Source organism: Patella vulgata, chromosome 4 (assembly GCF_932274485.2).
Source record: "Patella vulgata chromosome 4, xgPatVulg1.2, whole genome shotgun sequence".
NCBI lineage: Eukaryota > Metazoa > Mollusca > Gastropoda > Patellidae > Patella > Patella vulgata.
This window is the reverse complement of record NC_065882.2, coordinates 14,008,905-14,284,784: the sequence shown is the minus strand read 5'-3', so window position 1 is coordinate 14,284,784 and position 275,880 is coordinate 14,008,905. Positions and strand designations below refer to the sequence as shown.

General features: G+C 38.1%; 2 protein-coding genes and 2 long non-coding RNA genes across 8 annotated transcripts; 1 reads left to right on the top strand and 3 right to left on the bottom strand.

The window, feature by feature from the left end:
• Window positions 1-33,165: 33,165 nt before the first annotated feature.
• Window positions 33,166-180,270, bottom strand: LOC126819189 (thrombospondin type-1 domain-containing protein 4). Of its 4 annotated transcripts, XM_050547089.2 has the most exons (16): window positions 178,854-180,270; window positions 124,190-124,244; window positions 101,972-102,087; window positions 99,717-99,792; window positions 99,100-99,202; window positions 97,168-97,298; window positions 57,764-57,971; window positions 51,123-51,295; window positions 49,740-50,460; window positions 47,573-47,702; window positions 44,906-45,110; window positions 43,750-43,920; window positions 40,733-40,906; window positions 38,423-38,608; window positions 37,730-37,898; window positions 33,166-36,892 (listed from the first exon to the last, which is right to left on the bottom strand). In XM_050547089.2, exons 1-16 carry the CDS (start codon window positions 178,856-178,858, stop codon window positions 36,777-36,779), a joined length of 2,739 nt encoding a protein of 912 aa, XP_050403046.1. In that variant the 5' UTR covers window positions 178,859-180,270; the 3' UTR covers window positions 33,166-36,776. The 4 variants fall into 4 exon arrangements, with proteins under 4 accessions (XP_050403046.1, XP_050403048.1, XP_050403047.1 ...); XM_050547091.2 differs by lacking the exons at window positions 97,168-97,298; window positions 99,100-99,202; window positions 99,717-99,792; ... (1 more) ...; window positions 124,190-124,244; window positions 178,854-180,270 and adding an exon at window positions 85,306-85,578; XM_050547090.2 differs by lacking the exons at window positions 97,168-97,298; window positions 99,100-99,202; window positions 99,717-99,792; ... (1 more) ...; window positions 124,190-124,244; window positions 178,854-180,270 and adding an exon at window positions 74,701-75,178.
• Window positions 180,271-189,937: 9,667 nt separating this feature from the next.
• Window positions 189,938-193,157, bottom strand: LOC130012496 (uncharacterized). The gene is made up of 2 exons (XR_008787932.1): window positions 191,451-193,157; window positions 189,938-190,062 (listed from the first exon to the last, which is right to left on the bottom strand). It is a non-coding gene; the product is annotated as an uncharacterized LOC130012496 (long non-coding RNA).
• A 3,170-nt stretch (window positions 193,158-196,327) lies between these two features.
• On the bottom strand, window positions 196,328-197,571 carry LOC126819192 (uncharacterized). The gene is made up of 3 exons (XR_007679541.2): window positions 197,511-197,571; window positions 196,964-197,259; window positions 196,328-196,466 (listed from the first exon to the last, which is right to left on the bottom strand). It is a non-coding gene; the product is annotated as an uncharacterized LOC126819192 (long non-coding RNA).
• On the top strand, window positions 197,560-262,696 carry LOC126819191 (ADAMTS-like protein 4). Of its 2 annotated transcripts, XM_056100561.1 has the most exons (13): window positions 197,560-197,619; window positions 200,141-200,190; window positions 244,760-244,961; window positions 246,646-246,818; window positions 247,309-247,671; window positions 248,286-248,598; window positions 249,452-249,581; window positions 250,325-250,529; window positions 251,650-251,820; window positions 254,582-254,755; window positions 255,538-255,717; window positions 257,576-257,729; window positions 258,274-262,696. In XM_056100561.1, the coding sequence occupies exons 3-13, from the start codon at window positions 244,856-244,858 to the stop codon at window positions 258,384-258,386; spliced, it is 2,082 nt and encodes a 693-aa protein (XP_055956536.1). In that variant the 5' UTR covers window positions 197,560-197,619; window positions 200,141-200,190; window positions 244,760-244,855; the 3' UTR covers window positions 258,387-262,696. The 2 variants fall into 2 exon arrangements, with proteins under 2 accessions (XP_055956536.1, XP_055956535.1); XM_056100560.1 differs by lacking the exons at window positions 197,560-197,619; window positions 200,141-200,190 and adding an exon at window positions 212,937-214,613.
• Window positions 262,697-275,880: the final 13,184 nt, after the last annotated feature.

The following is a 275,880-nucleotide window of genomic DNA, read 5'->3' as shown; positions in this document are numbered from 1 at the left end:
TCGGACTACTGCTGTTTAAATTTGAACGTGGTGTATTATTTCTGCCCTTCCTCTACATGTTTTCTTTTTCCGAAACATCTAATACTATGAAATGAAATGGGGTTTCCGAAGGTCAGAGGGAGATTTTGCACAGAGGGGCCTGCTTTTCGTTAAATTCCAACAGACCTGGTTACGTGTAAGGGACCTCGGCTGTTAGTCCCATCTGAACGACTAAACGTTGTTCGTTGTCAGATCTTCGCCCTGCACCACTGACACGGGACACCACGCTGAAAAATCCCAAGCATCTTTGTGTACCAGCTGATCGAACCTCAATCTCCTGGTTAATTATTTAAAGCACAAAACTGGTGGTGATATACATAGAAAGACTATGAAACTCTATTTGGTTTACCATAAATAAAAGAACTAAAACAAAAAGAACTGAAACTAAAAAAAAACAAAAACAAAAAAAACCAAAAAAAATTTGGTAGAAGAAATTTCAAAGCATTGGTAAGATGGTTTTTATATATGGCGGTAATTATAATATTCGTAGACTTGGTGGAAGCAGTTGGAAATTAGACGAAGTAGAAAATAGATATAAATTACCGTTTAATTACATATACATAATTTATATGTCATTTATATTGACGTTTTACTGCTTTTTGTAGTTTTAAATTATTATTTGCAAGATAAAACACCACAAAAATGCACACATAGGCCATTCACGAAAATACCTTTATAGCGCTGTCAAGGGTCTCATTATTCCTTAATGAAGCAGCACCAATACTTTCCCGTTCATCCACTGGCTTCCAAAGGAACAATCATATATTTCTGAAAAGGTCCATACTGGTTTCCCGACCTAGATAACTCAAGAATCCCAGCACAGCTTCCCAACATGGATTCCTCAACAATCCCAACACAACTTCCCAAACTTTCGCAACAATCGCCACCGCGGCTTGCTAACCTGATGTACCCTTCAATCCCAACCTGGCGTCCTGAACAATGCCACTACGGTTTACTAACCTAGCTTCCTGAACAATCCCAACACGACCCCTGGTGTCCCTAACAATGCCGTCACAGCTGCCAAACTTGGCTTCCTCATCGACCCCACCACGGATTCCTCAACAATCCCACCACGGCTTTCCAACCTAGCTTCTTGCGTCCTTAACAATGCCACCACAGGTGCCCAACCTGACTTCTTCATAATCCCCTTACAAACATAGACCCATTAAGAAGCCTACAAAGTACATGTATGTCATAAAAAAAGCTTTTACTAAGAAGAGAATCTCAACAAGCTCATGATTAGGGATTTCCAAAAGGTTCCTTATCATGGCTCACAAACCAAATGTAGATGTGGAATTATTATTTTTTTTTACAGTTGGTATACAGGTAACTGGTCTTCCTGCAGCGTTACCTGTGATAAAGGATCCCAGTCCAGATTAGTAGAATGTAGAAGACGAATATCCCCAACTCTCGGCATCAGCGTCACAGCTTCACTTTGTTTAGAAAAACCCAAACCACAGAGAGTGAGAAAATGTCAGGATACACCGTGTATTCGATGGAAGATTGGAAACTGGACGAAGGTCAGTTGGAAATGAATAAAAGTTATATGTGAATATAAGATGGAGGCTCAGTAGTCGAGTGGTTAGGGAACTAGGTTTCCGACTAGATGGTACCTGGTTCTTATACCAGCGCAAGCCGAGAAAATGTCGGGATTAATCAAGTCCTCTTCACACATGTCTGGGGGAGCGCGTATAGATGTTCAATTGGGACGAAACATCGAGGTCCTCATTGGTGAAAAATACCTTGACCCACAAAGCACACGTGGCCATAGCAATAAATGAAATCAAATGAAATGGGGTTTAAGTCCTACTGTTCTGCTCCGACATAGCAATAAGACTGACGGTATATCTGTTGCTCTCAAGATGACCGAAATGTTGAGTGGACGAGACATTATGCTAGATGCTATGTCGTCCCTAAATCTAGCTGGTATCTTTGCTGACGGACCTTTGTCCGACGTTGACTTTGGGTAACTCACTTGATTGTATGTTTGGATTGATCTTTTAGTGTACTACGGATTGTGGTCATGGTCAGAGAACGCGAGACGTCACGTGTATAAATGGTGAGGGAATGAACATAACGGAGAAAAACTGTAGTCAACCTAAACCGGAAGTAGAAGAAATATGTGATATGGGATCATGTGTTAAAGGATGGTATCATACGAGGTGGTCCAAACAGGTACAAATTCAATAGATTTAACGTCTCCTTGGGTTTTTACACCCCCTCTGTAGTTTTGATAAAAACTTTCATTTTTAGATTCTGATCTTCATTACCTGATAATCATATTGCATACCCAGTGTGAAACATATATAGCGTCATCACGCCCATGAATTAACCTGCAAAATACATTAAACTACGGTTCTTATTTGTTGTTTGGGTAACGTTATGACAGTTTTACTATCGGGTAGAATGCAGCGCCAGCTTCCTCTTTCTAAGGTCTTCGTATATTTCGAATTACAATCGATCATCAAAGATTGAGCGCCCAAAGGCATAATAGAAGATAAGACTCCTGTTCGAATGAGCATCATCGGTTTATCATCTGCACGTTTGTCCTGGAATTGGATGCTAAACACAATTCTCCCTACGCATGTCCATCTCTAATCGACCTAATGTCACCACAAATCAGCGAAAAAGATGTATAAGGGAAGACAGGGTTCGGGACAGGTCATTAAATCGATGGGGCTGCTACAGAACGCGTTGCTGTTGAAAACAGGAACTGCTAAGTTTGGACTATGTTTGTGATCTCTTAAATGTGGTGACCAGTGACCATATCCTGGCGACTGAACATTTGAGCAAAGTGGTCACAGAAATCCGGACATGCATTGCACTTATGTCTATGCCAACATAAACATTCTGAACATTAGGGGTCAAATTCAAACAAGAATCTTTAAGACTAATGCTTCAATTTACAGAATGTGTCCGTCTTGAGCTGTTTCAGTAGCACACATGTTGGATTCGAATGTGAAAGAAACCAACACGGACGTGATGTCTAGAGAAATTCGGGTCTATGCTCCTCCCCGCCCCTCCATAAATCAAACAGTCCCGTACTCCTATCTTTGACATTTTTGTTTCTAAAGATTGTGGGTGAGGTACCCACCATTCCCATAATCAAATAGTCTCGTATACCCCTCCAAATCCCTCAAAAACCAAACAGTCCGTACGTCTATATTTGACATCGTTGTTTTAGTGTTCTCAAGGGTGTGGTTGAGGACCGAACCACTCCCATAAACAAATAGTCAGTTGGCCTAAGACGTTAAACTCATTCATTTCATTGTTTAACATTGGTTTTTTAGTGTTCTAAAGATTGTGGACGAGGTCATCGGACTAGAGATATTTTCTGTTCGTCGGATGATGGAACTCATCTACCAGACAACCAGTGTTCACCAGCAGAGAAACCTACGACCAGACGAACCTGTAAAAACAAACAACCATGTGGTGGATCCTGGTTCCTTGGTCCTTGGAGTGAGGTAAAGTTGGGTTATTTTATTTGATTGGTCCTTTGGGTGAGGTAAAGTTTGGGTATTTCACTTCATTGGTTATTGAAGTGAGGTAAAGTTCGGGTATTTTATTTCAATGGTCCTTGAAGTGAGGTAAAGTTTGAGCATTTTATTTCACTCCTCCTTGGAGTGAGGTAGAGTTTGGGTGTTTTATGTCATTAGTCCTTGGAGTGAGGTAACGTTTAAGTACTTTGTTTGGTGAGGGTTCAATGCTGGAGGGGGTGTAGAGGGGGTCCTTAAGCCCCGGAACAGAGTGGCGAGACTTCTGAACCAGTCCATCACACCACCACTAGATTATCCACCAAATAACAAACTTGGGTACATTTTATTGTGGATTAAGCGGTGAAAGATTATGTATTGTCCGAAAACATGTTCCTGAAGCAACGACTGTGAGTTTTACAACATCTGGAAGTTGCTAGATTACTTCACAATCCCCGAACAGAAGCGTTGTGACATAGTGACCCCCACGGAAACCTTGACATAGAACGAACCTTGAACTTTGAAACTCGATTATCACAGGTAGATATTTTAGCTTGAAAGCGCAAGACTTGATATTCGCGACGATCTAGGAATCTGAAGGCCTTGATAAGATTTACGTAATTAAAGCGAGATCAAGCCTTCTATTGAAGATGGTCCGAAAAATACAAATGGCGCTCATCGGGTTTCATGCATCATATTATGTAAATGAAATGAAGCTTGGTTTAACATCCTACTATTCTGCTCCGCCTGGGCTAATGAAGACTGGCATACGCCATACAGTGTCCTATGAGGGAAATTATGCCCGGACAGCGGCACTAATTCCTACTCTTATATCGAATTCCAACTGCCAAGGGATCTTTTACGTGCACGCCAATGTATACACGGGGCCTCGGTTTTTCTTCCCATCCGAACGACTGGACAGCTGTCCTTGCCAGGCTCTCCATCAATATTTTATGTGATTATGATTTAAGGACTAGAACATACTATATACGATACCACTTTCAATATTTATATTTGTATTTTAGTGTAATAGCACGTGTGGTTACGGTGTGAGAACTCGAGGTGTGACGTGTATGAGACAACTTAAATCGGATGTTTACACCACAACCAATCCTAATAAATGTTTACAAGAAAAACCTGCTTCTGAACAAAAATGTACAGAGTTACCTCCCTGTAAACCTAAATGGTACATGACCGATTGGAGCACGGTAAGTTGTCTGTTTAAAACACAATGTAGGATAACTGCTCACCAAAAACCACCCAGAGCAAACACACAGCAAGACAGGCTGAAATAGAAATGCGCCGAGTCATTTAATCACCCAGAATCACAGAGGGCGTCTTTAAATGCAAAAATATATAAATTGAAACGATAAAGTATACATGTTTCTTTTTCATAGTGTACTAAAACTTGTGGAACTGGAGTCAAGAAACGAGAAGTTAAATGTTTAAATGCGGATCTACAACCGGATATGACGTGTGTCAAGAAGAAACGTCCCGCAGAAAGAGGAAGCTGTAATAAAGAATCATGTGAAAAAATAAATGTTGATTTACAGAGAGACTCCTCAGGTTTGTATGTTGATTTTTACACCGTGGTGCTTTACGGAGTCTAATGGCTGCTTGCGTTCTTCTTCTTCATCTTCTTCTTGAGATTTCGTTTTTCACCGGAATCAACCATTCATGACCATATAAGTTGACTTGTGACGAGAATGAACCGTGGCGCTATACACAGTCTAATTGCTGCTTGTGTTCATCTTCTACGTCTTTTTCTTGAGAGTTCGTTTTTCACCGGACTCTACCATTCATGACCGTATAGGTTGACTTGTCACCGGTATCAACCTTTTTGGCCGAAACTTAACTTGTCATCGGGATCAACTGTTTTTGGCCGGAACTTTGATGAAGAGTAGGCGGAAACGCCGCTGCCTGGGCAAAATTCTTCTATTTAGAATTGGACACGTAGTCATAAAAATAACATATTAGTCTCACAATGTCTGACGTATTGTGCTGATGAGACGTTACACTTACAGTCGAATACCTAAACTGACAAATATTCAGATAGTTCAATCATTTTATCAGATAATTCAGATTATTTTTGTATCTGAAATTAAGGGGACGTATTCACAAATTCACAAATCTTAAGAGAGCAGCGTTTTCAATTGAAATCTGAACATTGATTTTATGCCAGTGGAAAGTTGTATTTTCCATGTGGTACGTGGTCTCGATTCCACACGTGAACCTGACAAGGAATAGAGTCGGCCGCTAACCTCGCTGGTTTCCACTGGGTCCTCTGGTTTCCACCCACTACAAAAGACCAATATACGTATTGAAATAAAATTGTACCTGAAATGACTCAATTTGTGTTGAGTGGACGTTAAACCTCATACCTTTCTCTGTATATATATTTCAGGTGGTATATGTAATGATACCTATGTACAATGGTGTGGTTTTGTTAAACAAGCTAGAATCTGTGGCTATGATTATTATAAACAACTATGCTGCAAGTCGTGTAGAATTTTAACGTAGCGGCAATAAAGAGACATATTAATAATATAAAACTTCACCAGAAACGCAGTTAGGGCAGGAAGAAATCGACAGAATACGTCACGAAAAACAATAAATTGCATGTTTATGGATATAAGCGTTGAATGCTAAAATCTGGGATTTGCATCGAAACTCAAAATTGTTCTAGGATTTTAATTTCCAGCCAATGAGAAGACTCGATCTTAATATCTACTTTCGCTTTAAATAAATTGATTACGAAAACAAAAATTACATATTTAAAGGGACATTATGGGAGATTAGATAAAGAGTTCACAATTTTCGCTATAACAGTTAAAAAATAGATGACGTAAATAGAATATGCTGAAAAATTCAGTCAAATTGCTCCACAATGAACTGAGATATTAGCGTTTGAACTTTAGGCTAGCCTCGATCATCATTACTAAAGTCGGTACGATAAAAAAACAATGTCTCGATTATCCATTTTTTACGTATATTTATCCTTCACAAAATGTATTCCAATCCGCTAAATATTGCAGGTTAGCGATGGCATCTAGAGTTGATTATGGTGTGGATAAGTTAATTAATGTCTAATTAATATTTTATATAACATTTCAGGCCTAAAGAAAGACCTGCACTAGGCAGATTTAGCTCTAGCATAATGTATGTTTATGGATGAGTGATGAATGATAAAATCTGAGACTGACATTGTTTGAAACGAAAATATGTTCTAAGTCGTTTTTTAGATATCCTCCTGTCGAGTTAAATGTGTACGTCTCTAAGTTAAATTTGAGACACTTTTTTTTTTATTATATTACACCTCCACATTTTTGTCTTTTTAAACGGATCATCATTATATGGATGGTGTTTGCATCGTAAAGGTCACTTTTAGCTTTTAAAAATCGAAATTATTTTAAAACTTATATTTTTTGCATTCTACCAAAAGAATTTTTTAAATATAATATTTTACCCAATCGGTTCATCTGTTCAGGGAAATTATGACGTCAGAGGGTATTTGACGCATCTCTGTCATTGAATTACCCGGATACTACTTATATTACAGTGTATCTCATTGTATAATCACACTCGGCAAACCGCAGCAGATATCTAGCCTGGGCTATATGACGAAGTCCGCCATTGGTACTTTCAAGTTCCCGGATTACCAACGGCGTTGCCCATGACGACGCCTTTGAAGAATGTTTTATCATACAAATATTTCAAAGTCTGAAGCTGTTTTTCTTTCAAGTTTTTTTTCAAACAAGGACACCTTTGCACTTAAAATTCTATACACGCTTCGATCGACGCAATTTTGGTAGCTTCTTTATAAAAGCGGCAAGTTTTCCTAATAAGTAAACCGGTGCCGCATCGCAATTGTATAGGCGTAGGTACATATCACTTACCGTCATACAGCCGAGGTTAGGTGAAGAGTAACGGAATCTGCCGAGGTTTGCCGAGTGTTTATAATCAGTATTTTATTCTCCTCAAATCTTTTGAGATCCCCTGAGATTGGCTAGACTGCATAACTTATTCTGATACGTCACACTCGCTCTTACGTCTTTCCTGTTTAAACTTGTTAGCCGTGATGTAAGAACCAGTCTGGTCTCATTTAGAATAGTTTATCCAGTCAAAGAGATTGGCGTCCTTGGAGTTAATTTTACGACGATTGAAGCTCATGGCCGCTTTTGTTTTGGGGTTTCAGATTGTTGACTGAAATCTGAAATATTAATGAAAATGTATGGATGTATGTATTATTATGTTTGATGGCGTTTTATTGTAAAATATATTTGTTAGCAATGTGTAATATTATGTGTTCAAATGGCAAATTGCAATTACAAATACAAAAACACGAAGGATTTTTACTTTAATATAGACCAGTGACTTGAGGTCAGGATTTTTAAAGTGATATATCGTAAGAACAATGGGTCCGGAATAATTTGTTAAAATGTAGAAGTTTACTACGTTTGGAATTGTATTTTTGTCAATGTTATTAAAAGTCATGTATCGTAAAGTGTCATTATGGCTTTCAAAATGTTAATAAATATTTAAGCATATTTTTTATCATATGGACTCAAGAAACAGAATACAAAACACGGAAAGAATATAGTTAGATGTTGTAACAATCTGATTAAAATACAGATCTATATTTCGTTTCGTTTTTTTATACTTTCGATGGCCTACACTACATGACGATCTGACAGATTCCAGTACCCTACATCTAAGGGTTCCGGAATCTGCCGAGGTTTGCCGAGTGATAGCGATAGGTCACGTCAGGGGTCAGAAGACCGACTTATGACCCTATGATGTCAGACATTTGATTAACCAATCAGCATTGGTGTTACTAGTGGATTACCCACAGCTCGCCGTAACAGACCGTTTCATTGGCTTATCCCTGACACCATTCAGAACACGAGTTAAATAACAACTCTTCCAGATCCAAGTGTAGTAAAGACAAGTAAAACGAAATTTTGAACTATAAAAACGAAACGAAATAGGATCTGTGTTTTAACCAGATTGATGTTGTATTTCATTTCAAGGTCACAAATTGTCCAAACTTACGTCAATGTGTATTAGATCAACCTTAAAGTAGGAAATAAACTTCATATAATCGAGTTTACTTTTCCAGTTCATCTTCATTGTCCTCGTTCCAGGCAAGATAATACCAGTAGGTGAAGTTGCTGCAACAGAAATGCCGACCACCGTTTATGATCGGTCTAAAATCTAGATGTATATTATATATACCCGCCCACCCCCACAAAAAACACAAAATTTCTGATTCTCGCGGAAATTTCAATTTCAGTATAGTTTGACTTATAAACTAAATTTTTTTTAAAAAATACCATTTAAAGACGTGGCTTCTATACTCGCAATTATTAAACGGAAAATGGAATTCACATGATTATTTTCTTATGTATTATAGTTTGTCTCTCCTTTGTCCAGAGATTATATAAATTAGCTATATAATCTCTGGACGTTCAATTCTGCTGCAAACTGGAAAATCATCCGAGTGAAAAGTTTGCGCTTGTGAATGCTGAATGAAAGGGGCCAATTAATATATTTAAAATACATTGAGTAAATGTGGCCCAGGGACATACACAATCTTAAACCCGGCTCTTTAAAAGATGACCAAGGCTCAATAACTATATAGGAAAGGAGGAGACGGCCCTACTGCAGAAAAATACAAAAATGATAATAACCAAACTAGAACTGTAAAGTTGATCATTCACTTACGAACAAATAGCTTTTTGTAACATATCTGACCCCCAATGGAATTCTATGCCATGAACAGTTGTTGTTTATACCAAAGTGCTAATTACTGGGGGTTGTAGCTCATTGCAACGCTAACGACGATAATTCGGAATACATCTCAAAGCATGTATTAATGAACACATTAGATAATTATTAAGAGAAGTTAAATACAAAAAGGTTTGCTATGTCTACTAAATTTAAGGCAGAACAAAACATGTATTTTCAACGGGAAAATACGCATTTATTTTGATTAAAAATGCCATTAAATTGTGTTAGTAGGAACAGATCCATTTTGAAATAAGATTTCATATATAAAAGTTTCGTTATTGCTATAATAATCCTATCCGAAAATGGCTAAATTTGGAGTTGTCTCCCTTATTGTGTTGGGTTGATCTTGCTTTAACTCCGACTTCTTATCAAGCACTTCACGTAATACCCTGCACATTTCGGCACTAATTTCGATTGACCACTGACCCAGCTGGGGCCTGTCAGATTCCTAAATTATCGCGAATACCAGTCTCGCGAGTTCCAGCTAAAATGTCCACCTGTGATAATCGAGTTGCAAAGTTCAAGGTTCGTTCAATTTCGAATTCCAATTCCAAATGCCAGGGGATCTTTTGTCTTTTGTGTGTTTGCTAATCTGTACCAACGACGTGTTTTTGTCCCATCGGACCGACTAGACACTAGTCCTTGTCAGACCCTCCATCCAGCACAACTGACAAAGGGAAACCACTTCGGAAAACCCGAGGAACTCGAAACAAACCAGATACAGTAGGCATGATGACAGACCAAGCAGTTGTTTCCCCAGGAGTCTCAAATCGTGAAATATTAAAGAGGAAATACGAAGAAAATACATGTATGTAGTAACAGTAGATGCGCATTACGTTTTAAGGAATTTTTTAGATTAAAGTACATATATTTTGTGTTATTAAATTCACTACAATCTGAATTGAAGGCTGTGTTGTATTGTGTGACTAAATCAACATTTATTGTTTTCAACAAATGTAGATGTGTTTTAGAGTGTATAAAGTGAAATAAAATCGTCCCCGTGTGATGCCGTCATTAAACCTCTTTAGATGTAGGGCAAAATAAAGTGTCGAACAGGGAAGATCGAGCTCCACTGAATAAATGTTTAAGATACTCTATCTTTACACTACGGCCTAGTCTTCTAGTGAATTCCAACAGCCCAGCGTTCTTTTACGTGTACGTGTACGGAGAAAGCATATTCACCAGAACGCTTATTATATTTCGGACGGAGCAGAACAGTAGGGCGTTAAACCTCAATATGCTACCACCACTTGAAGATTGAAGGTTGGATCGCCGGTGAATATAGAAATCGAAGAGGTTTTTTTTAAAAGCAGTGTCAGAATAAATTGATTTAAACACATTCACAAGAGTTTTAAAGTGAACCCTCGCTCGAAGCCAATGGAGTTTCTGTAAATTGCTGATGTATGATCATATTTTCATATTCTAGTTATGAGACGTGCAGAATTGTTTTGCGCTATTTGTAATAATATATTTGAAGATGTTTCAGGTGCTCTTAATAGACAGGAATTCGCATGACCCACGTGAGATGTTACTCACACTTTGGCAGGAATCAGTATTAAGATTAGAGCGTATTCTCGAAAAAGCTCTCATCTGAACTCGCATATTCCGTATGAAACTACTGATTTGGGGAACTGTGGACATAAATTCATTGGCCACATATCAAAGATGCTTGGCCTGATTCTTAGAAGATCTGAATGGAATCCGCTGTAAAGGAGGCAAGTTGCTTAACTCAATATCACCTACAGTCTTCGACATTGTAAACTTATTGGTCAACGTAAATCACATTGTTATCTTCACTTGAATGCTTTCGAGTGCCATTTGTAATGAAGCGACTCGATGAACGAGGCTAAACAAACCCCAAAGGTGAATAATACCGGGATAGACTGGAATAACCAGACACCAAATACTGCCATTCAATTTGGACTCTTGGCGTATTTCGCCAAACATAAATGATTAGAATTTACAGTAAAAACAGAAACGATTGATTGCAAATCAAATAATAATATACATTCATATATGCGTTTCCACCCATTTGTGTCAATTTCTAGATACCAAAGAATAGCGATTTAAATACTTTGAACAATTTACTGGGTTGTGATTTTGATGATATGACATAAGTCTATTTCTGGCCATTCATCCTGTAATGTCTTAAAGACATGGCTCTTGTGCGAAATTTTGAACTATAAAAAAACGAAACGAAATAGGATCTGTGTTTTAATCAGATTGGTATACTACTAGAATCCTTGGAAACAAGGTAGTTGTTTATTTTCTTCGGCAATGGATCTGATCCATTAAATTTGTAAAATTCCGTAGAAATCTCTTTTGTATCACATTTGCAAACATGTGTTCCACGCGTATAAATGGTGCGCTGATTGGTTAGTAATGACTTTTTAACGACTACTGAGAGAGAGAGAGAGAGAGAGAGAGAGAGTCATTACACAATTAACCCATTATCAATTAAAGGCACAAGTAATTGGTTTTTAATCAAAATGTCCTTTTTTGCTAATTCATAAAACATTTTTTCTTTAAATTTCAGTTTTCTGTAAGCAGTGAAAACACTATTTTGGCATTGTTTGCGGGGTTAAACCTAAAAATCACATTAATACACCTATTGCACGATATTGTGAAACTAGCTGACGAAGACAGCTCGGGCGGCGATTGTTCGACTCGGGGCTGCTCTGTCAGTATCTAACAAACGCATTTAGTTCGCGTACAACTTTTAAAAACCGAATGTCAGTATGGTATTTCTCACATAATTGGTTATCGCAAAAACAGAGTAAACTGAAAGCGAGTAATCTCGACTCAAACCTATAGTCTATAGCCTACTTACTACACTCGTCACTAGGCTTCCTATATTATTGTTTGTGGACGGTTTACTACTCAGTGATAAGCCTGCGTCACAAAAAGAGGTCTCGCCTTTTATTATTAGTATAATGACTTCCTCATGTGCGGCAGGTTAGTTTGCTTCTAAAAACACTGTTTTCCGTTCCAAAAAACACAAAAGTAATTTTCTACCAGATGACCATGGTTCTCTTCACCGAGACTAGATAATTTCTCTCGGTGTAAGGATATAGCTATGGATAAGTTCATACAAGGTCAATAAATCCGCGGTCACTTCGGGTCACACTGTTGAGAAAATAAACCGATGGGTTTGTTTAGTAGCAAATCGAGCGTGAATCAACTGAGTTTGTACTGAAAAATTTTTGAGTGATATGTATGAACTGTCTTCACACATTCGGTTTATAATTAGCGCTACACAGGTACAGTGGCAAGTGTTGTACTTCACAGACTGTTTACCTCCGAACTACCTCCGCACGAAATCCCCGATTTGGGTACTTGTTAAAAGAAAAAGAAATAGTACCTGTGCGCATGCCAGTAAAAAAACCCTAAGAGTTCGCGCATAAAAATGCCCGAACGTACCAGGCGCCAGGTCATCTAGACTATACTGGAACTAAACTACATCGGAAAACATATAACTATATTAAATCCACCATTTTGCCCCTCTGCCAAGGCAACGGCTGAACTCGGGTGAGTCCATGCACTCGTCCAAGCCCCTCTTCTCCGCCCGTCTGTGGTCCTCTTTAGTCGACTGCCTAACTGTCAGTAAACTCCTCAATATATACCCTCGGACGATAGATAAGACACATGGTCATACATGCAATTGTCTCTTATCTCGTCACGGCATGCTTACTGACCAGTGCATATTCCTTTGAAGTAAAGCGGAACGTGTGCACAGATCATATGTAGCTTGTAAAGGACATATTGAAATAATTACATATGTCTAATTACAACACAGACAATCGTGATTTAAGAACAGCGCATACAGAGTTAAAAGGTCAATATTATATATATTATCAAGAAGAATGGCTGGAGGTCATCAAAAGTTTAATTTGATAAAAGTTATAGATCACTTTGTAACATTTCCTACCCAACCCAAAAGTTATTTACTAGGTAAATAACAAACTAACACTATTCTCACATTTGGGACACTGGCTTCACATATATTAAATGATGTACTATACACAATAAAGTAACATCACACACGATATCATAACAACACACATAATATAAATGTCATTTCTAAACATTACAAAAAGGAAATTTATACAATCAAAATATAATTTGAAGAAAAAAATAGCAAATATTTTTTAAAATCTTTTGTCTGCCACGCGGGATTTTCTTCTTTAACACGGGAGCTTGTAAAGGACATATTGAATTAATTACATGTTTAATTACAACACAGACAATCGCGACTTGAGAACAGAGCATACAGAGTTAAAAAGTCAATATTATATATATTATCAAGAAGCATGGCTGGAGGTCAATAAGTTCAATTTGATAAAAGTTATAAATCACTTTGTTACACCAATGTTATCTATAACCCCTACGCGCAAGCGGATTATTTAAATAAAATGGAACCATATGTTAGTCCCGAAATGACCTAGTTTGTATCGAATGGACGTTAAACCATACCTCTCCCTCTGTCTCTGTCTCTCCCCCCCCCTCCCTCTCTCTCCCCGGAAACCCGGAGAAAACCCTAAATACTGGACCTATCCATTTTACTCTTTGGTATCATCTGCTTAACCTCGTGCAGGCTTAGTTTTCTAAAATAACATTTGTAACCAATATAAAACGAAAGTACAACACCGAAAACCGTTACTATACCAGCAACGATCATAGCAATCTTCTTAAACCCCAGTCGAGTGTCTTCTTTGCCATCTTTTAATGTGTTAGCCATACTTGTTGTCCCTACGTTAGACAGTGTAGATTGTGCGGATCTACTGTCTTTGATTCTCTCTGAAATATCACAGACATAATAATTTATATTTTACCGATCAACGCCAAGAATAAAAAGTAATATTCTGATTTTAAAAAAATAATTAAATCCTAATAGAAAATTACAGATCGATGATATGTATATAAAGCCTATCTTACATCATAATTTACTCCTAATAATTAATCCAAACGGTCATTAATTGATTATTCGTTTCGTCTGGGGGGGGGGGGGTGGCCGAATGGTTAGCACGCGCGCGCTGTATCATACGGTCTGTCATACGTGACGAGGAGTAGGGTCGCCTGTCCAACCTCGTGGGTTTTCTCCGTGTCCTCCGGTTTCCTCCCACTCCTTAAGACCCCTACGCGGAAGCGAATTATTGAAATAAAATTGAACCATGTGTTAGCCCCGAAATGACCTAGTTTGTGTCGAGTGGACGTTAAACCCCATTTCTCTCTCTCTCTCTCCCGATTGAATGTACGCCGGCAGATTTTTCTACTGCACGGTGATAGTTCCGTTTCGTTGTCCCAATTAAATGTTACATAATCAATCTGAATATATTTTAGTGTGGAATAATTAACAAAATGTTAGATATTGTCACGGAAAATGCAAATGACTACCCGCGGTTTTAATGGCATATTACTTGTCGCCTAATTCCTAAACAAATAATAAATGATATTTCAGATTATACTGCTACGTATGGGGTTAGATTTGGATTTGTTCTTCATGACTACTTGTATTATACTTTCGGGAAACAAATAAAGAAAGTAAAACTAGATAACAGAAAACCAAATATTGAGACAGTCAAGACATTTAAAAAGGGTGTCACTGAACTGAAACTGTATACAGATATGGAAGAAAATAACTGGTAAATAAAGGTTTACGTCATATATTGTTATCCATCTGAATAGGGTGGTAATTCATTTGAGTCAATGCTCGCCGACGGAAAGAGCTGAGGTGTCAATGGTATAAGCGCTACATGCACATTATTTTTTGTGGAGTTTTGGCGCTATAGAAATGGACAAATTTATTATAAGGCAAATAGTGTTGTCTCAATCACAAGGAGTGGCGCAGCCTTGATTTGTCGTAGTAGTAGCTGGTGGCTTAACGTCTGTTATACTAGCTGTTGACGCGGCGTAGCACTCCGAAACCGGAAGTGGTAGTCTATCGCCATCAGGTCTATGTTACTCCATGGTTCGAGCCAGGGGCGGATTGGGCCATCGGGCGATCGCCCGAAAAGCCGGTCGGACAAAAATGAAAAAAATATTTTTGTCCAATTCGTCTAAAAAACCTTTTTTCTGCTGAACATAATATGTGGGGCGATGATGATCATGTTGTATATGGCCGGTGGCTTTAACGGGCCGCCACGCCATCACTGGAGTCTGGAATGGGCTGGTATAATAGACTTTCTGGACCAGGTGTGCTGGGTGTGGGCCGGAATTCGGAATCTTGCAATGGGGATTCCGAATTTCATCCGAAAATTTCATCGGATTCACCCGACACTGTCGCCCGCAAATTTACTAATTATTAAGTCACCTGCACCCTGTTTGTGGGGATCCGCCAGAAACGTCTGCCAGTGGTTCGTATATCCCAAAAAAATTCAATTATCCGTTTCGTATGGGGGGGGGGGGGGGTGGATGGCTGAATGGTTAGCACGCGCGCGCTGTATCAAACGGTATGTCATTGAGTCAACTGGCGGGGTTTCGATTCCCCGGTTGTACGTGACAAGGAGTAGGGTCGCCTGTCCAACCTCGTGGGTTTTCTCCGGGTCCTCCGGTTTCCTCCCACTCCTAAAAACCCCTACGCAGAAGCGAATTATTGAAATAAAATCAAAATGGCGGACAATTCTTTTGGAAGAGAATTAAATCTGCGGCTTCATACGGCATATAGAATATACAAGCATGCCTAATTGGATATAATCATTGCAAATTATATCATCAACATGGGTAGGAGCGTAAGAACCAGTCGAATAGCGACGATTCTCGAGTAAGAAAACGATCCGCCGCCAAAATGCCCTAAAGTGAACGACGGGTTTGAATTTAAGCATCTATTACAAATGAAATTGAAATTGCTATCAGTGATTTAGATTTTGATACCGTCAGTAGGCCTACTGTACACTGGGCCTATTGTACACTAGGCTTATTGTACACTAGGCCTATGAACAGTTTTATATATGAAAAGTATGATCTATTTTTGCGGAGAAAACTTGAAAGCCAGTGTGAGCCGTGCAGACCATATTATATTGTGAAGATAGCGAGCAAACGCCTTCCCGTAACACTGTCAATAACTTTCTCGATCAGAACTTTACTCACTGATTCATTCTGTCCCCACATCTGAAATCGAAACCCGTTTAGTTAAAATAATATGTGCTTACATACAAAGCAGCATATCGTTTTTTGGGGGTCACGGTGGCTAAGTGGGTAAGACGCTGGCTTTGTAGCCTGGAGGTCGGGTGTTCGATCCCTGCATTGGCCGAGAAAGTTCATCCAGATTTTCCGGCGTGGTTCCCCCTTGTCAGTGATGCAGGACGGAGTGACTGGCAAGGACAGTTGTCCCGTGTACATATTGGCGTGCACGTAAAAAAATCCCTTGGCAGTTAGAATTCGATATAAGAGTATGCCGTAGTGCCGCTGTCCGGGCAAAATTTCACGAAACACTTCGTGAGCAGACAACCCAGTCGGAGCAGACAGAAAAGTGGGGCGTTAAAACCCATTTCATTTCATTTCATTTCACCATGTCGTTTACTTCTTATACACTAGTCATTACATAAAATCGGGACAATAAACAAACAACCACACCTACCAATGCTATTGTCTATGACGTCCATGGCGTTGAAACCATCTGATATTTGTAGAGTTCGAATAAGTCTGGTATTTTTTGTTTTAAAATCAAAAACTGAAATCCTTAAAGGACCTAAGTCCGTAACTCAAAATCCTCCAAAATCTTCGACATCGAAAACACGATTTATTGGTCAATTTAAATCAACATTGATGATGTAAACTTACCGGGAAAAGATGAGCTTCTGATATCCGATATTTAAGATAAAATAATTTTTTTAACATTGGTACACGAATCGTGTACCATAATGCGCTTCAGCCCCAGTTGTATTGAGAGACTCGAGGGACGAGGCTAGACACATTGCACCAAATCAAATGGAGTTATGTAGACTAGAATAACTAGACGCTAGAAATTTGCACTCGGTTGAGATTGCTGACTTATTTCGCCGAACATAACTGATTTGAAATTGGAGTAAAAACGGAAACCATTAAATGTAAATCAGTTTATATACATTCATATTACAGTATTATATGCGTTGCGACCCACTTTTGTGAATTTCTAGGTCCCAAATGATAGCGATTTAGCTCCTTTAAAAGAAATATATCAGACGTTATCTGAAATTGCTCGATTAGTTATCGGTTGAAAATATTTGACAAGATTGGGAATGACGGACTGATCATGGTTACGTCATGTCAAGTCAGACGTTAAAGTTACAATTTCATATTTTCTAAGAAAGTCAAAACATAATTATTTCTATGTCTTTTGCTCAATAGGTTGTCAACTCACTGGTGCCACTTTAATGTGTTTGTCGTTTGTTTGTCTGTCTGTCTATTAAGGGTTGGCGGCTACACCAGAACTCTTCCGAGGCTGAAATTTGGTGTATAGAGGTAGCTCGAACCATGGAGTAACATGGACCTGATGGCGATAGACTACCACTTCCGGTTTCGGAGTGCTACGCCGCGTCAACCGCTAGTATAACAGACGTTAAGCCACCAGCTACTTCTACGACAAATCAAGGCTGCCTGCACCACTCCTTGTGGTTGAGACAACACTATTTGCCTTATAATAAATATGTCCATTTCTATAGCGCCAAAACTCCACAAAAAATAATGTGCATGTAGCGCTTATACCATTGACACCTCAGCTCTTTCCATCAGCGAGCATTGACTCAAATGAATTACCACCCTATTAAGATGGATAACAATATATGACGTAAACCTTTATTTACCAGTTATTTTCTTCCATATCTGTATACAGTTTCAGTTCATCGACACCCTTTTTAAATGTCTTGACTGTCTCAATATTTGGTTTTCTGCTATCTAGTTTTACTTTCTTTATCTGTCCTCCGAAAGTATAATACAAGTAGGCGTACGGGTTCGATGACTGTTAGGGGGCAGAACTCGTAATGCCCGTAAAAATTCGGGTTAGCCACGCCGCCCCCTAAAAAAGAAAACATTTGGAAAATTCGACGACCGCAAACGCATTTTCCTGCTACTCCAGCCCTTGAATACAGCAACTTCAAAGTGTTCTAACAAGCCTATCTGGCTGACTCGAATTCCAATAAACCAACCAATCGTTTATAATTAACGGAGGAGGGTGACCGTCAGGAGAAAATTTTGAAAATTCAACTGCCACAAACGCGTTTTCCTGCTATTTCAGCCCTTGAATACAACAACTTCAACGCGGTCCAATATAGTCTACCCGAGGTGGCCGAGTCGAATCACAAACAAAAAACTAATCGTCGCGGGGTATGGGGGCTTCGCCCTCCTTGAGAAAATTTTAAAAATGTAACAGTCGCAAATGCGTTTTTCTGCTATTCTAGCCCGTGATATAAGCAACTCCAAAGTTATCCAATGGATAACTGAAATCCCACTCAATGTCGACCTGAATTTCAACCATCGAATTAGACTGTTGCAGCTGCCTTCACAAATAATAATCGATGCCCCAAAATATCGCACAAAGCAGAGTGACTCCAGACAAAATGTTTTAATTCATTGTCAATTTAGTACAAATTCGAGGTATTCAATTAAAAGAAAAGTAAAATTGGTGTTTTATTAGATTTCGGGCACTTTATATTTCCAACTAGATGAAATAATAATTATTTTTGTTTTTACTTTACCCGTATGCCAGAAAAGTCAGACTGCCCGAAAGTTAGAGGGCATCTGCCCCCTGCCCCCCTGGCTCGTACGCCTATGCAAAAATCCCAAACAAATGCAAACACACAAACGGAAACAAAGACAGAAACAAACATCAATAAAACAAATAAGATGTTATATTACCTTCAACTGTGGCACAAAACAAGAATGTGGTGAGGAAATATACAGAATACTAACTTCATCTTTGAATTCTATATATTTTAATATTCCTTGAAGTTGCGTCTCTCATGCCGAGAATTTAATAACGGTAATTCAGGAATGAGTTCATATATAAATCTTCGTATCGGATTAATATCAACTGAAATAAAATCCCCTCTGCGTGATGCCACCGTTATTATTCACCCTTCATTTCAACCTTACCAAACTCGTCACTCACGTATCCTTCCGCCCCAAAATCATGAATATTCACCCTTTACTTCAATTCTACACCAAAAGGTCAAGAAAGATCGCCACATGCAAATGGGGAAAATGTAGGTGGGGGGGGGGGGTCTTAAACATAACTGTGGCCCTCGTTTCGTGGGTAGGAATAATTGGTGAGCTGTGTCCTATATTAATGGTGGCCTGCCTCCTACTGATAGAGACTCGCTTGGTTCCCCACTGAATCTGAGTGTGGCTTACGAACATAACTTTAGACATTATACTGAGCCACAGCTTAATGTTACAAGCGACTGTTCCGAAAACTACCAATCACTTGCTATTATGGATCAAAAAAGTTAATAATTTCAACATTTAAGAAATATTCGTTTTGAAACTATAAAATGGTAATTTATGCATTAAAATATCTGTCACATCCGACCTCTGAATACTCCGACACCCCCTGAAATAATCCGACAGCATTTTCATGTCCCGATTTATTTCCTTTTTATTTCAGCCTAAAATATTTGAGTAATCCGTACTCTGAATATTCCGAATTACGACATCAATCAGCCGTTCCGTCACACGATTTCCATTGAATTAACACTGTATAATCCAGCCTTCAATCGGTGGGTGTAAAGCCACAAAAGATTAAGCAATCACCAATCAATTATCGGTGAAATTAAAACTCGCTCGCGTAGGTCTTTGTTGCTTACTTTGATAATTTTATAATCTCTTGTAAGACAGTTGTGACAAATACTCAAGAATACCCACGAATTTGTCCACGAATTATTCACAGTCGTAAAAAAATTCCTAGCACCTGTTGGAAACATTCGTTGCGCATGCCAATTGAACCTAAATACCTAAGTTTGTTCACCCTACGGATCTATCCGAACCGTGTGACGACGACCTGGACATAGAACTACAGGTTATCAATGAACACGTGACACCAAAGACAAGTGTGCGATCAACTGAAGACGATGAAGAAGATAAATTAACGACAGACTTGACCTATTCAAAATGCCTACGCATGTTAAATGAAATAATTAATGTAATAAAATTTTGAATGTACAGAAAGGTTTATCATTTTTAAAGGGAATATCGTTCTGGGGATTCCAAGCTACATTATAATAATACTTCCGGTTTTCGAAGTTACAATAATACTTCCGGCTTTGAGAAAACCGAGTATTCCGACACTCTGTGTAATCCGATATATTGTAACGATCCCGCACGATGTCGGATTTGACAGAGTCCACCGTAATTTTTATTAAAATTCTGTGTAACTGATAATCAAAAGTAATTAAAAGAAACAGGATATGTGGTAATTTGACACCTTAGCTCCACCCGTCTGTCTAGATGGTTTATAGTCTCCTTTTCGAGTAGAGATATCGCAATAGTAGGCATTGGTGTTAATTTAAAATTAAGTATAATGGCAGCCTATAATTTTCATAAAAACTATTCTGCTAATGAGATATCGCAATAGTAGGCATTGGTGTTAATTTAAAATTAAGTATAATGGCAGCTTATAATTTTCATAAAAACTATTCTGCTAATGATAAATGGGTATATGATAAGATCGATATGCGACTATGGCTTTGTGACCTTTTCGAGTGAAATTAAAACGGACCTTACTAAATTGACAGTTTACAATACCAAGCAAGAACAATAGCAAGGAAGTCTTCATTTGGTACAAAAAGGAAAAGTCAATTGCAGGAAGTGGGTGAAATGCCATTCAAATTGAGGCGCAACGAACTGACATTGGGATTTAGACATGGCAACGATTGGACCATGAACGATTTATGAAACTTTTTTTATTTATTTTGCTGGAACATTAATCGATTATTCTATCATCTTGGAAGATGTGGAAAAAGTACATTCTGTAAGACTTTATTCTGTGTTGTCTTTCACTACAAGAATTCAACAAGATGCTTGAAAATTTCTTCTCAGGTCCCCTTATCTCCCTGTGTGGTATAACATTACTCACGATTTTCGATTTAGAACAGTTTTGGTAGAGTGTTTATAGTCTGTAGTGACCCTTTTTTTTACCTTCCTGCGTGGTACCACATTCCACAAAATTTTCTGCAATAATCTTGGTAGACTGTTTTTGGTCTGTGGTATTTTTCACTAGAAGAGTTCCACAAGATATTTTTTTTTAAAAAAATGTTTTCACAAAAATCCACTTATCTCCTTGTTTGGTACATTCCACAAGATAATGGTGTTTTTTTACCACAAGAGTTTTTACCCTTTTTACTCCTTCATATGTAAATAACTTAATTATATCAACCTGTCCATAATATCATGCATAATGTATTTGACGTCAAATTTATAATAAAAAAATGTAAACAAAATTTTCATTAAAAACATTATGTAGGGGCGTACCTTTATAAATACAAAAACAAACATAACCGGAAATGGATGAAAACGCTCGCCCCTCCCCCCCCCTTTCTGAAAAAGATAGTGCCCTCGACATATGAAAGGGTTGCCTCAAATACTCAAAGAATTGTCCCAATGACAATATTGTACCCTCTTTCCCTGCTGCCCTAACCCTGTTCCAAATGGTGTGTCATTTACGTGATTCAATAACATTAAAGAATAATTCATTCGTGAACTTATTGATGTAAGCAGCACTTCCTGTAAAACGATAAAACGATACACAAAGGTCAATAAAGATGCAGTATTTTGACTTATGCTCTCACAATTATTGACTATATATCTTGATATTATAGACCATTGGACTTCATTTACAAGAACTGCCACTTCTTTTAATATTAACATTATTCATATGGAGCGTCCTAAAAATGGATAAAATCCGAACTGTCAAAATCGGTGCCATGATGACTTCCGTTGTCAAGTGTTGGCAAATTTATGTCACCATCAATTGCTGGAAGAAGGGTACTATCGTGCACAGATTGGTCCAATTAAATAGAATAATGTTGACCTTAAACGGTGTCCATACGATAAACTATCCCAAAAATGGTAATTGTCCCGCCCTAAAAGCTGACGCATTTACACCTTCTATATAAGGAGAGACTTAATTTCACGCCAGACATCATAGAGCGGTCCGAGAGGGGAACATCATAGCATCCTCGGCTTAGAGGCTAGGGTGAAGACATCATTTCAGAGACCCTGAGAGGAACATCATGTAGAACTATCATGAAGTATGTGGCTCTTGCCACGTTTCAGCCGTTAGGTCTGGGTTATAAAGGATGTTAAACTCAGACCATAGATATTATAATAACCCCAAAAGTTTGATCGTAGATGCAATAGTTTGCTGTATTGTAACCTTTGTATTATGGGTGTTGTATTCGATATATAAACTTAGTTACAACATAAACAGTGTTCCTGAGTCAGTTAATTCATCATTGAGATAGTTATCCACAACGTGAAGGCGGCTGATTCAATAGTCACATCTGTCCCCGTAGTGTCACGTGGACCTTTTTGTTTGGTACCGCGACACAGGATAGTGTCACAATTATTCATTCATGTAAGAATAAGAATAATTTTGTTGTAGAAATTTTTGTCCTAACAGAAGTTTTTTTGGGTAATTTCTGTTCTATGGAGTACCATTTGCAACACATCGTATTGTCCAATCAATCATTCAGCTGGACGTTTTCCTATTCAACAGTGGACTATATTATATTATACTGTAACCACAATAAAGACTTTAACAAATAGTCTGGTGTTCAGTAGACTTTAATACATGTAGGTCAATTTTCAACCAAAGTTGTCATTACAAAAACCAGCCGACAGTAAACACTGCAATTTAGAAATTAAACAATAAACATTAAAAATTGGTTCCCGCATACAAACTGGGTAATTTAATGGTATATATGGATTAAAGCATATTCAAACTAATTAATTTGTCATAACTTTGCTTCAAATCCTTCTCAAAGATTGTAATTGCGAAGGAATGTCGTGTTATAAAAAATCGATCAAACCAGGTCATGTTTACGTCACGTGACTTACCTCTCTTGGAAGTCAGAGGAGAATTCATTGCATACATAAGACCGTGTTGTCTTTAATCGCTCACTAGTTATTACAAATATCGAATCCTAATTAAATTCTCGGATTATCCACTACCCGCGTCTATTTCCGTCAGTTTTAATCTCAGAAAGTGTTGTACGTCTTACTCTTCATAATGTTTATCAACTTGTACATCAAGCGCTCAATGTTCGCGTGTGACCTTTGAGATCAAGTCGGGCTGTCGATTAGGGAACCCCTTACATTTTTGTCCTGTATACGCTCCATGAGTGTTTTTCGGGGAATCCAGTATTTTTCTAGTAAGATTGGATATCTCTACTCTCCATATATACCAAAATTACCATACTTTTATTGGAAATAACCACCCGATAAATACTTTTCTGGGAACCCATCTTTAACTATCATTTACTAAAATGTAAACATTCACCCAAAACTAAGTTCCAAACAAGTCACCATACAGCTGAAACTAGACTATCACAGGATATTCTCAATTTCAAACCAGACTTATCTTGAAGAGCTTACACATAAGGGACATAACTCTGCGAATTCACTAAGGTGTAAATAATAGACCATTAGCGTAAAGTGGATATTGAATACAATATATTGCTATCTGACTTCAATAGAGTCTGGCGTATTAGAGCAGGATATCCAGTCTATGTTGGATATTTTGATTAGCCATTGCCCATAACCACCATCTAATACAGTATCAGTATCTAAATGCCCAAAAAGACAGGTGGGCAAGATGACTTTTTACACTTTCGTACGTAAAAATAGCTCTGACGATATTTAGAGAGGGTTATCCAGTCTAGATTATGGCAAGGCATTCGATCATCCAGTATCAAAGTGGTATTGCATGTCGGTGGACAAGAAATCATTCATGAACTGATAAATTAGAACACAAGAAGTGGTCTGAATCCTGCGCGTGTCCGTTTTCAAAGCAAGCACTGGAAGTTCGACTCCCAAGCTTGTAGTGGAATCGAGTAGAATCGCTTACCTAACCTCATAGGCACTCTACTGGTTTGTAGATTTCCTCAAACGGCTAAAGCGCATGGGCGTTAACGATTTACAAATATACCATATTGTAAGTACCGAATAGTTTGTGTTGACAGAGTTTTCAACTTTCTCGTTCTTCAGTATTTTAATTTTTATTACATTTTGTAATATAGGTAGATAAAGAGTTGATTGTTCTTACTATAATGGTTCAAAAATAGATAATGCAAAACGAAGTCTCGATTCTCGAGTTGATTATGGGCTTGTCGTATGAAAACAATTGAAGCCAGAAAAAAAAACCTGCATTAGGCAGATGTAGCTCTCATATAGTGTATCTTTAACAGAATTTTAAAAATCCCAACAAAATACCAGCCCGTGTTCACTGTTTGTCTCGCGTACATGTGATAAATTAACTTCAAACATTTTCAACATTTTATATCATTTGTAAAAAGGTTTGGGTTGGTTTTAGTCGCGCTATTAATTATATAAAAAAAAACAACATGCAACTAGTATTACTGCACACCGACTGAAATATTCTAGCAATTCATTTTATTTGTCTACTCAACATATCCTCGAATATCTACAAAATAGCTCGCTTAAACCCATCTTGTCTGCGATATAATCCAAGGTAAAAGCTGGCGTAAAACCCTACAAACGAACGAACGAACGAACCTGTCTTCGTTTACTCGGTTGGTGTATAGAGATTAAACCCCATTTCATTTCAGTCCGCTTAACATCTTCAGAGAGATGGGGTTTAACGTCCACTCCATTTCGGGACTTACATATGGTTCAATTTTATTTCAGTGGTCTTTAGCACTAAAGTAGAGGACGCGGGGAAAATCCACGAGGCTGGAAAGGTGGCCTTACTCCTTGTCACGTACAAGCGGGGAATCGAAAGACCTTATGATGCAACGCACACCCGTTAACCATTCGCCCCCCCCCCCCTCCTTCTACTAGAAGAACAACATCTCAATTATTTTGCAATTATTTCTTGAAACTAAAAAGAAACACTAGTTTTTTATATGATAATTTTAATTATTGACGGTTGTATTGATGACATGTTAATCTTCTACTTAACTGATGTGTTCACAAGAACATTTGATATCACTTCTGACTTATTTTGCAATTCATGAAAAATGAATATTTTTTACTTGAAAAGAAAGAGTTAGGCTAGCCTTTTGATGATTTCGTCGTTGACAGTTTTATTGTTGATAATATTTTACCTGCAGCAATTCATCAGAATAATCCTCTACTTATCTGATTACTGTCATGTTGTCATGGGATACTCCTCTCCTCGATCTCTGACTTTAAACCCACGTGATCTCTGGCTTAGTAACTGACAGGACGCAGAAAAAAGTGTAATGGCAGGCGTATCGTGGCCATTGTTTAACCCTTGTGTTGATGACTCGTAGCTTTAAAAACTGACAGAGTGGGATTTAGTTGTAATTTCTTTTTTTAAGAAGCGTCTGAATGTGTAACTTTATATAAATATGCACACCCTACTCTATTACACAGTTAAAACATGCAGTAATTTTGTGCCCTTTATATCTGATAACCGCCATTTGAAATCATTTCTTTAAAAATTTGATCACCTGCTAGTGGTAATATTTAGTTTTAGTTTTTTGTTTAGCATAACGATGTTTCTATTTCAAATTTAGGAGCCACGGTGGCTAGGTGGTTAAGACGCTGGCTCGCTAGCCTGGCGGTTGGGTGTTCGATCCCTGCATTGGCCGAGAAAGTTCATCTAGATTTTCCGACGTGGTTTCCCCTTGTCAGTGGTGCAGAACGGAGGGCCTGACAAGGACAGCTGTCTAGTCCTTCGAATGAGACGAAAAACCGAGGTCCCGTGTATATATTGGAATGCACGTAAAAGATCCCCTGGCAGTTGGAATTCGATATAAGGGCAAAATTTCCCTCATAGCACACTGTATTGCGCATGCCCGTCTTCATTAGCCCAGTATAGGAGCAGAACAGTGGGACGTTAAACCCCATTTCATTTCATTCAATTTGTTTCAAATTTACGCGTAGTACATGATAAACACGAAACGTTAGCTACACAAATCTGTTTCTGTTTATTTCAATGAATGTACATCCGGCTTTAACGTCAGGTCTAATGTGATGACCCGCATCAGAACACGCTTGTAGAGTAACCAAGCAACAGTGGACAACTATCCGCTACAATACCCCTGGGAATATGATGGAATTTTACTTCCCGTCAACACAATACTTGGGTAATTTTAGCATTTTTTTCTATGGTCATGTGTACAATGCTAGGGAGGATAATTTTGTCCGCCTAGTAGAGCTTCAATACGTCTGTGAAGGTGGGGTCAGCACAGTGTTGTGAGTTCCTGGTATCCACTCCAAACAAAGACCCTTAATCAGAGCGTAAGACAAGCGCGGACCAACGACAGGAACACCTATGGTGCAACCTGGCCAAAACATACCCTCATGGTAATAAAAATGACCTTTCAGGACAGCCGTAGGTAGGGTTGCTGGAGAAGCCCCCCTGACAAGAATTTCCATCGTAAACAATTTCCTTCAGATATTTGCCCAGGGATATATCTCATGCATCCCGACCGACCATTGGTGTATAATGATCATTGGCAACGCGTTAAAGATACTCTGAGAGTTAGAGCAAAAGTCCGCGCACACGACACTGCATGGAGTATGAGAGTTAGAGCAAAAGTCCGCGCACACGACACTTCATTAGCCCGGATGATACTACAGTCAAACAAATGAACGAGTTTATGGTTTACAGTGCAACCAGCAATGGGGAATGAATACAATCATAGCGATAGCGATCTTAAAATTATAGAGAATATCTTACTGCATGTTGAGGAGATCTGATGATATGATAAACTGAAAGGCGATTAAGTGTTAGAGATTAAAGCACTCAATAAAGGGATTATGGAAGATATCATATAGCTGATCTTATTACTCGGCATTGTGGAATATTCTGGAAGTTAATCTTCTTATATCACCGCCAACAATAGATGTACTGTATTAATGTACGTTACAGAGATTTAATATTGTGTATTAACTGTCAAGAATCAATTTCTTTCATAGGATCATATTCTACTCTATCGGCGTTTTTATACCATTAAAGTAGCTAAGTCTCTAACTCATTATCATCCAAAATCTTCAACATTGAAAACACGATTTATTTGTCAAATTAAATCAACATTCATGTTGTGATCTTACCGGAAAAGGATGGGCTTTTGATATCCAATATTTAAGACAAAATAACCATAATGCGCTTCAGCCCCAGTTGTATCAAGAGACTCGAGGGACGAGGCTAAACACATTGCACCAAATCAAACGGTGTATGTAGACTGGAATAACCAGACGCTAGAAATTTGCACTCGCTTGAGACTGCTGGCTTATTTCGCCAAACATAACTCATTTGAAAACGGAAACCATTGAATGTAAATCAGTTTATATACATTCATATTACAGTATTATATGCGTTGCGACCCACTCTTGTCAATTTCTAGGTCCCAAATGTTAGCGATTTAGCTCCTTTAACGTCAAGTTGTCTATGAAGTAGCCACAATGATTCGGTGAGTAGGGTGCTGGCTCATTCATCGGGGTGGGGGACAATGAATAAGGCACTGACGTATTCAGGAAAGCAGCCGCGGTGGTTAAGTGAGTAAGGCATTAGTTAACTTATCAGGAGAGCAGTCGCGGTGGCTAAGTGAGTAAGGCATTGGTTAACTTACCAGGAGAGCAGTCGCGGTGGCTAAGTGAGTAAGCCATTGGTTATCTAACCAAGAGGGAGCTACGGTGGTTCAGTGACTAAAACACAGGCCAACTAACCAGTGGGTTCAGTGACTAAAGACCCGCCAATTAACCAGAGGTGGTCGAGAAAGTTCCTCGGGATTTTTCAGCCTGGTGCAGGACGGAGAGTCTGACATGGAACAGTGTTTAATCGCAGTGTTGATCGAGAAACTTCCCTGGGTTTTCGCAGCGCGATTTCCCCTTTTCAGTGGTACAAGGAACAGAGTCTAGTGAGGAAGGGATGAATCCAGTGGGACACGATATATATCTTCATGGCGTGCATGTAAAAGTATTTTTGGTAGTTATAATTCGACAATAGTAGGCGGAAATGCTGAAGTTCGTTCTAAATATGTCTCATGGCGTATACTTTGTTGGTGCAGAAAAGTTTGTCAAATTGTTTTATTGCTCAACGTGAACTGAATTGCCTAAATTATCTACCAATGGCTGAGGCCTGGGGGTAGTGAAACACGTGTACACTGTAGTACGGGTTCGTAACTTTTGGTTTCGCTCTTGTCAGTTGTGCAGGACCGGGGGCCTGGCAAGGACAAATAGGCGTCTGGTTGTTATGTTGTTCATTATTCATGCAGCTACATAAAAACTATATGTATATGAGAGAAATAATGGGATTTAACGTCCACTCAACACAAACTAGGTCATTTAGGGACTAACATAGGATTCTGTTTTATTTCACTAATTCGGTTGCGCGTAGGGGCTTTTAGCAATGGGAAGAAACCGAAAGACCAAGAGAAAACCCACGAGGTTGGACAGGCGACCATACTCCTTGTCACGTAGAACCGGGGAATCGAAACCACACCAGTTGACTCAGTGATAGACCTTATTATGCAGCGCGCCCGCGCTAATCATTCGGCCATTCACCCCCCCCCCCCGCCTTATATATGATGAAGCTTATATCTATTGTGTATTAGTTTATATAGGAAATAAAAACGAAATTGGGTTTAACGTCCTACTTCTCTGCTAATGATGACGGGTATACGTCACGGGGGAAATTTTACTCTTATTTCCAATTCCAACTGCCAAGTGATTTTTTACGTGCACGCAAGGTGTTCATGGGACCTCCATTTTTCGTTCCATCCCAACAACGATACCTTGTCCCTGGTCAGCCCTCTGTCCTGCACCACTGACAAGGGGGAACCACGCCGGACAATCTCGCTGAATTTTCTTGGCCAATACCGGGAGCGAACACGGGACGTCCTGGTAAGAGAACCAACGTCTTACTCATTGAACCACCGTGGTTCCTATATATGATATAGATTACAGTAATTAATATTACTTTATACAGGAATTTAACACTCGCACTCGAATATATATCAGTATACATGTATATAACATGCTTATATTACATGCTTAAATATATTAATATATAAATACATTTTAGGCTATATCTCTATATGCGACAGGACAGATGTCTAGTCGTTCAGATGGGACGAAAAACCGAGGTCCCGTTTATACATTGGCGTGCACAAAAGATACCTTGGCAGTTGGAATTCGATATAAGAGTGGGCCGTAGTGCCACTGTCCGGGCAAAATTCCCCACATAACAAACTGTATGGCGTAGGCCCCCGTCTTCATTAACCCAGTCGGATCAGAACAGTAGGACGTTAAACCCCATTTCATTTCATTTTATATGCGACAGTGACAACCTAGCAGCGTAGCTAGGTCGAGCAGGCGGTGGGCCGCCTAAGTCTGAACTTTATTTTGTCGGGACCGTAGAATGATGCAAAACGTCTTACACATGTTTTACAGATCAAATAGAAGTAAAGCAATAACATCAATAGAAGCTTACATAAGTAAAATAAAAACACTCTCAATAATAGCTTATATAAGTAAACATGCATTATGCAAGAGCTAAATCTGCCTATTGCAGGTCTTTCTTTAGTCCTGAAATGTTTTCTAAATTATTAATTAGACATTAATTAACTTATTTAGGCCATAATCAACTCTCGATGGCATCGGATTTCTCCGATATTAAATAGATTAGAACAGTTCAGCCATATTTTGATTGCGCTTAGCCACAAATGGATAAGCGAGACTTAGCTTCGAACATCAGTACGGTGGTTGAAATTATAGCACACGTCTTGTCAAACCTTCAACGGCTACCTTCGCTCGCAATAGAGTAATTTGAATGACATTTTCAAATTATTCATTTTACATTATCTATTTTCGAACTGTTATAGCAAGAATTTGCTAGCTCTTTATCTAAATCTTACATAATGTATCTTTCAGTAAAACAAAAGCACATCGGTAACATATTGCCCAAAATATTCATTTGTTCACAGCCGCCTAAAAGTCAAGATATACTTTGAAAAGCAAATGGTGAAATTGTTGATAACTCCCTGAGTGGGTTTTTATATACCTGGGGAGGTCGGTTGAATTTCTTTCATGTGTTAAATCTATAGTAACAGTAGCTCTTTGATGTTTAATGCAATCGGTGAACTTTAAGTCTAGCTGTATTATAGTTCGGGTCTTAAAGGTTGTTTAAGACTCGTAAAGTTGGAAATGAAATGAGAAATGAAATGGGGTTTAATGTCCTACTGTTGCCCCTAAACTGGGCTAATGAAGACGGGCATACGCCACACAGTGTGCTATGAGGGAAATTTTGCCAAGGCAGCGGCGCTACGGCCTACTCTTATATCGAATTCCAACTTCCAAGGGATCTTTTACGTGCACGCCAATATGTACAATATGTTTCTCGTCCCATCCGAACGACTAGACAGCTGGAGTTTTTCAGTAAGGTGTAAAGTTGGAGTTTTTCAGTAAGGTGTATGTGTTGTCCCAAATTTACAAAGACAGCACAATAGACAATTTGAATTATTAAAACATATAAAATATAATAAGAAAGAAGGCCACTCTGTCTTCTGTATGTGACTATCGATATTATATCTATATGGTGTTTATTATGTAGACCTGTAAAAATCAATTAGAGGCTATTTAAAACAGGGAATCGAAACCCCGCCAGTTGACGTAATGATAGACCCGATGGGGAGTAGCCCCTGTCCGGGCAAAATGTTTCTCATAGCACACTGCAGGGCACATGCCCAAGTTCATTAGCCCTTTTGTTACAGAAAAGTAGGGCGTTAAACCCCATTTCATTTCATCTCGGTTTAAAGACGCGCATTCAACTGTGATTTGTCGACTCCAAATCAACCTACCAATGAGATTCCGATAAATCGATTTTGCTTTCGACACCGATCTATTAGAGACCAAAACAGGACGCAACACGCTACTTCATTTCATTGTCATGTATTATTTTTTAAGTCTGATTTAGGAATATGGCGTCCCGGATGTGAATTTTACCTTTTCAGCAGCAGCTGTATTCAATTATGTTAACAAAGATTCTCCTTTTGTTTACGGTCGGAAGTCTAAACATCTCAAACAATATTTTCTTAATTACAGAAATGTCTCCACGGCAAAATAAAAAAAAATTAAATCAAATAAAAGCCAAGAAGCATGTTTTATTAATGTACTGAGATGTTTTCTGAATAGCCTCGAAACCAAATTAACTTTCCAAATTCGGTGCGTTTCCGGTTTCTGATCTAATCGGAATTCGCTAAAAGAGATAATGCGAGACTATTTCCGTTTGGAATGCCTGAAAGAGAAATGATATTTTGTTAAATTGCCCGTGTCTATAGAATCAAACGGATGAAGAAAGGTTGGCAGAAAGAGAAATGCTATTTTGTCGCACGTGCAATTGTGTCGTAGTTTAAAGGCAGAGTCACAGATTTCACCAGGCAGAAGCCACAAGACTCGAAACGAAACATGTGTCTTAAAAGTAAAAAATATGTATTATTTTAATGAAATGATTTATGATATAAAGTCATAAATCATAAGGCAGGTAGACAAACGCGCGCGATTTAATTCAGAAGGTCCGGCATTGAGTCAAATGTTGTGATTTTGATTCCACGTGGCAAGGAGTAGCATCACCTGCCTAACCTCGTGGGTTTCTTCCCGGCGTCCTGGTTTCCTCATACTGCTAAAGACCCCTACGCACCCTCGAAGTATTGAAACACATGAAAATATGTTCTTGATATTGCTTGTATTCCATTCACACACGAATACAATATACCCTGGACAGTCCCTTTAAATGGCCTATTCAGACAGATATAGATGTTGGTTATTTTATCAACTTCAAGGCATGTCTCTATAGTTTGTTTGACGTAGACTCATCAAAGATCTTAATGTTTCACAGATTGTATATGCAAATCTTGGAGATGAATTGGAATTTGTAGACCAACTTATATTATATGGCTTTTTTTGTTTCATCCTGGCAAGATATCATGAATAGATTCGTGGTTTCCTTTATTGCATTCATGACGTGAAATGGGGATTATATAATGTCTTGCTTTTCTGAAATTCTGTCCGTCTGTTCCGGCCCTTGTTGGAAGCCACGGTGGGTCAGTGATTAAGGCGAAATGAAATGAAATGGGGTTTAAAGTCCTACTGTTCTGCTCCGACTGGGATAATGAAGACGGGCATACGCCATGCAGTGTGCTATGAGGGCAATTTTGCCCGGACAGCGGCACTACAGTCTACTTTTATATCGAATTCCAACTGCCAATGGATCTTTTACGTGCACGCCAATCTGTACATGTGACCTCAGGTTTTCGTCCCATCGTAACGACAGCTGTCCTCGTCAGGCCCTCACTCCCGCACCACAGACAAGGCTTGGCCAACAACAGACGCGAACCCGCGACCTCCAGACTAGTGAGCCAGCGTCTTACTCCAATCTCGTTTTCCTCTGGTAAAACCCGCCGGCTACAGCATATCATTCTAACAAATCCTACCAATCAGTAGCCATGGGGTTGGGGGGGGGGGGGGCTAAACAACTGAATTCACGCTGATTAATAACCGGCGAGTTTTATCAGAGATAAACGAAGGGTAACGTTATCTCTGGGATCTAGATTGGTCTTACTCTAGGCACCGTGGTCCTTGGTGCAAAAAAAGTTAAACCACATTTCATTACATTTCTTGTGATGTTCTTTTTTAAAAATATTTATTTTCGAAGAATCTAAAAAATAATAAGACGATGCGTGGCTATGTTTTGTAAATATGTTTTATTATATGATATATATATGTCTATACAGTATTATAGTCTTTAAGACTAACACGTCAATAATATATATATAAACACCTATAATATATACTAAATAAACAATACAATACACTCTACACGGTAGCCCTATATAATATGATACTAGTATAGTAAGTGCAGGAGGACAGCACTACACACAAACAAAACCGATCAGGTCAAAATAAAAAAAAATTACCTGTGTTTATGGTTACGCTAGATTTTTTTGAGCCAAAATCACCGACTCTAAACTTTTTTTTCTGATTTCCCGGCCCGTTAATTCCGTCTTTTTGCCAGACAAATTTCAGTACTGAAACTTCGGTATTATTTTCAAGAATCTTACTTAGTAATCAAGCCAGAAATGTTAGAAAATAGATGATACAAAAGATTTTTCCGATCGAACGAGCCTAGTTTTGGTTAACTTATTAGTAATCGTAAACACATGTATTTTTCTTCTTCGTACCAGGATTGTAACCCTTACCCAATGAAAAGGTTACATCCTTTACGTTGAACTATTTTATTTATATAATTCGTGCTTGTTTAAACCGGGATCCCAAGTTAATTTGTTTTTGTACTGCTAATATGTAAAGTTGTTTGAATGGCAATCGCAATACTTCGCCTTTTATTCTATTCATCTTTCGTGCCTGTTTAGTTATTGTGTATCCAGTCATATTAATATGTACATTAAAAATTGCAGACAGATGGTCTAAAAGTTAACTTCATTCAAAATGACTGGACAACAGCGACTAACAAGTCTTGTAGATGAATTGGAAACTACAAGACATGCCATTTTGCGTAGTACATGTTAGAAAACTATCTAATATTATATGACTTTTACTTGGGGAAAGTTTTTTTTTTAGTTTTCTTTATTGTAATCTTTTATTTGCTTATTTGTATATAACAAAATGATGTGGAATGGGCATATTCACCAACGGGGTTAATGAAGACGGGCATGCGCCATGCGGTTTGCCACGTGGGAAATTTTACCATTTCTTTTACGTGGATGGCAACGTGTCCACGTACCTCTGTTTTTGTTCCATTTGAACGACCAGTCGTTTTTCCTTGCTCGGTCCTCCTTTCTGTACTACTATACTGACAAGGCGAAAACCACACTGGAAAATCCCGGAGGTCGACCCCGAGACACCATTGTTAGTGAACTGGCGCCATTCTGAGGAAATATAGCTTTAATATCTACAGCAATTTTAGAATTCCTGTGAGATATATATTAAAATTTATTCACAATCGTATGTGAAAAACGTTTTGCTTTAAATGTGGGTAAATTTAAAAACGACCCGGGCGGTATCATGAACAAATATGATTTAAATGGAAGAAATAGATTACATAAATGAAACGCAGGGAAGTGAAGATATTTTTTGTCAGAACACGTTTTCTATTGGAACACACATCGCGTCATTAAAGAAGGGCGGACTGAATACATTGTAATATACTTCATATGAAACTAGAAAAATACATGCTTTTCTTTTAAAATGTACAAACAGTTTTAAAAAGCACACCGAATATATTGAAAATAAAATATTACAAATGCCACAGAACTAATGTTAGATAACATAATTATTCTTAATATATGTGCGAAAGATTCGGGGAATATGTTCGGGATTACTGCTTTCTTAAAGCCGCTGTTCGTCATTCGGATATCTCGAACAATATCTAATCCAAGCTAACACGTACTCAAATTGATTATTTGATTTAATTAAGACAGTGAAACCAAATATCAACCGTTGATTATCCATCCATTTAGATTCAATAAGATTAAGAAACAATCAGACCCATTAAACGTTTCGCTTATAGGTGGCGCTAGCTTGTTCAGATTTTAAATTTATCATATCTTTGGAAACACTGCGCGGAAACGAACCATTTTGTAACTCCTGGCCCATCAGAAATGAAACTTTTACGATAAATGTAATTTACCAGGGATTCCAGACAAGTCAAATGACAAGCAACAGCTTTTAGAATTCAACAACTAATGTTAGCGGTTATTTATACAGATAAATAACTTCCTGATACATATCCGTTTCTTTGGTCCATTTCGACTGTATAATGCCCTATTTATAGTCTACTATAAACTAGACGTAACTTTTAATAATAAAATGGTTTTTATATGGACGCAGACCACCATTAATTTCTCCATTGACTCTAACTCTTTCACCGGTTCTAACTTTTCCCCAAATTTTCGTAGGGTTGGACGCTTTGTAGCACAGATGGTGCAACATGTGGCAACCTCCTGCTCAAAAGCATGTATGCGGTTCAGCATGGAAATCTTGGGATGCACAAACTGGAAATAGCATAGTACGAAACATGCAACCCTCGGAACTACATTTCAACCTAACCAACCGTTTAACCCTCGTATCCTTACGCGTCAAAAAAGTCAATATTCACCAAAACCTTACAGAAAATGTATATGGAAACCCTTTCTTCGATTTGACACCAAAAGGTCCACAAAAATCGCAATGCAAAAGGGTGGGGGAATGGGATATATAAAGACTAACTTTTGCCCTAGATTCGTGGGTTACCAGCGTAGGAATTAATGGAGTCTCGTGTCCTTACTGTGTCCTATGATTGAATTATTCATTTTCAGCACGGTGCGCAACAAGTACGAGCGTAATATAGAACGAGGGATCTCGTGAGCAATTGTCCAAAGAACAAGCACGTTTCGAATTAGTGGAGCTTTAAGCTTTTTTGAAGTGCATGGCCCCAAAACGAAGATTACCATGTGTATCGAAGCAGTCCCTGGTTAAAATATCAACTTTATCAACATACATATTTCTATTATTTTCACAGTTTGTAATGAGTTTAACTACATTTTACTTGTGCTATTTTCTCTTGTCTTAAAACCAACCATATGTCTACATCTATTCTATATATAAATCACACAAATAATTAATATTATTATTATTATATTATGTTCGTTTCGTTAAAAATATCAATTCAAAATATACAGTTTACACGTCATTCATTGTATTTGATACAACGGTTCTTCTATTCGACAAACACAAACTCGGTAATGTTCACAAATGCAATATCTCACTTTGTTGCCCCATTCAAAGCTACAGCCTCACTTTGACTTTTCGGCTATTCAAAAGAGTAACCCCTCTTTGATATTTTCATCTATTTAACGTTATTGACCCACACATCGATTAGGCTTTCAAAAGCCACAGTCTCACATTGACATTGGTACGCCTTTGTCCAGAATCACGTGACTGTTCATCCTAAAAATTAATTCACTGGAAAGTGTCGTCACCAATCAGAAAACATCCTACAACTTAGAAAATTTGATTGTACCAAAAAGGTACACCGAGAAACTGGTGTAATTACTAGGGGTTTCGTCACTAAAACAAACCAGTTTAAAACTTAGCAGTTTCTATTTTACCACAATGTCACAACAGCGAAATGTTGGTGGATTTACACAGAGACGTTTCGTCACCAAAACAATTGGGTTTAAAACTCTGCAATTACTATTACACCAGAACGGCACCTCGAAAGTCTCTCATTAGTATTGATCTATTAGTATTTATTTATTTCAAACTGTGGCTGTAGTCTCTATCATTTAGTCTTCAATGCTATAAGTATTCCTGACACGATTGGCAGCATTGTTTTTGATAATACTTATATCCACATATTCTTGCTTGACGAACAAACTGGCACCAACTCGGATACGAATCTGTACATCTATCGCCTGAAAACAAACAGGACAAAATATTATTGTGACTCAAATCAAAGAGAGAGATAGAGAGAGAGAGAGAGAGAGAGAGAGAGAGAGAGAGAGTATAACGTCCACTTGACACAAACTATGTCATTTCGGGACTAACATATCGTTTAATTTTATTTCAATAATTCACTTGCGCGTAGGGGTCTTTAGCAGTGAGAGGAGACCGGAGGACCTGGAGAAAACCCACGAGGTTGGACAGGCGACCCTACTCCTTGTCACGCACAAGCGGGGATTCGAAACCACGCCAGTTGACTCAAGGACAGACCTTATGATACAACCCGCACGCGCCAACCGTTCGGCTATCCAATCCCCATCTGGTAGAGGGTGATTTGACAGTAGGGCGTGGGACGAGATGAACATTTGGGATTTTGCAAGCCCGGTTCTCCTTAGACAGAGATAGCGTCTGTCAGCTGAGAAGAATTAGTATACTTAGTAAATCGGATCGTCCCAGAAACTGAGGTCCATCTGTGGACATATTGGCATGTAAATAAGGTTAGGACACGTGATTGTTGGCGAGATTGTCGGTTAGGGTTAGGGTAAGCGTCAGGGCTAGGGCTAGGGTTAGGTTTAAGAATTTGGGGGTTAGAGCTGGGATTAGGCCAGCCCTGTTTACATCTGGTGACCTTCGACTAAACTTGAAGTTGATCTTATGAAATAGATCTAAGCCTACCCTACGTAATAAGGAGTAGGTCTGTTCAAGATTAAAATCTTCTTCTCGACCGGCTAAAAACCTGATATTTTGAAAATAAGATATACTTTATAGTTTGAAAATTTAAAACACAAACAGAAATAGATATCACATACCACCCGAATCTTTCTGTAAACTAAAATTAGCCTTTTTACACGATTCTTTATTGCAACTCTGTCTTTCTGCGGGACGTTTCTTCTTGTCGCACGTTATATCTGGTTGTAGATTAGCATTTAAACATTTCACTTCACGTTGTTTTACTCCACTTCCACATGTTTTGGTACACTGTAAAAAATAATACGAATTTCAGAAAGGGGACGCCTATTTCAATAGCTAATCTGAAATGAAATGGGGTTTAAAGTCCGTTTTATATTTCTGTGCCAACGGAGCTATTGAAGACGCGTATAAGCTACGCTGTTCCGCCTAGATTAATAAGGTAAGTTATTGAGTCACCATTTGGGGCCGCCTCATATATAACGACATGTTTGCCGAGGCGCACATAAAACTAAGTGACATTGGTTGGGCGCCCCGCCAATCTCGCCGTGAGCGCCCATCCAAGTCACTCGGCTTTATGGGGCATGTTTGTCGTTGGCTAGACGCCCATTGGGGGCGCCGATTTTTTCCAGGGGGCAGCTGCCTCTTGCCCCCCCCCCTCCCGCTGGCTACGGGCCTGGATAATAAGTAAGACTGAGTCGCTGTTATTTTTATTCAAATAGCCATCTTATTATGTCATTTAAGGAATCTGAATAAGACTTGACATAATTGACTACAGCACAATATTTTGACCCCGGCAATTCGTTACATGTTACCTGTGTGTATTCCGTCATATACCACGTGGAGCCACAAGGCGGTAAATCTTCACACCCTTTAACTGATTCCGGTTTATCTTCTATTAAACAATTTTCATCCTTGACTATAGTATATACATCAGATCGTAATTTCTTCATACAAACCACGCCTCTTGTTATAGCCCCAATACCACACGTGGCGTTACACTGCAAAATGAATAAAAAATAATTTTATTTCAATAATTTGCCTGGTCGCATGGGTCATTGGGTCTTTGTTAATGCTGGGAAACCCATAATGGCAGACGACCGACCCTAGTCCTTGTCACTACAAACCCAGGATCAAACCCACGACTTGAATAGAGGTCTTGTGGTCTATATCGCGCGTTACACCCTTTCCTTGTTAGAATCTTTTTCTCTGCCAGGTTAATGAAGACGACCAGACACCAAGGGTTCTTTTACGAGTGAGACTTCAAGGGAATGCTCGATTCACAGTCCGGAACGTCCCGAATTGACAGAATTGCAATCGAGTGACGCGGAATTCAGCCCTGTCACAGTTCTGTCAGTTCCGACGACGGAGGTGGTGTCAGTAGAATTGTGACGTAATTAAACACGACGAACGGGTTTCGGCTGCATGGTTGGATGAGATATTTATATATCCAGTCGACGCATGCGTTGTAGCCCGAAGTACTAGCCCGTTCAATCGAGTACGCCCCAATTGTCCATGCAAGACCCGCCATCCTGCATAACTGGCAAGAGGAAGCCAGACTGGAAGATCAGGAACGAACCCAGGATCTCCTGCTTAGTGAACCAGTGTTTTCGTTAGCTCACAACCCGTGGTACGTGTTTTGACACGCACAGGTCGTAGTGTTTGGTAGCTCGCAGACCAGCCAGAATAACAAAAAAAACGAGTGAAAAGTTTGTATGTGCAGAACCAACAGTCTCTAAGGTCAATCTGAGATCTTCTACGGTATCGTATGGAAGCCTATAACTGCCAATCATAATTTCTACTTTTCGGCTCTTCAGAACGCGAAAGTCGAAAAGTCGAAAAGTAGAAGTTACGACAAAATGTGAGGCGACATCACGCTATACAAGCCAAAATCAACCTGAAAATAGGAAATTAAGAAATATCACACCGCGATAATAGCGCACCTCGTTTTTTTCCTAATTTCTAATTTTCGACTTGCATTTTGGCTTGTATACCGTCTTGTCGACTTTCGACTTAGTCATGTTTTTGTATTTATTGATGTTAGTAATATGGCGCCAACACGCATACCAAGTCAAAATGCAACTCGAAAAGTAGAAATTAGGAAATAAACACACCCGCTATTAGCGACCTACCATTTTGGCTTGCACACGCAAGTGACGCGTAAGTCTCACGCACGAGTTTTCTAACCCCCCCCCCCAACCACCGCAAGTACGGCGGGTTGTGGGCTAGGCTTAACTGAGCCACAGTGACTTGATAAGCTACAATATCTTCAGCATTCCATCGATTGCTGTTGATTTGGACGTAAACATTTTGTACATGTCGGAATCCCAATTATCTCAGAGATACCAATCATAGAACAATGATTTCATTTTCTTACAATTTAAATGTTTACCTGGAAATACAAGATACCTTATTGCGTATGGCATTCTCGGTATGATTGCGATCGATTTCTCTTAACATTTGTGACTTCGATCTATGATAATTGTTTCAACAGGTGTATTCAGTTGAGAGCGAAATATAGAATGGTCTGATTACAAATACCTGGAATACATATCTTCAGGTGTGTGCATAAACTTATAGCCGGGGGGTCAAGCAAGTGTTATTCTGATTAATTTCGCAGAATGTGCACCTTGTGAACGTTCTTAAATGCAAGTTAACGTAGGTGCATATTTCAATCCCATGCCAATACCGCTTGTCTGACATTTTCAAATCTTAACCCATGTATTGTAAATGAATATGTATTAATGTTAGCGCAATTTTTGCCCCCATAGCTGCGTCGTGAACTGTTCTCTAATTACTGACAATTCCGTATTCATCTAGAAATTCCGTTTATTTTGTGACTTTGTTTTCTGCTTATTTCGTCAAGAAAAGTTTATGTGTTTTGGACAGGTAGTGTCGTAATGTAGGAACCACAATTAGACACTGTTCAATCCTGGTTTTGTACGAGACCATTCCGCGATATTTTGTAGTTTTAATGTAACTCGAAGAACCGAATGCCTTGGTTGAGAAATCGACGAAGGGTAGCCAGAAACACCGTGGTCCGGACAAAATGTCCCTGCATGGCGTATCAACGTGTTCATAAGCTCGGTTGGTGGGACTTTTCATAGCAGTTTTAAAACACTTACTTTATTCCACGGCCCAGCAAACCAATTTCCACCACAAGGTTTCGGACTTTTGCAGGACTTTCTAGTTTTGGGTTTGGATTCAATGGAACATTTTCTCTCTGGTAGTGACGTGCCATCGTCTGCAGCACAATATATATTCCTGGTGTAGAATCCACGCCCACAATCCGTTGAACACTAAAATAATAAAATAATCAAGAATCGAAACAGTACAATACATAAAACATCAACTGTTATAATAGTGCAACACATCGTAGCACGTACTGTTATAATAGTACAATACACAGAACATCAATTGTGCAATACATCAAAATACCAATTGCTTTAAATATTGTAATACATCAAAATACCATCTAATAGTGGAAAACATCAAAATACCAATTGTTTTAATAGCGCAATACATCAAAATACCAATATTGCTTTAAAAATTGCAATACATAAAAATACCAGTTGATCTAATAGTTCAATATATCGAAATACCGGTTGTTCTAATAGTGCAATTCAAAATACCAGTTCTTCTAATAGTGCAATACATCAAAATACCAATTGATCTAATAGTGCAATACATCGAAATACCAATTGTTTTAATAGTGCAATACATCAAAATACCAATTGTTCTAATAGTGCAATACATCAAAATACCAATTGATCTAATAGTGGAATATGTCAAATACCAATTGCTTTAAATATTGCAATATATCAAAATACCAGTTGATCTAATAGTGCAATACATCAAAATACCAATTGTTCTAAAAAATATTATTATACTGTTAACAAGTACAACAAGTAAAGTTTAACTATACTAGTTTGTCTGTAACAGAATGTCAGCAGCCTTTACCACATTTTACTTTTTTATTATCGTTAAACCCCGTTTCATTTCATTTCGTATTTTTACAGTAGCTGTCCCGCCCACTCCTTCATTGTCGGCAAATCTTGGAGAACTATGCTTTTAAATCTACTAATTTCATTTTTTTAAGGACAAAATAACAACGGTCGATAATTTCCAGACTTGAATTTCATCGGATTAAAAAGAGGCCCATCAAAAAAAATTATCCAGTACTATATCATCTCCAGAAAATGATGAATATCGTGAATTATGAATTTTGAAAAGTTTTGGACTGATACTCTCCTTAGAGATTCAACTCTCAAAATATTGTAAGAGGTAAAAGATTAAAAATCTCCCAAATGGTAATCAGCGCCTTTAACAATGGCCGTTTTTATCATCATCCTACTCCTTAAAATGTCGTAATAGATATACTAAAAGTGATTGCCATCGCCAAAACTATTACAATATAGAGAACACCTAGCAACAAGGGTGCGTGATCGTGTTCAATTTATAATCTGCCAAAAATTCATTAAATTCTCGTAAATGATCAGCCCAGTACGTATGAATCTACATCAAGGCTTAGTCGGTGTTGTTTCATAATCGTCTGTGTTGAAAATTGTCTGAATAATTGCTCATTTTATAACGTAACGACTAATCTAAATGATCTTTTAAGACCTTTCACTCATAATTTCTGTAACAAATCACCATCTAAAACCCCCCAAAGAAACTTTATCATATTTACATAAGTTAAAAATGACAATATATAATGTTAATATCTACGATATGTCAGTCACGAGCGGTATGTGGTTTATCAAACAATATCTAAATGTGTTTTAAAGATTTAAAAGGGGTTTAACAGGGATTAGGCGAGGTTGGTTAATGTCTGTACTATATGCGACGTTATCGCACTTACATCTCCTAGTAGGTGGGAGGTTCAGATATTGCTGTGTGTGTGTGTGTGGAGAGAGAGAGAGAGAGAGAGAGAGAGAGAGAGAGAGCATGTGTTAAACGAAGTAGATTAAACCTGAGGCGAGGGTGTGGGAGCCAAGGTATTTCTGTTCTTGTTAGAAGAAAATGGGTTTTAACGTTCCACTTTGCTATATCGGCAAGGCTAATGATGCCGTCGACTAGACACAAACTAGGTCATTTCGGGACTAACACATGGTTTAATTTAATTTCAAATGGGATAAACCCGAGGACCCTGAGAAAGCCCATTTATAAAGAGCTAAATCCACAAAACATGCTCATGGCGCACACTAGTCTCTTACAATCTAATTCAAACAGATAAGTTTTTTAAATCAGATTTGAATTTTTTTTTTAAATTTCGACCTAAAATGGTGGTCTGTGGAGTATATCCCGGGCGGGAAGTCATAGACTTGGTTCTAAGCCGTTAGTGTCGATCTAAATTAGTAATCTGAATGAAGTTGTTGCAGATCCTATTTCCGAATAGTGCAGAATTTGTTTCTTAGGACTCGGAGAATTGATTCAAGATTTTATTTCTAACGGTTATGGCACTTTCCTGTTATCCAAATCCGACTACATGCGTGTGCAAAAAGAATTAATAAATAACACCAATGAGACAGTGAGTCAGTAGTATTTCCGGAGGTCGAATTTTCAAAATGTGTCACATTGAGATAAAGAAGTTTAAGAACATACTACGTACTAATGATATGTCATAAACGATACACCTCATATTGATACAATACATTTGTTACACAAGATACACTGGTATGTACAGATTATACTGCATATTAGCCAAGCACGCATGACTAGAGTACCTATAGACCAAAAATCTGAAAAGAGTCCCAATTTTTTACCATCAACAGGCACCAACTGACGCCAAAGTTTATTTCACCCAGAATAAACTATCGCAGCGTATTTAATACCACTTCCCATATTTGTTGTACTTTCGTATTCAAATATGACAGATACATGAGAGGTGATACTAGCCAGGTCCGTACAGCCCCCCTGCAAAAGGTTTTGACCCCCTGTGAAAAAAATGTCGACCATAGATATACATTGTCCGTCAATTTTACAGCATCCCTGAGAACACTTTCCACCCCCTCGTTGCTCTGGGTTAGTTACGGTCCTGGTACCAGCTGTTCTACGTAGCGCATTCTAATCCTGGCGCCATATTTTAAGAATTTACTACTAGAGCATCCATAATTACAGTCATAAACCAATAATCTCTCACCTCCTCCGACCATCTACTATGGTACCAGCCCTTTGCACAAGATCCCATGTCACAAATTTCTTCTTCATCCGGTTTATGATGTCCACACTGTTGATCATCAGTTGTCTGCCCTTTGATATCCACACACGTGACTTCTCTTGTTCTCTGACCATGACCACAATTAGTTGAACACTACAGCGAAACAACGACAATAAAACAGGATTTTATTTGCGACAACTGGTCCAACTACACATGGATTATAAAAAAAACCTGGTGATATTTTAAAATTGCATTTTGTACTGAATGTGATTGGATTTTTGAACAATCATAGACATATTGGTAATGCGACCTTAATAACGACCTTGCCATGACCAACGGACGAACAGACAGTGTGGGCGTGTAATATTAATATTTCATATACTAGGCGAAATACAATAAATAACTTGTTGTATTACAAACACAGACAAGCTGTAAAATCCAAAATAGAAACCGACAAATTTGTACCAAAGAGAGCCATAAATGATACTACTCTGTATCAACCGGTCTAATGAAGTGTGCTATGGGGGATATTTTGCCCTGGTAGTGACGCTACGACCTAATCGTTTTTCATTGTCAAACTGCCAAGATACCTTTCCCGTTTTACCAAGGTGTACCAGACGCTTTTCCTGTCCAGACTGCAAAATCGAGAATGCGTTTCTTGGCCAACACCGGGATCCATAAATAAAGACAGTGTTATTTGTAATACATGTGATGCACACAATAGATCAGTGATTCTCAACCAGTGTGCCGTGGCACACAGGTGTGCCGCGAGATCTTCCTAAGTATGCCGCGAAATTTTGAACGGCGCACTAAGAAAATGAGAAAAACCAGGTGATCCCAATTGAGTATTTACTGGTTCGTAAGTTCATAGCTGTGTTTTTCTCCAATTTAGTACGAGTCGTTCTATATGTCTGTGACTAGTCTGTGTCTACGGTTGTATGCCGTCTATGACTTGCCATGTTTTCATTTTGCAAAATTCAAATATTTTTCATATATATTAAGCCAGGTGTGCCGCTATTTTTTCACGTGTTCCAATGTGTGCCGTTGGCAAAAAAAGGTTGATAACCACTGCAATAGATACTTTAAAATCCCATTTGTACAATAAAATAAAAAATAGTTTAAAATAGTAGAAACGAACCTTACTCCAATGTCCAGTATTCCAGGTGGCACAAGGATCATTTTGACATTTCTTTGTTCTGTGAGGTCTGTCTGTATTTAAACACAGTGAAGCTGAAACACTGATTGCTAGAGTTGGGGATATTCGTCTTCTACATTCAACTAATCTCGTTTGCTTACCTGAACCACAGGTAACACTACAGGCCGACCAGTTACCTGTGTGCCAACTGTAATATATAACCATGTGTTAGTCTCATGATAACTTAATACAACATAGGCTACCCGTATAAAATGTAAGAATAAAATAATGTTAGTATGAAATGAGGTTTAACGTCCTTATACAACAGGATCAATAAAGATAGGTATGTGTCATCCAATGTGCTATGAGGATACTTTTGCCCGGACAGTGGCGTTTCCGACTGCCAAGGGTTCTTTTACGTGCACGGGAGCTCGGTTTTTCGTCCCATCCGAAAAACTAGACGTTATTATTTGTTAGTTCCTCTGTCCTTTGACTTCTTGGACCAGTTGGTGTTGAAATGTATTTCAGAACTATTTATGTCCGTTGCATCGCTAAAATATTTGAAGTTCAACAGCTAATTGAATGTCTAAGTCAGAAAAGAAATATGTTATCAATGTGGTATATATCAAGTATTAAATGGTCAGACAGGTGCGAGATTATATCGTAAATACTACAGATGGTTGCGTAAACCATTGATATAGGCGTTCAACAAGGTGGTATCTATTTCACACATACACCATAGTTGATTCACAAACTACAACAACAATCTTACATTTCTGTAAGGGAGCCAAGTGAACTGTGGCCATAGAAATAATCATAAACTACAACAGCAGTCTTACATTTCTGAAAGGTGGCCATAGAAATAATCATATATCGAACATGTGTTATAGTACTGTAGACTTATTCACATTGTAATAGTAAGTGCAGGGGGACTGTACCACACAAAATTTACACAAAAACAAATACAGGGACAGGACATCATACTCAGGAAAACACAAACATACAGACAATTCAAAAAAAGTGAATGGATCCGGGGGCTAGCCGTAAGCGTCCACTGCGCTGTACAGTCCCGGGTCTGTAGTGACACAGACTTCACTCAAATTTGAAAACAATTAGGAATACAACCCAAAGAACCCATTGTGCAATGCCAGCGTGAGTCATGATCTGCTATATGTTTCCAAAGAATCACTATTGAACTAAATAAGTAACAGGACACAATTATTATGGGAAACAATCATTGGTGTTTGATTACGATAAGAGGATATTTGCCGAAACGTCTTGCTTTTAGAATAAATCCTGTGATTGTTTCCCATAAAAATTGTGTTCTGTTAATGGGTTTCCCAATCGCTGAATACCACTTAAAGTGGCATTAGGTAAGGTTAGATAAAGAGCTGACAGTTCTCGCTATAATAGTTAAAAAAATAGATAACGAAAGGAGAATATTTAGAAAATTTCATTCAAATTACTTCATTCTGAATCTGAGCAAAGGAATCGGTGATGTAATTATAGGCTAGTCTCGATTATCCACTTTTACGGTAACCGTATCCACCAGAAAACGTATTTGAATCCAGTAAATATCGCAGGCTAGCGATGACATCGAGATTTGATTATTGTTGGATAAGTTAATTAATGTCTAATTAATAATTCAGATAACATTTCAGGCCTAAAGAAAGACCTGCAATAGGCAAATTTAGCTCTTGCATGATACATGTTCAAATATTATTCAACTATACTTTATTTAAGGGATGGCGTCTGATGAATTCAAGGAAATTAAATGGGGTTTAACGTCCTACTGTTCTGTATCAACGAGCCTAATGTACGTCATGCAGTGTGCTATGAGGGAAATTGTGACTGGGCAGTGGCCCTACGTACTACGCTAATTTCGATTTCCAACTTCTCGATTTTAATGTGAATCCAAAGGTAAACACGGACCATCAGATCTAATAAACGTCATTCCTTTTCTGGGTCTCCGTCATGCACCATTGACAAGGGAAAGCAACTCGGGAAAATACCGTGGAATTTTCTCGGCCAACACCGGGATAAAACCCGGGACCTTCAGGTCAGTAAGCCCACGCCTTACAAGACAAGGGTGCCGCCTTGGGGCAGACAAGGAAGGTATTTCCTATTGGACGAAATACTGAAGTCGTCCCGTGTACACACTGACCTTCACCTTAAAAAACCTTTGACAATTGGAAATCGAATTAGAGTAGACGGAAATTCCCGATCTGTTTCACAGAGATCTCCTAATATCTCTGTAACAGATGACTGTTTCGACACGTGACGTCATATCACGCGGCGTCAATCATTGGCTCAATAGCGCGTGCATTGTTTACATAAGACGTTACTGATTCGGGCTAAATGGTGAATTTTACTTATTTTAATACCCATTTACACTAAATAGGAAATGATTTTTACCAACAAATAATTCAAACGTCTTTATTTATTTTTCTAATAAATGAAAGAAATGTTTTAGAATTTAATTTGATGGAAGAAAAAAGTTAATATTTGGCACTCATTAAAGTTGCATCGATGTCATCCTTACCACTGTAAATGTAGCAATAGAATAAAAAGTTATAATAATCACAAAATGATCAAAATATTGTGCTGACGAGCCATTTAACTCCAAACATACACATTCTTCCTGTAGCGATAAAAAAAAAAGATACTCACTCGGCCGGACATGGATTATTATTGCAGTTAACTTTGTGTACAGCTGGTATCGTTGCCAGATCACAATTTTCTTCCGTTACAACTGCATTAGATGTTCCTTTAACACACAATATACGGGCTTCCTGGGTTCCTGCAAACATATTCAATATATAGTCCACACATTACAATCAATAGTTAAATGAAATAAAAGATTGTTTTTTAAAAACAATCTTTCTTTTCTGCACCTACTGGACTAATGAATACGCCACGGTCGTACGCAACTATGAGGGGAATTGTGCCCGGGCAGCGTGTACACGGGTCCCGTCTGCCAAGTAGTAGCTAAAGTAGCAAATCGTCATTTGCATTTTTTCAAACAAAAATCTAATATTTCCAATGCTAATCAACGATAATACGCTCGTACAAATCAACTCGCGGTGCTTTGAATCTCGAATCTCACTTTAACGTTACTTGGATTGTCTCAGTGATATCGGATATAATCAACTTCAATGTTTGAGCTACGTTTTAACTCACGGCGGTTTGAGGCTCACGTTTAAAATTACTTGGATTGTCCCAGTCATATCCGATGTTTGAACCTCACTTTAAAGTTTTGGGGTTTCTCTCGGTGATATCGAATATAAAGCAACTCCACTGTTTGTCCCCCCCCCCCCTTAAAGTTACTTGGATTGTTCCAGTGACTGATATCGAATATAACTCTAGTGTTTGAACTTCTCTTTAAAGTTAGTGGGATCGTCCAGTGATATCGAATACAAATTAACTATAATGTTTGAGCTTGCCTTTAAGGTTAGTCGGTTTGTCTCAGGGATATTTGACACCCAAGACCCACGATGATTAATTGTTCAGGGCTTTGTAAGGATTACCTGCCCCTCCCCTTACCGCCTACATTAGATGTTTATGAAGATATATGTAGGTATTAATTACTCTTTATTAGACACGTGTTGTACAGTCAGATCATTCATTCTCTCTCTCTCCCTCTCTCACTCCCTGCCCCTCTCTCCTGTTGTACACAATTAGCTTATTCGCTTTATCAACGGAGTAAAGACATTTTAGTGCGAAAAATTTGGTATTTTTCGAAAAATGAAAATGATACAAATAGTCCTTAAACCATTTGGTTAAACTCTGACTCATATTTAGTTTCGTTTCAGAAGAATACATCAAACAGAAAACGAAATATATATCTCCATAATAATAAATATTTAAAAAATATAAATTTTATTGAATATAAATTTTATTACATTTCCCCTAAGATTAAAATAAGACCATGTTTCGTTTCGTTTCATTGTAGTTCAAATTAATAGCTAGTGTACTCAAAAATATTTAAATAAAAACAAAAACCAACAGCTAAACGAAATTTAAATCTGTACGTTTTAAAGAGTTCAAGCAGCGTGAAACTTGTGGTAATAAAGTTCAGATGTTCACCAATATTATTTGCATATTCTAACTGTTTAATTGTGTTACCTACTGATGTTTGAGATATTTCAAGACTTAGTATCTTAATCACCTACACGGGAGGCCGAATTAATTTACAATTTGGTTATATAATTGTTATCGTTTATTCATCACTGTTAACAACACCGAGACTTTTCTTTTTCAATTTGATAGAGTCTGTATTTCTACGCAATTTTATAAATTATAATTTTCTCTCATTTTCTTTTTTATAGTGTTCGGTGTAAAATGCCATCAAAAAGAATCCACCTGCCTTGATAATAGCGACACAATGCTGTGAACCAATGAAGTTCCGCGATAAGAGTCAGGATCATTAAGTCTTTTAATGCACTGTACAAGAGAAAAATTTACACCAGTCGTTTTTTAATAGTTCATAACTCTCAAGACGCATTTTCCCGCCGCGTGACCCGACGGATGTGCACAAATTTCCAGACGTATACATTTAAACAGTGTCTAGCCAATTAATGCCGGCATTTTAGCATAATTCAAGGTCAATTATTCAAATTTACATAGAACTTCGTCCATTTTTCAGGTGGTGTTGTAGATTAGCATCTTAACTACGTTCATATAGCAATCACTGTGTGTCTAGGTATACCTGTCTATAGCCCAGAAGTCTGCCCAGCGGCACTTTCATTTTCTTGTTTATAAGCGAGTAATAGAATTTTGCAGATTTACATCTTCATGCTAACATTTACGGCTAGAACAGGTACCAAAGAAACCTTACCTCCACCACAGGAATGTGAACACTCGGTAAAACCGGAAATCTTCCAGGAATACAAGCCGCTAGTATCCAGTACACTTTTATCATGATCTTCCAGCCCATTCACTAACTGATTGTAACTGTTTTGCGTGTAGCCATTAGGCAAGGTGATATCCGCATTAGGATTTGATGGTAGAACACTGTTTGGTACATACTGCCCCGTTCTACCCACAACACTCTGTCTGGAACCATAATCAGTATCGCGTCCTAGATATGTAGAACCAAGCTGATTACGATGATGATTGGTGTGTGACCGACTAAGTACTTGCTGTTGGTAGCCCTGTCGTGCGTTTGGTATATACCGCGGCGATTGTCCGAACTGTATCTGCGGAGTCAAGCGATCTGCATCCGTTCTTCGCCGTATTATATATCGATCATCAACTTTAACCGTTCTAGAATTTGATCTTCCCACTGACACATCGTCGCGTTGCTCTTCCGGGACGGCTTCAACTTCGTCATCTTCACGAGGTCTGGTTTTCTTCTTCTTATGTTTCCTGTTATGGTGTTTTTTGTGGCCGTTTTTATGTTTTCGGTGATGTTTTCTACCCTCTCTGTGATTCCTGGTGACATGTTTTGAGGTTGTTGAGTCTGATGATGGTGGTGGTGGTATACCGAGTTGGGAGACCATATCATGAGGTATTGTAAACTGGTAAATAATCCCTGGATTGTGATGATAATATAGTATCTGGAAAGAGAATATCAGAATAACCCCTATGATCACATTCCGAAAATACCAAATTATAATCTTAAATCTTCTGCCCCGCACCCCCGCCCCACAGTGTACCAACACTATGGAACATTTTATCTTATCATTTCAAAGAATATCGACTATGATCACATTCCCACAATACCAAATTATAGTCTTAAATCTTTTGCCCCGCATCCCCATCCAAAATGCGCCAACACTATGGGACATTTTATCTTATCATCTCAAAGCTTCACAATGTTTGGAAATGTTTAAATCAAAATTTCAGAAAAGTAGTAACTCCATTAAAATAACAATGTATATGTCTTGTTATAATTATTAATTAACACACTAAAGTTTTTAATTCGAAGTGCCGCAAGATTTGATTAATTCATTTTCCTAGATTTAAATATGGCGACAAGGGATTATATATTTTAATTTGGGTAGTCTATGACGTTTTGGTGCATTCATTTTATTCAACTTACTTCAACATCTATGCTAGTGTTGGTTGGTCCTGTTGCATAAATACTAAAGTTTTTAATTCGAAGTGCCGCAAGATTTGATTAATTCATTTTCCTAGATTTAAATATGGCGACTAGGGATTATATATTTTAATTTGGGTAGTCTATGACGTTTTGGTGCATTCATTTTATTCAACTTACTTCAACATCTATGCTAGTGTTGGTTGGTCCTGTTGCATAAATACATTCTCCTGGACAACTTCCGCCCGTGTTTCTATAATAACGAAACTCCGTTCCTGCTCCTCGGTAAGTTCCGGTGTGACTTATATGTTGAAGGTGATCGATGACGTAATCGCCATCTGTTATCTTTAAGGCTGAAAACAATTAAATATAGATTTTAATTATGTGACAAAGAATTGAACATAGATTTTTAATGAACTAAATAGTAGCAACCGATAAAGTAAAAACTTAATAAGCATCGATACTGTTGGGATCTACGCAACTGTATAGAATATAATGTCGGCCATTTTAACACTATGGAAATCTGTTATTTTCGAGGGTGTTTGGGTGGCCGAATGGTTAACGGGTGCGTGTTGCATCATTAGATGTGCCATTGAATCAAGCGGCGTGATTTCGATTCCTGCTTGTACGTGACGAGGAGTAAGGTTGCCTGTCCAACCTCGTGGGTTTTCTCTGGGTCCTCCAGTTTACTCCCACTGCTAAAGACTCCTACGCGCACAGCGAATTAATGAAATAAAATTGAACCATATGTTAGTCCCGAAATAACCTTGTTTGTGTCGCGTGGACTTTACCCCCCCCCCCTCTCTTTCTCTCTCTCTCTCTCTCTCTCACAGCGCTTGGGATGTGTTCAGTTCTCTACTGTTCTAATACGTCTCCAGTGACAATTTGAAAGTTGGTGGGGATGGCATTCCAATGTAAATCTGTCAGATATGAAAATGAATTTGCTCCAAAAATTTTCAATTTTACGCTGGTAATTAAACAAGAAATGTATTTCTTGATCGAAGGTTCCTAAAAGGTAAATGTCCCTGAACATGTTCCTATAGTTACACGAGTGCTGTAATACGAAGCCAATGAAGATAGGACAAAACAGGCGAAATGTGGTCACAAACTAAAGATTCTATCGTAACTATCTGAAACTGGTAAGAGAAAGGGAACTCGGTGAGTAAGACGCTAGCTCACTAATCAGTAGGTCCCGGGTTCAATCCCGGTAATGGCCGAGAAAGTTCTTTGAGGATTACTCAGTGTGGTTTCCACTTGTCAGTGATCTATGACAGACAGCCTGGCAAGGAACAGTGTCTAGTCGTTCGGGTGATATGAAAGAGAACTATTGGCAGTTGGAAATCGACGAAGATAAGGCAGACACGTCGCTTTCCTTCACGCATTAAACAGCGTATATCTGTCTTCATAAGCACTTGTTGGTTTAGAAAAGCAAAGATTTAAACCCCCGTTTCATTTCACCCAAACATAATTCTGCGTTTTGGAGAACAAACATGTCAAAAGACTCAGTCCATCACTAATGGTTCTATAACACACGTGTAAATATTGAAATAGAGTCAAAGAGAGAGAGAGAGAGAGAGAGAGAGAGAGAGAGAGAGAGATGGGTTTTAACGTCCACTCGACACAAACTAGGTCATTTCGGGACTAACATATGGTTTAATTTTATTTCAATCATTCGCTTGCGCATAGGGGTCTTTAGCAGTGGGAGGAAACCCACGAGGTTGGACAGGCGACCCTACTCCTTGTCACGTACAACCGGGGATTCGAAACCACGCCAGTCGACTCAATGACAGACTTTATGATACAGCGCGCGCACGCTAACCATTCAGCCATCCAACCCCCCGAAATAGAGTCAAGATGTGGGTGGTTTTATAAACGTGTATGAAGACATAACAACATAAGACATGTAATATACCTATTTATCATCTAATATAAACAATTATACCACAGAAAATATCCAGAATAATATTATTACAATAAAATACATATATTCTGTTGACGCCCACTTATGCCGATCTTCTGGTCGACTGTTTACACCTAAGGAACTATTTGTTGAAGTCTGGTATCTTGTGTGTTGTGGTTGTTGTCAATGGTACCGTTCACACAGCAGGTGTTAGAGGTTTTCTTGGGAGGGGGTGGGGTCATCTCGGTTGAGGAGATCAGGGTGGTTGGTGATAAGATCGGGGTAGTACGAGAGGAGATCAGACAGCCCGGTTGTGGAGCATATCAGGCCGGTTGGAGAGAACATCAGGCTACTTGGGGCGATGAAGCTTGCAGACTGGTTGTGGAGCGTATCAGGCTGGTTGGAAAGATCAGGCCAGTTGGGGAGAAGATGAGGATAGTTGGTGCGATGAGGTTGGTAAGAGAGGAGATCAGACAGGCTGGTTGTGGAGCATTTCAGGCCGGTTGGAGAGAACACCGGGGTACTTGGGGCGATGAGACTGGCAGGTTGGTTGTGGAGTGTATCAGTCTGGTTGGGAAGATCAGGCCCGTTGGCGAGAACATCCGGTTAGTTGGGGCGATGAGATTGGTAAGAGAGGGAATCGGGCAGGCTGGTTGGTGGAGCGCAACAGGCTGGTTGGGAAGATCATATGGCCGGTTGGGGAGCAGATCAGGTCGACTGGGGTCGAAACCAAGCTGATTGAGCAGGAGATCGGGTAATTTGTGGAGGTCATTTCCCTACTATTTTGGACCAATCGGACTAATAAAGACCGGCATACATCATATAGGTTTGTCTGGACAGTGGCGTTTCATGTACACGGATCTTTGGCATTTTGTCCCATCCGAACGACTAGAATCTGCTCCTTGCCATGCCCTCCTGCACCACATTTTCGACCTCTTGGTTAGTGAGTCAACGCCTTACTGACTGAACTACCATTTCGTCCCATCCGAATGACTAAACACTGTCCCATGCCATGTCCTCCAGCACCATTTTCTCGACTTCCTGGTTACTGAGCCAACGCCTTACTGACTGAACTACCATTTCATCCCATCCAAACGACTAGACACTGTTCCCCGCCATGTCCTCCTGCACCACTTTCTCGACTTCCTAATAAGTTAGCCAACGCCTTACTGACTGAGCCACCGTGGCTACCGAATTAAAATTTATAATTATGAATGTTTATCTTAGTATATGATGCCGGTGGGTATTATTTATCCTTCCTTCTAATTTCTATTTTTATAGTACACGATATATTCTGATATTATTCTATAATTCAGAGCGTCTCTTTTTTATAGAACACGCCACAATTCGAGATAAATAATAATTATGAATGATTCGCATTTTATAATATCGGTTGGTATTTATCTAGCACTCGAGTGTCTATCACAATTTGAAAAAAATAATTATTTTATACATTTCTCTTATTGTACGATACGTATTTATTTTTCACCTTTTATTTATTATTCATTTCACCTGTTGACCAGAATCAATATTACACCTATATACTACTGACCCCATTTCTCACCTGAAATGTCAATCATTTGACCAACAAGGGCTTTAATAATACGCTACGGTCAGTAGTGGTGGTCATATGTCAGCTATATGAGATAAATGTCACTCGTTAGGCCGTAATGTCAATACTAATACAAGTAGCTTTAACTAAGTCCAAGTGTCCACTCGTAAAAGGAGTGAATTAAGTCCCCTTGGTAAATGATCATAAGGTAGGCTACCCGTTTTAAGATAAATTTGATACTAATTATATAGATGGTTATCACGTGACATAATGGCTCAATTTGTCGGCTTATACCCCTTGTGTGGACCTCAGATTAACTTTGATCTTACTACTGGTAGCTGATGAAATAAAATGGGGTTTAACCTCCTACTGCTATGAAACAGCCGGACTAATGAAGACAGGTAACCCCCATTCTCTCTCTCTCTCTCTCTCTCTCTCTCTCTTATACGCGCACACCAACGTATACACGAGACAACGTTTTATTCTAGTTTCTTGTAAATTCGAGTGTCAAATAAAATTGGAGTTTCCGAGTACAGTCCTTCTCACGAGTCGTAAATTGTTATTCAAGCCGAGTCTCTTCTGCTTTCAAAACACCCATGCTAATACAGCCATTATGATCAAAACCCTACTTTCTTTGATGAGACCACAAAGTTCTCGTACACAAATTGGATCCACTATATTTGTTAATATGTAGTTTCCAGTAGTTTCCAATGATGGTTGATGACAGTTAACAATAGTCCTTCTGGGTAGGTTGTGTCTTTCAAAAACTTGGACTGTTTGTAAAACTGATACGTTATTAAATCATTATCTTTCAGATGAAAACTCTTAGTTACCGTATACACGACATGATTCGAGATTAGGATTAGGACCAATTGTTTACCCGGATTTCATCCAGTTCGTCTATTCAGTGCAATTGTCTACCCTTTTCCTAACTTTTGCACGGCAATTTTTGTGGACCTTTTTGTCTTGAATTTACATCTTCGGCCAGGTTTGAGTGAAAAATCATGAATTGGAGGTGGGAGGATCAAAACGGGTATAAATTGGGGAAATCACCTACAAATATGACGTCGCAGCATATATATTCCTTTAACCGAGTGTAGAAAAATATCGACTGGTTGATCAAAATGAAATGAAATGGGGTTTAACGTCCTACTGTTCTACTCCGACTGGGCTAATGACGACGGGCATACGCCATACAGTGTGCTATGGGGGATATTTTGACCGGAGAGTGTCACTATATCCTTCTCTTGTATCGAATTCCAACTGTCAAGGGATCTTTTACATGCATGCTAACTACTAGACATCTGTCCTTGTCAGGCCCTCAGTCCTGCACCACTGACAACGGGAAACCACGTCGGAAAATCCAGATGAACTTTATTTTGGCCAATGGAGGGATGGAACACCCGAACTACAGGCTAGCGAGCCAGCGTCTTACCCACTTAGCCACCGTAGCTCCGACTGGTCGATCAACCACCTTCAATATATTATTATCAGATGATTATGACATGTTGGACCCTTTATGGTTGAAAGATTAAGATCATCTCAATGTTTTTAATTTTAAAAAAATGACATCAAGGGGGAGATAATTTCTACTAGGCCTATTATTAGTCTCGATTGACTTAACTTACGGTCTCATCAGAATCTGAAAACGTATCGTTCATGTATGTTTATGATGATGTAGTTGGTTTTTATAGTTATTTTATTATGTTTTAATTCTGTCGACATGTAGAAGGGAAATCGTTAAATCATTATATCTGTCTTGTCTGTCAACACTTCATGGCTACACGTGTAAAACATGTCATTATCATATAAACTATTGGTCAACTCGACGCCATTGTCCACACGTCGTGTTACTATGACAATGACGGTTACGACACGTGAGTTATTCCAATTCCATTTCGTGACAGTTTAGAAGCAGTGTCGCAGAGTTCACATGGGCCGGGTCCGACTAGTTTACACGTTCGTTTCAAAGAGAACATACTTAAAGAATCTTCCATAAAAAATTACACGACCGGTTATGAATCATTGACATTGTTCTATGCCACTGATTTTCGAAATATTTCTTATTCTTCATCCTTGGTCACTAATTTATGCAAATAGCATCGACATTCCGTAGTCAAGTTGTCAGCGAAGAATGATCAGTTATTGTTTTGATTGGTTGAAAATAAATTCATATAAAAGTGCGTGGAAGTCTTCTTTATGATCTATACAACATCTAACACGGTGTTTGATTGATTTTCCTGATATCCGAGTCTTTACCCGCCCTTTAAATCACGTACAACTGGACAATCTTGAATATTAATTATAGTGACAGAACAATCAGTCTTACCGGTATTTGATTGTTGTTTTTTTATCTTTGTTCGTGATGTCTGGATGTGCTTGTCTAACAAGTGTTTTGATGGGTTGAACATGGCGTTTGACAGGCTGGATATTAATGTCTGTACTAAGGTACATAGTGTATACACCGTACACCTGTCAAGAATAAAGTTTAAGCAGCGCTCTTCTTTGCTGTGATTGGCGCCGTTCATTACAGGTACCACAAAATGGGGGTACATATGTCATAGATTGAGTGATTACGTTTTCCAGATTCCCTGATTTTGAATATTTTAATTGCTTGACGTTTTGTTTTAGCGATGTTTAAGTTTGTTGTTGATTTTGAAATAAATTCTCAACCGCAGTTCACACTAAATGTACTTTTGTGATTTTGAATATTTATAATCCTACATAAACCAAGTCATCAAGTACATGTCAGTAAAAGAAACGCAAATTGTTTTGTGTTATAGACTTAGTGTACATGTTTAGGAAAATGAAAATTGATCCTCAAGTATGTTCATGGCATTTTTTAAGTATATTAATTTTCCAAACTACTGAAAAACATTTCGTAAAACAAAACATAGGGATTCCACATCCCAAACCTCCTCTAACATTTACCGGAATTTAAAAAAATCTCAAATCTCCCGTGTTCGGGGGGGGGGGGGAATGTTAGAGACAACCACACAGGACACTCTATGTCCCAGTGATTCATATTTCTTCGTTTAAAAAATGCACATTTTATCGCTGCGACTCATGGCTTTGAACCCGGGTTTAAACGTAACAAGGAGTAGGATCTTCACGGTCCAATATGAAGGTGTAATCTGCAGAAGGGTGGTGTCCGCAAATATGGGATCGCCCCACGGTTTGAACGTAACTAGGATCATTACGGTCCAATAGGGATGTGTAATCTAAAGAAAGGGGATGCCCCCAAACATGGTTCGATCCACGGTTCGGACGTAACAAGGTGTAGGATCATTACAGTCCAATATTGAGGTGTAATCTGAAGAAGCGGAATGCCCCCCCCCCCCCAAATAATTAAAACCAATCACGACCTACCTATATAGTTTCTGCTTTTAGCCATCTCTGTGATGTTTATATTACACGCCCCTTTCGGGATTTTTGTCACGAAGTTATGACCATATTTGGTAAGATGTGATCTTGTGAAAATTCCTGAAACGACTTGGCAGGATTTACCATTCCCGCCACAGACACCACATTGGTCTAGTTTGGTCTTCGATCCCAGGATGCCATCACAGCCCACTGCCTGAAAAATATAAATATTCATAAGTTTATGTCGTGTTCTAACAATCTAATTACGAGGGCTGGCTGAAAAGTTTTAAACCTATCTGTGAAAGACCTGTACAAAGTAGATAGTTTCAGTTTATTTTTATGCATAGTCCCCTTTGATGTGAACACACTTTTGTCAACGATGTTGCAAAGCCTGGATGCCGACCAGGGAGAAATTTACTTCAACTACCCTAAAAAAAAGGTCGTTAGGAAAATGATGACCGACAAGTTCCTTTTTCATTTCTGGAAACAGGTAGAAGTCTGACGGGGCCAGGATCTACTTATCTGACACGCTTCTGATCCGCAAGTCAAGAGCAGAAACTTTTGTCACAACACTGGCAAATTAAGCGAATTATTCAAATAAAATTACCATATGTTAGTCCCGAAATTACCTTGTTTGTGCCGAGTGACGTTACCCACCCCCCTTTAAATATTTGAGATTTCTGTGTCAGTTTAGTAGTTTCTAAATGGCCTAGGAGAGGTGTTAAACCCCATCCCATTCCTGTGGCCTGTGCAATATTTCAGATTGCTGTGTTCTTTGATTAGTTTAAAAATGTCCCAGATAAGCGCCAAATCCCCTATTACATTCCTGTGCTATATTTTAATACTTAAGGTTAGAATATTTCAGATAGTTGTGTTGGTGCGTTTTATTCGTTAACTCAATGAAACCTGTAGTTGAATGAGTTACCACGCATGTTATTTGAATAATTTAGAGCCTGGAGCAGCTGATATAGGGCAAGTTAATGTCAATAGTTTTAAATGTAAATAAACAGCGGAATGTTGTATAACACTGCTGTTGCCCGTCAGTTAATTCCATGTCTGATATACAGGTACACATATACTACACGGGATTTAAAGATGCATTAATCAGCAACATATTTACATGTCGGTAAAACGCTACACCCACGCCTAGATGTCCCTGGTCCCAGAGAGAGAGCGAGAGCGAGAGAGAGAGTAAAACGGTATACCCACCCCAAGAGAGAGAGAGAGAGAGAGAGAGAGAGAGAGGGGGGGGGTGACCTCTACCCCAACTGAAACGTGACAGTCCTGGTAGTCGAGCGATCAGGCACTGTGCATAGTTCCTCGGGTGGGGCGGAAGATGAAACCCCGTCAGTGTACCTATTGGCGTGCACGTAAACGAACACTTGGAAGACGAGTAAACGTAAACTCCACTGATCTTAACCACAGAAATGAAACTAACCGTATGTTAGCCACATAATGACCAAGTATTGCGCTGACGAGGCATTAAACATCAGTTCATTATAGGGATTGATACAATATGTATATGAATATTCATTGCTGAAGTCATGTAGACAAGATCGGGAAGTCACCGAGGGCTTCCGACTGTGTCAGCGGTTATGTTTAACAATTACAATGCGGAGGCGAGGAAAGGGTTGGGGTTTTACGTCTCATCAACATATTGTCTCGGTAATCACTATTTCTATGGTTACGTATGCAAAGCGACAGGACGAATATTGCCTATATTTGTGTTATGAATTCCAACTGCCAAGAGATATTTTCCGTATCATGCGAACGACCAGACACATTTTCCACGCCACTCCTCACAGGTGGGAACCTTTGTAGAAAGGATTCTTCTTGACCCAGTGTCCTTACCATATTAGTCGTTCGGATGGGACGAAAAACTGAGACCCCGTGTGCACATTGGCGTCAACGTAACAGAATCCTTGGCAGTTGGAATTCGATATAAGAAAAGGTCGTAGCAAAATTTCCCTCATAACACACTGTATCGCGTATGCCCGGCTTCATTAGCAAAATGTCCCTTATAGCACACTGTATCGCGTATGCCCGGCTTCATTAGCCCAGGCGGAGCAAAACAGTAGAACGATAAACCCCATTTCAACCATTTCATAACCACACAGCCACCGCGTTCCAGCAATGTGTGGGAGTTTGGACGTACCTGTTTGAAAGTGGTGAGGGTTTCTGTTGACGTATCTTTAACGAGAACGTGCAATATTGACAGTGGGTCTATAGTCATGAAGGTGTCAACACTATGTAAATAATTACATATACGTTCAAGACATGGTAATTGCATAGCAGTTACTTAACTCTTACCCAATCACACCACAATTAGGTTTTCATTGTGACGTCAATCAAACATTCAAACATGGCGGATGTCAACACCTACTTACAAGACAAGATCGCGAGCGCGACAGCAAAATGGCTATGGAAGCACGAATAGCGGCGACAAATTATCTTAAACTCACAAATACACCAGTTTGTGTCGATAATCAAGAATAGAAAATGAATTCTTCGTATGGACATGTCAACACCTACTTACAAGACAAGATGGCCGAGACCAATCATAACAGCGGTTCAGGGAGTACTACGACAAAATGGCTACGAAAGCACGATTTATGGTGACAAATAATTCTAAGCTCAAATATACGCTGCACTTTTTTATTGTGTCGATAATGTAATGTGGCGGATGAATTCTTCGTATGGACATGTCAAAAACTACAAGATGGCCGAGACCAGCCATAACAATGTTTCAGGGAGTACTACGACAAAATGACTACGGAAGCACGAATTATTGTGGCGACAAATAATTCTAAGCTCAAATATACGCTGCACTCTTACTTACCTAATCCAACCACAACCCACTTTTTTTTGTGTCGATAATCAAATATGGCGGATGAATTCTTCGTATGGACATGTCAAAGGCTACAAGATGGCCGAGTCCAAAACTACGGTTCCGGGAGTACTAAACGAACATGGCTACGGAAGCACGAATTGCGGCGACAAATCGTTTTAAACCTCAAAATACACCAAATCGTTTTAACTATTAGACAGTGCAACTGAACTGGTAAACAAAATATCGAAAGATACAAAGTAATGGAATGGGGTTTTACGTTCTACTTTTCTGCATCAACCTGGCTTATAAAGGTGGTAATATATACGTCATGCAGTGTGTTGTCTACGATATCACCTTAGGTGGAAGTGGACGTAAAACTCTAGAAACGAACGAATGAACGAATACAATGTGCTTTGAAGGATATTATCCCTGGACAGTGGCGTTTATGCTATTCTTCGCGGGACTCTTAACTGCCAAGGAAAGAGAGGGAGAGAGAGAGAGAGAGAGAGATTTCAATAAATCGCTTGCGCGTAGGGGTCTTTAGCAGTGGGTGGAAACCGTGGGAACCGAGAAACCCACAAGGCTGGAAAGACGACCCTACGCTTTGTCACGTACAAGCGGGGCATCGTAACCACGCCAGTTGACTCAATGACAGACCTTATGATCAAACGCGCACTCGTTAACCATTCGGTGACCGAACTCCCTAACTGTTAATGGTTCTATCAGGTGCATGCCAACCCAACGTGTACGCCCAACTAGGCGCATTTCGTCGCTAGATTCTAACTCCTACAGAAGAGGACGAAGGAAACCGGGAAGGAAAAATCCCGTCGAACTTTCTCAGCTAACATCGGAAACGAAACCAGACCAGTGGCATATTCACCGAGCCACCCAACCCCCTAAACGTGTGGACTATCCCAACGATTAGAGGTTTTTTCCTTCCTAGACTCGCCGTCCTGAAACATTGATGAAGAAAGCAAGGAGGGCAAATCACAAGGTACATTCTTGAACAGAATTGGAATCGAAACCGAATCGCCACCTCCCAGACTGAGTCAGTAAATTCTCTATACATATAAACCTAAACGGAGGAAAGAAAACTTTATAAGATATTATCAATTTACTATAACAAAATAAACTCCCTTTGCATCATTATATAATCATAAACTTTACTTCAGGGTGACGTTTGACAGTTATAAATTATATTTCAATGTATTGTGTTTTGTTATCTTATCAATAAATAAAAGTAAACTAGATATTGGTACATGGGGGTTATAAACATATTTCTACAAACATAATCGCTTAATTTACCGGGTTTCTCATTGTCAGTGGTGCAGAGCGGAGGGCCTTACAAGGACGACTGTCTAGTCCTTCGGATGAGACAAAAAACCGAAGTCCCGGTGCACATTGGCGTGCACGCAAAAGATCCCTTGGCAGTTGGAATTCGATATAAGAGTAGGTCATAGTGCCGCTGCCCGGGGAAAATTTCCATCAACAGTAGGACGTTAAACCCCATTTCATTTCATTTCATTTACCGGAATGTATCTCGGTTCTATCCTTGAACATCGATATCAAGATAGTATTTAGCCTAAATTTTGTGTAATCCCGTGGTGCTCCTTATCTTGTTCTACTCTTCTTGGTGACAGTTTGGAAACAACCGCTAATGAATCCAACTTTACTCGCCGTTCATGACGGCAACGTAACTTGTTACCGGAATCAACCTTTAATGACCGAAACTTCACGAAGGCCGTTGGCAATAACGGGGTTGTTGACCAGAATCATTCAGTTGATGATACAAGCATGAAATTTGGTGTGAATGTAGACATGAGGTCAAGCTTTGATAAAAAAAAAAGTACTAGCCATCAAAAATTCCAAAATGGCCGCCAGTGCGTAGAAAAATAAGCATAGAGTATAAAAAGCGCTTGTTTATTTTACATAATTGAATTATTGTCTTTCTCAGCTAACTCCTTGATACACATGCCAATTTAAAGCACAAAGAAAAATAATTCTGCACCCCCGGCATCAAGAAGCATAAAATATCGTCCAGAAATATGATTTCTCTTTGCTTAAAATCAGGTTTCACGGGAGTTATTTTGAAAAAAGAATTGGAGCAAATTTGGTAGAGGAATGAAATAATGTGAATGTTGCCCCTGAAAAGGACTGCTAATGTCAAGGACCGGAGAAAGCTAACGGGATGTCATTCTTCCATACTTTTACTGGTTATGATGATGTGTCATTTTTCAATGACAAAGGGAAAAAGCCAGCATGACAGACTTGAAATGTATTCATCGAGGCTTAACCACAGCCTATCAGAAGTTGAGGACCCTGATCTACAAGTTCTTGAGAAGTTTGTAGTTCTCATGTATGACCGGTCGAGTACGACTTTCTCAGTAGACGAGGCAAGGCTTGATCTTTTTGAAAGAAAGCAGGGGTCATACGACCTGACACCACCAACGCAAAGTGTACTGAAGGAACATGTCAAACGAGCAGCATATCAAGCAGGCCATATATGGGGATAGTGTGTTATTCGTCAGCCAGAAACACAGTGTCCTTTTCAGTGGGAATGGTCAATGGAGTATTCGTAATGTAGAGCAGTTGGGGAACTTTGTTTCCATAATTTCCATAGTTGCACAAATGAATAATTTGTCTACATTTCTTTCTACCCAGTGTGTTTTTGTATTAAAATCTGTTATAACATGACAGAATGCATCCAATTGCCATATCATAAAATGCTACATGAACAGATATAAAACAACATCTTGGACTTTGGTATACATTGCACACGACCGCCCCTTGGCGGCCATAATGTAAATGTATATTGGCCACCATATTGGACACTCTGAGTGAACTCTTCGTCTATCTGAGTTAGAACTCCGTTTGGACATGTATTCTGCATCTACCAATTGCAGGTCTTTATTCTGGCTTTAAATGTTATATAAACTATTATTTAGACATTTGTCCACATGACAGGCCCATAATCAACTCTCTAGCCCATCGGATCATCGAGATTTAAATGGATTGAAACATTATCGCCATTAAATAATTGAATTTAAAAATGGATAATCGAGGCTTCAGACACTGATAATTTCGCTCAGAATAAAGTAATTTGAATGAAATGTTCAATGTATTCATTTCTCATTATCTATTTTTGAACTATTATAACAAGCACGGCCAGCTCTTTATCGTAATCTTACATAATGCATATTTCAGGCGTTAAAGATGTTTAGTATTAATTCTCTCTGAATTTTATTATTAAGCACACCTGTAAAAATATACAAAATATTTACATACTGCGCTTAAGTCTACTTCAAATATTCTGATAAGGCATACAAATAGGCAATATAAATCTCAGTTTTTCTCTTTTTAAAAATAACAAACTAATATTGATCCCCTAAATACCTGTACACGATTACAGGTAAATAAAAATCCATGTTAGTGAAAAGATTTTTTTTTAAAAAAAATGAATGACATAAACAATATATATCAAGTATATTTCATTTTTACAATGTTTAATGTATATTTGTTTATCTTTTAAAACCCTTAAAACCCGTAAATTATATGATTTTTTTTAACGAATGTTTATCATTTATTTCATGTCGCACTTAATATAAATCTTCCTTTTCTTATCCTATAAAAACCTTTATATTATATAATTTTGCTTTTTGACGTATGTATATTGTGCATTTCGTGTCGTAAATATTCCTTTTTTTATTCAATAATAAATATTTTTTTAACTAATGTTTTTCATGTCGTATTTAAACATATCTGATAAACATCCATATTTTATCTGTTATAGATCTTTAAGTACCCTCAACAATTTTATAAAAGTGCAATGGCCCTTGTTTTTCAAATTTCTAATAAATACAAATGCATGTGCGAGTGTTTGCTTTGTGCAATATTCGACCACGATAACACAATAAATGAAACAAAAGTCAGTAATTGACAGGCAATGAATTACACCTCCAGAAATAATAGCCTGGTCAATGTAACTAATCGAGTTTATGCGTACTTATTTCAGAGATCACCAACATAAACTAGTGATTTTTTTTTTTTTTTTTTGTGTAAACAATATTTTATTTCAGAAATTTATTAAAAGGGATCAGGGAACAGACAAAGCCTATACCACCGGTTGAATCCGGTATGGGCTTAGAGGTTTAACGTCCTACTGTTCTGCTCCGAACTGGGTTAACGAAGACGGGCATACGCCATACAGTGTGGTATGAGGGAAATTTTGCCCGGACAGCGACACTACGGTACTCTTATATCGAATTCCAACTGTCGAGGGATCTTTTACGTGCACGCCAATGTGTACACGGGACCTCGTTTTTTCGTCCCATCTGAACGACTAGACAGCTGTCCTTGTCAATCCCTCCGCCCGGCATCACTGACAAGGGAGAATCACTGGGCTTAAAAGGAGTAGCATCTGTATGAAGTTGGGACAAGGTGCGTTCGTATCAAGTTTGGGTTGATCGTCAATTTTCTACAATATTTTATTTGTCATCAAAATATCAGAGGTAGATAATCGACCGGCTTTGATACAATCAAATTAAAAAGAGGCTCATCAAAACCTTATAGGTGACACTGGTTTGTCGTTATCGTCTGCAGAAGATGTCGAATGTTGTGAAATTTTCAAATCTACATTTTTTTTTTTATCTTTGTAAATACCGAACGGAACGGAAATACTTTTGGACTAATTCAATTTGACAATATAGTAGTTTACAGGGGATTAAAACTCCCTCAATTGACCACCAGTGGCTTTAAAATATAAAATCACAAAATGAAATGAAATTGGGTTTAAAGCCTCAATTATCACTCTTGTTGTAACTGAATAATATGTCCCAATCTTTATTCTGGTCAACAAATTGTACTATTTTACAATATTCCAATTAATTGATGATACAAATTTCATCTTAACACACCTAATTTAAACAATTGAAAAAATTCAACTAAATGATTTGAAAAGCCTGACGTAAAGCTTTTCAAATGTTACTTGGATTTAAAAATATTTTTGAACCCTCTGGACAAGTAAAATAGGAATTAATGGATCATTTACACAACAGGTAGGACACTAACACATCTAGTACTTAGAATAAGGCTATTTTTTATTTTCTGGAGCTACCAAGCCAGCAAGAGTGTTATTGTCCCTTTAACGTCCTATTGTTCTGCTTCGACTGGGCTAATAAAGACGGGCATATCCATACAGTGTGCTATGAGATAAATTTTCCCGGAACAGCGGCACTTTGGCCTTCTCCTATTTCGAATTCCAACTGTCAAGGATTATTTTACGTGCAAGCCAATGAGTACTCAGAACCTCGGTTTTTCATTCCATCCGAACGACTATAGGCCTACGGTGTCTCCTGCCAGGTCGTCGGTCTTGCATCATAGACATGGTGGAACCTCATCGAAAAAATCCCGAAGAACGTTCTCGGCCAACACCAGGACCGCCTGGTTAGCTCGCCAACTTCTTACTCACTGAACCACCGTGGCTCCCTTCACTCGACTTTATACTTCATTCTATTATACTGTCCTTCAATAACCCTTGAAATTTCTATGACTTGAAGTGTTTTAAGAAACTATCATACATCATAAGGATTGCACGTGATTTACTGTAAGTGTCATTTACACATAAAATATGATTATTGTTAGCTAACAACTTCATTTCTGACATTAATATATGAAAGGTTGAAATGTCATTTCGGCGATGAAAAATCTTGAAAACTAAGTGGTTTGTGTATAGAATAACAATGTACAAATCTCACAAATGATACTGACATTTAAATATGGCCGCACATGCATATAAAAACCACCCAATTTCTGCTTCTATAGCACTTCCTTTATAACATTTTATATGGAATGGAGTTTAACGTTCTATTGCTCCGACTGGGTTAATGAAGACGGGCATACGCCATACAATGTCCTATGGGAGACATTTTGCCCTGGTATCGGCGCTACGGCCTACCCTTAAATGGAATGGAGTTTAACGTCCTACTGTTCTGCTCCGACTAGGCTAATGAAGACGGCTTTATAGCATAAATGAAATGGGGTTTAACGCCCTACTGTTCTGTACCAACCGGGATTATGAAGATGGGTTTACGCCATGTAGTGTTCTATAAGAGTAATTGTGCCCGGGCAGTGGCGTTTAAGCCTACTCTTCATCGAATTCTAACTGCAAAGGGTTATTTGAGGAATTAATCGTATTTAATGAAATGGGGTTCAACGTTAAAAGCAAACTACAAATGGGGTTCAATGTCCGCTCAACACAAATCATGTCGTTTAGGGATTAACAAATGGCATCCTTTAATTTCAATATTACGTTTGTGTTCGGAGACTACTTAGTAGTGGGAGGAAGCCGAAAAGATGGAGTAGCCGACGTACAGGCGTGGCATACAAACCACGATACTTGCATTAACCACACACTTTATGAATATTCCTAACCCTAACTTATATTAGTACCAATTATCATTTATTCATTGCGAGACCATTGGGTGCGGTCATGAGTTCGATTCTCGCTGGCTGGATGCATGGAAAAAGTTAGATCCGCGGTCAGTGCTTTCTGTGTGGAATGTTCTTTGATTTGCCCCCACCCAAAATACATATTCTTACACAGTTCCCGCCTGTGACCAAATGTATCTTATGCAGAACGATCATTCCGCTCGTGCCTCGTTTACACTGATACTAATGCTGCTATATTAGGTATTTACACTGATACTAATGCTGACATATTAGGCTTACAGATCACTAATGATTTCCCCATTGACTTTAATGTGAATTCTCGTCTCTTAGACCGGCTCTAAATTTTTCCCAAATTTTCGTTGGGTAGAACGCTTTCTGCCACAGATGGAGCAACATCTGCTCAAAAGCACGTATGGATTCACCATGGAAAACTTGAGATAGACAAACTGGAAGTAAAGATTATTAAACAGGCAATTTTCCGCCCTACATTTCAACCTAACCAACCGCTCAACTCTTGTATCCTTCCGTCTAAAAATCTTGAATATTCACCAAAACCTGGCAGAAAATGTATTTTCAAACCCCTGTCTTCGATTCTACACCAAAAACTCAACACAAATCGCCATGCAAAAGGGGGGAAAAGGGAAAGGGAGAGAAAGACTAAATATTTCGTGAGCTGTGTCCATATATATGGCTATGGGTACCACGTTTGCGCCCTTAATGCCTTAGCCATGAAACTGTTGTCATTAGTTTTTAGTTTATGGTGCACTCTACACTAATATAAAGTAAAAAAAAACATAAAAAAGTTTCAGATAAATGTAGAAAGAAAATTGTCAACCAAGATGTTCTATTATACACAATGTTTTAATCTTTGACCCCGTACTTCTAACTGCGCCACGATAAAGTTGTTAAGTACATTTTGAGGCATGTATTGTTTAAAGGGGAAAACCGTCAGATAGTTCTTCTTGGGTGACTAACACACTAAATATAATATATGGAAGAACAATTACTTGTTTATTAACATGGAACGTTTCGAAGATGGCACTCTCGTCTTTTTCAAACGCAACATGAACCATTTTACTTTGAAGACGCAAACCGGAAACAAAGAGGCGTATAAGGAGAATATGGATGAGCGAAGACAATGGAAACTAACGTGGACACAGATTCGTTAGAATTAAATGATTTTGATAATTTGAACCAATGTGTTTCATAGAAAGATGACGTATGTTGTATATGGTTTTAATACCCATTTTGTTTCATTTTAATTTCTAATTGAAACTGGTTGTTAACTAAAATATAGCAACAGTCTCTAAACCGTTCTCGACTCAATCATGTGCGGCTGATGCCGGCCATGTACGGTTGATTTCGTTTACAAACTGCTGGTTCCGGTCATAAACGGTTGATTTTTGGTGCCAACGGTTGTTTACGATGACAAACGGTTGATTTCGAGACAGATCGAATATAATACAGTTCTATGATCCCGGTCAAAAACGGTTGTTTCTGATGACAAAAGGTTGATTCCGGTCAAAAACGGTTGTTTCCGGTTGTGGGGACTACCCACAAGAAAAGAGGGAGAAGAGAAGAATTGGAAGAAGAAGAAAACGCAAGAGTCTCGAAATAACCGAGGCATTAACAAGACATTAAACTATGTTGCCCCCCCCCCCCGCTCTCTCTCTCTCTCTCCCTCTCTCTCTCTCTCTGGTATTTTGTATCTTTAAGACAGATTTGTCACTGACTGCTTGTTTATCATATGTTTACTTTAATTATAAAAAACACGTGACATAATGTGATGATGTTATTAACACCTGCAGGTGACATGTATACACATTAAATTCTTAATTATCATTGGTCTTTCCTCTATCTTGTACTTTTGAATTTAAACAAAGGAGAGAGGTAGAGAGAAATGTGGTTCAGCGTCCACTAGACACAAACTAGGTCATTTCGGGACTAACACACGGTTCATTTTTATATCAATAATTCGCTTGCGCGTAGGGATCTTTAGCAATGGGAAGAAACCGGATGACCCGGAGAAAACCCACGAGGTTGGACAGGCGACCCTACTCCTTGTCACGTACAACCGGGAATCGAAACCACACCAGTTGACTAAGTGATAGACCTTATGATAAAGCGCACGTGCTAACCATTCGGCCGCCCAACCCCCATCTTAAACAAAGGAACATATCCCCAAATTTATATCAGATAGTTTCCCCGATCGAAATCACAAATTCACGGATTTCTGATATTAAATAAGTTATTTTAGTCAATAGGGAGAGAGAGAGAGAGAGAGAGAGAGAGAGAGATAAATGGGGTTTAAAGTCCACTCGACACAAACTAGGTCATTTCGGGACTAACACATGGTTTAATTTTATTTACATAATTCGCTTGCGCGTAGGGGTCTTTAGCAGTGGGAGGAAACCGGAGGACCCGGAGAAAACCCACGAGGTTGGACAGGCGACCCTAATCCTTGCCACGTACAACCGGGGATTCGAAACCACGCCAGTCGACTCAATGACAGACTTTATGATACAGCGCGCGCACGCTAACTATTCAGCCATCCAACCCCCCTCAATAGGTAGAGTGCGCCTTGAATATTTGAATGAGTGTCGTGATAAGGAAGTTTTTTGGTTGTTAATCTATAGCTGTTAACATGCCATATGTTGTGCATAATTGGATGTCAGAGACATATGGTCCTTTACATACATGTACCGCCATTCAGAGGCGGATCTACAAAATTATAATATACTATTCAAAAAAAGTAGGGGATATTTGATTTTGGGGGCATAATACTAAAATATGCAAATGACTACGAAAAAAGTCACTATAGAACCTAACAGAAGAAACATTTCCAGTTACATGTGACGCCCAAACGCACCAATAGCTACCGCATGGAATGCATGTGATGCTTGGGATCATCATGGGGGTCCAACCCAAGATTTGCACGACTCTGACTTTGAATGTTACAGTCATTGTGGCATTGAATTCCAGGGTGGAAACATCAGTTTAATTGTTTTAGTGACCAGAAAACAAATTTTGATATGCGTCGGCTTACCCAAAATGAAAGGTTACGTGCCCTTGGCATGCTACAGATCGGCACAACACAGGCGGTTGTGGCGCGGACGATGAATGTTTCTCAGTCTGTCATAAGCAGGCTATGGTCCAGATACCGTGATACACAATCTGTACAGGACAGACCACGCTCAGGTCGACCAAGGGCGACAACTCAAGCCCAGGATCGATTTATCCGTACCTTGGCCTTGAGAAATCGTGTCATCACAGCAAATCAGATCAGCGCTCGTCTTCAAACAGACACTGGTGTGAGAGTGAGTGGCCAGACGATTCGGAATCGACTGCATAGGGGTCACCTTCGCGCCCGAGAGATCATCACATTCAGGCAAGACGTCGTTGGTGTAGGGATCGTCAACACTGGGATAATCGACGCTGGAGCAATGTGATGTTTTCAGATGAGTCAAGGTTCACTGTTGATTTTTTGGACAGACGTAGGAGGGTGTGGCGTCGTCGAAACGAGCGCTTCCAAGACGTTAACGTCATCAGACATGATCGATTTGGGGGTGGTTCTGTTATGGTGTGGGGAGGCATCACTGTTGCTGGAAGAACGGCTTTACATGTTGTTGCAGGGCGTGTTACAGGCCAGTACTACCGGGACAACATCTTGGCAGTCCATGTTGTGCCGTTCGCACGACGTCATGGCCGCCGTTTCATCTTCCAGGATGACAACGCAAGATGTCACAGGGCCAGGATCGTTACAGGTTACCTCCAACAACAGAACATCACCACATTACCTTGGCCAGCACTGAGTCCCGACCTCTCCCCCATCGAGCATGTCTGGGACATGCTTGGACAGAGGTTACGTCAACGTCAACAACGTCCTGTCAATGTCCAAGAACTTGCTGCTGCGTTGCAACAGGAATGGGACAATCTGGACCAAAATGACCTTAGACGTCTCATTAGGAGTATGCCACGTCGGATCAATGCTTGTTTGGCAAACAGAGGAGGATTTACCCGTTACTGACATGGTTGTGATGCTGTGGTAACTTTGCTGTTTGACCCCGGGTATCATTTTACCCTTATAATGGTCAGTCTGTGCCTTACTTAGTCTAACGATCATTTGGAATAAATCGATGAATGTGAACTTCATTTCATTTTGTCATTTGTTTCTTCGTCAGTTTCATTAGGTGACTTTAATAACACTTAAAAAATTTTTTGAATAGTATAGTTAAACCTTTTCGATTTAGGTGGTGAATTTGGTTGATTTGACGTGATACAATCTAAGACGCCATTTTATTTATTTATTTTAGTTTTGTTTTTGGCCTAGCCTTCACTTGCCCGATTTTTGGTCGAATTTGAGAGGCATCTGCCCCCCCCCCCCCACGACTTCTACGCCTGTGTGTAATGCCGACTTGTGACTAAGCAAATTTCATCTCCGAAAACTCCGCCGCTGGAATCAATCTATATAGATCATTAAGATCATACATATCACCTTGCTCTCTACCGAATTTTTTGTTTTTGGCCGAATTTGATAGGCCTCGCCCCCTCTCCCAACTCATACGCTTATGTATAATACCGTCGTCCAGAGTGATTGGGTGGCCTAACAGTGCTTAAAGACCCCTACGCGTAAGAGAATTATTGAAATAAAATTGAATACAATATTAGATCCGTAATGACCTAGTTTGTGACGAGTAAACGTTAAACTCTCTCTCTCTCTCTCTCTCTCTCTCTCTCTCTCTGGTTGTTTCCGGTGATAAACGGCGGATGATTCCGGTCATGTACGGTTGTTTCCGGTGACAAACGATCTGCTCGCTAGAACAGAGGAATGAGAAGAGGAGAAGAAAGCGCAAGCCATAAACTCAAAACAACTGAACTGAGGAATTGCGTTGGCGAGACATTAAACCATATTGTTTTCTCTCTCTCTCTCTCTCTCTCTCTCTCTCTCTCTCAAATCTCCAGTACCCGCGGGATCCGCCGCTTTGAATCAATCTATACAGCTCATACATAACTGTCCACTTTCACCTGTCGCTTAACGCCCTATTAATAATCTACAGATTATCATTCTACCTGCAGTTATTTCACTTAGAGATAATGATAGAGCATGTCCTTAATCCGTATATCAACACAGACTTATTACAGGTACAACAATTCTATGTCTGCTGACCTCATTAAAAAATAGTACATATGACCATTCTACACACAGAGAACTATTTATTTTGAGAATATATCTCTAAATTGAATGACAGCCATATTAAAATTTTAGTATACTTTTCGCCTAAATCTTTAAAGGGCCAATCCCGATAATATGTTGGAATATAAAACTGCTTAATTTTGTGTTAAAATCCCTTAAAATCCTTTTCCTAACGGCCGACCAACTAACTTAATATTTGTGATACGTTTTCAAACAACTTCAACCTGTCAGCCTTCATCTGGAAATGGAGACCGGTGTCCCAAGCTGTATTATACGGTGTCTGGATAAAACCAGACTTTTTTTTTATAAAAATAATGTTTATGTGACATTTACCTTTCGTTATCAAGTACAGCACATTGGTCATACATTGTATTGGCCTCTAAAGGAACGGGAATCAATTATCAGGTCACCCAACGAAAATTTTGACCCGAAATCTTAAAAGGGTTATGTGTCCGGATAAGCATTTTTGACGTTCACGTCCAAACGACTCAATATTTTGAGCTGAACTTTTGAGACACGGTAAATACACCATTCCTCTATATGTTGGTGCTTAAATTTTATACGTATTCGGACTTTATTTTTGAGACTCTGTTCAAATCGGAATAGTCCCTTTAATATGTTCAGTTCTATGTCTGCTGGGCTCATAATAATATTGTACACAGGACCATTCTGCACACAGAGAACTATCTACTTTGAGAATAGTTCGCTGCCTTGACTGGCCGCCATATTAAAACATTAATTTACTTCTTCTTAATCCTAATTTCAACATAAACTTATTACAGGTTCAATAATAAGTCTGCTCCTCCCATTGTAATATTACATAGACCTTGCACCGGGAGATTGTCAGAAATAAAAAGGGTTTAATGTATGTTTTTTCTGCACTAACCAGGCTGCTCACTCCGTTATTATATTATATAGGACTTCTATATGAAATGGGGTTTAACATCCTACTGTTAGTACCAACTGGGCTAATGAAGTCGGCCAGCCACGCAGTGTGCTTTGAGGGAAATTTTGCCTGGACACCCACGTTACCACCTACTCTACATCGAAACGCGGCCCGAAAATCCATGCAGTGTGCTATGGTGAAAGACATTTTGCGCGGACAGCACTGATTTCGTCCCGTCTGTTATTTATCGAATTCCAAGTGTGTGTGTGTGGGGGGGGGGGGGGGGTCTTTTACGTGTACACACGCGATCTTGGTTTATCGTGCCATCCGAATGACACCACTGACCTCGCTGCAAAGGACCTGGGAAATTTTCTTAGCGAACACGGGGATCAAATCGGGACTTCCTGGTTGGTAAGCCAACACGTTACTTACTGAGCCTCTGTGGCTCTCGGAACCCGAGGGATTGACACATTGCAATGGTCAATGTATTCTCCGGAGAGCCTTTGGAAGATAATGTACACTTTTCTTGTCAGCCCGGCAGGCCCTACATCTAACATATCAATTCCACTAGCCACACTTTTGAAAACTACATCAATATAATCCGACATAAAAATCGTAATAAAGAAAAGAAGAGAAAAGACATTTCTTTTGAAAAGGTTGTATTTAAATCGTCTATGTAGACATGGTGTGAACACGAGCCCTGTTAACCGCGGTCTTCATATCCCGTACAACAAAGTTATTTGAATATTTGTATAAGAATGCATGTGGTTTGCATATACCGTAACCCAAGTCTATTCAATAATTCCCCTAGCTCTATTCTCAGTTAAATGATATCAAGTCGAAATCAAATATTACACCCCGATCATATCCTCACATAGACATTTGTAAGTAAACATGGCGGCCGATTTGGTAATTGATGTTTTTTGTTGTCTTATGAAAGATATAAAAATCAAGTGAAAATGAATATGTCCTCCTCATCTGGCATCTGAACGAGGAGGAGAACAACCAGGAGGTAAGGCACATTATTAGCGTCGATGGCCCACCTTCAGTAAATGACACGAGTTAGACCCGTCTACTTGGTAACGTCAAAACGTTGCCTTCTAGAAAGAGGTAAACAATCTGCACAATACAAGTTAAGCGGACTCTATATTTGACAAGGTTCGACACTGATGCAATAGTTGTAGTTTCCTAAATTACTGCTGAATTATTTATCAATTATTTATGAACGGTTATATATCCAATAATTGTATCCGTTCTCAATAGATGCCTAACATCATGGGTACTCTCATTTCTAAAGCCCCATGTACGCAAGCGAATGAGCGAAATACAGTATGCTATATCCTAACCCCGAAATAAACCTAGTGCAAGTTGAGGGAACGCTTTGCCCATCTCTTTCTCTTTCTCTCTCTCTCATGTAAAATGTAATCTCGGGGCAAAGGACGTCCCATGCCCACTAGCCAAGTGATCCCAATATAAAAGTACAAGAACAAAAAGAACGGAAGTGTTATGAAGTGTTTAAAACGGCTAAACCGACCGCGTGATCAGTGTAATAGCATAAAGATCAAACTTAAAAATTATATACTCACAAAAATTAACAAGACGTGTGGGAGAACTGTCCATAATCTTGCACATCCTTTCAAACATAAATCCATGATAAGGTTGAGTTCAATCAAATAACGTTAATTATTAGCTTAAACAGAGAAGGGGTCAAAGATGATCCCTGTAGAAATCCCTAATTGATTACTGTTTGACTAAAATTTCTCCTAAGCAAACTGTTGATACTACCAAACTTCTTCCTAGCATACTAATGAATAATTATTCAAAAATGTGCTTTGACGAACGTCAACATGTAGACTGTGTGTAGCAGTTTTTCGCTACTCCTTAAAATGATCGTGTAATAAAATTCCGAACTGCTCTTTGGTGTACTTCCTCGAGTCTTCTGTGAATACCACACTACAGGCTACTGTTCCTTCAAACACTAATATAGTAAAATTCAAAAGCCCTATATAACTACAAAAGTATTGACTACACATTAAACATGCAATCGCGAGTAGTCGCCTTTACAGAGTACAAAAGACCCGGTAAAAACGATCGGCGTATTACACATTGCAAGCATTCGCTGTAGGTCACTGCCACGCTAGCGAAAGTGTGTTTCGACGACTCAAATACCTTTTTTAAAACAGGTGTCTTTAACCGTCAGGATTTAGAAAGTAATTTGTGACCGGTGACAAATGATAACAAGCCTTTTAAAGAAACTCCCCCGTGAATTATTTTTGTCACACGATTTTAATAAATCATATATCACTGAGACCTCGTAATTCACAACAGACCAAGACAGCAGACAAATGCTTATTATTAACTGTAACGAATTCTTTATATTTAATTCTTTATTAAATAGTAAACTGTATAGAAATTTCAACTACATTGTATTATATTTCGTAATATATATCAAATAAAAATAGATGGTCATCTACTAAATTTTAATAACGTTTTCTTGAATTGAGGAATATGAAATGATATTTTGTGCTCTTGAGCAATAATAATATTCAAATTCAATTTATATGCATATATGCACTGCGTTATTGAAGAAGTCACGATTCACCGGTTCTATAAAGCAATGCTGTTGTCAATAAAAGTGAGTAAATAAGTAGGGGTCAACCTCACCTTTGAGTCTCAGTTATTGTCACCAATTCAACCGTGGGTTTCATTTAACGTGGGAGCCACAGTGTATCGGTGAATAATGCGCTGGCTCATTAACCTGAAGATCCTAGGTTCGATCCCGGTTAGAAAGTTTCCCTCATTGAGTCAACTGGCGGGGTTTCGATTCCCCGGTTGTATTTGACAAGGAGTAGGGTCGCCTGTTCAACCTCGTGGGTTTTATCCGGGTCCTCCGGTTTCCTCCCACTGCTAAAGACCCCTACGCGCAAGCGATTCATTGAAATAAAACTGAACCATGTGTTAGTCCCGAGATGACCTAGTTGTGTCGAGTGAACGTAAAACCTCATTTCTCTCTCTCTCCCTTTCTCTAGAAAGTTCCTCGGGATTTTCCAGTGTGGTTTCCTCTAGTCAGTGATACTGGATGTAAAAGAACTCTTGACATTTAGAACTTGAGGAACTGTAGCTGGAAATGTTGCTGTCTGGGCAAAATGTTTCTCATAGCACACTCCATGACGTATGCCCGTCTTTATTAGCCCGGTTGGTGCAGCAAAGTAGGTGTTAAACCGAAAATTTGTTGATTTCATTTCTAGAAATGTGGTGATTTGGTTGAACAACGACATGATATAAAATAGGTGTCCTACTTTAACAGATCAGTGTAGACGGACTTACGTCATGCAATGTGCGATGAAGGTAAATCTTATTCAGACAACGGGGTTTCCTTCTATTTGTTGTTGAATTCCAACTGACAAGGGTTCTTTTACGTTTAATGTCAATGTGTGCACGAAATCTTGGCTTTTCGTCCAATCCCAATGACTAGACGCGGTGGGTCCAAAAACGCGTGAGTACTTTACAACAATTGGAATGTTTCTAATTCTAATTCCGGTCCACCACCCGAATCGCGGCGAATCATTAGAAACGGCTTCAAACCTTTTTGCCGATGTTAGACGTTTCGACCGCCGTTTTTAACCCTAACTCCCAGTAAACGTGTATTTAACCTCTGTGACCTGAAAGAGGGGTTGAGTGGCCGAATGGTAAGCATGTGCACGCTGTATCATAAGGTCTATCATTGAGTCAAAAGCCGTGGTTTCGATTTCCAAGTTGTACTTGACAAGGAGTAGGGTCGTCTGCCCAACCTCGTGGGTTTTTTTCCGGGTCCTCCACATTCCTCCCACTGCTAAAGACCCCCAGGCGCAAGCGAATTATTGAAATAAAATTGAACCATGTGTTAGTCCCGAAATGACCCAGTTTGTGTCGAGTGGACGTTTACCCCCCCCCCCCCTGTCTCTCTCTCTGACACCTGAACCCCAATGACCGAAATGTCCGTCTACCCAGTAAGGGACAAATAGCCAGTGGGGCTGACGAGGCTTTAACTTCAGAGCTCTTCCTTTTTACAATATTATATTTAATGTCGGGTCGTTAATGAAATAGAGTAATGGCGTGATATGACTAGCGCACAATATAGCGAACTTCGACATAAATACAAGACTTGTGTTATACCATCAAAGAGACATTCAAGGCCGAGTACATAAAAAAAGGTTAATATACTATTTGATGAAAGTGTAAAGAGGTCTTGTTTAAAGGTATATTATACATCGCAGCAATGGTGGCTCAGTGAGTAAGGCGCTGGCTGATAATCCAAGAGGCCCTAGGTTCGATCCCGGTGTTGGCCTTGCCAAGCAAGGAACGGCATCTAGTAGTTCGCATGAGAAGAGAAACCGAGGTCCCGTGTACACGTTGGTGTGTACGTAAAAGATTCCCCTCCACCCCCTGAAGGTTGGAATTCGTCTTCATTATCCTGGTTGGTGCAGGACGTTAATCCCCATCCGATTTCAATTTCATCATAAAGCACAGAAACTTGAATACAGAAAACTCCCTTTCAACGAAACTGTCCAAACGTGCAAAACTGCTTCGTCCTACCGAACCAAACCAAATTCATGTATAGGTATTACTTTGAATGCAATCGGCTTGGAAAAAGTCAAAGAGACATCTAAACGTAATAAACAAGTACAAGAAAAGATCTCTCATGAATGGTTGAACAAACTGAATACATTACGTATTCTGATGTAAATGAAATTTTTCACGGAAAAGAAGAATGGGAAAGAATGTCAGAAGTCCATAAAATCATTTAACAATAGAAAGTATGCCGAAGAATTGTTCATAAACGATTATGAAATGTCAATTGAGAAAGTAGGTCTTGTCTATGTGCTTTGAAATGTGAACCATTGAACATTGTCCTGTGTTGTATATTAGTTAGTGTTGGTAAACCTGTCAGACACAATAACAACAACAAATGGACGAAACGTTTCTTTGGTACCAACTCGTTCGGGACTTTGCGTTTGTAGTACGAACTGGTGAGACTCGAATACATTGTGTTCGGATTGGTTGATTTTGTGCGCATGCTTTTGAATATACTATATGTGCTGTAATTGCTTGAATAAATACGATTGTCACTCGAAGTTGTTTTTGTTGGTTGTTTCTCTCTCCCAGTCTGACTATAGCATTGAATTTTTTGTTCATTGTATTACAGGCCATGATGGTGAGCTAATAGAATTATATTTTGGGGGCCATTGGATGGTATGAATTGCACAAATTCTTTTATGTACGAAAATACAACCCTGGAAGTTGAAATTCAGATAAACGTAGGCACATAATTTGACTCTTGTATTGAACACGTACTCATAAAAATACAAAATAACAATACTTAGTCTAAATATGGCTATGTACAGTATTGGATCTGAAGAGCCAAGTACTGACTTTGCTGTACGCTGTCTCGAATACAGGGTCCGACAGGAAGGAACCGTTCTCAGCGCTGTTCTGTATCGATGATCAAGTGTGGAACCGGAAGCGTCAACTGTGCTAAAACAAAGTCGCAGATCCATGATACCTACTCAAATAGCCAACAGCGCAGTACGTGTCGCAGATCAAAGCTCCTGACCGGCAGCGTTCGCTGCGCTGTACAATGTTGTAGATCAAAACTCCTGACCGGCAGCGTCCACTGCGCTGTACAGTGTAATAGATCCAATGACCTGACCGGAGAAGTCATCACTGCACTGTACAATGTAGTAGATCCAATGGCCTGACTGGAGAAGTCATCATTGCGCTGTGTAGTAGATCCAAGGGCCTGACCGGAGAAGTCATCACTGCGTCGTACAGTGCAGTAGATCCATGGGCCTGACCAGAGAAGTCACCAATGCGCTGTACAGTGTACTAGATCATCCAAGGGCCTGATTGGAGAAGTTTTCACTGTGCTGTACACTGTAGTAGATCCAAATGCCTGACCGGAGAAGTCATCACTGTTCCGTACAGTGCAGTAGATCCAAGGGCTTGACCGGAGAAGTCGTCGGTGTGCTGTACAGTATAGTAGATCCAAGCGCCGGGATGTAAAGTGTCAAAAATCCAATGGGTCGACCGAAAGGCAATCTCATTAAAACACAGATCAAATTTCGTTTCGTTTTTATAGTTCAAAATTTCGATTTTACTTGTCTTTACTACACTTGGATCTGGAAGCGTTGTTATTTAACTCGTGTTCTGCTTGAAATGAGGGGTCAGCCAATCAAATGGTCTGTCGAATCAAGCGTTTGACCTTTTTTGCGCGGAACTGTGGGTAGACATTAGCGGCAATAGAAATCAAAACAAAGCAAAAGTAGATTAAAAATACATGGCGGTCGATAATTGGTTAATCGAATGACTGACGTAATCCGGTCAAATGACGATTGCTTGGATAGAACGTGCACTCCCACTATAACTTGTTAGATCCACATGTACTGTAGGCCATCGAAAGTATAAAAAACGAAACGAAATATAGATCTATATTTTAATTAGATTGACCGAAAGGGACATTGGCGCTATGTGCCACTGATCCAAAGGACTGAACGCATGCGATCAAATACCGCTGATCAAAAGGTCGGTCAATTGGGGTGAGGAGAGTCGCTTTAAATGTGTTGTTATGTAAGGTTCATGCACCAACTGTTAGTAAAGTAGCCACTATTAAGGTGTATTCTCAAGCGACCACTGCGCTATACGGTGTCGCAGATCCCAGGACCTGACCAATAGCAATCAAATGCCGCAGATCAAAAGGCCGGTCACTTGGGGGTGAGGAGTGTCGCTTTAAACGTGTTGTTATGTAAAGTTCATGCACCAACTATTAGTAAAGTGAACAGTTTTAAAGGCTTTTTGACAATATTCAAGTGTATTTACATTATAGAAGTTTGACAGAAATAAAGTATCGTGTAATATTATTAATATGAACTACGATTAGGTTGAATTCAAGTATTGACGGTCTACGGTTTGTTTACTCATTGCCTCATAAAAACTAAAGTCAAAAGATTGGAGAACTTAGAACACTTGTCACGTGATTTCATATACTGAGTGTTGAAATTGTAGTCAATACAAAGACAAAATGTTATGTCAATACAGAGAGAGAGAGAGAGAGAAATGGGGTTTAACGTCCACTCGATACAAACTAGGTCATTTCGGGACTAACATATGGTTTTAATTTTATTTCAATAATTCGCTTGCTCGTAGGGGTCTTTAGCAGTGGGAGGAAACCGGAGGACCCGGAGAAAACCCACGAAGTTGGACAGGCGACCCTACTCCTTGTCACGTACAGCCGGGGATTCGAAACCACGCCAGTTGACTCAATGACACTGTCAATACAGAAACTATGTGAACTTCAAAAATAAATTAAAAGTGTGCTCTAGAAATATGGGAACCACGGTGGCTCAGTGAGTATTCATTTCTGTTCTGGCAGAGAAAGTGCCCTTGGGATTTTCAAACGTAGTGTTCCTTTGTTATAGTGATTGAGGATACACCCGGGTACTCGTCGGCGTGCACGTAAAAGAATCCTAGAAATTGAAATTCGATGAATAGCACACGAAAATGCCGCTGTCCAGCAAAAGGTCCCTCATAGAACACTGTATTGACGCGATTGGTGCAGCAAATTAGGATGTTATACCCAACCTCATTTTGTTTCATTTATTCGCATTGCAAACTCTAAATGGCGAATTATAAATCCCGACAAAGTAAGCCTTGTATTAACAACAAAACAGATAATTCACTTGTTATCAGATAATGTGGGGTTCTAAAATCAACATTTAACTAATAACGTATCACATTTTATTTCTTTTGAGATCAGATCACAGGGTCAGCCTTTATCCTTTCTTTTATTAACGCTGTGAATTTGCTTTAATTTTAATCTAACACGTTTGTGATAGCAATAAACGGTTATATATTAAAACACATATGTCATAGCAATAAACGGTTACATACTAAAACATGTTTGTGATAGCAATAAACGGTTATGTATTAAAACACGTCAGTGATAGCAAAGGGGGAGGCGGGTGTGGGGGGTGGGGGTGAGGTGGGGAATGCTGCAGTGGATAAAGGTATACATAGATTATTTCGGTCATGACATCGTCTAAAAGTCTAGTTCACAATGTGCTACTTTTAGTAAATGAAATGAAATGAAATGGGGTTTAACGTCTTACTGTTCTGCTCCTATACTGGGCTAATGAAGACGGGCATACGCCATACAGTGTGCTATGAGGGAAATTTTGCCCGGGCAGCGGCACTATCGCCTACTCTTATATCGAATTCCAATTGCCAGGGGATCTTTTACCTGCATTCCAATATATACACGGGACCTCGGTTTTTCGTCTCATCTGAAGGACTAGACAGCTGTCCTTGTCAGGCCCTCCGTCCTGCAACACAGACAAGGGGGAACCACGCCGGAAAATCAGAATGAACTTTCTCGGCCAATGCAGGGATCGAACACCCGACCTCCAGGATAGCGAGCCATCGTCTTACCCACTTAGCCACGTGATCAACGCTACTTTTAGTAAACCCGCACGTGAGACTTACGTGCCACTTGCGTGCGTTTGGCACCATAGAAGATCGCAGACTGGCCGTAGAGACTTTTGGTACTACACAAACAAAATGTTCACCAGGTTCCTTGCGGCTGGTCTGCGAGCTACCAAGTAACCAAACCCTGCGACCCGTGCGTGTCAAAACACTTACGGCGTGTTGTGAACTCGGCTTAAAGCGCAATAACCTTTAAAATAGAAGGATATTTAACACAAACCGAGGGAGGGCTTATCTAGCTAAAAGTTTATATATTTGAAAAGATCGAGGTGGGAAATGCTGTAATTATAATGTTGATACCAACCAAGGTTTAAATTAGAAACAGAATTTTGGGCGGCAGACGTATCAGATTCTGTTTACTTTTTAATTTTGAAATATGAACAGAACACAAAATTCTTTAATCCAGAATTTTTACAAAAGAGATTTCATCAAACTTCTGGCTTTATATGAAACTTGACGCCTACGCTACGATATTTCGTCTGGTGAGTTATTCCATTTTTTTAGTTTTACTTTGTGTTACTGTTACTTTTAAAACTCTAATTTACATGAAACGAATTTAAAGAATAGCTTGTTTTAAAACCAACAACTAATGCACCGAAAAGCTCCTCTAATCGGTTCATAAAACAAAATATACGAATACATTCTGTAAAATAAAAGCCCAATACAAACATACCGAGGACATTTTAAACATTGCCAGTAAAATATTGACAACGGGTTTTTATCGACAAAAAAAAAACCCCAAAAGTTTGCCGGTTATATAAATACGCGGTTGATAACTAGCTCTCTAAAACTAAAGGTCTAGAAAGATTTCTTTTAATGTGATATCCGGTTTCTCAGAAGTTAAAAGTTGTAGATGAAATGATGGTAATATTGTCATCAATATCGCTAAAACCTCGTCCGTTGGTTATAAAAATAAGACAATGAACTCTTGTAAATTCCTGGAATGAAATGGGAATTTTATGTCCTAGTTTTCTGCAGCAACTGGGCTACTGACGACGAGCATGCGTCTTGCGGTTTGCTAGGTAATTTTGCCCCGGCAGCAGCGCTGACGCCTACTCTTCGTCGAATTGTCAAGAGTTCTTTAATGCCTACACGGGACTTCGGATGTAGATAAATTTTATTTCGATAATTCGCTTGCGCGTAGATGTCTTTAGCAGTGGGAGGAAATCGGGGGACCCGGAGAAACCCCACGGAGTTGGACAGGCGCTCTACTCCTTGTCACGTACAAGCGGCGAGTCGAAACCACGCTACATGAGAAGAATAGATAAGCATAAGAAAATCAAATATAAGTATAAATCAATAAGGAAACAGAAAACAAAAAGAAAATTATAAATTTGAAAACCAAATCAATAATCGCTAGAACTGTTATTTTTAATAAACAATCAGTACAATAAGACATTCTTAACTAACTGAACTTTTCATTCAGCACAACAATCGTCATTCACAACAGCTAAACGCACAAAATTCGAAATCCTCCTTCACTCATAACGAAGACCTCGATACGCGCTTGCCAAAGCGCGTGGTGAGTTCGCTGTGAAATGCGGGAAACGCAACTAAGCTCTCAGTATGCGTAAATTTACAGAAATTGCCACCCTTTTCACATTTTGACAACGCGTACACCACGTCCCACGCCCACGATCGTCATTAACAATAGCTAAACCCGAACGTTTAAGCATACACTGTACCCATCACAACAGTTACTATTCACAATCGCTAAAAGATCAGAAGACCTATTTAAATCAAGCATTACCCGTCACCTAGAACAGTCGTCAGTGATGCTATTTAAACATACATTGTGCAAGAGCTAAATCTGTCAATTGCAAGTCTTTCTTTAGGCCTGAAATGTTATCTAAATTATTAATTAGACATTAATTAACTTATCCAGACCATAATCAACTCCCGATGGCATCGTTAGCCTGCGATATTTACTGGATTAGAATCCGGTCTGCTGCTTCAGATTAAATAAAAAAAATGGATAATCGAGACTGTGTGTTTTATCGTACCGACTTAAGTAATGATGATCGAGACTAGGCCCAACATTCAATCGCTAAATAATCAGTTCAAAGGTGGATCATTTTGACTGAAATTTTAAGCAAATTCCCTTTACATTATCTAGGTTTTAACTATTATAGCGAGAACTATCAGCTCTTTGTCTAATCTTCCATAATGTATTTTAAATATATAAAATTATCATCTAATTAAAATTTTCAAATCAACGAAAGAGAAATCATAATTATCCTTCACAACAATAAACAGTATTGAAACGATATTTCAGGATATTAACAGAACACATTTTTTATGTTTTTATGGGGTACAATCGCTAGTTTTATTCTAAAAGCACGCCGTTTTGACAAGTATCCTCTTATCGTTATCAAGCACAACGATATTTCAGGAGATGTGTAGAATAAGCAAAATACAACTATATAGAACAGATTAGATACAAATGATACTAGCTAGTGGTATTTTATCACGCACTGTTCTAAAAACCTCAAGTCATTACGATTTACAACACAAAAATATTACAAAGCATATGACAAATGCAATTACATATAAAATTGGTTCATTTAAAACAAGGACTGTGATTAGTATCCAGCAGTCGTCCATGATTGAAGGTTAATCCCAAGAATACAACCCCAAACGTATTGCTTGCTAAATAACAAACCCGGCTTCATTAACTCAATCGGTGAAGAAAAGTAGGTCGTCAAACCCGATTATATTTGAAAATGACAAACGAGATTACATCGTTTAGAAAAAAATATTTTTTTAAAAAAAAAAGTGTCTCACATGTAGCATATAAAAAAACTGTTATGAATATCCAATAGACGTCCATTATAGAGAGTTATTACCAAGAATACAACCCTAAATATATTGCTAATATATGCAAATGACCAATCCGCTTCATTATCTCATTAGGTGCAAAAAAAAAACAACAGGAAGTTAAACCCAATTTCATTTCATTGCAAATTACAAACGAGATTACATTGAGAAATTCGATCGCTTAGAAACAAAAATTTAAAAAAAAAGTTTTTTTACCAATAATATATCTAGCGATTGTCCATCATAGAATCTTAATACCAAGAATGCAATCCAAGAAGTATTACCAAACAAATCACAAACCCGTCTTTATTAGCTTCGTCGGTGCAGATAAGTAGGACGTTAAACTCACCATTTCATTTACAAATGACAAACGATGTTATATTTAAAATTGGATCATTCAGAATTTTTTTTTTTTTTAAAAAAAGAAGAAAAAAAAACAATGTCTCGCCAATAGCATGTACAGAATTGCCATGAATTCCCAAACGGCCGCCCATGATAGATAATTAATCCCAAGAATACAAGCCCGAAAAGTATTGAAATCCGTCTTTATTTACACAATCGGTGAAAAAAAGTAGGACGTTAAACTTCATTTTATTTGTAAACGACAAAAGAGATTACATTTAAAATTGGATCATTTAGAAAAAAAAAATCAAAATAATTATCTTACCAATTGCATGTAAAGAATTGTCACGAATATCCAGCGATCATTCATCATAGACAGTTAATCCCGAAAATACATGCCAAAAAATAGCTCAATCGTTGCAGAAAAATAGGACGATAAACCCGATTTTATTTGCAGATGATAAACGAGAGTTCATTTAAAATTGGATCATTTAGAGAGAAAAAAAGTATCTTACCAATAGCATGTAAAGAATTGTTATGAATATCCAGCGGTCCTCCATGATAGAAAGTTAATCCCTGTATCCGCCGGTATTCACGAGTTAATTAGGTAATTACCACCTAACTAACCACACTCTAAAATGTTAACTTCAAAATCAAGGTGTCATCAAAATTTGAAGCGGCACAGCGACCAGTGTGAATATGTGCTAGAATTAACTAATTCATTTTAAAACTCTTTGTTCAGTACGAATCACAAACATTGAATCTCTCTCTACTCTACCGGTTCATGTAATAACTCTTAGTCCAATATTTGCACTACACCTTGTTAGCCATTGGATGGTTTAAATAGCTCTACACATGAATGAAAGCCTTAAAGGGGCGGTGCGTATATGTTTTATTTTTTTTGTAGGCGACCTGAATTATATGTTATCATGTTGCTAGTAGTAAATCTGACATTAGATTATGTATTACGATATATTTATAACGCGTTTCTTGTCCTACGAGGGATCACGGTGGCTCAGTGAGTACGGCTGCTGATCAGCTAACCAGACGGTCCCGGTTTGATCCTGGTGTTGGACGAGGTTCCGTGTACACGTTAGTGTCCACGCAAAATGTACCTCATTAGCCCGGTTGTTGCTGATAAGATGGACACCAAACCTCATGTAATTCTAGTCGCAAATCGGACATGGATAATTCATTAGAAAACATCTATCATGCGTTTCTTCACTACGCTAGTACCATTTTACCAATTCGCCCAATGCCGGATTACTCTAGTAGCAAAATATAAGTGGCCCCGTGTTAACATACTTTCACGCTATCAATTTTGATTCAGCTATTTTACAGTTGCTACAATAATGTTTTCAACGTTTATGAAGACTAGCGGATAACCTGGTGCTTCCCGGATTGTGCCCATAACTCAGAAACCGGAAGCGGTAGGCCAATCCCACCTAGCCTATGTTACTCCTTGGTCCGAGCTACCTACAAAATTTCAGTGTCGGGGACAGCCCTAGTGTAGCCGCCAACCCTGAACAGACAGCCATACAGACAGACCCACGGCAGTCACAAATATTAGTATAGAAGATAGATGAGTTTTTAAGGTTAGCGATTTGAGCTGAGTATCATCTTCACTATTTTAACACTGAAATTAAAGGGAGTGTGACATCTACGTAGGTGCATGAATTAGCAAAAAAACAAGTATTTTAATATTGGGCTATGTGAACTTTTTAAAACTTTGATCCCCCTTTTATAATATATGGGACCCTGCATTCATCCGTTACGCAGTCTGTCGATTCCCCGCTTGTAAGGTCGCCTGTCCAACCTCGTGAGTTTCTCCGGGTCCGCCGGATTCCCCTCACAGCTAAAGACCCCTACGTGCAAGCGGGGGTTGTATGGCTGAATGCTTAGCACGTGTGCGCTGTATCATAAGTTCTGTAGTTGGTTTCGATTTCCCGGCTGTAAGTGTCCAACCCTGTGGGTTTTCTGCGGGTCCTCCGGTTTCCTCCCACTGCTACAGACCCCTACGCGCAAGCGATTTAATGAAATCAAATTGAACCATATATTAGTCCCGAAATGACCTCGTTTGTGTCGAGCGAACGTTAAACACTATTTGTCTATCTCTCTCCCTTTATTAGTAAAACAGAGAGACACGTGTTTTGTCAGCGCAGTGATTGGAGGTGGCTGAAAAACAGACCCCATTCTTTCTTTCATGAAACGGGATTTAGCGTCTGGGTGTTCTGGGCTAATGAAAACGGACATGCGCCTGGATAGTAGCGTTTCCGCCAACTCTTCATCGCATTCCAATTGTCAAGTGTGCCTCGGTATTACATTCCATCGTAACGACTAGACAGGCCCACCACTCTGCACACTGACATGGTGAAACCAGTCTGGAAAATCTCGAGTACCCTTCTGGACAACGCCGGGATCGAACCCACGACCACCTAGCTAGTGAGCCCCCAATTCATTCACTATTCAACATAATACGCATTGAAGAGATCTATAGAAAATCAAACGGTTATTTACCTCGGCCTTATGTTCTGTTTAAAGTCGAGTTATTCAGCTTTCGTCTATATTTACTTTGTATTGAGAAATAGTAGAAATGACCGACCTTCGCCAGCCCAGTTCACCATCGAATCAACTCTATTGTGGTTCCGTAAATATTGCGAGAAGGTCTTGAGGAAGGTTGAATAATACTAGGGGGAAATGTCCACCTTTATGAATCTTGTTTTAAAACCTAATTGACAGAAAGTTCGGCGACGACTTTCTTTGATCCGACAATATTTACCACCCAACTCCATTTGTAACATAAAAGGTTGTATTTGATGCGTGGTATAATATATCGTGTTATTCCCTATTCAATCAAGATGTGAAACTCTGATGTTGAAATCTTTAAACATCAGAGATTTTCTTTTGTTGACGACGATCATCGCGATCATGAATAATACGAGTTTCGTGGGTAAAGCCATAGCTGTATATATTGAGAGTCTGGAAGACTATTATCTCAGTTGTGATTGACCAGCAAATTATTGTGGTTTATCTAATTTTAGATAGGACGGAAGGCGTAACAAGAAGAGCACTTTAGTCGTTCGGATAGGACAAAAAACCGAGGTTCCATGTACACATTGGCGTGCATGTAAGAGATCTATTGGTAGTTGGAATTCGATATAAGAGTAGGGCGTAGCACCGCTGTCCAGACAAAGTTTCCCTCATAACACACTTTATGGCGTACGTCCGTTTTCATTAGCCCAGTCGGAGCAGAACAGTAGGGCGTTAAACCCCCAGTTCATTTCTGTTATTGGGGGCGTCATGGTCTCTATTTAAATGTGATAGGGCCTGTTATTGGAGGCGTCATGGTCTCTATTTATAGGTAATAAGGTCTGTTATTGGAGGCGCCATGGTCTCTATTTAAAGGTAATAAGGTCTGTTATTGGATACGTCATGGTCTCTATTTTAAGGTGATAAGATCTCTTATTGTTGGGATGAAATATCTAACATAATATTAAAACCTCCGTGACAATCCATTAAGACCATGCAGCATGTAAAGGACTGGTATACTCCGACATGGTCCCCTTTCACTAAATCATAAAAATACCTTCCGTGTTATATATAACAACAAACGATAAACTTATCAGCTGCGTCATAATCAAAGCCAGGAAATACAACGAAACGAATAACATACATTCCTTCCTGATCGTGTACACCAATAAAGCCATGTAAATTGGTAACACGAACAGCCAACTTGAAATAAAATGAAAGGAAATGAAATGTGGGTTTTGCGTCTTACTTTTCTGGAGTTTTTTTGTCCCACCCAAACGACTAGAGGATACCAGGTTGGAACATCCCGAGGGACCATGGACGTCCTGGTTAGTGAGTCATCGCCGAATTCATAGAAATTTTTATCTGAGAGAGCGACGATACGGCCTACTCATGTTTAGGATTCCAACGTTTTTAGTCCCACCCGAACAACTAAACGTTGTTGCTTGCCAGACCCCCCGTCCTGAACCATTAGCGAGCCATTCCTTACCCAATGGGTCACAGCGTCTCTCAAAAAATAAAATGTAGCATCGTCGTCTGAAATCCAGGGGCAGACTATCGTTCTATTTAGTTGTAAGTGTAGTGGCGGTTATCGTGTAAGGGACAGGGTGTGCTTACGCTTTCCTTTTCGGTGTAAATTCCCGAAATGTGTAGAGTGAAACAGATTACAATACAGACTATAACAGACATATAAGTACTGTGTTGAATATTAAAAAATAAAATGGGGTTTAACGTTCTATTTTTCTGCTCTGACTTGGGTAATGACGACGGGCATTCGCCATGCAGTGTGCTATGAATGAAATTTGGCCAGGGCAGCGGCGCTACGGCTTACCCTTATATCAACTTCCAACTGTCAAGGGATCTTTAACGTGCACGGCAATGTGTACAAGGAACCTCAGTTTTTCGCCCCGGTCCTGCGCCACTGACAGAGAGGAACCACGCTGGAAAATTCCGTTGAACTTTCTCGGCCAATGCAGGGATCGAACACGGGACCTCCAGGTTAGCGAGCCAAAGTTTTACTCACTGGGCCACTGTGGCTCCCACGCTGGCTCAGTAACCAGGGGTCTTGGCATTGATGTTGTTATTTTACAGTGAAAATATGGGTTTCTGGTATCCAATATTTAAGACAAAGTGAAAATTCTAAAATTGGCACACCAATCGCGTGCCAGAATGCTTTCGAGCGCTATTTGTAATGAAGCGACTCGATGAACGAGGCTAAGTATATCCTACAGGAAAATACTACCGCTCGCAATAGAGTAATTTGAATAAAAATTTTCAAATTATTCATTTTACATTATCTATTTTCGAACTATTATATCAAGAATGGCTAGCTCTTTATCCAAATCTTACATAATGTATCTTTAAGTAAATGATAAAAAAGACATACTAATAACCCAACAGTTGTGTTCTATATCTGTAAATGATAATAAATATATAAAATAAACTGTAATTCATTGTGAATTAAACATGGACTCTATTATCTATAACATTCCATTCCACCCAAATTCAGACCAATTCTTTCTAATCCACTTTATTTTTTTAAGCAAAAAATTTATTTCTGTTTGCGTTATCTTTTTTTAGAAGCGGTGATACAAGCGCATTTCCGTCTTGATTTGGACGACCACGCACGTTCTTGGATGATTTTTATCAGTAGTGAGTCGTAGCTCGAGTTACCTTTAAAGGACCAATCTCGATTATATTTTGGAGAATAAAATTGCTTAATTTTGTGTTAAAAGCCATTAAAATCCTCTACCTTAGGGTCAAGCAACTAACTCAATATACGTGATACGTCATCCTCATCTGGAAAAGGAGACTGGTGTCTCAAGCTGTATTTTTATTTTCTAAAAATTACGTGTTTACCTTTCGTTATCAAGTACAGCACGTGGGTCGTGCACTGTGTAGACCTCTAAATTATCAGGTCACCTAACGTAAAAATTGACCCGAAATCTTAAGAGGGATACTGTCCGGATAAGCGGATTTGACGTTCAAGCCAAAACGACTCAATAGTTTGAGCTGAAATTTTGAGACAAGTTAAATACACCATTCCGCTATATTTTTGGCGCTTCAATTTTATACGTATACGGAATTTTATTCCTGAGACTCTGTTAAAATCGGGATGGTCCCTTTAAAGTGACTGGGCCAACGATTAAAGACATTGAAAGAAATAAATAAACAGGGAAACTCTTTTGAGATGCCATCTTGTTATAAGTAAGATCCATCGCGTATAATTACAGCACATCAAACCATATTGTTACATTTATCTAACAGGTAGAAAAGGGTATATGCACTACTCAAGGGTTGGGGTTGGGTGGGGGGTGGGTATCGCTACCCGAGAGAAGAATTTGTGAGACCAAGTGTTTGTAGAGCAGTGTTTTTGCGTATATTTCGATTCTGGGTGGTGATCGGGTGTTTGAGGCGGCTTTTCCGAGATACGGGGGTGAGGTGGGTACAATGTCTTAAATTGAGTGGAAATGTGATAATAAGTATATAGGACTCCCTTGGATTTATTATAAAGTCATTGTTTTGCTTTGCGGGGGGGGGGGGGGGCTGGTGGGACAGTGTTGTGTGTCGAGGTGGGGGGGGGGGGCAATGCCTAAAATTGGTTGTAACGTTGATAATGGACTATATAAGCGTATACAATGCACTGTAACATACTATATAGGATGCTCTTGGACGACTTGGTTGCTTTGTGGGGAGGGAGGCCGTGAGGGGGAAAGGTGGGGGGGGGAGCAATGCCTAAAATTGTCTGAAAATGTGATAATGTTATGCTGATCATCCTATAGATTAGTAGCACATTGCTTTCTAACACTGTACATATCGAAAGAAGAGTATAGGTTGCTCTTTGAACAATGTATAACCTTGCCGGTTAGGGAACAGTTCCTAGAATGGACGGGAAATGAAATAATGTTGATATACATGATGGTCACCATATTGTAGATAAAATGTATAGCACTGTACAGTTTTAAAGGCACATTATGTAAGATTTAGATAAAGAGCTGACCATTCTTGCTATAATAGCTCAAAAAGATAATGTAAAAACAAAATATTGAAAATTTCATTCACATTACTTCATTCTGAGCCAAGTTATCTCTGTTTGTAGTTTTGACACGATATGTGCATTGTGGTAACCAGGGCACTGGTATATTCGAGACTTAGAACCGCTTTCCCATTTTTAAATTAATTTTTTAAATGGCGAACCGTTCTAATCTAGTTAAAATCTCGATTATCAGATGCCATCGAGAGTTGATTATGGTCTTGTTTTGTTAATAAATTATGTCTATTAATCGTTTATATAACATTTCAGGCCTAAAGAAAGACCTAGCTGCAATAGGCAGATTTAGCTCTTGCATAATGTATGTTTAAATAAGTGTATATGATGCCCCTTGGACAATTGCTTGTATTTTTGGGGACAAAAATATATCTTCACAAACGTTTATTGTTGGGATGACATTTATATGCTTTATGAAATCACAGCTTCATCACGCCCTATCATTTTATTGCCTATAAACTTTAAGTATATGCACTTGGTGAGATATTTTTGTAAAACATTCGTAAGGCAATAAACGTGTATATTATTTTTTTTATATCCCCCATTAAAAGAAATGCGACCAACAGACCTTTACAATAAAATTAAAAATGAAGAATAAAATGTGCACGTGTTGCAGGCATGTTGTAGAATTCTGTCTCTGAGAATGGTGCTATATAAAGACTTATTAGCCTACCTACGAGATATAATTAATTCATGTTGAACACACGATAATAACGAAGTACACCTGGACATACGAAACACGCATTCTTAAAGTCGTAATAAATCTATGCAATTCAGAATAATTTGTCATCATACTAAATTAATCCGACAAATTGATGAATATGGATGTTAAACATGGATAATTTAACGTAAAACTAGATAATCGAGACTTGGTTTATTATCACATCAAAGTTAATTAATCTTTTTATAGGTCACTATTTTAGAAGCCAACCAATTTAAGAATTTGAGTTTTCAAACGTTGTATTTGAGAAACATGGAGGTTTGTAAGATTCAATAAGTTTGTAGATATCCACAAAAAGTTTGTTTAATTCCATTCAGATTGGACTTGGTTGGTTTTTATAAATTAATTACAATATTTCTATTTTTGGATTAATACGAGTCCATATAACTCAACAGCAAATAGCTGAATATTTCGGTTTGAATTCCATTGTCTCTTAAATGAAGCTTTTCCCCCAAAACAGACCAGGAACTCCACAAAAATGCTCTCCATTGGGACTTGAAGCTCGTAAGGTCGGACCTTTCTGTCTGTGTGGTGCTTGTTACCCCATGCTCCCATGCTTGCACCAAACGGGATCTTATGACCCCTTCCGTTCTCTTCTTCTCTATATTTATTATGGACAGTTCGTTTGTCACCGGAATTAATCGTTCATGATCTTAACGAAGCTCACTGAACGAAATCAAACTCTTTGTTGTACACGATTCTTTCTGACTCAGACCCAGTCATTAATATCACATCCCCCTGTATATCAATAACTGAGTCAAATTTGTTTTCACTGAAACACATCCCACCCCCTTGTATATCAATAACTGAGTAAAATTTGTTTTCATGGAAACACACCCCACCCCCTTGTATATATATAACTGAGTCAAATTTGTTTTCATGGAAACACATCCCACCACCCTGTATATCAATAACTGAGTCAAATTTGTTTTCATTGAAACACATCCCACCCCCTTGTATATCAATAACTGAGTCAAATTTGTTTTCATGGAAACACATCCCACCACCCTGTATATCAATGACTGAGTCAAATTTGTTTTCGTGGTAACACATCCCACCCCCTTGTATGTCAATAACTGAGTCAAATTTGTTTTCATGGAAACACACCAATTATTCTCGATAGTAAACACTACTATAACGGGTTGAAGTGTATACAAAGTTTCATAAAGATATCTTCAACGGTTTATGAGAAATGCCCCGAAACAAATACCCCTTCTTTAACGTCGTTCTGCACAGGATAAAAAAAATACTTGGAATCTTGAACTTACGCTTTTGCATCAGGTAAAATTTGACATATGAACACAGTGGCAAGTTTATTACAAAAAGCCAGCCTATTCCCGACGACATCTTTCAGGATTCCCAAGGCACTTAATACAGAACTAAATGCGACCTAAACCAACTGACTAGCACCCGAAAACAACCTGCCAAAACACTTGAAGATCTTAAAGAATGCCGGATGTCGACGGTTTATGAAATATGAAGTAAGTTTTAAAGGTTTATATATCGCCCTAGGAGAGACGGTGTTGAATATGGAAAGTTTTTATTGTCGGCGCCTTTATTGTTCAACTTGATTACAAATAAATAAACCGTTCTTGGCACAGCCGCTTTCTTCTTAATGGCTGCCCATCTTCTTGATTATTCTAGAAGAATTCGGCAATGTTTACATCATCTACTTGCATACCATACACCATCCCTCGGGCCAAAGAATATATTTTTTTCTCTACTGTGGCATTTCAAAAAACAAAGTTTATAGAAAATATTTCTGGTACATGTACACATGCTGGAATGCTGGCTGGATGTGTTAACACGTATATGTAGATAATTTGACAAATACCACACCGTGTGTTGTATTCAAGAAAGAGATCGAGAGAGAGATAAAGAGAGAAAGGGGGGAGGGACAGGGGTGGGGTGGGGGTTAACGTCCACTCGACACAAACTAGGTCATTTCAGGACTAACTTATGGTTCAATTTTATTTTAATAAGTAGCTTTTGCGTATGGGTCTTTAGCAGTAGAATGAATTCAAAAGAGGGAGATGGATTAACGTAGACTCGACACAAAACTAGGTCATTTCGAGACTAACACATTGTTTCAGTTATATTTCAATAATTAGCTTTCGCGTATGGGGATTCTAAAAGCCCACTCCTTGCTCACGTTTCAAACCCGTGATTTAACCTATGACAAAAGAATAAAATAAAAATATAATACATGTTAGTCTCGAAATGACCAAGTTTGTGTCGAGTGGACGTTACTTTCTCTTGTATTTGTCGTGTTTGGTTTCCAGTTAATTGTTGTATGTGGGGTAGTTTTCACGTTACTTTTGGTTCACAGTGTCCGTGGATGTGTCATGTCGGTTTGTTGTGTATGGCGTGGTATTCCAGCTACATTTGGTTTACAATGTCCTTGGGTTTGTCTTGTTGGTTTGTTGTATGTGATGTTGTCTTCCAGCTACATTTGGTTTACGGTGTCCGTGGGTTTGTCTTGTTGGTTTGTTGTAAATGGGGTGGTCTTCCAGCTACTTAAGGTTTATAATGTCATTACGTTTGTCTTGTTGGCTTTTTGTGTGTGGTGTAGTAGTCCAGCTACTTAATATTAGGAATAAAATACATTTAACACTTAATGTTTCCTTGTTGATTTTCGGATAGAATGGAATTAACGGAAATTGCCGGAGGTCTGAGTAAAATGTCATTAGGAATGTCGGAAATTCATTCACGCTACGCAACAGCTATCTTAACTTACAGCTGACACAGAAATAACAATTTTCGTTAACGTTTAGAAACTTGATTCCGGAATACCCACGGTTAAAATCAACATGTCGAAACATCTGTATTGTAACCTTGGTTTGGTTAGAATTGGTTGCATATGTTTGTATAACGACAAGCAACGGGTTAACAGTTTCATATATATATAAAAAAAAACAACATCTTTGTCGTAGGAGTTTCATTCAAGTGGTCTTGGGAACTGCGGTGGCCCAGTGGCTAAGGCGCTGGCTCGCTAACTAGGAGGTCGTGGGTTCGTTCCTGGTGTTGGCCGATAAAGTTCATCTTATTTTACAGTTGGTCACCATTTTTTAGTGGTGCGGGACGGAGAGCCTGGCAAGGAACGGTGTACACATTGGTGTGCACACAAAAGAACCCTTGACAGTTGGAATTCTATATAAAAGTAATCCGTAGCGCCGCTGCCCGGACAAAATTTCCCTCACAGCACACTGTATGGCATATACCCGTCTTCATTAGCCCAATCGCAGTTTCATTTCATTTCATTTCTATGCATTAGCTCTTTTTGTGCAGAAATGTAGGAGATTGTACCCCATTTCATTTTATCTCAATTCAGTATAAAATGACACACTCATTTATTTATGTACATTTTAATTTATTATCATGTCCCGTTCTTTTAAGGATGTACATGAAAGAGAGAGATATATGAAAGTCATAAAGGTTTCGGTTCAAGGGGTGCCAGAAAAAAAAACATTCATAAAAATATATTACAGGCCAGAATACATTATGTTTTAATGGAATACATGTACATCTTGCGCTATTATAAATTAAGTTTTTATTACATGCAAAGTGGTAAAGGTTTCCTTTCAAGGTGCCAGAAAAAAACATTTATAAAAATTTATTACAAGTCAGAATACATTATTTTTTAATGGAATGCATGTACATCTTCGGGTATTATAAATTAGGTTTTTATTTTCAAGCACCAGAATGCACGAAATTCATGTTTTACAAACCCCAAACACAATTCTACTTGACACATTTGATAAAGAAATTTGTAAAAGGTAATGTCACTGATATGTGTTTCTGTACGGCTTTCGGAAAGCACCATTTTAATGTAATTCGTGTATTTTTATGTGTATTTCAAAATCTAAATAAAGTGTGTAAGTCTTAATTTCAAGAAGTCATAAGAAGTTCTGTGAAATTTCGACTACAGAATCCATTACAGTGGACTCTGTCACTTCCAACATCTGAATACTACAGCATTTCATTGCAAAAGCACGTGTCTGTATTTTAAGTCGTTTAATGCTCTAGAGAGAGAGAGAGAGAGGGAAATGGGGTTTAACGTCCACTCGACACAAACTAGGTCATTTAGGGACTAGCACATGGTTCAATTTTATTTCAATAATTCGCATGCGCGTAGGGGTCTTTAGCAGTGGGAGGAAACCGGAGAACCCAGAGAAAACCCACGAAGTTGGACAGGCAACCCTACTCCTTGTCACGTACAACCGGGGAATCTTAATGGTCTCGAGCTTAAGACATTGCATCATATATTGTAAAAACACTCGGGCCTACGACCCTTTTGTTATTACAATATATTACTTAATGTCTCGCTCTCGACCATTAAACTATACTTAACAATGAAATAGGATTTAACGTCCTACTTTTCTGCACCAACCGGGCCGGGCTAATGAAGACGGGCATATTCCAATAGCCAAAGGCACTTTTACGTACACTGCAACGGCTTGTTCTCTCAACCAACGTGACTGTTTTACCTGCACCCTAGTCCCCTCCCCCCGCCCCGCACCACTGGCAGGAGGAACCCACGCTGGAAAATACCGAGAAACTCTCTTGGTTAATGGGCCAGTGCTTTACACTCTGAGCGTTTAAGAGGTTTTGTCCCTTTGTAAAATATAAGAAGGCGAATTCTTTCGTTCTATTAAACGATGTGTACAATATTTCAAATAGATTCCTTTCTTTATGTATATTTGTCTGGAGTCGGGTTTTATGAAGGGGCTGGGGGGGGGGCGTATAAAGGGATGTTAAAAGCATCCGTGTTTCTTAAGCACAATGTATAGAATATATATACATTTTATTGATATTGTTAGAGTTTCGTTAGGGAGAGTGGGGGTGGTGTTGGGGTGTGGGGTGCATAACTAGACGTTTAAGTCTTTCTGTGTTGGAAACATGGCATTATATGGTGATTTTCGTTAGTTTGTTTTTTAAGATTAACAGACGATAAGGGTTTGCGTTCTAGAAAAATGGCAACATAGATTACATTATTTTTATAAAATATTGTGGAGAATTCATGTAATTGTTTAGTTTCTAAATCTTCTGGAAAAATGAGATAAATTGATAGGTACTTACCAGACATTCCCCTGCCAAACAATATGAAGTTCCATCATGCTTACATGGTGTTCCATCTGATAAAGTTTTTTTGATTCTAGAATAATAATGATGACCTTTAGCTTTGCACGATAGATCGCATCTATTATATGCTGAAACAAAAGGAAAACTTTCTATAAAATAACATTATATAAAGCCCCAGAGAGAGAGAGAGAGAGAGAGAGAGAGAGAGAGAGATGGTTTAACGTCCACTCGACACAAACTAGATCATTTCGGGACTAACACACGGTTCAATTTTATTTGACAGGCGACCCTACTCCTTGTCACGAACAGTACCGGTGAATCGAAACCGCGCCATTTGACTCAATGACAGACCTTATGATACAGCGCGCACGTGCTAACCATTCGGCCACCCAACCCCCCACAATAAAAAGCATATCCGTTTAAAATCTATTAACATATATTAAAGGCGCATTATGTAGGAGCTAAATCTGCCTATTTGGGCCTTTAAATGTATTAATTAAGCATTTATTCACATGTCAAGTCCAGAATCAACTATCTAGACCATCGGACGACCGTGATATTTAATGGATTAGAATACATTCGCCAATTAATAGTTTAATGTTAATATGGATAATCGAGACTTTGTTTATTATCGTATCAATATGGTACTTGAAAATCGAGAATATCTTGTCAAAACTTCAAACACCCATAACTTCACTCCATTTTTGAAGTAGTAGTATGTAGAGGATTGCTTTGAGCCTTTAAATCAACACATAAACTCGTACAACCAGACAGACATTTCTTTTTAAGAACAAATAATTAATGCCCGGAGACGTTTCAATTACACCTTTCCGTACTTATGTTTTGATAGCAGAGTATCAGTTGCTTGAGGGAAAATCAATGGAAATAATTAGTTTTAAAAAGCCACTTGTGAAAGCCTCTCAAATTATAAATGATCTCATTAATCACGGATGATAGGCGAATGGTTTCTCGTGAGGCTACTGGTGACCGATTGTCCCGAGGTCACCTTGGACCAAGTAGCTTTAAATTCGCATTATCAATGATTTCATTAATCATTGGTGATATTCCAAATGTTGCCTGTGATTCTTCCAGCGGCCATTTGCCCGAGGTTACCTTCAAGCAACTAACATCGAATTCGCATGTGAAGCGTTTAGTTTTACGGTTTAAAAGGTATCAAATTATCACTGGTTTCATTAATCACTGATGGTAAGTAAAAGGTTGTTCGTGATTCTACTCGTGGCTATTTGCCCCGAGGTTACTTTGGACCAAGGAGCTTCAAATTCGCATGTGAAGCGTTTAGTTTCACGCGTGGAAAAGTCTCCATTTAATCATTAATCATTGATGATAATCGAACCGTTGCCCATGACTCTATCAGTGACCATTTGGTCCGAGATCACCTTTTAGCATGTAACGACAAATTCTGATGTGAGCCTTTAGTTTCAAATTAATCGTTAATCAAAGATGATAGACGAAATATTACTAGTGACAATTTGCCCCTGGGTAGCCTTCGAGCCAATCTGATTAAAACACAGATGCTATTTCGTTTCGTTTTTATAGTTCGAAATTTCGTTTCATTTGTCTATACAACACTAGGATCTGAAAGAGTTGTTATATAACCTGCGTTCTGGATGGCGTGAGGGATTAGCCAATGAAACCATCTGTTACGATGACTTCTTGGCGTGTGATGCACAGATCTGTGGGTAAACCACTAGAAAGTCAACGCTTATTGATTAATCAATATCTGACGTCATAGGGTCAAATCCGCTCGTACGACCCCTATCACGACCTTCCAGTACAACTGGCCAGATCTGGTAGGTTAGGCCATCGAAAGTATAAAAAAACGAAACGAAATATAGATCTGTATTTTAATCAGACTGCCTTCGACCAAAAAGGTTCAATTTCTGAAAAAAAGAAGAAAGGTCAACTTACGATTTCTGAACGGCTCCCATGTATATTTTTTACCACCGTATATTTGGTTGTTCTGTTTACTACACTCTGATACCGATACATCTACACTATGTGGTGGACATCTCTATAAAATATTACATTTATAATAAAATAAATATATTGTTGTATGTCTTAGAACATGTACCATGGCTCGGTATTGCTTGAGAAAATTTCCCAGAATTTTTCAGCCTTGTTTCCCTTGTATGTGGTGCGGGGTTGTAGGGCTGTCAAGGAAATGGTCTTTCGTGTGGGGTAAAAACCGAGGCAATTTGAATTGAAATCTGCATTCGATGTCAATCAGAACTAATGGAATTTGATATGTTACTATCAAATATATGAAATGTAATAGGTTTCCAATATTTAGTTGGTCTGGTCTTTGACTTCTATGAAATATTTACTAATATTTATTCAATAAAATCAACTAATCGAAATCGGATCATGCAACAAAAAACGGCGAAAAACAATGAAGTTTTCAATTGAATCGAGTATTCGAATAGTATTCGAATAATGACATAGGATATTCGATTAGTACAAACAGCACTGAATTAGGGTTAGTGTATAACTCCAGTCGCAGTTTAAATCATGGAAGAAGCGTTTACCTGTATCTGACAAATTTTAAACTGTTTTTTGTCACCGATGCACTTTAAATTACTACTCGATGACTGGGTTTCATCACTGCAATAAAGAACATTGATTATCTTCATTAAAAACAGGTGCGGGTACATAAATTTGAAATGGGCAGGAACGAACCTAGGAAAATAAATGGTGGTGTGTGAACAGTTTTACAGTAAACTATTGAGAAGCAAGTTCGATTCTCTCTAGAACAATCCCATGGTTTCCAACGAGCCTCGCCATGAACGGCTGATTCAGGTCAGGGGCCTGGTGATAGTCATTTAGGGTTGAGTACGGCCAAACCAAATATTGTGGCGCCAAAATACAGCTCGATCCCGGCGCCAAAATCACCCTTACCTTCGACTTTGACAAGGACGTCCACTTTCGGGTCCAAAAATTGAAATTGGAGAATACAATGATATGATACGAAAAAATCACGTATGTTACATTTTCCAGTTTCCAGATTGACCCTCGCACCCACAACAATCAAAACATTCACTGGATCTCATCCACTTGGAAAATGAAAGTGGTATTAATTTTGTTTGGAGTATGAAGAATTTTATTTTGCTTTGCAATTAAATCCACTTTTGATTTCTGGCGCAAAATTCAATGTGGCAGTGGCGCATGAGTATTGCTACTCACGCACTCATTATCAGGGCCCTCACATAGGGGGAGGCTGAGGGGCGGGGGGCATATGCCCGGGGTCGACACTTCTTGTGGGGGTGGGGGTGGGGGGTCAAATTATCTAATTGCATACCAGAAATATTCAAAAGGGGGAAAATCACCTAAACCTGTGTAAACCAGTTCATATTTCAGCAAATAGAGATGGTAGAATTATGATTTTCCAAGACATAGGGTCTCTCGATCAAATGGAGGATTGGGGATGAAATAAATATAAAATTTACATATAAGTTGATTTAATAAAAATAGTTATTTAGATAAATTATTAAAAGTACAAAAAATTGTATTTTGAAATACCTTTAATCATGAAAAGTCAACTGAGCGCAGCCACTGAACACAGCAGTTACAATATGCAGGGGGAGGGGGAGCACTGAAACTTCTGCCCTGGGGTGAGGGCCGTGCTCATTATCACCGGCCCTCTGATTCTGGTCATAAACGTAATATCTTCTACCAGGGGGTAGAAACTATAATAAGCTTTTTAAAAATAAATACGATGGAGACTTCAAGGCTACATTCTCAGCGTGCTCTTTTCCTTGCAAATCTCTGATCAGTGGGATAGAAGACAACACTAACCTAATTTCTAGTAACAATGCCCGGGGTCTTTTAAGGTGAGGTCTTCAGTACAGTAGCACTGAATCCAGGTAGTCTGAACCGGCAAGTCAAGGTAACTGACTCATGTCAGATTTACCCGTTAGATCTTCACGTCTGTTGAAACACCTGTTTACGTGGTCATTCCTGTAACACAGGGGTCACGGAGTCACCGTCTAACAAATTAACTTTTATCTTTACAACAAAGGGCGGTGTGATTGAGTATTTACATATACCGTAATACCTATACGGTGTCTGTTTGATGTCTACCGACCACCAGGTAAAAACAAGGTATCTAACGTTTGACTTTGTCAAGAAATATCAGAATTTACAATTTACCTGTGTTTTGAAAGAATAGGAAAAGAGTGATGTACGATTCAACGTTGGGTTATAACGTTGGGTTCTTTCAGGACAAGCCCAATATATAACCGAACGAAGTTTCCATATAGCGAGGCAAGGTTGTGGATCGCAGGCGGGTGTGGGGGGGCGTAGCGAGTCAAAATGAGGTTCCTGCAGTGAAATTTTTTAAACTATTGAAAAACTGTTTGCTATAAAATCATTAGGGTGGCTGAAGCCCTATCCCACCCGCACCACCAGCCCCCCGGCTCACGCTGACTTGTATTCATATTCAGAGTAGCGAACCAAAATGGGATTCGCCCCCACCCCCACACCACCCTTTTTAAATTCAAAAATAAGGAAAATTGATTAGCAAAACTGTTGGGTGGATGAATCTACCCCTCCCCTTAGCCATCCCCCAGACCCCACCCCACCCCTGTAACTGTTGGCCTCTGTGAGTGTAAAATTACGCTACCTGGCAATTGTATGACAATGTCGTTGTCTGTATATAAGGAAAATAAGGAAAATTGATTAGCAAAACTGTTGGGTGGATGAATCTACCCCTCCCCTTAGCCATCCCCCAGACCCCACACCACCCCTGTACCTGTTGGCCTCTGTGAATGTAAAAATACGCTACCTGGCAATTGTATGACAATGTCGTTGTCTGTATATAACACCCTGGTCACATGATTTACTACAAACAGACCAGTCCGTCCATGGTCCCCAATCAGTTTCTTCAACACCTGACGTTACCTGTGAAATAATGCATCATAAAATAAAAATTTAAAAACAATACGATCGTACTGTATGGACCAGGAACCAAGCGTGACGTCATCGCCGCTATCTTGGAATAGTCCGTCAATAATTATTGTCCAATGAATTTGCGGAGCTTTAGTATTTTTTCGAAGCATATCTCTCCTAAGAACAACATGTCTCTCCTTTAAACGTGTAACTAGTGGAATTCCTTGCAGATGCTTTATATTCAGACACTTTCTAATTCTGAATGACTCTACAGACCTTTTGAACAATTCTGATATTTTGATATTCGAAGCAGTCCATAATTTTATGAAAAGTACCAAAATGTTTTGATTCTCGTTTAAATATTCTTAATGCATCACCTGTATTTCGTATATAGCCCAAATGAAACTGTGTATATGTTCGGTTTTACAATTTATTACGTGTATATACTCTTAAAAAAAAGTAGGGGATATTGAAATACAAATACCTATGCAGGTTGTGATATGATAAATAGGCATGTACATTTGACATGATTTGAGAGTATGTTCACAGATGAAAAATGTATCACCCCAACAGAACCACTGAGCTGCACATGCGACACGCAATAGCGCCAAAGACTTGGGAGAGGTTCATTGTCAAATTGATGAAAACTGCCGCTTGCTGGTTTATCCTATCCATGTTTGCTTTCCTATCGGTTCTTGCATAAGATTTACTGTTTAGCGTATCTTTGCTTTACTGCGTTACGTCTAATTTGATCGGGAGACCGATAACACCGCACGAATTGGCCGTGGCGCAGCAAAAGGGGTGGGTCAGATTGCTCCAAATCGTGATTGAACGGTTGATTAGAAGCATGCCACGACGAATTGCTGAATGTCTGAAGATTGGTGGAGCAATTATTAAGACAAAAATCAAAAACGTCCATTTTCACTTTTGACAGTGTATCTCTTTGCGAGTGAAATGGGACCGTCAGATAAGCCGCCCATTTGAACTGTTTATGTTCATGTGTAGGCAATTGGCCTGTTATTAACACACACTGGTTACCTCTAATAAAACCAGCAGTGCATTTCCGCCGTTTTGTATTGTTTCTGAATATCCCCTACTATTTTTTTGAAGAGTAATCCTTGTTGTTCAATTCTTTTCAAATGAATTACATGTTGTTTAAACTATACTTTCACAATATTATGATTTGCAGGGAATTCAAAATGTCTCAAAGGACGATCGGAGACTTTAAAGTGTAACCAAGAAATTAAACCGCGATATTTTGATTATGTCAGGCGTGAGCAGTATAGGATACACCGTATTGTAACTCAATCTGGTCAAGTCAATAGTAATCTTTAGTTCAAATTTACAATCAAACAAGTGCCACTTTACTGTTACGACCACCATAATGAAACAGTTGATATCTAGAATGTGGGCGAATCTATCGTGTCAACAGATACATTAATGTGACCAATAGGTACAATAGATTAGGGCTGTACGTAACATTGTCCTGAAGTCCACCTATGGGAACCTCTTCAATGGAAACAAGATCCCGTTCATAAGTATGTATATATTATAGTTTAAAATTTGGGGCGCAAAAACTCAATATTTATATCGTCAGAGGGAATCCGGGGGGGGGGGGGAGAGGGTTTAATGTCCACTCGACACTAACAAGGTCATTTCGGGACTAACATATGGTTCAATTTTGTTTCAAAAATTCGCTTGCGTATAGGGGTCTTTAGCAATAGGAAAAACCCACGAGATTCGACAGGCGACCCTACTCACATACAACTGGGGAATCGAAACCACGCCAGTTGACTCAATGACAGACCTTATTGTACAGCGCGCACGTGCTAACCATTCGGCCATCCAACCCTACGAGAAATTTGAGACTCTAGAATCGATTTGTAGCATATGTCAACTACGGTATGTTTGACACTGGTTGAGCAATATGATTATGAGGCAATGGAGATCAAAATCTGCCAAGAGATATTCACAAACTAGGTCATTTGAACACTGACATAAAGTTAAATTTTATTTCACGAATACTTTTGTGCGTTGCGGCTTTTAGCCCAGGGCATTCTACTCATTGTCACATACAAGCAACACGGAAAGAAACTAAGCCACACATTAGACGACTCACGCACACCACTTCCGGAAAGAGAATACGCAAGCACAGCCCGACAACACTCCTTTCACCATATTTGGAATTGGTTGTTTGTGGCAGGGGTGAATGGTATTAACCAATTATTATATAGCACGTGCATTACATTATATTATATTTATATATCAACATCTGTATGTAATCATATCACGTGAACTCGTGTATCGTTTTTACTGTTTATTGGGGGGAACCACAGGAGTTTCAGGGGACGGGGGGTGTAACACTATCAGATCAAAAGGAAGATGATAAATTTACACCAGCACCTGTGAGCCAGAACTCACCAACAACTGTAGACATCTGTGTTACGGTATCAGAAGGTGAAGTGAAATGAAATGGGGTTTAAAGTCCTACTTATCTGCACCAATCGGAGAGAGATGGGGGAGGGGGGATTAGAGACAGAGAGAGAGGGGGGTGAGAGAGAGGGAGAGAGAGAGAGGAGGGGGTAACGTCCACTCGACACAAACTAGGTCATTTCGGGACTAACATATGGTTCAATTTTATTTCAATAATTCGCTTGCGCGTAGGGATCTTTTCCATGAGGTTGGAAAGGCTGCACCAATCGGGCCAATGAAGATTGGTATACATCATGCAACACTATGCTGAAAAGTATGTGTGAGGGTCGCCATGGAAATCTTCAGGTACATTGTACATAAACTGGAAGCGGTATTATAGTAAATATGTTACTATCTGCCCTACAGTTAAATATAACCAACCTCTTTACTCAAAATCATGAATATTTACTAAAACCTGGTGGAAAATGTAAATTCAAAGTCTTTTCTGTGATCCTACATCACAAAGACTATAAAAAGAAGGAACTACATTAAAGGTGCTAAATCTGTATTTTTTGCAACCTAGAAATGGACACAATGGGCCACAACGCATACAGTAATGGATTATGAATGTACGATTTACATTCAATCGTTTCTTTTTTTATTCTAATTTCTAATCAGTTATATTCTGCGAAATATGCGAAGAGTCAAAATTGAATGGCCTTCTTGTTTTTCTAGTCTATACCTGTAGTATTTTCCTGTAGGGTATGTTTAGCCTCGTTCATCGAATCGCTTTATTACAAATAGCGATCGAAAGCATTCTGGCACGCGATATTGGATATTGGATATCAGAAGACCATCTTCTCAGGGTAAAATAACAACATCAATTTTGATTTAAATTGACAAGACGTGTCTGCAATGTCGAAGACCGTGGATGAAACTGAGTTAGCAACTTGGCTCCTTTAATATTTGTCTGTGATATTCCTATTGTGGAAGCAGACGTTAAACCTCCAACTACTACTACTAATGCAGTTAGTTTTTGTCCAGTCATCTTCACACCAATCATTTTGTTAAGAAAGAAAAAGTTCACAAAAAAAACCCCTAAACGATTCATTTGTCATCGGTATAGTATCCTGACCTTAAAATCATGTGTAGCAATAATCTTACTTGGATATAACAAATACCCCAAAAAACAACAAATCAGGTTTAATGACAGTTTCGTGTTAAAAGGAAAGTTTAGTTAATCTGTCAGAGATCATACCGCCAATGATGTATCTGTAATTTCCATTTTCATCCCATTTCGCACCCAAACAAATATGTTATCTATACCCTGATTGGCTAATTAACAAACATCCAGCAGATAAAACACGTGTCTAAATGTTTGTTGTGTTGAGAAGGTCGGGTCATGATGACTTCTAAATATAATAAATAATATTCTCAACTCATCCAACGTTTAAAGCATAATTTTCAAATCCGGGATATAATGTTACAGAAAATAGGATCCTAGTACAAAACGGCCACAGATAACAATAAGATGCCACAAGACAAAATTCCTCGGGAAATAATGTCATTGTACATAATGCCACATATAACAATAAAATGCCACAAAACCAAATGTCATAGTACAAAATGCCACAGAAAATAATGCCATTGTACAAAATGCGACAGATAACAATAAAATGCCACAAGATCAAATATCATAGTACAAAATGTCACAGAAAATAATGTTATAGTACATAATGCCACATAATAAAATATTATAGAACATAATGCCACAGAAAATATCATAGTACATAATGTCAAAAAAAATAATGTCATAGTATGTTATGCCACATAAAATAGTGCCATAGCACACACTGCCACATACAAAAAATGTTGTAGTAGATTATGCCACAGAAAATAATGTCAAAATACGTAATGTCACAGAAAATAATGCCACAGTACGTAATGCTACATAAATAATGTCATAGTACGTAATGCCACAGAAAATAATGTCATAGTATGTACTGACACAGAAAAAAGTGACATAGCACATACTGCCACATACAAAAAATGTTGTAGTAGATTATGCCACATAAAATAATGTCAAAATTCGTAATGTCACAGAAAATAATGTCACAGTACGTAATGCTACATAAAATAATGTCATAGTACGTAATGTCACATAAAATAATGTCATAGTATTTAATGTCACATAAAATAATGTCATAGTACGTAATGCCACATAAAATAATGTCATAGTATTTAATGTCACATAAAATAATGTCATAGTATTTAATGTCACATAAAATAATGTCATAGAAAATAATGTTTTAGTATATAATGCCACCGAAAAAAGTGACATAAAATTGTCATAGCACAAGATGTCACAGAAAATGATGTTATAGCATAAAATGCCACGGAAATAATGTCATAGTGCATAATGTCACAGAAGATAATGCTACAAGACAAAATGTCAAGGTGCATAATGCCACAGGTCAATAATTTGCACCCCGCGCTGCAGGGCACACCATGGGGTCTAAGTGCCGCTCGCATTCTCTCATTGTTGCCTTCTGGAAAATTCATTTGAATTGAAGTCTTATTTGTCGACCGTTTGAGAAATGAGCTAGATGAAACTTGAAATAGACAGTCTGAGGTACTTCGTTGTTCGCTTTTATGAATTCGTTTTATTTTATCCCCGCCACCCGTTTATTTGAGTTGGTGATACATACATTGGCCTAAATTGTTTAATGTAATTTGAATGTAGATCTTTAAACTCTCGTGAATAAACTGTCAAATGACGAAATTAAATCAACTAAAAAAACTTGTGTCGTCTGTGGTTGTCTGGGTCATGTGGCGTATTTATCACTGATTATCAACTGATGGGTGGGCTTTTGTAAAATCAAGTCTTATAAATCTAGTGTTATTTCATGTTAAAAGTGCATTGTGTAAGATTTAGATAGCTGGCCGTTCTTGCTATTCTAGTTTCAAGATAGATAATCTATGTAAATCGCACCTTATAAATCTAGTATTTTATGTTAAACCGCGTCTTATAAATCTGCTGTAATTTGTTAAACCGCGTCTTATAAATCTATTGTAATTTATTTAACCTGCGTCTTATAAATCTATTGTAATGTGTTAAACCGCGTCTTATAAATCTGTTTTTATGTTAAATCACATCTTATAAATCTGTTGTTGAAATTTAATGTTAAATCGCGTCTAATAAATCCAATATTTTAAAGGATCCAGGACGGCTTAATCGACGATTCTGCATATACCTGTGACAATATGGAAACTCGAATTCCTGTTTTCATCAAAGCTGCAGGACGGTTAAATCAAAGATTCTGCCCAGACATTGGTCAGAATGGCTGATAAGAATGATTACCTGGGTGATAAAAGCGGGCGAAACGGTTCCAGGTAGGAGAAAGAAGGCACTTGTCATTAAGTCCCGATTTGTGGCTTCGATCCCAGATTTAAATGTGGCAAAGAATATATAGTGGTCTTCAGTAAAAAAAACAAAAAACATTCATATACTGAACAATCCTTTGGTTTACAATATGAAACTATCCATTTAGCAACAGAAAAACATAGCTAAATATCATACATGATTTCTATTAATTTACTCGCCATCCACTAATAGCGTGGAGAATAAAAACATTTGGGGCAAGAGCTTTTAGTTTTCTTGTTCCACCAAAATAGAACGACCTTCCAGTGTTCATCAAAAGTGCTCCTTCTATTGAGTGTTTCAAATACAGATTTAAAACATACCTATTTTAACGTTATATTTAATTTAAAATTGTGTGTAGAAAGCGCATAGAGCATACTTTAAGTGTGGAATTGACGCTATATAAATGTTCATATTATTATTATTATTATTATTAATCTTCCGTGTTTTTTTGACACATCGTCTGGTCGGGTTTTAGTTCAATTTATCAAAAATATTTTTAAACGTTAATATTAAAAAAACTCTACAGAACATTTTGTTTATAGAAAACACACATCGACATGTTTAAAGCTTGCTTTATTGATATGAATTTGAAATTTGGACGAGTCACTCATATCAAATTGACGTATTCTTAGTATGTTCGAACTGGTTGGTGGTTTGTACAAGGATATGAAATTCTTTTGATTGGAGTTAATCCAAATTCATAATTTGGGAAGGAATGTAACTCGTGTGCCAATACTAACTGTTTGTATTTTGTTGTCTACACACCACGAGGTGAAACTACATGCATTTAATCAGCAGGTGCCCGCCACTGATAAGTAACTAGAGTTATCTCCTCTTATGTTTTGCAAAAAGGTAATAGAGAGAGAGAAATGGGGTTTAACGTCCACTCGACACAAACTAGGTCATTTCGAGACTAACATATGGTTCAATTTTATTTCCATAATTCGCTTGCGCGTAGGGGTCTTTAGCAGTGAGAGGGACCCGGAGAAAACCCACGAGGTTGGACAGGCGACCCTACTACTTGTCACGTACAACCGGGGAATCGAAACCTCGCCAGTTGACTCAATGACAGACTTTATGATACAGCGCGCACGTGCTAACCATTCAGCTATCCAACCCCCCGCAAAAAGGAAATGAAATGATGTGTAACGTCATACAGTGTACCATGAGGCAAATTTTGCACCACGGCCTACTCTTATTTCGAATTTCAACTGTCAAGGGTTCTTTTATGTGTACACGTGACCTCGGTATTTCGTCCCATCCGAACAACTATATGTTGTACCTTGCAAATCCCATTTCTTCTGTTTCCTTTTACACATACTTTCAACTCTTTTATTTACCCCCTTCTCTCCCCTCTCCCCGCCCCCTCTCTCTCTCTCTCTCTCACTCACACACACACACACACCCACACACAAATCAATCAGCATAAGCGGAATCAGACCACCAATATTACCCCCTCCCCCACCACACACACAAACACATATACATACAATTTAAACCTTATACAGTCTACAATAACTGGAAATACCATTTACTACATTATACTTTTAGATCACATGATTAGATACTAGGTAATTGCATTTAATTAAATAATTAAAAGAGACCAGTGTATCTAATATTATTCATGTTCCTGACCGTGAATAAGCAAGTATAAAGGTGGCTAATTGTTTAATTATGTGTAAATATCGAGCACCTGTATTATTGAATACTTTAAAAGTCACGTGACGTGCATGGTTTCCATCCAAAGCTGGTCCGTGACAAGGAGTAGGGTCGCCTGCCCAACCTCGTTGGTTTTCTCGGTTTCTTCCTGTTGCGAATTATTGTAAATTGTACCACATCTCTCTCTCTCTCTCTCTCTCTCTCTCTCTCTCTTCCCTCTCTCTCTCTCTCTCTCTCTCTCTCTCTCTCATTTATCACGTTTTGTACTTTTGTAACGCTACATTACACTCAAAAGCATGTTTGTCTTAGCTTTTTTGCGTCCGCGGCTTGAATTAGTTGACATCCGAATTACGAAGGTGTCGGTTCATCACTTTAAAAAAAGGGGCCAATCCCTTAATCGGCTCTATCTATTATAGAACTGAACTATTGGTGACAAAATTTAATCTCTTTAAGACCCCACTCCGTTATAAATAGTTGTTATTTGTCACTAATATGACCGACACAGGTGTAGTGTAGAATTTGGCACACCTTTAATGCCAGCTATTTAGTGAATGTACATCATTCTTTCATGCAAAAAAGAGAAACATTTACAAGTAAATATTCGCATGTTCGTAAGGATCTCAGAAAAAAATAGAATGTCATTTGGAATTTGTACTCATCTATTTTAAGGTCTATGTGCGTTATTTAATGGATGGTGTCACGTTTTACTCCAATCCAAACTACATAAATTGACTGTTTTAATTTCAATTCGTCCGCTAACCAGGGTGTCCCGGTTCGATCCTGGTGTTGGCCGAGAAAGTTCCCCAGTTCCTTCCATGTCAGTGGTGCAGGATGGAGGGCCTGGCAAGAAACGGCATTTAGACGTACGAATGGGTCGAAAAACCTAGGTCTCGTGTGCACATTATTAAGTCATCTGGCGTGGTTTCGATTCCCCGGTTGTACGTGACAAGGAGCAGGGTCGTCTGTCCAACCTTGTGGTCTCGTGTGCACATTATTGAGAAAACTGGCGTCGTTTCGATTTCCCGGTTGTACGTGACAGGGAGCAGAGTAGCCTGTCTAACCTCGTGGGTTTTCTCCGGATCCTCCAGTTTCCTCCCACTGCTAAAGACCCCTACACGCAAGCGAATTATTTAAATAAAGTTGAACCATATGTTAGTCCCAAAATGACCTAATTTGTGTCGAGTGAACGTTAAACCCCATTTATCTCTCTCTCTCGCTTTTGAGTTCAGTGCCATTCCTTACCCTACGTCTATCCCGCCCTTCTCTATAACAATAACACTTATAGATATTTCACACCGTGCCTGTCACAAAGTGATACACTTTTACCAAGTAAAAAATACAATTTTCAAAAGATGTTAAAACGGAGCTGGTAACTTGTAAAGGTATAATCCACGAGTTTAAGTTGGGGTTTATCTGGGATGTGTGAGAACTATAATGTCCACAGCTGCCATGTATTGACGCATTTGTAATAAATGTTAAAAATTATCTCTTTTTAGAAAATAGACCTTGGAATGTGCAAGGGTTTGACATACATACATCTTGCATAGACCCGAGCTTAAAATGAAAGCCTCACTTATTACAGATGTAAGCCCGGGCTTTAGATAGGTTTTAGAACGGATTTGTTAAAAACAGAAATGGCGAAGATAAAATATCACGATTTAAAAGCCGCTGGTAAAAGTCAATGTACTGACTACCGAACAAAGTGAACTGAAATAAAATGGGGTTTAATATCCTACTGTTCTGCACCGATTGGTATAAGGAAAGCGGGCACAGTGAGCTTTGAGTGAAATTTTGCCCGGACAGCGGTACTATGGTCTACTCTTATATCGAATTCCAAATGTCAAGGGTTCTTTTACGTGCACGCCAATGTGTGCACGGTACCTCGGTTTTTCATATCATCCGAGCGACTAGACGTTGTCCCCTGCCAGGCCAACACCCTGATCGTACACGGGACTATCAGGTTTTTGCGAGTCATCGTCTTACTTACTGGGCCATCGAACAAAACACGGGAATGGGGCTTAAAACAACACTTCAGCGGGTTTTTTAGACTAACATACGAGTTTTATTTAATAGCTACTGGTAAAAGACAGCGTATCACTAACTACCCAACAAAAACACAGGAACAGGAAGGCAATGGGGTTTAACGTCTCGCCCACACGATACTTCCGTCAGTTTGAGACTAACATATGGTTATTTTTTCTAAGGGAGACTACTGCTCGGACACATTCCGCCTACTCTTTATCGAATGCCGACTTTTTTGGTCTAGAATCGAAGAATAGCGAATTTAAATTTTCTAGCGAATATTCTTGTATTTGAGATAATGAGTAAACATGCATGTATTTGAGAAATCACAAGCGGAAATGACGTCACCACGTATATATTTATTTGCCCAGGCGTAAAAAATATCACCACGGTCAACCGTTTTCAATATTTTTATCAGATGATTGTGACACGGGCCCTTTGTGGTTATACAGAACAAGATCATTGTAATGTTCAAAAAAATGTTGTAGATCAAGAAATTTTATGAATTATTTAACATTATTTACCATCAAGTCAAAAGGAAAATGATAACTGGTCTTATTCCAGTTGGCACAGGTATTCTCCCTTTAATAACTCTTTTATATTCAATTTACGTTATTAATGAATGGGTGCTGATACAAACTGTAACTTCTCGTGGGAAAACGTTCTTTATATCTACATAGTGGAACTTTAACTACTCGAAATTATGTCCGCTTAAAATTCTCAACGTGCCAGATGGTTAATGATCATTTTACCTTTTCAAATCTAGCAGAAATGAAATATAATTCGGTTTAAAGGAGCTAAATCTCTATTCTTTGGCACCAAGAAATTGACACAAATGGGTCGCAACGCATATGCTAATGTAATGTGAATGTATGTAAACTGATTTACATTCAGTCGTTTCCGTTTTTACTGTAATTTCTCATCAATTATGTTCGGCGAAGTACGCCAAGAGTCCAAATTCAATGGCAGTCTTTGGCGTCTGGTTATTCCAGTCTGCACTGGTAGTAATCTACTATTGGGTATGTTTAGCCTAGTACATCGAGTCGTTTATTACAAGTGACGCTCGAAAGCATTCTGGCACTCGATTCCTGTGCCAATTTTAAAATTTTCATTTTGTCTTAAAGTAGCTAAGTCTCTAACTCAATATCATCCAAAATCTTCAACATTTAAAACACGATTTATTTGTCAATTTAAAACAACATTGATGCTGTGATCTTACCGGAAAAGGGTGGGCTTCTGATATCCAATATTTAAGACAAAATAAATATTTTACCATTGGTACACGAATCGTGTACCATAATGCGTTTCAGCCCCAGTTCTAGCAAGAGACTAGAGGAACGAGGCTAGACATATTGCACCAAACCAAACGGCTTATGTAGACTGGAATAACCAGACACTAGGAATTTGCACTCGATTGAGACTGCTGGCTTATTTCACGGAACATAACTGATTTGAAATTAGAGTAAAAACGGAAACAATTGAATGTAAATCAGTTTATATACATTCATATTACGGTATTATATGAGTTGCGACCCACTTGTGTCAATTTCTAGGTCCCAAATATTAGCGATTTAGCTCCTTTAAATATTGGATATTAGAAGCCCATCTTTTCACGGTAAGATAACAAGTTGATTTAAATTGACCAATAAGTCGAAGTCTGTGGATGATATTGAGTTTAAGACTTGCTTCCTTTAACATTTTATATTTCGGCCCCGACCGAGCTCATGAAGACGGGTTTATGAGTTCGGTGTACCATGAAGGAAATTTTGTCCGGTCAGGGCTAAATGAAGATGGTGTAGTAGGTAGTGCGCGGATTTGTTTCTTAGTTATTGGCGGGTAGTTGTGAATTCAAGAGGGGCGGGTGCGGGGTGTTGAGAGGAGGTGGGGGGGGAGTGTATAGATCAAAACACCTGCTGTCCCGGGTTTGTATACGACAAGGAGCAGGATCGCCTGCCGTAGCTCGAGTGTTTCCTTCAACTTTTAAACCTTGTTATTGTGGACGTTACATACCCCCACCCCCAATAATACCGTGGTTCATTCAACTAAATGAAATGGCTACAGGAATCCTCTGGTCTAAGATAACTTTGGGAGGCTGTCTGTGTCATCAGATGTTTGTAGACCAACAAATATTACACGACTACGTTAGCCACAACCACGCCAAGTATTGGCTCTAATGAAAAGGTTTACAAAATTATAAATTGTATCATCTTAATGAAAGGTACAATTAATTGTACACCCTCATTCAATTAATTGTAAACGTCTGAAAAGGAATGTTTAATTGAAAAAAAGGGAGGATATTTTAATTGTCCAATTTATGATAAAACAAATATAACATATAACGGATCGTAAATTGGAGAAAAGAAGACAAAAAGCCTAACGCACACGGGCGAATTATTTCGCTTGCTGAAGCCAGATCGACAACCAGTGATGCTCTCGGATCATGGCGACGTGTGTGTGCGTAGAAGAAATTTTCTGACGACGGTTCTGGGATTATCACCGCTGATCATATGACTAGTGACTTGAGTGCTGCCATTTTGTACGAACACGTGCTATTTTTGCGCTTGCGCTGAGTAGTCAAACTTAAAAGCAATGTTCCACGGGAGATTGCTGATTATCTATCAATTGGCGTACGATTTCAGAGCGATGGGCAATTCTTTATCGATATTTGGTAACTCGTTGACAAAGGTTTATATCCGTTGCCGTCAATATAGGGGCAATTAAAAATCTCTTACAAAAGCCCAAAGAAAATCGCCCGTATGTGCTGGGCTTAAGGGTTACATGTCCTGGGAAATTATTTAGTTATTTGGCTGATAATAAAACAAAAATATCACACAAGTATGGTATAGTATCATCAGTACCATTCAACCCTTCCACAATTTAAATATAATTTCAATGTCTTGTGAGTCATTAATTTGTTTCATCAGTCACTATTCATATACAATTTACCTTTCATTGGTATAACTTTATGACCCCGCCCCTTTTCTATACCTCTGTATACCTTTGAGGTTTAGCTGTGAAATATGATTTAAATGTCTTGTTAGAGTATTTATTGGTTTAGTTTATGACAAGTGTACGACAACTTCATCACTCACCATTCATATACACAATTGAATAACTATTTTTCATAGAGTGTCTGGCATAACTTTATCCCCCCGTCCACTTTCACCCCACCCCCTTTATGTACATCTTTGATGTTTAGCTATAAATATGAAGTGATTTTGTAAGGTTTTTAATTAAAAACGTTTACTGGTGGACAAGAGGGAAAATGTCGGTCATTATAAAATGTATAGGATTTCTAAAAGGGTAGGCCTGGAAAATACTTTTAAAGTTAAATATCCTAAAAGAGTATTATTTTGGTTGATTAATTCAGTTGTATAGCGGCTTGTGTTAAAGGCCCAATACCACTCTTGTTGTAACTGAATAATATGTCCCAATCTTTATTCTGGTCAACAAATTGTACTATTTTACAATATTCCAATTAATTGATGATACAAATTTCATCTTAACACACCTAATTTAAAAAATTGGAAAAATTCAACTAAATGATTTGAAAAGCCTGACGTAAAGCTTTTCAAATGTTACTTGGATTTAAAAATATTTTTGAACCCTCTGGACAAGTAAAATAGGATTTAATGGATAATTTACACAACTTAGAATAAGGCTATTTTTTTTATTTTCTGGAGCTGTCAACCCAGCAAGAGTGTTATTGTCCCTTTAAAAAGGAATTAACGGCCAAAATGAGCTTAAATGAGGAAGTGGAGCAGGAGGATGGGGGGGGTAAAGTACAATTTGTATGTCACCGACCTGGCTAATGAATACGGACATACGAGGGAAATTTTGCCCCGACAGTGGCGTTTCCGACTCTCCTCATCGAATTCCAACTGGCTAGGGTTCTTTCATGTGTATAAGGTCGATTTTTGTCGTCCCATCCGAACGACTAGTCGCTTTTTAATTCCCAGGGTCCCAGCCTGAGCTACAGACGGAAAAATCCCTATGAACCTTCTCAGTCAACACCATGATCGAACTCGAGACCACCATCAGCGCCTTACTCGCAGATTCACCGCGATTACATGTGGCAGAATAAATAGAAAAACCAACATCTTACTGAATTTTGCAAGGAGAGTCTCTAGTCGTTCGGGTGGTGGGGAGGGGGGCGGTAAACCGAGGTTCCGTGAAAATATCGGCTTGCACATAAAAAGAACCCTTGGCTTTGGCAGTTGGAATTCGAAAATAGAGTAAACCATCGCGCCACTGCTGGGCATAATTTCACTCATCATAGCACGCTGTATGGTGTATGCCCGTCGTTATTAGCCCGATCGGTGCAGAAAAGTAGGACGTTAACCCAGATTTTATTTGTGGAATTTTGCTGAATATTTTTGTCGAGGAGGTCGGATTACGTAAGTGATTAATATCGCTGATCGAGTAAGACCCCATCTTTCACTTCAAGGGGTTTTATCTCTATAATATAAACATACTTTCATCTTTTTTACCCCTTTCAATAAGTCTGGTATGTTTAACAACAATATTTTTTCTGCAAATCGCGATACGTCATCTAGGTACAAGGTTTAGGGCGTGTTATAGGTCAAGGTCGGGGATTGGTTTTAATTTACAATTTTTAAAAAATTAAAACATATTTTGTCGTAGTTATGTAGCTAATTTAAAAGTATGATAAGACTCGTCCTGGTTTTTTTTTTATTTTCTTGGTGTTTTTGTATATTTGTGGTTCAAATGAGAAAATATTTCTTCTTACGTACATCGTGTGTTATTTCGTTAGTTGGGGGTCAAATCATGGCGTCCGCTTCCACGGAGGGTAATATCGCCAACAAACTTTAACGATAGCCATCTTAATTTTAATCTCACTCTTTGATGGACGCTCCACTGAAATGGATGCCCGCGGCCGCCACCTCTGTACCCTTTTTTGCACACCAATTGGTCGAATTATTATAAGCAGGAGTATAATAATAACGCCCGTTTTATGACCAACATAAACAATGCTATCAAGTGTTTTATTAATACAACCGGAAGCTATTCATTGACGTCAAGAACAAAATAAATCCACACTGTAAGTCACCCCATATAGTTTTCCAATTCAATTCAATTCAATTCTCAACAAAGATTCCGATATGTAAACCAGAACGGCTCTATATTATACCAGTTAATGTACGACCAACATAAAACTTTGTATGCCTGTTCCTAAGAAAATTGTGCATGGATTAACCGACTATGATTTTAATATGACGTCACAATTCCAAGATGTCTGCGATGACGCCATGCCAGGTTCTCTGGTCCATAGAACGCCGGTACCTGTTTTCGAAGTCATTGCTCTTTTATGTAAAATTAGTTGTGTAGACGGGGGATTGGATGGCCGAATGGTTAGCGCGTGCGCGCTGTATCATAAGGTCTGTTATTCAGTCAACTGGCATGGTTTCGATTCCTCGGTTGTACGTGACAAGGAGTAGGGTCTCCTGTCCAACCTCGTGGGTTTTCTCCGGGTTCTCCGTTTTCCTCCAACTGCTAAAGACCCCTACGCGCAAGCAAATTACTGAAATAAAATTGAACCATATGTTAGTCCCGAAATGACCTAGTTTGTGTCGAGCGGACGTTAAACCTAATTTCTCTTTCGCTCTCTGTTGTGTAGACCTCCTTTATGATAATATTCAAAATGTTGTAATGTTATTTATTTTACTATTGTACTGTTAGAGGTTGCTGATACACAACAGCTGTTAAATTCATTTATCATAATAATAATATATTTAAACGCTGTCTCTTTACTTAATATAATAATATTTATTGATAATACAACTACATTACTCCCTCCTAATAATATTTACAAATTTTATTTTATTATTTTTAGCTGAGAATGATTAAGAAAAGTTTTTAGACCTAAATCCCCACATCATACAATATTATCATATTTCACTCAAATTTTCAACCTCATGTTATACGTAATGTGAAATAATTCTTGTATTTGAAATTCAAGTATTGAAACGAGGCTGCACGTGGCCGCTGTTGTGAGATTACCTTAAAATGGAAATGAAATGAAATGAAATGGGGTTTAACGTCCTACTGTTCTGCTCCGACTAGGCTAATACAGACGGGCACACACCACACAGTTTCCCGGACAGCGGCGCAACGGCCTACTCTGTAATCGAATCCCAACTGCCTAGAGATCTTTTACCAGTACGCCAATGTGTACACGGGACCTCGTTTTTTTGTCCCATCCGAACGACTAGACAGCTGCCTTTGTCAGATCCTCCTTAAAATGGAATGAAATGGTAATTAAATCTCACTGACACAATACTTCTGTCATTTTGAGACTAACATGCATTTATTTTCTATGGTCACGTGTGCAATCCAACAACTATTATTGTCCACCTTCATTATTCCAAATGAAGCAGATTCATTCCAAACCTTCCAGGGGCGATTGTTCTAAACGCAGTCTGGATTGTTTTTCTTCGCGTGATATGATGTTGTGTGAACGGAACGAAGTAATAATGATATACAGTCTAATAGTAAGTGCAGGGGGACTGCACCACGCATAATTTACACAAAACAAATATATGGACAGGACACAATATGCAGAAATCACATACAAACGAACAATTAAAAAAAAGTCAATGGTTCCGGGGGCTAGCTACTGCGCTGTACAGTCCCGGGCCTGAAGTGAGGGCGTCCAAGTCGTTTAAAATACGGACATGAAAGGGAATAAAATGGAACATAAAGTTAAATGATTTCTGAACGACAGTAGGGGTCCCTTGCGCTATATTCACGTAAAAGATCCGGGCATGGAATTTGGATACTGCCCTAGAATAACAATTCTTTTCAATAATATATTGTTTACTTCCCTCATAAAAACAGTAATCAGAACAATGTTATTTTGAAACTTCGAACAAATAGTATAACAACAGTTTTGCACTAAAACAAAAAGTTCAGTGTTTCAATATATTTTATATTTCAAATACCATAGGATGGTGATGTTTGAAACTTAAGTAGAATTCCGCACTGACACGTCTCGGAAAGATTTGGTTACTTTTCAACACATTTTGGTTATTCAATCCGGACGATAACACCATCAAACCAAGGTCCCAGGGAGAAATGAAATCATACACCGAACTATTTATTTAGTTTTTCAAAATGAAAATAAATTTCCCACAAAAATCGCCATGATTAGACAAAAAATATAACCTCACAAGAATATCAGTTTTTTTTAGTTTTTACATGTGTGATCTTGTAAATATTGGAGTTTATGTTTAAACATATATTATGCAAGAGCTAAATCTGCCAATTGCACGTCTTTCTGTAGGCCTGAAAGGTTATCTAAATTATTAATTAGACATTAATTAACTTATCCAGACCATAATCAACGCTAGCTTGCGATAATTTCTGGATTAGAATCATATCTGCTGCTTAACGATCATTGATAATTAAATCAAAAAATGGATAATCGAGACTATGTGTTTTATCGTACCGACTTTAGTAATAACGATCGAGGCTAGACCCAAAATTCAATCGCTAGAATCTCGGTTCAAAGTGGATTAATTTGACTGAAATTTTCAGCAAATTGACTTTACATTATCTAGTTTTTAACCATTATAGTGAGAACTGTCAGCTTTTTATCTAATCTCCCATAATGTATCTTTAAATAATGTGTAGATTTTCTTACATACAACAGAAGTCGTTAGTTATATGAACTTTCTAAATGTTTCTTTTCTAGGTTGTTTCCACTAACCAGTGGTGCAGGACGGGGAGTCTGCCAACAAATAGCATCTAGTCGTTCGGATCTGACGTAAAACCGAGGTCCCGTGTACACGTTGGCAAATGGAATTCGACGGAGAGTAAATAGAATGGGGTTTAGCGTCCTGCTTTTTTACAGCAACCGTACTAATGAAGATGAGCATCCGCCTATTTTTCGCCGAACGGAACCTGTCAAGTGTTTTTACGTGCAAGCCAACATCTGCACGGGACTCGGTTGTTGTCCTATCCGAAAGATTAGATATTTTTCCTTGTCAGGGAAACTGCTCCACATAACGAAATGAAACGAAATGGGGTTTAACGTCTCACTGTTTTGCTCCGACTGGGCTAAGGAAGACGGACATACACTATGCAGTGTGCTATGAGGGAAATTCTGCCGGGACAACAACTGCCAAGGTATCTTTTATGTGCATACCAATGTATGAACGGGACCTCGGGTTTTCTTCCCGCCGAACTACTATTCGTTGTTCCTTTCCAGGTCCTCCGTCCTGTACCGCTGACAAGGGGAGACCACGCCGGAAAATGCAGATAATCTTTCTCCGTCAACACACGAGCCAGCGTCTTACCCACTGAGCCACTGTGGCTCCCTCCACATAACGAATAAACACGAAACATATAAATAGCTTAAACACGATTAGAAGAAGAAGGACACATTCAATATGCGCTTTTATTATATAACATGACACCATTAAACGGGATAAGTTGAATAATAGACGGGTTTTGTTTTTTTGGGAGGTAGGTGTTGGTTTGACAACATACACCCATGAATATAATATCAGTATAAATGTATTTAATATGCGCATTAACAAAATATCTTTTATAAAAAACAATAATAGACAGAAACTAAGACGGCTTGAGTTTCACTATTTGATATGGTTGAATAAATTTCAAAAACCTCTGAATGATTAAAGGAACAGTGTGACAGATTGTTCAAATATGATATAATCTAATAAGTAAAAAAAAAAGTACGATTTTAATTTTAAGATGGTCGCGATTATGCAATTAAGCTCACTCGAATATTAAAAAACTAAGCTTGGTGTAAAGATGGTTGCGATTATGTAATTAAGATCATCCGAATATTAAAAAACTAAGCTTGATGAAAAATAGAGTATCTTGTAAGAGAATTGTTGCTATATATGATATGAAATGAAATGAAATGGGGTTTAACGTCCTACTCTTCTGCTCTAACTGGACTAATGAAGACGGGCTTACGCTATACAGTGTGCTATGAGGAAAATTTTGCCCGGACAGAGGCGCTACGGCCTACCAAAGTAAACATAAAATGGTAGAATTGATTGATATATATAAGATATGGATTAAAAATGTTATATATCACCCACATGGTGCGTTATTCATTCTACTTTGAGAATAGATCTCTGTCCCGAATGGTCGCCATATTGAAAAATTAGTGTAGGCCTTAAACTATTCTGTTGGGGGCTTTAATCCGTTTCACTTCTTTACAAGACTAAATTATTTGTAAACAGGCTGCGTTAGTTTCGTATGGCTAAGTTATTATTCTTTAACATATTACACAATATTTATTTTGTAAATTGAACACAGAACAAAAAAAAATGTATTTTGTATTTATCATAATTTAAATACATTAGATTATTTTGATATTAAAAATTTTACCCCCAGGGTTGAAACTCGATCGATTTATTATGAATATCTCTTGAAAAGACAAATAACATTAACGCCTGAGGTTAAGTAACTTTTAAACTCACGTGCCAAAATACGTAATTTTTTGTGAACCGAACTTCCGCCATTAAACAAATGAAGTGGGTGTGATGGAATGGAATTTAGGAAACTCTGATTTCAATTTTATTTTGTGACAGATGAAGTAAATATATTCTGTGTTGATAATCTAATTGAAGAAAGGTTCGGCTGTGGTTTGAAATGGACCGCAACAAAAATCAGAATACTATATTTCCGTTTCCGGTTTATTGCAGTCAATTAATTTTCACGTGGACATATGTTTATCAATCGCCATTATGCTAAATGTGACATCTTGCTATTTGTCGTCATAATGCCCAACCTAGTCGGTTTTCTGTGGAATGATCTCTAGCTCATGGGAGCCACGCTGCGGAATGACCTCTAGCTTATGGGAGCCACGCTGCGGAATGACCTCTAGCTTATGGGAGCACCCACGCTTCGGAATGACCTCTAGCTTATGAGAGCACCCACGCTTCGGAATGACCTCTAGCTTATGAGAGCACCCACGCTTCGGAATGACCTCTAGCTTATGAGAGCACCCACGCTTCGGAATGACCTCTAGCTTATGGGAGCAACGATGCAACGTGACGTGACCTCTAGCTAATAGGAGCAACGATGCAGTGAGTATGGCGCTGGCTTACTAACCAATAAGTCCCAGGTCCGATCCTGGTGATGGTCAAGAAAGGTCCTCGGCATTTTCCAACTTTGTTTCCCCCTTATGGATTGTGCAGGACATAGGGGCTGACAAGGAAAACTGTCTTGCCGTCGTTCGGAATGGCACCAAAGATCGCGACTATATATACCAGTGGGACAGGGGTGGACTGAGAACGAACCTTTGCGTATGAAGGCTCAAGGGGTGGGGGGGGGGGGGGGCTAAAGAAGTTAATTTGAGACCCCTTTTAGTCTTGTATTTGATCAACTAGTAAGATTGTCAAACCCCAAATATGTACAGGTTCAGTGGTCCCTGGTCCTGGCTCGTCCCTTAAGTAAACCGTGCATTAAAAATTAGATGTCGCACATTCAAAATTAAAGGTTTGAATTTTTAGATACCGTGAAATATTATAAAAATTTTGCACTCTCATTTTAAATTATAGATAATATTTATCCCTGGTCGGTAATATTAAATGTATTTGATATCAAACAGAAACTAAATTGGATAAATTATATTATAATTTTTAAATGTCAGATATGATGAAACGTTTGAAGTGATACCATTGTGTGATTACATCAAACAACTTGTTATAATCCATCATTATCATATATATTATATATATAGCTACGTCATCTGATATATCGCTATGCCATTTGATGTGTTGAATTGATACGCGCACCATCGGATGTCGATCAAATGGGATTCAACATCCTACATGCCTGCACCAAACGGGAGAGGGAGAGAAATGGGGTTTAACGTCCACTCGACACAAACTAGGTCATTTCGGGACTAACACATGGTTCAATTTTATTTCTATAATTCGCATGCGCGTAGGGGTCTTTAGCAGTGGGAGGAAACCGGAGGACCCGGAGAAAACCCACGAGGTTGGACAGGCGACCCTACTCCTTGTTACGTACAACCGGGGATTCGAAACCACGCCAGTTGACTCAATGACAGACTTAATGATACAGCGCGTACGTGCTAACCACTAATTAAGCCACCCAACCCCCCTGCACCAAACGGACTAATGCAGACGGGAATATTTGCTCAAACAGCGGCGTTTTCGCATATTCTTTATCGAATTGCAGTCAGGTTTTTTTCTTTTACGTGCACACCAATGTGTACAGAGATATGGTTTTTTCGTATCATCCGACCGACTAGACAGTGTCCTTTACCCGGCCTATTCTTTATCGAACACCAACTTTAATATGTTCTTTTCTACATGTTGGCCAACGAGTACTCTGGCGGATCTCAAATTCCAACTGCCATGGGTTCTTTTACGTACACGACAGTGAATACACAGGCGTTGGTCCTCTATTTCTGGTTCGCTCGCCCATTCTCTTTGGTATTAGGACAGGAGACTTTTTGATTCGACAGATGTGCCAGAATAAACCAAAGAACATCTGATTTTTTATAAATATCTCGTCCAGCGATTCCCCAAACCCTTTCCAGTTCTTTTCACACAGGTTTCATCACTTTAAATCACTTACATTTACATTATCAAGCAATTATTTATCGAGTGGTTATTTCCATTAAAAGTATGGCAGATTTGGTATATATGGAACGTATAGACGCCCAATCTTACTAGAAAAGTACTGGATTACCCGAAAAACACCCATGGGGGAAGCACTGGGCAAAATGTCAGGGTATCACTAACTGGTAACCCGACGGCTTATTGTCTACCAGCCTGATTTAGGGAGCGGTTGTTATTTCTTGATCGAATGGTTAGGCGGTTTTCGGAACATTGAGGAGTGTACACGTATAGTAAATGGACAGTAAATAATGACAAATACATTCTGAAAAAATGGGCCCTCCCTCAATCAAGTTAGGTGACAAACATGGCTTCTAAAAATATAGTTTTTATAGCTTGGAGTATCTCCTCGCGGATACAAAGTTTTGAGAGGGATTTGAAGCAAATATTTGATAGATTAATTAGTTCGAATATGTTTTTAGACTAAATATGTCATCAAATGACACAGTTTGTACGCGGGAAGTATCTTTAAAAAATGACCTGCGTCGTAGTGTAATAAACCATAGTAATTGTTATCCATAAATAGTCTTTTAATTGATTATGTTCCACTTATTAAATATCATTCGAAGATTTTATTTGAATGTTTCCTGTCGATGAATTTGCACTGAAGTATTTAACAGGAAATGATGAATTTACATAACTTTGTTTAACGTGTCCTGCTCTCTGATTTGTTTATTTAAGTATTAAATTTAATTATGCTTTTAACAATCGAGGATTTATTTCAGGAAACTGCCATTTCTTGAATTTTCATAATGCATTAACGTCATTATTTTACGTCGTATTATTTCACTTCCGGCTGTTGCATGACAACCATCTGGTTTGGAGGATATGCAGGGTGAAGGTCACATGCAAGATGTATCCAAATTGTCTGAGTTTGTTTATCATTAAAAATGATTTGATTGTTATTGTGAATGGCGTCTGCTAGAAATATGTTAAAGTTTACACTCACCGCTAAATTCCCACAGAGTAATAGAAAGCAGACGAGGGGTAATGGCGTGACACATCTGAAAGAAGAAGAAAAAAGGGATGAATAGAAAATGCACTTATAAAACCCAGTGAATAAATAAACGAAATAGGCCTATTATCTTCTATTTCCTAATACACAGCAATTTGGTATTTAGTGGATCGGCGTGTTGGGGTGAAGGTAGGTGACGGGACCACCCCTACCCCCCCCCCCCCCCCCCGTGAAGCAAACCTTGATAATTGGAATTCGAATTAAGAGCACATCGTAGAGTCTCTATTCAGATTAAGTTCGCTCATAGCACGATGTGTGGCATATGCCCAGTGGGTGCATAAAAGTAGGACGTTAAATTCGATTTCATTTCATTTTTTTGTTTACTTGCAAATGTGGTATTAAAATGTGGTATTTTAGGGTAAAGCACTCTAAAAGATCTGGATATCAATTTCGGTAGGTTTGCGAGAGGCTTTCACACCCCATTCAATATTAGTTTCAGACAGTTCAATGTACAACAATTGAATGAGGTTTAACGTCTCTCCAAAGGTTTACTTCAGCCATCTTGAGACGGACCAATGGTATTTTAGAGTTCTCTGGGTTTAGTCCCAATCTGATTAAAATACAGATCTATATTTACTTTCGTTTTTTTATACTTTCGATGGCCTGCACTACATGAAGATCTGACAAGTTATAGTGGGAGTTCACGTCAGGGGTCAAAAGAGCGGCTTTTGACTTATGACGTCTGATATTGATTAATCAATCAGCATTGACGTTTCTAGGGGTTTACGAACAGTTCAGCGCAGAGAACGCCAAGAAGTCGCGGTAACAGACCTTTTCATTGGCTAATTCTCCACATCAATAAGTTCCTAGTGTAGTAAAGACAATTAAAACGAAATTTTGAACTATAAAAAACGAAACGAATAGGATTTGTGTTTTAATCAGATTGGGTTTAGGAAAGGACAGGAAGGGGGGTTCGATTTCTTACACAATTTATCTGTAATGCAGGTCGTTACCAATAACAAACGGAACGTAGACTTGGTTTGTTTTCGAAGTTATGTAAAAAGTCACACTGCTTGTACAAGAATGCAGAAAAATTTAAAAGCAAGCAGATCCGCGGAGATTGGTGGGAAGGGGCCAGCTGGGACAAGTGCCCAATAGTCACATAAGTATCAAGTGTTTTGATGAGGTGTGCCCAACTGAGGAGGGTGTTGTAGTGGAATTTAGTATTGGATCTGGCAATGCCCAAGGAACCATTCTGTGGACGTTAATTACTGTTAAACCGTGACATAACAGTTCATAAAATCAGCCTAATAAATTCAATGTTTATCTTTTCACTCTGTGACACACACAAAAAAACCACAAATAAGTATTATAAACTGACTCTAAAAGTTACATTATATTCGTTTGGGGGCTCGGGGCGGCTTTTTGCCCCTGGGTCCCGCCGGTCTCGTCTTTTCTTTTGGCAGTGAAAACAAGGATTTAACGTTCCTGACTTTTATTTACTCCCCGACCTTTCTGGAAGAAAGTTGTGTGTAAAGAGTAAGTGTTGACTTGTCGTGTATACTATATAATTCATGTTTTACTGTTAAAATCAACATGTCTGTTATATAGACGACGCTGCCATCTTACTGCCTCTTTATATACATACTAATCATTCTACTTTATACACTCTGACGTAATCTTTATACATACTAATCATTCTACTTTCACTTTATTCACCCTGACGTAATCTTTATACATACTAATCATTCCACTTTCACTTTATACACCCCTGGCGTCATCTTTATATACATACTAATCATTCTACTTTCACTTTAAATACACCTAACATATCGATCACTTCTTATCAACTTACTTATGGGAACTATCGAAAAGTGATATTATTATTCCGGGGTGGGGGGGGGGTAGTACAGTGTTATTTCAATTGCGTATCGGGGTCTTTAGCTGTGGGAGGACACACCTTACGAAAGCTCCCCACCCCCAATACAAAGCTAACTGATGTGGTGATACACACAATTCTGTGGAATTTAATTATTTTAAACTAATCGACCTAATACGAAAATCTGATGGTAAATATTTCATGTGTGTAGCTGTCATATTTCTTCAAAACACCTGTTATGTCCTTCTGTTCTGGACCAACCATACTAATGAAGAAGAGCATACATCATGCAATGTTCTATAGGGGACATTTTACCAAGTCAGCGGCGCTACAGCCTGCCCTTCTTTCGATTTCCAACTGTTAGCGGACCTTTAAAATATATATCTGAGCTCGTCATTCAAAGAAAAATCACAGACAATATTATATTTTTTAAATATTTCCACTTCCCGCTTGGTAAAAGGACGTATCATTTCATTCAAACAACAATCATTTCTCTGTTCGGAATTCAGTAGGTATGTTCAACTTGTCGATCACCTGTATAAAGCGCTGTACCTCAAGTGTCAGATGAGCCGCCTCTTTTATTGAATTTCTCTACCAAGGTTTCATATATCAAGAGTTTTGTGGGCTGCCTGCTGAATCAAAGGACACAAAGCATTTATAATCGTTACATCTCCAAACACCTCAAACTTGTCCACTTAACTTCAACTTAACTCGAGAAATTCTTCTCATTTCTAAAGATTGGGTAACAGTCGATGTTAGAACGTGACTAATCGTATCTTGATAAATTCCATCAAGTCTGCCTGTCTGAGGTTTTTTTTTATTGTTTTTTATGTGACGAATGAAGAACGGAAGCATGTTTGTATTGAACTTAAACTTACAGTCACAGTGCGCCCGAATGTTCAATAAACATATGTGTTAAATTTAACGAAAACAAGTACCATAACTCTGGCAGCAATTATCGGAAAAGGCTTTACATTCTCATGACCTTAAACACTGTGTATAAATGTAACGTCAATCGGGTGATCACTTTGGTCCACAGAGCGTCCACAAGTGATCAAGGGCCATAACTCCAGCGGTAATTATCGGAAATTGTTGAAAATCTCTATCTCATGACTTTAAAACACTGTGCGTAAATGTAAAGTCGGTCGGGTTATATCTTTATCCCCTAGAGCGTCCACAATGTGAGCGTATAACAAGAGTAAAAAATTGATACTATCTTGGCCTTGGTGTTGATGGATAGAATATCCTTTAGTGGTCGATGGACAAGTCTAAAATTAAAAAACTACAGGTGCCGGTGCAAAAAATAAATAGAAATTAATGTGATCTTAAGATGACCTTAATTTACTTTAGGGTAGGTGCAGGAAGTTAAACCTCATTTTATTTCATCTACTTTACTTTAAGATTTTAATAATCTTTGAACCAGTAGGTTTTCTTATATTATGACCACTTATTATTGTGTATGGTCTGAAATCCCTTTAGTCTGGAATGAAATGAAATGGGGTTTAACGTCGTACTGTTCTGCATCGACTTGGTTAATGAAGACGGACATACGTCATACAGTGTGCTATGAGGGAAATTTTGCCCGGGCTGCGGCACTATAGCCTACTCTTATATCGACTTCCAGCTGCCAAGGGATCTTTTACATGCAAGCTAATGTATACACGGGACCCCTACGCGCAAGAAAATTAATGAAATAAAATTGAACTATATATTAGTTCCGAATTGACCTAGTTTGTGTCGAGTGGACGAGTGGACGTTAATCCCCCCCTCTCTCTCTCTCTCTCTCTCTCTCTCTCTCTCTCTGTGGTAATTTACAAACTTCCACATTTACCAAATACATGGTTTGAAGACCCTAATTCGTAAATTGGTTGACTACCAAATGACATTTGTTTACAGTAAGTGTCGTTATATATAGAGAGAATATTGCAAGTAACGAAGCTCAAATTGATAGAATTTCTAAATTAATATACATATTCAACAATTAGTCTGATTAAAAGGTTGTTTAATGTCGACAAATAATTCTGGTGTGAAAAGACTTATTGGCATGATTTGTAAACCAGCATTTATAAACAATTTATAAACCAGCATTTATTCATGGACTCCATGGCAGATGTTTGAATCGGGAACCAGTCCCTAAGCGCCGCTTATCGTGTTCTTGTTGCTCTTGGGGGCGACATTTTTCGAAAAAAAAACTAGGCATAATTCTGCATGGCTTGGCTGACTGCGAATTTTGATATATCATAATTCCAAGATGGCGGAGATGACTGAATGCTCGATTCCGGGTCCATATAGTACTCTGACTGTAATCCATCTAACTTTGTAGAATAAATTGTATTAACACATAGGTAAAACGATAAGGTTGGCATCAGTTGGGTGTGGTCTGAGACATAGTTGATATTTGACCTGTGTGTGTGACCTCTGTGTTAGCCGGGTGCTTAAAAACAAGTCGGTGGGTATTAAATGATATAGATTTACAAACCCTAAACAAGTTAAAGGGTCTGGATACTCAAAATAGTGATTAGAAAGGTACTAAAAAATAGTACTAATCCTGCAGTATGTCAATAGGCACAACTGTGTCTTTAGGCCTGGGGATAGGAGGTGCGAATGACTATCAGTCATGTCTGGCTTTTCTAGCAGGTTACTATGAGAGAGAAAAAATGTCTGCGTTATCTCCCTTGGTGGAAATTGACCTAAACCCCCAAAGTAGTAGTTGTTGTGATAATGCAGTTACCTGGAATGCGGCATTTCCACCTACACTTTACGTCCCAGCAATCGTGTACACGGGACCGTGGTTTATCGTCCCACTCGCAACGACACACGCCCTTGGGGAAACCATTTCTGGAAAATCCCGAGGAACTTTCTCGGACAAAAACCGGGATGTGACTCGAGACCTCCTGGATAGCGAGTCAGCGCCATACTCACTGAAGAACCGTACCTCCGTCCTGGGAGGGTCAAGTGGCTTTTATATTTTATAGATTGTCACATTTCAGGGTTTAATTTGCATTTATAAATTGTGCGCCAACCAGGAGATCCAAAGTAGACCCAGGTGTTGGTCGAGGAAGTTTCATTGTAATTTTCCGGACTGGTGGCCCCTTGTCAGTGATGCAGGAAGAAGGGCCTGACAATGAACAGCGTCAATCATGACAAGTTGGCGTGCACGTAAAAGGTCCCATAACAGTTCGAAATAAGAAAAGCCAGGATAGCACCGCAGTCAGTGTAGAATTTCTTTCATGCAACACTGTATAGCCGATGCCCGTCTACATAAGCCGGATAGTACGTTAAACCCCATTTCATTTCTTTTTTTAAAAAAAAGGGACTGCTTCTTTAATATAGAAAAATCCCGGAAATTCCACCACCAGTCGCCAGCCTTCTAACTTCTAACATTACACCTGTTCTACATAATGTAAATCACACCAAAATATGAAATCACTTAAAACATATACCAGCTTTTCTTTAACTAATGTTTATAGATTTTGACCCTTGACCCCAGGGAGCGTGCCGGAATGTGGTTTATGAACTTGTAATCATAAGTGGTTGTTTGGTGTCCAATTTTCTCAACAAGGGGCAGATAAATCTTGCCCAGCTGACTCAAGGCGCTATTAGATATTGTTATTTTACACTTGTGTATTGTTGAGTAATAAAGGAACATTGTGGGAAGAAAACATCTTCGCTTGTAAGCTGGGTAAAAATTCAGATCTAGATTTCGTTTCGTGTTTTATTTCTTCTATAATGTGCACCTGGCCACGTCATTATTAGTAAAGGTGATTGAGTTTGGGACCAATACCCAATATTATCTTGCAACCCCGAAGGACATCGATTCGAGAATGATGAAAGGACGACTGGTCGATCACCCTTATGACCAGAGACTCAGTGATTAAAAAAATGCAAAATATTCCGAGGATCTATCCCGGTGTTGATCGAGAACGCCCCGGGTGTTTTTTCCAGAGTGGTGTTCCCTTGGCAGTGGTGCATGGTGGAAAGTCTGGCAAGGAACAGCGTCTAGTCGCTCTGTTGGGACGAAAACTCCAGGCCCCGTGTACACGTAGGCGTGCATGTGTGAGTGAGAGGGGCGGGGATAACGTCCACTCGACATTTTGGGACCAACATATGGTTTAATTTTATTTCAATAATTCGCTTGCGCATAGGGGTCTTTCGCAGTGGGAGGAAACCAGAGGACCCGGAGATAACCAACGAGGTTGGACAGGCGACCCTACTCCTTGTCATGTACAACCGGGGAATAGAAATCACAGACCTTATGATAACAGACCTTATGATATAACACGCATGCGTAAATCATTCGGCCATCCAACCCCCCGTGTCCATGTAAAAGAACGCTTTTTCAGTTCGTGTAAAATGTACCTCATAGCACACTGGATGGCATATGACCGTCCCCATTAGTACGGTTGGCACAGAAACGTAAGACAACGTCATTTTCTTTCATTGCATTCATCATCGGCTAGAGTTATATTTTTTCTTTGGTGGAATGTCCCTTAAAAACTTTAACCCACATAACAATATGTCGAGTTTTGTTTTTGTTCATTTTAAACTATTGAACATGTAGTAGAAACCGGATCCTATCTTAAAAACATGATTTTATAATAACACGAACCGGATTGAAAACATGTCCGTATTTTGTAGGGATAACAGAGGTTTGTAATATCAGACGACCCCAGGTCAAGTCACAATGCAAGCCGAGTAACGACTTAATCAGAAAAAGCAAAATGTTCATATTTTATAGTAATATTAGCAGTGAGTAATATCCGATGACCTCCCCGGGTCAAACTGCAAGGTAGTCGTTTAATGACTTGATTAAAAAAGGGAAAGGAAATGGGAGTTAATGTTATACTGCGCTGTAGTCCCAGGCCTTGTCTGATACAGCTTTCACTCAAACTGAAAACAAACCCACAACAAGGGAGACAATCCACAACATGGAGTAATTTCCTCAAACATTCTACTGTTAGTCCAAAAATGGCCGAGTTGGTGTTGAATAGGCATTAAACCACATTTAATCTCTCTCGTGCCACCGATAACCAGCTTTCGCATAATTAGGCAACAAGAAATTCGAGTTTTAAATGTAACGAAATGGGTTTTAACGTCCTACCATTCTGTACCAACCGGGATACTTAAGACGGGCATACACCATGTAGTGTTCTTTGAGCACAAGATTTCTTTTACGTACACGCCAACGTGTATACGGAACATTGATTTGTCATCCCATCCGAACGACTAAACGCGGCACCATGACCGACAAATAGAAAACCACGCTGGAGAATCCAGTGGATACTTTCTCAGCCAACACAGGGGTCGGACCCGATACCCCTTGGTTAGTGAGCCAGTGCCTAGCCTATTGTGACACCTTGCTTGGTTCCAAGTCTGACTTTTACTATATCACGACACCGTGAAGATGAAAAGAAAGTCTCCAGTCGTTCGGATGGGACGAAATACCGAGGTCCCGTTTACATGAATAAGAACCGTTGGAAGTTGGAATTCAACGAAGAGAATGAAATGCCGATGTCAAGCCAAATGTCGTGAAATGAAATGAAATGAAATAAAATGGGGTTTAACGTCCTACTATTCTGTTCTGCTCCGTACTGATCTAATGAAGACGGACATACGCCATAGAGTGTGCTATGAGGGAAATTTTACCCGGACAGTGGCACTACGGCCTACTCTTATGTCAAGGGATCTTTTACGTGCACGCCAATGTGTACACGGGACCTCAGTTTTTCGTCCCATCCGACGACTAGACAGCTGTCCTTGTAGTGTACTAAGTATACATGTCCCTCACATAGGACACTGCATGGCAGATGTCCTTTGTTTGCCCGACTGGTGCAAGACAAAGTAAGACATTAAACCCCATTTCATTTGATTTTTGTGAAGCTGAAACATGCCCATATTCTATACCGTATTGTATTAACCCTAACGTTCGCAATATCAGATGACCTCAGGTCAAATTCAGAAATCAAATATCATAAATGTTTATTCCGGAGTTGTAAAAAACTCTTTAATTTAATTTTTTCTAAAGACAACCCTGATTTTTAACCTTTAAATTGACGAGAGCACGTGTTGTCAAGACGAGAGCCGTTCAAAGAACAACAAATAACTGAAGAGAATAATCGACAACAAATTATTTGACACGCTCTTTGAAAATTTCAAGATGGCAGAAGAAACGCCATGTGACATTTGTAGATATATTTGTTGAGTCGCATAATTCGAGTTTTTTACTGAAAGCTTCGACTCTTTGATCGAGACTTACACCTAGTATATCTGTTAAAGATACATTCCCACGAACGTATGTACACGGTAGTTATATGTATATCCAATAAAAGTATGGAACATTTGGTATATAAGGAACGTAGAGACACACAATCTTAATAGAAATATACTGGATTCCCAATAAAAGTATAGCACATTTGGTATATTATATGGAACGTAGAGACACACAGTCATAATAGAAATATAATGGATTCTCTAAAAACAAAATACCCGTGGAGCGCAAACGTGACAAAAATGTGAGGGTAATAATATATTCCCAAAAGCCAGCCTGTCTAATCCGGGCCGTAACTAGTTCAGAGCAACGACTGGGGCGGGAAGTGTTCTCAGAGGTCGGACGGGGGGGGGGAGGGACTTTTTGCAGCCCCCCCTTAGTTACGGGCATGTTCTCCTCCAGTGACGTAAGGCGCACTTCTTATGTGTTGATCTAATGTCTAACGTTTGTGGGAACATTGAGAGAATTAAACGTTCAGCGGACTCGGCGATTAAACGGCGGAAAAAGACGTTGACAGAGAATAATCCCAGAATTTCCTTAGGCTTCCATATTTATGGTAAATTGACAGGGACTAACGATAAATACAAGCTTAGGTGTAATCTCCCTCAATCATGTCACCTGACAAACGGGGCTTCTTGCTGCATACTGTAGTTTTCTGCCTATTAAAATGTCTCGATAGCGATTTAACGCAAACGTTTGATGGATAATTAGTTTAAATATGTTTACAGTCCAAATATATTATCAAATCACTCAGTTTTTACGTCGGAAGGTATCTTTAAAAGATTTATTTTACTTTTCAAAGTGAATTATCAGAGACAAAAATGCGAGTAGTATTGCACTTTGTGTCCGTTTGACATTCGTGTTACCGGTAAAAACTCTTTTTTTATTTTTGTAACATGCATTAAGACATTTTTAACATTAATACATAACATGTGAACAGAGGGGTGAAGAAACCAATCTCCCTGGCGACAACATGTGACCCCGGGGTCAAATTATAACTGTGTAGTTTATAACAATTGGAAAGGTAGACGGTTAAACTTTTTATATATACATCTACATTAAGGTGTGTCGGTGGTAGAATCCGGGTTAAAATGCTCAGGAAACTATGAACCCTTTTAAAAAAAACGAAACATGCTTTGATTCTCCTCGATCTTTAAAAGGACATTAGCGCCATGGAGGTCTTCATCGGTTTATATAAAAAGTTCGACATCCCAGTGATTTCCAGCAAGCTTCGTCAAGTTGTGGTATGAACGGATTCCGGTGATGCACGGTAGATTCCGGTGATGCCCTAACGCTTACCCTAACCCTAACCTACAATCCCGCCTACAATCACGTGTCCTAACCTTATTTTCATCTCAGCGACCTTGACGAGAATTGAGCTAGCCTTAACAAATAGGGGGATCACGTGGCTAAGTGGGTAAGACACTGGCTCGCTAGCCTGGAGGTCAGGTGGTTTCCCCTTTTCAGTGATGCAGGACGGAGGGTCTAACAAGGACAGTTGTCTAGTCGTTCGGATGGTACGAAAAACCGAGGTCCCGTGTACACATTGGCGTGCACGTAAAAGATCCCTTGGCAGTTGGAATTCGATATAAGAATAGGCCATAGCGCCGCTGCCCGGGCAAAATTTCCCTCATAGCACACTGTCTGGCGTATGCCCATCTTCATTAGCCCAGGTTAGGAAGAACAGTAGGACGTTAAACCACATTTCATTTCTTAACAAATAGATCGAGCCGTCCTAATCGTACAAACAGAATCGCCTTTGAGTCAGTGTAAGATTTATCTGCCCCTTGTTGAGAAAATTGGACACCAAACAACCACTTACGATTACAAGTTTATAAACCACATTCCGGCACGCTCCCTGGGGTCAAGGGTCAAAATCTATAAACATTAGTTAAAAAAAGAAGGTATATATTTTAAGTGATTTCATATTTTGGTATGATTTACATTATATCGAACATGTGTAAAGGTAAAGTTAGAGACGATTTGCGAGTCTATGGTAAACGACGACAGAGGGTGGGTGGCCGAATGTTTTTGCTCTTGTTGGGTGGCGGGTGAATGGTTTTACGCGTGTGCGTTGGGTCATATGGTCTGTCAGTGATTCAAGTAGCGTGGTTTCGATTCTTCACTTGTACGTGACAATAAGTAGGGTCGCCAGTCCAACCTCGTATGTTTTCTGCGGTTTCCTCTCACCGCTGAAAACTTTTGGTATATTTATTTCTATTTTGATTTTATGTTTTGTCTGCATGTTTATGTAATATGTTTGTAATTATATTTTCAGTGTTTGGGGTTATGTTTGGTTTTGTGCTTTGGCTTGTTCCTCATTTGTTGGCGCATGCGCTTCAAAAATCTGTTCTTGAAATACATCCAAATTATGTATATCGAGTCCGAGGATTGCCGATTGACTCTTCGTGTGCAATTTATTCATACTTTTACAGCCCGTGAAAGTTCTGGCCCATGAATGAAGCGCGGCATCGTAGAATTAACATCTAACATGATATTTGGCACAGCTGAGATGTAACAAGTCAATCTCCGAGCGCGGAATACTTCTAACTCATATTGATACATTCTACAATCTGGCTAAAGATATCACACCCGTCCTAACATAGAGGTCAAATGCAGAGGTCAATCATGAACAATGTTCCGACCCACACCCAATAGATACCAAGGCTATTCATTTACACATAACTCAATACCTACATTTGTTATATCCCGCTTGTAGTAAAAATACAGAGAAACGCATACCACCTGGTACGAGAGATGGAGAGAGAGAGGGGGGGAGAGAGCGCGGTTGAATATATTTATTTTACGCCGAAAATAGTCACAACAACCGGGTTCGCTTGGGAAGATTAACGTCCACTCGACACGGAGCAGGTGATTTCGGAACTATTTGGCAGTGGGAGGACAGGCGACCCAATACTCCTTGTCACTACATGCTGGGATTCAAAACAACGCCACAATGGCAGACCTTGTGATCTAAAGCGCACGTTTTGGAACATTGCCCCCCCCCCCACACACACACACACACACACTGCCCCCAGTATTCCTACCGGGTTGTGCAAGAAATGGAATTGGGTGTAATATGCTACTTTTCTGAAATCAACTCGTTCGGCCAATGAAGATTGGCATACAGTCATGGGTTCTATTAAATGCACGCTACCGTGTGTACGGGATCTCTATTTTGGAACCATCGTATCGACTTTAGGGTTGTTCCTTTTCTGCACCACGGACAAGGGGACGCCACTCAGAAAAATCCCAAGGAACTTTGTAGCTAGCACCTGAATCAGAACCCTGAACTGCTGCTTAGCGAGTCAACGGCTCTGTGACTTTCACGTAAGTAAAACCCATTTCATAAGAAGTGTGTTCCGGAATTTGAGCAGGGGAGGGTCCGGGGTGCAGACAATGCCAATGGAGAATTTGATCAAATCAGAATCTCTGAGGCAATATTTCAGCTCATTTAGGTGCACACATGTACTGGAACGCGTTTGTTAATTTCTGTTCTATCCTCCTCGAGATTATTACACGGTTATAGGCCTACATCAGGTATGTTTGGAAGAAAAGGGCCGACATACCTCCCACTACTGGCAACAATCTCTATCAGTCAGTAAGGTGCGTGTTTAGTCTAGGGACCAAATTACACCAATAATCTAACAGCCAATCTAATAATAGTATCATATAATATTATTTGCAGCAGTCGGCGTCGTTATACAACACGGAAATAAAAGGAGTTGAACTTCTGGCATGAAGGTCAGACCAAGAATTAGTTCGAGGTAGAAAATAAACATTAAATAAATGATAGGTAATAATTCTGTTGGTTTGTTCAGTCTGTATTTCTATCTAAAGTTGAAAACCAGAAAGAGTAACCTATCTTGGTTGTTGTGACTATTTCTGGCGATAATTTAGTTCATTTCTCCATGATCTCTCCCTCTTTTGGATGTTTCCCCCAGCCCTGCCCTCTCTCTCTCTCTCTCTCTCTCTCTCTCTTATCTGAAGATCTGGGCCCTGTTTCACGAAATTTTAACTAAGATAAAATACAAATTTTAGAAATTTGATTGGATAATATTAGACTGATTGTAGAGCTTAGCCAATCAAAATTGAAGTATCTACTAAAATTTGGATTTTATCTTTAGTTAAAATTTCGTGAAACAGGACCCAGTTGGTTGAACCTTTTTTTTCTATTTTAATCTAAATGTTCTTAATGCACTCCAACGTGTTTTGTTCCAATTCACAATTAATTTTTACGTTCTTTGTATTTTTATCTTTAATGACTAATCTTAGTTAAAAATAGCGTATAGAACATAAAAACCGGGCTTGTTCTGTATTAATTGAAATGTGTTGTTGAGTCTATATCTGATAAGATTAATATCAGATAATGTCTACCATAGGGTTGATTATTATTGCCGTGTTTATTTAAACTGAATTAAACCCGTATTGTTTCAGTTGCCATATGTTCATAATCTCAGACTTTTTGCAGTTGTGTGAACTGTACGAAGGTTTCAAGCCCACCGTCGTCGATTGCTATGGGCTGGGGTGGTAGGGGTGACATGCCCATGGAGCTGGCAAGGCAAATAGTCTATAGTCTTTCGGGTAGAATGGAAAACACGCGAGCCCGTGTACAAAATGTACCGTGTCCGGGAAAAGCCACTGGATAAAACTGTACCGCTCCCATTGTACATGTAACCATAGAGTTTAATCCCGGTTTTGGCCAAGAAAGTTCCTATTTGTTTTCCCGCCTTCTTTCCTGGTGTTAGTAGTGCAGGGCTCTAGTCGTTCAGAAGGGACGTAAAAATGAGACCCATCCGTGTAATCGTTTATATTCACTTTAAAGATACCTTAACAGTTGAAATCCGATGAAGAGTAGGCGGACACACCTCTGCCCGGGAAAAATTTCCACCAAAGGACACTGCATTGCGGATACCCGTGTTCATTAATCCCGTGGCGGGGTGGGTGGGGTTGAGAAAAGTAGGACGTTAAGCCCAGTTCCATATGGTTTATTTATGTAAAGTTTATCTATCCCCGTAATAATAATACGCACCTTTCTAATCGATTACTATATTAATCTGTATCTCCAGATCTAAGTATTGTTTATTTAAACTTATAAAGCACCTGTATTTGTTTAAACGAATGATAAAACAATCAATATTTGTTTATACTTAGTCTCTGCTTATATATTTGAATATATTGTTAACCCAGGAACTGGCCTTCAAGCGCTACTCATCTTGTTGTTGGGGTCACGGTGGCTAAGTGAGTAAGACGCTAGCTCGGTAGCCTGGAGGTCGCGGGTTCGCTCCCGGTGTTGGCCGAGGGAGTTCCTCGGGTTTTTCGGCGTGGTTTCTCCTTGTCAGTGGTGCAGGACGTGGGCCTGACAAGAACATTTGTCTAGTCGTACACATTGGCGTGCACGCAAAAGATCCCTTGGTAGTTGGAATTCGATATAAGAGTAGACCATAGCGCTTTGTCCTGGCAAAATTTCCATCATAGCACACGGTATGGCGTATGCTCGTCTTCATTAGCCCAGTTGGAGTAGAACAGTATGACGTTAAACCCCATTTCATTTTACATGTACTTTGTTGTTCTTGGAGACGACGCTCTTCGAAAAAGGCCTAAGGCTCTGCCAATTCAAGTACGATCGACACGAATCTTGGTATGCTTGTTCATTGGACAATTGCGCATAAATCGCCGAACTTGGGTATTTGATCTGACATAACAATTCCAAGATGGCTGCGATGACGTCATACTGGTTCCTGGTTCATATTGTATACGTTCATACTTGTTTTTATATTTATGCGTATCATAATCTCTCTTCGCATGTATATAATCATCAAGATATCTAGTTATAGTAGAAATGTCGCACTAGATAAATTAACCATATACTATTACAGACCACCCTGGTACCTATCCGGTTTATATCAGCTGATATCTTCCCAATAGACGTGACATTTCATGTATTGTATTCTATAGTCAAATATACATAACATTGCATTCATAATTCATAGTCTACAGCTAAGTCCATTCATAACATTGAACTCATTGTATTTCATAACATTGAACTCATTGTATTTTATAGCCAAGACCATTCATTCAAATACATCCAATATCTTTAAAAGTGTTTGTTTTTCTCTTGAACCAGGCATCGAGTTTGTGAATATTATACTCCCGTATTGAAATGCCCGTGTATTGTAATAAACAATTATCGATTAATCATTGAGATAACGGTTAATTGAAACCCCGATGGGAGAGATTTTACTCGATAAGCACAAAATGACTATTCGTATTTTTGTCTTCATTTCAACATGTATTTCAATGGCCATCTTTAATATTTCACCATATTTGTCGACATCTTAACTTCTGTATGAATTTATAAACAAGACACCATTAGTCATATTTTCCTTATTGATGTTCAAAGAATTTATTTTCCAATTTTTTAATGTTATGAATCCGATATTTTGTGGTTTGAGGGCCTTTTCTTTTGTTTAATATTTGCAGCTCACATCATTTATTATTAACTATATTTATACTAATCTTGAGGAGAACAGATGGTCGTCCTTCGTTGGAGACATATAAATCGATTACGACGGTCGTCACTATACGTTCGATTATACATACAGCAGTGATAGTCTATCAACAAAAAGAAAATCATTTTTTAAAGTAGTAAATCTATAACAAGAAACTCAACAAACCCGTGAGCGTCGGGGGCTGGGGAATTTTTAATTGTTGAAAAACGAAATGAAATGGGTTTTAACGTCCTACTTGTCTGCAGTAAGCAAAGCAATGGTTCACTAACCATGTGGTGACGGTGCGATCCCAGTGTTATCCCAGAAAGTAGAGTAGTATTAGTAGTTTGGTGACATTTTCCCCCCATAATTCGCTTCCACGTAGGGATCTTTAGCATGGCGAATACTAGAGAACCCGGAGAAACCTAAAGAGGAGTGTCAGGCGAGATTTATACTTGTTACATATAATCTTTGGATCGAACCCCGCCACTTGACTCAATGGCAGACCCCTCGCCATCCTTTATACAGACTATACACGCCAGGTCAGTAAACAACCAGATTAATGAACAGTCGGACTATTAAAACTCCCGATCAATGCACTGTCGGACTATTAAAACTTCCGATCAATGCACTGTCAATGCACTGTCGGACTATTAAAACTTCCGATCAATGCACTGTCGGACTATTAAAACTCCCGATTAATGAACTGTCGGACTATTGAAACTTGCGATCAATGCACTGCCAGACTATTAAAACGTCCGCCCGATAAATTGTCGGAATATAAAACAGTCAAGTCACCCAATATTCATATCGTCGACATCTAATTTCCGTTTAAATATAATATCTAATCTAGATCAAATCACCTCTGAACTAGTCTCACCAGAAGGCCCCATTTTATCAAATTACCTCGAATTATTCACTTAAAATAAAGTTTAAAATCCAAACAAGCCGGTATTTATATGATCAAAGAGCCGCACTAAAATAACATTATAATATTAAATAGAGGGACAAAAAATCCAAACATAATATTGAAGTTCTTTGAACTTTAGGCGGTGATTTATTTGTACACGCTATCAGTATTATCGATGCCTATATCGCTAATTATGTGGATACGAGACTAAATTCCTCGGTTAGTTTGACAATTTAAATCTTATTTAAACGTGTGAAGACTTATCGCTTGTTATACGTTTTACACCCCCGTAAAACAGAGTCTGATTACTCGCCTCGTTATTTCAGTTTTATTTTGTGTTGATTTGCCTCGATATCCTGGAATTATAAACCACTGTCCTGTTTCGACTGTACGGCGTTTTAGGCCATCGTGTTTTGAACCGTAACAATGCAGTTAGCTCCTGTTAGTACACTCTCGCATAGATTTAACCTCTGTGCTCTTAATATCGGCCCATCCCTGCTTCCGTAAAAAATGAAAGTTATGTGGTTTAACCTTTAGTCAAAAGGAGTAATTCGGTCAGTTATTTCAGTTTTACTGTGTGATGATTTGCCTTGATATCTCTATTCTGGAATTACATTGCAGTTATATTCAATAAACCAGGGTCCGTTTTTAGGGAGTCAGGAAACAGTTCCATACATCTCCTGTTCCTGTTTGGCGATGCTCTTCAAAACAAATCGCCATTATCGTCATGGAACTTGGCATTCTTGTACTTTAGACCACTGCGCATCGACGGCGGACTTAATGAGATAATGTTACAATTCCAAGATGACTGCTATGACGTCATGATCCATTACTGGTTCAGAAGATGCGTCCATGCTTTGTTTCTCGGCTACAGATGTTTATAATATAACTAGCCTTTGGCTTATCTAGCAAGCTTCTTTTAGGGCCGAAAACTCTGTGGACTTACTCTCTCTGACGGAAACCTCTGTGGACCTACTCTCGCTGACCGACACCTCTATGGTCTCTCTCTCTCTCTCTCTCTCTGCCCGAAACCTCTGCGGATTTACTCTCTCTGCCGAAACCTCTGAGGTCTCTGTGGTTTGAGGTTAACATAAGGTAAAAGAAATCCAGAATAACTCCTTGGTTTCCAGCTATCTTCATCAATTTGTGACCGTACAAGCCAGCACAATACTCGAGAAAGTTCGTTTAATACTCAGATGTACTAAAAAAAAGAACAGTCTTTCGCCTACATTAAAACAGTACATAGTTTGGACTTTGAGATCTATGCACACAATCTGACTTGTTGTGCCTTTAATTCTAAATCTTCTCTGGGGACTCAAACTCATTCCCCCATTCTCAATATACTTAATATCCGGAACGCTTTAGATCCACATTTCATATAATACTTAAATATGATTTCTTGTCAGGCCCGTATTAAAGGGGGTGGGAGCTAACTGGGCTACAGCGGGGGGGGGGGGCAATATTAAAGCGGAAAAATTAGGTATTTTTTTTTAAAGAATTGGTGCCATAAATAAATATGTTATTTATTAAATATCTACCTACCATTACTGACATACAGATTACATATGTATGAGTGTGACGGGCAATGGCCAGAATGGGCCCCCTAGGAAAAACATTATTCTGCTATGTTTAAAAATCATATAAAAGAATCGTCTTCTTTAGCCCATTTTTTTTTATTTCTACAAAAGAAGCCATTAAGATAATCAAGGATGTAGGTAAGTGTATCCAGTCTCTTACTGTGTTTATTAAATAAACACGATGGGTTATTGTTTTACAATACAATAAACTAATCAGTGTTTACTTAGTCATCAACATCTTCTGATTGTTCAACATGTTTCACACGATGTGTGTTGATTAGCCAACACTTGCCCTAACATACAACGCCTACACCATTCAACCCCTGACCTGCTGCATGTAAACATCTGCAGAACTGCACATTCCAATAACACATGGCTAGACGTGGGGGTAATTTAACATAAAATCTTCTTTGAGATTGAAAAGAAATGGGATTTAAGGTCTCACTGTTCTGCATTGAACATTGGTTGGTGCTAAATGATAAGGCCAGCTCAAATTTTGGTTATAGGTCACGAGATGTAATCAGCGCTAGCGCAACCTAACCCTAACCCTAATTATGAACCCTCCACCTAGCCTATTGCTTACCGTTACCCTAACCTACAATCTCGCCAACAATCACGTGTCCTAGCCTTATTTACATCTCAGAGACCTTGACAAAAATTGCCTTAACAAATAGATTTAGCCATCGAAGCTAATGAAGACGGCCATGTGCTATGCAGTTTATTGTGAGGGACAGTATGCCCAGACAGCTAGATTCTCGCCTACTATTTGTCGCAATATTTCATTCATTCATCTTTGGATTGGTTATTCGTTCATTCACGCGCGTATTTATTTATCCATACAATCATTCATTTATTTCTGACATGTCAGTAAATGTTGAATTATTGACCACACTTTAAAATGATAACTTGGGGTGTTTATAATCTGGTGTGCCACCAATATGGACAAATTCTTAATACAAAAGAAGATTCCACTCGTTTGACACGCATGGCACATACATTTGCGTGAGCCAGATACACGAGACGTGGTACCACGTGGTCTACGCTTGTAGACGTCGTAAGAACACTCAACATAGCTAAACATCTTGTTTGAGTACGGTGGCATGGAATTAATGGTTTATAAAAACGCAAAGTTTCGACAATAATACTCTTATCTTATCAAGAAAATGACGTTGCATGTTTATAAACCATTAATTGTTACTCCATATACAATTTAAGTGTCTAAACGTTGTATTAACTCATATTTGTTATTCCATACAATTTTAGTGTAACATGTGCCTAAACGTTGTATAAAAACCATCATTTGCTAGTCCATACAGTTTTAGTGTTATATGTACCTAAATGTTGTATAAACCATTATTTGTTAGTCCATACAGTTTTAGTGTAATATGTACCTAAACGTTGTATAAACCATTATTTGTTATTCCATACAGTTTTAGTGTAATATGTACCTAAACGTTGTATAAACCATTATTTGTTATTCCATACAGTGTTAGTGTAATATGTACCTAAACGTTGTATAAACCATTATTTGTTATTCCATATACAGTTTTAGTGTAATATGTACCTAAACGTTGTATAAACCATCAATTGTTATTCCATATAGTTTTAATGTAACATGTACCTAAACGTAGTATAAACCATTATTTGTTATTCCATACAGTGTTAGTGTAATATGTACCTAAACGTTGTATAAACCATTATTTGTTATTCCATATACAGTTTTAGTGTAATATGTACCTAAACGTTGTATAAACCATCAATTGTTATTCCATATAGTTTTAATGTAACATGTACCTAAACGTTGTATAAACCATCAATTGTTACTCCATATACAGTTTTAGTGTAACATGTACCTAAACGTTGTATAAACCATTATTTGTTATTCCATATACAGTTTTAGTGTAACATGTACCTAAACGTTGTATAAACCATCAATTGTTATTCCATATCGTTTTAGTGCAATATGTACCTAAACGTTGTATATTAATAACAGTAAATGTTATTCCATATATAAGGTTTAGTTTGTTACAGTAACATGTGTTAGGTGTTGATGGATCAATGACTGTAACATATTATAATTATACACCTATGATATATGTTTATTTGTGTTGTTACAAGATTTCTGATTCTTGTTCTGCCTGGTGAACAGATGCTGTATTACAGATACAGACAGGATATATGGTAATTTATAATGTATACAATGTATGCTGAGTAAATTCTATACGAACGATGAGATCTACATAGGCACATTAATGTGTAATGTAATATATCCACAGTGTAATGTAATAATAATAATAATATATTCACATTTTAGTGTGAGAGTCACGGTGGCTCAGTGAGTAAGACGCTGGCTTGCTAACCTGGAGTTCTCGGTTTAGCCTCTGGTGTTGGACGAGAAATTCCAAATTTTGTGCAGGCTTGTTTCTTTTATCATAACCCTAGTTTCATTTTTAAAAAACGGTTGTGCGCGAATCGTCTGTTTAACCTCGTGGGTTTTCTCTGAGTCCTCCGGTTTCCTCCTACTGCTCAAGACCCCTACGCGCAAGCGAGTTATTGAAATTAAATTGAACCATATTTTAGTCCCGAAATAAACTGGTTTGTGTCGAGAGGACGTTAAACCCTATTTCTCTCTCTCTATTACCTACCATTATACCTCTCTACCTCTCTCTCCCGTCTCTCTCTCTCTCTCTCGCTCTCCCGTCTCTCTCTCTCTCGCTCTCTCTCCCGTCTCTCTCTCTCTCTCTCTCTCTCTCATTAAAAAAAACAGGTTTTATTTAAGTTGTGGGTGGCTGGGTACATATATTATTGGTAACGTATCTTTATTTGTAATATAAAACATGCCATTAGGACAAGTTTTGGTATGACAGCGGTTGCGGTGGTACGTAACAAGAATCAGAGTCGCCTACCCTACCTAATCTGATGGGGTTTTTTACCAGGTACTCCTATTTCCCTTAATGTTTATAAAAAAACTGCACACAAGCCAATTATTGAAACAACCCCAATTACATTGCATTACATTTACTTTCAAACTACAAGAAACAAATAGCAGAACTAATTATACATAACAGTTATTATATTTCATGTTACTTTGTAGAATCAAGTCGTATTAATGTTCGCATTAATTTTTTCCCTTTGTTTAACTGTCTTGTAGTGTGACTATTTTTCTTTTAACTTGCTGCACGCGTCTCGGCAAATCACAATTCCCATTAATAACGACCTAGTTAACCCTTTGTAATAGTAGAACAGATGCATTAACCCCCTGTAATACAATAGATGCATAGTGTCAACTGTTAAATTTCAGTCAGACTTTTCGACGACAAGGCCCATTGTATTTAAAAATAAAAAGGATATTTTTATTCGAGATGTCTGAACGGGACTAGGGCACGGGCTTAGCCTATGTAAAAACCCTCTCCCAACTTTCTCGACCAACACTTGGCGTGAACCCACGACCTCCAGGCTGGCGAGCCAGCGCCTTACCCACTTAACCACCGTGGCTCCCAAAATAGATGAAAATGTACAGTATATATTATAGGTTACAATCATACATACACTAACATCGATACGTATTAACATTGTGTGAGGCTGGGTGGCCGAGTTGTCTAATGATTATAAAGTCTGTTTCCAATTCAAATCACGGGTTTCACTCCGGGTTGGTACGTGCCAATATGGTACTAAATGGGACTTAAGTTCGTATAATTTTGCACCAACCGGGCCAATGAAGATGCGCATATCCAATGCAAGGGAACCAGTAGGACCTACTGGATGTTTTAGACGTTTGTCAAGGTCAACGGCCAAGGTTAAATGGTCTAGGGACGGTTGAAACACAGTAACCCTAAACCTAACCCGCAGACTATTGAGCATTTCCCGCAATCGAATTAAAAGAACAGTTAAATCCAGGGTCTGACGTCGATAATGCAGAAAGGGGAACGTTTTGAGGGTAACACAGCGTGTAGAGGACCAACAGTGTTTCGCCGCCTAGCCTACCTATTTTCAAAATCTAACCGTTGTAATCGAACCAATTTCCCAATCATGTAAATTATTTGTTTTTCAAGGCTTAAGGTCATTTGGAAACAATGGGAAGCGTTTCTTCGCCTACTTATATTGGAATTCCAACGGCCAGGGGACGATTTTACGTCAGTAGGTATCGAACTAACGTAGGTTCATCAAGGTTAAATACCACCCACATGTGGCTAGAAGATATGTAATATAGTGAAAAGATTTACAACCGAGACCAGATTTACACTTAATATTGACACAGGACCTGTTCCATTCATAATCCTGAACTGAGGAACCAAACAAACAGGCCCAGGGGTATTGATAGACACGTGTATGCCAGGCGTCCCATGATCAGTTCGTGTACTTAGAACCCCCAATGAACAGTCATTACGATCTCAGAACGAAAATACAAATAAACATACTCGAAGAAATTCGCAGTATGATTATAACGATAATAATGTTTAGTTTAAGGCATTATTCGTTTCGTTTAAAATGTCAATCAGCATATTGTAACAAAGAGCACATTTTCACCGGAAGAAGAAAGGAAGCCAACTGTACGTCAATTGTCTGAAGTAAGATGTTGTGAATCTTGTGATTTATAATCTGTATCTATCTAGCTAACAGGTGCTGGTCTGGCCTCCAGACATTGTACTTTATTTCTTCCCTTGTATTATGTCTTAATTTGTTTTGTTTTCTTCCCTGTAGCTACGTTCTACATTCACATGGCGCATTATCTGGTATCCATGCAGCAACCGTTTCGAGTTGGTTCCCTGGCTACATCCAGAAGATCGGCTAATCCTAGCTCTCTAGTTTGAAAAACCAGATCGTATCAGTAGCTACGTCGCTACTTCCGGTGTCAATAAGCTGAATGCAAGTTTTCAACTTTAACATCCACTCGCAACAAACTAGTTCATTTCTATAGTTACGTGTGCGAGCTTGAAGAATTTTAACAGGACAAGGACGTTTGGGTAAGACATTGGCTCGCTAACCAGGAGATCCCGTGTTGGCCGAGAAAGTTCAAAGGGATTTACTGGAGCCCCCCCCCCCTCCCGCCCTTATCAGTTGTGCAGGACAGAAGGCCTAGTTAGGGACAACGTATAGTTGTTCGGATGGGACGAAAAACCGAAGTCCCGTGTACTTAAAAGATCCCGATATAACCGTAGGGTAAAATTGCCTTCATTAGCCCACTTGCGACAGAACAGTAGGACGTTAAACCCAAATTAATTTTCGTGCACGTTCTTAATGTGTATACGAGAGGACCCCCTTGTTTCATCCCACACGACTTAGTCTCGCAGGCGTAACTACTGACAAGTGAGAACCAGGCTTAAAGAAACCCTTAGTTTAACGTTTCGAATGTGAACGTAAAAGCATCTTTGGAGTTCGATTATGAGTTGGCAGGAAAAATTAATTTTCGTGCACGCTCTTAATGTGTATACGAGAGGACCTCCTTGTTTCATCCCACACGACTTAGTCTCGCAGGCGTAACTATTGACAAGTGAAAACCAGGCTTAAAGAAACCCTTAGTTTAACGTTTCGAGTGTGAACGTAAAAGCATCTTTGGAGTTCGATTATGAGTTGGCAGGAAAAAGGCTGTTCGCGCGAAATTTTCCAAATAGCTGACTACTTGGCTTAAGCTCTTTTACATTAGCCCAAATGGTGCAGAGAAAAGTTGGGCGCCAAACCTCATTCCATTTTACTTTACATATTAGTGTTTCAATCCCACGGGTCATGGTTGCCGACGCGAAAGGGTTTGTACCGAAATACGGGGATTATCTGTTCTTGAAACACGCCTGGTTGTTATCTGATATGTAATGGTATACCTACAGATGATATAAATATTAGTATTTATTGACTTACTGGCTAGACAAACACACCTGTATAGGTCATAATAATATCTATACACCTGAACAGATCAATAAACTTAAACTTATTTAACCTCTTGTATAAATCAGGAGCGGAATGGGTCTCAGATCGTCGGGTGTGGTCCTAAGGCCCAGAGGGGTCAGAGACATATTCGCCCCAATTGGAATATAGATATTGACAAAATATATTTTTTTTTTTTCAAATTAAATATATTTCATATTCACGTCCGCTGAAAAATATAATTGCCTGAATACGGGTGCAATGATTTCTTTTGTCTTGAATAAGTTATGTGTCTTTCTCTTGTATTGAATAAGTTATGTGTCTTTCTGTTGTATTGAATAAGTTATGTGTCTTTGTCTTGTATTGAATAAGTGATGTGTCTTTGTCTTGTATTGATAAGTGATGTGTCTTACTCTTGTATTAAATAAGTGACTGTGTCTTTCTCTGGTAAAAAAAGGGGGTATCTTTCTCTTGGGGGGGTTAGATGCCTCGCTGTATCAGAAGGTCTTCATTGAGTCAACAGGAGTGGTTTCGATTCCCCGGTTGTACGTGACAAGGAGAAGGGTCGCCTGTTCAACCTCGTGGGTTTTCTCCGGGTCCTCCAGTTTCCTCCCACTGCCAAAGACCCCTACGTGCAAGCGAATTATTGAAATAAAATTGAACCATATTTTAGTCCAGAAGTGACCTTGTTTGTGTCGAGTGGACGTTAAACCCCATTTTCTCCCCTCCTCTCTCTCTCTCTGTCTGTCTCTCTCTCTCTCTCTCTCTCTCTCTCTCTCTCTCTCTCTCTGTCTCTCTCTCTCTCTCACACACACACACACACACTCTTGTACTAAATAAGTGACGTGTCTTCTCTTGTACTAAATAAATGCCGTGTCTTTCTTTTCTTAAAGAGATACGCACTTCCTTTCTAGAATTTGTTGATTAGGATATAAACAAACCAATGCCACCTATAAGTGTTGAATAAAATCTGTTAATGTACGCGTCACTAGTTCGAATCCGATTAAGAGTCGGCAGAAACGCCGCTGTCCGGACAAACTTTCCTTCATAGCACAATACATGGTGTATGCCCGTCTTCAGCCGCCCGGTTAGTGCAGAAAAGTAGGACGTTAAACCCCATTTCATTTCATTTATTTAATTTTGTATTTAGTACACGCGAAGATTTTTTCTAGACGAAATGTCTCTTAAATTCCTTGCTAATAAAATTGTTGGGATATAAAAAAATATATATAAAAAGAACGCATTTTACAAATATTACTAAATGTATGTTCGTGTCTAATCTTGTATCTCACATAACTTTGATGCATGTAAAGTTATACCAAGAGAATTATAATATTATACTATAAGGCCAGGCCAATTTAATTGTCTGTCCTTCGGGTCGGGATAAAGGAATAACCACATGAATCACGTGAAAGGTGTTTTGTTTGAAATTTAAAAACTGAAAAACTCGAAACTTACAGCTTTTGAACTGCGCAACAGAGCTCGTTTTGTTTTTAGATTAGGCTTTTCCTTGAAGAAATAAGAAGGAAAATTTTAGCTGGTGTTTCCTGGGGAGAATTTCCCACTGAACCAATCCATGGCCAGTGGCCGCAAAAGGACAGATTACAAAATTATATTATAATATATAGGAGCAAGCTTCTTTGGTTAAAGAACTAAGGTAGTTTTGTGGCTTGGTCCCCCTTGTCGGTGATGCAGGACACGAGGGTCTAGTACGGTCTAGCAAGGTACAACGTACATCGCTCGGATGGGATGAAAAACCGAGGTCCCGTGTACAAATTGGCGTGCAAGCAAAAGAACCCTTGGCAGTTGGAATAGTAGGTCGTAGTGCCACTGTCAAAGCAAAACTTCCCTCATATCACGGACATATGCCCGTCTTCATTAACCCGGTCGGAGCAGCTCAGAGAGAGAGAGAGAGAAATGGGGTTTAACGTCCACTCGACACAAACTAGGTCATTTCGGGACTAATATATGTTTTTTTTTAAATTTTATTTCAATAATTCGCTTGCGCGTAGGGGTCTTTAGCAGTGGGAGGAAACCGGAGGACCCGGAGAAAACCCACGAGGTTGGACAGGCGACGCTACTCCTTGTCACGTACAACCGGGGATTCGAAACCACGCCAGTTGACTCAATGACAGGCCTTATGATACAGAACGCACGTGCTAACCATTCGGCCATCCAACCCCACCGGAGCAGATCAGTCGGAATAGAATGTTAAACCCTATAATTTATTTTCATTTCACTACGGGTGTGTTCCGACAGCTGTCTAGTCGTTCGGAGGGGACGAAAGAACGAGGTCCCGTGTACACATTGGCGTGCACGTAAAAGATACCTTGACAATTGGAATTCGATATAAGGAGTAGGCCGTAGTGCCGCTGTCCGGGCAAAATTTCCCTCATAGTACACTGTATGGCGTATGCCCGTCTTCATTAGCCCACAACGAAGCAGAACAGTAGGACGTTAAACTCCATTTCATTTCATTTCCCGAAGAACAGGACATCAAATTGGTGTGGTCTAATAATATGGGGTTTGATATTCTTTGTGTTGAATAAAACGCGTGTTACATAAGTTACACATATTATCAGGTAAAGATATTCGCCAACATGCTCACCTTTGTCAGTTAGATAAAACATCAAAAGGTGTAATATTAGGGTGATTAATTGTTAAGTTTGTATTCAGACGTCCCTGGATTTGATAACACATTATTGTACGATTAACACTAAATATTATTATACATATCGCTATGCTAATTCCGTGATGGCTTCTAGTATTACAAGTTAAATTTTTAATGGGGTAAGATAGGGCGAAGAGCCGGGGGAGGGGGAATTGGGGGTGGGGGTCTTTTGCAGGATGGCATTGGCCGAGAAAGTTCATCCAGAATTTCCGGCATGGTTCCCCTTTGTCAGTGATGCAGAATGGAGGCCCTGACAAGGACAGCTGTCTAGACGTTCGGATTAGACGATAAACCGAGGCCCCGTTACACATTGGCGTGCGCGTAAAAGATCCCTTGACAGTTGGAATTCGATATAAGAGTAGGCCGTAGTTCCGCTGTCCGGACAAAATTTCCCTCATAGCACACTGTAGGGCATATGCCCGTCTTCATTAACCCAGTTCGGAGCAGAACAGTAGGACGTTAAACCCCATTTTATTTCATTGCAGAAACAAGAATCAGAAACTTTGTATGACGTCATCGCAATCATCTTGGGATTGTTGGAATTGTTACGTCATATTGTAAATCGAGGTCCGTCAATCGTACAATGAACAAGCATGTCGATCGTGCATGAATTGGCGGAGCTTAAGCTTTTTTTCGGAGTGTGTCGCTTCCAAGAACAACAACAAGATGAGTATAGCGCTTAGTCGCCGGGTGTTTTGTGTATCGGGACATTCTAGTCGAGGGCCCAATGCCGTTACCGCTCACCGCTATGCCATATGTTGAGTTTAAAACCGCTATGCTACGTCACATATTAGTATCTGGGGCCTATACCAAGCGCATTTATATTAAATCAACATTTTCGGGAAATTCCCCTTTCAGTTGAAGTGTTTAGTGATCAGTGTTGTTTTTCAGAAACCTCCCTATTTAAAATTAGACACGAAAGTGGGATTGACACCGACTTGTATTTTCGGAAATCACAGTTACCTGGATATCCCGGAATCCACCCCTTTAAAGGCGCCTAGCTGTTCGGGGTACGAAAAAGGTCCGTGGCTCGGAGGTAAAAGACGCTGGTACACTAACCTAGAGGTCCAGCTACCACCCCTGTAAAGGCGCCTAGTTGTTCGGACGTTGCGAAAAAGATCCCGAGCTCCACCCCCGTGAAAGTTCTTCGGGGTGTTTCATCGTGGTTTCCCTTGATCAAGTGTGAAGGACTTGGTGTCTGGCACGGAAATGCGCCTAGAAATTCCGAGGACACAAACAACCGGGCTCCCCTTTCAAGTAAAAGAACGTGTATGTGTATTTTCGAAAATACACGAATCGAGCGTAGCCATATTGATAAACATTTTATCCTTCAGTTTTTTGTTAAGCAAACGATTGTCCAGTATTTCACGGGTTCTGCCAACTGGATATGATACAAGGTGTTACTATAAAAGAAATATACATCCGGTTGCATTACACATTTAGTAAAAACTGCGGTGTAACCCTGCCTTTAATATATCTATATTTTCCCAATCGAACTCAGCAACGAAATGGTATAATAAAGGGAAATCATGTGGCAATTTCGGAATTACCACTTTCCTATCCTATCTACCCGTAATACATTTACACCCTCCAGACTCAACCATTTCCGAGATACTGGAGTTTTAAGGTGCCAATGGCGGCCATATTGGATTTATGCTAATTACTCGAAAACCTATATTTTTGTTTTGGACGATTTTTGTTTGGGAGACCTTCAGGAACCCCTCTACCAGATTCCGTCGAGTGAATTTCTGTTGCAATTTGTTCTAGGTATCCACTCCATATGGCTTATCTTTACCCGAATATGTAAACCTGCCTTTGATATCCATATTTTCCCAAATCAACTCGGCAACGAAATTGTATAAGTAAAAAGAATTCGGTGGCAGTACAGTATCGTGTGACATTGCACATTTAGCAATAACTACGGTATAAACCGGCCTTTAATTCCTATATTTTTTCAATGACATATCACGTGTCATTTAAGACACCTAATTAAATTGTGATTCGTCAAGATTATATTACATCAAAACATTTTAAATAGCACGTAATGTAAACATATCCTTCGCGTACTTTATAATTTTACAGCTAGGGTTAACTCGACCCCTAAAATAATAGTTCGTAAGCCCCCCCCCCCCCGAAAAAAAGTATAATACAATAAATAAATAAATACAATTTTAAGTCCTCCATTTTTTTTCACGCGTGTTAAAAATAAATGAAACAACATTCGGATTTGGTGAAAGCAAATTAGACATTTTTGCACGTACATATATCATGTAAGTCTGTCTATTCCTTGGGACCATCAAATCGCAACCATGCTTTGACTCTCGAGCAGAATCTTCAACTTGTCCAGCCTTGAACTCACTTGTCGAGAGTGAAACATACTCTGCTGGCTAACAAGGAAATTTTCCCTGGTCTATTACATGAGACAACAACAACAAAAAAATATAAAAAAAACCCCCGAGATCCACCAGTAGCGTACACGTATCGAAGAACCCTTGACAGTTGGAGTTCGAAGAAGTGTGGATGGAAGTTACGCTGTCCGAACAAAATTTCCGTCCCTCGCTTTGCGCATGTAATGTGTTGACAGGACGTTAAACCACATTGAAAGATACTAATTGTAGGCCGGTTGGGGAGGTTCGGGAATTTCCGGAGTCCACAATAGCCGCTTTATATAAATGAGTCTTTTGGGAAATACTAACCCTAACCCGTTTTAAAAGACTGAATTTGGATCCAATTTACCTTTTACTGCCCTAAAAGGGTCAGGGTTACGGTTAGTATTCCCCAAAATACTTATTTATATAAAGCAGCCATTGTGGACACCGGAAATTCCCGAACCTCTCCAACCGGCCAACAATTACCATCTCCCAATCGCATTCCACTCAATTTGAACCTAGCTTCTGGCTTCATTTGTCACTAAATCAGCAAATTCAACCAATTTACCTCTTCCTACAGATTGACATTTTCAAATTGCATGCTGTGTGCAGTTATCGTGCAATATTACGTATAACCTCTATTAGTTACATTCAATTCTAATTAACCTAACACAAACGTCAATCAGTATAGCGTATAAATACGACGTCAACTAATTAAGTTATGTCGGATCACGTGGCTAAGTGGGTAAGACGCTGGCTCGCTAGCCTGGATGTCGGGTGTTCGATCCCTGCATTGGACGAGAAAGTTCATCCAGATTTTCCGGGCCTGACAAGGACAGCTGTCTAGTCGTTCGGAGGGTACGAAAAGCCGAGGTCCCGTGTATATATTGGAATGCACGTAAAAGATCCCCTGGCAGTTGGAATTCGATATAAGAGTAGGCGATAGTGCCGCTGCCCGCGCAAAATTTCCCTCATAGCACACTGTATGGCGTATGCCCGTCTTCATTAGCCCAGTATAGGAGCAGAACAGTAGGACGTTAAACCCCATTTCATTTCATTTCGTCGTTGTTACGCCGTAAAAGTGATGCCATTTTCTCCGACAATCTAAAAAAACATCGGTCATTTGGGTGGTGAAGTGGTTTAACGCGTGTACTTTAGATCATATGGGTTGTCATCGAGGCAAGAGGCGTGGATTCGATCCCAAGCTTGTACGTGGCAAGGAGTGGGGTCGTCTGTCTAACCCCGTTGGGTGGGGGGGGGGGGTAGATGGCTGAATGGTTAGCGTGCGCGCGCTGTATCATAAGGCCTGTCATTGAGTCAACTGGCGTGGTTTCGAATCCCGTGGATCTTCTCCGGGTCCTCCGATTTCTTTCCATAGCTAAACCACATGTTAATCCTGAAATGACATAGTCTGTGTCGAGTGAACATTACCCCCTCTCTCTCTCTATCTTTCTCTCTCCCTATCTCTCTCTCTCTCTCTGGAGATATGTTAGTCATAATATTATAAAGAAATCTCATTACTGATTATTGTAAGATACAAATAAAGACATGCGGTGACATGCACCGTAAAAACACAATTCCTACTTGTAGAGGGTTACTTTTACAAATATAGTTTAATTCAGCCACCCGATATTACACACAAGACTTCCATTAAACTAAACATATTTATTTTGTATTTTCTCGGGTCACCTGGTTCACCTTTAAAATATCAATTTATTACCCATGTGAAGCTGTCTATAGAATATACCAGCAACTTGTGTGGTAAACCAGGGTTGGCCGCCAACAATATGATTATTAACAAACACACGAAATGTTGTCGTGTTCCATTGAGTATATAATTGCGGAATACGAAACATGGGCTACAGAAAATATTGATAGACAAGTACTATGGAAACCAAGGCTGGTCGTCAACAATATAATTAATGACAAACACACGAAATATTCTTGGGTTCCATTAAATGTGCAATTACGAAATACAACACACAGGCTACAGACGATATCTACAGCTATGTCAACATACAACTAATCTGATCTATATTTCGTTTCGTTTTTTCTATACTGTCGATGGCCTCTACCACATGAAGCTCAGACCGGTTGTAGTGGAAGGTCGCGTCAGGGGTCTACGAGCGGCTTTTGAACCTATAACGCCAGACATTTGATTAACCATCCAGCGTTGATGTTTCGGGTGGATTACCCACAGTTCCGTGCACCTCACGCCAAAAATTCGCAGTAACAGACTTTTTCATTGGCTAATCCCTCACAACATCCAGAACGCGAATTATATAACAACTCTTCCAGATCATAGTGTAGTAAAGACAAGTAAAACGAAATTTTGAACTAAAAAACAACGAAAGGAAATAGGATGTGTGTTTTAACTAGATTGACATACAACAGTACAATAAAAACAGCGCTGGGTCGTCCACAATATTACACATAAATTAATGTTCTTCGGGTCCACTAAATATATAACTTCGAATAGTGATAGATATGTAAACTTAAAAACCTGAACACCTCAGACGCATCAAGTGTTCTAGATTACGTACAAGGACAGCTGTCTTGTCGTTCGGGTGGAACTAAAAACTTAGGTCCCGTGTACACATTGGCGTGCACGTGAAAGATCCTTGGCAGTGGGAATTCGATATAAGAATAGGCCGTAGCGCCGCTGTTCGCGCAAAATTTCTCTCAGAGCACATTGCATGGCATATGCCCGGCTTCATTAGCCCAGTCGCAGCACAACAGTAGGAAAGTTAACCCCATTTCATTTTTCATTTCTCGGCCAACACCGGGATTAATCCACCTGGATAGTGTATTTCACTGTCATACAATACAATACGACGCCATTAACTGATTACTTTAACATTTATTTATCACTGGTTTGAAAGAGACTATATATTTACCGTCCAGTTGTCCAATGTTATATTTAATGGACATGAAGTGACCATGTACTATTTGATGAGTAGTTATAGAGTAATATGAGTATCGTGTAGTAGGATATTTACAATATTATAATTACTGAACAAATATCATTCGTTTTATATTATTTGAACGTATTAACCATTGTACACTTAAGGGGACAGTGACCATTTTCTAGTAATGCTAGGAAAATCACGATATTTCGGTCATTGAGAATGACATGCACCTATGCGGAAATGAAATGAAATGAAAAAGGGTTTAACGTCCTACTTTTCTGCGCCAACCGACTGGGCTAATGAAGACTGGTACACGCTATGCAGTGTGATAGCACCGATAAGAGTGGTAAAGAGGAGCAAACTCTGCGTAACGATTGAGTAGTGTTATATCGAGGCCAAACTGTTCATCGCGTTGTTCCAATGTTATAAATAAATTACTGTAGTGTGATATCGAGGCCAAACTGCTACGAAAACCTTTCGTAACGACTGAATATGATTTGTGCACGGGGCCAGTTTAGATCAAGTCGTTCATATCATTCAATCCAGTTGGTCAAACTATTCCTCGACATAGAAATGAAATAAAATGGGGTTTAACGTCCTACTTTTCTGCACCGACTGGGCTAATGAAGACGCCTCAGTGTATAAGCGAAAGTCCTTCGTAACGACCGAATAAGATTTGTGTACGGGATCAGTTTATATCGAACCACAGAGTCGTTTCTAAGTTATAACGATACTAACTACTCTAGTGTTATATCGAGGCCAAACTATAAACCGCTGAATCCGATTTGTGTACGAGGTCAGTTTATATCGAGCCACAAAGTTGTTCATATCATTCAATCCAGTGTTTTAAAGATATCGGGGGGTTAGGTGGCCGAGTGGTTAGTGCGTGCACGTTGTATCATAAGGTGTGTCATTGAATCAACTGGCGTGATTTATATTCCCCGGTTGTACGTGACAAGGAGTAAGGTCGCCTGTCCAACCACGTGGGTTTTCTCCGAGTCCTCCGGTTTCCCCCACAGCTAAAGACCCCTACGCGCAAGCGAATTATTGAAATGAAATTGAACCATATGTTAGTCCCGAAATGACCTAGTTTATGTTGAGTGGACGTTATCCCCTATTTCTACAAAAAAAGTTATAAAGAAATAGGCTAGTCTGTTCCTCGGCACAGAGGCGAAAACCGTTCGTAACGGCTGAATAAAGATATCGGGGGTTAGATGACCGAGTTGTTAGCGCGTGCGGGTTGTATCATAAGGTCTGCTGTCATTGAGTCAGCTTGCGTGGTTTCGATTCCCCGGTCATACGTGACAAGGAGTAGGGCCGTCTGTCCAACCCCGTGGGTTTTCTGCAAGTCCTCTGGTTTCCTCCCACTGCTAAAGACCTATAAGTGCAAGCGAATTATTGAAATAAAATTGAACCATATATTAGTCCCAAAATGACATAGTTTATGTCGAGTGGACGTTAAACCCCATTTCCCCCAAAAAAGTTTTAAAAATATAGGCCAATCTGTTCCTCGTAACGGCCGAATAAGATTCGTGTACGGGATCAGTTTATATGAAGGCACATAGTCGTTCATATCATTCAGTCCTAATAGGCCAATAAATCACAGAATAAGCTGATTGATAAATTTACTGACCAAATAATTACTTGACCCTAAAAGGTCATAGAGTAGAAAATAATTTGTTAATAAAATGATCGTGTGACGTGCTGAACATTCAACAAGATGATTTATAGTAGTGGTTGACCTGGAATTCTCAACTCTCTGAAGCTGTGGTGTCCACCATTTCTAATGAGCCGCGGTGGCTCGGTGGGTAAGACGTTTGCTCGCTAACCAGGAGGTCCCGTGTTCGATCCAGCTGTTGGCCCATAATTTTAATCTGGATTTTCCAGTATGGTTCCCTCGTGTCAGTGGTACAGGACACGAGAACTGACAAGGGTTAACGTATAGTCGTAGGCCGTAGTTCCGCTGTCCGGGCAAAAGTTCCCTCATAGTACACTGTATGGCGTATGCCCGTCTTTATTAGCCCAGTCGGAGCAGAACAGTAGGACGTTCAACCCCATTTCATTTCATTTCCATCATATATATATACATTTAAAGAGAAATTTTGTTTATTTGTGGGCTAGCTATATGAAACCAAAGGCCTGTCCAGCCTCGTGGGTTTTCTTCGGGTCCTTCGGTCCCCCTCCCACTGCTAAAGACCCCTACGCGCAAGCGAATTAGTGAAATAAAATTGAACCATACGTTAGTCCCGAAATAATCTAGTTCGTGTCGAGTGAACGTTAAACCCCATTTATCTCTCTTGAGCAGGATTATAGTCTCAGAGCTCCTGAATTTATAAAATCCTTGGGTAATTCCCCAGACCCATCCACGCAGCCCCCAACACCAACCTGTTCAAGTTCATTGGCAAAACCTGATTTAATCCTAAAATAAAACAAAAACACAACAGCAAAACATGTTAGATATGTGGTGACAGATGTTCTATTGCGAAAAGAGAGAGTGAGAGAATTCTCCCCTGGTTCACCAATTCGCCCCTATACAAAACGAGCATGATTAAGGTCAACGGACTTGACAGTTGGAATTCGAAAGAAAAATAGAGGTTAAAACCGGTTTCATTTCATGTCATTTTGAGACCTATAGTTGCTTCTATGTTGTTGTTGAAGCATAATATTATAATATCATGTAATGTTTCTAGGTAAAATATATAATGTTTTATTCATGCAGTGTTTCTATGTAAAGTATGATTTATATAAATTACGTGATGTATCCACATTCCTCGTCGTTTCATTTAAACTATGTGTTATATTTAATACCGTCAGGTCATGTAGGTCGGGCAAATTTATACCCCCTTGAATTGAGCGAACACCGCCCTTTTCTAGCATGCTAATACCCAATAAATTTAATCTCACTTAACACCAGCGTGCGTAAAGGTTGCTATGTTTAGTTTTTTCTTCTTTTAGTGGGTGATCTCAAATCAAGCATCGGCCTTTTCTAGAATAAGGACTTTTATTCCCAGCTAACCAGGGTCGTTTTAACGCATAGGTGCCACGCTGGCTCGCTAGGCTGGACGTCATCAAGATTTTCTGTCGTGGTTCCCCCGTGTCAGTGATGCTGGGCTGAGGGCCTGACAAGGACAGCTGTCTTATCGTTCGGATGAAACAAAAAGCCGAGGTCCCGTGTACACAAAATTCATAGGAAGTTGAAATTCGATATAATTTCCCTTATAGCCCAGTTGGATCAGAAGAGTAGGACGTTAAAACCCATTTCATTTGATTTCGGGACGCCTGGGTTAGCCCGTGTGTGTGTGTGTGGGGGGGGGGGGGGGGTATAATGCTTAAAGGAGCTAAATCGCTAATATTTTGGACCTACAAATTGACACAAATGGGTCGTAACGAATATAATAATGTAATATGAATGTAAATAAATTGATTTACATTCAATCGTTTCCGTTTTTACTGTAATTTCAAAGCAGTTATGTTCGACGAAATACGCCAGAAGTCTCAATCGAATGACAATCTCTAGCGACGGGTTATTCCAGTCTATACCAATAGTATTTATTGCACATGCTCTCCAGATAAGAATATGAGGTCACCGTTTGACATGACTTGTGCAATATGTCTAACCTCGTTCCTCGGGTCGCTTGTTACAAATTGCGCTGAAAACGCATTATGGTACACGATTCGTGTACCAATTGTAAAATGTTTATTTTGTCTTAAATATTGGATATCAGAAGCCTGCCTTTTCCTGGTAAGATCACAACATAAATGTTGATTTAAATTGACAAATAATTCGTGTTTTCAATGTCGAAGGCTTTGGATGATACTGAGTTAGAGACTTAGCTACTTTAACTAGCGTAGCTTTCAAATTCCTTACCTTGCGGATTTTATATCCCACAACCTCCTTTTTTTTAGTTTTTCACTATGTTAAATTTACAAACCACCACCGTAAGTTATAAGGAACAACGGTGGCTCAGTATGTAAGGAGGTCGCGGTTTCGAACACGGTGTTGGACGAGCAAGTATCCCGATATTTTTTAACCCAGGTTCCACTATTCGTTCGGACGGGGCCAAAAACCGAGGTCCCGTAAAGCGCCGGTGTCCGAGCAAAGCACACTGTTTGGCAGTGTTTCGTTTGATTAGGGCTAATCCCTGTTCCAAATTATGACTGGTCAATAGTCCGATTAACAACCAATAGCTAACTGCGTAACAGTATCATTACGCTTTAAACAAAGCTCCAAATTGGACCAAATATGTTTACATAACGTTACGTCATGACTCACGATTTTATTGTGCCCAATTAACCAGTGCATAGCAGAATATTGCAGAAATACTAATTGTGTGAAAAACGAGGCTATCAACACGGATACAATGTTAACAATACTATTTGGAGACGAACAATACTTTCACCGTTTTTAATACCTTAAATCACCGTCCAAAGTTTTATGGAAGACCCCCAGATTAAACGAAGGGCTGTCATGTTGCTGTACTTAGGATAGATTTGATTGAACGGGAAGAATAGACACACTCCCTCAAAAGCTCAAGTATCAGAAGCCAATCCAGCAATGGCCAGAGAGGGGTTTCTCGGGCCATTGCTTCAGGAATATGGGCGTATGCCCGCTTTCATTAACCCAGTCGGTGCAGAACAGTAGGACGTTAACCCCATTTTCTTTCGTTTACTTTACACTCCGCCATTTAAATCAATTAGATCCAATACAAGGTATGTTCATCCTTTGTTTGTACAGGTGAAAATATATTTTCTACACTGACAATTAATTCATTGATTATGGTGATTGAGTCTACAGACAAAATGTCAAGAACCTGTCAGTATGAATAATACATTTTTAAAATAAAAACTTGGTTTATTTTAGCTGAATTATTTTTTATTTCTTTGCACAATACTGGAATCAACGTGCTAGGAAAAAACTTTTTTTTTTGGTCGCAGCCTAGTTTGTTTTAAACTGATATCCCCATATCACTACATCCTCCTCAAAGAACGGGGTGATGGGTGTTTGACCTTGTAGATGTTTCTTCGGGTCCCCCAAGATTCCTCCCACTGCTAAAGACCCTTACTCGCAAACGAATAATTGAAATAAAATTTAACTATACGTTAGTCCCGAAATGACCTAGTTTGTTTCAAGTGGACGTTACCCCCGGCCCCCCTCTCTCTCTCTCTCTCGCCCCCCTCTCTCTCTCGCCCCTCTCTCTCTCTCTCTCTGTGCACGTCACTGATTTTTTAATTACACCCCCGACACCAACCCATGCTCCCATTTCTATCTACTCTCAGGTGTGTTTATTATCGATTCAAATAAACCATGAGACACATTGACCTAGTAGAGATAGACTCAATATATTATAATTGAGGTAATCGCCATTCATAACCATTAAAAACCAAATAACTCTTTATAACCTAATATGGTATACATGTTCAACCGACCATGACTTTTGGTTTTAGATTTAATCTAACTTTATCTAATCACCCAAATAAAATCCAATAAACAGCCAAAGGCGATATAAAAGCGCTAATCTCTTCTGATCCATGAAATATTACATCAATGCAATCATTGTCAAGCACTGGTTTTATCTCTGAATCTATGAACAGCCATTTTGTATATTATTAATATCGTTTGGCGCCTGAGTGGTTTTATAGCTACACTAGTATATTGGATACGAATGAATTTAATTCATGGTGGACAACGGGTTTTCAAACGTCAAGGTTTTTTTTTTACGTGCAAGCCAATGTATAGGTCTACACGTTTCCTCTGTTATTCGCTTAAAGGAGCTAAATCGCTAATATTTTGGACCTAGAAATTGGCACAAATGAGTTGCAACACATATAATAATGTAATATGAATATATATAATGTAATATATATAAACTGTTTTACATTCAATCGTGTCCGTTTTACTGTGACTTGTCATCAGTTATGTTCGGCGAAATACGCCAGAAGTCTCAACCGCAAGTCAATTTCTAGCGTCTGGTTATTCCAGTCAACACCGATATTATTTATTGCGCATGCTCTCCAAATAAGAACATGATATCACCGTTTGACATGACTTGTGGAATATGTCTAGCCTCATTCTTTGAGCACCTTGTTACAAACGGCGCTGAAACGCATCATGGTACACGATTCGTGTAGCAATGGTAAAATGTTTATTTTGTCTTAAATATTGGATATCAGAAGCCCATCTTTTCCAGGTAAGATCACAACACCAATGCTGATTTAAATTGCAAAAAAAATCGCGTTTTCAATGTCGAAGATTTTGGATGATATTGAGTTGCGGACTTAGCTACTTTAAGAACGTTAACTGTGCACACGGCAATTCAAGCTCATCTGCAGTCTGATTAAAACACAAATCCTATTTCGTTTCGTTTTTTATAGTTCAAACTTTCGTTTTACTTGTTTTTACTACACTAGGATCTGGAAAGGTTGTTATATAACCCGCATTCTAGATGATGCGAGGGATTAGCCAATGAAACATCAACGCTGATTGGCTAATCGAATGTCTGACGTCATAGAGTGAAAAGCCGCTCGTATGACCTCTGACGCGACCTTAGCTACTTTAATCCGAACGGCTAGACGTGACAGGTTCTCTATAGGAAGTTTAAAGCAGAGAGAGAGGGGGGGGGGAGAGTTAACGGCCACTCGATACAAACTAGGACATTTATGGACTAATATTTGGGCAGACGAACTTACTCCTTGTCACGTTAAGATTGAAACCACTTGACTCAATGACGGACCTAACGATTTAAGGCGCACGCGTTAGAACATTGAATGAAGTTTGGTTTCTTGTAACTGACCGGGGATTTGTCAATATTTGGTCAGTTGTAGGTCAAGATGTCATGTAGATAACGAGATAATTTCTAATATGTTGACACCCTGGTTATAATCTATATTAAAGTAGCTAAACCGCTTACTGAATATTATCCATAATATGGGGGGGGGGGGGGGTGGCTGAATGGTTAGCACGTGCGTGCTGTATCATAAGACCTGTCATTGAGTCAACTGGCGTGGTTTCGAATCCCCGGTTGTATGTGATAAGGAGTAGGGTCGCCTGTCCAACCTCGTGGGTTTTCTCCGGGTCCTCCGGTTTCCCCCCACTGCTAAAAACCCATACGCGCATGCGAATTATTGAAATAAAATTAAACCATATGTTAGTCCCGAAATGACCTAGTTTGTGTCGAGTGGACGTTAAACCCCATTCCTCTCCTCTCCCATAATATTGGAAATTAAATACACGAATAAGAATTCAATATTGGTCCATTTCAATCAATATTGATGTTGTGATCTTACCGTGAAAATATAAGATTCTAATATCCAATATTTAGGACACATTGAACATTTTCAACATCACTAAACGACTCGTGTATTCTATGGACATGATGGTTTCGAGCGCCATGTGTAATGACCAAAGAAAAACATATCCCAGAAGACAATGCAGAAAAACGAAAAAATTGACGAATAGCAAACGACAAAAAAACGTGTAAAAAGGACTTAATCATCCTTGAACAATGCCACTGGTAATACCGAGGATGGGACTATGCGGGCGCGTTAAATTCGGACTGTTCGCATATTTGTGCGAACGTAATTGATTAGAAATCACAATAAAAAGTTAAACAATTTGATATAAATAACTTTATATTCACTTATATTACATCAATGTGTCCTTATAAAACCGGGGGGTTGGGTGGCTGAATGGTTAGCACGTGCGCGCTGTATCATAAGGTATGTCATTGAGTCAACTGGCGGGGTTTCCATTCCCCGGTTATACGTGAAAGGAGTAGGGTCGCCTGTCCAACCTCGTGAATTATTGAAATAAAACTGAACCATATGTTGGTCCCGAAATGACCTATTCTGTGTCGAGTTTACATTAAACCCCATCTCTCTCTCTATCTCTCTCCCCACCCCTTATATAACCATTTTCGTCTATTTTGAGGTTCTAAAGAATAAAGCTATTCACCTCCAAAATTGAAAACTAGATAATGTAAAGGGAATATGCTAAAAATTTCAGTCAAATTGCTCCACTAAAGTAGGTACGACAACAAACATAGTCTCGATTATCTATTTTAAGATTAAATCATCAATGAACATTGAGCTGCAAATCGGATTCAGATCCAGTGAAAAATCGACACATAAGATGGCATCTAGAGTTGATTAAGGTCTTTTCATGTTATTACATATCTAATTAATAGTTTATATAACATTTCAGGCCCAGATTTAGCTCTTGCATAATGCATGTTTAATAAAATATTAAATAATCAATCAGGGTGCATATTACCGTGGGTTAAACCGTGAGAAATTTGGTATTTTAGTGAAAAATGCAAATGGCGCATGGTTCCTTTAAATGAAATGAAATGAAATGGGGTTTAACGTTCTACTGTCCTGTTCCAACCTGGGCTAATGAAGACGGGCATACGCCATACAGTGTGCTATGAGGGAAATTTTGCCCAGACAGCGGCACTACGGCCTACTCTTATATCGAATCCCAACTGTCAAGGGATCTTTTACGTACACGCCAATGTGTACACGGGACCTCGGTTTTTCGCCCCATCCGAACGACTAGACAACTGTCCTTGTCAGGCTCTCCGTCCTGCATCGCTTACTTTAAATATATAGGGTTGATAATTTGCGTAGAGGTTTTGACACCCTTGTAAAAATCTATATTAAATCTGGATGAACTTTTTCGGCCAATGCAGAGATCGAACACCCGACCTCCAGGCGTTACTTTAAATATATTGGGTTGATAATTTGGTGTATGTTAAGTAGAGGTCTTGACACCCTGGTAATAATCTATATTAAATATAGAATAGAATAGAGTGATAAATACCTCCCGTTTAATACATTCTTTACCAAGGATATATCTCCTTTCATAATCTCTAAATAGACACACCCTAAATTTACCCATAACTGGATCAGATGAAGGAAGGAACGAAAAAACGATGAATGAATGAATGAATGAAAACGCTTTTTAACCAGTACTCAAAATAGCATGGTAAAATCAACAGTAAAGGAACCATTCCTAAAACGTGTCCAATCGGCTGTGGCTATTAAAATGCGTGTATGCAGTGTGCGTAGTGTGCTATGTGCGGAATCGTTTTCAGGCAGCAGCGATGCGTTCTAATTTATTTCGAAATCCAATAGGGTATCTTTAACGTTCTGAAAATATTATACGATAGCATACACAGGTCCTCGGTTTTTCATTCCATCTGCACAGTTAGACGCATTTCGCCCCCACCCCACCCTTCATTCCCGTACCATACCACAGAGGAAACCAGACTGGAAAATCTCGATTATCTTTCTCTGATCAAACTGCCCCCACCCTCCACTGGATAGTGGACCAGCGTCGTACTCAACAGCCACCAAGACTTTACTATAAAAGTTATTATTATTCAATTGCAATCGTGACAAGAAATTTGCATTTTGTTTCATTTTTTCATTTATATTTATTATAAAATAAGAAATGTATCATGACACTTTTAATTAAATTGCGATATAATCTTCAAAAAAATATTATTATAGGAGACATTTTCATCATATTACACATGGTATGAAATAATAGTCTATTGTTCCCTACCCGTTATGCCCCCCATATAAGACCTAATAATATAAGGGGTCGTAACAAGGAAAGCCCTATATCCTAAACTCATATAGATTACAATCTACATACTGTTTTAATTACTAACGTCTATATTAAATTACACACCTTTAAAATAAAAACACTATGCTTGAGGTATAGCAATTTCTACTTTTAATGTGGGAAATCTATGATGCAGATTAATTAAGCATACATTATGCAAGAGTTAAATCTGCAGGTCTTTCTTTAGGCCTGAAATATTTTCTAAATTATTATTAGACATTAATTAACTTATCCAGGTCATAACCAACGCGGATTTCTTCGATATTAAATAGATTAGAACAGTTCAGCCAAATGGAGGAGCGAGACTTATCTTCGCACGCAATAGAGTAATTTGAATGAGATTTTCAAGTTATTCATTTTACTTTATCTATTTTCGAACTATTATAGAAAGAATGGCTAGGTATTTATCTAAATCTTACATAACGTATCTTTAAATAGTACAGTGTTATGAAATAAAAAAAACTTGCTTTCTTTTAAGGAAAGATCTTTTAGATATGTAATTTCTGGGCCAGAAACTGAACCCCAGGCGCTACTCATCTTGTTGTTCTTGGAGACGACGCGCTTCGAAAACACGCCTTAGGCTCCGCAAATTCAAGTACGGTCGACATGGAACTTTGACAATTGCGCATCGATTATGCAATCTGATTAAAACACAGATCCTATTTCGTTTCGTTTTTATAGTTCAAAATTTCGTTTTACTTGTCTGGAAGAGTGGTTATCATTGACGTGTTCTGGCTAAAGTGAGGTATTAGCCAATGAAATGGTCTGTTACGGCGAGCTTTTGGCCTTTTTGTGCACGGAACTGTGGGTAAACCACTAGAAACGTCAACGCTGATTGATTAATCAATGTCTGACGTCAAGGCTGCTCGCTTGACCCCTGAGGTGAACTCCCAGTATAACAGGCCAGATCTTCATGTAGTGTAGGCCATCGAAAGTATAAAAAAAATCGAAACAAAATACAGATCTGTATTTTAATCACATTGATCGATTATGCACTTTGATATGGCGGTACAATTCCACGCATTCTGCACACAGAGATCCATCTACTTCATTCTTCGATAATAGATCTCTGTCCTAAATGGCCGCCATATCCAAAAAGTAGTACGTGTATGCTGTTTTGTAACGCGTTTCTACCCTGCTTCACAAAAGACTAAATGAACTTTTTCAATTTTATTAATTGGAAGCAGAAAAAATACTTAACAAAATGCTCGAAGTCTACTTGATGTTTTCGACTAAAATCGTCAATTTAGGACTTAAAATGTCGGTCAACTAGCTTAGTGTATGTTCTCAAGCGCAGCTAATTGTAGACAGACAGCCTAAGTTGAGTATGAATTCCAAGATGACTGCGATGACGTCAAGCTCGGTTTTTGGCCAATATAACAATATTATCATACTTATTTTTCTATCTATATGTCTAAAAGAAAGACCTGCAATAGACAGATTTAGATCTCTTCCATAATGTATCTTTAAGCTTGAAGTGGGGTGTCAATTATTCATCGGACCTAGGACTATGTATTTGTAAATGGTGTTAAAATCAGTGAAGTTATTGACCAATCTAACTGTATGTATTTGAAGTTCGAAAATTAAAGTATGCCCCTTAGAGCTATTTGAATAAATTGGATGTTGACCAATAAAATTGTCTAAATTTTTATATCGGGTTGTGAAATTGGGATGGGTGATTTAAAACCCACGCGCATCCGAGTGCATCTTATGAGTTTTAGTATGTTTGGTTGATATACTGTATGTAGAGCTGTTAATGGTAGAACATTGTTGTGAGGTTAGAGCAGTGATTCTCAACCAGTGTGAGGTTAGAGCAGTGATTCTCAACCAGTGTGCCGCGGCACACAGGTGTGCCACAAGATCTTCCTACGTGTGCCGCGAAATTTTGAACGGCACACTAACAACATGCGAAAAACTGGTGTCTACTGATAAGTTCATGCCTGTGTTTTTCTTCATTTAATTGGAGTCATTCTATGTGTCTTTGACCAATCTATGACTTGAACTGTTTTTATTTTGCAAAATTCAAATAATTTTCATATATATTTTGCCAGGTGTGCCGCTATTTTTTTTTATGTGTTCCAAAGTGTGCCGTTGGCACAAAAAGGTTGAGAACCATTGGGTTACAGCATATTTTCTGTTTCCACCCCCGTCTCTTTAAATGACCAAATTTGAAAGCCACGGCGTTACCCTTGTAGATTTAGTTTCAGTTTTCCGTCTTCATAGACAAGTCGTTGTTACTAGTTATACAGATTTTAATCTAATAAATATAACTCTTTCTCTGGGTCGGTTTCATTTAACCAAAATATCGAGATAGGGTTTCATAATGAATAAAACATACCCTTTTGTAACATTTGGTCCTATACACCTGTGTGAAGTCCTTGTTAGGCAAGATAAGATCTGTTACATGAACCGGCTCTCAGAAAGGCATAATTGTATCTGCAAAAATCTAAAAAGTCTCTCTAAGTGAGACGCCTGGTCCAATGACAGCCCAAGGACGAGATTCCAGATTATTCTCTTACTTCCTGTACACAAACTTTCCGTTTCGATGATTTTGTCCAGTCATTAGGTTGACCTTATCCAGTCACTAGGATGATCTTATCCAGTCATTAGGATGACCTTATCCAATTATTAGAGTGACCTTATCTAGTCACTGGGATGACCTTATCCAGTCATTAGGATGACCTTATCAAGTCATTAGGATGACCTTATCCAATCACTAGGGTGTCCTTATCCAGTCACTGGGATGACCTTATCCAGTCATTAGGATGACCTTATCTAGTCACTGGGGTGACTTTATTCAGTCATTAGGATGACCTTATCCAGTCATTAGGATGACCTTATCTAGTCATTAGGATGAACTTATCCAGTCATTAGGATGATCTTATCTAGTCATTAGGATGACCTTATCCAGTCATTAGGGTGACCTTATCTAGTCACTGGGATGACCTTATCCAGTCATTAGGATGACTTTATCCAGTCATTAGGATGACCTTATCCAGTCATTAGGATGACCTTATCCAGTCATTAGGGTGTCCTTATCCAGTCACTGGGATGATCTTATACAGTCATTTGGATGATCTTATACAGTGATCATTAGGATGATTTTATCTAGTCATTGGGAATATCCTATCCTGTCCATCAACTGTATTGAAAGGTTATATCAGGATAAATTTGTGGTGGCGGAATTTTATAAAAGAGTTTAACGCCTAGTCGATACAAACTAGATCATTTCAAGGATAACATATGGTTTTCATCGTACTTGTCTATCAATATTTTCTGTAGCCCATGTTTCGTATTCGCAATTATATACTCAATGGAACTCAAGAACATTTCGTGTGTTTGCTATTAATCATATTGTTGACGGCCAACCCTGGTTTACCACACAGGTTGCTGGTATATTCTATAGACAGCTTCACATGGGTAATAAATTGATATTTTAAAGGTGAACCCAGGTGACCCGAGAAAATACAAAATAAATATGTTTAGTTTAATAGAAGTCTGCGTGTAATATCGGGTGGCTAAATTAAACTATATTTGTAAAAGTAACCCTCTACAAGTAGGAATTGTGTTTTTACGGTGCATGTCACAGCATGTCTTTATTTGTATCTTACAATAATCAGTAATGAGATTTCTTTATAATATTATGACTAACATATCTCCAGAGAGAGAGAGAGAGAGAGAGAGTGAGATAGAGAGAGAGGGGGTAATGTTCACTCGACACAGACTATGTCATTTCAGGATTAACATGTGGTTTAGCTATGGAAAGAAATCGGAGGACCCGGAGAAGATCCACGGGGTTCGACAGGCAACGCTACTCCTTGTCACGTGCAATAAAGGAATCGAAACCATGCTAGTGACAGATCTTATGATCTAAAGTGCACGCGTTAAACCATTTTACCACTTAACTCCCCTGGTTATCTAGGTACGAAGCGGTACATAAAGCAACATAATTTGATAAACTTTCTATAAAACCCACGGGTACCTGTCAAAAAGTTTTGTAATTTCAATAGGGACACGACAAGAAATCAAATTGCAGTGTTATGTATAAGACAACACGGCGTCCTAACAACCACTTACCTCTATTGACAGCCCGGACATTTTAGCCACGGGATATTTTTCTGCGCCAAGCCGGTTAATGAAGACGGACATATGCCACACAGTGTGCTACGCGGGACATTGTGAAAGGACAGCGTCGATTCCAAATGAAATGAAATGAAATGGGGTTTTACGTCCTGCTGTCCTGCTCCGAACTGGGCTAATGAAAACGGGCATACGCCATACAGTGTGCTATGAGGAAACTTTACCCGGACAGCGGAACTACGGCCTACTCTTATATCGAATTCCAACTGTCAAAGGATCTTTTACTTGCACGCCAATGTGTACACGGGGCCTCGGTTTTTCGTCCTATCCGAACGACTAGACAGCTGTCCTTATCTGCGTCGATTCCGGCTACTCTTGTCCGAGTTCTAACTGTCAAGAGGGTTCTTTTGTGCTCGCTAACGTGTAAACAGGACCTCGGTTTTAGATCCCGTTCCTTGCCAGGCCTTCCGCCCTGCACTACTGACAGTAAAACCGCTGATGGTCATTCGAGGGAATTTGAATGCCGTGAAAACTATAATAATGAAAGTTGAATCTCTAATAACAATATCAGAACAAAAATTGGTTCAATTCTGTTCAGTATCTATAAAGATACTATGGATTAAGAATTTGTCAACATTTGGTATTTACAGCAGACACTTCAGGGGCGTGTCCAGGTTCCAAGGTGTTCGCGTGAGACCTGGGGGGATAACCGGTGAACCTGATAAAATCAGGAGCTCTCAGACAATATGTTTGCTTATTTAGGTTCATACATGTATAGGATTAGAGGGAGGCCAAAATGATAGCAATGCCTCGCACGTTAGTTTTTTTTCTGTACGTTATTTGGATGATGAATGAAGGGGAAAAATAAATACCCCCACCCCCCAACATCTGGAAGGCGGAATTACCCGTGATTTTCGCTGAAATTTATTGATGGGTCTCCGTTTAATCCGAAACAATCCAACACGCGGGAGAATATCTATTTCCAATAATCAGTTTGAGTAAATTTTAGAGAAGAACAGGCCTCGTATAATTAAAATTAAAAATTGCTTGAAAAAAGCAAATGACAATCAGCGACTTTTAGTGGAAGGCGGTTTGTTTGCTAATTTTAGTTTCGTTTTAGGTCTAAAGCGACGATATAAACAGCGCCACATGTAAGTGTAGGGTATAACGTTTTGATGATGTCCTTTTTAATTCGAATTGGTAAAGTAGCTCAGTGACTAAGAAGCTGGTTCGCTAACTAGGAGGTTTCGGCTTCGCTCCGGATGTTTGTCTAGAAAGTTCCTTGTTAGTGGTGGAGGGCGGAGGCCCGACAATGAACAGTGTCTAGTCGTTCGGATAGGACAAAAAACATTGGCATGCACGTAAAAGAACCCTTGGCAATTTGAATTCGAAAAAAAAAGTAGGCCGTAGTGTTTATGTCCGGGCTAATTTTACCCACACTGTGTGGCGTATGCCTGTCTTCATTGGCCCAATTGCCAACTAGTCCTTTCAGGTAAACGACCTTGCCTTAGGTCTCATCGGTTATCATTAATCACCTTCTATATTCACTCACCTGTATCTCCTTGATCTTTACCGCATCAAAATGTGGGGCATTTTTTAAATATTACTGATAAAAAAAGCATTTGTCACCTAATTGATAAATAAATACCCAAAAACACTTTGTATGAAAAATTTCAAACTTATTAACGCAATCGACTTTCCAGATGAGCAGCTACTTTGTGATAAAAAAAACAATCACATGATATCGCGTAATAATAATAATAATTAATACGCCACGAACACTGCCGTAAGATGGATATCTCCCCGTGTATGTAGGTTTTTTTTTTAAAGTAGCAATATACGGGGTGGCCCATTCGAACAACTATATACGCTGTCCCTTGCTAGGCCCTATTGTAACGGTAATAAACAAAGTCTCGATTATCCATTTTTAATATTAAATCCCAACTGTCAATGAATCTTTTACGTGCCCGCCAATGTGTATACCAGTGACCTCATGTTTCCTTCCCATCCGAACAACTATACGTTATCCCCTGCTAGACCCTATTGTAACGCTAATAAACAAAGTCTCGGTTATCCATTTGTAAATCAAATTATTAAATGGGGATCATGTTTCAATCCGTTCAAAATCACAAACATCCAATAGTCTAGAGAGTTGATTATGGTCTTGTCGTGTTAATAAATGTCTAATTAATAATTTATATTATATTTGAGGCCAAAAGGAAAATCTGCAATAGACAGATTTAGCTCTTACATAATGTATCTTTAATATACATATTCAATAATTATGATAAAAAGCTGATAAATGACGAAAATGTATCCTGGTTTGCATATAGAGTCGCTTTAAGAATAAAAAAAATTCCAATAAGTCTCAAAAATCATTTCTGCTTTTAGTAAACATGGCACAGTCTCTTCTCTTCTTTTCTTCGCTTTATATTCGGTACCTTTTACATTTCTATGAGAGAGAGAGAGAGAGAGAGAGGGGGTGGTTTTTAACGTCCACTCGACACAAACTAGGTCATTTCAGGACGAAAACGTGGTTCAATTTTATTTCAATAATTCGCCTGCGCGTAGGGGTTTTTAGCGCTGGTGGGGAAATGGAGGACCCGGAGAAAACCCACGAGGTTGGACAGGCGCGACCCTACTCCTTGTTACGTACAACCGGAGAATCAATACCACGCTAGTTGTTCAATGACAGACCTTGAGATACAGCGCGCATGTGCTAACCATTCGGCCATCAAACACCCCACATTTCTATGAACAAGGATCTTATCATACGTTTTAAGAGAGCCACGGTGGCTGAGTGGGTAAGACGCTGGATCACTAGCCTGGAGGTCGCGTTTACGATCCCTGCATTGGCCGAGAAAGTTCATCGGGATTTTCCGGCGTGGTTTCCCCTTGTCAGTGGTGCAGAATGAGAGCCTGATAAGGATAGCTTTCGAGTCGTTCGGATGGGACGAAAAACCGAGGACCCGTGTTTAGATTGACGTGCACGTAAAAGATCCCTTTGCAGTTGGAATTCGATTTAAAAATAGGCCGCTGCCCGGGCAAAATTTCCCTCATATCACACTGTATGGCGTATGCAAAACAGTTGTAGGACGTTAAGCCACATTTCATTTCATATGTTTCAGTACCAATCGAGCTGACGAAGATGGACATATGCCGTGTAGTGTGGTCTGTGGTGTGAGGGAAATTTGGCTGGGATAATGGGTCAGTTCAAGTCCTGGATTAAGGTGGCATAGTCTGCACCCTACCTCCCCCCTGCACCACACACGAATCCTCGCGAGAAAATTCCGAGGAACTTTCTCGGCCAATACCGATTTTCATTGGATAAGAACTAAATCCTGGTACAAATGAAAAGTCTCCTTATTGCCTCTTTAATCTTATCAAAAACCGTTTTGTCGTCTGATTATTTTTTATAGCGTCCTTGAAGTGTAATTTGTAACGTAAATGACGTAATAACTGACTGTGAAGTGACATATTTATGGTCTATACATCTGTCATCAGCCATCTTGCTTTTTTTAATCATGTGACATATTTACTAACTTGTAACAAGTTCTCGTCCATTAAATTCTGCTTTACGACTTTTGTAAACGATTTTTATTTTCATTTAACTCCCGCTAATAATTCATAAAATAAAACACATACCACTGTGAGCGGAAAGAGTGAAATGAAATATGGTTTATAAACGCCCTATTTTTTGCACCAGCCGGAATAATGAGAGAGAGAGAGAGAGAGAGGGGTATGTTTTTACGATGCATGTCTCGTGTTTTTATTTTTATCTTACAGAGAGAGAGAGAGGGGGGGGGCTTAACGTCCACTCGACACAAACTAGGCCATTTCGGGACTAACATATGGTTCAATTTTATTTCAATGATTCGCTTGCGCGTGGGAGTCTTTAGCAGTGGGAGGAAACGGAAACGGAATAATGAGAGATATTTTGCCCGGACATTAGTGCTTGAGCTTACTCTTTACCGCATTCCAAAAGCCAATGATTCTTTTACGTGGAAGCCAATGAGTATACACATATATGGAGCTCCCATCTGAACGACTGTAAGTTACTTCCTTGTCAACAGCAGCGGCCTTTGTCTTGAAATCGACCCGGAAATCCAGCACAAATAAGGTAGGTCCAATATTCTGTTTTTCGGCAGATATGCAGCCCAGAGGCACATTTTGTACCAGGCATGCCAGTAATCGCCTTGTAGCTAACTCCCGTGTAGCCAACTGTACGCGACTACAATTGATACGCTATTCGAGGCTCTGCGCAAATAAAATTAGGTTCAATTGCAAAGTCTTCACACATATCATTACAGTTTGCATGGAAATAAGTGAATATGTTACAAACAGTGAAGAGTGGAACACTGAAATGTTAATCTTATCTTACCGAACAGTTTTTCCGTATTTACTATTTTCAAGCTGACGTTATATCACGTGTGCGTTGTAATTCTGGTTCGGCGGCCATTTTAAAATGGATAGACATTTCGCGTAGCAGTTGGATTCAATCAAATCATATAATTATGCGGTAAAGTTTTACCTTTATTTCAATGGGATTTGCTTAAATTATATGTTAAGCTATGTGTAGTGCCTTCTGGGGTCGGTTTAATTGGAAATTAAGGAAGTTATAAGCCATTGAGCTTTTTGTCATCAAATCATTACAAAACCTGCTCAAAGGAAGACCTTAGAACGATCCACTACCGTGGCTGAAGCAAGACGGAAGACATCAGTAGTGGAGGAACCATTCCTACCGTGTAGCCAGACCGCTCATGCTTACCGGGCCACGTCCTGTACCGCCTTACAAAGGGGAAACCTTGCTAGAAAATCAAGGGGTGTTCTCATCCAGCTCAAAATATTGATTAAGGGGATTAAGGGTTTAGGGCTGGGGGATTATGGTCTGTAGCTGAAATGTGTTCACCTAATTAGATATGGATTAACCGTTTAATAAGTGTCATGTGAACTGTGTTTAATAAGTGACTGAAATAAGAATTGTACAGCTCAGTGCTAACGGCATTTCCAGGCCAAAGAAGAAAGCCTACCGTGAACTAGAAGAGGGACTTCAAGCATTGAAAGATCAGTTCCGAAATGGTCAAAGAGACATCATGCTTTATGTAGATGCGGTATCTCATCTTGTCCATTTAGAGTAAAAAGTATGAAATGTTTACTTGCCCATATGAAATATATATTTTTAATGTTGATGCTCATTTCATAGTGCTATTTAGTTATTTATTTTTTATATTAAGTTTTTCCATTTACATTAAAAGTGTTGAAATTAACATGTTTTACTATAATAAATGTTGAATAAAACATTATCAAGTGATTTTGTTTTACTATTAGGTTTAACCTAATGAAATAAACAGTGCCCAATGTGAAACAGACTACAGCTAATCCTTCTTTAGAAATTCCAATTAACACCTTAGTCACGCTAACATGATTATTTAAGTTTTGAGCTGGGTGAGAATGACCTAAAATCAAATCATATAAGATTGTCAGGTATACACTGTAACAAAAATTTCCGTGAAAAAACGTAAAAAGTTCCGGAAACAAAAATTACCAGGAAAATTTTATCCGTATTTGGTTTTCCTGTAATTTACAGAAATTCCCTCAATTAACATAAATTCCATTTTCAAATACAGAAAAAAAAATCCCAATAAATTTTGTTTCCTGACGATGAAGGTGATAAAAATTTCATTTAATTAACCATTGACTTTAGACGCGTGCGTGAAATAGCTTTATTTAACGTCCGCTTCCACCGAAGTGATACCGCAGATAATCTTTAAACGTAACCTCTTTTTGCAATTATAAGAATCGAGAGCAAGGTATCACAAACCGCTACTCGTCAGTGGTTGGAGGCTTTCAGATGCAAGTTTGCGGTATCATCAATTCGCAGGTATTTCGACTCTGCCATAGAGACAAACCGACTTACACTGGCCAACGGGTTGTACTATCCGGATCTAAGCATGCTTGATCACCAGATATTATAAACTTAACGCACGCAGCATTAAAACATATTTTTATATATTTCTGAAAATACTTACAATCTGATTTCCGTATGATGAATAACAATACACTTTATAGATCTTATAAATAATGGAAACTAGATATACATGACAATTAATATACCAATAACACTATAACAAGATGATTATTAGGAATGATTATATATGTATACGATTACTTATCGTTGCACCGTTTATCCCGTAAAATAACAGACTTAAGTCCATTAAAGAACGGAATAAAACATTTTATCCCTAAATTTCAAGGAACTTCCTTGTCATTCTACCGTTTATTCCGTAAAATAACAGAATTAAGTCCATTATAGAAGGGAATAAAACATTTTATCCCTAAATTTCACGGAAATTTCCTGTTTAATACTGAATATTCCACAGAAATACATAAAACACGTAATTTGAAGAAATAATTCACACTATTAACACAATTTCGCCAAAAAATCCATCGATTAACAGAAAAAAAGTGTTAAATTACGGAATTCGGCCACATAAAAAATGGATATTTTTTACAGTGTACCCTGCTTATTACAATGACATTGTTTACACTACCAAGATGAAAAAGCATATTAATTGTCAACTACACTGATGGCTTGTCCAAAGATTATAATCGATCAGCCTATCCTTTTGAATTGTATGTGCAAAGTAAACACACGGTAGACGAAGAAGCCTATCAGATTTCAATTATCTATCATGATTTTTAACAGAGTCACATGACTCCAATTGCCCAAGGAGAGAGAGAGAGAGAGAGAGAGATTTCTTAACTTATGTTTTACCAATTCGCGTAGGGGTCTTTAGTAGTAGGAGGAAACAGGAGGTACCCGGAGATACATTATGAGGTTGGCCAGGCAATCCTACGCCTAGTCGCGTACACGCAGGGAATCAAAACCACGCCACTCGACTCAATGGCAGACCATATGATTCAAACCATTCGTTCGCCCCCCCCCCCACGCCTTACGAAAATAGAGAAAAAAGAAATGTAATAACATTCATAGTGACCCAGATGACAAAGTTGTGCCCATCTTTCGTCAATCAGGTTGTCGAGCTTTATGCTCAAGACTGAACGTACTGGGTTTGAATTGTCACTCCGTCAATTAGAAGGGTTCTGGGTTGATAATCGAGTACTTGCTAATAGTTCTCTTTAAAATTTGCATAGCGACCCGGACGACAAAGTTGCGCCCATCTGAACGAGACTGAACGTTCCGGGTTTGAAAATTGTCACTCCGTCAATTCAAGGGTTCCGGATTGATAATCGAGTACTTGTTAATAGTTCTCTTTAAAATTTGCATAACTAGCTATATAGATTCACTGACAGCATATCTTATAAGTTTACAAACATTTAATCAAAACTTCACACTCACTTGATACTTGAAAATATTTTAAAATAAAAATCTTTTGTTGGCTCTTCAATAGCATACCACAATTTTACACGTCGTTGAGTTCGTTGCATTTTGTTATTATGAGTTTTAGTGGGAACAGATTGAATGAAAGGTCATCTTTCTGTCAAATATGTAACGTTTTAAAATATAAGTCGTGATAATCCACCCTTTTAAAAGGAGAACGTTCGCCGTCGTAGTTTTATGTCTCTATCTATTGTAGTGCAACAATATAATATACACTACAAAATGTCAAAAAATTGCGGAACTCCCAAGAATGATCCACTCTTGTCGATTGCCACTACCCCTATTCAAGTCAAGCCTTTTCTGACAAGCTACCTCACCCCTCCCACAAATCCCCCCAAACTGCTTCCAATCCTCTTGTTTAGAATCAGCTCGGGACATTCATTACCACTTATAAGACATTTTAAAACACTGAAAACGATTGTAGTTGCCCTTTAAGTTAGTAAGATGGGGTATTTATATACAATAACAATAGCAAGACTTTAATGGATGGTTGAGTGAGAGGTTCTATTCATTATACGTATATTAGGATATTACCTATATAAACACCTTGTTATACCTGTCAATAAATACTGGCTAAATGTAAATAAAACAAACATTTGGATTGCATTCAGTTGACATACTTTTTTCAAACCGCGGCGCCAACAGTTAAATAATGAACATATTGAAGTATGATGAAATGTATGTCCTCCCTATTCTGCACCTACCGGGATAATCAAGGCGGGCATACACCATGCAGCGGACGGTGTTTCTTGCTACTATTCATCGAACTGCAAGTTCCGTCAATGTTTTTTTCCGTAGGGAAGCCACGGTGGCTCAGATGGTAGGAATTTGGCTCGCTGTGTTTTGGCGTGGTTCCTCCTTGTCAGTGGTGTAGGACCGAGGGCCTGGCAAGAAACAACGTATAGTCGTTCGGATGGCATGAAAACCCGAGGTCCCGTGTACACGTTAGCGTGCACGTTCAAGATCACTTGGGAGCTAGAATGCAATATAAGAGTAGGTCATAGCGCCGCTGGAGTAAAATTTCCCGCATAGCACACTGTATTAACCCAGTCGGAGCAGAACAGTGGGGGGGGGGGGGGAGTGGGGTTTAACGACCACTCGACACAATCAATTTTATTTCAATAATTCGCTTGCGCGCAGTGGGAGGAAATCGGAAATGAAATGAAATGGGGTTTAACGTCCTATTTTTCTGCTCCTATGCTGGGCTAATGAAGACGGGCATACGCCATACAGTGTGCTATGAGGGAAATTTTGCCCGGGCAGCGGCACTATCGCCTACTCTTATATCGAATTCCAACTGCCAATGGATCTTTTACGTGCAAGGGAGGAAATCGGACGACCCGGAGAAAACCCACGAGGTTGGACAAGCGACCCTACTTCTTGTTGAGTACAGCCGGGGAATCAAAACCACGCCAGTTGACTCAATCACAGACCTTATGATACAACGCCAGTTGACTCAATCAGAGACCTTAAGAGACAACCCCCACCCCCACCCAACATGTAAAAGAACCAATGATAGTTGAAATTCGAAGAAGAGCAGGCAGAAACGCCGCTGTCCGGACAAAATTCACAATACAGCACAATGCATTGCGTATGTCTAGTCTTGATTACCCCAGTCGGTGAAGAAGGACGTTAAACCCCATTTCATTTCATTTTATTCCACAACACTAGCATAAATACACCCATAAGGTTAGCTATAATACACATAGTCTTAACAAATGCTAGGAATCGAATTTAACCAAATGTTTCTTTTGGCATTCCGAATTCACTTGATAAACTTGACCTTCCACATATTTTCATTTTTTTAAATTACCTTTTAAAAAGTTAAAACGACAAACATTTGGGTGTATTGTATTATACCCTAGAAATGGTAACACTACCTTGCTGTTTCCATTACAATGTAAGTATCATAATGATCTAAGTAAATTTTCGCCAAAATATAAGTTCATATGGTTAGAACTAATTATCAAGGCCACCTGCAGATTTCTTCAAAGTAAACAGGGCTAGCGCTAACCCTATCCCTAACCCTACCATAGACCTAGCCCTTACCCTTACCTAACACACAATCCTCGGCAACAATCACGTGCCTCAACCCTGTTTACATCTCGTGACCTTGACGAAATCTGCAGGTGGCCTTAATATTTGGACTTCACTTTCTCGATCGTCTCTGGAATCATGTATCAGATTGTCCTTTGGTTTGTTCTGTCTGTGTTTGGTGGTGCGGTTATTCTGTGCTGTTACCGGCCTTGACATTTTACTATGTAATATAAATAAACCATGTCCGGAATCCGATATCTGTATTCGATTAGCTGGATTTTGATCAGGGGTGATCTATTATAGTTCTGGTTCGGGGAGTATGGTGTTGGTTGACTAACCAGATGGTCCAGGTTCGATCCCGGTGTTGTCCAACATTAATATTATCAATATTCATATCTTTCGAAAAGGGTGCGAAAGTAACGTTTTGGTATAATTGTGATACTCGGGTAAAGATATGGCAATTCGGACACCCATGCTTCGCTCACCCTTGTCGCCTAGGCCTATATCTCTATGCCATATAGATACTATAGTAAAAATAGTTTCGTGAGCTTATGTTCTATTTAAAAAAAAACACTTACCCCATGGTTAATCCGGTAAATCCTTGAACTGAAGATCAATTAATCCAATAATCCAATAATCCAACACTTATCTCAATATTCCATAGATTATAAAATATCCATTTGAATAAAAACAGAATCGATCCACGCTACCGACTACTCCATATTTAAAACACAATAATCGATCAGAAAATATCTCATTTAGATGCTAATTCAAATTCTCATATTCAAAAATAAAAGAATGAATCCGTCAATATGTTATCTACGTTACAACGAATCCCTTTAAAACTCAATCCAGGGTACAGAATATCCCTTAAAACACAACTTATCCCTTTAAAACTCAATCCAGGGTACAGAGAATCCCTTAAAACACGGAGTATCCCTTTTAACACAATCCAGGGTACAGAGAATCCCTTAAAACGTAGTCCAGAGTGCAAAGAATTCTTTAAATCACAATCCAGTTTGTACAACGAAACCCTTTTATCCAATCCAAATTACAAAGAATCCCTTTTATCCAATCCAAATTACAAAGAATCCTTTATCCAAGATACAAAGAATCCTTTAAAACAGAATCCAAGATACGAAGAATCCCTTTAAATAGAATGAAAATGACTGTCAATGGCTTAAAAAGTAATCCAAATGTTTAATTTACAATCTATAAGAAAAGTGATTTAATCCACCAGCGTTGTCCTCTTATTATGTCAGTAAGAATGAGAGGCATGTCATTGGGATTAAGTTCCATAAAGCTAGCGTAGATATAGACTGCACGCTGTCGTATCCGCTTTTTCAATCATATAAATAAATGAATAAACCTTTCACAGCAACTCTAAAACTAACAAAAATAGTTTAATATCTAAAAAAAACAGAATCCAAAACAACCGTAAGGTAATCCGGTTCGAATCTCACTTAGTGCTTAATTAAAGTATTCGGTCTGCTCCATTCAGTTTGCGCCAAACACCTGGTACATATACGTTTAGTTCGAAAAAAAAACCCAACCTCGACCAAGACTCCTTGTATAATTCACAAGGGGGTCGCGAATAGTTTATCTACTCTCGTGTGTGTACTCCAATACGTCTATATCTTATTCACAAAACTTTATATAGAAACACCCAATCCACTGATGTCTTAAACACAGAAACTCTGTCTACACTTTGATATGTTTTCCAGCCATGACTGTCGAAAGTAATTACATAATACAAATGTTCACAATTTCACACGGAAAAAAAAGATGGAAGAAAATTGAATACAGTGAATGACAAGAGCGAAGCAGTATATTGAGTGGTATACTATAGAACCTAGATGAGTATATAGATATATAACATTGTTCCTCTGTATCCATTCATAAATAATACGGGTAAAGAATTAATCCTCGCGTTATCCCACGGGTTCTTTATGTCACGGGGTCGCCGTGCACGTTCTCACATTCTCAAGCCAACTAAACCGGTTAAACTTATTGAGTAACTAACGACCGGTTCAAACACTATCACGGTTAATGGTCTAGCGGTAAAAAAAATCTCGCTGGTTATTGGAGAATGAAAACAGCTTTAAGAGTAGATAAGGGATATAGGTAAATCTCCCTATGGCTTAGATTAAAGGTACTACTTGATTATCCCGTGGCTTGGGTTAAAGGGACTTCGCTATGTTTTGACTTAGATTAAAGGGGTTATCCCGTGGCTTAGATTAAAGGGACTTCGCTATGTTGCGGCTTAGATTAAAGGGACTTGACTATCCTGTGGCTTAGATTAAATAGACGTGTCTATAATCTTCCCCGCACACACATAAATTATTGTTTTTTGGGGGCCCTGACGGGATCTTGTTCCTCATGCAAAATCATGGGTCACCACGCCCCCTTTGTCCTTGTAACGTCACAGAGACTCTGTGGTAACGTGGCTTAGATTAAAGGGACTTGTCCATAAACTCCCTATGGTTAAATTTGAGGGACGTATCTTTAATCTCCCTGTGGCTTAGATTAAAGAGACGTATATAATCTCCCCATGGGTTAGATTAAAGGGGAAGGTCAATGATGTCCCCGTGGCTTAGATTAAAAGGGGCGGGTCTATAATGTCCCTGTGGCTTAAATTAAAGGGACGAGTCTATAATCTTCTCGTGGCTTGTATTAAAGGGACGTGTCTATAATCTCCCCGTGGCTTGTATTAAAGGGGCGTATATATAATCGCTCTATCGCTAAGGTTAAAGGGATAATTCTCATAAAGGTAAATCCCTCTCTAGCTAGGATTAAAGAGACACTCATATATCATATGTAAATATCGCTATAGCCAGAAATAAAGGGACAGGCACATAAAATAGGTAAATCGCTCTATAGCTATGTTTAAAGGGACAGGTAAATCACTTATTAAGATTAAAGAGGCTATCCCACGTTGAAGGTAAATGCACTGTAAGCAATGTTGAAGTTAAATGCCCTATAGCTAATGTTGAAGGTAAATACTCTATAGCTAATGTTGACGGTAAATGCCCTATAGCTAATGTTGAAGGTAAATGCACTGTAGGCAATGTTGTAGGTAAATCCCCTTTAACTAATGTTGACGGTAAATACCCTATAGCTAATGTTGAAGTTAAATGCCCTATAGCTAATGTTGGGGGTAATAACTCTATAGCTAATGTTGACGGTAAATGCCCTATAGCTAATTTTGAAGTAAAATGTCGTATGGCTAATGTTGAAGGTAAATACTCTATAGCTAATGTTGACGATAAATGCCCTATAGCTAATGTTTAAGGTAAATGCACTGTAGGCAATGTGTCTATGGATCATGGATCTAAATGAAAAGAATATAAGATAGCCTTAGCATTTGAATTTGTCGCTCTTTGTCGCCCATTGTACAACTCGTCTGGACTCCAACAGATGACAGACCATTTGATCTCTAGAATTAGACCGACAACAGAAAATTTTCTGAGACGTGCTTACAGCGCTTGATGTGTGATCTCGAGATGTCGAATAATGCACATCGATGCTGCGTGTGTCAGCAAGTTCTATTTAATTCAAGTCCAATATTAGCACAAGTAGTCTAGGCAACGAACCCAAATTCAACGATGACACGAATGCGTTCTATATTTAAAGAAAAAATAAACAAACATGTTGCTACGTGGGCCAAATATCAAACAAACATATTTTTTTTCACTTTCCGCATCTTTCACAAATAGTGTCGTCTGCTCTGATTAAGGATACCAGCAGACGTCAATTTTCAATATGGCGGAAAGCAAACTTTATTTCTCTTTCCCTGTTATTCACAAATTGAAATAATGTGTCATCTACTCTGATTAAGATTACCGGGAGACGTCAATTGTCAATGTAGCCTTTCCTAATAATTTCCAAATTTCAGGGGAGGATACAGGATTTTCAGCAGGAAGGGGGGGTGGGGCGTTGTTACAGTTGCAATAATTTCAAATCTCCATATTGAAGTGCTGTAATGACAATTTAACCAACGGTTTCGGACCCCGGACCGCCGAAACTAAGTCTGAGCAGTAGAGGAGGGACACCCTGGACCCCCTCCTCCCCCAGCCCTTTGGATCTGCGTCGGAAATTGAAATAGCGTCGTCTGCTCTGATTAAGAACACCGGCAGACGTCAATTGTCAATATGGCGTAAAGACAGCTTTAATCTCGTATAGTTATCGTTCTCCACCCTACAAACTGACGAGATGTTGAACTTAGAGATATAACAATTGACCACAAACATTCCTCGCAAATCTAATAAGCTATTTATAGTCCACGCGTTATTATTATAATGGTGGATATTCCTGTAAAATAAAGTTTTAAAATAAAAGCAGCCTGTCTTAATTTCGAGAAATTTGAAATACTATCTGGACAAGACGTTAAGCCCCATTCCAACAAGCATCTCCAATACCAATCTGATTAAAACACAGATCCTATTTCGTTTCGTTGTTGATAGTTCAAAATTTCGTTTTACTTGTCTTTACTACACTAGGATCTATGGAAGACTTGTTATATTATAACCCTGGATGATGTGAGGGAATAGCCAATAAAATGGTCTGTTACGGTGGGTTTTGGCGTGAGGTGCATGGAACTGTAGGTAACTCACTAGAGACATCAACGCTGATTGATTAATCAAATGTCTGACATAATAGGGTCAAAAGCCGCTCGTATGACCTCTAACACGCCCTTCCACTACAACCGGTCAGATCTTCCTGTAGTAGAGGCTATCGAAAGTATAAAAAAAGAAACGAAATATAGATCTGTATTTTAATCAGTTTGTTCAGATGTAATAAAACTCGCGGTCGTTGCCACCAGGAACATACTATCAAGCCTTTCTTAATTTCAACATAACCAGAATACCATCTGGACTAGACCTCAACCCCCACTACTGGAGAAAAGCGAAATATTATCTGGACAAGGCGTTAAGCCTCATTTCGAGTATCGTCAATAGAAGGCTTGATCTTGCTTTAACTCCGTACTAGATGTTGTAAAACTCGCGATCGTTACTTCAGAAACATGCAGTCCAACAAGCCTTTCTTGATTTCAACATAAACAAAATACCATCTGGACTGGACGTCAACCCCAATTCCATTTATGTTCGGTTTAAAATAAAAGCTAAACATAGCCAAAATACTAACTGAACTAGACGTCAACCCAGTTCCTTTCATGTTCGATTAAAAAAATTACCAAAATACTAGCTGTACTGGACGTTAAACTCCATTCCTCCCATCTTCGTTTTAAAATAAAAGCTAAACATTGCCAAAATACTAACAAGACTAGACGTCAACTCAGTTCCTTTCATGTTCGTTTTAAAACATAACCAAAATACTGGATTGGACGTTAAACCCCATTCCTTTCATGTTCGATTTAAAACATACTCAAAATACTATCTAGACTGGACGTCAAACCCAATTCCTTTCACGTTCGTTTTAGAACATAACCAAAATACTAGCTGCACTGGGCGTTAAACCCCATTCCCCCCTTCCTTGTTTTAAACTAAAAGCTTATATGTTAAACTCCATCAATATTTATACGATGTTACGTTAAACCTCCGTCAACAGCTGTTGTTAAAACTATAATTTGAAACACAACACAACATCTGTGTAGGCTTTTCTAGGATATTAATTGTCAAATTATGTCAAAATATAATCTCCAGACTTGAATTTATTGTGGGAATTGGGTAAATTAGTTTTATAACATATTGGAATGAAATCAACCAAGTCTGAATGTAGAAAGACTAAGGGGTGTATACACGCATCGCTCCTATTTTAACGATGGTCGCGTGGCTTGCTTCTGTTAAGGGTCTGGATTAGCTCCTGATGATGGCCGAGAATGTTTGTCGGTATTCTCCGGTGATAGTTGTTTCCCCTTTCAGTAGTGCAGGACGGGGACGAAACATCGAGTCCCGTGTGCAGGTTGGCGTTCTCTTAATAAAGAACCATTGACAATTGGACTGACTTGGAAATAAGAGTAGGCCGTAGCGCCGCCATCCGGGCAGAATTATCCTCATAGCATACTGCATCGCGTATGCCCGCATTCCTTATCCCGGTTGATGCAGAAAGAAGAGGACGTTAAATATCTTTGAGATAGTCCCCGGAAACAAAACTAAGGTAGAAGGTTGGTCTGACAGAAGGGCGGACGGATTCCATTTGAATATCCCTCCCTTACACCGTTCAGCAAGAGATAATATAGATCCGGCTAAACTGCAGTTGTAATCCAAATGGTGCAGACAACGCGCCACCCATCACCAAGCATGTTTAATCAACGAGCTCGTGTTACATTTAGTCTGGGTATTCAAGTGTTAATCTGTCACAGTAAGATGAAAGATGTCCTTTGATCTAAGAAGGATTGTCTTAACACAAGAAAATCATATCAACAAAAGAGGAGCGGCGGTAGTCGAGCAGTTTGGGGACTAGATTCTCAGCTAGAATATCCCTTTGTTGAGATATTTCATCCCTGTCCCTTCTTCCCAATGGTTATGAAAGTGTGGATTCTTTTTCAGATGAAACGACATAAAACGAGATCCACCTGGACGGATAACTCTGTTGGTGGCCTTTTCGAATTAAACCACTGGACGGGCGACTCTGTGGTTGACCTTTTCAATTTAAACCAATGGGCGGGCGACTCTGTTGCTGACCCTTTCAATTTAAACCACTGGACGGATGTCTCTGTTGGTTGCCTTTTCAAATTAAACCACTGGATGGATGACTCTGTTGGTGGCCTTTTGTCTTTAAACAACTGGACGGATGACTCTGTTGGTGGCCTTTTGTATTTAAACCATTCGACTGATGAATCTAATCAGAATCGCCCCGTTTAGCCGAAGTGCGATGGTGACGTGCTTACTATTGTTACCACTTCTGATTAAAATTATATTTGAATTTTATAGATAAAATTCAGCATATGGACTAACGATTATAAAATGTGTTAGTTCCGTATTTTTTTTATTTTTATTTTTTTTTTTTGGGGGGGGGGGGCGCTCTTTTAATTGGAAGAAGGGGAGTGGCAGAGGATGATTTTTTTTTCGTACCATTCTGAACTTGTATTCCCCGTCTTCTTTAGACCAGTCGGGGCAGAACAATAGGACGTTAAACCTCATTTCATTTCATTTTATACTGGTATTCACGTACCGTCCATGATGTTCAGGAGATGGTTGCGCGGAGGAGAAAGCCGAGGGTATTGTATACCTCCTTCTCTACGACCACACCCAATAACTAACTGACTTGATTAATCAAACTAACATTATTTTAAATTCAATAAACTCCGCACGTCAGGTTGAGTAATTCAATAAAATATCACCTCTCCTGGTTGAAATCCTACCTACGTTCACTGATGATCCAGTCTATACAAATATATATTTCGTTTCGTTTTTTTATACTTTCGATGACCTCTACTACATGGAAATATGACCGGTTGTAGTGGAAGGTCGCGTCAGAGGTCATACGAGCGGCTTTTCACTCTATGACGTCAGACATTCGATTAGCCAATCAGCGTTGATGTTTCATTGGCTAATCCCTCGCATCATCTAGAATGCGGGTTATATAATAACCTTTCCAGATCCTAGTGTAGTAAAGACAAGTAAAACGAAAGTTTGAACTATAAAAAACGAAACGAAATAGGATCTGTGTTTTAATCAGACTGCAGATGAGCTTGAATTGCCGTGTGCACAGTTAACGTTCTTAAAGTAGCTAAGTCCGCAACTCAATATCATCCAAAATCTTCGACATTGAAAACACGAATTTTTTTGCAATTTAAATCAGCATTGGTGTTGTGATCTTAACTGGAAAAGATGGGCTTCTGATATCCAATATTTAAGACCAAATAAACATTTTACTATTGGTACACGAATCGTGTACCGTAATGCGTTTCAGCGCCATTTGTAACAAGGTGCTCAAAGAATGAGGCTAGACATATTCCACAAGTCATGTCAAACGGTGATATCATGTTCTTATTTGGAGAGCATGCGCAATAAATAATATCGGTGTTGATTGGAATAACCAGACGCTAGAAACTGACTTGCGGTTGAGACTTCTGGCGTATTTCGCCGAACATAACTGAAGACAATTCACAGTAAAACGAACACGATTGAATGTAAAACAGTTTATAAATTCATATTACATTATTATATGTGTTGCGACCCATTTGTGCCAATTTCTAGGTCCAAAATATTAGCGATTTAGCTCCTTTAACCTAAACTAAATAGAGTTAAAGTTTGTATTTAGATTCGGCAGAAACCAGAGCTACTTGGTAAATCCAATTATGTCGAAAGTTCGTCAGTTTTATTTTTCGGCGTGGTTCCCCCTTGTCAATGGTGCAGGATAGAGGATCTGGCTGGAGACAACGTTTAGTCGTTCGGACAGAATGAAAAACTAAGTTCCCGTGTACACATTGGCGTGCACGCAATAGATCCCGTGGCAGTTGGAATTCGATATAAGAGTAGCCGTAGCGCCGCTGTCCGCGCAAAATTCCCCTTATAGCACACTGTATGTTGTATGCTCAGTCGGAGCAGAACAGTAGGACGGACGTTAAACCCCATTTCATATCATTTCATTTCCAATATATAATGTAACGTAAGACGTATATATAAGACCAGATTTTCTGCAAACGGTAATATTATATTGTAAGCTTGACGCAAAAACATTCACAGAAAACTATTAAAATTAGCCAAATATTCTCGAAAGTGAAAATAATTTACAGTTGTGCTTTTCAGTTACTCTCTCGTAATAAGGCTAAGACTTTCACGTTTTCTGTTTGTGTCTTGCATTCAGTGAGGGGTGGGAGTGTGGAAGTGGAGTAAATTGGATTCCAATTTCACATATTTATGATCTATTTTTACATCAGATTCCTGGGGCCATATTGACTGAGCTCACTCGTCAAACCTCACAGATTCCGATACTCTGCATCTAACCTCGGCTGTATGCCGGTACGTCATATGTACCTACACCTATACAATTGCGATGCGGCTACCGGTTTACTTATTAGGAAAACTTGCCGCTTTTAGAAAGAAGTTCTCATAATTGTGTCGTTCGAAGAATGGGTAGAATTTTCATTGCAAAGTTGTCCTTGTTTAAAGAAAATCGGATATATTTGAAAGAAAAATAGCCGAGGCTAGATGTAGGGTACTGGAATTTCTGCTGAGGTTTGCCGAGTGTGACTGACCTACATGTATGTATGGCCCACCAATCAAGAGGTCCTGGATTTGATCCCGGTGTTGTCCTAGAAAGTTCGTCAGGATTGTCCAGTCTGTCCTTTGTCAGTAATGTGCAGGATTGGGTAGGAAAGCACAGAATCTAGTCGTAAGGGGGTGGGAACGGATAACCGACGTTCATCGTTGTAGCCTACTTGTTGCCGTGCACGTAAAAAATTGCCTTGTCAATGGGAATTTGCCCCATAGCAAGGGAGCGAGAGAGAGAGAGAGGGAGGGGGGCAGAAATCGGGTTTAACGTCCCCTCGACACAAACTAGGTCATTTCGGGACTAACATAATATGGTTCAATTTAATTTCAATAATGCGCTTGCGCGTAGGAGTCTTTAGCAGTGGTAGTAAACCGAAGGACCCGTAGAAACCCACGAGGTTGGAGTGACGACCCTACTCCTTGTCACGAATGAGCGGTGATCCGAAACCATTTCAAATGATTTCATGTTTACGCAGTAAAGCATGCATATGTTAAAATATTAAAAGATTTTCACATACGCATGTTTGACTTGTTATTATCTGTGCTTACATGGGATTCCTTGAGTTATCTTGTGACAAATCAATTCAAAATAACCTTTAAAGATGTAGTATTTGTTTAAACTCGATCATATCCCTTCAATAAACCATTTCATCAGTTTGGCAATTTAATAAACGTGTTTTATTAAAAAGAAATATTATTTTTATTTCAGAATTATAAATCTAAATATTTTAAATTAAAAGATAGTGGTTATTTCTGGTCTTCGCGGTGGCAAGCACTTATTGAAAACTTGTAAATTAATTGCTATTTAGTCAACTAAATTCTTTCATGGAGTAAATACGCGTGTTAAATTTTAAAAAAATATTAGTTCAGTCTAAAAAATCCGTGTAATATGAATTTGTCTTTTTAAAAAAAAGAGTTAATGAGATCTTGAAGCTAAAAACTAATTGAAATGGTGAAATACATTTTCTTTTTCAAGATATGATGTAAATTGGACTTTATGTTACTTTGTGTTATTTTAGATAAATCTCGAAATTCCTTTGAAATACAATTTCCTTCTTAGTTCAACCAATTAAAGAAGCCTATATGTAATGTAAATATTTTAAATAACATAAAAGAACTCAAATATACAGACAGGGTGTGTCTAGTCGGGCGGATGCTACAAAAAAAACGAGGGTCTGTACACGAATAGCAGTTGGAATTCGAAATAAGAGTAGGCCGTGAGGTGGCCCTCTGTTACAAAAAAAGTACCCCCCCCCCCCAACAAACGGCATAATTTCGGTTAAACCCCAGTTCCTTTATTTATGAAGTAAGTGATCAGAATTGCCAATATTTCAGACAATCCCGGAAATGAAAAGAACTGGGATTAACATACTACTTTTATGTTCCAGTGGGGCTAATGCAAATGAGGATGGGGAGGGGGTGGCCACCCATTTATATGGTTGACTGTTTTCATGAAAGGATATTTCTACTGTTCCGGACCAAATGCCTGTGGAATCGAGTTAATAACAGCTGACAATTGGATTAGTTTTAATACTAAAATAGCAAAAGCCACTGCTCAAAGACTGGTAACTACCATGTAGCACCGTTGAATTCTGAAATCCTGAGTCGCGGCTTCACTGGGTATGAATATCCCTCTTCCCAACAAATGGGACATGTTTGAAAACGCATGCTTTACGTATCCATCTGGCTCTTGGTTTCCTTATTGAACCTATTTTATAACAGCTGACAATTGGTTTATCATGTTGCTTGAATTTCCCTTCAGTGTCTTTATGGAAAACTTTGCTAGAAAGCGTTTCAACAACCCAACTCCTTATTAATATCATTACGAATGTTTCGGTGCCGTATTTACTATTTTTTTTCCCATTTTTCTGTTTACTGAGCGCGGTAAAGTCTAGCATTGAATACACTACTGTATATTAGCCTACATATGCCGACCATATTACTGGGGGAAATATTCGCATGTTTATAACTAATAAAACTTAGTAAACGGTTACACCATCAAGTGAAATCATCACACAATAACTCAGGCTTTTTAACAGATTCTTTTATTTATTTCTTAAATAATCAACATACATTTATCATCGTATATACACAACATTTTTGATTGATCTACAATCTCAGTTCACCTTTTACATTGCTGAAATTTAATAGGTAACATAGGTATAACATAGGGCATCGTACTCTTCGCCTCTACAAAATCAAATAGTCCTATGATTTTAACTAACGACAAAACGAAAGTACACAGTCAAATGGTGACATCCAATCAATTGAAAATCATTACATAAATAATAACACATTGTTTTATTTATTAATTAATCAAAATACTTTACACAGTAAATATTTGTCTCTTATATACAAAACGTTTTAGTTAGCATTAGCATGTACATAAAAAAACCCTTGACAGTTATATTCAATCTCGATCACAGAGATAACTCTACCCTTCGTCTATCTCTGGTAAAACTCACCGGCCATTTTTTTTTGGGGGGGGGGGGGGGGTGGATGGCCGAATGGTTAGCACGTGCGCGCTGCACTGTATCATACAGTCTGTCATTGAGTCAACTGGGGGGTTTTCGAATCCCCGGTTGTACGTGACAAGGTGTAGGGTCGCCTGTCCAACCTCGTGGGTTTTCTCCAGGTCCTCCGGTTTCCTCCCACTGCTAAAGACCCCTACGCGCAAGCGAATTATTGAAATAAAATTGAACATTGTGTTAGTCCCGAAATGACCTGGTTTGTGTCGAGTGGACGTTAAACTCCATTTCTCTCTCTCTCTCTCTCTCTCTCTCTCTCTCTCTCTCGCAGACCATTTTGAAATTGGTAGTATTTCATTCTAACAAATCCTACCAATCAGTAGCCACGGAGGGCGGAGCTAAGGAACTGAATTCACGCTGATTAATGACCAGCAAGTTTTACCAGAGATGAACGAAGGGTAAAGATAACTCTGGGATCGAGATTGAGTTATGTTTTCACTTTAAACTTGAACCAAAATGCTGTATTAAGATATTGTGAGACATTTCAGTTCATCAAATTAAATCAAACTGTAAAATTACAAAAACAAAAACAACCTTTCTTTACAAAATATAAAATAATTGAACACAAGTATAGTAAGTAAAGGTAAACTTAAACAAATACAAAAGTATTATAGGAACCAATAAGTGTGCATGATCTCATTGGAATCCTGAACAACTATCAGTTCAGTTAGAAACCCTTATCCTGAACACCCATCAACTGTTCAGTTAGAAACCCTTATCCTGAACATCTATCGACAGTTCGGTTAGAAACCCTTATCCTGAACAACTATCAGCACTCAGCAGCTATGTCATACTTTTCCAAAGAAATAAAACTTTCAGTTTCCATGTGGTATTGGCCACAAGTCCACAAATTTCCCACTATTGCTAAGTTATGGTGCAAAGCATTTATAAGTCACCACAATTATAGAAGTATAGATAGACTATCATACAATTAAATCATCAGTCCTTACAATCATACAAGTATAGACTATCATACAATTAAACAATTAAATTCCTTAAAGATGCATTAGGTAAGAGCTAAATCTGCATATTTCAGGTCTTTATTTTGGTTTAAATGTTATATAAATTATTATTTAGACATTTATTCACATGACAAGCCTACAATCGATTCTCTAGAACATCCGATAACAAATATTTAAATGGATTGGAAAATATCCAAGATTTAAAAATTTAACGATAATAGATAATCAGTACTTAGTCTCAAATATAATGAACACCCTACACTAGATCTTGTTAAACCTTAACACACTCATAACTTCACTCAGAATAAAGAGAGAGAGAGAGAGAGAGAGAGAGAGAAATGGGGTTTAACGTCCACTCGACACAAACTAGGTCATTTCGGGACTAACATATGGTTTAATTTTATTTCAACAATTCGCTTGCACGTAGGGGTCTTTAGCAGTGGGAGGAAACCGGAGGACCCGGAGAAAACCCACGAGGTTGGACAGGCGACCCTACTCCTTGTCACCACTCAGAATAAAGTAATATGAATGAAAATTTCAACATATTCATTTTTCATTATCATTTTTAAAACTATTATAGCAAGATCAGACAGCTCTTTATCTAAATCTTACATGATATATCTCTAAATGAGTTATGTAACCACATTAAGCAAATTTAACCATCATATATATGTGAATGGCTCAATATTTTAATTTGAAACTTGCACATTTTGGTATTTGGTTTGCAAGTACTTAATCCCACTTTCTATTGATGGTCTCCTAAGAAATAGGAGACTGCCAATTTAATAGGGTCCAGGAGTATAAATAACGTTAAGCCCAACTGACTGACTGTAACATAGACATTTAACAAAAAATTTAATACTCTTAAAAAATACACTTACAATAAATTCAATTTCTATCAAATAAGAATTCATTGTAAAAGAAAAAAGGAGCCACCCAGCGGTCATTTATCAAAATACATAGGTGACCAGCTCTGGATAAAGGATCTGCATGCAACCCGGCATCGTATTTCAGTATAGTGTATAGAACTCCTGTGGGATGAAAATCGTGAATTTGAGATTTCTGTGAAAATACATCACTTTTAAGTGATGTATTTTCGCAGAAATCTCAAATTCACGATAATGTCTATAGGTTCATGTCCGAAAAGCTCAATATCATAAATAGGTAAAAAAAAAATAGCAATTAATCAGTCGTATGAATCAACTAATATGCAGTACCATATCCAAGACTTTCAAAACAAACCTTCAGAATAAAATGTAAAATCTTAATATCAATAACTCAATTTTCATTATTCGACCCATGAGGATCCTTTAGCCAGAGCTGGTCACATATTTGTTTCATAATTTTATCTTCTAGATTAAGACAGCCCTTTTCTCTTTTAGTGGAGAGTTCGTTTGTCCCCAAAATCAACCATTTATGACCGGACTCTCGCTGGAAAACATGGGGTTGTTCCAGATGTAGTCCAACCTTATTTACATATAAACCATAACACAATCAATGGTCTACGGAGATCATATATACAACCAGTCTTGTAATACTTTCATTCTGAATCATTACTTAAATTATCATGATAGGGGTCAGGAATTTAAATAACCTTTTCATTAAATGGGTCCCATCCCCAAACACATCATAAATTGTCTATGGGACCCACCCGGTTACCTATTCTAGGCCCTATTATAATTTCAGAATAGCCTAGAATAGAATGAACACAGTAAGCTGGTGACAACACAGACAAATATTGAATTGTCATTACGTGGGATCCTGTCAGTAGATCTTCTGTCAGTAGATCTTCAAACACTGCTTAAACTTTCTGTGGTACTGGGTTACCAGGTTCCACTCTATTAGTAGTATAGCCTAGAATACAAATGGCAACAGGAAGCTGGTGACCATATCATATTGATCAAAAGCATAGGACCTTAAACATTCCATAGAACCCCAGTTATTTTGGTCCTGCATTATTATTAAAATAGGCACAGGCACTGTAAGCTGGCGACAATATCAATCAATAGTAAATTGTCATGACATCGGGCCCTGTCAGTATCAGGTTATTATTAGAATAACCAAGAATACAAATGGCCACATGAAGCTGGTAACCATAGTAACCAGTAACGAAATTGTTAATATTCAGAAATGTCAGGTAACCATTTAATTTGTCATGTGAAAATCGGTTAATAATTATTTCTGGATTATTTACACATTTCTGTTTCTTATTTTAATATGTATCCTCAACATCGCTTGTACAAGCTTTCACTAACTCGCGTAAATTAGGGTTCTCCATAGCAGCAGCTATCCTTTCTTTATCGTTAATCTGTTTATTTACTGAAACAAATGAAAAGAACATCAGAATAAACAATTTTAAAATTAGTCTTTTTTAACTAAAAATTAGTATTAAAGTCTCGCTTATAAAACTGATCCTGATATCAAGAAATCTAGTAGTTTTATTCTACAGAGATTTGGGGTAACTGGATATTGAGCAATAAAGGAAATATGAATGCCTATAGGAGTCTCATTGGTTCAGTGAGTAAGGCACTGGCTCACTAAGCAGGAGGTTTGTAGTTCGATCCCGGTGTTGGTCAAGATTATGGGTAACAGAAATCCATTGAATTATGCAGCATTGAATAGATCCTTGTTTGCAGTAGTGGAATGGGTTTAACATCTCATCAACACAATATATACTTTGGTCATTTTGTGACTAAAGTATGATCATTTTCATTTCTAATTCCACCAGACAAGGGTTCTGTTATGTACATGACAATGTATACAGGGTTGGACCTGCGATTTCCATCACATCCAAATGACTAAGCACAGTGATAACCTGGCATGAAACCCCCTAAAAGGTTTTCTCGCTCAAGTCAGGATTCACATCCAGGCCAGACTAGCTGAGAGGGCAGTGCATTACAGTCGCCCCACTTTCGTTAATACAAATGTGGAAGCAGATGTAAAACCCTGTTTAGCCATTGAGATAGTTTGAAATACTTACTTTCATCTGCTGTTGTATGGGTTCCTTCTTTAATGTTGATATCAACCTGAATTAGATAAAAAATAGAATCAATGTGAAAGGGGAGGTAACTCCAATTAATGACCTATCATTAACCCACTGAACTACATATCACCCAATTGTCCCATACTTTCCTGCTTACAATTGTCACCTAAACAACTTTTGTGGTCTGCTTCCAAGTGCTACATATGATAAAGAGAACCAGGCTTGAAATATTCTAAATGTGTTTTCTCTGCCCAGGGTCAGACCCCTAGATTTAGCGTCAATTTTCTAACCTTGTGAAACAATGACTCTGTAACAAATATATGTCTTTCTCCCTGATTGTTATTAATCTACTTTGTAACATCAGTTACATATGATACATATTTAAAAAAACCTGACAAAATATTAAAAAATAATTGGCACCAACATTACTTCTTTAAGTTGTATTTAGTAATTGAAGAGTAACACGCTAAAACTATTATGGAATGTTAATAAACCAGTAATTGAAGAGTAACACGCTAAAACTATTATGGAATGTTAATAAACCAGTAATTGAAGAGTAACACGCTAAAACTATTATGGAATGTTAATAAACCAGTAATTGAAGAGTAACACGCTAAAACTATTATGGAATGTTAATAAACCAGTAATTGAAGAGTAACACGCTAAAACTATTATGGAATGTTAATAAACCAGTAATTGAAGAGTAACACGCTAAAACTATTATGGAATGTTAATAAACCAGTAATTGAAGAGTAACACGCTAAAACTATTATGGAATGTTAATAAACCAGTAATTGAAGAGTAACACACTAAAACTATTATGGAATGTTAATAAACCAGTAATTGAAGAGTAACACACTAAAACTATTATGGAATGTTAATAAACCAGTAATTGAAGAGTAACACGCTAAAACTATTATGGAATGTTAATAAACCAGTAATTGAAGAGTAACACGCTAAAACTATTATGGAATGTTAATAAACCAGTAATTGAAGAGTAACACGCTAAAACTATTATGGAATGTTAATAAACCAGTAATTGAAGAGTAACACGCTAAAACTATTATGGAATGTTAATAAACCAGTAATTGAAGAGTAACACGCTAAAACTATTATGGAATGTTAATAAACCAGTAATTGAAGAGTAACACACTAAAACTATTATGGAATGTTAATAAACCAGTAATTGTTATTCCATAAATAGTGTTAGTGTAGCACAAACATGATCAGGTAGTCTGAATTTCTGATTGTTTCCTGCCCTTTGTAACCACATTTGGCTGTTACAGTCAGAAAAACTAGGCCTCCTTTTTGGGGAACTTGCTTATCCCTAGACTGATCGGTAGAGGGGAACTTTCCTATCCCTTTGCAGGGGAGAACTTCCCTTCCTATCCCTTTGCAGGGAGAACTTTCCTTCCTATCTCTTTGCCGGGGGTAGCTTTCCTATCCCTTGTAGGATCAGCTCTTTTGAACACCTTAAAATTCTAAACAAAGACATTTGGTTTTGAATATCATGCATCAAATTACTATCCATTTAAAAAAGTGGAACAATACATGTACCTTAGCAATTTCTGGCAGACATTGCTGTAATTTAGATCTGATAGTTAAACCTGAAAAATAAAAAATATACCCACTTCAGACATATGGTGTGAATACAGTATGGAGGCAAATTGTACCCAGGCAGCGACATTTTTGTATATCCAAATTTCGAGGAATCTTTTTTGTAGGGTATGCAGGTTTAAACAGGATATTCACACATTGAGGCTGCTTTATTGTCAGTTAGGAACTTACAGAATTAATCGAATTGGACAGAAATGAGTCCTGTCACAGTTTGGTAGATGTGGTGTGAACTGAACTGTGTCCTGATCAAGTATTTCGACTACGGTGATTAGTCACATTAATATCATAATCAACAAGCTACACACATTGGAAGTGCTTGATTATCAATTACCAATTCGAACAATTAAAATCGCATTGCACAGCAATGTGGTTTGAATTGTGAATTGTGACCTAATCAAACGTTTCTGTCTTCGGTTGTGGCGATTGGTCCAGATAGGCCTAGTATATTAGTCTGTTGACATGTCTAAGTATCTTCATATTGTGCCCAACCCATAAAGGTATAAAACTTCACAAATGATAAAAAAAACAGGTGCGATGGTACTATATGGACCAAGTACTCAGCATGACATCTTGGAATTTTGATGTCATTTATAAAAAACGAAGTCTGTGATCAATAGATGTGAATTTGTCCAAGGAATAAGCATCGCCCACAAGAGTAATAACAAAAAGATGCGCAGAGCTTGGTCCAATGAACCTTTTAACGAAGCTAAAGAACAGTGAGGTACCATTGGGGTAAATAATATAAAAAGCCACAAACCTATCAAAGACGCTAAAGAACAGTGAGGTACCGTTGGGGTAAACTCAACATTAACCATGAGCTGATTGCCCTTTAAGCGAGTTACACTGATGGATTCTTCTGTCAGCACATTTAATTCTTCTAACGTCTCAGGTTTCTCTGGATCCCTCACATCGCGTAAAATATCTAAAATTAAATGACAAAATCAAATGAGGTTTAACGTTGTATTTTTCTTCACCATCCGGGATAATGAAGACAACATACATGTATGTCACGCAGTATGGGTATGCTATTTTAGGGATAATTTGCCAGAACAGCAGCAATTCCAATTGCCAGGAGTTCTGTGTGTTTTATCCTATTAGAACGACTTATGCTTTTCCAATAATTGCCAGGGTCTCATCAAGATATAACTCTTGTAAGTATGTTTATCGGAAATCTTTCAATATCAACAGTTCTAATTCCCCCTCTCAAATACAGTAGGACATACTGCATATAAACACTTCATAAAAAACAGTTGACAACATTTAAATGTGACTGAATAAAAATTATGTAAGCCGAGGCGCCCAGGCCCAGAGGGTTCAAACACATGTAAGTGACATTACAATTGCGATAATAGATAAAGCGCCCAGTGTATGCCCCACATACACTACTCATCCAGAGATGCAATTTACACAACTACATACCAAATATACTCTGTTTTAATTCCTTCAATTCAGCAACACTGCTTGAACTTTGACCCTGGTCACCTGCTGTGTGTTCTAGACCTGCTGTTAAAGACTTTTCACCATTTTTCAGGCTCATGCCATTTATCCCATTCTCGAGTTTTGACATAATTATTCTAACCCTCGCATTCTTCAGTTAATCTTTAACACGTTGGAATTAAATAACGTTGCCTTTGATGTAAACACGTCAAAACTCCCTGCCTCCAATGTTTTCCTGTCTTATCAAATTGAAGTTAGCCCCCTATAGGCTATATTACCTATCAAATATTCGTATGATTGGTGATTGGTACACATTAATAATTTAGCATATTATTCGCTCAAAAATAAATTTTGAATACATAATTAATTTAATTGATAAAATAAAACTGTTGTTTTTTGAGAAAATATAAAGTGTGTCAAAATAAATGCATGTCTATTATTTTCACGAAGCATGTATCCAAATACTGAACAACGAATAGGTAAAGGACTGGTTTTGATTCTAAAATAAAAGAGTTTAAACATTTTCTACCTAGAGTTATTTCCCCTGTTATACTGTGAATGGTGAAGAATCTGAGAAAGTTTTCTAACCAGGTCGGCAGGTGTTGCTGAAGTTATAAAATTTATGAGAAATTGTACAGGTTTGTATACTTGACATCAATGTAAAAATAGAAATAAAATATATTTTAAACTGAAAAATGTGTTTTCTTCTAGCTGCAAGTGCTAGTCAAGCCTGGAAGTTATCCACTTGTCACAGACATATTGTCAGTCAGTAATGTCACTGAACAAATTCAGGCTTTGTCAGTGAATCATGGCATCGGCACAGATTTTACATTTTTCTGGGACTCCCAAATCTGAATAAAGTACATTTATGACAACCGACCTGTGTGTTTTAGCTGCACAAAATTTAAAATCTCAAATGTACTGTGGTTTTAGTACATTTGTGTCTGTGACATTTTTTCAGCATTTCATTATTTCCAGCGACAGCTGCTGCTAGTATAAATGGCCTGGTGTAAGCCTAATCATCAGCCTGTATATAGTGCCACATGTACAGTATGAATGGAAAAGGGAGCCACAGTGTCTCAATAACTCACTCACCTTAGCCTCAGTTGTACAAGACAGTGGGATTGGCAAGAGACAGGGTCTATAGAAAACTATATTGTTATAAAAACATATAACAGATAAGCATAACAATTTTAAAAATTAAATGTAAATTGGTTTTTATACGCCCACATGGAAATGTCGTATATTGCCGTCCGTCCATCTGTCCGTCGCCAACAATTTCTTGTAAACACTCTACAGACTACATTTATCAACCGATCTGTATGAAATTTATATGCATTATTTGAATTAGTAAATCGAAAAAGCCTGTCCAATTTCAACAATTTCTGTAGATTACTTCCAGTTTTACGACCCTTGTTTTAGTTTTTAGAACCTTGTGAACCCCCAAACGACGAAAATTATAATGTCATCTGTATGAAATTGTCTATTAAATGCCATTAATTACATGTACCTACAAAAGAATAAATATGCGACAATTAACCCTTGTCGATCGCTCGGATGATTTAGCTGCTGTGGGCGTATGTTTTGTTGTCTGGCAACCTATCTTTATACACTGCCACTAATGTGCTTTTCAACCCATTTTCATTTGCTATACGCTCTTTAAAAGTTTATATATGTTTACAAATATACAATATGTGCTTTTTGACCTGTTTTCATCCATTTTAAGGTTCCAAAGAAAAGCCTTATCCCCTTTAAACTCTACTCCTTGCCATTATTCCCAGAAGTCTCCCTTAATCTTTGTTTTCTATCGAGCCAATTATTAGATTAATTTCTTCATATTTGCATTTTACTTTGCATGATCAAAAGTATTTTACTGATGCAGTTTAATTAAATACGACATACAATAGGAATATATTATACAGAATACCGAACTAATTAGATTTTGTCTGCCATATTTTTATATTACAATCTGATGTTTTCACTTGAGTGGTTCCATAGACATGCTTCAGTGGCTTGCTCGTCCAGATGAATCATGATTTGATTTGTGTTGTTTTGAAGAATAAGTTCATCACCAGAATCTTTTAATCAAAATTAATTAAATATATTAGTGAAAAGTTACATGCAAATTTAATTTGAGACTTTATGATTTTTCTTAAAATCTTTGTTTACGTCATAATTGTAGCAAAGAAAATTATCATGCCTCTCAATTTCCATATAGATTTCAAATTGTCTTTGACATATAATTTAATTTAAGAATTTAATTATTTTCTATGAAATGTGCAAATTAGATAATTTTAGAGAAGGGTTCGAAGAAACATCCAAAAATTGAATTTAATTTCCAAATTTTTGGTTGTGTTGATTTACTTTGAGAATTTCTTTTTTTCTGTAAGATTGGCCATACCATGCAACAATAAACAATGGATAACAATTACTGGTTTATTCAATAGCAGCGTGTCACGACTAGTACGTTGTACTCTCGTCTTTATCAAGCAAGTGATGACCAGATGCTTGATTATAAAGACGAGAGTACTAGCAACATTTTTAGTAAAATAAACCAGTAATTGTTGTCGATATGTTGTGTTATTACCAATCAATTACTAAAATTACACTTAAAGAAACATACCAAATGAAATGGGGCTTAACATCCAACTGTTCTGCCTGTACAGTGGCACTATGGCCTACTCTTGTATCGAATTCCAACTGCCAAGAGTTCTTTTACGTGCACATCAATGTGTACATGGGGGCCTCGGTTTTTCTTCCAATTCGAATGACTATATTTACGACATTCGTGCACATCATTGTGTACACAGGACCTCGGCTTTTCATCCCATCCGAATGACTGTACATTGTCCCTTGTCAAGCCCCCTGTCCTGCACTACTGACAAGGGGGAACCGCGTCGGAAAATCCAGATGAACTTTCTCGGCTAACACCGTGATCGAACATAGGACCTCCAGGTTAGCGAGCCAGCATCTCACACTCTGAGCCGCCCTGGCTTTGTATTCTGATTTCCTCAGAAAACCATGATCAAGAATCAAGATTACTTTTAGTTTTTTGAGTTAGTAATTAATTCTTGATTTAATAGGAAAATAAAATTCCAAATACATGTAACGGTAACAGTTAATTAGCAGCGTAAAAGATTATTTATATTTCAATTTCAGGCCATATCGGTTGTAAATTATTGTGAACATTTTCAAGTTACGCAGACCAGGTAAGTGAATCATATACCTACAGATTCACGATGCTACACCTCTTGGAGACTGCTCAAATGACATAACTGCCATGGGCATATATATTTTGTTGCCTGGCAACTCATGATATTTTGTGAGAGAGACAGAGGGGAAGAGAGGGAGGGAGGGTCGACATAAAATTTGGGACTAACATAATTTAAATGGTTCAATTTTATTCACATACAAGCTTGGGAACTCACATTAGTATATTTTATGATAGAAAGGGGGGTCAACACTAACTAGGTCATTGTGGAATTAACATATGGTTCAGTTTATTCCAATAATTCGTGGGGGATCTTTAGCATTTGGAGGAAACCAGAGAAACCCATGAATTTGTACAGACGACCCTCTTCCCTGTCACCTACAACCTTGGGATCAAAACCACAACACCTGACTCAATGACAGACCTTATGATCTAACGTGCACGTTGAAGACCCCTCGACCACCCATTTAGTATGATTAAAGGCTGATTAATGACAACAAATTTTTCTGGCTTCCACGGACTTATTGCCACTTTAATGATTTATCCACGATGCAAAACGTAATAAAACAGATGTCTGTCGTCTGAAATATGAGAAGGAGATAAAAAGTAGTTTATCTAAGAGCAATGGTAAATAGTATTTTTATTCTTGTCTTTTGTTATATATTTTTTATACAAACACAGTACATTATGTTCTTAAAGGCACAGTGCCAGAATATGATGACCTTCAGATATTTCAGGTTCTATTTAGTACAAGCAAAATAATAAATAATATAGGCCTATATCTTCTTGCCGTGTAATTTTGGTTTTGCCATGACAGTGGTGCTATGTCCTACCCTTATTTCAATTTCTAACTGTCTCAGGAGATAATAAACTTGCTGCTAGTGGTATACAGGGGACCTTTATTTTTAGTTTCATCCAAAAGACTAGACACTTTTTCTTAGTCCTGCACCACCTACAAGGGAACACCAAGCTGGAAAATCCCAAGGAATTTTCTCATCCAACCTGGGTCCTCTTGGTTTGTAAGCCACCATAAAAATTACACTTTAACTTATAAACCAAGGCCTTTTACTAATGAACATTTTTGCCATTAAATGTGGTTAGAAATTAGTAGTCATTAACAGGATACCCGACTTCGCCCAGGGTCGAAATTTCCCCTGAGATGCAATTCAACAGGGGCCCAATTTCACCGGGGGCCGAAATTTGCCCGGTGCCGAAATCTGGGACTGGTTAATTTGATAGCACATATGTGAGGTGGAGCATGGCGACGAAGCGTGATGTGCGAACATAGACACATACATACATACTTACTTTGATTTTATTTATATAGATAGATTAATGAGCGTGTGTGTAACGTAACTACCTGTAAAATATGCCATTTGTAATGTTAAAGCGTGACTAGATATATCGTTAAGTAGTCATGAATTAACACCCTAGTGACACCAAGTTTATGACTGCCATCGGATTTTAAAAGACTGATAAACAAATGATGACTTAGATCTGTTTGTGGTAGATATTTTTTAGTATTAAAAGCCATGTGTTTATATAAGTCGGACCAAAGCAAATTTAATTTAAGTTCTTCTGGATCTAAATGAAAACAAAACATGGCCGCTCAGCTTTACAGTGATATTTCGGATGTTTGGAATAAAAACATAGAATTAAGTAGAGAAGTTGTATAATCAAACATATGGTCGTGTTTTTTTTGTTATCCAACAACAACCAATACATCTGCCCTTTATTTATGCGAACTGAACATAATGAATAGCCAAGATGTCTTCCATTGTTTAACATCACTCCTTATATTACCTCTATGGAAAAACCCATATGTATTCCATTAATGCACCAGAAGGCTAATTGTCATTTTCCAGAATTAATTTTAATTAACTCTTTAGATAATTATCTAGTCGATTTAAGCCTCTATACGTCAGGTGCATTTTTCAGAAAATATTATTTTTTCCACAGCTTAATCCAAGATAAAATGTACTTAGGTTAATTACTTAACATTTTGAAATTGTATGATACATAATTATATGTACAGATGATGTAATGATAAACCCTATAATGTAAAAATTATTTAACATTTAATAATTAAAGATGAATTATGTAAGATTTCTTGCTATAATAATTTAAAAATAAATGAAATAAAATGGGGATTAAGATCCTACTGTTCTGCTCCGAACTGGGCTAATGAAGACTAGCATCACTGACAAGGGAAAAGAGACAGAGAGAGAGAAATGGGGTTTAACGTCCACTTGACACAAACTAGGTCATTTCGGGACTAACATATGGTTTAATTTTATACCATTAATTCGCTTGCTCGTAGATGTCTTTAGCAGTGGGAGGAAACCGAAGGACCTGGAGAAAACCCACAAGGTTGGACAGGCAACGACAAGGGAAAACGATGCCGGAAAATCTGGATGAACTTTCTCGGCCAATGCAGGGATTGAACACCTGACCTCCTGGCTAGTGAGCCAGCATCTTACCCACTTAGCCACCGTGTTCCACAGTTTAAAAAAAGATAATGCGAAATGAATATATTTAAAATTTTATTAAAATTACTTTATTCAGAGCAAATTTATCACCAATAGAAATTTTGACAAGATATGGCATACAATGTTTATTATTGTAACAACAGTACTTGTTATTCGAGTCTTAGCCTTGATTCGCTACTTTTAAATTAAATCTTTAAATGGCGACCATGCTTTAATACGTTTAAATATCCACCATCTGATGACCTAGAGAGTGTTGATGATAAGTTTGTCTTAATGAATAAATGTCTAAATAATAATTTATATAACATTTGAAGCCAAAATAAAGATCTGCAATAGGCAGATTTATTTCTTACATAATGCATCTTTAAAACAATCTGTAGTTTATATATAACATTGGAAAGTCAAAGGCTCAATACCACTCTTGTTGTAACTGAATAATATGTCCCAATCTTTATTCTGGTCAACAAATTGTACTATTTTACAATATTCCAATTAATTGGTGATATAAATTTCATCTTAACACACCTAATTTAAAAAATTGGAAAAATTCAACTAAATGATTTGAAAAGCCTGACGTAAAGCTTTTCAAATGTGACTTGGATTTTAAAATATTTTTGAACCCTCTGGACAAGTAAAATAGGAATTAATGGATAATTTACACAACAGGTCGGACACTAACACATCTAGTACTTAGAATAAGACTATTTTTTATTTTCTGGAGCTGTCAAGCCAGCCAGAGTGTTATTGTCCCTTTAATAGTTTTTATAACATTTGAAGCCAAAATAAAGACCTGTAATAGGCAGATTTAGTTCTTACATAATGCATCTTTACGAAAACAAAATATGAATCTCCCAGCTTAGATTCAATTTGATTAAAAAGAGGCCCATCAAATGTTTCTTCAAAGGTTGTATAATGGTGCTGGTTTTCTACCATGATCTGTTAAATAATTAATTTGTGTACATTTTATAAGCTTTAGTAGAACATTAAATTGATATTTTCCCCAAAAAGGTAAATGACGTACAAAGACTTTAACCTTTAGAATTTTTTTAATCTAAATGTATTCAAGTTTTTCTTTTGGTGTTTCTGTTGCTCAAGGCATCACAATCAGAACAATACAGTTTGAAAGCGGATTGTATCTTATAAAAAATGTAAATAAAATGGATTCAATGTTATAATCAGTGTTAATGTATCTTTGAGATCAAGTTTTAATTAAATAATTTTGTTTCAATTTAAAAATGTTGTTAGTCTAAACAACCTGAAGATTTAAAAGCTGTCCCTCTAGCTACCATTGTGTATCATCAGAATTTTGTTTTTGTTTAAACAGATTTATCAGAGGCCCTTTTTCCCTCATATTCCTGAAGTAACGTCTGCGAGTTTTACAACATCTGGACTTTTGCTAGATTACTGTGTGTGTGAAATAGCTTTATTTAATGTCTGCTTCCAGCGGACTTATATCGCAGACAAACTAGATTACTTTGCAATTCCAGAACTTATAGCAGACATGTGAACTGTAGCGTCCAATCAGAAGTTGTGACACTAAGACAATCAAATCAACTAGAGCGACCTCCACTGAAATCTTGACATTGAACAAACTTTGAAATTTCCAACTTGATTATCACAGGTAGACATTTTAGCTGGAAAGCGCGAGACATGGTATTCGCGATGATCGACGAATCTGAAAGGCTCACAAACTGGGTGAATACCCAATCAAAACTAGTGCCAAAATATGCAGGATATTATGTGAAGGCCTTGATAAGATGTACAGAGTTAAAGCGAGATCAAGCCCTCTATTGAAGATGTTTTTGTTTCTGTCCGTTATATGGAAATGTCCCGTTACTTGCATTAGACTGACTTTTTTGCCGACGAAAACATGTACCTTGAAAACGGGACTTACATTTGGACTGAGCCTTTAATAATCTGTGCTTGTCTTAAAATCAGCTGTAAGCAATTTTTATGCTTATTGTTAGCCGTTTGTATATATATATATAACCTTCTGTAACATGTTTGATTGTATCATTGATTTATAGCTGTGAGAGTATCCCCATTGAAAACATTACAGTTAATAAACCTAGTGAATGTTATCCATAAAGCTTTCTGTTATATTATTTCACTAAATGCCCTTTAAAGATAATGTAACAATAATAACTAAATGCCCTTTAGAGATAATGTGACAATAATAACTAAATGCCCTTTAAAGATAATGTAACAATAATAACTAAATGCCTTTAGAGATAATGTGACAATAATAACTAAATGCCCTTTAAAGATAATGTGACAATAATAACTAAATGCCCTTTAAAGATCATGTGACAATAATAACTAAATGCCCTTTAAAGATAATGTGACAATAATTTATTTAACTTGGTCTTAGTTATCAAAATGTGAATGACTCTTTGGAAATAGTGCTTCCTTTTTCATCTAGTTTAACCTTGAAATGGAAAAGAATGGGGACAAGAATATTGTGAAAATCAGGTTATATGGTATAGAAATTGTAAAATTAAATGTTATTATGTCTGTTCCGTTTAATAATAAACTTTAAAAACCAACACTTGTCTCCATCGGGTGTCCCTTAGCCATGATCTGTTTAAAGAGACATCACACCAAATTAAATTATTGTCCCATTATATTATATGTTGTATATCGTTGTTTAAACATACATGATGCAAGAGCTAAATCTGATTATTGCAAGTCTTTATTTAGGCTTCAGATGTCATAGAAATTATAAATTAGATCTTTATTTACACAACAAGCACAAAATTAACTCTGTAGACCCAGGGATGGCTTGGATTCAACTTGGATTTAAACAGGATTTCGTTGACTGATTTAATTTTAAAGGACAATATTGGTGCCAGTCATTATCACATATTTGTTAGAGCTGGTTAAACACATTCCAAATATATTTTTAACACAGAGATCATTGCTACGATAGCTGAGTAATACAGGTTTCCCGTATCAATAAAGTAATTGAATGTCATTAGATAAGAGAACACGAGAAAAATAGAAATAGTCCGTACATTCCCTTGTTTATATTCATTCTATACCTTATAAAAACATGGTAATGCACAGACTTTTTCTGTTTTTCTTTCGTGTTCTCTTATCTAGTGGCAGTCAATTCTATTTATGAATTGTCAGATATCCTCTCACAGTCTCACACAACAACTTTTGGTCTTGGAAGGAATTATTAGTAAGCAGAAATTCGCCCATGTACATGTATTTGTTATCACTCGTCGCTTCAGTCAGTTATATAGAGGGATGACTCGTGTTTTCCTTTGGCGTTCGTCACTTCCGATACGGGAAACCTGTATTACTCAGCTATCGTGGCAATGATCTATGGGGTAAAAGTATATTTGGAATGTGTTTAACCAGCTCTAACACATATGTGATAATGACTGGCACCAATATTGTCCTTTAAATGGCGTCGTGAGCAGAGATTAACCGTTACGTTGACGTCATACTCCCCGATCGAGGCTAAATGATAGAGTGTACGAAGCGAGGCCGCTGTTGAGCGATGCCTTTACAAATGACATCTAAACTATTTAAAGTGCAATAAACTAAACACAGATAATGACAAATTATACAATTCCGGGAGACCGTGTGATGACTAATACAGACAGACAGGTCTTCTGTCTTAATAATATCAATAAAAATATTTTTATTTCCCCAATAGGCATGACGCCACTGGTGTATACCTATAGATTTATCATAATTGTATTATAATATTATGTCCTATATTCAATTTATTTAATGCATGCCCAAAATACAAGTAAGAATGAAAATTTACCCTCTCACTCATTTTGTCCAATTGTTATAAAAATCCAAAAAGGAAAAACACAAATTCGGATATGATGACAGCAGACAAAAGACAGCAAAGATTATGTAGGTGGAGTTAACGCCTGTCAATCAAACGATCGGCCATACTAAGAATCGGTGAAGATGAAATTCAATCCCATTTCTTGTCAAAAATTACACTGGTGATAACTATGTTCAGAATAAAGTAATTTGACTGAAATCTTCAATATATTCTTCTTTCATCATCTATTTTTGAACTTTTATAGCAAGAATGGCTAACTCCTTATAAAAATCTCCCATAATGTATCTTTAATAAAGACTTGAGAATGCAATTATTTTATTGTCCCAGCATTTTTTATGTATAATCATTGCTTGATAAAGACTAGAAAAATCAAGTCCAAATGTGACTCAGTAATGAACAGTAATTGTATTCCATAAAATTGTGTCCAGTGAATGAACATGCATGAATAGATGTTGTTCCCGTCTACGCTCTGTTTTCAGTGGTTTAGCAAGTGCCTGTGCCACAACAAGAAATGATATGAAATCAAAGGGAGTTTAACATCCTGCTTTTTTGCACCATATGGGCTAATGAAGACAGATATATGCCATATTGTGTGCTATGAGGGAATTTTTGCCCTAGATACTGTTCCTTGCTAGAACTTTCGTCATGTATATTGATAGTTACAATTTGTCAAAGAGTAGGTAGAAATGCCAATTTCCTTCATAGCACACGGCAAGGCATTTGTCTTCATTAGAACGATAAACTCCATTTCATTTCATTTCCCTCTGCTGTTTTACCCTCACTTCACTTTGGGGAGTCACAATGGCTCAGTGAGACATTGGCTCGCTAAGAAAGTGCACCAGGATTTTCCTGTTTGGTTTCCCTTTGTCAGTAGTGCAGGACAGAGGGCCTGGCAAGGGAAAGAAAATGTACAGTCGTTCAGATGAGACGAAAACCAAGGTCCTTTGTACACATTAGTGTGCATGTAAAAGATTCCTTGGCAGTTGGAAATCGATATACATGTAAGAGTAGGCCGTAGCACCGCCATCTGGCAGAATTTCCCTCATAGCACACTGTATGGCATATGCCTGTCTTTATTAGCCCAGTCGTAGCAGAACAATAAGACGTTAAAACCTCATTTCATTTCCCATTCTTTGATTTTATTTCTATATGTTGTCCCTTTAAGTTTAAAGTCTAGACCTGTTGTTTTTATACACTATAAAAAATACAATTTGTTTGTGGTTATATAAACACTGTAAATAAATAAATAAAATAAACATCTGGTAGTTTGACCTTAACATGTCAAATGACAAGTGGAAACAATTATCACTCAAGGGCTTCAGGAAGGTTAAACAGGACACACGCCGGGTGACAGAGAGAGAGAGACAAAGAGGAATACCCCCTACACGCAAGCAAATTAACAAAATAAAATTGAACCATATGTTAGTCCCGAAATGACAGGTAGGGGTCTTTAGCAGTAGAAGGAAACGGAAGGACCCGGAGAAAACCCATGAGGTTGGACAGGCATTCCTACTCCTTGTCCAGTACAACTGGGGAATCAAAACCACGCCAGTTGACTCAATGACAGACCTTATGATACAACACGCATGCATTAACCATTCGGTCATCCAACCACCCTGTTTTCTTGGTATATATTGACCTGGTTGTGATATGTATCGTATCATGACTGCAGTGGTAATACCCAGCACTAGTAGTTTGCAAGGGATTAACAATCCCTCAAATAATAATCACTGACTTTAAAAAGAAATAATCTTAATCTATATTGTGCTAACTGCGTTTTATTTTTGATAGGTCTATTCAATTATGATATTGTCTTCCTGTGTTGATTCAATGAGTTATATCCTGAATGATGTATGAATGAATCAACTCTATGACTAGCTCGTAAATTATTTTACACTGACTAACACTGAATGTTGGATCCAGGGAATTATTATTAAAGGAAACTGAAACCATATCACAGTGATCGAGAAATTTTTTAATTTTTCTTTTGTAATTTTTAATCATTTATATTAGGTGAAATACGTGAACAGTACAAATTGAATAACAGTCATTTGTGCTAGCTTTTTACTCCATTCTCCATTTATATATTATCTACAGGCTGCAATTCTGAATGGAACATCTTGGAACTTTGCATATTTATTCCTTATACCGTAAGGTCAACAACTATTTATTTTGGTGCATGCCCCGACCCCACTTTTTTGTTATTATTTAGTCTTTGAATTTGGTAAAACAAACCCAACGCCTAGCCTTGTTTGCCTCTTGTCATATTACAGTCATTGCAGCCATTGAATATTTCAATCTCTTCAGTTTAAAAAGTACCATATCCATCAAAGCAGGAATGTGGACATACATTGCAGCGTTACCGATGCTGTTACAGATTTTTAAACAAAGATTTGATATTGAATGCATGTGAAAGAAATAAGGACTACATACACAAGATTAAACAATATCCGGGTTACAGAATTGACTCATCAGTTGTTTAAAATACAAGTGTTATATAATAATTTGTCTGGTGTGATTCAAATTAAAAATGTAGGTGAATTTAAAATTAGAATCTATGATCTCACCTAGAAATGAATTTCCTGTTGCCTTCCTTCATGAACTGAGTAAGAGGCATCGCAATAGGAAAACTGCTCAAATTCAATAAATCTGAGATGTGAGAGATCGTAATTGGGTTTGACATCCATTCAACACAAATTATGTAATTTTGGGACTTACATATGGTACAACTTTATTTCAATAAATTGTTTGCACATAATATGTGTCTTTAGCAGTGGGAGGAAACCGGAGGTCCCAGAAAAAAACCAGAGTCACCTGTCTAACCTTGTGGGTTGTCTCCGGGACCTCCCGTTTCCTCCCACTGCTAAAGACCTCTACGCGCAAGCGAATTGTTGAAATAGAATTGAACCATATGTTAGTCCCAAAATGACCTAGTTGAGTCGATTGATTGTTAAAACCCATTTCTCTCTCTCTTGTTAGATTTAACAGAAAATCATTGGGTAATTATACGGTACTGCTATCAAAGTCAAACAGTACATTTATTCCATATCACAAATAAAGAACTCAATCGATTCATTCCACTTCGATCTATAAATTCCGAGAGAGTATTTATTGACATTGATAAGATCGAGTGCATTGATTTCAATGCAATTAATTTATTGAGTTTTTTTTATCGTGTGAGTGTGATGAATGGTGTCTGCCTTTAAAGCGGAAATACAATTTTTTGTGCTTCTTTGAAGATGCTTTTGGCGGAAGATCATATTGATCCTGTTATTGGATCGTAATAAGGCGATTGAATTTGTTTTATTCAGGAATTTTTTTATTTGCTAGAGAACGATAAGAAGAGATTTTAACTTGAAGTTGGTTCTAAATGTTAGTCATTGATGGTTTGGAATTTAATACTATGGAATGAATTCTGGGTAACTGGATGCCTTTGAATTTACATTCTCCGATTGTTCTTTGAAAGATTTTGAATCCATTTCAAACTACAATATTGTGAAAGTTAAAATTTCCAAAAGGAAGATCCATCCGAAAATTGTTTGGAAATGAAATGAAATGGGGTTTAACATCCTACTGTTCTGCTCAGAACTGGGCTAATGAACACGGGCATATGCCATACAGTGTGTGCTGTGAGGGAAATTTTGCCCAGACAGCAGAACTACGGCCTACTCTTATTTAGAATTCCAACTGTCAAGGGATCTTTTACATGCACGCCAATGTGTACATGAGACCTTGGTTTTTTGTCCCATCCGAATGATTAGACAGCTTTCCTTACAAAGATTATTATAGGTGGTGCTGGTTCCTTCGTAAGTTTTGACCATATTATCTGTTCATATCATCTGTAGAGGATTCCAGCTAACTCGACCATTTTTCAATGGAGAATCCTTTTAGAGATTCAACTTTCACCATATTGTAGTTGACTGGGAATTACAAATGACAAACACAGACTTTAAATATTTGAATTTTCTGTCGTGCAAAATACAAATTCACTGACAGGTCCATCGGGGCATCTTAATTAATAAGCTCTTAATATGAGCTTTTTCCTTATGCGAATTAAATTCTAAAACAATTGTTTAAATTAGTATGAAAAAAGAAAATGGTGTTTGAAGTATATCTGTATATCTGGATATTTAGTGTAAATATTATTTGATAAAAGGGTATTTTAATCCGAAACATCATGATGATGAATGAATAAACCTAAGTCTGTTTTTGCACTGCTGCTGAGCAGGGATTTTTGAATACCGGTATCTGCAAATAGATTTCGTAGTCAGGGCGTAAATAAATGGCATGAAGCTCGACAAATCATTCTAACTGTATTGTAAATGAAATGAAATAAAATGGAGTTTAACGTCCTACTGTTCTGCTCCTATACTGGGCTAATGAAGACAGCATACGTCATACAGTGTGCTATGAGGGAAATATTGACCGGGCAGCGAATTCCAATTGCCAACAGATCTTTTACGTGCACGCCAATGTGTACACGGGACCTCGATTTTTCATCCAATCCGAACGACTAGACAGCTGTCCCTTGTCAGGCCCTCCGTCCTGCATCACTGACAAGGGGAAACCATGCCGGAAAATCTGGATGAACTTTCTCGGCCAATGCAGGGATCGAACACCCGACCTCCAGGCTAGGTAGCCAGCGTCTCACCCACTACAGACCCGGGACTGTACAGCGCAGTGGACGCTTACGGCTAGCCCCCCGGATCCATTCACTTTTTTTGAATTGTTTGTCTGTTTGTGTTTTTCTGAGTATGATGTCTTGTCCGTGTATTTGTTTTTGTGTAAATTTTGTGTGGTGCAGTACCCCTGTACTTACTATTATCCACCGTGATCCCTTAATTGTATTGTATAATATGAGCTTCATGCAAGTAGATGAAATATATTCATTTATTTATAGTTAATTTTTATTAAGATATCTATAAGGAAATACAAACAGAGACTTCATATTTCTGTGTCACTGTTAAACGTGAGGGGGTGTGTCAAGTTTATAAGCAGAGAGCCACGCCCCCTTTCTCTTTCTATCTGGACTCTTTATAGTAGCTAGTTATACTACAACCATGAGATAACTGTGTACTAACAGCCATCAGTTTACATGTGAATGAGTTGTATAGCATCTTATACTCTTGTTTTACACAGTTCTTTATCAGCTACTATAGGACAAACAGGAGGCTTAACATTTCAGAAACTGACGGAAGGTATCAGAGTGTGTGACAAATCTGATGATTTTAAACAGTTTACATGGTTCGTTGGATAAATCTTAACATTTTGTTTAAAAAAAATTTGGAATTTTTGTGAGATTATCAGTTAACTTTCTACTGTAGGATACACAGGGGGCTGAACATGTCATAAACTGACATAAGATATCAGAGTGTGTGTGTGACAAATTTAATGATTTAACACCATTTTGCATGGTCCGTTGGATAAAACGTAACATTTATTAAAATGAATTTCATATCATACTTTTTCTGATATTATCGTAACATTTCATAGATTGACGGAAGATAATTTTCTACAACAAATAATAGACTAAGAGTTAATACGGGAGACACTGGGCTTAAAATCTCACAGATTGACAGAAGATAACTTTCTATGACAAAGTAAATCTTTTAGCATAGTTTGGATTTCTCAGTTTATTCATTGGATCGTAAACTGGATTTAAAATCTCAAAGATTTACGGAAGATAACTTTCTACAACAAATTAAATCTTTTTTGCATAGTTTGGACATTGTAGTTTATTTATTGGATAGTTAATACGATAAACACTAGGATTAATATCCCAGTAATTTATCAAAGATATAGTGGTACAAATTATAGTTTATTCAAGGGATATATTAGTTTATTTATTAGTTAGTTAATACAATTAACACTGGGCTTAAAATCTCAGAGATTGGGCGATGATAAACTACTATGACAAATTTAAGTCTGGTTAATAAAAATATATAATAATTTTTTCCTGGATAAATTAAAGACAGGGGCACGTAGCCGCTTAATTTTTTGTCCCTAGTTTGGATTATATTAAAATTTATGGGAGCCAATTACTGAATTGTTGAACATAAGAGGTACTTTGGTTTACACAATCGTGGGATAAGATCAGCTAAAGATAACAGTGTTATGCAAATTTTATATTAAATGTTTTTTGAGAATATTTAAATTTATGTGCAGCATAAATTTTGGAGCTCTTTATTGATTACTCAAGTTTATGAGAACGTAATGATTTTGATTTTCTTTCTCGTAAAAAAATCTTCGTTGACGGAGTTAAAAAAGATTATAGTGTTTGAAGAAGACTATTAATAAGACGTTTGGACGTTTATTTTAAATCATGCTGTGAAGCTTATTATTAAAATTATTTTTTCATTGTGAAACTGTCTAGATCCATGTGTGGTGTAGACGAGATTTGAAATTTGATATTTTAAGTATTAGATTTTTAAGAAACATATTAACAACATTATTGTTTGGAATTTTAAAAACCCTTTTTTCCTTGCGGATTTGTAGAGTTGTATGGAAAAGATTTTGAAATTTCAGGTGGTCAAAATCTGTGTGGAAAAGATTTGGTAATAGGATTTAATATAATTTTAGTGACATTTGAGGAACGTTTTTGTGGTATTTTTATGTGAATATTTAATAAACTATATAAGTTTGAGGAGCCAAAATTTGTGTGAAAGCGATTTTGTAATAGGGTTTAACATTATTTAGGTGACATTGGAGGAATATTTTGGGGCGTGTTTTTATGGTATTTTTATTTGAAGGAACCAACATCTAAGTGAAAATGATACTGTAATAGGATTAACATTATTTAACTGATATTTGAGTAACATTTTTTGTTTTATTCTGTGGTATTTTTATGTGAATATTTTTATAGAAAACTCCCACATATTTATTGAAAGAGATACGTTGAGCCTGACGACATACCAATATCAAAACATTACTCTTGAGTAATCAAAGCCATGGTTCGTGAAAGGGGTGGTATGTTGTGTTGAATCAGTCTAATAGTGACATGTGCGTTCTAGTGTGGGCATATAGTCGAATGTTTATTATAGTGCATAGTATTTGACTGTATCTATTGAGTAAGTGATAATTGCTGTAAAATATTATGGGTATATAGCCGAAAGATTATAATTGTGCATAGTATTAACTGTGTATATCTATTCACTAATTGATAAAAAAAAACAATTTGGGGGATCTGATAATCAGAAGTGTGTTCCAGTGTAACGTCAAATGTTTATTATTGTGCATATTATCATAACTGTAACTGTATTCACTAGATGATAAAATATATTTTGGGATCTGATCCATAAGTGCATTCTGGTGTGACGCATAAAGGAGCTGTTTATTATTGTGCGTAGCATGTAACTGACTTATCATTTCAATAAATAATAATTGACTTACAAATAAATTGACATCTAATTGGAGGACTTGTTAGTGTATGGGCTAATCTATAGATTAGATCAACCAGTGCATGATTTAAAGAATCTAATCGACTTATAACTGTTACGTTTTAAAAAGGATTTACAGTTTAAACGCATAACAGAGTGTTATTTTTACTGAGTATCCATTGATGTTGACTACCTTATAGACCGAATCATCCAGTCATTGATTTAAAGAATTTGATTGACTTAATATCGTGGACTTTTGGGGGATTTGTTTTTTGTCCGAGGACTAGAACAAATTGAAGTAATCCAGTCAGTTGAACTTAGATCTTAGAGTACAATTTATATAAAGAACACAGATGATTTAGCAATTTTCTGAAATCACTTTAGAGTATAAATTGAGTTCAAGATTTTGAGTAATTTGAAAAATTCAAAGTGGTATTATAAATTTCAAGATAAGTGGTTTTACAGATTTCAAGATTTTGAGTAATTTGAAAATTGACTTCACAATACAAAAGTGTCATTACAAATTTGAAGATTTCGAGGAATCCAATTGACTTGACAATTCAAGTTCAAGTATAGTTTATTTATCATAGCTCAGCAGGATATGTGATTGTTATTTTGAGGAGTTTGATATTATTACGCTGTGTGTGTTGATATCTAGATTGTGATTATAAACTGAGGACGTGAAATTTATTACCTGGACAAAATGTTGTATTATAGGATTTTCTCATCACTAGTAGTTTTACAGGTAAGTTGTTTTATTTTCTCATGTTTTATAGATTAAATGTCTGTATTACTTTCTCAGGTATTATTTCACACCTGTATCAGAGAAGTATTACTGTCCCAGGTATTATTACTTATGGGTATCCAGGAGATAGTACATACTTTCCCTGGGTATTATTTCACACCTGTATCGGGGAGATATTACATTTTAATCTACATCTATATCAGGAATATATGATTACTTTCGCAGGTATTATTCCACACCTGTATCAGGGAGATATTATTACTTTCCCAGGTATTATTCCACATCTGTATCAGGGAGGTATTACTTTCCCGGGGTATTATTCCACCTTGAGAGAGGTATTACTCTCCCAAGTATTATTCCACAACTGTATCAGGGAGATAGTACTTTCCCAGGTATTACATTCTTAGGTATTTTTCCCCACCTGTATCAGGGAGATAGTACTTTCCCAGATATTAAATTCTGAGGTATTATTCCACATCTGTATCAGCTATGTCAGGTATACAATTATTTTGCATCAGGGAGGATGGATATTATCCCACACCTGTTATATTACTTTCCCAGGTATTCCACACCTGTGATATTACTTTCCCAGGTATTAAATCACACCTGTATTAGGGAGGTAATAAGTAGGATGTTATGATGTTATTCGTATATCATGTGTCAATATATTACGCACAACGCTACAATTATTTAGTTCGGCATTGCCGCAAAAAATGATTTAAAACTGACAAATGTGAGAAATATGTCGTGGATAATTATATATTGATCTCTATTTTGAAGTTTGTGTAATACAACTCAAAATTACCAATGTCAGTGTGTTTTCTAAGCATGTGGTACAAATCTTTCTATGGCAATCACAGCTTTCAATTTTTCTGAATAGCTATAAAGGAACATTGAATTAATATTATAGGGAATGAGCAGGAGAACAGCAACACTCCCTTAAAGGGACATTATCAGAGATTAGATAAAGAGTTGACAGTTCTCGCTATAATAGTTAAAAAAAGGCTAGTCTCGATCATTACTACTTAAGTCGGTACGATTAAAAAACAAAGTCTCAAATATCCATTTAAAAGTTTAATTATCTTTCACAAAATGTATTCTAATTCGCTAATTATCGCAGGCTACCCATGACGTCGAGAGTTGATTAAGGTCTGGATAAGTTAATTAATGTCTAATTAATAATTTAGAATTAGATAACATTTCAGGCCTAAAGAAAGACCTGCAATAGGCAGATTTAGCTCTTGCATAATGTATGTTTGAAAGAATAAAAGGGTCTTTTAACAGCCTGAAACGTTATGAAAATGAATATACCAACTTTAACATTAAGTCTATTTTTGTTCTGCTGTTGTGCGGGGATTTTTATATATCAAATAATTATACTAAAATTTTATTTCTTGGTCCAATATAAAAAAATTTATGTAAGTGATATTGACACATGAATTCAAAATACTGTATACATACCGTATATTAACAAAATGAAAAATGAATGTAATTTGCAGAGTTACCATGCGTTATCAAAAATGACTGATAGTCAAAATTTTGAAGTGGGATCAGCCCTGGTTAAACCCAATTTCATTTCATTTTTATGACTCTAATGGACTGGCTATACTGTATCTATATCATTTCCTCCAAATGTCAAAATGACAATTGTTTTAACCCAAAGAAAGGTTGTAAGACATGTAGGGTGTGGAAATGATTAACATAGAAACAGTTTATTTAATGTAGCAACGCTTACAAGATTGATTTAATAAAAGCCATTACTATTTTCTGTAAGGCCAAGACAATTTAATTTGTAGCCATCGCCGATTAAGGCATGGGCTTATAGGGGCTGCATCACAGGTGGCCTCCGCGAGCTGGATAGCCCCTTTAAAATAAAATGAAATGGGATTTAATGTCCTACTTTTCCGCATCGACTGGGCTAATGAAGACGGACATATGCCCTGCAGTGTGGTATGAGAGAAATTTTTGCCCAGAATTCCAAGCTTCAAGAGTTCTTTTCCAAACAACTAGAAGGGCCCCCTGAAAATAAATGAAGCTATAATTCATTTGTACTTTAAATTATTTATTTAGTTCAGTTAATAAATATTTGTAAAGATTTTCATAGATTCATAAAATATTACTTGTCTCTCTGGGCCTTACCCCACTTGTAGCCCAGGGGCCATCACAGCTTTCAATTTTTCTGAATAGCTATAAAGGAACATTGAATTAATATTATAGGGAATGAGCAGGAGAACAGCAACACTCCCTTAAAGGGACATTATCAGAGATTAGATAAAGAGTTGACAGTTCTCGCTATAATAGTTAAAAAAAGGCTAGTCTCGATCATTACTACTTAAGTCGGTACGATTAAAAAACAAAGTCTCAAATATCCATTTAAAAGTTTAATTATCTTTCACAAAATGTATTCTAATTCGCTAATTATCGCAGGCTACCCATGACGTCGAGAGTTGATTAAGGTCTGGATAAGTTAATTAATGTCTAATTAATAATTTAGAATTAGATAACATTTCAGGCCTAAAGAAAGACCTGCAATAGGCAGATTTAGCTCTTGCATAATGTATGTTTGAAAGAATAAAAGGGTCTTTTAACAGCCTGAAACGTTATGAAAATGAATATACCAACTTTAACATTAAGTCTATTTTTGTTCTGCTGTTGTGCGGGGATTTTTATATATCAAATAATTATACTAAAATTTTATTTCTTGGTCCAATATAAAAAAATTTATGTAAGTGATATTGACACATGAATTCAAAATACTGTATACATACCGTATATTAACAAAATGAAAAATGAATGTAATTTGCAGAGTTACCATGCGTTATCAAAAATGACTGATAGTCAAAATTTTGAAGTGGGATCAGCCCTGGTTAAACCCAATTTCATTTCATTTTTATGACTCTAATGGACTGGCTATACTGTATCTATATCATTTCCTCCAAATGTCAAAATGACAATTGTTTTAACCCAAAGAAAGGTTGTAAGACATGTAGGGTGTGGAAATGATTAACATAGAAACAGTTTATTTAATGTAGCAACGCTTACAAGATTGATTTAATAAAAGCCATTACTATTTTCTGTAAGGCCAAGACAATTTAATTTGTAGCCATCGCCGATTAAGGCATGGGCTTATAGGGGCTGCATCACAGGTGGCCTCCGCGAGCTGGATAGCCCCTTTAAAATAAAATGAAATGGGATTTAATGTCCTACTTTTCCGCATCGACTGGGCTAATGAAGACGGACATATGCCCTGCAGTGTGGTATGAGAGAAATTTTTGCCCAGAATTCCAAGCTTCAAGAGTTCTTTTCCAAACAACTAGAAGGGCCCCCTGAAAATAAATGAAGCTATAATTCATTTGTACTTTAAATTATTTATTTAGTTCAGTTAATAAATATTTGTAAAGATTTTCATAGATTCATAAAATATTACTTGTCTCTCTGGGCCTTACCCCACTTGTAGCCCAGGGGCCTACAAAATCTTAATCCAGCTGTCTTGGATTCTTTTAGGGCCTTGATACATAAATATAGCCAATGGAGTGTCGTCATTGATGATTTTATTTTTTAGTTAAAATTAACTTAACGTTTTTGAGAGCATCAACAAAGCATTTTTTGTGTTTAAATTAGTTCCTCCCCCTTCTCACCCATTCCCCAGCCCTCCCAACCATTAAAGGGACAATAACACTCTTGCTTGCTTGACAGCTCCAGAAAATAAAAAATAGCCCTATTCTAAGTACTAGATGTGTTATTAGTGTCCTACCTGTTGTGTAAATTATCCATTAAATCCTATTTTACTTGTCCAGAGGGTTCAAAAATATTTTTAAATCCAAGTCACATTTGAAAAGCTTTACGTCATGCTTTTCAAATCATTTAGTTGAATTTTTCCAATTTTTTAAATTAGGTGTGTTAAGATGAAATTTGTATCATCAATTAATTGGAATATTGTAAAATAGTACAATTTGTTGACCAGAATAAAGATTGGGACATATTATTCAGTTACAACAAGAGTGGTATTGAGCCTTTAAAAAACACTACAATCAAATAGGAAGTAAAGAAAAAATAAATTCAAATTGGTGTAGCCTAATGGATGATGTCCAGTGTTTAATGTGAGACCAGCATAATTTTATTAAGCCATTGATATTTATGTACACTGAGTTTACCTTTAAACTGACCAACATCAATTAATAATTGATATGCTGACCTTACAATATGACATTTACTTATTTAAAGCTATATTCCCTTATAAGTGACCAACATCATTTAATGATTAATGACCTCATAATATGACATTTACAAAAAAGATTATGTCCCGAACTGGGGGCCGTGATGACTCAGTGCGTAAAATGATGGTGTGCTAACATGAAGGTCTCTGGGATTGCTAACAGTGTTGGCCGGGAAAGTTCTTCAGGATTTTCCGGCATAGTTCCCCCTTGTCAGTTGTGCAGGACTGAGGGCCTGATAAGTACAGTGTCTAGTCATTCAGATGGGACAAAAAGCCCTCATAGTACACTGTATGTCTTGATTAGCCAAGTTGAAGCAGTAAAATGGGACATTAAACCCCATTTCCAGCGAGCATCAACAAATTGTGGTCAGGAATGACTGATTCCAGTGATGAGTTTCCATTACTTTCTATTATTTTTAGTACACCATCTTTTTCTGTCTAATAACATCTTTTAGTTCATAAACATTGAGATCAAAATAGAGACAAATGCACTATTCAGATAAAATCAGATTTTTCACGGTGGCAGGTCTCATTAATCCAACTTCTGGCGTGGTTCTCCCTTGTCAGTGATGCAGGACAGAGGGCCTAACAAGACAGCTGTCTAGTCGTTTGGATGGGATGAAAAACCGAGGTCCTGTGTACACATTGGCGTGCACATAAAAGATCCCTTGACAGATGGAGTTCGATATAAGAGTAGGCCATAGTGCCGCTGTACGGGCAAAATTTCTGTCATAGCACACTTTATGGCATATGCCTGTCTTCATTAGCCCAGTTCGGAGCAGAACAGTAGGACGTTAAACCTCATTTCATTTCATTTCATTAATCCAACAGCAGGCTTTTAATCTTCCAAAGCATATTTCACAATTCAACAAGTGCCTCTTGTACCTACATTATTTTAACGTTAACCTTTTTTATTACTTATGTTTTTTTTGTTTCTCTTTCTGAAATGGTTGCCATATTTTCTCTCCACCAAGCTGTACTAAAGAACACAGTGACTTTTTCTTCCAGTTGTTTTAGTTAATTGATTTTAAGTGCTCGACCCAGTCGTTCCTTCAGTTATCATGACCAAAGTTCATCAACCAGGCAGGCGTTTGAACATGATTTTAGAATTTCTAGAATGTACTTAAAACTCACCAAGTTATTTGCGTAGGGGAATAGATGCAATAATGGATAGGATTGAATTGACGTTAACGTCGTATGAAAGCCAAAATTATATCTTCAAAAATCTACCTCTTGACAAAGTTAGAACCTTATTTACCACACCATCTTAGAATTTTATTTTACCATAATTTGATTACCTGTACTGTTACTCAGTTTATGGTAATGCCAATAAAGGTAAATTAGAAATACTTCCAAAACATGTGGCAAGGAGTATTTTGGACTTTGACTGACTTAATTGGCTTTCTATCTATCAACGATTTGTGTAATGGATTAGAATGGAATGGGGTTAACCTCTCATTAAAGATGCATTATGCCGTACTGGATCTAGGGACACACACATTAAAGATGCATTGTGCAGTGCCGGATGTAGGGACACCCACATTAAAGATGCATTATCCAGTACCAGATCTAGGGGCACCCACATTAAAGATGCATTATGCCGTACTGGCTCTAGGGACACACACTTTAAAGATTCCATTGTGCAGTACCAGCTCTAGGGACACCCACATTAAAGATGCATTATGCAGTAATACCAGATCTAGGGACACCCACATTAAAGATGCATTATCCAGTGCTGGATCTAGGGGTGCCCACATTAAAGATGCATTATGCAGTACCAGATCTAGGGGCATCCACACTAAAGATGCATTATGCAGTAGTACCAGATCTAGGGGGTGCCCACATTAATGATGGATTATGCAGTACCGAAGCTAGGGGCACCCACATTAATGATGTATTATTTATGCAGCACTGGATCAAAGGGCACCCACATTAAAGATGCATTATGCAGCACCAGATCTAGGGGCGGGGCACATTAAAGATACATTATGCAGTACCGGATTTAGTCGGAGCCCACATTAAAGATGCATTATGCTGTGCCGGATTTACAGGGAACCAACATTAAAGATGCATTAGGTTGTGTCGGATCGGGGGGGAGGCACCCACATTAAAGATGATTTATGCAGTACCAGATATATGGGCACCCACATTAAAGATGCATTATGCAGTGCCGGATCTAGGGTGCCCACATTAAAGATGCACTATGCAGTGTCGGATCTAGAGGCACCCACATTAAAGATACACTATGCAGTGCCGGATCTAGAGGCGCCCACATTAAAGATGCATTATGCAACAAAAAATATCAAATTAAGCAATTACATAAGAGATTTGTATTGAAATCCTGTCTTCATTCCTGGTCAGGAGCAGATCAGTAGGACGTTCAACCCCATTTCATTTCAAGCATTGAAACCACTGCACGTATACTTGTAAAAATAAAGTCATATATAAACTGAAACTTCCCTATCTTCTTATATTATAAATAATTTAACAAGCAACCCAAAGTTCACGTGCGACGTTTCCGAGTGTATTGTCAGTTCGATAGCATTATTTCAATCCAATAATAACCGTTTCAATAACATCTATAAACGTGTTGCAGCAGCCTTGAAAGTGCCTATTGGGTGCGTTTATAATTCTAAGAAGCCTATAAGACCTCTTAAATAGCGCAACATTACTTCCAGATTCGACAGTTTTGAACATAGTGTCATAAGGGAAACTATCCACAGTCTGTATTCTTGCAATGTCTATGTACTTTGTCTTGTCCGCAGGTTTGTCTTTTCAGCTTTAATTTGCATGTAGTGATGTCCTCCTGCACTTAATTACTATTCAAGGAGCTAAACCTTTCCATACATTTAAAATTAAACAAACAAATTGTGATTCACAACTAGGTTCACTTTATGTTATTATCTGGACGTGAAAATATGCGATCCTACTATCCAACAGTTAAAGACACAACAAACAGTTTATAATCACTACACAAGGTGTGTATGCATATTATTTTAAAATCTATTTCAGTTAATTCCATATCTATTTGGAATATATGTAATTTTAGATAATTCTATTTTTGAAAGTTTGAGTTCTCCATTTTTTTCTTTCTTATAACATGAGTCAGCTACAGAAGAATAACTTACTATGCATGAACATTGAGGTCATTTAGATCTTATGTACCTGTCATAATACCATCTATTTTACATGATGAGGGGATTATTTTATAAATAAAGAATGTTCCAGAACCTGTTGAAAGATCCAGTTCTAAAAATTAAACAAAATATGCAAAGCCATTCTTGAAAATCTTTAAATAACTTGAATAATTCATTTCTTGTTCTGCCACAATTCTTTTTACATATTATTATAATCATTGCTACAAATAAATAAAATGAAATGAGGGGTTAACGTCCTACTTTGATGCACCAACAGAACTAAAGAAGATGGGCATACGTCGTACAGTGTGCTATGAGGGAATTTGCGCCTGGACAGCCATGTTTCCGCCTGCCCTTCTTCAAGTTACGATTATCAAAGGTTTTTCTACATGCACGCCAACTTGTACGCAGGACCTGGTTTTATTTGTGCCATCCGAACGACAAGGGGAAAACTATGTTGAAAACTTCTGATGCATTTTCTCTGCTAACACTGAGAGTAAACATTGGGACCCTTAAGGTAGTCAGTCAACGCCTTACTGATTCACCACCGCTCCCTGCTACAAATGATATAGGTTTGTCATCTCTTAAGGAAAAAGTTGGTTTTGATTCCCCGGTAGTAGGGTCGCTTGTCCAACCTTGTGGGTTTTCTCCGGATACTCCATTTCTTTCCACAGCTAATAAAAGACCCCTATATATGCGCAAGTGAATTATTGAAATACATTTGAACCATATGTTAGTCCCGAAATGACCTAATTTGTATCGAGTGAACCTTAAACCCCATACTTGGAAACTTTGGCCAGTACGAGTTTCCCGGCCACGCAGTTAAATAGGTATGTATTGTTATATGGTTAAAACTGTTGGTGGCAGAAACGTTGCACATTCACGTCTGTTTTTGAGTTAAGTGGTGTGGTTTGGGTTCCCCACTTGTACATAATAAGGAGTAGGGTCGCCTGTCTAACCTCATGGGTTTTCTCCGTTTCCTACGCGCAAGTGAAATATTGAAATAAAGCCTTTTCTACTGGTTCTCTGCTTTCATCCCACTGCTAAAGACCCCTACGTGCAACCAAATTATATGGAAATAAAATTGTACCATATGTTAGTCCCAAAATGTCCTAATTTGTGTTGAGTGGATGTTAAACCTCTCACATTCATCCAATCTGGTTAAAACACAGATCCTATTTCGTTTCGTTTTTATGGTTCAAAATTTTGTTTTATTTGTCTTTACTACACTTGGATCTGAAGAGTTGTTATTTAACTCGTGTTCTGAATGGTGTCAGGGATAAGCCAATGAAATGGTCTGTCACGGCGAGCTTTAGGTTTGTTTTGCATGGAACTGTGCGTAATCCACTAGTAACATCAATGCTGATTGGTTAATCAAATGTCTGACGTCATAAGGTCATAAGTTGGTTTTTTGACCCCTGACGGGACCTATCGCTCTAACTTGTCAGATCTTCATGTAGTGTAGGCCATTGAAAGTATAAAAAATCGAAACGAAATATAGATCTGTATTGTAATCAGATTGACAGTCATCCTTATATGCAGCTCTTCTTCAGTCTGAATATAACAAGAAGTTATGTCAACAGACATAGGTCTATAATGTTGTAGACTTCCCCACCCAATTGACATGGACAATAACTTGAACGTTAAATCATGAACTGTTTCAAAGAAATCTAAACTGGGATTTAATCTACTAGGTTCCTGACATCAAATATAATACATGTTATTTGCATATGTTATACATGTTGTTTGCATATTTCATGCATGTTAATTGCATATTTCATGCATGTTAATTGCATATTTCATGCATGTTATTTGCTTATTTGCAAGATATTTTAGTTTTTTTAGAACCTGTTTTTTCAGTCACATTGTCTTAAACAAACGTAGGTAACATTTTATGTATGTTGTTAAAAGTCGATTTTGCAATCTTGGGTGCTTTTTTTATACTCCTAAATGTAATATGGATTGTCAGTACGTCCATTCGTATCCACTCATACACAATTTCTTGTTAACACTCTATGAGAATATAATTAACACTGAATCTTTAGAAAATTTTATTTAACTTGGTAGGGGGGGGGGGGTGGATGGACGAATGGTTAGCGCATATGCAAAATCATGGGTCACCATGCCTCTGACCGAGACAGCCATGTTTTCGCTTACTCGAATTCCAACTGTCATGGGTTCTTTAACATGCATACCAACATGTCCCAGATGAATGACAAGACACTTTTTTCTTGCCAGGCACTCCATCCTACACCACTGACAAATGGAAAACAGGCTGTTAGATTGAAGAAAGAACAAACAACTATTAGCTTTATGAAGCTAGGGATTAATCCGTGTTTGTCTTATACACTGGAGGTCATATATATAGAATCCCTTTATCAATATACCTGTCAGTTTGTTAAATGACACACTCCCACTCGATAAACTGTATTACCACTATATGTTAACCGTTTGTACATTGACTGCCCTGGTTACTTAAATAAACTTAGTAAAATATAATATATTTCATAGTGCAGTGTATCCCTGGACCATCCTCGGTTTCCCCAGTGGTCTCATTCATTCTACTTCACTATATCCTGGGTTAATCTATGGGTTGATCATAGCTTGAGTCTGTGAACCAATCAAAAAACAGTTTACAAACAGTCTTATGTTCACAACAATATGGCAGCTTGTTGCAACATGATGAGAGTTACTTCCCTTTGTCAACTTCGTTTGCAATTAACAACTTATGGGTTTGGTTGATAAAAATAGCACAAGAGCTGATAATTTGAATACATGTCCCCTCCGTGAATTAATGCAGAGGTTAGTGGAATGGAATGGAAGGAGGCCACTGGGGATAATGAGGATGCCCCTAGCTGGACAGTCTGAAACCATCTGAAACTCAAATTACTGTTCCTTAGACCATCTCAGTTCCTCTCTTGTCTTCTATTCCAGCTATTTATGTGGTTTTGACCACTCTAAAGATATAGCATTATATCTTGGGTCAGTCCAAAATCATCTGAACTACTGATCCATAGAAAATCTCAGCACAGCTCTTTGTTGTAGCACCATGTACTAGTTCCTAAAAGCGCAAATGCTATTTTCATAACTCAGACAGTCTGTTCCACTCAAAAGAGTTGTGTTTGGGAGAGACAGAGAGTAGGAGAGAGAGGGAGAGAGAGAGAGAGAGGCCATTTCAGGACTATCATTAGACCACTCAAGCACCCCCACCCCCATAAACACACACTCTAGTTTCAAGCAGAAGTGTTAAACTCTATACAGAGAGACAGAGAGGCCATTTCAGGACTATCATTAGACCATTCAAGCACCCCCCACCCCCATACACTCACACCACACCACACACTAGTTTCAAGCAGTATAGCTACAAATGCTAAAGGGTTAAACTCTATACAGACAGAGAGAGAGAAAGAGAGAGAGAGAGTCTAACATCCACTGACACAAACTAGGCCATTTCATGACTATCATAAGACCATTCGAGCACCCCCACCCCCATACATATACACGCACACACTAGTTTCAAGCAGTATAGCTACAAATGCTAAAGGGTTAAACTCTATACCCCAAGTGTTACCTGACATTATTCTCGAGGTATGTACATAACTTTCTAACAAGCATGCATATGATTAACTCATACATGCAAGTATATTCTATGCAATTAACATATACATGCTATGTATATATACTATACAATTACCATAAACACTAGGTAAGTTATGCAAATATACACATCTGGTTAAACAGACAAAAGTTTATTATCTAATCTGTTTAGTTTATACTGGGAGTTGAAATTAAGGGGATAGAAAAGCCGCAGAAATTCTTTTTATCCTCCATAGCGCAGCTATTGTGGCCCAATTTCCATCATAGCACACTACTTGTGGATGTCTGCCTTCATAAGCCAGGTTGGTGCAAAGAGAAATGGGGTTTAATGTCCACTCAACACAAATTAGGTCATTTCAGGACTAACATATGGTTCAATTTTATTTCTATAATTCGCTTGCGCGTAGGGGTCTTTAACAGTAGGAGGAAACCGGAGGACTCAGAGGAAACCCACAAGGTTGGACAGGCGACCCTACTCCTTGTCACGTACATCCAAGGAATCGAAACCATGCCAGCTGACTCAATAACAGACCTTATGATACAGCGCGCATGCACTCGCTAACCATTCGACCATCCAACCCCCTGAAATTCACAGAATCCTAGTCCATCAGTTACAAACATCAACTACAAACATCAACTACAAACATCAACGCTGATTGGTTAATCAAATGTCTGATGTCATAGGGTCAAAAGCCGCATGTATGATCCCTGACACAACCTTCCACTAGAAGACATCGAAAGTATAAAAAACGAAACGAAATAATTATAGATCTATATTTTAATCAGTTTGTCCTTATGGCTCCCCTGCCCCCAAGCCACTGTACATGGCTATCTTTTGAATTAGAAATGGTTATTAATGAGCTTCCACTCCCTTTATATCATCTGGCTGGTTTAGAAATTTGTTATTTTAGATAAGGTATTTAATCAACACCTGTATAAATTATAAAATGTGTTTTTTATAAATAAATCCTTTAATCTTTATATACACACATATATATATATATATATATAGAGAGAGAGCAGGTGCTTGCTTGTTATACTGAATACACATTTTACTACTTGCATAATTTGAATTCCTTTAAATGTCAATACATAGTACAGTTTATATAATATGTTTAATCTTCACTCAACGTGAGAAAGTGATGTGCGGATCCTGAATATTTGGTGGTGGGAGGGGAAAGGGATGCATTTGGGATTACCATCACAACCCTTTTTGCCCTAGTTCCTAAAAATGTTTAAATTATGGAAAATGAGAGACATGCCTAGCTTCTTTTATGTTTAAACCTGTATGTTAACAGGATCTTGTTTTTTTGTCCCATCCGAATAACTAGATGCTTTTGCTTGCTAGGCCTTCTGTCTGGAACCTCTGAAAATGGGAAATTCAGAGAAACTTTCTGTGCCAACAGTGGGACCTCCGAGCCATGGCGGATCCATAATATAATGAAGGTGCCAATAATAAGTATATAACATTCCTAATGTCAGCTGAACTAACTTCTGAAAGAAATAATACCAAATAAAAATTATGAGTATTGGAAATCCTTTATAATGAGAATTATTAACAGTGGTTAATGTATTCCAATCAATCAGCTATAAACGAGATTGTGTTGATCAGTTAAGAGTCAGTACTAAAGATTATACATGAAACTGAACCCTCCATCTCTATGGGTAGCTGTGTGTTTAATTAAAACATAACAAACCTGTACGACTGATCTTGTCTTCATTTGCCCAAGCAGAACAGTAGGACGTTAAACCCCATTTCATTTTATTTTGTATGACTGACTGTTGAAAAATGCGCTTCTCCATGCCTACAAATCATTTATTTAGCCAATTGAATAGATAGACTATAGATAGAGTTTTGAAGTAATATTTTGTCTTATAGAAAGAGTTCAACTATGTTAAATTGTGTTGTTATCGTCCTCCCATACTTTGTTGTACCGAGTGTGTAAATACCAGGCAAAGTCATCAGTCGAGTAAAACATATAAGTGTTATAATTCTTTTAATGCCATTTGTATAAGAATTACCGTTTTTATGTGCAACTAATTCTCGACAATATCACATCAGTTTAAGCAGACATTAAATAAAGCTATTTCACACACACACGCAATGTGCTACTAATATGCGTTGATAATAACCAGTTTATTCTACTACACATGTTATAAATATAAAAAAATGCATGACAACATATTTTTTGTAACTTAGGTGATTTAAAGGGAAATGTTACTTTAAAGGAGCTAAGTCTCTAACTCAATATTTCCCATAATATTCTAAATTAAAAGCACAAATTAGAATTCAATATTGATCAATTTCAATCAATATTGATGTTGTTATCTCGTCATGAAACTATAAGATCCTAATTTCCAATATTTAAGACACAATTAACATTTTATAATCAGTACACAAGTCATGTACCCATATTGTTTCGGGTGCCATTTTGTAATGAACAAATAAAAACGTGGAATCTAATGCTTAAAAGGAACCGAATGTCTCAATCTGATTAAAATACAGATCTATATTTTGTTTCATTTTTTTATACTTTCGATGGCCTACACTGCATGACGATCTGACAAGTTGTACTTGAAGGTCGTGTCAGGGGTCGTACGAGCGGCTTTTGACCTATGACGTCAGACATTGATTAATCAATGAGCGTTGGCGTTTCTAGTGGTTTACCCACAGTTCCGTGCATGGCACGCCAAGAAGTCGTTGTAACAGACTGTTTCATTGGCTTATCCTTCACTGCCGGTAATATAGCAACTCTTCTTGATCTTAGTGTAGTAAAGACAACTAAAACAAAATTTTGAGCTATAAAAAAGGAAAAGAATAGGATCTGTGTTTTAATCAAATTGCCGAATGTCTCTTTAAAAATATAAATGTTGTTTATATTTGTTGTTGTTGCCGCCATGTTGAATGTATCAAACCTGCTAATGTAAAACATTAAGTTAAAAGGATTTGATATTTATCAGCTATTATGGTTCCAATGTAAAACATAGACTGACATCAATTGATATTTATTAGCTATTATAGTCTAACCTTTCAATATAATGGAATAAAGTAACAGACAATAACATGGAATCAGATGAGGTTTAATGTTTTGGCCGTTTTGAAATTAATATTTGGTAATTGTGTTTTGTGAGGTTTCATGTATAATGTACTATTTCAAATAAGTAGAATTTTACTTGGACATTAGAGAATTGCAAGCGAATTATTGGATGAAAAATGGAACTATCTTCTTGTCCAAAAATATGTTAGTTTGTATGGAGTGGTTAATCTCTCTCTCTCTCTCTCTCTCTCTCATAAAACCATATTAGCAAGTTTATCCCCTAGGATCACAAGGTCTGGCATGGAGTCAAGTGGCGTGGTTTCAGCTCCATGCTTGTACGTGACGAGAAATAGGGCTGGGTTTTCTCTGGTCCTCCGGTTTCCTCCCACTGATAAATAATCCTACTTGCAACGGATTTATTGAAAGAAAACTGGAACCATCTATTTGTCCCAAAATGACCCCTCTCTCTCTCTCCCTCTCTCTCTCTCCCTCTTTCTCGCTCGCTCTCGCTCTCTCACACTCTCTATCTCATAAAACCCTATTGGCAAACAGGGATAACCAGCTCTATGTGAGAACAACCTAACCGACGTAAAACACCCTAACACTCTTTCTCCCCTCCCTAACCCCCAATTATTTGTATTCCTTATCCTGATCTCCTATTTCACTGATAATTTTTGAACATTATTATCTTGGGGAGGCCTGACCCCTCCAACCCCATCTAGAAAATCCTCACTGGGTATTCTCAACTGATCCATTATTACGATTATTCTTAGTTGCAGTATTAAAATAGAAATTCAAAGATCATCTTGATGCGATTATTGTAGTGTGTGCCAATCTTTTACAATATAAATATCAGCAAACCAATTATCATAGCATTCCCACTTAACAAATAATACATACAATGTGTTGAAAAACACACAGAGACCAGTGGAAGAATATCAATGCAGGGCAATGTAACAAAGGGAGTAGAAACTATTTCATTCATCTGGGAGTCCTTGGTGTGTTCAATGACCTCCGCAATAGCTTGGGAGTCATACAGTGCCATTACGCATTGAGTTAAGGTTAAAAGGATTTTAATGGTCAAAAGGTTTCAGAATGTTCACTTTTGATTCAAATACTTTCCGCTCAGTGAAATAGTCTCTTGGATCCTCTGTGGTCCAAATTTGATAATTGAGGCTACAATATGGTGGAATGAATGGAGCACCAGTTTGAATGATAATGTGATTGCCCATATTGTAAAATGGCAAGTGGCAGTAAGTGGGGTTTTCTCTTGTTATGCCTCAAAACCTCTGCATATTAATGAAATAAAGAACTACTATATGTTAGTTCCAAACTTACTTCATATTGTCTATTTTGTGTACCTTAGAATCATAAAGTCTGTCATTGAGACAATGAATTTTCTCTGGTTTCCTTCCACTGTTACAGACACCTACATGTAAGAGAATTATTGAAATAAAATTGTACCATATGTTAGTCCTAAAGTGACCTAGCCTGTGCCGAGTGGATGTTAAACCCCTTTTCTCTCTCTGTAGCGATGTCTATTGTAGTGGGAAAGAACCACTAAAAGCTTCCACTCCCCTTTATTTATAATCCCTGGAATTTCCATATACAGTGTAATACCCCAAAAAACATTCTGGAATGACATCAAGCCAATTAATGACATACCTCTATAACAAATAACAAATCATAAACAATCATTTGTTATTTACGCCACAATTGCAAACTTGGTCCAAATCCAAAGATTATAACAGAGATGATCTTTTAAAACATGCATTGTTTAATTAACGATATTTGATCGTAATTTTTATGACATTTACAACAAACTAGCATGCTATAAAGATGAAGAAACTATGTTGATGATCTTTTACAAGGTAAAGCTGATCAGAATCTTATTTTCAGGAATTTTATTGAAAATCGTATTACAAAGATGATCTTTACTTATTTATATCATTTATTTATCCTTCCATTAATGTTTTTCTTGATTATTAAGTCTTATCATCTTTTCATTTAAGCATACTATATCATGGTCATCTGAAACTTTTTAAATCTTAAAAAAACTCCACATTTCTCAAATATAATGTTTGAAAACTCCAATAAATCTGCCTATTGCAGGTCTTTCTTTAGGCCTGAAATGTTATCTAAATTATTGATTAACTTATGCAGACCATAATTAATTCTTGATGTCATCACTAGCCTGCGATGTTTATTGGATTAGGTTTCGATTTACTGTTTGACTTCCATTCATAATTTAATCATGAAATGGATAATCAAGACTATGTTTTTTTTATGGTACCGACTTTAGTAATGATGATTGAGGCTAGGCCGAAAATTCAATCGGAGTGGATCAATTTGGCTGAAATTTTCAGCAAATTCCCTTTACATTATCTAGTATAATGTATCTTTAAATTGCTTGGCTTAAAAATAGTGTTTGTTTACAGGAAGTGACATCATAATGAAATAAACTGAGAATTCCTAAATTAGCATGATAATTAAAGGGGGATCAATGATGACAAATTGTTCTGGCTTGCATAGATTTATTAAAACATACTTGGCAGTCATTGCTCTGACTGGCTCCACTTTGCCGGGGGCCAGTTTTTTTCTGTCAAGACTAAGATGCCTGACACAATTTTTTTTTTTTTTTCCACGATAACACCATTTTTTGTTTTAACAGTTTACGTATGTAAAACTATGGCATGCGCATTAAACAGTCTGCGCGCCGTTGTCTGAGCTAAATTTCCCTTATAGCACAATATGGCATATACCTGTCTTCATTAGCCCAGTCAGTGCAGAAATGTAGGAAGTTAAACCCCATTTTATTTGACATCAATTCGTGTGCTGTGGCACAAAGTCTTGTTAAACGACTGAAAACATGGCGTAGACAGGAACAGCATCTATTTATGCATGTTAGTGGGACAAAAAATGCAGGTCCCATGTACATCTTGGCATGTATATAAAAAACTTGATAGTTGTAATTCGCTGTAAAAACTAAATTTTCTCTCATTCATTCCAATTACTGATAAACATCAGATAACTGGAATGTATAGCCTAATAAAAACTGTAATTAGTATTGTGTCAGGGTTTTTTATATCAGGTATATTTTGTAATATAGTGTGTAACCGGATATAATTTTATTGTTATAAAGAAAGACATCATATATCATCAGATGATACGAGATAGTATGGTATGTGTGGTCCTATATTTAAAGCTTAGCTCACAACGCGCTGTGCTCGCTACTATGGGCGATCTACGGTGGCAATTTTAGTAATCTCGTGCTTGAGAAATGAAATGAAATGAAATGAAATGAAATGAAATGGGGTTGAACGTCCTACTGTTCTGCTCCTTAACTGGGTTAATGAAGACGGGTATCCGCCATAGAGTGTGCTATGAGGGAAATTTTGCCCGGGCAGCGGCACTACGGCCTACTCTTATATCGAATTCCAACTGCCAAGGAATCTTTTACGTGCACGCCAATGTGTACATGGGACCTTGGTTTTTCGTTCCATCCGAACGACTAGAAAGCTGTCCTTGTCAGGCCCTCCGTCCTGCATCACTGACAAGGGGAAACCAAACTGGAAAATCTGGATGAACTTTCTAGGCCAATGCAGGGATCGAACACCCGACCTCCAAGCTAGCGAGCCAGCGTCTTAGCCACTTAGCCATGTGATCCCCCCTGTGCATGAGACTTACGCGTTGCTTGCGTGTGTTTGGCACCTTAGAAGATGGCTGACTGGCCTTACTACTATGGGGGAAATTTTAGTCATCCTGTGCGTGAGACTTACGTCTTGCTTGGGTGTGTTCGGCACTGTAGAAGATCGCAGACTGACCGTATAAACTTTAGGTCCTGCACATACTAAATTTTCACATGGTTCCTTGCGGCTGGTCTGCGAGCTACCAAGTAACCAAACCCTACGACCCGTGCATATCAAAACACTTACGGCAGGTTGTGAGCTCGGCTTAAATTTATTTAGCTAATGTGTGCACTTTAGATCATGATTTATGTAATTGAAACAATTGGTGAAGTTTCAATCCTTGGCACTAATGGTGGTCTATAAAAGTAGGTTTGTCTGTCTGTCTGTCCACCTTTTGGGACACAACACCATATTGGGATTTTTTTTATGTTTTTATTGATATTTATATAATACCTTTCCTGAACAAAGTTCAAAATGTCAGTTACTAGTTAGCCCAATGCTAATTCTATTTGTTAAGACCAGCTCAATTTTTGACAAGGTCACTGAGATGTAAATAAGGATAGGGACGTGATTGTTGGCGACATTGTAGGTTAGGGTTAGGATTAACATTAGGGCTAGGTGCAGAGTTAGGGTTATGGTTGGGATTAGCAATAGCCCTGTTTACATCTTGTGACCTTTGACCAAACTTGAAGTTGGCCTTATCAAATAGATCTAACCGTATGCCCATGTTGTAGCAGAAAAGTAGGGTGTTAATTAAACCCAATTCCATTTTATTTCATTTTTATATTTGTAAATTATCTATGATTTTTATATGCCCACATAGAGTGGTCGTATATTGCCGTCGCCCCCATCCGTCGTCCACAATTTCTTGTGAACACTCTACAGACTACATTTATCATCTGATTGTTTTGAAATTGATATATTTTGTTTGCGTTAGTGAGATGAAGAAGCCTATTTAATTTCAATAACTTTCGTTAATTTCTTCTGGAGTTATGGCCCTTGTTTCACTTTGTTGCACCTTGTGAACACTCTAACGACAAAAGTTATCAACCGATCTGTATGAAATTTATATGCATCATTTAAATTAGTAAAACAAAAAAGCCTATTGAATTTCAGCAATTTCCGTTAATTACATCTAGAGTTATGGCCCTTAATTCACTTTGTTGTACCTTGTGAATGCTCTAACGACAAAAGTTATTATCCAATCTGTATGAAATTTATATGTATCGTTTAAATTAGTAAAACGAACAAGCCTATTGAGTTTCAGCAAATTTCCGTTAATTACATCTAGAGTTATGGCCCTTGTTTCACTTTGTTGAATCTTCTGAACGCTTGAACGACAAAAGTTATCACCCAATCTGTATGAAATTCATATGTATCATTTAAATTAGTGAAATGAAGAAGACTATTGAATGTCAGCAATTTCTGTCAATTACTTCTAGAGTTAAGGCCCTTGTTTTACTTTGTTGAACCTTTTGAACATTCGAATGACAAAAGTTATCATCTGATGTGTATGAAATTTATATGCTGCATTATTTGAATTAGTAAAACGAAAAAGCCTGTTGAATTTCAACAATTGCTGTAGATTACTTCCAGAGTTACGGCCCTTGTTTTAGTTTTTAGAACTTTGTGAACCCTCAAACAACGAAAATTATAATGTTATCTGTATGAAATTGTCTATTAAATGCCCCTAATTACCTACAAAAGGATAAATATGTGACAACGCTTGTCGACCGCTCAGACGATTTAGCTGCTGTGGGCCTATGTTTTGGTGCCTGGCAAGCTATCTTAATACCATTATATTAATTTAATAAATGCCATTGTGATCACACCACTCAGATGACGTTGTGCACATGCTTTTTAATAGTTATTTCATTCTAGTCAAAAGACATGTGACCTAACAATTTGACTATCAAGCAGAGGTGCCTAAACATTAATAAATTGTACAGAGATAAATTCATTGCTAATTTTTATTGTTGACATGGGTGCAGCGACATGTTTACTGGGTGTGCATCCGATTATAAAAGATTTAATCAGGAAAATATAAGAGAAATTTTTTGACCTTGTGGGTGGCGGAAGTCAGTAAAACAAATATTTATTAGACGATAAAATAAAACTCTGATATAAATCACTACAGAACAATGTCATATGACCTTAAAAATAAAATCCCCTAGCAACACTCTGACAGACTGTGTAAAGTAAACTATCTAAAAGTATTTATTCCAGGATTCCCTTCAGATTTAATTGATTGAATAGGAAGATATAGACGCACTCCCTCAAAAGCTCAAGTATCAGGAGACAATCCAGCAATGGCCAGAGAGGGATTCCTCGGGCCATTGCTTCAAGAATATGCTCTATATCAACTGATGACTAATAATCCTAAATTCTGGACTTACATAAACAATTAGATATAGTGCATACACGCAAGATGGGAGGATTCATTTCAGGTGGCAGTCGTTTATCAACTGATGAGAAATAATCTTAATCTTAATTTCTGGACTTACGTAAACAATTAGATATAGTGCATGTACACTAGATGGAAGGATTGGCTTCAGTCAGCAGCCCTTTATCAACTAATGAGAAATAATCTTAAATTCTGGAGTTTTGTAAATAATTATATATAGTGCATGCACACATGATGGAAGGATTGATTTCAACTGATGAGAAATAATCCTAAATTCTGAACTTACTAAACAATGAGATATAGTGCATGCACACTAGATGTGGGGTTAATAATCCCTCAACTGGAGTTATTTCTGTAATTTGTAAAATGTACATGTGGGATTCAATGTCCTACGTTCTGCACCGATTGGGCTAATGAAATATAAATAGCGTATGCCCGTCTTCATTAGCCCAGGTTAGGAGCAGAACAGTAGGACGTTAAACTCCATTTCATTTCATTTCATTTCAGTTGTAAATGGAAATAACAATTTTAAAAATATGAATGTAAACTGAGGGTACATGTACAAATATGTACATATAGAAGATACATTCACAGCTGTAAATGGAAATAAGAGCAGAGAGAGAGAAATGGGGTTTAACGTCCACTCGACACAAACTAGGTCATATTGGGACTAACATATGGTTCAATTTTATTTCAATAATTCACTTGCATGTAGGGGTCTTTAGCAATTTGAGGAAACTGGAGGACTTGGAGAAAACCCATGAGGTTGGACAGGCGACCCTACAACTTGTTATGTACAAGCAAGGAATCGAAACCATGCCCATTGACTCAAGGACAAACCTTATGAAACAACACGCACACGTTAACCATTCTGCCACCCAACCCACCTAACCCACCTGAAGTCAGAGCAGACGCCACTGCATGGGAAAAATTCAGCGATTTTAAATTTTGCCTGTAATATCATTCTCAAAGTTATTCATCATGCAAGATCCTGAAGAGAGAGAGAGAGAGAGAGAGAGAGAGAGAAATGAGGTTTAACGTCCACTCGACACAAACTAGGTCATTTCGGGACTAACATATGGTTTAATTTTATTTCAATAATTCGCTTGCGCGTAAGGGTCTTTAGCAGTGGGAGGAAACCGGAGGACCCGGAGAAAACCCACGAGGTTGGACAGGTGACCCTACTCCTTGTCACGTACAACCGGGGATTCGAAACCACACCAGTCGACTCAATGACAGACTTTATGATACAGCACGCGCACACTAACCATTCAGCCATCCAACCCCCCCAGATCCTGAAGAACTAAAAATTTGTCCTAATGAAAATTTGTATAGTTTAGTCTCAAGTTAGCCGATGTACGTTAATATAAAATTCTTCAATTGTATCAAGTTATAGTGTTAAACAGTTAAACTGTATCGCATGTGCCAGCTAAATTTACGACTGATGGTTATGGAACAAGACTAGAATTAGTCAGGAAATGGCTGTACAGGGAGGAGGGAGAGATCCAAGTCTGTTTATTAAACTAAACCACATGTAAAAATATCAAATCTTTTACTAATGTTACAATAAATACAGATATAGACTCTACAATAAATTGGTTTGCTTGTAGTGGAACATGTCATACAGTGCAGTATTTTTATAGTTATCATTCACATTGTGATGACTACAGATAATTTGTAACATATAGCGTTGGCCATTTGCAGGACAATTGGGGAGAACAGACCAATTGTAAATTGGACATTCATCAAAATTAATCTGTCAGATTTAAACCTCGTGGGTTTTACGCCGGGTCCTCTGGTTTCCTTCCACTGCTAAAGATCCCTACGCGCAAGCGAATTATTGAAATAAAATTGAACCATATGTTAGTCCCAAAATGATTACTTTGTGTCGAGTGGACGTTTAACCCAATTTCTCTATCTCTTTACAGTTTTTTCTGACAAACCCTAAATTTGTGATTGACACTGTTTGTGATAGGTGCCTGTCACCGAATGTGTTTTCAAGATTTAGAAGCTGTCCCTTTCCTTTAATAAAAAAGAAACCGTAAATTTTATCGTCTGTACATAGTCCAGATGTTACAAACATGGCTGACAGACAAATTGAATTATTCACTCTGTAAATAAAGGAAATAAAAGCATATTATGATTGTACACACGAGGGTCTCCCCTTTCTTCTACCCAAATAAATAATCACGATATTTGATTCTGTATTAACAATGTTCAAGTCCCATTATTTATTGATGTAATATAATAATAATATATTCCATAATATTGTCGTATTTATTCGGTAACGCGAGTCAAGATATTATTTAATATTACTGGATCAGACTCCACAACTCTGGGGCAAACATTCGTGAATTACACTTTTGAAAAACAAATTTTGTTAAACTTTCTTATAATTACCTCCACGCTAAAACATTTGTTCAAATTACCTCCATGATAATACTACATGAAAACTTAAATTAAAATATTTGTGACCCGTGCTGGCAAATTGAGTCGCAATGAAATTATAAAAATTGAGATATTCCCAGTCTTAATACTGTTATATAGTGACTGATTTTACATTTCATGATCAGACCAGACTCCAAAGGATTAGCAATTAACTTAGGATATCAGTTAGCAATGAAGTATTGACTGGGTTATCTTTACCTTATTCTATACGATTAATTAGCTTATATACATGGTAACCAAAACTAGTATATATACCCCAGTCATCCAGAATACGATATCACTTCTATTCTGGATATTAAATAATTCATATCAGTTAACTGTGTTCCTGTACTATTTTAGGAACCCCTGCTTACATAAGGACTCTAATAGCTTGCGAGTTACAGTCAGGCACCAGTAAAGTGCACGTCCTCAATACCTTTAAAATGATGTATGGTTGGTATGAATCGGGCAAAAATTGACTGAGCTATATCTGTTTGAAATTGCCAAAGTCAGAAAGGTAGTTTTGAGAAAAAGCAAGTTAATGATGTTGGTATATTTGTTATTTTTTATTCGATTAATATTTCTCTTGGTTTTATAATTTAGGACAAAAGAAAATAGTCCATACATTAGTAATATAGGTTTTGTATATTATAACTTTTATGGGAATAACTTCTGTTAATTTCGCCAATTAATTAACACCTTTTGTATTAGTGCTCATGAGATTAAGTTTGTTGATTGGGTAATCAAGTTTAGTTTCTTGATTGTCAAGAAGCCACCACAGTTATACAGTTATTTTTTAGTACCATAATGGAATCCGAATCTGAACCCTTGATAGAATGATGAACGCAGCCACGATACCACAATGCATCGCATGGGGTGTCTGGGCCGAGAATTTTTACGTATTGTATTTGCTTTAAAGCTTGTTTGTATTCGTTAAAATTGGGATTATCGGTAATACTTTGACCATATTTATAAACTAAAATTCACGGCTTCACAATGATGCCAAGTATTACGTAAGGAGATTGGCTGGTTGTCCCGCTGCGTGCATAGAAAAATAATTAATTTCGCTGAGAATTTTACGAAAAAAGAAAGATTTAAGAATACGGTGCTCTTACAAAACGTCCAAATAAAGGTGTTTTAAGATGTTTTATTGCTATTTTAATCTTTTGGGTTGATAGATAGCATATTTATAGACTCATTTTTGTGAAAATCTCAGATTTGATCAAAATCAATATTTTCACTTGACTGTAGTTCTTCGATCCCTGCATTGGCCGAGAAAGTTCATCCAGATTTTCCGGCGTGGTTCCCCCTTGTCAGCGATGCAGGACAGAGGGCCTGAGAAGAACAGCTGTCTAGTTGTTCGGATGGGATGAAAAACTGAGGTCCCGGGTACACATTGGCGTGCACGTAAAAGATCCCTTGACAGTTGGAAATCGATGTAAGAGTAGGCTGTAGTGTCGCTGTCCAGGCAAAATTTCCCTCATAGCACACTGTATGACGTATGCCCGTCTTCATTAGCCCAGTTCGGAGCAGAACGGTAGGACGTTAAACCCCATTTCATTTTCTATTTGTAGCTCATTATTAGACTTTGCACATTCCAACTCATTTTGCCAGCACAGGTCACCTTTAGAACTGAAATCATAGTGTAGACTATAGAGGTTAGCTAATGAAAAGGCTGCAGTCATAATATTGTCTGAGGCAAACAATATTTGTGAATTAGATTTTGCAAAACAAAACATTGACATCAATGCAACGGCTCCTGGGCAGGCCAATTTCATTTGATTAAATGTGAATGTTGTGATTAGAGTTATTTGTTTCCTTCTCTACCTTGAATGGGCCATAGCAGAATTCAATGTCTCAAGTTTGTATCTAATCGACAGGAAAGGGCTCTAGATCTCTTCTAAATCATATGTATGCCAACATGTAGGACTACACAGGACCTTGCATTTTGCCCAATCCAAACAAATAGAGCCTTTCCTTCCCAGGTCCGTCTTTCTACGTCACTGACAAGGGAAAAATCCTGAGGAACTTTGTCTGCCAAGACAATATTGGGATTGAACCTTGGACTGCCTGGCTAGTGTTTTATAGCGCTCTACTCACTGAGCCACTGCGGTACAGAAAAGTAAAATATTTCGTTTCATTGCATTCTGTTCATTTTGTATTTAATTAAACAGGCATTATGCAAGAGCTAAATCTGTCTATTGCAGGTCTAGGCCTGAAATGTTATCTAACATTAATTAACTTATCCAGACCATCGGTGGCATTGCTAGTCTGCGATATTTACTGGATTTGAATACATTTTTAACGTAAAAATGGATAATCAAGACTTTGTTTATTATCACACCAATGTCAATGGTAGTAATGACAATTGAGACTAGCCTAAAATTGAATCACTAATATCTTGGTTTAGAATGAAGCAATTTGACTGAACTTTACAGCATATTTTGCTTTCTTAATCTATTTTTCTAACTATTGTAGCGAGAACTGTCAGCTCTTTATCTAATCTTACCTAATAATGTCCCTTTAAGCAGTCTAGTTTATTGTCACTGAAGTTGTTTATAAGTACGGTATAACATATACCTGACCAGGTATTGGTAAACACCTGATTCAAGAATTATAAACATTTGAAATATTTGAAATATTTAAAAGGTATGAAAAGTGTGATTAAGTATATTGTATATAACTAATATGACATGGGTTAATACAGGTATCATAAGATGAAATGAAATGAAATGGGGTTTAACGTCCTACTGTTCTGCTCCTAACCTAGGCTAATGAAGACGGGCATACACCATACAGTGTGCTATGAGGGAAATTTTGCCCGGGCAGTGGCGCTACGGCCTACTCTTATATCGAATTCCAACTGCCAAGGGATCTTTAACGTGCATGCAATGTGTACACGGGACCTCGGTTTTTCGTCCCATCCGAACGACTAGACAGCTGTCCTTGTCAGGCCCTCCATCCTGCATCACTGACAAGGGGAAACCACGCCGGAAAATCGGGATGAACTTTCTCGGCCAATGCAGGGATCGAACACCCGATCTCCAGGCTAGCGAGTCAGCGTCTTACCCACTTAACCACGTGATCCCCGTATGATAAGATTATTATATATATATATATATATATATATATATATTATGTTCTGATATAAATGATATTGGCTCCCCACAAACACAACAGGGATTTATACTGCACTATTATAAATATCCCCGTATAGTGAGTTTTGTAGCGACAAACAGAGAAATTTGTTAAGATTACGGAGTTGGATGGCTGAATGGTTAACAGGTGCGTGCTGTACATCATCAGGTCTGTCATTGAGTGCACCACCCACCAAAAACTCGTTGTAACAGACCGTTTCATTGGCTAATCCCTCACATCAACCAGAATGCTGGTTATGTAACAACTCTTCCAGATTCTAGTGTAGTAAAGACAAATAAAACTATAAAAAACGAAACGAAATAGGATGTGTGTTTTATTCAGATTGTTTAGAAGTGGGAGGAAAATGAAGTACCTATCTAATAGAGCTTATAATTTATAATCTACAGACAGACATAGTGTAAGAGCACTCGGCCATCAAACCTCTGATCACCAGTAAATTTAGATACATATAAAACTATATATAGTAGCATAATTTGTAGTATAAACATGATTTATGTGTAGAATTTAAATTATGTTAAACTATTTGTTAATAAACATGTCATACCTGGTTGACTTCATACCACACATACATGTACATATATACCACACATATATAAATACTTCATCTTGTTGTTGATCTAAATTAAGTAGCCAGTTAAACATAGACATTGCTTGTACCGACGGCGTATCCAGAGACCAAGGGGGGGCACACAGGAGGCAAAGTCCAGGTGGCCTCACATGGAAAATTTCAAAAACTAGAAGCCTGGAAATTCCATTTCAAGTGATCTGAGACAAGAATTCAGTTCTAAAGTGCACCCACTGGATCGAGAAAGGGGATGGGCATGTGCCGCATTCGACACATTCAAAATCCGCCCTTGTGTACAACTGGCAGACTATTGTCATCAGGAAACGCCATTAAAGAGAAAATCACTGTCAAGACTGGTCACATTATTGCGTCTTTCTCGTAAATCACTATTTTGAGTGAAGTCTGTACCATGCACATGCCTGGGACTGTACATCGCAGTGGTGGCTTACGGCTGGCCTCTGGATCCATTCATTTGATTTTGATATTTTTATACACTCATGTCCGTTCACATTTTGTTTGTGGATAAAACTGGAAATATAGGTTTATATCCCAAAGATTTTCCTTTCGATATTGAAGGGTTGGATAGCCGAAAGGTTAGCATGTGTATCGTGTATCATAAAGTCTGTCATTGAGTCAACTGGCATGGTTTCAATTCCCCAGTTGTATGTGACAAGGAGTAGGGTCGCCTGTCCAACCTCATGGGTTTTCTCTGGGCCCTCCGGTTTCCTCCCACTGCTAAAAACCCCTACCCACAAACGAATTATTGAAATGAAATTGAAGCATATGTTCGTCACAAAAAGACCTGGTTTGTGTAAAGTGGATGTTAAACCCCATTTTTCTCTCTCTCTCTTAGATACTGGCATGTATTGAACCTTAACTTCATGGATTATGGTCCCTGAAAAGTCATGTTTTTAGTTTTTGGACACTCCAGAAGTCACAAATTTTATTCAGTTTTGATGAATCTTGAAATATATGTATGTATATATCCCAAAGATCTTGGTTCCTTTTAATAATGACACATGTTGGACCATAGCATCCTGGATTATGAGCAATGATTGTACAAAAAATTGCTTTTTTTAAACTTGTTCTCTGTCCATGTCTTGCAAAATGTGGGTGTATCTTGCATATGGCCTGTTTGTTTATAGCTTGCAATGTCTGTTAGTTTGTCTAGTCTACTGGTTTTGTTTGCGTGTACTACTCCAGTATTAATATTGTTTTAAATGTTTGAATATACCATGAAGTGCACATGTTGCATTATAGAGTTTGTCTATATTTTAGGACACTCCAATTTGAAGTTTTGTTCTTCGACAAAATCTGTTAAAATTCTGCTTCCAATTTCTCGTGGGGCAGTGGCAGGAAAAATGATTTAAAAACCAAGTACATGTATAATTGGTGGCTCTTCTCAAAGGCTTTCAATGCCTAATATTTTTTTTATGTTTTGAAAGTTCAAACATAACATTGTCCATGGGATTAGACATTGGCTATTTCTTTATTGAAAAAGAACCACGAAGAATTCAAAATTAAATTGCTTCAGCCTCATGCACAAGTATTTATATAAGTCTGGAGAAACACTTGAAATCAATTCTACATTTACAAAACTAAATGTTTTTTTGTGATCTTTTGATCCTCGACTTCCTGATATTCTGCAGTGTGGTGTGCAACTAATTAACAATAAATCGTAGTCACATCCCATTATCCTGAAGGCAGCAATCATTTTCTATAACAGATTTCCCCTCAGAGACAGCTTTGAGGTTTTTTTTTTAAATCTTTGAAATAAAGCTAAGATTCTATTGAGCTTGAAGCCTGTTTACTTTGAAGTTTTAAATGAAAAAGACAAGAATTAAGATTCACAAACTTCTGAAGACTTTTTGAATCCGTTTGATATGTTAATATGTCCCAGACTCTTAGGGGTTTTTTTTTCCATTCCGTACTAACTATATGGAAATGAAATGAAATGAGGTTTAACGTTCTACTTTTCTGTACAAATTTAATTAAATTTAAATGAAGATGGGCATACACCATGCAATGTGCTATGAGGGAAATTTTGCCCCTACAGTGGCATTTCTGCCTAGAATTGATCAAATTCATCAAACTGTCAATAGTACTTTTTATGTGCACACTAACATACACAGGACCTTTGCTTTTTGTCCTGTCCAAACAACAAGACCTCTTGTTTTTTTGCCAGGCCCTCTGTTCTGCACCACAGACAAGGGGAAACCATGCTGGAAAATCCTTGTCAGGCCCACCGTCCTGCACGACTGACAGGGGGGAACCACGCTGCAAAATCCTTGCCATGCCCACCATCCTGCACCACTGACAAGGGGAAACCACAGAACTTTTGAAGAGAAAAATCTTGGTACGGTCTGAAAGTCTATATATGCCTTTTAGTTGTGATTTTAATCATCAGAATAATGTGTACGGAACCTGTGCTTTTTGTCCCATTCAAACAACTAGACCCTGTTGTGGAATGTTGTGCCTTTAATCAGCAGAACGCTGAAATGAATTCAGATATTTTTCAAGAATTTATTCAAAATATATGACACTTAAAAAACATGAAGCCAATGTTGTGATAAGCTATGACACGTAATTACGTAACTTTTCAAAAATTCCTCTTCATCCAGACGACCAGTCATCTACCTGTCCCCACTATTTACTTACAATGCAAAGTATATTTACCCACGAAATAGTAAACAATAAACAAATTGTCTGAAATCTGTCATTCTCCATGTAGGTGCCGCATTCGACACCCTTCTCACTCGTCATTTTAAATTGGTGACACGATATTAACGGATCGACTTTCAAAGAAAATATTATATAACAAGTATGTGAACATCCACGACAAATTACATGTCATGTTCGGCCATTGTCCGCACATCAATTAGGAAAATTGTCATGTCACATCTAAAGATTTTTTTTTCTCCATTAAGAAAATTAAATACCTTGAAATTGTCCAACCGATAAATTTACCACAAATTATCTGAGGATAAATATCACTTTGTGAAATTTGAAGTTTGAATAAAAAAAAGTGGGTCTTGCAGTAATGGTTTAAAGTAGCAATTTATTAAAGATACATTATGTAAGATTTAGATAAAGAACTAGCCATTCTTGCTATAATAGTTCGAAAGTAAATGATGTAAAATGAATAATTTGAAAATTTCATTCAAATTACTCTATTGCAAGCGAATAGATATTAGCCTTTGAAGGTTTGACAGACGTGTGCAACAATTTCAACCACCGTACTGGTTGATCGAAGCTAAGTCTTGGTCCTCCGTATTTGATTAAATCAAAGTATCGCTGAACCATTCTAATCTATTTAATATTGGAGAAATCTGATGCCATCGAGAGTTGATTAAGGCCTGGATCAGTTAATTAATGTCTAATTAACAATTTAGATAACATTTCAGGCCTAAAGAAAGACCTGCAATAGGCAGATTTAGCTCTTGCATAATGCATGTTTAATTTACAAAAAAACAGTTGCATCCAGTCTTTGTTAAAGTGACAATATTGTTATTAATCTGTGAAAATTATCAGAGGATATATATCTCTTTGTGAAGTTTGACTAAAAAAATGGTTTTTGCATTAATGGTTTAAAGTAGCGTGGTTTAGATTCTCCTTTTGTACGTGACAAGGAGTAGGGTCGTCTACCCACCCTCATGGGTTTTCTCTGGGTCCTTCAGTTTCCTCCCACTGCTAAAGACCCCTATGCGCAAGCGAATTGACTCAATGACAGACCTTATGATGCAACCCTATCTTTCCTTCTCTTTGATTTGGACAAACAACACAAATGTTTTTTTGGTAGCCAAGCCAACCAATTTAAGAAATTGAGTGGATGTTAAACGCCATTTCTCTCTCTCTCTCTCTCTTTAACGTAAATGTAATTTTGTGATATTTATGATGTTTTCCTATATTTCCAGTTGATATTATTAGTAACTGTTACAAGAGCTCAGCAGAATGCTTGTCAACGATGTGAAGAACAACCCAACTCCTGTCGAAAGATTGCAGGAATATTTATGGTTACCGTTTTGTCTAAGGGAACTTATAATCCAGTCGTGGAAATTCCGGCACCAGCATGTAAAGTGAATATAACAGAATTGGGACGAAGCAGAAATTATTTAGGTAGGTAAAATCAGATCTGGATTAAGATTTTGTAGGGACATGGGCTACAGATAATGTCTGGTCCACATAAAGACAATCATCTTTCTTGAATCAAACCTTTTGCGCTTAATCTCTGGAGCCTATTCCTTTAAAATCTGGCCCTGGGTAAAACCAATGGAATTGTTGCAAGGCCTGTGAACATGGGGCTAAAAAGTTCCTCAGGATTTTCCAGTCTGGTTTCCAATCGTCAGATTGGTTTCCCCCTTGTCAGTGGTGCAGGTCAGAGTGGTTTCCCCTTGTCAGTGGTGCAGGTCAGATTGGTTTACCTTGTCAGTGGTGCAGGTCAGAGTGGTTTCCCCTTGTCAGTGGTGCAGGTCAGATTGGTTTCCCCTTGTCAGTGGTGCAGGTCAGAGTGGTTTCCCCTTGTCAGTGGTGCAGGTCAGATTGGTTTCCCTTGTCAGTGGTGCAGGTCAGAGTGGTTTCACCTTGTCAGTGGTGCAGGTCATTGATGGCAGGTGTATTTTTCTGTAGGGCTAGCAAATTTTGTCATGACACCTGCCCATGAACTAGTGGTTCAAAAGTGAAATTGTGCACCCCTGGGTCAGAGTGGTTCCCTTGTCAGTGGTGCGGGACGGAGTGGTTTCTCCTTGTCAGTGGTGCAGGATGGCGGGACTGGTATGGAAAGGTGTCTAGTTGTTCGGATGGAACAGAAAACCTAAGTCCCTGTATATACCATTGTCATCCCGTTAAAGACCCTGCCCATTATTCATTAGCTCAGTTAGTGCGGGAAAGTAAAACATTTGGATGGAACAGAAAACCGAAGTATACAATTGTCATCACTTTAAAGATACAGTACCCTTATCAAGTTCAGTCAACATTCAAGTTTTTGTTTCTGAAAAGCTGCTGTGTTGGCATATTTCCATGCTTTGCAGGGAACTATAAAAATGGGTTCGTCTGTCTGTCCATCCATCTGTCCAATCTGATTAAAACAGATCCAATTTCGTTTCGTTTTTATGGTTCAAAATTTCGATTTTACTTGTCTTTACTACACTTGGATCTGAAAGCGTTGTTATTTAACTCGCGTTCTGCTTGAAATGAGGGGTCAGCCAATCAAGTTCGATCATGAACATTTTCTGCTGAGGGTAAGCAGAGCGATAAGCAATTTGATTGGTTGAGACTGTGGAACACAATAACTCTCCTTCTAATTGAGTTAGAATGTTCAAACTTAGTGTAGGTGTTCATTAGGTGAAGCAGAGATAAGCAATCTGATTGGTTGATGCTTTGGGGCACGATAACTTTAGTTTTAATTAAGTGAGAGTTATAAAACACCGAGTATAGATTCATTATATCATTACCTTGACTAAGTTCGATGATGAGAATTTTCTGCATAGACTAAGGACCGATAAGCAATTTGATTGGTCAAGACTTTGGAACATAATACCTCTGCTTTTAATTGATGTAGAATGTTTAAACTTGATGTAGATGCTTATTAGGTGAATGTCTTGATTAACATTTCGAGCTAAATCTAAGCAGAGCTAAGCAATTTCATTGGTCGATAGTGTATAGTTGATAATCAGTTTGATTGCTTGATACTTTCGAAAAAAATAAATGTGCTATTGTTTAATATGTGTCATCTATTTATTTTGAGAATTCAGCGGGGGACATCAGCCTCACTGTTTATGATGTTATTTGGTTATACTTACAGCTATAAAGACAAAGAGTGGTGTTAGAATTATCAATGGGTATTGGAGAGTTAGTTCCCCTGGTCAGCATAGTGGAGCTGGTTCAGTATTCTCATACTATAAATCTAACAGTGGCTCGTGTCCAGGAGAATGTATTAATACAGAAGGTCCAACCAATGAAACTATTGTAGTACAGGTAAGAATAGTGCACTAGATCTCTTGTTATGATTACAATGGCTTGTACTTCAAGGAGCCACGGTGGCTTATTGAGTAAGACACTGCCTCATCTAACCAATAGGTCCCAAGCTAGGTGCAGGAGTTGGCAGTGAAAGTTTGTCATGGTCTGGCAAGGAAGAGCATGTAGTGGTTCGGAAGGAATTAAAAATTGATATCCTGTGTGCACATTGGGATGGATGTACACTGTGCACGTTAAAGAACCTATGTCATGCATCACTGAAAAGGCAGAACCATGCCGGAAAATCTGGATGAACTTTCTCGGCCAATGCAGGGATCGAACTCCTGACCTCCAGGCTAGCTAGCCAGCGTCGTACCCACTTAGCCACCGAGATCCCCAATGAAGACGGGGAGGGGGTGTATATATACATGTAGATATATGTAGTACAACAAGTTCTTTCCCATAGTGACCAGTAACGAAACAGTTGATCAGATTAAATTTATCGTTCCAGGTGCTGTATTATAACCAAAATCCAGGTATTTCCTATGAGTTTACTTTACCAAATTATGTCCCTTTTACACCGTATGAAGGGTCCCGATTAATCGGTGCTACGAATCGTGGATACAGACATCATTTACAGAATCGAAAAGATAGCCGGCATTCCATTTATAATCGCAATCATCCAATTAAGTTAACCTCGAGCGGTGAACGAAATCCCAATAGAGTAAGTGACAGATCGGAAGTACCTAGTGAATCTCATGACAGACAGGAGTTCAGTTTAGGGAGAGGTAGTAATTTACCTGTATTACCTCAGACTCCTGTAATACGATATGGTTTCGACACATTAGGAGGGCGTGGCTCTAGTTATACGCAGGTAAGATCAGTCATTGTTTAATTTTTACAAACATCAACAAATTACGAAGAATGGTTATGGATGAATTAGATCTGGCTTGTTATTTGACGATGTCGACAAAATATGTGTTGTTCAACACATATTTTGAATCTGAAGAGATCAAAATATTATCATTGCCAGTCAGTATGTCAGTTATTTTCCCAACCAGAGATATATAGCAAAGTTCTGACATTTTTAAAAGAGACAAATTTTTATTCAAAATTTTAATTGTATATAGTTTATCATATATTATTTTTTAATATTTATATATGTAAAGGATTTGATATATTTGGTTTTAATTACACTTTCTGTGATATTTGTTTTTATTTACATATATGAATACATTTCTGTGATAATGTTTTAATTTGTCTTGTTATATTCACCATATGTTTGGCGCAATATAGCCTGGTTGGAGCTGACGTGCCATAAAACTCTGTTTCATTCATTCATTCCGATTTTTATGTGAACTTTTTTAATATTTAGATGACAAAGACAGTCTTGTAGACAAAGCGGCATACAATTGGTTTTTCAACATAATCTTTTGAGTTTTAAGACTTGATTTTTATGTGAATTTAATGTATCTTTTTCATATTTAGACAAGTAGACAAAGACAATCTGGTAGACAGAGACAACAGTCTGGTAGACAAAGACAGTCTGGTAGACAGAGAGGCGGAAGTCCCTTAGTTGTAGCACCTCGTCCCCGCTACATCGCCCCATACAGGAACAATCGAGGTTACACCAACTATAACTCACGATCAGCACTAACAGCCAATACCTACGAACGAGTCGATAAACCTAATTTTGACCTGGCAGCTCAAAGATCTAACTCGTTCGCTGAAGAAAGAGCAGATAACTCATACGAGTGGAAGATTTCTGGTTTCAGCGATTGTTCTGAGTCATGTGGTGGAGGTTAGATTGTATTTTATCTTCGACAACAATATTGTTTTACTGTTGATTGAATAAATTTAAAACCAGTGCAGCGTTTCATTTGTTGTGGCAATCAGGCAGAGAAATGGAGTTTAATATCCACTCGACACAAACTAGGTCATTTCAGGACTAACATACTGTTCAATTTTATTTCAATAAGCCTGAGAAAACCCACAAGGATGGACTGGCGCCCCTACTCCTTGTCATGACAATCGAGGAGTTGAAACCATGCCACTTGACTTAATGGCAGACCTTGTGATTTAACCATTTGGCCACCCAATCCCTGTCTTATTCATGAACCATAAAATGGACCATCCCGATTTTAACAGCCTCAGAAACAAAAGTCTGTGTACGTATGAAATTTAAGCGCCAAAATCTAGAAGAATGGTGTACGTATTTACCTTGTCTCAAAATTTCAGCTCAAAATATTGAGTCGTTTGGATGTGAACGCTAAAACCGCTTATCGGGACACGTAACCATTTTAAGATTTTGGGTCAATTTTTTCGTTTGGTGACCTGATAATCTATTGCCATTCCTTTAGAGTTCTATACAGTGCTTGACCCACATGCTGTATTTGAGCACTTGGCCAATCAAAAGGCTGCATTCTTCAAATATTTTACATTAAGTTATCTCGAATGAAGCTCCAGGTTGTGTTTCTGACATATACAATGGGTTGAGCGAATTGTTTAACTCCTGCGCTTTATATCATAAGGTCTGTCAATGAGTCGAGCTGTGTGGGTTAAGTTTGCACTAATAGTTCAAGTATTGCCCCTCAGATCTTTGTAGGTTTGATTTGATCCCACAATTATTATTATTATTATTATTATTATTATAGGATATCAAAAGACTCTAGTAGTTTGTGTTCTAAAGAATACCCAGGTTACAGTAACAGATGAAAACTGTGAGACCAAACAGAAACCTGTGTCGCAACAAGTAGAATGTAATACAAACCCTTGTTCTCCCAGGTAAATAAACAGTCCTTGTTCTCCCAGGTAGATAAACAATCCTTGTTCTCCCAGGTAAATAAACAATTCTTGTCCTCTCAGGTAAATAAACAACTCTTGTTCTAACAAGTAAATAAACAACTCTTGTTCTCCCAGGTAAATAAACAACCCTTGTTCTCCCAGGTAAATAAACAACCCTTGTTCTGCCAGGTAAATAAACAATCCTTGTTCTCCCGGGTAAATAAACAACCCTTGTTCTCAAAGGTAAATAAACAGTCCTTGTTCTCCCGGGTAAATAAACAATCCTTGTTCTCCCAGGTAAATAAACAACCCTTGTTCTCAAAGGTAAATAAATAGTCCTTGTCCTCCCGGGTAAATAAACAATCCTTGTTCTCCAAGGTAAATAAGCAACCTTTGGTCTACCTGGTAAATAAACAACTATTATTCTATGGCAAAGAAAAAATCCTTGTTCTCACAAGCAAATAAACAACCCTTGTTCTCCCAGGTGAATAAACAACCCTTGTTTTCACGGGTAAATAAACTGTCCTTGTTCTCTCGGGTAAATAAACAGTCTGTGTTCTCCTTGGTAAATAAACAGCACTTGGTTATCCTACGTAAACTTCCCTTGTTCTCTTGGGTAAAAAAACAACCCATTTTCTCCCAGGTACCCAGCTCTCCTGGGTAAATCAATAGTCCTTGTTCTCCAAATCTGTATATAGACCTGTTAACATGATGATTTTTATGTATTTGATATGTATTTCTAGTTGGCATGCTGATGAGTGGGCTGCGTGTAGTGTGACATGTGGATCGGGAACACAGATACGAAGATTAGAGTGTAAACAGAAAATCTCGGCAACTCTAGAACTGTCTGTATCAGCTAGTTTATGTAAAGTGGATGAAAAACCTGCCATAGCTCAGCAGTGTCAGATGGGAAGATGTGCTGAATGGAAAATTGGATCATGGGGTACTGTAAGTAAATTTTTACACCTTTTTCTTCCAGCTCTTAGGGTTTTCAGGACACAAAACAAAAGTGTGGTGTTCTTAGCTGGCAAGGGGGGTTGGATGGCCGGATGGTTAGCAGGTGCATGCTGTATCATACCATCTGTCATTGAGTCAACTGGCGTGGTTTCGATTCCACGGTTGTACTTGACACGGAGTAGGGTCACCTGTCCAACCTCGTTGGTTTTCTCCGTGACCTCTGGTTTCCTCCCACTGCTAAAGACCCCTATGCGCAAGCGAATTATTGAAATAAAATTGAACCATGTGTTAGTCCTGAAATGACCTAGTTTGTGTCGAGTGGACGTTAAACCCCATTTCTCTCTTTATATATAAATAGTCTTAACCTTTTCATTCTGAGTCTAGGATAGCAACAACCAAAGGTAAATATGAGACCACAATGCCAAGTACAAGAAGCAAGTGGCCCAATTACTTTTGTGTAAAGCCTGTGTATTATCGTGGATAAAACGCCGGCTCGCAAGCCTGGAGGTCAAATGTTCGATCCCTGTATTGCACCAGAAAGTCCATCAGAATTTTCTGGCATGGTTTCACCTTGTCAGTGGTGCAGAACAGAAGGCCTGATAGGGACATCTGTCTAGTCTTTCGGATTGGCATGCACATAAAAGATCCCTTTGCAGTTGTAATTTGATATAAGAGTAGGCGAAAGTGTCACTGCCCGGGCAAAATTTCCCTCATCGCACACTGTATGGCTTATGCCCGTCTTCATTAGCCCAGTCAGAGCAGAACAGTTAGACGTTAAACCAAATTTCATTTCATTTCTGTGCGTTATCGAAATGACAGACAGTATAAAAATTTTAAAGTGGAAGCCCAGGGCCCTTATTCACGAAAACTTAAACTAAGATACAATCGAAATTTTAAGAAATACTGCAATTCGTTTGGCTGACCAATATGCAAATCGGATATATGCAAATTGATTTTACTGGTCAGCCAATCAAATTGCAGTATTTCTTAAAATTTCGATTGTATCTTAGTTTAAGTTTTCGTGAATAAGGGCCCTGGTGTATGCCTGACTTGAAGAAGAACTGTATGACGTTAAACTCCATGCCATGATGTTGTTTTTTTATGTTTTCAGTGTTCAGTAGGTTGTGGTACAGGTATCAGAAAGAGATCAGTAAAATGTGTTGATCATCTGGGATCCCAGATACCCAACAGTTATTGTAACACAACCTCACCCGACAGTCAAGAATCATGTGATATGGGTCCGTGTAGAACCAGCTGGTTGTATACACCATGGTCTAAAATGGTAAGAATTACTAAACATACATCATGGCTCTCATCAGAACGGTGGCTGAGTGAGTAAATGCTGGCTCGCTAGTCTGGAGGTCTTTTGTTGACTGAGAAAGTTTCTCTGGGATTTTTTGGCATGGTTTGCCCCTTGACAGTAGTGCAGGATGGAGGGCCTGGCAAGGTACAATGTATAATCGTTTGGGTGGGATGGAAAACCGATGTCCTGTGTACACATTCGCGTAAAACTAAAAGAACCCTTGGCAGTTGGAATTTGATATAAGAGTAGGCTCTAGTGCCGCAATTTGGGCAAAATTTTCTTCATAGTACACTGTATCATCTTCATTAGCCCAGTCAGAGCAGAACAGTAGGACATTAAACCCCATTACATTTCATTTCTTATCAGGACTGATTTTTACATGACCTGGTTTGTAGATATTCAGCCCCATTTGTCTTCCTCTATATATGTCTACATCGTATATTATTATCACCCGTGTCTGTCTGTCTATCAGTCATACACAATTAATAGTGGACACTGTGTTTGTCTGTCTGTTTGTCCTCATTTGCTAGTGGATGCTCTGTTTTGAATATATTAATATTTGATTGGTTTGAATAATTGCTAATTACAATGTGATTATTTTGAATATATGACAAAGTGATTATTTTGAATAATTATGTGGTTTGTATTGAATACATTACAATTAATGTGATGGTATTGAATAGATTGTGATGTGATTGTTTTGAATAATTATGTGGTTTGTATTGAATACATTACAATGTGATGGCATTGAATACATTGCAATGTGATTGTTTTGAATAATTATGTGGTTTGTATTAAATACATTACAATGTGATGATATTGAATACATTGCAATATGATTGTTTTGAATATATTACAGTTTGATTGTATTGAATATATTGCAATGTGATTGTTTTGGATATATTACAGTTTGATTGTACTGGATATACTGCAATGTGATTGTTTTGAATATATAACAGTTTGATTGTACTGGAAAATATTACAATGTGATGTATTGAAAATTTTACAATGTGATCACTTGGATATATCAAAATGTAGTGGTTTTGAATATATTACCGTGTGATTGTTTGGAATATATACTATTCAAAAAAAGTAGGGGATATTTGATTTTGGGGGCATAATACTAAAATATGCAAATGACTACGAAAAAAGTCACTATAGAACCTAAGAGAAGAAACATTTCCAGTTACATGTGACGCCCAAACGCACCAATAGCTACCGCATGGAATGCAGGTGATGCTTGGGATCATCATGGGGGTCCAACCCAAGATTTGCACGACTCTGACTTTGAATGTTACAGTCATTGTGGCATTGAATTCCAGGGTGGAAACATCAGTTTAATTGTTTTAGTGACCAGAAAACAAATTTTGATATGCGTCGGCTTACCCAAAATGAAAGGTTACGTGCCCTTGGCATGCTACAGATCGGCACAACACAGGCGGTTGTGGCGCGGACGATGAATGTTTCTCAGTCTGTCATAAGCAGGCTATGGTCCAGATACCGTGATACACAATCTGTACAGGACAGACCACGCTCAGGTCGACCAAGGGCGACAACTCAAGCCCAGGATCGATTTATCCGTACCTTGGCCTTGAGAAATCGTGTCATCACAGCAAATCAGATCAGCGCTCGTCTTCAAACAGACACTGGTGTGAGAGTGAGTGGCCAGACGATTCGGAATCGACTGCATAGGGGTCACCTTCGCGCCCGACGTCCTCGCGTGATCCCTTGTTTGAGAGATCATCACATTCAGGCAAGACATCGTTGGTGTAGGGATCGTCAACACTGGGATAATCGACGCTGGAGCAATGTGATGTTTTCAGATGAGTCAAGGTTCACTGTTAATTTTTTGAACAGACGTAGGAGGGTGTGGCGTCGTCGAAACGAGCGCTTCCAAGACGTTAACGTCATCAGACATGATCGATTTGGGGGTGGTTCTGTTATGGTGTGGGGAGGCATCACTGTTGCTGGAAGATCGGCTTTACATGTTGTTGCAGGGCGTGTTACAGGCCAGTACTACCGGGACAACATCTTGGCAGTCCATGTTGTGCCGTTCGCACGACGTCATGGCCGCCGTTTCATCTTCCAGGATGACAACGCAAGATGTCACAGGGCCAGGATCGTTACAGGTTACCTCCAACAACAGAACATCACCACATTACCTTGGCCAGCACTGAGTCCCGACCTCTCCCCCATCGAGCATGTCTGGGACATGCTTGGACAGAGGTTACGTCAACATCAACAACGTCCTGCCAATGTCCAAGAACTTGCTGCTGCGTTGCAACAGGAATGGGACAATCTGGACCAAAATGACCTTAGACGTCTCATTAGGAGTATGCCACGTCGGATCAATGCTTGTTTGGCAAACAGAGGAGGATTTACCCGTTACTGACTTGGTTGTGATGCTGTGGTAACTTTGCTGTTTGACCCCGGGTATCATTTTACCCTTATAATGGTCAGTCTGTGCCTTACTTAGTCTAACGATCATTTGGAATAAATCGATAAATGTGAACTTCATTTCATTTTGTCATTTGTTTCTTCGTCAGTTTCATTAGGTGACTTTAATAACACTTAAAAATCAAATATCCCCTACTTTTTTTGAATAGTATATTACAATGTCAATGTTTTGGATATATTACAATGTGATTGTATTGAAAATATTACAATGTGATTGTTTGGATATGTCAAAATGTGATTGTTTTGAATATATTACCAAGTGATTATCTTCAATATATTCCAGTGTTCCAGTAGTTGTGGTGCCGGTGTAAAAACTAGAGAAGTTATATGTTATAGTAAAGATGGGTCTCGGGTGTCATCCTCTGTTTGTGATGCCAGTATAAAACCACGGAATCAAGCTTCATGTCACAGTGATGATGCTTGCGGTTCAAAATGGTTTACTGGACCCTGGAGTGAGGTAAATATAATGACAATCAATTTTTCTGATATAAGGGGTCCTTATTCATGCTGCCAGCGGTATACACAACAGCAGCACTTTCCAAAAAACTAAAAAAAAATTTTCATGCCTGACAGAGACAGCTGTCTGGTAATTCGGAAGGAACAAAAAACCAAGGTCCTGTGTACACATTGGCGTGCACATTAAAGAGTAGGCCATAGCGACGCTGTCCTGGCAAAATTTCCCTCATTGCACACTGTATGGCGCATGTTCGTCTTCATTACCCCAGTAGGAGCAGAACAGTAGGACATTATATTTTTTTCATGCCAGATCTCCATCCTGCACCACTGACAAGTGGACACTAGCCTGGGAAATCCTGATAACCCAGATCAAAACCTGGAACAAAACCAGGACCTCCAGGTTACTGAGCATGTATCATTCTAACCAAGCCTCTGTGGTTTCCGTAATGCTGTTGCCCTTTTTTTGTTTCTTTGACTATATACTGCATGGATCAGCAGGAAGTTATAGAGGGCTTTTTAGGGCCAGTTCCCACATTTTAATATTAAGGCCTGTGAGAAGATGTGCCTATAAATTACAGATATCTTTACAATTTGAATTCCAGAATTATGGACTTTTTAACATGTGCAGCATGGTGGACCAGCAGGATTATAGAGGATTTTTCATTGCCGGTTCCCACATTTTAATATTAAGGCCTGTGAGAGGATGTGCCTATAGATTACAGATATCTTTATGGTTTGAATTCTAGAATTATGAACTTATTAACTTATATTTGAATGTTACAGTGTTCGGCAGATTGTGGTAGTGGTGTTAAGAGTAGATATGTTGTGTGTATGAAGGTAGTAGGAGATGCAGCAGTTGTCTCCCCTGATGAAGATTGTTGGAAGACGGAGAAACCAACTAATGAAGATGATTGTAATAATCAGGCCTGTGGTGTAAAATGGTTTATATCAGAATGGAGTCAGGTATATCTTTCAAGATTTTAACATTGGTTTACATGTGTCAACACAGCCTTTCCACATCTTACTTCACGGACCTCATTCAGTCATATCAACCAAATCGACCACTTTACTCACAAAATAAAGCCTCACTGATTGTGTCGCAAACTAAACTGAAATCCTATGGTGATAAGGCTTTCAGCATCTGTGGAACTCGTCTGTGGAATAACTTACAATTTGAGATGCAGAGTTCGCAAACATTAGCTGTGCTCAAATCCAAACTCAAAACCATTTGTTTGTGACTTATTATCCGGATAAGCTATTATCTTCCATGAGCTTAGAGCATGCAGTAGTGATGGATTGAGCACAGTCACAAATGTACATTGTTAATATTATTATATGTAAGCTAGTATAAAATAATCATGGACCAAGACTAATAATTGTTATAGATTGAAGTCAGTGGGTAGAGAATTACTAGTTTGAGTCCTGAATGTATGAAAGTTGAAATGCATTTGCTCCCTTTAGTCTCCAAAGTATACTTATGCTTTCTGGAACACATGACACCACTTCTCATCTGAAGCTAACAAAATATTATTCATCCTGTTTGATATAAGAGATTTGTGAATATGTCTAGAACATACTTCAGTTATGTCAAAGCCGGTCTGAATCCTGATAGTATGAATGTTTGAATGCATTATCTCCCTTTAGTCTCCAAGGTACTTCTAGTTCTACTTCCAGGAACACATGATACCACTTCTCATTTGAAGCTAACAAAGTATTGTTCATCCTGTTTGAAATAAGAGATTTGTGAATATGTGTAGAACACACTTCAGTTATGTCTAAGCTGGTCCGTGTCCTGATGATATGAAAGTTGGAATGTATTATCTCCCTTTAGTCTCCAAAGTATACTTCTAGTTCTACTTCCTAGAACACATGATACCACTTCTCATTTAAAGCTAACAAAGTACAGTTAGTACTATTTGACTGAATGACAGATCGTATGATACAGCACGCATGTGCTAACCATTCGGCCATTGAGTAAACTGGCGTGGTTTTGATCCCCGGTTGTACGTAACAAGGAGTAAGGTCGCCTGTCCAACCTCGTGGGTTTTTTCAGGGTCCTCCGGTTTCCTCCCACTGCTAAAGACCCCTATGCTCAAAGCGAAATATTGAAATAAAATTGAATTATGTGTCAATCCCGAAATGACCTAGTTTGTGTCAAGTGGACGTTAAACCCCATTTCTCTCTCTCTCCTCACAGTGGTTTGTTTGATTAAACCTAATCCTACTCAAACACTGCTGAACTCACCTCTTATTTCTGTCCTATATTATGACTCGTTAAAGATACACTATGGGAGATTATATAAAGAGCTGGCAGTTCTCACCATAACAGTTAAAAATTAGATAATGTAAAGGGAATTTGCTGAAAATTTCAGTCAAATTGATCCACCCTGAACCAAGATTACAAATGGCTCATAAAGACTTTAAAGATACATTATGGGAGATTAGATAAAGAGCTGGCAGTACTCACTATGATAGTTAAAAACTAAATAATGTAAAGGGAATTTGTTGAAAATTTCAGTCAAATTGATCTACTCTAAACCGATAATGTAGCAATTGAATTTTGGGCCTAGCCTCGATCATCATTACTAAAGTCAGTACGATATCCATTTTTTGATTTAATCAGAAGCAGCAGACCAGGTTCTAATCCAGTAAATATCACAGGCTAGCGATGCCATCTGAGTTGATTATGGTCTGGCTGAGTTAATTAATATCTATTTAATAAATTAGATAACATTTCAGGCCTAAAGAAAGACCTGCAATAGGCAGATTTAGCTATTGCATAATGTATGTTTAATGTAAATTTTTTTTTTGTATATTTATAGTGTTCTGTAACATGTGGTACAGGATTTAAAACCAGAGAGATCAACTGTCTGGATAGAAATCGACGAGAATCAAATAGCTGTGATCTCTTGACACGACCAACACCACGAGAGACTTGTCAACCAAGAAAATGTCCTATTCGAGAATTATCTGCAGGTATTATTTTTTTTCCATTTAAAGAGTACATACATTGTAGTGATTGTACATACAATGCCAATGAAGACTCTGTGAACATAGTGATTGCTTACTATTTATGAGGTTCTGGATTTGATCCAAGTGGGGTGGCCGAATGGTTAAACCCCATTTCATTTCATTTTATTTTTTACGTCACTGGCTCTTACAATAGAATGGGGGAATTTTTGGGGAAAGGAATTCTACTAACACTTATCTGTTCTTTTAACGTATATGTGAGCGTTGGGTGGCGAACGATTAACGTATGCGTGTTGTATCATAAGGTCTGTCATTGGGTTTTCTTCAGGTTTCCACCCACTGCTAAAGAGCTAAAGACCCTTACATGAAAGCGAATTATTGAAATAAAATTGAACCATATGTTGTTCCCGAAATGACATGGTTTGTGTCGAGCGGACGTTAACCCTCTATCTCTCTCAGTGGCTGTGGCACTGAGTAACATATAAAATAATTCCTACTGTCAAACGAAAAAAGAAAGAATATATTTTACACATTATTTTCTCTCTTTCAGAAAATGATTGTCGAGATTTATATAGAAGTTGTCCGTTAGTTGTTCGTTCCCGCTTGTGTTCATATAAATATTACCAACAGATCTGCTGTACATCTTGCAGCGGTCATACATAGTCACATACATATTCATAGAAAAAACTTTTATAAAATAAAACAATTGGTAAAAATCTGTGGTTGATAAAATGTTGATTGACGAAAACCAAAAAAGTGATTCTTTATTTTGATTTGAATGTATAGTGTTCTCTCTGTGTGTGTTATCAAAAGTTTTTTCTGCAAACTAAAGACGTGGTGCCTAAATTGCACTTTAATTTTTTGCCTGATTTCACTACAATTTTTTGATTGATAATTAGGACCTGGGCCCCGTTTCTCAAAATCTTAACTACAGATAAAATCCAAATTTTAGTAGATACTTCAATTCTGATTGGCTAAGCACGAACATCAATCTAATATTATCCAATCAAATTACTAAACTTTGGATTTTATCTTAGTTAAAATTTTGTGAAACAGGCACCTAAACATTTTGGAAGAGTTGCTAATCAGGTGTATTTGACTGTTTACGTAGTAAGACATTGCAGTATGAACATAGTTCATTGTTAGGGCCTACTCTTTTTAGAACTGTTTTTTATCTAGGGAAGTTAACCTTTGACATAACCATCTAAAGACAATGCAGTCTGATTGACAGTCTAGTGGAGGGGCCAGTGCCTCAACACTCGACCACAGCCCCTCGCAAAAAAAAAAAAAATACAGGATGAGACAAGATGTGATCTATTGAATGTGTCCATTAATGGATGGCATTGTTTGTCATTGTATGACTTTAAAGTAATAGGATTTGTCATTGGCATCCAGCTGTGACAAAGATATTATCCGGTGGCCCTACGAGTGCTGGCGCGATATATATCGTTGAATTGATGCATCACAATTCACCTTCTCAGGATTCGCGTATTGAATCGTGAGACACTGAATCGATGTATCGCGGTCTTTTTTTTATGTATTTATGTCGCTTCAGTAAGTAACCTGTCACTTTTAATTATCTACGTCACACATTATCCATAGGTACTGAAACACTCTTAAATTGTTTTGGTCCTTATTTTGATCCATATCAATATTATGATATAAAAAAGTTTTATTTATTCGACATTGGCTTGACTAAAAATATCAATTATTCATTTATCCTGTTGTTTTCTTGGTAAATTTTGACCTGGTTACGAATCGTGTTACGATTTGTATCCTGGAACCTGAATACATATCGTATCATGACTACAGTGGCAATACCCAGCACTAGACTAACAGTTTTCTATTAATCTGGTTACATTTTTTCACTCTTTTTTTTTAGTTAACCCTGTAGCCCTTGGTACATGTATATATTGATGGCTGAATGGTAAGCGCGCGTGCTGTATCATAAAGTGTGTCATTGAGTCGACTGGCGTGGTTTCGAATCCCCGGTTGTACGTGACAAGGAGTAGGGTCACCTGTCCAACCTCGTGGGTTTCCTCCCACTGCTAAAGACCCCTACGCGCAAGCGAATTATTGAAATAAAATTAAACCATATGTTAGTCCCGAAATGACCTAGTTTGTGTCGAGTGGATGTTAAACCCAATTTCTCTCTCTATATATATATTGATTAACCCAGTTCCTTCAAGGAAATTAGAGAAGTGATATAGTTCATACCGGTATATATCCATGGACAACCCAAAGCTGTTCCTTAGACTTCCTCAAACCATGTGAATAGCTCTCTGTGCTGTAGGACTGTATATTAGTTCTTCAGGGCACCACAGCTAGTCACATATGACTCAGGCTGTTTGAGTCCTGAAATGAAATGAAATGGGGTTTAACGTCCTACTGTTCTGCTCCTACTGGGATAATGAAGACGGACATATGAGGGAAAATTTGCCCAGACAGTGGCGCTATGGCCTACTCTTATTTCAAATTCCAGCTGCCAATGGTTCTATTATCTGTACACAGGACTTTGATTTTCCATCCTATCCAAACAACTACATGTTGTCCTTTGCCAGACCCCCTGTCCTACACCACTATCCAACCTCGTGGGTTTTCTCCGGGTCCTCCGGTTTCCTCCCACTGCTAAAGACCCCTACGCGCAAGCGAATTATTGAAATAAAATTAAACCATATGTTAGTCCCGAAATGACCTAGTTTGTGTCGAGTGGACGTTAAACCCCATTTCTCTCTCTCTCCCTACACCACTAACAAGGGGGAACCACTCTGACCCTTCTACACTACTGACAAGGGGTAACCACGCTGTTTGAGTTCTACTTATAGGACGTTTCGGGTGGCGCTAGTACTAAAGGGTTATATTAACTATTTAGGTGTCATGACCATATAATATGTACTATAGTCATCACACGTTTCATGATGGTTAGCTTTGGTTCCCCTTCAGAGTGGTGCAGGATGAAGTATCTAGTCCCTTTTATGGGGTCCAACCTCGTGGGTTTTCTTCGGGTTCTTCGGTTTCCTCCCACTGATAAAGACCCCTACGCGCAAGCGAATTATTGAAATAAAATTAAAAACAATATGTTAGTCCCAACATGACCTATTTTGTGTGGAGTGGACGTTAAACCCTATTTCTCTCTCTCTCTCCCTTTTATGGGACAAAAAATCTGAGGGCCTGGATATACATTGGCATGCACAGAAAAGCAGCCTTTTCATTTGGAATTGGAAGAAGTGTTAGCAGAAATGCCACTATCCAGCAGGCGATAAGTGAGAGGGATGCAATGACAAGCTTTTCGTCATGGTTTTGAAGTTTTGCACCAGCTTGAGTTCTTGTGCCCCTCGCAAATTTGAATGGCAAAAAATCATGCGGTTTCAATGCAGTCTTCAACATTATAATCATAATCATAATGCTTAACAACTGTCAATCATATAATATACCGTGGGTCAGATATGCTACAAATACACACAGCCCAATATTGTTTTTTCGGGGGTCGGACGAGGTCTTGTTCCTCATGCAAAATCATGCCACGTCCCTGCTATCCAGACACGATTTCCTTCCTAGCACACTGCATGGCGTATGGCTGTCTTTATTAGCCCAGTTTGTGCACAAAAGTAGGATGTTAAACCCCATTTAATTACATTTCACGACATCCTGAGACTAAAGAGGAGATAACTTTTCTGAATTTGTCAGGCAATTTTTTTATGATTATTAATAAAGTGTTGCTATTATATGTGTGTTTATCAACTGGTTGATTTAGTTGAATAGGAAACTTGTTGTTTTGATTCAGCCTGGTTCCCAATCCCTTTCAAATATCCTGAATAAAATATTGCTAACAAAGAATATTTACTGAAATTGTACATGAACATGCACTCAAATGGATTATTTAACTTTAAACAATGAAATATTACAGTTGAAACTTGGCCTTTTTTAGGACAATATCTATTTTTCATCACGGTTTAACCCATGTTAAAAGAAAATGAACTCAACTTATTTTTTAAAGATTCATTATGTAAGAGCTAAATCTGTCTATTGCAGGTCTTTCTTTTGGCCTCAAATGTTATATGAACTATTATTTACACATTTATTCATCAACTTCTCTAGATCATCAGATGGTCGTGATTTTCAATGGATTGAAACACAATCAGCATTTAATAATTTGATTTAAAAATGGATAATCAAGACTTTGTTTGTTATTGTAACTATGGTATTGACAATCCAGACTAGATTGTGAACACTTCAAAGTCTGGTAACTTCGCTCAGTAACTTGACTGAAATTTTCAATATATTCATTTTTCATTAAATATTTTTAAACTATTATAGCCAGAAACGCCAGCTCGTTATCTAAATCTTACATAATGCATCTTTAAGAAAACAAAATTAATTAATGAACGATTACCATCGGTACTTCAACAGTTCAATGAATCTAGTGTTCAATGGTTTTATTTTAGATAATCCATATTACATATATAAAGTGCTAAAATAATGTTTTAAATGTTGCCATGTTCTTATGGTCAGATCTAATTACCAAGGCCACCTAAATATTTTCTCAAGGTCACAGGTAAAAAGGGTTAGGGCATGTGATTGTTGACATGGATTGTGGGTTAGGGTGAGCGTGACCTTGAGGAAATCTGCAGGTGGCCTTGGTAAATAGATCTAAGCATCTTCTTATATTATTTATATTAATGTTTGATGTATTGTTACACCAGGAACTTGGTTCCAAGCGCTGCTCATCTTGTTCTTATTCCTTTTCTTGTGATATGACATGAGAATTCCAAGATGGCTGCCATGACGTGAGGCTCTGTTCCTGGTCGTTAGTTTGTTCATACTTGTTTTATTTTAGATTGCCAGTATTTTATTATAAGTGCTAATATTTTGTACTCAGCTTATTGCCTATTATACACATTTGCTTGCCAGAAGTTTTTTTTTACTTTTTGTGATGTTGGTATATTTTATTTAATAAACTTTACATTAAAATTTTGGGGATACTTTTGTATTCTTTTTATTAGTCCCTCTGTGGACGTTATCCAAAATCAAATGCCCTAGTTCAAAATGTCTTCGGTAAAACATATCCATAATCAGCCAAGTCCACAAGCAAGATGTCCTGTAACTAGGTGAACATTAAAATGCCCTTACCCACAAGCAAAATGTCCGAGATGGACCTTATCCACTAGCAAGATGTTCTAGATGGACCTTATCCACTAGTAAGATGTTCTAGATGGACCTTATCCACAAGCAAAATGTCCTTATCCACAAGCAAGAGCTCGGCGGATCCTTTGTCCTTACCCACAAACAAGATGCCCTATAACTAGGCGGACCTTTTTTTCTTATCCACAAGCAAGATATCCTATAGCTAGGTGGAACCTTTTGTCCTTATCCACAAGCAAGATATCCTATAGCTAGGTGGACCTTTTGTCCTTATTAGGGGTGATGATTTTCCGTTTCAGAAAATAGCAAATTCCGTTTTAAGTATTTTTAATTCCATTATTTTCCGTTTCAGAGCTGACCATATTGGTTTCCCCTTGTCAGTCGTGCAGTGCGGAGGGCCTGATGTGATGAAATACCATACACGTAAACGATCCTTCGGGAGTTGGAATTCGATATGTGTTGGCCGTAGCGCCGCTGTCCTGGCAAAATTTCCCTGATATGGCACACTATATGGCACAACTGTTCTGCTCCGAGAGATCTAATGAAGACGGGCATACGCTATACAGTGTGTTTATGAGGGGATTTTTTCCCGGACAACAGCCTACTCTTTTACGTACACGCCAATGTGTACACGGGACTTCGGGTTTTCGTCCCATCCGAACGACTATACGTTCCTTGTCAGGACCTCTTGTGCACCACTGACATCCCCGTGAATTTTCTCGGCCAATGCAGGGATCGAATACGTCACCTCCAGGTTAGCGAGCCAACGTCTTACCAGCTGAGCCATCGTGGTGGCTCACCACTGATGGTTTGTGTATCCCAGTCCACTACTGATGGCATGTGGCACATTCCACGGCTGATGGTATATGGCCTGGCCCACGACTGGTGACCTGTGTGTACCAGTCGACTGATGATTGTCATTATATATGTCATAGTCTATCACTGATGGTCTGGTGACCTGTGTGTACCAGTCAACTGATGATTGTCATTATATATGTCATAGTCTATCACTGATGGTCTGGTGACCTGTGTGTACCAGTCGACTGATGATTGTCATTATATATGTCATAGTCTATCACTGATGGTCTGGTGACCTGTGTGTACCAGTCAACTGATGATTGTCATTATATATGTCATAGTCTATCACTGATGGTCTGGTGACCTGTGTGTACCAGTCAACTGATGATTGTCATTATATATGTCATAGTCTATCACTGATGGTCTGGTGACCTGTGTGTACCAGTCGACTGATGATTGTCATTCCACCACTGATGGTGTGTGGCCAGTATACCACTGATGGTCTTTGTGTCCCAGCCCACTACTGATGGTCTGTGGCCCATTCCATCACTGATGGTCTGTGGCCCACCTCCAAATATGATCTGTATGGACCAGTCCACCTTTGATTGTCTTATGTCATATGGTGTGTGTGTCCCAATTCGCCACTGATTGTGTAGATCAGTCCACCGTTGATTGTCTATTATGTCATAGTTCACCACACAGACTGGTGGTCTGTGTCAACCAGTCCACCATTGATGGTCTATTGACGTGTCATAGACCACCACTAATGGTTTGTGGCCCAGTTCACCAATGTCGGTCTGCGTGTCCCAGTCCACCAATGATTGTCGATTGTATCAACGCTTCCAGGTAAATTTAGAAAATAAATAGTTTGAGGTATAAGCTGATGGCAGATAATCCAATGCGTTATGGCCAAAGATGATTTTGAAAGTTGTAATCTATTCACCTAAGTCATGATCCATCACAGTTGAAAGTAAAGTCATCACTAAAGGCACAAAGACCACGCGAAAAATAACCTGCCTTTCCCCAGGCCGGAGGTATAGGTCTTCAGTGTGAATTATTACAGTCACTGCAGTCCTGATCCTTTATACAGCTTTTTTCTGCATGGTCTATTACCAGGGGGAGGCTTAAACTTATTTGATGAACTTTTAGGCTGCTCCCATTTTGCTCTCCTTTTCTTTGTTACATTCAAATGTGGCATATCGACGGTCGGTTGATTGCTGAACACCCGAACGCCAGAAAGTTAAAGAATAAAAGCCACCGAGGAATGCTTACAACCTGCATTGGAGTGTTCTATAAATAGTTCATGAATAAAATGCCGTGCTGAATACTGTAAACGGGAGAAATTATCATCTGAAAATACCCTAACCCATGACCCACCTAGAGTGTCCCACAAGTTTTATAAGTGGCCTAGCCTCACCTACAATGTCCCACAAGTCTTATGCGGGAACTATTGTTATGACAAGCTTTTCGTCATGGTTTTGAAGTTTTGCACCAGCTTGAGTTCTTGTGCCCCTCGCAAATTTGAATGGCAAAAAATCATGCGGTTTCAATGCAGTCTTCAACATTATAATCATAATCATAATACTTAACAACTGTCAATCATATAATATACCGTGGGTCAGATATGCTACAAATACACACAGCCCAATATTGTTTTTTCGGGGGTCGGACGAGGTCTTGTTCCTCATGCAAAATCATGCCACGTCCCTGCTATCCAGACACAATTTCCTTCCTAGCACACTGCATGGCGTATGGCTGTCTTTATTAGCCCAGTTTGTGCACAAAAGTAGGATGTTAAACCCCATTTCATTACATTTCACGACATCCTGAGACTAAAGAGGAGATAACTTTTCTGAATTTGTCAGGCAATTTTTTTATGATTATTAATAAAGTGTTGCTATTATATGTGTGTTTATCAACTGGTTGATTTAGTTGAATAGGAAACTTGTTGTTTTGATTCAGCCTGGTTCCCAATCCCTTTCAAATATCCTGAATAAAATATTGCTAACAAAGAATATTTACTGAAATTGTACATGAACATGCACTCAAATGGATTATTTAACTTTAAACAATGAAATATTACAGTTGAAACTTGGCCTTTTTTAGGACAATATCTATTTTTCATCACGGTTTAACCCATGTTAAAAGAAAATGAACTCAACTTATTTTTTAAAGATTCATTATGTAAGAGCTAAATCTGTCTACTGCAGGTCTTTCTTTTGGCCTCAAATGTTATATGAACTATTATTTACACATTTATTCATCAACTTCTCTAGATCATCAGATGGTCGTGATTTTCAATGGATTGAAACACAATCAGCATTTAATAATTTGATTTAAAAATGGATAATCAAGACTTTGTTTGTTATTGTAACTATGGTATTGACAATCCAGACTAGATTGTGAACACTTCAAAGTCTGGTAACTTCGCTCAGTAACTTGACTGAAATTTTCAATATATTCATTTTTCATTAAATATTTTTAAACTATTATAGCCAGAAACGCCAGCTCGTTATCTAAATCTTACATAATGCATCTTTAAGAAAACAAAATTAATTAATGAACGATTACCATCGGTACTTCAACAGTTCAATGAATCTAGTGTTCAATGGTTTTATTTTAGATAATCCATATTACATATATAAAGTGCTAAAATAATGTTTTAAATGTTGCCATGTTCTTATGGTCAGATCTAATTACCAAGGCCACCTAAATATTTTCTCAAGGTCACAGGTAAAAAGGGTTAGGGCATGTGATTGTTGACATGGATTGTGGGTTAGGGTGAGATCTTGGGTTAGGGTTAGCGTGACCTTGAGGAAATCTGCAGGTGGCCTTGGTAAATAGATCTAAGCATCTTCTTATATTATTTATATTAATGTTTGATGTATTGTTACACCAGGAACTTGGTTCCAAGCGCTGCTCATCTTGTTCTTATTCCTTTTCTTGTGATATGACATGAGAATTCCAAGATGGCTGCCATGACGTGAGGCTCTGTTCCTGGTCGTTAGTTTGTTCATACTTGTTTTATTTTAGATTGCCAGTATTTTATTATAAGTGCTAATATTTTGTACTCAGCTTATTGCCTATTATACACATTTGCTTGCCAGAAGTTTTTTTTTACTTTTTGTGATGTTGGTATATTTTATTTAATAAACTTTACATTAAAATTTTGGGGATACTTTTGTATTCTTTTTATTAGTCCCTCTGTGGACGTTATCCAAAATCAAATGCCCTAGTTCAAAATGTCTTCGATAAAACATATCCATAATCAGCCAAGTCCACAAGCAAGATGTCCTGTAACTAGGTGAACATTAAAATGCCCTTACCCACAAGCAAAATGTCCGAGATGGACCTTATCCACTAGCAAGATGTTCTAGATGGACCTTATCCACTAGTAAGATGTTCTAGATGGACCTTATCCACAAGCAAAATGTCCTTATCCACAAGCAAGAGCTCGGCGGATCCTTTGTCCTTACCCACAAACAAGATGCCCTATAACTAGGCGGACCTTTTTTTCTTATCCACAAGCAAGATATCCTATAGCTAGGTGGAACCTTTTGTCCTTATCCACAAGCAAGATATCCTATAGCTAGGTGGACCTTTTGTCCTTATTAGGGGTGATGATTTTCCGTTTCAGAAAATAGCAAATTCCGTTTTAAGTATTTTTAATTCCGTTATTTTCCGTTTCAGAGCTGACCATATTGGTTTCCCCTTGTCAGTCGTGCAGTGCGGAGGGCCTGATGTGACGAAATACCATACACGTAAACGATCCTTCGGGAGTTGGAATTCGATATGTGTTGGCCGTAGCGCCGCTGTCCTGGCAAAATCTCCCTGATATGGCACACTATATGGCACAACTGTTCTGCTCCGAGAGATCTAATGAAGACGGGCATACGCTATACAGTGTGTTTATGAGGGAATTTTTTCCCGGACAACAGCCTACTCTTTTACGTACACGCCAATGTGTACACGGGACTTCGGGTTTTCGTCCCATCCGAACGACTATACGTTCCTTGTCAGGACCTCTTGTGCACCACTGACATCCCCGTGAATTTTCTCGGCCAATGCAGGGATCGAATACGTCACCTCCAGGTTAGCGAGCCAACGTCTTACCAGCTGAGCCATCGTGGTGGCTCACCACTGATGGTTTGTGTATCCCAGTCCACTACTGATGGCATGTGGCACATTCCACGGCTGATGGTATATGGCCTGGCCCACGACTGGTGACCTGTGTGTACCAGTCAACTGATGATTGTCATTATATATGTCATAGTCTATCACTGATGGTCTGGTGACCTGTGTGTACCAGTCGACTGATGATTGTCATTATATATGTCATAGTCTATCACTGATGGTCTGGTGACCTGTGTGTACCAGTCGACTGATGATTGTCATTATATATGTCATAGTCTATCACTGATGGTCTGGTGACCTGTGTGTACCAGTCGACTGATGATTGTCATTATATATGTCATAGTCTATCACTGATGGTCTGGTGACCTGTGTGTACCAGTCCACTGATGATTGTCATTATATATGTCATAGTCTATCACTGATGATGGGCTGTGTTATTCCACTACTGATGGTCTATTGTGTCCCAGGCTACCAATGCTGGTCTGTGTCGCCCAGTCGACCAATGATGGTCTGGTCTGTGGTTCATCGACCACGGATGGTATGCGTCACAGTCCACCACTGATTGTCTGTGGCCCATTCCACCACTGATTGTCTGTGGCCCATTCCACCACTGATGGTGTGTGGCCAGTATACCACTGATGGTCTTTGTGTCCCAGCCCACTACTGATGGTCTGTGGCCCATTCCATCACTGATGATCTGTGGCCCACCTCCAAATATGATCTGTATGGACCAGTCCACCTTTGATTGTCTTATGTTATATGGTGTGTGTGTCCCAATTCGCCACTGATTGTGTAGATCAGTCCACCGTTGATTGTCTATTATGTCATAGTTCACCACACAGACTGGTGGTCTGTGTCAACCAGTCCACCATTGATGGTCTATTGACGTGTCATAGTCCACCACTAATGGTTTGTGGCCCAGTTCACCAATGTCGGTCTGCGTGTCCCAGTCCACCAATGATTGTCGATTGTATCAACGCTTCCAGGTAAATTTAGAAAATAAATAGTTTGAGGTATAAGCTAATGGCAGATAATCAAATGCGTTATGGCCAAAGATGATTTTGAAAGTTGAAAGTCATGATCCATCACAGTTGAAAGTAAAGTCATCACTAAAGGCACAAAGACCACGCGAAAAATAACCTGCCTTTCCCCAGGCCGGAGGTATAGGTCTTCAGTGTGAATTATTACAGTCACTGCAGTCCTGATCCTTTATACAGCTTTTTTCTGCATGGTCTATTACCAGGGGGAGGCTTAAACTTATTTGATGAACTTTTAGGCTGCTCCCATTTTGCTCTCCTTTTCTTTGTTACATTCAAATGTGGCATATCGACGGTCGGTTGATTGCTGAACACCCGAACGCCAGAAAGTTAAAGAATAAAAGCCACCGAGGAATGCTTACAACCTGCATTGGAGTGTTCTTAAATAGTTCATGAATAAAATGCCGTGCTGAATACTGTAAACGGGAGAAATTATCATCTGAAAATACCCTAACCCATGACCCACTTAGAGTGTCCCACAAGTTTTATAAGTGGCCTAGCCTCACCTACAATGTCCCACAAGTCTTATGCGGGAACTATTGTTATACATGGCCAACCTAGAGTGTCCCACTATATTTGTGAGTGGCCTAGCGTGACCCATTACCCACCTAGAGTGGTATTTAGTGATTTTCCGGTATTTAGTGTTTTTCGGATTCTTTCAGTAATTTGTATCAAAAAAGTTTTTTCGGTATTGTTTGGTTCATTTCGAAGTTCTTTCGATATTTTTCGGATTCTTTCAGTAATTTGTATCAAAAAAGTTTTTTCGGTATTGTTTGGTTCATTTCGAAGTTCTTTCGATATTTTTCGGATTTGTTCCGATTTTTTCTGTATATAGTACAGTCTCCGTGGACACAGAACGTGACCACAGTGTTCCCTTTCTATATGCCGTTATCAGAAATAACAACAAGTCGCTCCAAACGTCAGTTTATAGGACACCAGCCCACAACAATCATCTCCATTACAAACCCAACCACCCGTATTAGACCAAGAAAGCCACCATCACGACACTCACCCTCCTTTCCCTCAATTATTGTGATCATGATATTAATAGTTGCGCTAATAATATTTTGTATTAAAAATCACGATGTTGAGTGTGTTTATGGTTACTTACAATTTGATAATCCATTTAGTGTGCTTAACGTTGAAGATAACTTAAATAAGGCGATTTTACAAGGATTATTCATTTTGAGGTCGGATACCAAAACCAAATCGTCCATAAAGAAATCCCAGGGTAGATTGCGGTGGATTTTTTTCTTGGGTACTATGTACGAAAAAGCAAAAATCATTTGTTTTGGACTTTTTTCACCAGGTTGTAGTGTATCCTATCAGCCAAGTTATATTCATGGTTATATTCTAGCGAGGACAAATTGATTTTTTTCTGTTTTGATATTCCTATGGGATTTACTTCGACAAAGAAGTGTCTATCCAATTTGCACAACATGCTCTAAATTTTTGTTTGGAAACATAATTTAATTGATCTGTGCAGAAACTGTTATCCCTTAGAACTTAGATAATTGGAAACGCATAATACTATTATATAGTTTAAGTTTAATCTGTGCAGAAACTGTTATCCCTTAGAACTTAGATAATTTGAAACGCATAATACTATTATATAAGTTTAATTCCTTATATTTATCTGTTAGTAGTAATGTTACCCCGCCCCCCACCTCCCGCGCACACACTCACTCACCCACGCACTCATATACACCCCCCCCCCCCTATACACACAAACACCAGAGCTATTGGAAATATGTGTATACATTTATTTGAAAAATACATTTAGGTCTACGTTAGTTACTTTAGGAACTGTCTCTGATCGGACGATATCCGCTGACAGTTCCAATCGCTTCCTATATAGCTGCAATATGAAAATACGTTAAAATACCGCTCTTCACCAACTCTGTTCTCAGGCTATTTTGGAAACCTTGCCTTCTATTTTACACCGTGAATGTTTGTTTTTTGCAAAAAGGAATCATTTCTCCTCATATCTGACACAAATTTATAATAATTCAACATTATGTTCAAGTAGAATTTAGCGATTAAATAAACATGCGGTCCCCTACGCATGTTCGAGTCTCGTAATGGCTGATCAGTTCAAACTTATTTTGTGTATGTTTTTAATCGCAGAATTGTACTTGAAAATCGTGTTGAATTATTATAAATGTGGGTCAGATGTGGCAAGAAATGATTCCTTTGTCACCCTGATTCTTCTTTGTTTGCCAATTAGTCGGCAAGGATTCCAAAATAGCCTTAGACCAGAGGTGGGGATGATCAATGGTATTTTCATATTGTAGCTATATATCCATTCAGAGACAGTTCCTTAAAGGAACAGGTCTACGCGTGTTGTTGAATGTGTAAAAGCGAAATGAAGACTCCAGGGGAAAAGTGGCGATGTCACGTTTTCTGACTTTAGAGTAAATGGAAATTTCCAGTTTAAACACTCATTTCTTCAGTTCGGAAGAGTATTTTTTTTAATATTGCAAGTTTCTATGAAGAATTATGCATTTAGTGAGAATATTAATTAAGTTGGTGCACAATCCCATAGCATTCCTATGGTGTATTTTAGGCATTTGATTTGACTGACCATGGTTTGGACATCACCAGTTTTTCCCTTTTATGCCTTTCAAAAAACCCTCTGTCGAGAGTGGCATGTCCAGTTGTTCCATACAATATTTATGGAGACGAAAGAAGGGACCAAAGGGTAAAATCAGGGGAAGTAATCGTCGTCTTCTTTATATTATATATTATAGATGACATACTTATTCAACAAGGGCGTTACTTACAAACACGGTCTGACAATTAATTTTATTTGCACAAACCAGTGATGTTTTACATAGAAATAGAAAATGTTAATACAACGTCTTAATGCTAGGTTCCCACCTTGTTGAATAAGTATGTCAACTATAATGTATAATATAAAGAAGACGATGTGTAAATGTGTATGTATAACATCAACGATAAATAAATTCATTATTTATACATTTGGAGCATGACGTGATTTTTAATTTTTTTAATAACCAGAAGCCTTTTATGAAGGGTGTTTCACGCTTTGCCGTTGTCCTTTTATCAAGATAAATCTATACATAAAACGGTCCAGTCCTGTGATGCATAGGCGTACGAGCTCGATGAATGTTTGAAAATTTATCTGCAGCAAACGCGTTTTCCTGCTAGACCAGCCCGTAATTACAGATACTTCAATGTCTTCCAATATAGCCTACCTTAGGTGACTTACCAAAGTCCCAAATCCCAAACATCCAACCAATCGTCGCGGGGTATGGGGGCCTCGCGCTCCCCGAGAAAATTTTCAAAATTTAACCGCCGCAAATGCGTTTTTCTGCTATTCTAGCCCGTGAATTAAGCAACTTCAGACTTTCCAATCGGTTTTCAACCAAAATCCCACTCTATGCCGACCAGAATTCCAACCATCCAATCAGACGGTTGCAGCGGCATTCACAAAAAAATAATCAATGCCCGAGAAATGTCACACAAAGTAGAGTGACTCCACACAAAATGCTTTAATCCATAGTCAATTTAGTACAAATTCCTTGTATTCAGTTAAAAGAAAAGTAAAATTAGTGTGTTATTAGATTTCGGGCACTTTATTTTGCCAACTAGATGAAATATTAATTTTTGTTTTCACTTTACCCGTCTGCCCGAAAGATTGCCCGAAAGTTAGGGGGTTTTGGAAATAAGATAAAAATGGTGACCTCTAGAGGGTCCGCAAGCTAAAAACGTGATATTTCGTAAATTAAGGGTCATAATCCAGAAAGCTACGGTCCAATATCGAAAGGAACCCAGGCGTTTAGGATATATCAAAATTGGATGAAAATTCGAACTTCTGGCCCACAACCTGATTATTACATGCTTTTAAGGGTAGCGGCCATTTTGTCGAGCAGTTTCGGTCCGATTTTCGCAAAATTTGAACTCAGTCGTAATTATTGTGCAACGGTGATATATTTGAACGGTTTTGACAATCAAATAAAAACTGTGAGGCCTAGAGGGTCCACAAGCTAAAAAATATCGAGATCTTTCGGTTATAAACATACATTGTCAATTTCATCAAAATCGTATAAAAATTGTGACCTCTAGAGTGTTCACAACCTTGGAATTGTGTAACACTATTAGTGTATAACAGAAGATCGGTTTCGTAAATATATGGTTTATTTACAACGGGAACAGAATATCAAACATCTACATAATTACAACAGCAATACAGTACTTAAAACTATACAAGAACTAGTCTACGACAGGAACACATCTAACAATCTTGAATCAACCATTCCGCCCCTCTGCTAAGGCAGTGGCTGAACTCAGGTGAGGATTCCATACACTCGTCCAACCCTTTCTTCTCCTCCCTTCTAACTGTCAGTGAACTCCTCAATATATACCCTTGCACACATGGTCATACATGAAATTGTCTCTTTTATTTTTTGTCACGGCATGCCTACTGACCAATGCATATTCCTTTGAAGTAAAGCGGAGCGTGTGCAAAGACCACACGTAGTTTGTAAAGAACATACTGAATCAATTAGATGTTTAATAGGCTCGTGCTTAACAGAAGTTTATATAGAGGTGAAAGTCAAAAATCATATATTGTTAAAACTAGCAGAGTTCATTAAGTTCTATGTACCGTAAACTGGGGCTACTTTGTACATTTTTCAGAGATTTTCTTTTATATCTAAAAATTTATTTCAATTATGATTTTCTTTTAATGTGCAGTGATGGGGCTTGGTATAAGGCTACAACATGCACTGTTAAACAAATTGAAATAACCATCTTAAAATATGTATTTCTTTTAAACTATGGGTGTTCAATGTTACACAATGGTTTGAGGATTCTTTGAACATAACAAATTTATAAGATTTCTGCAACAGAAATAAACACATCTTTAAAATAGCACCTTCATTGAGGTTAAAATGGACAGTTTTTGGCCTTTTAAAAAATATTGCTAACTAATGCCATGATAAACAAAATAATGAACATGTTTCTTTAATGATAAAAATGTGGTTAAAAATTCGAAAACATTTGATTACTAGACTGCTGTTAATTTCTAACTAAAACCTGGCTGTATCTAAAACCAACTTAAATTCAATTAATAGAAAAACGTCATTTTACAACATTAAATTCTTAAACATCAAAAACTTTAAAACATCAAAAACAAACTTCATAATGTCGTGAACAAAATCCCTGATATAGTGTTACTGAAGGCTCTGACTGTATGAGGAAAGTTTGGGAGATTTGAAAGATACTTCTCCTCTCCTCTCTACAACTGAAGTTTTAAGATGGAGAACAAGTTGAGCACCATATACATTTCCCATACAAATTCATGCAATTTCTTGCGAGAGGCTCTCATAAACTTAACTTCATAAGTGTCTGAACTTTTATCAAAAGATAATAATTTTGCTACATAATGTTTGCTTGACAACTTTCCAGTAAATTCTACCACATAATATTCACCAACAATATGTCTTAATGTACTCTCCTCATAATTATCAATTTCAGATTCTGAACTTTCATCTTCTGTAAAGGTATCCGTTTCATCATCATATACAATGTCATCTCTGTCTTCAATTTCACTGTCGGTACTAGCTTCAACTGAGGGCTTTGCCTTTTTTCTTTTCGGTTCAGATGTTGACGCTTCAGATGTTGATGGATTCATGTCTTCAGTACTGATGCTTTTTCCAGGAGTTACATTGATTTTTGTCTTCCGTTTTTTATTGGGGTGTCAACATCACGCATGGATCTTAGTATATCAACAACTGCACTTGATACTGCTTCATCAGGCTTTTCTACAAGTGAATCAGATAGTCGATTTAACACCACGTCAGGATCAAATGGACAAATGCCACATTTACGAAAACCGGAAACTATATTGTCACTAACCTGTTGATCATCAACATATAAACTGGAATACAATTTTTTTAACAGCCCTGGAAAGCTAACTTTATTAAGAGTAGAAGTCTTCTTACCAATACCAGATTTCCATTGATCTAGGACATTTCTCCAGTACTTTTTCAATGGACCATAAAAAAGCAACATCAAGTGGCTGTAATAAGTGTGTGCTGTTTGGAACAAGACATACAAATGCAATATTATTTTTTTCAGCTAGTTCTAGAACAGTGGTACTAAAATGGCTACTTAAATTGTCACCTATAAGGACCTTTTTACCAGGAAGGGATCTAACAAATGGTACAAATAAGGATTCAAACCAGTCAACAAAGCACATGTTATCAAACCATCCGCTTTTGCTACGATTATAGCGAGTGTTTTGAGGACCTCCTTCAGTCCAAGTGGACCATATGTGTTCTGCTTTATAAACAACATAGGCTGGAGTCATCTGCCCTGAACCGCAAAACATAACTGAAATTGCAGTCTTGGAACTATCTTTTATTCTTTCGGGATATTTCACCCCTCTTTTAAAAATGCATTTTTTTCTGCCAAGATCATCTGATAATTTGGTCTCGTCGTAGTTAAAAATATTTCTTGGTGGTACGTCAGTTCCATCTTCATTAGTCATAGATTGCTTAAGATGTTCAAAATATGCCTTTATTGTTTCAGAAGATACTCGTGCTCTTGCTTTTTTGACGTTTTGTGACTGTCTTTTTGAAATGTTATCTTTGTGTCGTTTTAGGAAATTGTAGGCCCAATCTAAACTTGGAAGGTTGTTTCTAAACTGCTGTACTGTGCGACCAGCTTTTGACAAATACGTTCTCACAAGAACACGGAGGTCAAAAGTATCGAATGGGAAGCCCCACTCAGAAACCTTCTTTATATGATTAAGAATAACTTCTTCTTCGCATTCTTCTAAGGCTAATGGGTGCCCATGGTTTTTCATATATTTGTTCTTTAGTTTATTACTAAGAGTTCCTAGAGGGATTTTGAAAGTCGAACTTGCTTTTCTGAGACTGTAAGTTCCAGCTTTGATTGCTTTTAATGCATTTTCTAAATCACCAGTTGTGTAATTTTTGTAGCAACGGGAACCTAAGGGTGTTTTATAATTCCGCACCATGATAATATATTATTTCTAAAAGAAAAAGTTACTATTT

Excerpts from the sequence above, each read along its gene's own strand:
- LOC126819189 (XM_050547089.2), bottom strand. Across the intron at positions 47,703-49,739 it reads TTCACATTCCTGTGGTGGAG|GAACCCAGGAAGCCCGTATA; the intron begins GTAAGGTTTCTT and ends ATATGTTTGCAG. Across the intron at positions 38,609-40,732 it reads TTGCTGGGCCGTGGAATAAA|TGTAACGCCACGTGTGGTAT; the intron begins GTAAGTGTTTTA and ends TTCATTTTGCAG.
- LOC126819191 (XM_056100560.1), top strand. The coding sequence starts at position 214,572 with ATGTTGTATTATAGGATTTTCTCATCACTAGTAGTTTTACAG. Across the intron at positions 247,672-248,285 it reads GTGGCTCTAGTTATACGCAG|ACAAGTAGACAAAGACAATC; the intron begins GTAAGATCAGTC and ends TTTCATATTTAG. Across the intron at positions 248,599-249,451 it reads TTCTGAGTCATGTGGTGGAG|GATATCAAAAGACTCTAGTA; the intron begins GTTAGATTGTAT and ends TTATTATTATAG.